This window comes from Oncorhynchus nerka, linkage group LG4 (assembly GCF_034236695.1).
Source record: "Oncorhynchus nerka isolate Pitt River linkage group LG4, Oner_Uvic_2.0, whole genome shotgun sequence".
NCBI classification, from domain to species: domain Eukaryota; kingdom Metazoa; phylum Chordata; class Actinopteri; order Salmoniformes; family Salmonidae; genus Oncorhynchus; species Oncorhynchus nerka.
Window position 1 is genome coordinate 65,398,819 of NC_088399.1, and position 281,047 is coordinate 65,679,865.

At 43.1% G+C, this 281,047-nt stretch overlaps 8 protein-coding genes across 18 annotated transcripts; 3 read left to right on the plus strand and 5 right to left on the minus strand.

Moving 5' to 3' along the window:
• Window positions 1-98: 98 nt before the first annotated feature.
• On the minus strand, window positions 99-4,732 carry LOC115128456 (tyrosinase-like). Its single transcript, XM_065017762.1, has 5 exons — window positions 3,770-4,732; window positions 2,220-2,436; window positions 1,760-1,907; window positions 1,238-1,419; window positions 99-1,050 (listed from the first exon to the last, which is right to left on the minus strand). Exons 1-5 carry the CDS (start codon window positions 4,595-4,597, stop codon window positions 797-799), a joined length of 1,629 nt encoding a protein of 542 aa, XP_064873834.1. The 5' UTR covers window positions 4,598-4,732; the 3' UTR covers window positions 99-796.
• An 11,525-nt stretch (window positions 4,733-16,257) lies between these two features.
• LOC115128450 (integrator complex subunit 3) lies at window positions 16,258-39,764 on the minus strand. 5 transcript variants are annotated; one of them, XM_029658306.2, is made up of 29 exons: window positions 39,425-39,764; window positions 38,648-38,731; window positions 37,670-37,753; window positions 35,592-35,705; window positions 35,350-35,434; window positions 35,086-35,152; window positions 34,497-34,638; window positions 34,015-34,144; window positions 33,808-33,905; window positions 33,507-33,698; window positions 33,212-33,299; window positions 32,874-32,953; window positions 32,363-32,454; window positions 32,006-32,124; window positions 31,206-31,328; window positions 30,569-30,701; window positions 29,822-29,876; window positions 29,063-29,166; window positions 28,798-28,962; window positions 28,291-28,444; window positions 25,245-25,313; window positions 25,063-25,138; window positions 24,777-24,890; window positions 20,180-20,228; window positions 19,915-20,082; window positions 18,046-18,146; window positions 17,807-17,879; window positions 17,508-17,664; window positions 16,258-17,268 (listed from the first exon to the last, which is right to left on the minus strand). In XM_029658306.2, exons 1-29 carry the CDS (start codon window positions 39,506-39,508, stop codon window positions 17,191-17,193), a joined length of 3,078 nt encoding a protein of 1,025 aa, XP_029514166.1. In that variant the 5' UTR covers window positions 39,509-39,764; the 3' UTR covers window positions 16,258-17,190. The 5 variants fall into 5 exon arrangements, with proteins under 5 accessions (XP_029514166.1, XP_029514163.1, XP_029514165.1 ...); XM_029658303.2 differs by having other exon boundaries at window positions 31,200-31,328; window positions 31,994-32,124; XM_029658305.2 differs by having other exon boundaries at window positions 31,200-31,328; window positions 34,009-34,144.
• Window positions 39,765-43,615: 3,851 nt separating this feature from the next.
• LOC115128449 (atrial natriuretic peptide receptor 1-like) lies at window positions 43,616-163,151 on the minus strand. Of its 2 annotated transcripts, XM_029658300.2 has the most exons (23): window positions 162,703-163,151; window positions 162,326-162,440; window positions 160,371-161,153; window positions 127,967-128,154; window positions 113,032-113,145; window positions 103,425-103,560; window positions 67,085-67,179; window positions 66,746-66,881; window positions 65,109-65,193; window positions 62,653-62,773; window positions 62,073-62,147; window positions 60,744-60,824; window positions 60,472-60,576; window positions 60,013-60,084; window positions 59,104-59,263; window positions 57,627-57,782; window positions 51,481-51,649; window positions 51,043-51,189; window positions 50,677-50,800; window positions 50,302-50,370; window positions 49,888-50,062; window positions 49,640-49,738; window positions 43,616-49,527 (listed from the first exon to the last, which is right to left on the minus strand). In XM_029658300.2, exons 3-23 carry the CDS (start codon window positions 161,137-161,139, stop codon window positions 49,373-49,375), a joined length of 3,231 nt encoding a protein of 1,076 aa, XP_029514160.1. In that variant the 5' UTR covers window positions 161,140-161,153; window positions 162,326-162,440; window positions 162,703-163,151; the 3' UTR covers window positions 43,616-49,372. The 2 variants fall into 2 exon arrangements, with proteins under 2 accessions (XP_029514160.1, XP_064873831.1); XM_065017759.1 differs by having other exon boundaries at window positions 162,326-163,151.
• A 12,075-nt stretch (window positions 163,152-175,226) lies between these two features.
• Window positions 175,227-183,633, minus strand: LOC115128453 (interleukin enhancer-binding factor 2 homolog). The gene is made up of 15 exons (XM_029658310.2): window positions 183,519-183,633; window positions 182,984-183,043; window positions 181,793-181,835; window positions 181,376-181,480; window positions 181,084-181,161; window positions 180,870-180,972; window positions 180,394-180,459; window positions 180,020-180,136; window positions 179,651-179,729; window positions 179,247-179,334; window positions 178,791-178,852; window positions 178,536-178,650; window positions 178,271-178,361; window positions 177,999-178,191; window positions 175,227-176,410 (listed from the first exon to the last, which is right to left on the minus strand). The coding sequence occupies exons 1-14, from the start codon at window positions 183,521-183,523 to the stop codon at window positions 178,040-178,042; spliced, it is 1,164 nt and encodes a 387-aa protein (XP_029514170.1). The 5' UTR covers window positions 183,524-183,633; the 3' UTR covers window positions 175,227-176,410; window positions 177,999-178,039.
• Window positions 183,634-188,247: 4,614 nt separating this feature from the next.
• Window positions 188,248-194,181, minus strand: LOC115128454 (chromatin target of PRMT1 protein-like). Of its 3 annotated transcripts, XM_029658312.2 has the most exons (6): window positions 193,910-194,181; window positions 193,140-193,223; window positions 191,829-191,979; window positions 191,184-191,364; window positions 189,798-189,944; window positions 188,248-189,630 (listed from the first exon to the last, which is right to left on the minus strand). In XM_029658312.2, the coding sequence occupies exons 2-6, from the start codon at window positions 193,202-193,204 to the stop codon at window positions 189,413-189,415; spliced, it is 762 nt and encodes a 253-aa protein (XP_029514172.1). In that variant the 5' UTR covers window positions 193,205-193,223; window positions 193,910-194,181; the 3' UTR covers window positions 188,248-189,412. The 3 variants fall into 3 exon arrangements, with proteins under 3 accessions (XP_029514172.1, XP_029514173.1, XP_029514171.1); XM_029658313.2 differs by lacking the exon at window positions 193,140-193,223; XM_029658311.2 differs by lacking the exons at window positions 193,140-193,223; window positions 193,910-194,181 and having other exon boundaries at window positions 191,829-192,881.
• Window positions 194,182-194,228: 47 nt separating this feature from the next.
• LOC115128455 (SNARE-associated protein Snapin-like) lies at window positions 194,229-199,154 on the plus strand. The gene is made up of 4 exons (XM_029658314.2): window positions 194,229-194,413; window positions 197,187-197,233; window positions 197,625-197,743; window positions 198,046-199,154. The coding sequence occupies exons 1-4, from the start codon at window positions 194,298-194,300 to the stop codon at window positions 198,151-198,153; spliced, it is 390 nt and encodes a 129-aa protein (XP_029514174.1). The 5' UTR covers window positions 194,229-194,297; the 3' UTR covers window positions 198,154-199,154.
• A 6,144-nt stretch (window positions 199,155-205,298) lies between these two features.
• smad10a (SMAD family member 10a) lies at window positions 205,299-243,103 on the plus strand. Of its 3 annotated transcripts, XM_065017761.1 has the most exons (13): window positions 205,299-205,471; window positions 207,343-207,468; window positions 212,102-212,342; window positions 229,662-229,836; window positions 231,978-232,001; window positions 232,718-232,942; window positions 233,287-233,514; window positions 233,755-233,859; window positions 233,993-234,046; window positions 234,138-234,321; window positions 234,620-234,788; window positions 234,926-235,064; window positions 235,940-243,103. In XM_065017761.1, the coding sequence occupies exons 3-13, from the start codon at window positions 212,106-212,108 to the stop codon at window positions 236,149-236,151; spliced, it is 1,752 nt and encodes a 583-aa protein (XP_064873833.1). In that variant the 5' UTR covers window positions 205,299-205,471; window positions 207,343-207,468; window positions 212,102-212,105; the 3' UTR covers window positions 236,152-243,103. The 3 variants fall into 3 exon arrangements, with proteins under 3 accessions (XP_064873833.1, XP_029514167.1, XP_029514168.1); XM_029658307.2 differs by lacking the exon at window positions 207,343-207,468; XM_029658308.2 differs by lacking the exons at window positions 205,299-205,471; window positions 207,343-207,468 and adding an exon at window positions 228,042-228,087 and having other exon boundaries at window positions 212,311-212,342.
• Window positions 243,104-255,648: 12,545 nt separating this feature from the next.
• LOC115128778 (alpha-2,8-sialyltransferase 8F-like) lies at window positions 255,649-275,586 on the plus strand. 2 transcript variants are annotated; one of them, XM_065017763.1, is made up of 9 exons: window positions 255,649-256,020; window positions 267,856-267,939; window positions 268,871-268,957; window positions 269,217-269,361; window positions 269,624-269,736; window positions 270,797-270,883; window positions 272,719-272,836; window positions 273,051-273,215; window positions 274,141-275,586. In XM_065017763.1, exons 2-9 carry the CDS (start codon window positions 267,923-267,925, stop codon window positions 274,321-274,323), a joined length of 915 nt encoding a protein of 304 aa, XP_064873835.1. In that variant the 5' UTR covers window positions 255,649-256,020; window positions 267,856-267,922; the 3' UTR covers window positions 274,324-275,586. The 2 variants fall into 2 exon arrangements, with proteins under 2 accessions (XP_064873835.1, XP_029514772.2); XM_029658912.2 differs by lacking the exon at window positions 255,649-256,020 and adding an exon at window positions 267,109-267,727.
• The last annotated feature ends 5,461 nt before the right edge of the window (window positions 275,587-281,047 follow it).

The window sequence follows — 281,047 nt, forward strand, 5'->3', positions numbered from 1 at the left end:
TGGTAGTTGTGGTAGTTGGGGCTAAACAGTGTGGTAGTTGGGGTTAAACAGTGTGGTAGTTGTTGGGACTAAACAGTGTGGTAGACTAAACAGTGTGGTAGTTGGGGCTAAACAGTGTGGTAGTTGGGGCTAAACAGTGTGGTAGTTGTGGTAGTTGGGGCTAAACAGTGTGGTAGTTGGGGCTAAACAGTGTGGTAGTAGGGGTAGTTGGGACTAAACCGTGTGGTAGTTGGGGTAGTTGGGACTAAACAGTGTGGTAGTTGGGGTAGTTGGGACTAAACAGTGTGGTAGTTTGGGTAGTTGGGGCTAAACAGTGTGGTAGTTGGGGTAGTTGGGACTAAACAGTGTGGTAGTAGGGGTAGTTGGGGTTAAACAGTGTGGTAGTTGGGGTAGTTGGGACTAAACAGTGTGGTAGTTGGGACTAAACAGTGTGGTAGTTGGGGTAGTTGGGACTAAACAGTGTGGTAGTAGGGGTAGTTGGGACTAAACAGTGTGGTAGTAGGGGTAGTTGGGGCTAAACAGTGTGGTAGTTGGGACTAAACAGTGTGGTAGTAGGGGTAGTTGGGACTAAACAGTGTGGTAGCTGGGACTAAACAGTGTGGTAGTAGGGGTAGTTGGGACTAAACAGTGTGGTAGTTGGGACTAAACAGTGTGGTAGTTGGGACTAAACAGTGTGGTAGTTGGGACTAAACAGTGTGGTAGTTGGGACTAAACAGTGGGGTAGTTGAGACTAAACAGTGTGGTAGTTGGGACTAAACAGTGGGGTAGTTGGGACTAAACAGTGTGGTAGTTGGGACTAAACAGTGTGGTAGTTGGGGGTATCACTATCACTGCTGATGATGAGAGGTTCCCTCTCTGGTAGGTGGAACGCTGAACTCTTCTCCCCGAGTTGCCATGGCCACGCACCCCAACACATCCGGGTCATAGTAGCAGCTACTGCAGCCACAGTAATGGTAACCAGTGCCCCCAGGGCCAACGCCCCTAGCAACCAGGGCCACGCCTCCATCATTAGCTCCAGGTAAGGACTGAGAACCTCCGATATCCTCTGATCTGGAGGGGAGGAGCAAGGGATGAGAGGAGAGGAGAAGGGGAGGGGAAGAGAGGAGAGAAGGGTAGAGGAGGGGAGAGGGAGGAGTCCTTTAAAATCATTCAGCCGTTCACGATTAAAACATGCATATTACTAAATTAGTCAGTCAAACAACACACACCCACGCTGACACTCACACACTGTACTTACCTGAGTTGAGCATGTAGGAGTATTGGTACCCCAGTTCTTTGCTGGAGGTAAAGTATTCTATGTTTCTGTGTAGAGGTATGAAGGGCACCATGTGGTATTGCCTATTGTGGCCAATGGGAGCATTGAACTCTGGGTAGTGGGTCTGCTCTGGAGCATGTCTCCTCAACCACTGCTCATAGATACTGAAAACAGAGAGAGAGAGACCGAGAGAGAGAGAGAGAGAGACCGAGAGAGAGAGAGAGAGAGAGAGAGAGAGAGAGAGAGAGAGAGAGAGAGAGAGAGAGAGAGGGGCAGGGAGGGTGTGTGTTGAGAGAGAGAGAGAGAGAGAGAGAGAGAGAGAGAGGGGCAGGGAGGGTGTGTGTTGGGAGAGAGAGAGAGAGAGAGAGAGAGAGAGAGAGAGAGAGAGAGAGAGAGAGTGATCCAGAGAGAAATAGAAAGAGAGAAATAGAGAAAGAGAAACAGGGTGTGGGAGAGGTGTGTGTATGCGTGCGTGTGCGTACGTGTGTGTGCGTGCGTGCTAACCTGTCTACGTAGGCGTGGTGCAGTAGGAAAATAGGGTCGTTAGCTGACCCCTGGACTGAAGACATTGAGCCGTTCATGAAGATATGAAGAGAGGCGTGCATCCCCATCACCCTACTGTTACCCAGGCCTGTCTGAGGGTTCCCAAAACCTATAGGTCAGGGGTTAGAGGTTAGATGTCATCCCGACCACCCTACTGTTACCCAGGCCTGTCTGAGGGTTCCCAAAACCTATAGGTCAGGGGTTAGAGGTTAGATGTCATCACCACACTGTTAACCATGCCTGTCACAGGGCTGCCGAAACCTAGAGGTCAGGGGTTAGAAGTCAAGGGTTAGAGGTCAGAATACAACACCAGAGTTAGGGTTAGAACAATGCTCTCTAGAGTGTTCTAGAACTACTGACTTTCTAGAGGTCTAGAACTAATAACACAAACACAAACACACACACATACACCCCTATTTACCTTCTAGTGTGTTTCTGAAGCTGAAGTTAGCGGAGCGGTCCATGGCTCCCGTGTCGTAGTCACGGAGACTGACCGTGAACTCCACCTCTGCTGCCGTCGGCAACCGCGCAACCAAGTTATGGTCGTGGTTGCCAGGGTTACGCAGCAACGGCCCCTCGTCGTTACCGTCACACAGAACCCCCCTCACACTGTAGTCTTCCGCCCGTGAACACATCACCTACACAAACACACACACACAAAAGTATTGAATCAGGACAACTGCATGCCACATGATTGTGTTAGCCTGCTAAGCTAAAGCCTAGGACAAAGCATTGAAGTAGCTGTTCAGTGAAAATCTCACTTTTAAAATTCCGTTAACTCATACCCAAATTATGTTGTTGACTCATTGTATACTTAGAAAGTCTCTTCTCTTCCTCACAACTTTCTTTCCCTGCTGAATTATTGGGTTATCTAACCAACCACCCATATATACTGGTGCTCCTCTCCTCTCTCCCACATGCGCACAGCCTCCCACCACGCAAAGAGAGAGAGAGAGGGAGAGTGTGTGTGTGAGAGTGTGTGTGTTAATCACAGAACATGGCCTCTGGCAGAAACATAAGGTTATCAGACATTCTCCTGATCACCACCCTCCTCTACCCGTCTTCTCTCCTCTTTTCTCCTCTCCTTCCCTCTCCTCACTTCCTCTCCTCACCCCACTCTCTTCTCTTCCCCTCTCATCTCATCTCCCCAGTTCTCTCCTGTCCTCCATATCTCTCATCTCCTCTCCCCAGTCCTCTCCTCTTTCCTCCTCTCATCTCCTCTCTCCTGTCCTCTCTTCTCTCATCTCCTCTCCCCAGTCCTCTCCTCTTTCCTCCTCTCACCTCCTCTCCCCAGTCCTCTCCTATCCTCCACCCCTTCTCCCTCCTATCTAGGTTACAGCGGAGCTCAACAATGATAGTATATCATCACAGTATTCATTCAAGTCATCACATGAAAAGTAATGAAGAAAAGTTCAATTATGAAAATGTCTCTTCACATTTTGTGAGTTGAGAAGCATACACTGTGTGGTTGATTACATCTCGATAGTCGCTTCTCCTTGACCAAGTCAAGGGCCTGTACATAGATATAGTTAGACAGAGATTTGCATAAGACACCAAGCAAAGATACCATGAAACAACACTCTAACTTGTTTTCTGGGAGTTTGAGCCTCTGTGTCATTAGTTTAAGTTCAAGTTTAAATTTGAGTTCAATTTGAACTGGCACACATGTTGATGTGATACATACAGATGTAGGCTCTTAATTTGATCACTCTTTTGTTGCTGTTCATGGAGCAGTTTGGACTACTGTGACTATTAATACCGTATATGATAAAACCTGTATAGCGGACTCCTCCTCTCCAGACCTCCCGTAACCATGAATTAAAATGCAACACTTTGGAGACTATTGTGAACTTCTAAGAACAATGTCAAGGTGAGAGTGAGATGAAGGGAGGAGAAAAGAGGAGGAGGAGTGAAGAGAAATGAGAGAGGAAGATGATGGAAGAGACAGGAAGAGGATGAAAGGTGTCTCACCCTCCAAGAAGAGAACACTGAAGCAGGGCTGATGAGGTTGGGATCTCGCGGGCTCTGGGCGCCCATCAGGTCTTCGGTGCAGATGTCACAGCCCTGCGCGTCTCGCCAGTCCCAGTACGGGATGGAGAACTCAAAGTCCCCGGTCAGTTTTCGGATCTCGCGCTCCCAGTGCAGCAGGTACACACGGTGCCACGGCAGAAAGGCGGGAGCCCAGTGGGCGAAGTCCACATCGGTCCAGACATTCCCCGGTCCACCGAGAAGAGCATTCCTGGAGACATAGTAGTGCATCCACACAAACACGTCATAGGTCGAGACGTCAGAGAACAGCGGGGTGCTCCCGTTATTCATCTCCCGGTAGGTCCCGGTGGCTATGACATAATCCTGGCTAACGGTGTGCTTGGCCAGGTTGAGGTAAGAGATGAGTTTCCGCCGTTCCGCTGCCGACAGGTGAAACACGTTCCGCCGCACGGACTCTCTCCTCTCCTCGCAGTTAGCCCCAAACAGTCCGAACTGGCACTCTCCGCAGTTGAACCCCATGTAGTTGGAGGCGCACTGGCAGGTCCGGTTATAAAATACCAGAGGCCACCTCTCTCTGTCGTCCAAGCCGGAGAAGGGGTAATTCAGCCCGTTGGGGAGATCCGATACCTCCACGTCCCGGCAGAACCCCCTGCCAGAGCTGGCCCCGCAGGCCGAACCATCCCCTTCCCAGACCGGGCAGCACTCTTTAGAGAGCAGGGCCTCCGTTGTGGCGCAGAGCCTTGGAAACTGCTGCTGGGAGAACCGCAAACACTGGAGGAAAAACACACCGTGGATGAGAAGGAGCCACATCGCAATACATCACACCCGTCCCGTCCCGTCCTGTCCTGTCCTGTCACACACACCAACCGGTGATGTGTCTTGATAGTAATGGAGAGAGGAGTTGGTAAGTAGAAGTGAGAGAAGGGGAAACACATGTGCCTAGTAGTCCAGCCATGTCAGAGTCCCCGCAGCTCTTACTTGACTTCTCCTCCCACACCCGCCCTCCCCCATCTCTGGCACGGCGGTCACATGCCTCATGACCCCGGTGGTGAGTTTGTTTCATTGGTGGCTGGTTCCCTGAACACACACACACACACACACCGATGGTCTTTCTCACACTAACCAACGGATCTAATTTATTTAATTACACTTCAGGTTTCAAGGGGTGAATAAATGTAGAGAATAAGCATACACATAGTTTTTTTTTAAATCACAAAAGCACTTGCCTACAGGTTTCAGTGAAGGCAACTGAAATGTGACTATACAAATAATGGCATTTTGGTTTCTTCAAGTTTCTTTAAATCATAAAATATGATTTTTTTCTGACACTGTGCTTCACTGCAAGTTTCACAACCACAGAGTTATGTTGTCGTTATGAAAATGTTTTCACGTTTTTCCTTTTCTAATCCGTTCTGGTGTATCCTGCATAAAGGTTGAGCAGCCAGGCGAAGCCAGGATCTCGCATAGCATAGATTAGACAGCATTACAGCCAGGTTGTAATGATTTGCCTACATTTTCGTTTTTTTTAGGTTTTTGATTGCTTAGGTTTCCGTTCTACATGTTTGAGTTTACAAAAAAATCGTCTAGTCTATAACCCAGATTTCCCAATTTTCCCCTCAGACAAAAGAGTCAGTTCAGAAGGCAAGCTGTTATCATAGAGAGAAATAGAAGGACAATCATCTGGACAAGCATAATCATTCATGATTCATGATGGTGAATAAATCAGAAATTAATGTCTCCGCACAACATCATCACACTTGAGTTACTTATTTGTTTTTTTCAGACACCTGGTGTGAAAAAAATCTATCTTAATACAATATCGTTGAAGAATGATTCATATATTTTTTGGCCTAATAATAAATGTCGCTCTCTTACAAAAAGGCTTTCATTTTTAATGCGCTGTCTAGGACAACAAAATACACCGAAAACTCCAATCAAAACGTAATTTCTTCTAATTCCACCCACTGTGACCCACAGGCAAAGCAATCATCTCATTTGAGTCATTTTTCTAAACCTGTAAATTCCTAGTTAAAGCCAAGTACAGGTTTTTACCGCTGATCTATGTACATAGCCTATATGTGTCGATACCAGGATTATATTGACCCACCCGCCACAGCACGAGGCGTCGCCACATATACAGAGTATTCGGGAAAGTATTCAGACCCCTTGACTTTTTCCACATGTTACTAAATTCAATTGATTGGACATGATTTGGAAAGGCACACACGTGTCTAGATAAGGTCCCACAGTTGACAGTGCATGTCAGAGCAAAAACCAAGGCATGAGGACAAGTTGTCCATAGAGCTCCGAGACAGGATTGTACCAAAACATTTCTGCAGCATTGAAGGTCCCCAAGAACACTGTGGCCTCCATTATTCTTAAATGGAAGATGTTTGGAACCAGCAAGACTCTTTCTAGAGCTGGCCGTGCTGCCAAACTGGGAGGTGACCAAGAAATCGATGGTCACTCTGACAGAGCTCCAGAGTTCCTCTGTGGAGATGGGAGTACCTTCCAGAAGGACAACCATCTCTGCAACACACAACCAATCAGGCCTTTATGGTAGAGTGCCAGACAAAAGTCACTCCTCAGGAAGGGCAAATAACAGCCCGCTTAGAGTTTGCCAAAATGCACCTTAAGGACTTTCAGATCATGAGAAACAAGATTCTCTGGTCTGATGAAACCAAGATTGAACTCTTTGGCCTGAATGCCCTACGGTGAAGCATGGTGGTGGCAGCATCATGCTGTGGGGATGTTTTTCAGCGGCAGGGACTGGGAGACTTGTCAGGATCAAGAGAAAGATGAACGGAGCGAAGTACAGAGAGATCCTTGATGAAAACCTTCTCCAGAGAGCTCAGTACCTCAGATTGGGGCAAAGGTTCACCTTCCAACAGGACAAGGACCCTAAGCACACAGGGTCTGAATAATTATGTAAATGTCATATTTTTAATACATTTGCAAAAAAAAAAAAAGAGGTATTGTGTGTTGCTTGATGAGGGGCAAACATTTTTTTTAGAATAAGGCTGTAATGTAACAAAATTTGGAAAAAGTCAAGGGGTCTGAATACTTTCCGAATGTACTGTACCTCTCTCTGCCATCACAGGACCATCACACGACCGCAGCGCAGAGTGAAAGCGAGTCATCCGCTCGAGATAACACTAAATGCCTTTATTGTCCAAACCCAGTCTATGCACAGTGGTACAGGCTATATATATAAACTCCTGCACTTGGTAACATTTAAAGATGAACTGAGTCATAACAGTTGATTTCAGGGGCGTCATGCACCCCAAAAATCTGAGGGGGGACTAAGTGTGAGGCTGGAGGGTCATCCGCTGTCTGGAATTTGGAGAATTACACTGGAAATAGCTGATTCCTGCACTCTAGAGCCATAATCATTATGCTTAATTCTATGCAAAAAAAAATGTTTTTGATTTTTCTGCCTATCGAAGCATGCCTCTTTGAGTTTACTGGTGTCTCTTTTTTTAAAGAAACAAAAAATGTCTGCTATCTGCTCAAATCTGGGTAAAAGATTGAGAGGATTGTGAGTCTTATTCAGTACATTTAGTTATTGCTTGCTTTTCTAAAGTCTACCAACCTTGCCAGCAGGCATGCCAGGTAAAAGATAGTTGAATAGCTACTCGTGTTTGATAACCTGAAATGGCTTCTTGGTAGCTAGTTATGAGGTTGTGAGATAGGTTCCCAATCTGTTCTAGCTAAAGCCAACTTTGCTAAAATTGCTACGTGGCTAGTAGTAGGCCTATTACAGAGAAACATTTGTTTGAGGTGGCACATGCCCTTGTGCCTCCTGTGGGCATGATGCTTCTGTTGTGTTGACCAGATTTTGGTTTAAGGCCTCAATCTAAGGCAAAAGCCTTTTTATAGAAAGCAATGGATGAAATAGACACCTTCTGGGACACATACGTTCTATTTGACTACCAGAGAAATTAATATATTTTTAACAGTAAAAAAAAACACTCATGTATTTATTTAAGTCTATTTGAAATTTTGCACAATGGAATCTCTTGAGATGCACAATCTCGTTTTCAAGAGTCAGAATGAAAGAGAAAAAAACTATACTTAGTAGACACCGTATGTCAACTATTGTCTAATGATTATAACAATGAAATAATAATAATTATGCTTGCTTAACGAGTACCACTTCCCCCTGATTCAGTTCATACCGAGACTTGACCTCTGACTCGCAAACACACGTGACCTCCCCCCTGAAGTGTTCCAACCCACCGTGCGATTGAAAAAGGCCTTCTTCAATTGCTCAACAGAAAGTGTTGTTGTTGTGCAGTAGGCCTGATTTCGAACCCAGTCCGTTATATTGGTGCAGTGATCTCTGAGTATGAGGTCAAAGGGAGGTTAAATGTAACTGAGGGGGTTTGATGAACTGTGCTTTTGGAGATGAGTAACCTTGCTGGAGATTGAAGACTTCTGTTAGCTTCCTGCACTCATCCCTTTGGGCTTTAGCTAAATGGACTAACACAGTCTTGTGACATGAAGGAGACTTGTTTGGAACCCAGTCAGTCACAAGTGCAAGATTAAATAGGTGGTGGAATGACTATCCTTAGAAGAGCTATGACAGGGCTATTCAACTACTGAACAAAAATATAAACGCAACATGTAAAGTGTTGGTCTCATGTTTCATGAGCTGAAATAAAAGATCCCAGAAATCTTCCATACGCACAAAAAACGTATTTCTCTCAATATTTTGGCACAAATGTGTCTACATCCCTGTTAGTGAGCGTTTCTCCTTTGCCAAGATAATCCATCCACCTGACAGGTGTGGCATATCAAGAAGCTGATTAAACAGCATGATCATTACACAGGTGCACCTTGTGCTGGGGACAATAAAAGGCCACTCTAAATGCCACAGATGTCTCAAGTTTTGAGGGAGTGTGAATTGGCATGCTGACTGCAGGAATGTCCACCCGAGCTGTTGCCAGAGAATTGAATGTTAATTTTCTCTACCATATACCACCTCCATTGTCGTTTTAGAGAATTTGGCTGAATGTCCAACCTGTCTTACAACTGCAGACCACGTGTAACCATGCCAGACCTCCACATCCGGCTTCTTCACCTGAGGGATCATCCGAGACCAGCCACCAGAACAGCTGATGAAACTGTGGGTTTGCACAACCGTTGGATTTCTGCACAAACTGTCAGAAACCGTCCCAGGGAAGCTCAGAGAACGCTGGAGAAGTGTGCTCTTCACGGATGAATCCTGGTTTCAACTGTACCAGGCAGATGGCAGTCAGCGTGTATGGTGTCGTGTGGGCGAGCGGTTTGCTGATGTCAACATTGTGAATAGAGTGCCCCATAGTGGTGGTGGGGTTATGGTATGGGCAGGCATAAGCTACAGGCAACGAAAACAATTGCATTTTATCGATGACAATTTGGATGCACAGAGATACTGTGGCGAGATACTAAGGCCCATTGTCGTGCCATTCATCCGCCGCGATCACCTCATGTTTCCGCATGATAATGCACGGCCCCATTTCGCAAGGATCTGTACACAATTCCTGGAAGCTGAAAATGTCTCAGTTTTTCCATGTCCTGCATACTCACCAGACATGTCACCCATTGAGAATGTTTTGGATGCTCTGGATTGACTTGTTCGACAGCGTGTTCCCTACAATATACATTAACTTCGCACAGCCATTGTGCACAGCCATTGAAGAGGAGTCGGACAACATTCCACAGGCCACAATCAACAGTCTGATCAAGTCCTCTGGCAGAAACATAAGCTAGTCACACAGTCTTCTGATCACCACCCTCCTCTCACCCTCATCTCCTCCACTTCCTCTCCTCTCCTCACCCCCCTTTCTTCTTCTCTCCCCAGTCCTCCCCTTTCTATTCCTCTCTTCTCCTGATGCCTCTCGTCTCCTCTCGTCTCCTCCTCTCACTCTATGTGAAGGAGATGTGTTTAGCTGCATGAGGCAAATCAAATCAATGTTTATTTGTCACGTGCGCCGAATATAACAGGTGTAGACCTTACAGTGAAATGCTTACTTACATGCTCTAACCAATAGTGCAAAAAAAGGTATTAGGTGAACAATAGTTAGGTAAAGAAATAAAACAACAGTAAAAAGACAGGCTATATGCAGTAGCAAGGCTATAAAAGTAGTGAGGCTACATACAGACACCGGTTAGTCAGGCTGATTGAGGTAGTATATAGATATGGTTAAAGTGACTATGCATATATGATGAACAGAGAGTAGCAGTAGCGTAAAAGAGGGGTTGGCAGGTTGTGGGTTGTACACAATGCAGATAGCCCGGTTAGCCAATGTGCGGGAGCACTGGTTGGGCGGTCCAGTTGAGGTAGTATGTACATATGTACATGAATGTATAGTTAAAGTGACTATGCATACATGATAAACAGAGAGTAGCAATGCAAATAGTCCAGGTAGCCATTTGATTACCTGTTCAGGAGTCTAATGGCTTGGGGGTAAAAACTGTTGGGAAGCCTTTTTGTCCTAGACTTGGCACTTCGGTACTGCTTGCCATGCGTTAGTAGAGAGAACAGCCTATGACTGGGGTCTTTGACAATTTTTAGGGCCTTCCTCTGACACAGCCTGTTGTAGAGATCCTGGATGGCAGGCAGCTTAGCCCCAGTGATGTTCTGGGCCGTACACACTACCCTCTGTAGTGCCTTGTGGTCAGAGGCCAAGCAATTGCCGTACCAGGCAGTGATGCCTTCGATGTTGCAGCTGTAGAACTTAAAAAATAAATAAATCGTAATATCCAATTGTTAGTAATTACTATCTTAGCCTTCGCTGTTGCAGCTGTAGAACAGCTGTAGAACTTTTTTTTTTTAAATCGTAATATCCAATTGTTAGTAATTACTATCTTGTCTCATCGCTACAACTCCCATACGGGCTCGGGAGAGACGAAGGTCGAAACCCATGCGTCCTCCGAAACACAACCTAAACAAGCCGCACTGAGCTGTAGTCAATGAATAGCACTCTTACATAAGTGTTCATTTTGTCCAGGTGGGAAAGGGCAGTGTGGAGTACAATAAAGATTGCATCATCTGTGGATCTGTTTGGGTGGTATGCAAATTGGAGTGGGTTTAGGGTTTCTGGGATAATGGTGTTGATGTGAGCCATTACCAACCATTCAAAGCACTTCATGGCTACGGACGTGAGTGCTACGGGTCTGTAGTCATTTAGGCAGGTTGCCTTTGTGTTCTTGGGCACAGGGACTATGGTGGTCTGCTTGAAACATGTTGGTATTACAGACTCAATCAGGGACATGTTGAAAATGTCGGTGAAGACGCCTGCCAGTTGGTCAGCACATGCCTGGAGCACATGCCTGGAGCAAATGTCCTGGTAATCCATCTGGCCCTGCAGCCTTGTGTATGTTGACCTGTTTAAAGGACTTACTCACGTCGGCTACGGAGATCGTGATCACACAGTCGTCCGGAACAGCTGATGCTCTCATGCATGCCTCAGTGTTGCTTGCCTCGAAGCGTGCATTTAGCTCGTCTGGTAGGCTTGTGTCACTGGGCAGCTCGCGGCTGTGCTTCCCTTTATAGTCTGTAATAGTTTGCAAGTCCTGCCACATAAGATGAGCGTCGGAGCCGGTGTAGTATTATTCAATCTTAGCCCTGTATTGACGCTTTGCTTGTTTAATGGTTCGTGGCAGGGCATAGCAGGATTTCTTTTAAGCTTCCGGGTTAGAGTCCCACATCTTGAAAGCGGCAGCTCTACCCTTTAGCTCAGTGCGAATGTTGCCTGTATAATCCATGGCTTCTGGTTGGGGTATGTACTTACAGTCACTGTGGGGACACCAGATACTGACTGGTTTTCTGATCCACGACCATACTTTTTTTAAAGGTACTGTATCTGTGACCATCAGATGCATATCTGTATTCCCAGTCATGTGAAATCCATAGATTAGGGCCTAATTTATTTATTTAAATTAACTGATAACCTTATATGAATTGTAACTCAGTAAAATATTTGAAATGGTTGCATGTTGCATTTATACTTTTGTTCAGTATATACACTATATATATATAAAAGTATGTGGACACTCCTTCATATTAGTAGATTCGGCTATTTCAACCACACCCATTGCTGACAGGAGTATAAAATCGAGCACACAGCCATGCAATCTCCATAGACAAACACTGGCAGGAGAATGGCCTTACTGAAGAACTCAGTGACTTTCAACGTGGCACTGTCATAGAATGCCACCTTTCCAACAAGTCAGTTCGTCAAATTTCTGCCCTGCTAGAGCTGCCCCAGTCAACTGTAAGTGCTGTTATTGTGAAATGGAAACATCTAGAAGCAACAACGCTCAGCTGTGAAGTGGTAGGCCACGCAAGCTTTGCTGTCCTCGATTGTGAACACCCACTACTAAATTCAAAACTGCACCTGGAAGCAACGTCAGGGGTTTCCATGGCCAAGTAGCCGCACACAAGCCTAAGATCACCATGCGCAATGCAAAAAACATCTGCTGGAGTGGTGTAAAGCTCGCCGCCATTCGACTCTGGAGCAGTGGGAACGTGTTCACTGGAGTGATGAATCACGCTTCACCATCTGACAGTCCGACGGACGAATCTGGTTTTGGCGGATGCCCGGAGAAAGCTACCTGCACCAATGCGTAGTGCCAACTGTAAAGTTTGGTGGATGACTAATAATGGTCTGGGGCTGTTTTCATGGTTTGGGCAGGCCCCTTAGTTCCAGTGAAGGGAAATCCAGTGAAGGCCCTTTCCTGTTTCAGCATGACAGTGCCTCCATGCACAAAGCAAGGTCCATATAGAAATGGTTTGTTTAGATCGGTGTGGAAGAACTTGACTGGCTTGTCCTCAACCTCATCGAACACCTTTGCAATGAATTGAAACGCCGACTGCGAGCTAGGACTAATCACCCAATGTCAGTGCCCAACCTCACTAATGCTCGTGACTGAATAGAAGCAAGTGCCTGCAGCAAAGGGGGAACCAACTCCATATTAATACCCATGATTTTGGAATGAGATGTTCGGCGAGCAGGTGTCCACATACTTTTGGTTATGTAGTCTATTCTTGTGGGCCAAATTGTGATTTTTGTGACACTCCCTTCTAAAGCGCTTGAGATCATCATAGAGGGGAACAGAAAGCACATCCACATTTCAGTCTTAGTTGATAACGTGCCAAATACTAGAGCCAAACTCATAGGAGAAAATAAATTAAACATGCCACATTCACTTCAGAAACCACCAGAACCTTTCTTTTTTTACCATAGTGAGCGTTTAATTATATCTGTTGTTCTCTAATTTTCCTGTCTGGCAAAGTACCAGCTCAGAGTTTCTAAACCCAGAGGCGCAACATTGCAAACGCTTGCGAAGCAGACCCAACAGACTAAGCCGTTGTTTGGGTTTTGAGAAGTCAATGAGAGAAGTAAACAATTATTCCTTAGTTGTTAATTTTCTCGAAATCTAAAGGCACAACCTAGGTTCGAGCCAATGTCTGAAGTAGTTTAACATGTTAATTACTCAAACCTCGGGAAAGTGACAAACTGACACGTTTTCATTTTCGTCAAAAATAACTTTATTTCGAAGCAGTGCATTGACGATGACTTGCACATGCGCAATTCGGCACGAGACGACCCTTAGACCCAATGAGGTATTTCTACGTGTGACTCACAGATACATTGAGAGTGTTCGTTTAAAAAAGTCTTTGCGTGAGCTTTGCTAGCCAATGTCGCAATGACATCGCTTGCAAGTGTGATCTGGGATTTCTATTGCAGAAGCAATTTTAGCCTATCTTCATACTGTACGGTCTTTGGTAGCAGGATGTCGTCTCTGTTTTTGAATCTGAATTTAGAGAACTAAATTGGAAAACTGAATCTGGCTGCATCTGAGAAGTTGAATATATGAAACTTTGATAAACTTGAAAAAATAGTCTGTAAACTTGATACACGGTAAATTAATGCAATATATAAATATGCATTTGAATATTAAATTAAATGTAAATATTCACTCAATTCAGTTTAAAATAATGAAATACAAGTTAAATTTGTACAAATGGAAAAATATTACATTCAAATTCAATATCCTAGTACAAATATCCTAATACAAACAGAGCCATTCAGCAGTTTTTACCTGATTAAGTACAATACCATTAGAAACAAACATAATTTAACCGTGCACTCTAGACTAGTGTCTGTGCAGCAGCCTGAATGTTTGACGTCCCTACATACAGACAGACTAAACATTGTACTAATTAAAAACAAAAATGTACGTTTTAAGTGAGAAGTAGGCATTGGTCTGAAGCCGAAAAATAAAGGAAATCCCCATGAGCACCACAATGCTTACTTCACCCACAATCTCCCTAAATCATACTCTTAGATGAGGTGCTCCCACAATAATGTGATTTGTACTGCATACAAGGTCAAGTATTGGATTCTTCACATACCACACTAAGACATTATCCCATTCCACTACATTTTATAACTGAAAAATGTATATATATTTAAAGCTTTGCTTTTATTCTTATAATACCATCAGGCTTGATTGAGTGAGCCGTTTTGTCTTGTAGTATGTGGTGCCTGACGTTATTTCCTTAAACCTTTATTTTAGCAATACTATGTTATATTTTCTGGTCAGTAGGTGTCCAACATAACAACAGGTGTGTTGGGCACAGTCACTCATGTTTGTATTTTTATTTATTTTTGCAATAAAGATGGTAACACTACAATAATACACATTTACAATAGGCCTGTATCTAAAAATACATACAGACTAATGATATATATATATATATATATACAGTGGGGTTGAAATGATGGACACCCTTGATAAAGATAAGCAATAATGACTGTATAAAATTAAGAATTCAAATATTGAGCTATATTGTATGCAAAAAAATTGGAACATGTTATTATATACGAATACAATTGCTTAGCGCAATAGATTTGGTTTAACAAGTCATATTTTTTCTCAAAAAGGTAGGGGTCAAAATTATTGACACCCCTAAAGATTCTTATGAATGAAGTAGAAGTTGAGTATTTGGTCCCATATTCCTAGCACACAATGACTACCTCAAGCTTGTGACTCTACAAACTTGTTGGATGCATTTGCAGTTCATTTTGGTTGTGTTTCAGATGATTTTGTGCCAGATAGTAATGAATGGTAAATAATGTATTGTGTAATTTTGATGTCACTTGCGTTTTTAAATAAGAATATAATATGTTTCTACACACTTTACATTTAGGGCTCCTGAGTGGCGCAGCAGTCTAAGGCACTACATCTCAGTGCAAGAGGTATCACTACAGTCCCTGGTTCAAATCCAGGCGGCATCATATCTGGCCATGATTGGGCGTCCCATAGGGCGGTGCACAATTGGCCCAGCGTTGGCTGGGGTAGGCTGTCATTGTAAATAAGAATTTGTTCTTAACTGACTTGCCTAGTTAAATAAAGGTAAAATAAAAAAATGTGGATGCTACCATGACTACAGATAATCCTGAATGAATTGTGTATAATGACAAGTTAGAGGGTTAACTATCACACCCCTAAGACATGCTAACTTTCTGCTCTTCACCCAGGTTTTCATATTCCACAACATATGAAAGGTGGACGCTGTTACTGGGAGGTAGAGAAGAGTGGTCTGGATGTATATAGCACCCTCATATAAAGATATTAAGAGAACAGGTGGTTAGGAGTTATCATGGTGGTTATCGTTTCAGACACAATAATGTTGAGATTAAAGTATCAGGCCCTCAGCCCTCCAGAGTAGGAGTGTACCTGGATCACAAAGCAGGTTCTCGGTCCTTCTACAGCGTTTCGGACTCAATGCCTCTCCTCCAGAGTCCAGACCACATTCACTCAGCCCCTCTATCCTGGGTTTTGGACATAAAAAGATAGAGCTGTGTAAACTGTGATCGAGGAAGCCTTACTAGAGAGATGCTTTATGTTCTGTAACCCTGTGCAATTATTGCATTTTGTGATCTTAAGTTTAGTCAATGTTTCAATCTTGTACATTCACCTCAATGTATGATTCGATGTACATACTGAATAACAACTTGATAGAAACTTGTAAATAAGAATATGTTCTTACTTGACTTGCCTGATATTGAATTGCTTGCCTGATACAAATGACAATACTTTAACATTGATATCTTGAAACAAATGTCAATAAATGAAGACTTCTAATCTCAACCTCAGTTCTCACTGGATACATATGTAGTATTTCTTATTTTAATTTTTTTGGAGAAACTCATCTACGGTCTGGATTGGTTTAAATAGCTACTGCTAAACTTAGCCAGATAATTAAATAGCCTACATTATGAGAAATCTCTAAGCAGAAGGGTACTCCAGTAATGTCCTGGGTAATGTTACAGCATTGACTGGTGTGAGCTGTGCTGCAGTGTGAAAACTCAACCATAAGCCTGAATCATACTTAACATGCAACATTCAATTTCTTATTTTCTTAAAAGATAATAGTCAAACACATGACATAAGACTATATCTCCACACCACAGTTATTTTTTAGCCCTTTTTTTTTATTAATATCATAATCATTTAACATAGTTATGACCTTTTTTATGAAAATAGTTCAGTAGAAAGACATTTCCATTAAAAAGTTCAGCGACTACTTCTGGCTCCTCCATTCATACAGTCTTTATTTCTGACCTCGCATACAGTCCAACCATCTGTGGTTAAAATGATCCAATGAGAGAGTGTGTGTGTGTCCATGTTCTCGCTTCTGGCCAATCAGAAATGAAGAGTGAACAGGAACAGGCGACAGGTATGTTTATCAACCAATAGTTAAAGTTTTTTTCAGACGCATGAAGGATTTTCTTTTTTGTCTTTCTGGGGGGGTGGGATTGTGACAGAGGTGACTTTTCTTTCTAGGAACGGGATGAATCGCCTAAACCTAACCTTCCACATGTGCCTCTGTTAAAATTGACTGGACTGGATGGTCTTGCTGGTTGGTCGGTCATCATGGCCATGGCTTATAAAATGCTTTGTCGGTCTGATGTCTCCAAGTGCATTGTGATAGGCGGACCACTAAGTGACAATAGGGCAACACGTTCTCTCCCCCTAAACATCATAAGTCTAGTCAAGTAATCCTTTCCTCAAGGACACAGATGGTCTGGTAACAGTATTTCTGTCAGTCTGTGCCACGGCGACTGGCATTTCCCCTCGCTTCTCGAGCACTTTGGAATGCCCCCCCTGACCAATCCAGCCAGACCAACTGACACAAACCAGCCAATGACCAGTGAGAGGAGAGGAAGAGCGTCTCCATGGCTCCGGCCAGTAGCATTAGAGTCCACGTGAAGGAGTCCCGCCCCCTCTTGTTGAGTGTCTCTGGGGGCGGGGTTTCCTCTGTGGTTTGGAGAAGCTGGTTGGCTGATGGTCCTGTCTTCGGGGATGTCACTATGGCAGGTGGGAGCGGGTTGGTTGTGGGGCTCTCAGTCGCTGTCCGAGGCCACCGCAGATGAGCCTTTCCTCTTCCTCTTGGGAGCTTTGGGTTTAGAGTCCTCTTCCTCCTGGAGTAGGGGTGGAAATAAAAAGGAGGTTTGAGGAACAAGTGGAGACCGAAATATCTATAATTACACAGCTGAGAGAGACACAAAATAGTTCCTGATTAACAGTTTAGGTTCCGTTAATCAGCAATTAATAGAACCTAAATCTAATCCTGGTGCTGGAGTGTAAAAGGTTATGGGACTATGGGAGGCTCATCTTAACACAGAGTCTCTAAACAGGAAGTGGTTATAGGAGGACCTACCGAGGCACTGCTGGATGCGCTTTCTTCCTCATTGCTAACAGGGGTGGCCACTCCCTTACGCGACCGCGGAGAGGAAGCGGGGGCCTTGCGTCGTGACTTGGGAGGCTTGGAGGAGGGCTCTTCATACTCCTCTGCCAATGAAAACAGGTCGCTGAATCTGAGTGGCAGAGACAGAAAGAGGGGACACATTTACAATCCTGTCATACTCTTAAACCCCTATAGGACACTCCTAGTAACTGTGTTATTCATAGGCTCTTTAAATGATCCTCTGAGGACAGGAAGAGAGTCTGGGGTCTCACCTCATCTTGTGGGCCTCGTCACAGCTGGCCTGGACGTGCTGCAGTGCCTGCAGGATGGGTGTCTGTGTGAAGACTGGGGACACACAGACAGAAGGGTCAGAGTCCACGGTACGGTACTTATCACTGGGTTAGACATGTGTTTGGGGGATACTAAGGTAAGTGTATAAGGTGGTGTTAGTTTGTTGCTATTGCAGGAGAGATGTGTTTTAGAATAGTAAAACAGTGTGTGTGTGTCTCACAGCTGTTCTTGGTGTTGCTGAGGTTCAGCCTCAGGTTGTCCATGTGCTCCAGGATCTGTTCCAGGGTCAGCTGGGCCAGTTTACTGCTGGAGCTACGCAGACTGGGGGAAACAAACAGGCAATAAAACACTCCTTCCTTATACTCCAGTGAACAGGAACACTACTGTGACCAGGCTTTAACCTAACGGTCATCAACACAGTGTGCAGGCTTTTGTTCCAGCCCAGCATTTAAACAACCAATTCAACTTATAATCAAGACCATGGGTGATCACTCAGGCTATTTGCAGTGTAGTTAAAATCACCAAAAGCTCACGTCAATGAACAGAAACACTAGAACACCATTCTGAAGCATTTAAACCCATGTGTGTCTTCAGTTAAAGAGATTAAGACTTTTACACCAATGATAATTGTTTTCCTTACCTCGAGAAAATAAACGGTGAAGTAAACAATGCATGGAACACGAGTATGAAAAGGTCTCCTTTAAATCTTTGGAAACAGTTCTGTCGAAAAATATTAAATTCTAAGTCGAACCCAGATCTTCTGGAGTGAAAGTGTTGCGCTATAGGTTGAATCAAAGTACACTATATGACCAAGAGTATGTGGACATCTGCTCGTTGAACATCTCATTCCAAAATCATGTGCATTAATATGGAGTTGGTCCCCCTTTGCTACTTTAACAGCCTCCACTCTACTGGGAAGGCTTTCCACTTGATGTTGGAACATTGTTACCGGGACTTGCTTCCATTCAGCCATAAGAACACTAGGGAGGTCGGGCACTGATGTTGGGCGATGAGGCCTGGCTAGCAGTCAGCGTTCCAATTCACCCCAAAGGTGTTTGATGGGGTTCAGGTCAGGGCTCTGTGCAGGCCAGTCAAGTTCTTCCACAGACATCTCGACAAACCATTGCTGTATGGTCCCCGCTTTGCGCACGGGGGCATTGTCATGCTGAAACAGGAAAGGGCCTTCCACAAAGTAGGAAGCCTAGAATGTCATTGTATGCTGTAGCATTAAGATTTCCCTTCCTGGAACTAAGGGGCCTAGCCCGAACCATGAGAAACAGATCATTATTCCTCCTCCACCAAACCTTACAGTTGGCACTATGCATTGGGGAAGGTAGCGTTCTCCTGCCATCCACCAATCCCAGATTCGTCCGTCGGGCTGCCAGACTGAAGCGTGATTCATCACTTCAGAAAATGCGTTTCCACTGCTCCAGAGTCCAATTGCGACGAGCTTTACACCACTCCAGCCGACGCTTGGCATTGTGCATGGTGATCTTAGGCTTGTGTGCAGCTGCTCGACTATTGAAACCCATTTCATGAAGCTCTTGACAAACAGTTGTTGTGCTGACGTTGCTTCCAGTGGCAGTTTGGAACTCGGTAGTGAGTGTTGCAACTGAGGATAGACAATTTTTATGCGCTTCAGCACTCGGCAGTCCCGTTCTGTGAGTTTGTGTGGCCTACCACTTCGCAATAACTGCACTTACAGTTGACAGGGCAGCTCTAGCAGGGAAGAAATTTGACAAACTGACTTTGGCATCCATATGACGCCGCCACGTTGAAAGTCAATGTTTGTCTATGGAAATTGCATGGCTGTGTGCTTGATTTTATACACCTGTCAACAGTGGGTGTGGCTGAAATAGCCAAATCCACTAATTTGAAGGGGTGTCCACATACTTTGTATATATGGTGTATGTGTCAGCTATTTTAGAAAGTGTAGCGAACCAATACACAATTGGATGCCAACATTAGCAATATCCAAACAGTGGATTGACGTAACATCAAAGATCTTCTCTGAAGGTGAAGAAAACCATTAAGATTGGGGTAAAAACTCCATCTCTTTAAAAATGGAAAGCAGTGGACTCGTAGTCACCTCTGGCGTTTGCGTGGCAGGTTGTTGTTCTTGATGAGCAGGGCCTTGATGTGTTCCCCCAGGACGTCGTCGTGCTTGGCCGCCCAGTGGCGCAGGATACTAGTAGTGAACTGGTCCTCCGGGTGGCAGGGCCGACTGAGCACCATCTTCACCATCTCCCCACTGGGCCTAAAGTGGGAAGGAGCACCACAGGGATCAGTACTGGTTCCACTGTCGTCTTGTTTTTATTCATTTGCAGAGATATGTACCCGTAACTATAGCTTACTTTTCCCTGCGTAGTTGCAACAGCAAACAGGAGAGTGCTTCTGGGTGTTCTGGAAAGGAAGAGATACAACATGAGCATATTATGCCAGTGGTAATATCAGGAAAGAATAGTGTAGAACCATTAACACATTTTAGTGAAGGTCAATAGCATACCCAGCTCAAATATTCTAAAGATAAGCCGGTAGTAGCTTAACTGTCAGCTATTAACATAATATTAACACGCTATACATGATGTCAGAACTCAGGTTCTCCGCTTCACAGCACTGTGGGTTTTGACTGACAGCCAGTACAAACTTGAGCACCGCGCGCAACAAGAAGATGCCCACCCCAATAATTGGGCTACTTTTACACGTGTTGTCTGAGTGAGGGAAATGCCCCTGTAAGTCCAAATGTGCACTTCACATATCCATATTTGAAAACTCATGTAATTTACAGTGTCAACATTTATGATCGCTATGTTTGAACCACAGGATGACATGCGTTATACCCTGGGTTGTCCTGAACAGAAAGAGCCGGTTTGTCATATTGTAGAGAACATTTGCCGCAGAACACACACACTTCAATTCATTCATGACATTCTATGCGCACTAAAATGACCATCTGATTGTCTGAAGTGACTTTTGAAAGCCTAACACTAAGACGTCATTTTTTAATAATGGTGCTGAAGGGGATGGCTGCCGTTTTACGGGCTCCTAACCAACTGTGCTGTTTTTTAACTTATTTGGTACATAATGTTGCTGGTACCGTCTACTATGACCGAAAAGAGGTTCTGGATATCAGAACAGCAATTACTCACCTCGATTTGGACAAATATTATTTATTTAATCAGACTGACACGAAGGATATACTGCTTCTACGAGACCAGGCCCAAATCACCGTCATTCGTGTGAAGAAAAGACGGAAATACAGGGGGCGGAGATCGGAGTGCCTTTTGAGAATTTGTTGGCGAGCGGGTAACCTGCTTCTACCATCTGTTCAATTGGCCAACGTGTAATCACTGGAGAATTAACTGGATGATTTCTGCTCAAGACTATCCTACCAACGGGACATTAAAAACTGTAATATCTTATGTTTCCCCAAGTCATTGCTCGCCTGAGATAGCGTAACTCATGATAAACTGTAGACCACACTATCTATATTTTTCGTAGCCGTCTATTTACCACCACAAACCGATGCTGGCACTAAGACCACACTCAACGAGCTGTATAAGGCCATAAGCAAATAAGAAAATGCTCATCCAGAAGCGGTGCTCCTTGTGGTCGGGGACTTTACTGCAGGCAAACTTAAATCCTTTTTACCAAATTTCTACCAGCATGTCACATGTGCAACCAGAGGGGGGAAAAAACAACCTCTAGACTAGAGGTCGGCCGATTAATCGGAATGGCCGATTAATTAGGGCCGATATCAAGTTTTCATAACATTTTTGAACACCGATTATGGCCGATTACATTGCACTCCACGAGGAGACTGCATGACAGCCTGACTACCTCTTATGCGAGTGCAGCAAGGAGCCACGGTAAGGTGCTAGCTAGCATTAAACTTATCCTATAAAAAACAATCAATCTTAACATAATCCTGGGTTTGCCAGCAGCTCTTCGCAACGCTTCAAGCATTGCGCTGTTTATGACGTCAAGCCGATCAACTCCCGAGATTAGTCTGGCAATGCTAAAGTACCTATTAGAACATCCAATAGTCAAAGGTATATGAAATACAAATGGTATAGAGAGAAATAGTCCAATAATAACTACAACCTAAAACTTCTTACCTGGGAATATTGAAGACTCATGTTAAAAGGAACAACCAGCTTTCATATGTTCTCATGTTCTGAGCAAGGAACTTAAATGTTAGCTTTTTTATATGGCACATTTGCACTTTTACTTTCTTCTTCAAGACTTTTTGCATTATTTAAACCAAATTGAACATGTTTCATTATTTATTTGAGACCAAATTGATTTTATTGATGTATCATATTAAGTTAAAATAAAAAAAAGTGTTAATTGTTCACTCAGTATTGTTGTAATTGTCATTACACACACACACACATATATATATATATATATATATATATATAAATCAGCCAATTAATCGGTATCGGCTTTTTTTGGTACTCCAATAATCAGTATCGGCATTGAAAAATCATAATCGGTCGACCTCTACGCTAGACCACATTTACTCCACACACAGAGATGCATACAAAGCACTCACTCGCCCTCCGTTTGGCAAATATGACTGTTTTGCTAGCACAAACTGGAATATGTTCTGGGATTCATCCAATGGCACTGTGGAGTATACCACCTCAGTCACCGGCTTCATCAATAAGTCCATTGATGATGTCGTCCCCACAGTAACTGTAAGTACATATCCCAACCAGAAGCCATGGATTACAGGCAATATCCGCACTGAGTTTATAAGAAATCCCGCTATGCCTTCAGACGGACCATCAAACAGGCAAAGCTTCAATACAGGACTAAGATTGAATCCCACTACACCGGCTCTGATGCTCGTCGGATGTGGCAGGGCTCGCAAACTATTACAGACTACAAAGGGAAATCCAGCCGCGAGCTCCCCAGAGCCTAGTGATGCAAGCCTAGCAGATGAGCTAAATGCGTTTTATGCTCACTTTGAGGCAAGCAACACTGGAGCATGCATGAGAGCACCAGCTGTTCTGGACGACTATGATCACGCTCTCCGTAGCAGGTGTGAGCAAGACCTTTAAACAGGTCAACATTCAGAAGGCTGCCGGGCCAGACAGATTACCTGGACAGTCACTCAGCATGTGCGGATCAAGTGTCCTCCCTGACCAAGTCTGTAATACCTACATGTTTCAAGCAAACCACCATAGTCCCTGTGCCCAAGAAAGTGAAGGTAACCCGCCTAAATGACTAACGCCCTGTAGCACTCACTTCGGTTAGCCATGAAGTGCTTTGAAAGGCTGGTCATGGCTCACATCAACACCATCATCGCGGAAACCATAGACCCACTACAATTCCAACAGATCCACAGATAAGGCAATCTCAATCACACTTCAAACAACACTTTCACACCTGGACAAAAGGAACACCTATGTGAGAATGCTATTCATGGGTACAGCTCCGTGTTCAACACCATAGTGCCCACGAAACTCATCACGAAGCTAACACCTTCCTCTGCAACTGGATCCTGGACTTCCTGATGGGCCACCCCCAGGTGGTAAGGGTAGGCAACAACACATCTGCCACCCTCATCCTCAACAGTGGGTCGCCTCAGGGGTGCATGCTTAGTCCCCTCCTGTACTCTCTGTTCACCCACGACTGGGTGGCAAAGAACGACTCCAACAACATCATTAAGTTTGCTGACGACACAACAGCAGAGGAGGTCAAAGACCAGGTGGTGCCAGGACAACAACCTCTCCCTCAACATGGGCAAGACAAAGGAGATGATTGTGGACTACAGGAAAAGGAGGGCCGAACACGCCCCCATTCACATCGACAGGTCTGTAGTGGAGCGGGCAGAGAGTTTCAAGTTCCTTGGCGTCCACATCAATAATAAACTATCATGGTACAAACACACCAAGACAGTCATGAAGAGGGCACGACAATACCTTTCCCCCCCTCAGGAGAAAATATTTGGCATGGGTCCCCAGATCCTCAAAAAGTTCTACAGCTTCACCATCGAGAGCAAACTGACCGGTTTAAAATGAACCTTTATTTACTAGGCAAGTCAGTTAAGATCAAACCCGGACGACGCTGGGCCAATTGTGCACCGCCCTATGGGACTCCCAATCACGGCCGGTTGTTATACAGCCTGGATTCGTACCAGGGTGTCTGTAGTGACGCCTCAAGTTCTGAGATGCAGTGCCTTAGACCACTGCGCCACTCAGGAGCCCCGGTTGCATCACCGCCTGGTATGGCAACTGCTCGGCATCCGGCCGTAAGGCGCTACAGAAGGTAGTACATACAGCCGAGTACGTCGCTGGGGCCAAGCTTCCTGCCATGCAGGACTTATATACTAGGTGGTGTCAGAGGAAGGCCCCAAAAATTGTTGAAGACTCCAGTCACCCAAGTCATAGACTGTTCTCTCTGCTACTGCACGGCAAGCGGTACCGGAGCACCAAGTCTAGGACTAAAAGGCTCCTTAACAGGTTCTACCCCCAATCCATAAGACTGCTGAACAATCAAATGGCCACCCAGACTACGTACATTCCCCCCCCTTTGTTTTTACACTGCTGCTACTCGCTGTTTATTAACTATGCATAGTCACTTTACCCCTACCTACATGTACGAATTACCCCGACTAACCTGTACCCCCACACATTGACTCGGCACCGGCACATAAAATCAACATTGTAATATTTGGATTCAGTCTTGTGTAAGGTTAACTGTTGTGTCCTCACCATCATCATCATCTGATAATTACCCCACCTCCAAAAAGTTATTTCAATTGCTGCCATGGTCATGCATATGACTTGTGAGGTTCTTCTGTTGGAAACATTTAAACTTGGCCCCATCTATACAGGTCAATTTCCACAAGTGTAAGGGGGTCAACAGTCTTAGTGATTTAGCTAAGAATAGTTGAGAGCAGTGTCTAGGCCTTTGTGTGTGTGTGTGTGTATATCTCACCTTTGTACTTTAGGTGCTGCAGGATAGGGATAATGGTCTCCAGTGGGATGCTGTGGGCCAGGAAGAGCTGCCAGGTGCTGTACTGCTCAAACGTCTCCCAATCCAGAGACTGGACTGTAAACAATATTTCATACAGTGAGACACAAGCACACAGTTCATACAATACGGAGACTGACAACATTCAGCAGACACAAGCACTACGAGTCTGTGTTTTTAAGTATGGGTGTGTGTGCCAGTATATGAGTGTGTGTGTGTGTGTGTGTGTCTGACGTTATACGTGACTCACTGAGGATATTGAGGACAGAGTCCTTGCGGAACATCACCAGATTGCCAATCATTACATGACACATCAGCTCCTGCAGCTGAAAAAAAGAAAACAAAGAGAGATGGAGGGAGTGAGATGGGAGGGTTGAAGGAGAAAAATACTATGCAGTACTGGATATTTTTGTGTAAGTGTGGTTGAATTACCTGTGTTGAATCGATGACAGCTACAATCATGTTGAGTAGCTCTGCGCTGCGCAATGTCTCATCTGGGAACTACAGAGAGGAGGGAGATATCAGCAGTCAAACGGTGGTATGCTAGAGTGTGTTGGGTGAATGAGTGTGTTTTTTTATGTAAATGAGATGGTCTTGAACTCAACATATACAGTACATTTGGAAAGTATTCAGACCCCTTGACCTTTTCCACATTTTGTTAAGTTACAGCCTTATTCAAAAATTTATTTTTTTGTAAAAAATGGTTTAAATCTACACACAATACCCCATAATGAAAAAGCAAAAAAAGCAAATTTATATATTTTTTCTATATCTATAGATCACATTTACATAAGTATTCAGACCACTTTACTCAGTACTTTGTTGAAGCACCTTTAGCAGCGATTACAGCCTCGAGTCATCTATGTTGCTACAAGCTTGGCACACCTGTATTTGGGGAGGTTCTCCCATTCTTCTTTGCAGATCCTCTGAAGCGCTGTCGGGTTGGATGGGGAGTGTTGCTGCACAGCTATTTTCAGGTCTCTCCAGATATGTTATATCGGGTTCAAGTCCGGGCTCTGGCTGGGCCACTCAAGGACATTGAGAGACTGATCCCAATAGCCACTCCTACGTTGTCTTGGCTGTGTGCTTAGGGTTGTTGTTCTGTTGGAGGGTGAACCTTCGCCCCAGTCGGAGTTCCTGAGCGGTCTGGAGCAGGTTTCCATCAAGGATCTCTCTGTACTTTGCTCCGTTGATCTTTCCCTTGATCCTGACTAGTCTCCCAGTCCCTGCAGCTGAAAAACATCCCCAAAGCATGATGCTGCCACCACCAAAGGGGGGATGGTGGCAGGTTTCCTCGTAGGGATGGTGGCAGGTTTCACCATAGGGATGGTGGCAGGTTTCCTCCAGACATGACGCTTGGCATTCAGGCCAAAGAGTTCAATCTTTGTTAGTACCCTTTCCCAGATCTGTGCCTCGATACAATCCTGTCTCTGAGCACTACGGACAATTCCTTCGACCTCATGGAAACTTTGGGACCTTATATAGACAGGTGTGTGTGCTTTTCCAATCAATTGAATTGACCCCAGGTGGACACCAATCAAGTTGTAGAAACATCTCAAGGATCATCAATGGGAACAGGATGCACCTGAGCTCAATTTCGAGTCTCATTGCAGAGGGTCTGAATACTTATGTAAATAAGAAGTTTATCTTTAATACATTTCCAAAAATGTCAGGTATAATCCTAGAGAAGAAAAAAACTATTTAACAAATGTTATAATAAGGCTGTAACATAATAAAATGTGGAAAAGGGAAGGGGTCTGAATACTTTCCGAGGAATATTCACACCCCTTGACTTTTTCCACATTTTGTTGTGTTAAAGTGGGATTAAAATGGATTTAAATAGTCATTTTTTGTCAAAGAAGAATTCTAACGGAACATAATTTAAGGAAAATAAAACACTGATATATCTTGATTAGATAAGTATTCAACCCCCTGAGTCAAGACATGTTTGGCAGTGATTAGAACTGTGAGTCTTTATGGGTAAGTGTCTAAGAGATTTGCACACCTGGATTGTACAATATTTACCCACCCAATCTACCTACCTCATCCTGTTTTTATTTTATTTACTTTTCTGCTCTTTTGCACACCAGTATCTCTACTTGCACATCATCATCTGCTCATTTATCACTCCAGTGTTAATCTGCTAAATTGTAATTATTCGCTCCTATGGCCTATTAATTGCCTACCTCCTCATGCCTTTTGTGCACACTGTATATACATTCTTTTTTCTACTGTGTCATTGACTTCTTTATTGTGCTATTGGCTTGTTTATTGTTTACTCCATGTGTAACTCTGTGTTGTTGTCTGTGTCACACTGCTTTGCTTTATCTTGGCCACATCGCAGTTGTAAAAGAGAACTTGTTCTCAACTAGCCTACCTGGTTAAATAAAGGTGAAAAATAATAATAATAATTACAAAAAATTAAGCTCTGTCAAGTTGGTTCTTGATCATTGCTAGACAGCCATTTTCAAGTATCTTGCTAGACAGCCATTTTCAAGACTGTAACTAGTCCACTCAGGAACATGCAATGGCGTCTTGGTAAGCAACTACAGTGTATATTTGGTCTTTTAGGTAATTATCCTGCTGAAAGGTGAATTTGTCTCCCAGTGTCTACTTAAAAGCAGACTGAACCAAATTCTCTAGGATTATTCCTGTTTATTTTTACCCTAAAAAAAAAAACTCTAGTCCTTGCCGATGACAAGCATACCCATAACATGATGCAGCCACCACCATGCTTGAAAATATGAAGAGTGGTACTCAGTGATGTGTCGTGCTGGATTTGCCTCAAACATACCGTTTTGTATTCAGGACAAAAAGTTAATATCTTTGCTACATTTTTAAAAATGTCTTCTTTTCACTCTTATTTATGTTAGTATTGTGGAGTAGCTACAATGTTGTTGAACAATCCTCAGTTATCTCCAATCACCATTGGCCTCATGGTGAAATCCTCTCCGGCAACTGAGTTAGGAAGGACGCCTGTATCTTTGTAGTGACTGGGTGTATCGATACACCATCCAAAGAGATATTCAATGTCTGCTTTGTTTTACCCATCTACAAATAGGTGCCCTTCTTTGCGAACCATTGGAAAACATCCCTGGTCTTTGTGGTTGAATCTGTGTTTGAAATTCCCTGCTCAAATGAGGGACCTTACAGATAATTCTGTGTGTGGGGTACAGAGATGAGGTAATCATTTAAAATTCATGATAAACACAATTACTGCACAGAGTGAGTCCGTGTGACATTTTTACTCCTGAACTTATTTAGGCTTACCATAACAAAAGGGTTGAATACTTACTGATTCAAGCCATTTCAGCTTTTCATTTGTAAACATTTTCTAAAACATAATTCCACTTTGACATTATGGGGTATTGTGAGTAGACCAGTGACTCAAAATCTCAATTGAACCCATTTTAAATTCAGCCTGTAACACAACAACATTTGGGAAAAGTCCATCTTTGAAGATGGTGTTTGCGTGTACCTCAGTGTAGATGGATGGTGTGAGATAGCAGAGGAGCCTGATGTCGTCCTCCTGGCAGGCCTTCATATCCATCATCAGACAGGTGTGCAGGTCTCCTAGCGCTGTGGCCTGGGCAAAAGACTCATACAGACTCATCTTCCCCATCGCCGCTTTACTGTGGTGGGAGACGATGTTACAACAATGTTAGAACTAGGTTTCAGCTACGACCAAACAATGGTGCAACAACACTAGATCAAATGATGTTAAACCTACGGAGCCGTTAGATGGCAAAACTGTGTACAGACTCATGTCTCCAATGACAGCTTTATCGCGGTAGAAGGAGCATTACCAGCAGCATTAGAGAAACTAAAAAAGTGCACGGTTATAGGAAAGGAGCTAGATAATCAGTAACTTCAGGCAGACAACAAAATCTCTTACGCACGACTCCCTCAGCCTCCCTGAAGCCAAGGGGTCCTCATTCATTTTTAAAGCTAATGCCAAGCAGTGTGTTGGGCCCAGTGCCCTCACCTGGCCTTGAGGTAGTAAAGCAGGTGGTAGCCGATCTTGGGCTGTTTCTGGTAGAGCTCCGCCAGCATTTCCAGCAGCACTGAGAAGCCACTGTTGTCCTCCTGCATCTGACACAGGTTCCTGAACACCAGGCACACAGGCTTACACACAGACTCCTCCAGCGACCTAGGAACAAACGAACACACAGTTAATATTTTAAAATTTAAAAAAATTAAATCCTCTCATGTATACACAAATGTACGGCAGAGGCCGCACACACACTTACTCTTCTGTGATCTCGTCGGGAAGCACGTCTCCTCTGAAGTGGCCCTTGAAGAGCTCGGCCAGACAGGAGGCCAGAGTTGACATCTGCTCTGAGTCAAAGTCCTCCTGAGAGAGAGCGAGGGCGAGAAGGCGAGCGAGAGAGAGGGCGAGCAAGAGAGAGAGAGAGCGGGAACATCAATAAAACACAGAATTCTCATTTCCCCCCACAAGAGATACACTGAGTGTACAAAACATTAAGAACACCTGCGCTTTCCATGACAGACTGACCAGGTGAAAGCTATGATCCCTTATTCATGTCACTTGTTAAATCCACTTCAATCCGTGTAGATTAAGGGGAGGAGACAGGTTAAAGAAAGATTTTTAAACCTTGAGACGAGACAATTGATTGTGTATGTGTGCCCTTCAGAGGGTGAATGGGCAAGACAAAATGGTAGTAGGTGCAACGCTTCTGCGTTTTTCACACTCAACAGTTTCCTGTGTGTATCAAGAATGGTCCAACACCCAAAGGACATCCAGCCAACTTGACAACTGTTGGAAGCATTGGAGTCAACATGGGCCAACATCCCTGTGGAACGCTTTCAACACCTTGCGGAGTCCATGCCCCGACGAATTGAGGCTGTTCTGAAGGCAAAAGGGCAGGGGTGCAACTCAATATTTAAGAGGTGTCCTTTTTTGTACACTCAGTGTATGATGACCCCCAATAAATATCTGGATTTAAGCCCATGTTATTCAGACGGCCTTATTCTTTTAGTTCACTCACCTCCAAGATCAGATCCACGATCTCCTGCATGACTTCACAATGTGTCTCAGTGTCACTGTTGGGGGGACAGATGGGAAAGGAAATCATTATTAACGAGCCCATTTCGAATAAAAGACTTCCAGGGCTGCAATCACCAATGTTGTTGCAATCAGCAACAACAGCAATGGGAGTGATTGGGGGGAGGCTGAGAGATGAAGTATGAAAGCGGCTCTCCAAATCAACTCAAATCAATGGACGGAAAATGGCAGAAACAACCCAACTTACTAGTGAGCTAGGCAGAGGCGTGAAGCGAACGGCATTATTGTCAACGCCTCCTCTTTCTATACGTAAGCTAACAGTGTGAACAGGAAGAGGAGGGATCTCCAACACTGGTCGTGAACAGCTACTGGGCGTGCAAGCCTTTGTTCTAACCCCACGGTAACCCACCCGATTGAAATAATCAAGGTCGAAACTGAAGAGGACCATGAATAGCTGGAAACAAGACTTCGCACCCAGTAGCTCTCCGAGGTCTTGATTTGGGATCGGGCACGTGTGACTGAGGATCTGACTGAGAATGTCAGTGAATGTGAAAGATTGAGTGTTAAAAGCGGCAATGAATTTAAAAATATATATATTCCTATATGTTTGCTTTGGTAATGTCTTACGCCAATCACGCTAATTGAATTGAATTAAATGGAGCGCGCTTGTTTGTTAGACAAATAATGTTATGATGCGAGGGCATTGTCAAGTCACATCCACTCAACTGACCTTCCTTTCTGTAACTGCAACACCTTCTCCTTCATCATGTCGTCCAATTGGTCCACGTAGGGAGTGATGTCAGCGGGCTCCTCAATAATGGCCTCTTTGATTGGGTGGAATCGGAACTCCCGCTTTTTATTTCCTGTAATAACCAAAATGAGAGGTCAGCCAATGACTTGAAGCGGATGAGTAAGAAGCAGAGTGAGATTGAGGCCCTAATATGTTTCCAGTCTTTTGAATTGGTTTTTGGGTTTCTAAATTGCTTTCACATTCAAGTTTCTGATTTGGTTTCATCGAAGCTAAAAGCAGTGTTAATGTATTAAGCTGCTGATCTATGTTGAAAGGGGGGGTGAAAGCAAAACTAATCTAATGTGGTGATAATCAGAGTTCAGATTATGCTAGTGATAGCCCAAACAGATCTGGGACCAGGCCTGTCTATCCAACTCCTATGGTCATTGTCATCCATAGGAGTTGGCATGACAGCACAAACAGATCTGGGACCAGGCTAGATCACGTTAGAGGTTATTTGGTGTAAAATGCAGTGGAATAGATTGTACCAATTTAAGTGTTGAGAGTCTGGTGGTTATAACAGTATCTATTATATGGGTTGAGTGCAGTAATAAAATGAATCCTTCCTTACCCTCACCCTTGTTGTTAATCTCCTCCTCATCGTCGCTGAAGGCAGCCTCCGTGTTGTCATAGCAACCACCCTCCTTGTCCAGCAACACATGATTGTCCATCTCCAAGGAAACAGACTCCTCCATTTTCACTGATGAGCGAAGGGTGATTAGACGGCATTGTAGAGTAGAGGCAAGGAAACAGAAGTTTCTCAGATAAAGGTAACACGAATAACAGCTTAGCTAGATATATCCCTCCAAAAACACACGCACAATTTTCCTGGTTAACCTTATTCAAAGTAGTTCAACATTAACACTAGGATCAATTATTTAATCATGCGATATTTAATGGGGGCAATTCACGTTTTAAACTGTCATTTGCACCCCAATACAATTCAATAAAGTCATATTGAATTGAAAATGCTCTACCTTACAGTTCCTGTTCAAGATGGAACATGCTCTAATTCAGCAGACACTTTTACCCAAAGCCACTTTCAGTTGGCACAACAGCCTGAGCTCTAGGGACTAGAGTCTATTCAAAAACAAGGTCTAGTTTCCCAGCTGTTGCTAGAAAGAGGCCATTTCAACTCTACCAATATCATAAAGCATGATTCAAAGGTTGCTTCTTTATGATTCCCAACCTGACAATATTGATTAGTGTTATTGTACATGCCCGGGGGAGGATGGTTGCAGATGAGGGATGTTTATTTTGCATGTCTGTAACTGTAATGAGCTGTGTAAAGAAATTCCTCTTTAAGGACCACCAACAGTGTTGATTTATTCATTCATTCATGTTAATAAATAAAAGTTTCATTACTTTCATTTGTACCTTCATCCCTTCCCTCTGTGGGGGGTGAGGGGGAACTGCAGAACTCTGGGAAGCGTTCCCTCAGCATGGAGCGCAGCTCCCGGTCCAGTTTGGGGTTGTCAAAGAGTGGGGCTAGGTGACTGAGGGAGGAAAAGACAGACATACATGTGGTTACAATAAGGCTGATGAAGATCCACGGACACATAATGGAATAAAATAACTAAATCACTGACAATACCAAAATCATTGGATCAAAAATATAGGTTCAATTGAAATATAATATTACATTTGTTTATGCATAACTGTGACAAGGTCTATGGTCAAATATATCCTATGATGGCGGTGGTGTGTGCATGTATGCGTGAGAGAGAGACTCACGCCAGCACTCTTTTCTCCATGATGAAGGTGAGAGAGTTGAAGACTCCCTGACGCACCTGGCCTTCCAGAGGGGGGAAAAAGTGAGGGATGATCTGCGAGGGAGAGAGAGGAGGAGCGGGTGAAGAAAAGAGAGCAAAACAGAGTAGGATCAACTGAAGTCAAGAAGGGGTCAAAAGAGGAGATGGGTCAAACATCTGAGAGAAGGCTAAAATACCACACAACTAACGTCTCTAAAGCATGGTATGACGAACACTAAATAAAGTTTCCATTAAACTTCCCCACTGCTGTAAATTTACCACTCGTTTCCCAAGTCTGAATGAACCAAACGGGTGAACACTGCAGGAAATGTAAAAACACCTCTTCACTCTCTAATGCTTTGCTAACACACGGAGCATGAAGCACGTGTCAACAAAGTCTATTCCACTTACAATAGCTAAAAAAAAAAACAGCAAATTCACCATAGCTAAGTGATATGAATGAGCTCCATTGTGTAATGTGTGCATCCACTCACCCGACACATGAAGTCCAGGAGAGTGGCAGTGATGGCTGGATGAGGCTTCATGGAGTGGTGCATCACCAAGATGGCCGGCTCTGAGAGAGGGAGGGGGAAGAGAGAATGGATGGGTAAACCATGAAAACAGAAAGGGAAGAGAAAACAGTGCATACTGTGGCAGAGAGAAGGTGATAGCAGAAAGGCGTCCATCTTGTAAACTCTGTTTCCGTTATTCTAATATACCACTAACCCAGCACCCAAAAACATGTTGTCCTACTTCTATACATTTGGTTGAGCACATTGGCCCCTTACATGAAGAGATACAGGTGGAGTTTTCTGCCCTCCCCCCGTCTTACCTATGTTCATGATGCTGTCCTTCTCTGGGCTGAAGAAGAGCCAGTCGTAGAACAGGGCCAGTTTGGCGTTGGAGGCCGCCACGTTAGACTGAAGATGTAAGTAAGAAAAATGTATTAATTACAATGTGATGACTATTTAACAATGTTATTTATGGGTAACGTCCAGTTAAATAGCTGTAAATACTAGGTAAATTAAAATTAAAATAGCTTTATTGTCTACTTAATTAACAGACAGAAAATCATAATTGGCATAAGTGCAAAATAAAGCGCTAGCCATCTTTGCCCCGCCCCTTACCGTGCAGGTGGTGAGCAGCCAGCCAATGATAGCCCAGCGGGGCAGGATGTCGGAGCTCAACACCTCATTGGATGGGTGCACAACGCCGCAGATGTAGCGAATCAGGTCGCAGCGCAGCGACTGGCTCTCTGCCGTGGACAGGTATTGTCTCTGGAACCAGTCCTGGTATCGCTTCTGCTGGCCAAAACGCACCTACAGGGAGAGAGGGACAGGATAGGCATAAAGGAATGTGCATATGCATGTACTATACATGTGTTTGTACTGTTCTGAGAAGTGTTGTAGTGTGTGTGTGTGTGTTTACCCTGGAGGTCATGAAGAGCAGTTTGGTCTCCATGTCTGGTGTGAGGCGACAAGCCAGGAACTTCCGCGATGTGCGAGCGGTCAGGAGCTGCAGCAAGCCTGTAGAACCAGACGGAGAAGGAGCGAGAAAGAGAGATTTAGAACTAAGCCACGAGTCTCTCAGACACATGCCCCCCCCCCGTGCTGAGCGACACTCTCTTACCCTTACCAGTGAACTGAGGGCTCAGGGCCTGGGGGTTGTGGAGCAGGTCTTTCCACAGCAGCTCCATCTCCGGGATCCGGGCCACAATCTGCAGCAGACGCACCAGGTCTCTCCCAATGATAAAACACTCCATAAACTAGACAGGGACGAGGGTAGAGGAGAGAGAGGAAAATGTCATTACTCATTCAATTACTTCATTGCTGTGTGGAAATTCCTCCATGTCAAACCTAGCTACAGTATAATAACAGTCTGTGTTCTTGGGCATATATAATTTGACATGAATCCTCGTTCTTATCAGTCCTCCTTCCATCAAGAATCCATATGCATCTTCACTCCAATTCTGCCCCCCCTCGGGGATTTAGCTTAACTATACTCCACCCGCTTTCCTCTCCCTACTTCCAACCTTGAAATGTACTCCTCCCACAATCCCTTACTCACTATATTGCTCTTCTCCTTACCTCCCTGATCACATTACATCCCTCCCTCACCTTCTCTCGAAGCAGGCCGATACAGAAGTCCACCTCCTTCTGTCTGAGGACCAGCAGTGCCGGGGTGCCGTGGTCCACGATGAGGCGCAGGTAGGTGTACACTGACATGGCTATCAGCATGCCACTCTTCAGCACCCACTCTCTGAGAAAAGAAAAAAAAGAGATGGAGATGATTGTAGTTCTCGTGGGTTTGTTGTATGGTAAACCAGATGAGTCCAAATTTCCACAAAGTGTGAGTGTGTTGAGCAAAAAAAGGTACAGAGGGGTGCTCAATAGCAACAATCACGAAAAGGGCTGACCAAGGAAAACTTCCAAAAGGACTAACTTGAGGCAGAAAAGAGTTGGAGCACTCAACAACAAAAAGCAGAGACTGATTTCTGTTGAATTTCTGCCTCAAATGTAGTCCTTTTGGAAGTTTTTCTTGGTAAGCCCTTTCTCATATGTTATGAGCCTACTTCAAAGCATGAGATTATTTTAAAAAAATAATTGTGTGAGATATGTTTTTGCCCTATGATCCAGTTGGACTTTTATTACATGACAATACTGTAGTGAAATAGTGTTTTCTGTTGAACTCCACTTGCCAACACACCTTTGCTCTACCACTATGTCCAGCACATTCTCCGCCAGCCACAGGTTCTTATTGGTGATGTCTCCTCCTGGACACAGAAGAAAAGCCACATAGCTGCTCAATCAAGCAAACCAACACACAGATAAAAAAAATAAACAAGAAGGCGAGGAAGCCATTTTGAGCAACGGTGAAACAAGACAAGACACTACTTTGTGCATTGGCAGAAAGAATTGCTCTGCATCTCAAAGCAGTGAAACCAACAGCCCACATGGTGAATGGACAAACCTGCAATCTGCTTCATAAGGGTCATGAGGATGCCGTCCGCTCCGATTACGCCACTTTTCACCAGCTCCCTCACCAACCACACCAACTGAAAGGAGAGAGAGGAGGGGGGGGTCATTAGCCAATCACTTACTCATTACAAAACATCAAAATCTACATGTGTATTTTGTGTCAATAAAGCTAATTAAAATTGAGAGCACAGAAAAACCGTTTCTGCCTTTTCTACACGGAGACAAACTGTTGACCTGTGTGCGGCACACGTCTTGCAGCTTGAGGAACTTCTCCATGAGGATCTGGTTGATCTTGATCAGGATCACGTTCATGCCGTCCCTATTCACCAGGGTCAGGTCTCTGTAGCACTGCGGAGGGTAGAGTGGAGAATACAAATGTGTTATATGACGAAAGGCTCATTTGCTTTGCAGCATATGGACATACTGTACAGTGTACATACAACACAGTGTGATAACGAACAGCTTTGTGCATCAATAGGGGTATGTATAAATACTGTAATGTGGATTCAATTGGGCACCCAGTCAAACATGTTCAGGTGACAAGGATTTAGAGGCCCCACAGGAATATTATAGAAGTTCATCATTCTTTAAAAAATATATATATATTTTTTAAGAATGGTGAACTTCTATAAACAATAATAATAAAAATTATATATATATATGGACAGTGAAAGTCAGAATGTATAGGGGAGACGGATAGAGGAAGACAGACAGGAAGGAGATGGGATTAGTAGCCATGTTGTCAGGGAGATATGTGATTCGGAGTCTGGAGGGCTAACCATTACAGCAGACTCTGGATCAGAACTTCACCATTCTATAAATCATTCCTATAGATTTACCCAACAGCCCCATTCTACAGAACCTTACGGTGGAAATGTTCATGTCTCATCATAAGGTGTAATGATAATCTACAGTCTGAAAATATATATATATATATATAAAAATATTTAAAAAATCATACTGTAGATTATCATTACACCTTATGATGAGATATATATATATACACACACACATATATATAATAGTGGTGTTAGAGGAAGTGAGATGTGCATAAAATGTGTGTGATACTTGTAATCACACACAGTGGTTTAGGAGGCTGCAGTGTGTGTATTTATAGTGTTGTGTGAGGGTGTAATAAATATGAGTGTCTGTACTGTGTGTGTGATGTTTGTTGCGTGAAAGCCATAAATACTGACAAAGACAGTGAGGCTTCAGAGTTTAGCATTAACATTTGTGAAGTGTTTGAGGTGTATGTGATGTATAGATTGGTATGTAGCAGTGGTGGGAAAAGTACTCAATCGTCATACTTGAGTAAAAGTAAAGATACCTTAATAGAAAATTACTCAAGGGGATAAAGGGGGGAAAGAAGTGTGTGTGTGGGGGGGGGGCGACATCTACCCTCTTTCTTTCTACATGTCCTTGTTCTGTATGTCTTGTTTTGTATTATTTGTTTTGTACCTAGAACTCTGGGTCTTGTTGTTCCTGTCTGCTCTTTTATGTTTAGATAAGAATTTTATACCTGTCTTGTATACCTATACACCATTCTTGTGTGTGTTCAATAAAAAATATTTGAAACAAGAAAATTACTCAAGTAAAAAGTGAAAGTCACCCAGTAAAATACTACTTGAGTAAAGTCTAAAAGTATTTGGTTTTAAATGTACTTATGTATCAAAAGTAAATGGAATTGCTAAGATTGCTAAGAAGTTTGTGAATTGTAACGAGTACTTTTGGGTGTCAGGGAAAATGTATAGAGTAAAAGTAAAAGTTGCCAAAAATATAAATAGTCATAGTAAAGATACGCCAAAAAACAACTTAAGTAGTACTTTAAAGTATTTTTACTGAAGTACTTTACAACACTGGGTGGTAGAGTATTTGGAGTCTATAATTCCATTCACATATCCTGTAGCCTAAAGTATTCAAGGTATTAGGGTGTTGATAACAGCACACTATTTTTAGTGCACTCACAAGAGTCACTATGTAAGCTAATTCAAACCATGTGAGGTGTGTATAAATATTGGTGTGTGTATATTGAATGCAATCAATGGAGACATGATCATGAGAGCTTTCCGACACTCCTGGTTTGACCCGGAGTCTCCCAGAATTGGCTTTCGACTTCCGGTGAACAGGAAAACTATTCCAGAGTATTTTGAAAAGGCAATAACGAAATTAGACTAAGATGTAAACATGTTGAATCTACCCGAAATGAGCTCCGTCTGACTTGGCAACCATAATGATCATATGAAATGGTAACGTGTTTGATAATGATATGAAGTATGATAATGATCATGTATATGGTAGTAATGAGGCCTTACCCTCTGTGCCTGTGAGGGTTCTGTGAGCAGCAGAGCGAAGAGTCCCAGACACACCTCCTCATGCTGCTGTGGACCTTTACACACCTAGAGAAGGGAGGAGATGAGGACAATATATCATACCATGTAACCTATCCCTGACCAAGGTATGTGTAATTTATTATTATTTCTCTCGCTCTCTGCATTGTGGGGAAGGGCCCGTAAAGTAAGCATGTCACTGTTGTTTATGAAGCATGTGACAAATAAAATGTCATTTGATGAGGCTGTAGCCTCCATTATCATGGTGTTGACGAAGGAGGCTTCAGCCGTATTAGGGCTTCATGTAACTTGAACCTATTCAATTCAACATCTTACATTCCTTGTCATTTCAGCAGGCCATGACAACCACCATCTCAGATTGTCTTGAAATTGTTTTTGTAGTTAGAGACAGGTAAGATTGGCATTCCTGAAATGATTTTGATGAAATGTAATTTTAATTGAGAAATTAAGCTAATGAAGTTTAATAGTACATGTCACAAATCACAATACATTTAGAGCTGTTTCCTAATAACTTTATTGAAAAACATAAGAGTGCCATGCAAATCATTATTTTATTGGAGTTGTCACTACATTTTAGTCCCTGGCCTATTTCGCCATCAAAGTTTGGGCTTGTAGGAGAAGTTCTCACATAGCCTACATGTAGCATACTGTATAATCTTACACATCTCAATATGCTTATGTGGCTTATGCGTCACATCCTTTGAGTTCTAACATTTACAAAGGGCATTGCAGAAATGTGTAGGAGAACAGATCAATTGCTGATGACTCTGGCCATAGTCACATTCTATTAGATTCAATTCAATCATGTGCTATACAACTAATCTAATGTAGAGCCTAAGGCTCAACTAAAATATGTAAGTAGCTACATCTCATCTGCATATTCGAGTATGCAGAGTCCCATCCCATGGTGGTGGACTATTAGTGAGAGGGCGAGGGACTCACGTTAGCTGTGATAGCATCGTTGGCTTCACGCTCCGACAGGCCATTTGTCAATGAAGTGACGATCGCCACACACCTCTCCAACCGCTAATGAACACAACAAAAAAAGGAATGTTAACCACAAAGACAGAAAGACACCCAGAAGCATAGATAGGCCTAATTGTTCACAATTCACAATGTGGGCATACACACACACAGACAGAAACACACACAAGATGCCACACAAAGAACAACACAGCACACTAAAACACATGGGCACAACAAGTCAGAGAAATCATACACACAAATCACACAGAAAGGCTGCACACAAACAACAACAGAACGATGATCACTGTCAATTGAGCTAGCTACTGTATGAAAATGCCTTAACCGTGTGGGGGTTAGGCTCTTGATTTTTTTTTAGGGGAAGGATCACTACAAGGGTTGTCAGAAAAGGTACTTTATGTGTATGATGAGTTTTGCGCATGTGCACGGGCTCATCTATGTTTACCAAAATAGCATGCTAAATGCTACCCTAAATTCTGCAGGATTCCCCATCATTTAAACTCACGTCAACAGAGCGAAAATACGTACTGCAAACATACACATGCCAGGCTATAAAATGCCATTTCGAATTAGTAACCAAACTTGCTGAATGATAGCCTGTATGTTGCTAGCTAGCTATGTTGTAAAAAATGGTTCCGTGTCTTTGTAGTGAATGTTTTATAACGTGCTGTATGGTTGAACAGATGTTCGTATGATGTAGCAAAGCTTCTTGAGAATGTTTTATAGTAGCCCTACCTCCTCCAGCTCATCTTTTGCGTCCAGGGTCGTGGACACCAATAGGCGACCCTGTGGTTTCCCCTTTGCCGGTGAAGGCTCCATCACCTCCCGCCTCGCTTCGTCTGGCCCCAGAGGACTTGAGGGGTTAGACACTAGTGTTCGGGGAAAATTCTAAATGGCTTTCTCGTAGCAATGGATCGGCTCTAACAATAGACAGTTGTTTAGACTCTTTTTACACGGTCTTCGTCGGACACCGTGTTTTTTTGACTTGGTTAGTCCACCTTTCAGTCTCACTCCGGTGCTTTCGACAGTGTCCGAATAAAACAAACTAACTTCCGGAGGGCATGGTGGCCTAGCGGAAGTATTCGTTCACAGAGCTAGCAGAAGGGAGGGCCCATAAGGCTCTTTTAAGCCAATGATTGATCTACTTATTCTGATTGACATAATGGTTTACCAATGAACGCAGAGAAAACTGGCCAATGAGTGGCAACGTAACTTGAGCATTGAAATGAAGACGTTGTGTCATTTTTTAAGTATATAATAAAAGAGGCGCATCACCTTTTTTGTTGTTGAAATGTGTGTATTGAAAATAAATCAGGATAATTGTTCTTCATTATCATGCTAAGTTAAAGCAATAGCATTCAGACCAATTACCTTCTAAATAATACATTTTACAGTTCATTAAGCAAAACGTTGGAAACATGCTTGAAACATTAGCCTGAAAATGTGCTTAGTGACAAGAAGAATGTTGTGGCAAACTACTAGTTATATATTTGTACCACTGAGGGCGCAACAACCCATGACAACGAACAACAACATTCATCCAAGCAAGCCAGACCAAATGTATTAAACACATTTTTTTGCAAATATACTTTCATGTTTTACATACACGGACCATTTAGCCATAACAGTTATCCCGTTTTTCAAATATTCAAAGTTTTTTAAAAACCAATGCACAGTAATTAATTCAGTTGAATCTAAACACAAACTAAGGACACAGGAACACAGAAAGCGACCAAGAAGTGAATGAAGATTAGTTGAGTTCTATTAAATTAGTTGAATTCCATTAGTTTAGTTAGTTTAGTTTTAGTTCACGAGTTATGTTAGTTTAGCTTAGTTTAGTTGTTTATCTACAGGGAAACCAAACCAGCTGTGGATAGTCCAGTTTGGGAGGTGGATTCAAGGTAGCATTGATTGGGTGAACCAGGTAGATTAGTGCACCAAGTGGGGTGTGTGAATGAATGTGTCTGGGTGCAGGGAGATAAGACAAATACCTCTTTCAAGAAAGTTAGAGGCTATATAATGAGGTATTTTCGCATTGGGACCCTGATTGTCAACATTGAGGTTTTCCGGGATAGCAGGTTAGAGAATGTTGGAGAGATTGGTTTCTTTTGTGTCATAGAATATAGCATTCATATAGCATTCATATCAAGGGTTAGTAAGCTTCTTAGTCCTGTGAACACAGCGCCTGTTATATGATCTTCATTAAGTTTATTTGATGACAGATGAAGATACAGTATGTAAGGCTGGCCAGTCTCTCAAAGTCCACAGGTTCCAAATGGACAATTTGATTGTCAGATGAAATCAACTCCCTACGTGATTGTATGCTTTAAAGTCTTCTTTTCTGATTGATTTAATATTATTTCCTGTCAAATCCAACATCTTGAGTTTCTGCAAACCCTCCTTGAAAGTATCACCCAAAGTCAGGCTCTCTATACAAAAAACTGCCCTCAAGGTTTGTTGTTATTAAGATTGAGTTCTGTGAGTCTGGTGAGATTGGCTAAATCTGAACAGCCTTGATTATTGATGTTATTGCTGCTTAAATCCAGAATTTGCAGTGTGGTGATTGCTTGTGACGTTTGGCACAGATGAAAGCCTATTGTCATTCTCAGCTGCTTCATTGATTAGGAAGATAACTCAAGACAGTTCACTAATAATGTTAAATGACATGTTCAGCTCAGTCAGCAGGGTGCATGACCGCAGCAGTTCTTCAGAGACAATAATGATGTTGTTTTCTGTCAATCTGTGTATGTACACTACCGGTCAAAAGTTTTAGAACACCTACTCATTCAAGGGTTTTTCTCTATTTGTACTATTTTCTACATTGTAGAATAATAGTGAAGACATCAAAACTATGAAATAACACATATGGAATCATGTAGTAACCAAAAAAGTGTTAAACAAATCCAAATATATTTTATATATTGCACACTCTTGGCATTCTCTCAACCAGCTTCACCTGTAATGCTTTTCCAACAGTCTTGAAGGAGTTCCCACATGCTGAGCACGTGTTGGCTGCTTTTCCTTCACTCTGCAGTCCGCCTCATCCCAAACCATCTCAATTTGGTGAGGTCGGGAGATTGTCGAGGCCAGGTCATCTGATGTAGCACTCCTCCACTCTCCTTCTTGGTAAAATAGCTCTTACACAGCCTGGAGGTGTGTTGGGTCATTGTCCTGTTGAAAAACAAATGATAGTCCCACTAAGCCCAAACCAGATGGGATGGCGTATCGCTGCAAAATGCTATGGTAGCCATACTGGTTGTGTGCCTTGAATTCTAAATAAATCACTGACAGTGTCACCAGCAAAGCACCCCCACACCATAACACCTCCTTCTACATGTTTTATGGTGGAGATCATCCGTTCACGAACACCGTGTCTCACAAAGACACTGCGGTTGGAACCAAAAATCTAAAATTTGGACCAAAGGACAAATTTCCACCAGTCTAATGTCCATTGCTTGTGTTTCTTGGCCCAAGCAAGTCTCTTCTTATTATTGGTGTCCTTTAGTAGTGGTTTCTTTGCAGCAATTCAACCATGAAAGCCTGATTCACACAGTTTCCTCTGAACAGTTTATGTGGAGATGTGTCTGTTACTTGAACTCTATGAAGCATTTATTTGGGATGACATTTCTGAGGCTGGTAATTCTAATGAACTTATTCTCTGCAGCAGAGGAACACTTTCCTGTGGCGGTCCTTATGAGAGTCAGTTTCATCATAGCTCTTGATAGCTTTTGCGACTGCAACTTGAAGAAATTTTCAAAGTTCTTGAAATTTTCCGTATTGACTGACCTTCATGTCTTAAAGTAATGATGAACTGTCACTTCTCTTTGCTTATTTGAGCTGTTCTTGCCATAATATGGACTTGGTCTTTTACCAAAATAGGGCTATCTTCTGTATACCACCCCTACCTTGTTACAACACAACGCATTAAGGGAAGAAATTCCACAAATGAACTTTTAACAAGTCACACCTGTTTATTGAAATGCATTCCAGGTGACTCCCTCATGAAGCTGGTTGAGAGAATGTCAAGAGTTTGCAAAGCTGTCATCAAGGCAAAGGGTGGCTATTTGAAGTAAATATAAAATATATTTTGATTTGTTTAACACTTTTTTGGTTACTACATGATTCCATATGAGTTATTTCATAGTTTTGAGGTCTTTGCCATTATTCTACAATGTAGAAAATAGTAAAAATATAAATGGAATGAGTAGGTGTGTCCAAACCTTTGACTGGTACTGTATATACACATATATACTGTGTGTATGTATAAATATAAATATGGGTATAATGTTTATGTTGTATATACAGGGTGCATTTGTAAAAGAGACCTAGCTCTCAATATGTCTTCCCTGTTAAAATAAAGGGTTAAATAAATTACTGGATTGACCCAGCAATACAGCAGAAAGCAGAGAAAGACAATCAGATGAGTGTGAAGACCCACTTCATATTCCTGCTATGGTTTTCTTTAGTTTCAAAATGAGGAGCTTGGTTGGGCAAGATCTTTTTTAGAGCAATTAATGGCTAGCTACCCAACGCATGTTTGCTCCCAAAGGATTCCTTTCAAGACTCTTCTGTTCAACTGATAAATGTGTTCAACTTAATATGTTCAACAATATCGCATAACTATAGAAGATAACAGACAGATATTTTAAGAGGCCATTTTAAACAACTGTTACACCATGTTGCTGGGGAAAGTAATATTATTGGAGAATGGAAACAAAGTAACATAGCTATCCAAAGTGGGTATACATATTTTCCTAGTTAAGGCAGAATATTTCCTGAACAAAGAAAGACGTGGTGTAACAGAGGAAACACATTTGCAATCTCCACCCTTTACCCGGTTTCATTGTCAACCAAATAATTGAGCAACACAATCCATTTAACAGATTATTTGGGAATTAAAAATAATAACACAGGAGACATGAAAAGTCAATAAAAAAAAGTTGCATTTATTTTTAACGATTTCTCAATATACTGAGGAGAAACTTCATCGAAAACGTTTTTTTTCTGATTGAAATTTAATTTACGTCAACTCCGGTCAGTAATGTAGCTAAACTGTATAATCCACACTTATTTTATTTACAATCATAAGTAGTCAGTAGTGATGACTGCTTCCCCCTCCATCAGTAGTCATGGAGAATGTGTAGTGGACATGAGTCGGTCATGGTCTCACAATAAAGTAAGCCCTGACTGCGACTTCAAAATCTGTAAGGTCCCTCAGTCGAGGAGTGAATTTCAAGCACAGATACAATCACAAAGAAAAGGAAAAATTGTGGTTTTCCAATGGTTCACAAAGAAGGGCACCTATTGGTAGATAGGTAAAACAAAATAGAAATTAAATATCCCTTTGAGCATGGTGCAGTTATTAATTACACGTTGGATGGTGTACAAAGATACAGGTGCACTTCCTAACTCAGAGGAAGGGAACCGCTCATTGATTTCACCATGAGACCAATGGTGATTTTAAAATCAGTTATAGAGTTTAATGGCTGTAATAGGAGATAACTGAGGATGGATCAACAACATTGTAGTAACTCCACAAAACTAACATAAATGACAGAGTGAAAAGAAGGAAGCCTGTACAGAATAACAATATTCCAAAACATGCAACCTGTTTGCAATAAGGCACTAAAGTATTACTGCAAAAAAAATGTAGTAACGAAATGTACTTTTTGTCCTGAATAAAAAGCGTAATGTTTGGGGCAAATCCAACACAACACATCACTGAGTACTGAGTTCATATTTTCAAGCGTGGTGATGGCTTGTCATCAGCAAAGACTAGGGAGTTTTTTAAGGATAAAAATAAATGGAATGGAGCTAAGCATGGGCAAAATCTTGAAGGGAAAGTTGGTTCAGTCTGCATTACACCAGACACTGGGAGACAAATTCACCTTTCAGCAGGACAATTACCTAAAACACAAGCCAAATATACACTGGAGTTGCTTACCAAGACGACATTGAATGTTCATGATTGGCAGTTTACAGTTTTGATTTGGCAAGACTTGAAAATGTCTGTCTTGCAATGATCAACAACCAACTCCACAGAGCTGGCAGAATTTTGAAAAGAATAATGGGCAACTATTGTACAATCCAGGTGTGCAAAGCCCTTAGAGATGTACCCATAAAGACTCACAGCTCTAATCACTGCCAGAGGTGATTCTAACATGCAATGATTCAGGAGGTTTAATACTGATCTCTTGACATTAACAAATTACTAACCTTCAGGATCATATAAAATCTGAACTTTCAGCTGACTTGCCAGAGAAAGATAGACCCCTCATTTGGTTCTTCTTCCTTTCCAGTGGTGTAAAGTACTATAGTAAAAATACTTTAAAGTACTACTTAAGTCGTTTTTTGGGGTATCTGTACTTTACTATTTATATTTTTGACAACTTTTACTTTTTCCTAAAGAAAATAATTCAGTTTTTACCCCATCCGTTTTCCTAGACACCCAAAAGTACTTACATTTTGAATGCTAAGCAGCACAGGAAAATGGTCCAATTCACGCACTTATCAAGAGAACCTCCCTACTGCCTCTCATCTGACAGACTCACGAAACACAAATACTTTGTTTGTAAATTATGTCTGAGTGCTGGCTCTCCATAAAAAATAAAATAGTGTCGTCAAGTTTGCTTAACACAAGCAATTTTAAATGATTTATACTTTTACTTTGATACTTAAGTATATTTAAAACCAAATACTTCTACTCAAGTAGTATTTTAGTGGGTGACTCACTTTTACTTGAGTCCTTTTCTATTAAGGTATCTTTACTTTTAGTCAAGTATGACAATTGGGTACTTTTTCCAACACTGCAGATTTCTTCCTTAACACTGTGTGAAGAATCTGCCTCTTCAGCATCTTTTTTAAGCACTCTGTGACAAATAACTTTTTTCAAAGTGCTACACAGTACAAATAAAAGTAGTCAAAGTGTTAAGTCTTTGAAGCTGTTTTTTTACTGTGTTATTTGACCTTGTACTGTGTTATTTGACCTTGTACTTATATCCCTATTATTTCAAGTTTATATATAGATAGATAGAAATATGTAACCTGTAGATTAGACTACGAGTATGTGGGTTGTTGTGCCATACTGTGATACAAAATGCAATTGTGTGCATGGACAGTCCCACTTAGATTGTAAGGTCTAATAAATAACTAAACATGGAAAGTACATCACGTTTCGGCCAAAATGACATCAAGCACAATAACACATTGCTATTGACTCAGAAGAAAATGTGGGTTATCAACTGATTTTATAAAGACATTCAACTGACCCGAAACAAGACAGGCAATGTAACTGAACATTTCTTTCTCCCCCCAAAACAACGCCAATGTCATATTTTAAAACACAACAGTACATTGTAACATACAGTAATTCAAAGACCAACCCACTCTTCGAAAATACAGACAAGGCAACCAAAACAACACAATACAATACATTTTACTGCATCAGAAACTTTAAAGAAGCCATGTGACCACATTCATAGTGGACACATACCGTATGCAGATGGACCTGCCTTGGAATCATCTTAATGATGTCATTTTCTGGTTGTAAACTGGTTTTCTGGTTGACAAGAAATCATACAACCACATTACAAGCAACTGGTCTCAACCAGTTGCTTGTAACAACTGGTCTCAACCAGTTGCTGGTCTCAACCAATTGCTTGTTACAACCAGGTAAAGACATATTTTTCACAACAAGAAGACATAATGGGAAAGACGTCATATTTTGGTTGTTATCTGGTCAGATTACAACTAGACAAAGACTGGATTTTCTGTTTGCTAAAAATAATTAACTTCTGCATAAACTTTCACACCACCAGTATACAACCTGACTACGACGCCATAAAATAGATTATACTGAAACCAGTTTTGCCCGCTGGGTTACCTGTCAGATCAAGCCTGACATTGGGTGAGTTACTACTGATCAATGACGTGTCTCCCTGACATCACACAGAGCTGTTATCATTTACAACTCCACATTACCAATCCTGATTATTTCACGAGTATTGGCTTTGACTTAGGTGATACATTCAATCATGGAAAATGAAATGATCAAATCATTTAGACTTAAGTTGGAAAGGGGATATTCTCACTGATGATACGTTTAAGGTTTAGGGCCATTCAAGTGAGAGCACATTCACATGGTCCATAGCGCTGGTTGGTATATGGGTGCATGCTGCCTATCAGTGATGCTCCACTTCTGAGCCAAGTAGCGAGGTGGTGCAGCTGTTCCTTTCAGATAGACAACGAGCAGAGCCACCCAAAAACACCAACGAACAAAAGGCAAAAGAGTCGTTTGTTGTAACATGTTTGCAAATCACAAGCCAAACCAGTATCCTCCGAGAGTCAACTTTGAGAGTTTATGGGCATATATCCAATATATCATTTTTCACTATGCTATGTATGCCATTTAGAAGGACTCCTAATCTGAAATAAATCGGACCTTTCTTATCAGTAACAGAAGTGAAGAGCTAGACTCACTCATTCTTTTGTACCCTTGAGTATAACATCATCTTGTAAAAAAAAAAAGAAGGAAAAAGGACAATTAGAAAATCTGAACTTCAAAATGAGTCTGTAATATAAGAACTTCGTGTGAGAGGACTATCTGGTTATAACCATGCAGACAGCATTACCTGTGACTAGATAATAATACGTAATTCACCCAAAAGTTGACATTCGTGGCCAACTCTAATTCTCAATTCTTCATTGTCACCGCAGTTTATCTTGAGAAGATTAAAGCAACTTGTTTTTTTATGACCAAAAATATTCGTTTTAGCTGTACATTCTCTTTTTGAACAGTCCTGTTGAATGCACACGGACTTATTTACAAGCCTAATGTCCATAAGTGTCAATTTGAGACATTTCACCAATGTCAATGAGATCGCCTATACTTGCATGGTGGTGATTGCCTCCACGACTTCCCCCTAAAGCACATTGCCTACTAGGTTGTGGGACACACTTTGTTGACTCGTATTATTATGGATTACTGAGCCCTATTCTACGAATCTGGTTTGAGGAGTTAGCGAGGAAACTTTGGTCAACTCTGAGTTCAAACGGTGACACAAATGTAGCTCACCTTTTAGCCAGGTACATTTCTGTAGCAACGAATCCTTCAGAACTAATCTGCTCCCGGGATGGCTAACTCAGTGTTTACTCAATTTATCCCGAATGAAGTGGTTGAGTCAATCCTGTGTGTTATAAATAGTAACATTCAAATACATTACACACAACACATTTAGTAACGACGGGATGCATTTGAAACTTCACGGGCAGTAAAACTGTCGTAGGAATTCATACAATGTTTCTATCGATATGAGTGGGGAGTCATCGTGCATTGCTAAGCACACCAAATAAACGATATGCGCAAGACAGAGGCACTTGTAAATAGCCCATTTCACACCATAGCCTGCTGAATTTGCAGGTTCGTTTTTCCCTTCATTTAGATTTTGTCAAAAAATGAAAATGTGTCACTGACACGCCCATGGACTAATGTTTCAGTATCGTCTCAGTTTGGCTTTCGACTAGCAATGTGTGACATGTACGTGCAGTTACAAGCCCGGCTCGAGCAGGCTCAAGTAAGCGGCGGGTGAACGATCAACATCTGCCTGATCTGCCTTCATAACATGCGCGAAGCCTGAGCTGGAACGTGAAGCTGACTGAAGCTAGCTAATATCAGAAAAGACTGAATACATCTAGCTACATTCGTAGTGTACCCCTCTGGACTTCAGTTGATTCATGTTCGACTGATATAGAACAAACTGATATAGTAATATAGAACACAAACCACTTGTGAAATAAATAGAAAAACACCAGGGAATGCTTCACATAACACTAAGGCCTCTACACAAATGTTAGAAAGTCAGTCACAAAGTCAAATAACCACAAAATAACACATTGGACAACTCTCGTCACCACAAACAACAGGTCCAAACAAGAATGTCCAAAATGCTTGTTCACAAATATCGACAGTTACAACTCTGGAACACAGGGTGGCGTCGTTCGCAAATGCCCATCGTCTGTGTCAATCAGAGGTGGTGCCTCGCCAATCGGCACATGGCGGTGTAGCAGTGATATCGTTCCTTTGGTTGGAAAGTCTACAAGTCTACAGCTGTCCATGGATGATCCACCATGGTAAGTCAATCTAGACACGGCTTGTCCACCTATAGGAACCAAGGTATCCCCATGAAGAGCAGTGAGACTCTGTCGATGAGACTATCATTAAGGAGGGAGTTGTCAGTGGTACAGTTTTTTGTTGTTGCTTATTTCCATTTCACTCCATTCCCATGTGCATCTGTATGCATGTCTGTTCCTTTTACCTCAGCCCTGCCTTCCCTTACATCTCTTTTCTACCACGTCTCTCTAATACGGTCTAAACAGTATGCATCTCTCTCTCTCTCCTGTGTGTCTCTCTCTCTCTCTCTCTCTCTCTCTCTTTCTTCCCGTCTCTCTCTTTCTCTCGCTCTCGCTCTCCCCCTTCTCTCTCTCTCTAGTAAGCCATGTTGCTGGTGCTCTCCCCCAGTAGCCAGTAGGTCTTCATCCTCCCTTTGCCCTTCATCTCCCCGTCTCTCTTTCTCTCGCTCTCCCCGTCTCTCTTTCTCTCACTCTCCCCCTGCTCTCTCTCTCTCTCTCTCTAGTAAGCCATGTTGCTGGTGCTCTCCCCATCTCTCTCTCTCTCTCTCTCTCTCTCTAGTAAGCCATGTTGCTGGTGCTCTCCCCCAGTAGCCAGTAGGTCTTCATCCTCCCTTTGCCCTTCATCTCCACGTCTCCTCTCAGCTCCAGCTGGAAACAGTTGAAGTCGTCCAGCACCGTGCGCGTGGCCTCCGACACGTGGATCTTCAGGGCTGAGGGATGAGAACATGACAGACATGTGGTCATTGAAGCCAGAGAAGGACTAGTGTATGTGTACCCTGATAGGTCATGAGATTGTAGATAAAAGAGATGGGTCACTCTCACCCTCCCCATTGGACTCCATGCGAGAGGCTGTGTTGACTGTGTCTCCAAACAGACAGAACCGAGGCATCTTCAGTCCTACAACACCAGCACACACTGGGCCTGGAGAGAACACACACACACACACACACACACAACCTATTCCAATATTCCACAGACCCTAATGATTCCACAGTGTCAGACAAGCTCAGGGAAGTGCATTTGTCAGAAAACAAATACAATTTGAACCATACAACCCCCCCGCCGCTCACCACTGTGGATGCCACTGCGCAGAAAGAGCTGCTGGGCAGGTCGGTGGCGGATCCTGAAGGAGTGTACGGCCTCCAGCAGGGCTAGTGACATGCGGGCGATCTCTCGGCCGTGCAGATTGCCGTTCCTCACGGGCAGCCCAGACACCACCATGTATGCATCGCCTATCGTCTCCACCTGAGGGCGCCACAGAGTGAGAGACGGTCACACTGTCACCAGGCTTCTTAATAAATATGTCCTTGACTCAGTGGCGAGTAACCGTGGTAGAGGAGGCTCACAGCATGTCCAGGTCTTTGTGTCCTTCTAGCTCCAACACACCTGATTCAACTAGTCTTCAAGCACTTGAGTAGCTGGATCAGTTGCATTAAATGTGTGCACACCCTGTGTGAATAACAAGGTTCAGACTCTGACTTCACCTTATAAACATCGAAGTTGTCGATGATGGCATCGAAACACGTGTAGAGGTCATTCAATAGGGTCACCACCTACAGGGAAACGTGAGGATTATCAGCCACTGCATACAATATGTGTCCTTTTAGTAGAATAACAGTCAATTAATTTGCCTTCAGATATGAGGCAATTGTAATACAGTTAACGTCTGAAAAGTACACATTGAACACAAGTATGCTTAAATTAAGTACAGTTCATCGATCCCAACTCAAATGTATTATTTTAATTTGCTCAGAAAAACGGCATACTCCACTTCTCATTCATGACAGCCTAAAGCCATTGCATATCAGGACTAGACTGTATTGTCAAGAGTCTGTTGACTACGTTCATTCTGGACTGACCTGCATGGGCGTGCTCTCTGCTGAGATGGCGGTGAAGCCCACAATGTCACTGAAGTAGATGGTGACCGAGTCAAAGGCCTCAGCCTGCACCGTCTCCCCTCTCTTCAGCTGCTCCGCTACAGAGCTACATCACACACAGACCGTGTTAAGCAGAGGGAGTTGGGGGTGTGTGTGTGTGCGCGCGTGTGTGATTCAGTCAAATCACCAAATTATGTTTGTATGTACTAGGGTGTGTTTGTGTGTGTCATTTTTGGACCTAATTATTTTTTTTAAATGACACAACCTAGTACACTGTCTTAAAAATCATTTAGGATAACAAAAAAGCGAAACAACTTATTTCCACTGTGGTCCTCTTAATACACTCACTGTGGAAGTATCTGGTAGAGCAGTGCCTCGGCCTTGCGTTTCTCTTCATGGTAAGCCTGTGTCCTTTCCTCCACCAGTTCTTCCAGGTTATTGGCGTACTGCTCCATCCGAGACAGCAGGTTGTCCAGGATATTAGACCCATAACCTCTGGGGAGGGAAGGATGGCGAGAGGGATGGAGGAGAGGAGAAATGAACGGGTAAAAGATGCGGCGGGAGGTTTTTGAAGGTAGTTGTCAGAGCAGTGCAAACCTGTTGTGAGTACATCAAGTCGTTGGGTAAAATGAATCACACACATGTTTGTGCGTGGAGAGTTATTGTGAACGCATGCAGATCTCTAACTCGAGGGGATGGGTATCAGTGCATGTCTGTAGATCAGGCACCATATAAAGTGCATGGTGTTAATGGAGGTTTTAAGCAGTGCGTACACACATGGTGTACCTGTTGTGTTTGCGCAGCAGCAGCTTGATGTGGTGGAACTCGGGCCTCTCGTTCACGTCTTCGCTCCAGCAGCGCTGCATGAGCTGGCCCACCTCTTCACTGTGACTCTGGGGGCAGAGGGAGGGCCGCAGGTAGGGCCACTGGCCCAGCGCCACGCGCTCTACGATTTCTGGTGGAGAGAAAGAGGGTGGGAGGAAGAGACAGGGGTGAGAGAATATGTGAGAATCCATAAAACCATATTGTACTATTGTACAGTCGTGGCCAAAAGTTTTGAGAATGACACAAATATTAATTTCCACAAAGTTTGCTGCTTCAGTGTCTTTAGATGTTTTTGTCAGATGTTACTATGGAATACTGAAGTATAATTACAAGCATTTCATAAGTGTCAATGGCTTTTATTGACAATTACGTGAAGTTAATGCAAAGAGTCAATATTTGCAGTGTTGACCCTTCTTTTTCAAGACCTCTGCAATCCACCCTGGCATGCTGTCAGTTAACTTCTGGACCACATCCTGACTGATGGCAGCCCATTCTTGCATAATCAATGCTTGGAGTTTGTCAGAATTTGTGGGTTTTTGTTTGTCCACCCGCCTCTTGAGGATTGACCACAAGTTCTCAATGGGATTACAGTCTGGGGAGTTTCCTGGCCATGGGCCCAACATATCGATGTTTTGTTCCCCGAGCCACTTAGTTATCACTTTTGCCTTATGGCAAGGTGCTCCATCATGCTGGAAAAGGCATTGTTCATCACCAAACTGTTCCTGGATGGTTGGGAGAAGTTGCTCTCGGAGGATGTGTTTTTACCATTCTTTATTCATGGCTGTGTTCTTAGGCACAATTGTGAGTTTGACCACTCCCTTGGCCGAGAAGCAACCCCACACATGAATGGGCTCAGAATGCTTTACTGTTGGCATGACACAGGACTGATGGTAGCGCTCACCTTGTCTTCTCCGGACAAGCTTTTTTCCGGATGCCCCAAACAATCAGAAAGGTGATTCATCAGAAAAAATGACTTTACCCCAGTCCTTAGCAGTCCAATCCCTGTACCTTTTGCAGAATATCAGTCTGTCCCTGATGTTTTTCCTGGAGAGAAGTGGCTTCTTTGCTGCCCTTCTTGACGCAAGGCCATCCTCCAAAAGTCTTCACCTCACCTCACACCTGCCTGCTGCCATTCCTGAGCAAGCTCTGTACTGGTGGTGCCCCGATCCTGCTGCTGAATCAATTTTAGGAGACGGTCCTGGCACTTGCTGGACTTCCTTTGGCGCCCTGAAGCCTTCTTCACAACAATTGAACCGCTCTCCTTGAAGTTCTTGATGATCCGATAAATGGTTGATTTAGGTGCAATCTTACTGGCAGCAATATCCTTGCCTGTGAAGCCCTTTTTTGTGCAAAGCAATGAAGACGGCACGTGTTTCCTTGCAGGTAACCATTGTTGACAGAGAAAGAACAATGATTCCAAGCACCACCCTCCTTTTGAAGCTTCCAGTCTGTTATTCGAACTCAATCAGCATGACATAGTGTTCGCCTGGTCCTCGTCAACACTCACACTTAACGAGAGACTCACTGACATGATGTCAGCTGGTCCTTTTGTGGCAAGTCTGAAATGCAGTGGAAATGTTTTTGGGGGATTCAGTTAATTTGCATGGAAAAGAGGGACTAAATAATTGCAATTCATCTGATCACTCTTCATAACATTCTGGAGTATATGCAAATATGCATACAAACTGAGGCAGCAGACTTTGTGAAAATTAATATTTGTGTCATTCTCAAAACTTTTGGCCACAACTGTACTAAGGGACATTTCAATTTCAGAGAGAGAGAGAGAGGTAGAGCTCGTGAACTTCATTTAGAAAAGCTACCTTGGACAGACAAGCCTCTTCTCCTTCCCAGTAACAAGAACGAGACACGTTAGAATAGTCCCAAGGCTGCAGTAAAACCAGCCTCTTTCTCAAGGTCAACAGTTTCAGAGACAACTGTATCAACAACAAAAACACTCCTTTTAAGTCTCTTCTCTGTCGTCAAGTCTCCTATCCGCCATGAACCTATTACAACTCTCAATCTCCTTCTCTCTCTCCTTCTTTTCTGTTCCGAACGAGGCGTCACTTCAAACGCAGAGGCATCCTAATAGACTTGATTATGAAAGGCCAAGGCAGAATGAGGTTGAGGGAAACAATGTTCTGTCAAATGCGTCAATACTTTAATGACTGTATCTGGGTCACCTCTCATGTTTGCCCTCCATATCAGCTCTTTTCCATTCAGTAAATAAACAATATTTCCATCCGGGGACCGACTCTTCCAGTGCCAATGTCCTGAACTCATTGTCCACCACCCCTCTCTCTCCTCATTTCATTGATTTTCCTCTTTTCTTATTTTTAGTTCCCAACTTCTGTCTCTTGTCTCTCACACATAAATGATATGACCCCCCCCCATTCAATTCAATGTGTGTACTGTATAACCACAGTCAGTGAGCTAGCTTAGCATATAGCGCTGCCTCCCTGAACCAGGGTCCTCTACCTCAAGGGTTCCCAACCTAGGGGGCCCGCACGCCCCATACAGATCGGCAACGTTTCATGGGGGGTGAGAGGGGGGAACTTCTTTATCGGTTTATACCGATCTAAATCTGCAAGGATAGAAAGGATTTGGTAAGATGCCAGAGGAAGACGCGCCTGATGCACACGGGAATATCTTTGGTTTGTCTCTATGACATTCATATGAAGCTGAGCTACGACCTGCTAAAGTCGAGGAGTCACAGTAACTGGACTTTGCTTGGAAAGTAATCTTATACAATGTGTGATCAATTGGTCGAATCACTTTCTGTAAAAGAGAATGTGTAATTAAATTGAGTGTTCATATAAATTATCATAATAAAACATATTCGGTAGCGGAATAACATTTGGGGAAATCGGGTCTAGACTTGATTTCCTTATACATTATTATTATTATCATTATTATTATCATTATTACTATTATTATTATTATGATCATTATTATTATCATCATTATTATTATAATTAATATAATCATTATTATTCTAATATTATTAATACTAATAATCATTATTGTCATTATTATCATTATTATTATTATTATTATTATCATGAAATAGCCTCCCTAAAAGATGGGTCTTATTAAACTATGTAGGAATTGCAAGAAAATAGCTTAAAAACACACATTTTCCTAGGTTCCTCAAATTAAACAAAATCAAACTGGTGGTGTATTTAATATAGGCAATCTCAATAAACAATGAAAATGAGAAAAAAGGGGGCCATGTGGAAAAAAGGCTGGGGACCACTGCTTTACCCCACCAACACACATGACCACCGATTGGCCACATTTCAAGCTAGCTGTGGCGTGAGCTTACAGCACATTCTTAACTCTGTGACATGTACAGAATTTCAATGTGCTTCCATAAGAGCCCGCCTAGGTATTTCTACTGACAGCAACTAGGGAGCTAGCTCTTTATGACCACTGGGATCTACTTTTGATCCTACATAATTAGGGGAATGTCAAAGAGTCCTGAGCAGATTTTCCTATGCAGGAGATGTATGTTTCCCTGGGGAATAAGGTGGATGGCAGAAATGTACAATGTGTAAGTATGTCAAAATCAAATCAAATCAAATCAAATTTGTTTATATAGCCCTTCGTACATCAGCTGATATCTCAAAGTGCTGTACAGAAACCCAGCCTAAAACCCCAAACAGCAAACAATGCAGGTGTAAAAGCACGTATGTGTACTTATACATTGTGTCTGTGTCTGTGTCTGTGTGTGGTGAAAGATATATGCTGACAGAGAGTCGGCACCTTAGAGATATGACAGGACTGGAATGTAAAAGGGAAGATGGAAGGTGAAGATTGATTTTAAAAAACACCTGAGGGAGAGAAAGAGAGAGAGAGAGAGAGAGAGGGGGGAATGAGAGAGAGAGAGAGAGAGAGAGAGAGAAGGGGGAAGGAGAGAGAGAGAGAGAGGGGGAGGGATAGAGAGAGAGAGAGAAGGGGAAGGAGAGAGAGAGAGGGGAGGGATAGAGAGAGAGAGAGAAGGGGGAAGGAGAGAGAGAGAGAGGGGAGGGATAGAGAGAGAGAGAGAGGGGGAAGGAGAGAGAGAGAGGGGGGGAGGGATAGAGAGAGAGAGAGAGAGAGAGAGAGAGAGAGAGAGGGGGAAGGAGAGAGAGAGAGGGGGAGGGAGAGAGAGAGAGAGAGGGGAAGGGATAGAGAGAGAGAGAGAGATGGGGGAGGAGAGAGAGAGAGAGAGGGGGAGGGATAGAGAGAGAGGGGGGGAGAGGGGGGAGAGAGAAAAAGAAAGAAAGATAGAAGAAAGAGAGTACTACATGATTTACTACATTTAGCATTTTAAAGAGTAATGTATTACAACTACGGGTTATCACTGCTGCGGTGGGCACATTATTAGTATACTAGTAATTATAGGTATTACTAGACCTGCCTGAACAAACACATACACACATGTTCATAGTACTTTCCGAGAGAGAGAGAGATATAGAGAGAGCGACAGGAGGAAGGAGGGTTGAGAAACCCACACACTTCTCAGAATCTAATTGGATTCAGTGCCATGCTTCTTGGAGAACACAAATAACAAATGACAAATGTGTAAAAAAAAAAGGAAAGTGTTGTACATTTTCCCTCTCCAAGATGCCTTTCAAAATGATTTGTGTTCTACACAGAAGCTAATATAGTCCAGGTCTCTCTTGAATTATGATTTTTTTTTTTATCTCAATGAGACTAACCTGGTTAAATGAAGTTAATAAAATCAATATATATGTTGTGCAATTAAATGCTTTGTCTTTCCCCAAAATAATCCAAATAAAAGATGCTAACCTCATCCGTTTTTCTCTCTTCATTGTTTCAAGTACCATTCCATATGTCTGTGCTTCAATCTTTAAGTCTAACCCTATTTACCTTGATATGCATTCTATATAATTACTGTGCCTTAGAAAGTATTCATACCCCTTGACTTATTTCACATTTTGTTGTGTTACAGCTTGACCCCCCCCCCCCTCAGCCATCTACAGGCAATACCCAAAGTGAAAACATGTTTCTAGAAGTTTTTGCAAATGTATTGAAAAATAAATAACTCATTCACATAAGTGTTCACACCCCTGCTTTCTGGGTAAGTCTCTAAGAGCTTTCCACACCTGGATTGTGCAACATTTGCCCATTATTCATTTCAAAATTCTTCCAGCTCTGTCAAATTGGTTGTTGATCATTGCTAGACAACCATTTTCAGGTCTTGCTATAGATTTTCAAGTAGATTTAAGTCAAAACTGCAACTTGGCCACACAGGAGCATTCATTGTCTTCTTGGTAAGCAACTCTAGTATAGATTTGGCCTTGTGTAGGTTAGCATTGTGGAGTAAGTGCAATGTTGTTGGTCCATCCTCAGGTTTCTCCTATCACAGCCCTTCAACTCAAACTATTTTAATATCACTATTGGCCTCATGGGGAAATCCCTGAGCGGTTTCCTTCCTATCTGGCAACTGAGTTCGGAAAGACGTCTGTATCTTTGTAGTGACTGGGTGAATTGATACACCATTCAAAGTGTAATTAAACACTTCACCATATTCAATGTCTGCTTTTTAAAAAATGTACCCATCTACCAATAGGTGACCTTCTTTTCGAGGCATTGGAAAACCTCCTTGGTCTTTGTGGTTTAATCTGTGTTTCAAATTCACTGCTCGACTGAGGGACCTTAATTATATGTGTAGGGTACAGAGATGATTAAAAAATGATGTTAAATACTATTATTGCACACAGAGTGAGTCCACGCAACTTATTATGTGACTTGTTATGAAAATGTTTACTCCTGAATTGATTTAGGCTGCCCATAACAAATTGACTCAAGACATTTCAGCTTTTCATTTTGAATTCAATGGCAAACATTTCGAAAAACATAATTCCACTTTGACATAATGTGGTATTGTGTGTAGGCGAGTGACAAAATCTCGATCTCAATTTAATTCATTTTAAATGCAGGCTGTAACACAACAAAATGTGGAAAAAGTCAAGGGGTGTGAATACTTTCTGAATGCACTGTACTTGACTGAAGAACACGCACAGACACAGATGCAGACACAGGCACAGACACAGGCACAGACACAGGCACAGACACAGACGCAGACATAGACACACACACACCTTTGGGGCTGAGGGTGTCCCCCTCGACGTGGAAGACCCCTCGGAGCAGGGCCAGCTCTTGCAGAATGATGCCGAAGCTGTAGATGTCACCTTTCTGTGTGCCACATGGCGGGGGACTATCTGCCCTCAGCAGCTCTGGAGCTGCCCACAATTTCCCTATAGAGGGAGAGGGAGTGAAGGGGGGATGGGAGAGAAGGAAAGAGGGAGGTAAACCTTTATTTTAACAGGGAAGACATTGTAATGGAAATTGTAATGTTTGTGCTTTTCTCATAACTAATTTCTGTCTTCTACTCATGTGCTGTTCTAATAACCAATGGCTGTGTTCATGCAAGTGGCTGACTGTACACATCCTCATTGTCAGTAGCTGCAATGTGGCAGTACGTACAGACCGTGTTTTGAAAACAAATGACTGTGTTTTGAGAACAAACTAGATACCTCGGTTTCAAGGTCTCAGCTTAGAGACAAGAGGCCTCGCGAGGTATTGGTCTGTCACGTGTTATAAACCAGTATTTGTCGGTCACAAATGGTCACAAATGGTAATGATTAATTAATTATGCTAAATCATGCAAATATAACTTGTCTGTGTATAGTCGTCTATAAGACAACTGCTGGGTCTGCCCAGGCAGAGCTCCTGATTGACATGTGTACTGTGGTGCATTAAGCTTGTCTCATCGCGCACCAGCGACCAGCGATCTTCTGTATACCACCCCTACCTTATCACAACACAACTGATTGACTCAAATGCATTAAGAAGGAAAGAAATTCCACAAATGTACTTTTAACAAGGCATACCTGTTAATTGAAATGCATTCCAGGTGACTACCTCATGAAGCTGGTTTATAATGCCAAGAGTGTGCAAAGCTGTCATCAAGACAAAGGGTGACTACTTTGAAGAATCTCAAATATAAAATATATTTTGATTTGTTTAACACTTTTTTGGTTACTACATGATTCCATATGTGTTATTTCATAGTTTTCATAGTTTCTACAATGTAGAAAAGAGTAAAAAGAAAGAAAAACCCTGGAATGATTAGATGTGTCCGAAATGATTATTATTATTTTTTTACACACCATAAGAATAAAAGGCCATTTCAAAGATGTACTTAGAGAGAAAGATAGAGTTTTAATACCATCCCTCTCAATCAGTAACTAATAAATACTTTTATCAGCCTGGTGATTTGACTGTTGAGCCACATCAATGACAAGTAATTAAATGGAGCCAGCAAGGGGACATTGTTACAGAACATATAGACAGAAATATATTGTGTAAAACAGACCATAGTATCAGAAAAATGGCATGTTTAGTTTAAAAAAAATAAAAACAACAATAGCAGGGATCGTGCCGCTCAATCACTTGGTTTGAGTTCATGTAGAGTGTGTGTGTGTGTGTGTGTGTGTGTGTGTGTGTGTTTGTTTGCTCATGCGTTCGAGTCTTTGTCTACGCCGTGAGTGTGTCTCTGCAGCTCTGGTAACTCACGGGCATAGTAGGCGTGTGTGTCCTCCATATTGGACTTTTCGCGGAAGCTAGCCAGCCCGTAGTCAGTGATCTTCAGGACAAAGCGACTGTCCACCACGCAGTTAGAGGACTTCAGGTTACCATGGGAGACGATGACGCTGTTGTGAAGGAAGGCCATTCCCTAGAATCAAAGAGGATGTGATTCACAATATTTCTCCAACCAGTGGGCGACCCTGTGTAAAATGTTTCCTGCACAGGTCCATGCAGAGGGGCAGGAGCTGTCACATGCTTTAAGCCAATGAAATTGCATTCGCTGAACAACCTACACATTACAAGTCAATAACCCCAAAAATGTGTACCCTCCCATTAACTTCCATTGAAAATAGGCATAACTTCCGGAGCTAGCCTTCTCACAACAGCTATCTCTGCTAGAAAGGACATTGAGGGGCATTACATTGAGACTAACTCAGGTAAAATGCATGACTTCTTCATTCATCATTCTAACCAGGACACCAGGAGGAGTCAGACACCATCTGTCTACCCTTCATTATAAGCGTCACGACACATGCCCGGCCGCACGCACGCACGCACACACACACACACACACACACACATCTCATGCAAGAAAGTGGGAGTGACAGGTAACAGGCTTGGCATAACTTTCTTAATTGACAATACAAAGAACCTATCAAGGTATGATAGAATAAATATGAGTTGAATATTTTCAACCTCTCCCCCAGCCCCAATACTGTGAAACAACATTAAGTACCAATTTAGTGGTCTGGGGCCTTCAGCACATAGACATATTATGCTCGTGACCCGGTTGGTTCGAATCCAGGACCCAAACCCCTCCTGTCTTTCCTCCTTCTACACTGTCCTCTATCTGAACAGAAAATATCTCAGGATGGAGGATGAAGGATGGAGATGCACCTTAACAATGTCGTTGATCAGAGAGTATCTGAACATCCAGTCCAAGGTGATGGTCTCGCTCTCCATAAGATCCTGCACAACACATGAACAGAACCGTGACTATTTAAACACGCACGCGCGCGCGCACACACGCGCGCTAATATTCAGACCATGTTCCATGTTTCAAATCAGCAATACATGAAGGTCACCAACAGGTTAATCCCAGGCCACAATGACATGACATGACATGCCATATCCATCCACACAGGCTGTTGGTACTCAACAACATGTAGCGTAGATGGCAAACCAGCCATCTCAAGACCCAAGGGTAGCCACTGTAAGCTAGATGGCTCATTACTTACTCACTGTGTGAATTGTGTGGTGTGGGAGATAAGAGAACAAAAGGGGTTTCAGTTAACAACGCTAAGGTCATAAGGTTAAGGAATAGAACAACGAGACCCGATAGGCTGTGTGAAGTACCTGCAGGCTGCCCCGGGGACAGTACTCTGTGATGATACAGATGTTAGGAGGATCGATACAGGCTCCGATAAAGCGAGTCAAGTGCTCGTTTTGAACATCGCGCATCTGGAGGCAAGAAGATGAACATACACAATCACCAACATACTTAGTTACAATTGAATTAACACCTGAGCGAAGTATACACCCTAGGAACGTGATAAGTAGAAGAAATGGTAGAAAGGGCATTGTTGCTCTGGTAACATGTTTACAGGCCTACTGAATAAAACACTCACATGTTTGAGCTCAAAGAGCACCCTCCTGGTGAGCTCGATGCGCTTCTTGTTAGTGACGTACTTAATGGCCGAAATGTTTCCCTGGAAAGGAGGCCACATTAACACAATATTTCACCATAATTTGACTTTAAGTGTCCTTCAACAGTATTATATACTATCTATTTATTTGAAAGTACTGTTAAAAGGAGTGGAATGCACTTGTAATTCCTACTCCAAGGATGTAAACAACGCAACGGCCCACGAGAACCCTAGCAGAATCCTAGTACGAACACTTCTCCCTGGCAAATATTGGGTCTCACTTTAAACGAGGTAAAACTCATAAAGGCTTCATAAGCACTACATAAGCGCTTCACAAATCATCTGCAAGCATATGTCATACACTATAAATGGTTTATGAAGGGTGACATAACCATTCCCACTGTAGGGCGAATTGCCAAATGTGACATAACACACAATGTATGTTTATACACCATTTATAGCAGGGGTTCTCAAAGTGGGGTCCAGGTACTGCAGGGGCCCAATGTTTTTTTTTTTTAATGAATATTACTAACAACAACAAATTCAAGTAATTATGGCAAAAGGATCCGTGGAATATGTTTCGAGGGTGTACTACAATACAAGACAATGACATATTATTCATCTACAGCCTCTGTTCATAACCCTGGGCAACATCGACCTGGGAGGGTCACATGGATATTAGTGATCACAAAACTCCACCAATTATACATTTTTCAACTCAATTCTTCTTGTATTCCCCAGAAAGGTTTTTTAAAAAACATAAATGTCCTATAATTAAATCATTAAAATTGTCGTTTTCTCTCTGCCTGGTGGCAAAATGTGCTGAATTGCACGATATTAGATTTAAAGCTACAACAACAAAACATCTCTCTGCCCCATGACAAAATGTGTAGAATTGCAGGTGATTAGCTTGAAAACTGCAAAATGTTCTCTCCGATGGCAAGAAGGGGCCTTTAAAATGTTCCTTCCCAGGGCCCGAGACTTGGCTCATCTGGCAATGCACTGCCAACGTTTGTAAAACTACTATGCTATTTTAATCTCACCCGTGTTGTGTTCTGATGGGGCCCCTAATGAATTTGCTATCACTAAAGGGGTCCCTGGCCCCAAAAGTTTGAGAACCCCTGATTTATAGAGTAAAACCTACGCTTATAGACGACTTGTGAAGCATTTATGTAGTGCTCATGAAGCCTTTATGCATTTTGCACTTTATGCAAAAGTGGGAACAACTATTGCACGACACAAATCCTTAATAAAGCAAATGGCATAAGCATTGTCGGTGTACCACAACAAGCCCAGTGTAAAAGAACAGACCTTGTAGTAGCCAGTTTTGGCGTAGATCTGGAAGTTTCCTTCCATGGTCAGGAAAGAGCCATAGTTGGAGCCTCTCTGTGGACCATATCGAGAGAGAATGAGGACTTTTCAGCGTGCATATCTGTGCTTCTATGTATCAGTGTGCGTGTAGGTGTGCTTAGGTGTGTGTGTAGGTGTGTGTGTGTAGCTGTACTGTATTTTATGTCTCTGTTTATCTTTATGCAATGCATGTATCACTAGCCACTTTAAACTATGCCACTTTATGTTTATATACCCTACATTACTCATCTCATATGTATATACTTCACACTATACCATCTACTGCATCTTGCCTATGCCGTTCTGTACCATCATTCATTCATTCATATATCTTTATGTACATATTCTTTATCCCTTTACACTTGTGTGTATAAGGTAGTAGTTGTGGAATTATTAGGTTAGATTACTCGTTTGTTATTACTGCATTGTCGGAACTAGAAGCACAAGCATTTCGCTACACTCGTATTAACATCTGCTAACCATGTGTATGTGACAAATCAAATTGGATTTGATTTGATGTGTGTGTTTCTCCATGCAGTACCAGAGACAGGGTGAGTCTGCTGCAGGCCCTGCGCAGCACTTTCTCCAGGTCACTCATCTGCACGTCATCCCATTGCACTCGCCAGAGCTGAGCAGCCAACTCATTCTCCAATTTCAGCTTCCTGAGGGAGAGAGTGTGGGGGGAGTGAGAGAGGGTCAAACAGAGAGAGAGAAGGGGGGAGGGTGAGAGAAGGGGAGACCAAAGGGTGATGGATAGAGGAGGCTTGAGAGAGGTTCAGCGATAGGATGAAGCGAGAGCGAGCGAGAGAGAGAGACAAGGAAGGAAGGAAAAATAGAAGGAGAGAGTAGAGAAAGGAGAGCAGCCTCTGTCGTGTGAGGGCGACGGAGAAAGAGAAATCAATGAAGAGAACGAGAGAGAGAGCGTGTAGGGAGAGAGAGGGAGAATCAGAATCCGGAATAAAGGACAGAGAGATTAAGGAGAGGGATGGATGTGTTTCAGTGTGAGTGTACACTGTGTAAGACTGTACCTCTACCCAAACAGCCCATCAATACCTCTGTCACCCCACCCATTACAAGCTACAAAAGGTATTCACACACACATTTGTCAGAAACACGTGAAACCCAACTATAGTATTGATAGAGATGAATATCTACCATTGAGTGTCGGCCCTCAATTTGTGATTACAATTTAAATTGAGTCATCATTCACCAACAGTGCTGTATGTGTGAAATTGTTTCGACATGTACCTTGATATCACAGGCGGCTGGTGGCGCCTTAATTGGGGAGGACAGGCTCATAGTAATGGCTGGAACGGAATGAATGGAATGGTATCAAACACATCACACACATGGTTTCCATGTGTTCAATACAATTCCATTCAGTCCATTCCAGCCATTGCTTTGAGTCATCCTCCCCTCAGCAGCTTCCTGTGCTTGATATAACATTCTTTACTGTAATGGAACATTATGTAAAAGAAAAAGCCAAAACGGTCACTATTCATGTGTAATAATAACACATTTATGTTGTTGTTGTTGTTGTTGTTGTTTTTAAATCTATGAACATACAAACACATCATACAGTAGCTTCCATTTACAATAAACAACACATTTACAGATACACTTCACACAGACTAAGTCATCCATAGATTAAGTCATTAATATAGTAAGCGCTTATCCTACAAGAATATGAAAATGAACATTCATAAATGTATCCGCCTATGGCTATGTGCTATTCAAATTATCTGCACCTTGCTGTATGTGTAACGCGGGTGTCAAAAGGGTCTGTGTAATTTTACAGAACATCACTGTTTTTACAGCACATCACACCTGTTAAAGGGATACTTTGGGATTTTGGTAAATGAGGCCCTTTATCCACTTCCCCAGAGTCAGATGAACTCATGGATAATTTTTTTTTATGTCTCTGTGTCCAGTAAGAAGGAAGTTAGAGGTAGTTTTTGCGAGCCAATGCTAACTAGCGTTAGCACGAGGATTGGAGGTCTATGGGTATCTGCTAGCATGCTCATCTGTTCATCTGACTCTGGGGAGGTAGATAAGGGCCTCAGAAAATGTGAAATATCGGAAATACCTGACAAAAGTGAAGATACAGGATAGCTTATATCAAACACAAAGGGAGCATAATTATTTGCAAGAAAATGGAACCGAACTTGAACTGTTTCACTTTTCACTTAACTTTTGACTTTCAAACTTAACTCTAGAAAATGTAAAAACATATTTATTTTTAAATTTTTTAATATTTGATATAAGACATAATATACTTTGAACTTAGGCATGATGTTCCTCCCGGGACACATTGTTTTTTAGAAAGTAAGGTAAACTTTCACCTGGACTTGCAGTTTTATCAGAAAACATAATAAGCTATAAAGCAAGTGACATTTTCAGCTGTGAGTCTGGTGGAGCTGGATACTGGTCCGGGTCCATTAGCACACACAACGCTAAATATATTCAAACGCTTTGAAACGGAAAACGAAAATACATTTTTTTCTTATTAAACAACTCCAGGTAGTCACTCCCTGTTTCAATGTTTATTTCTGTTTGGTGCCTGATGAACATGACCCTAATGGTGAGTCATCATTGAAGAGGAGACAGAATCACATTATTTTGCTCCTTCTTGGCCGAATCTAATGTGTGAAGAAAGAGTAAGGGAAAAGAGGGCAGAGGAAGAATGATAGTGAAAAGTGAAGAGGACAAGGGAGAGATAGACAGAGTAACAATGTGGGTAAGAAAGTTTAACACGGAGAAAAAGAACGGTAGAAAACGGAAGAAAAGCAAACAGAAGAGAAAGAGTTGGGGGGGGAAATAAAATGGAGAAAATGAAAGAAGAACAGAGTATGAGAAGAGAGTGAACAGAATTGAGAGAGCGATAGAGGAAGGGTGGAGGAGGGGTCGGGAGTGGAAAGGTGTCATCAGAACCCATACCATCGACCTGTGTCTTCCTCAGCGAAGAGGGACGGTAAAAAAAAAGGGGGCACCACTGACCTGTAGATGAAGATGGTGACAGTGACGATGATGACGAAGATGAAGCAAGCCACGATGGCCACCATCTGGTGCATAGTGACCGTCCCTGGGAGGAAAGGAAAATTATTGAAGTTATATGACATTTTACCCAGGGCCAAATTCAATAGCACATGTCAGAGCACGTGAAGCCTATGCCATGAAATTATATGTGTATTACATTTAGTTACTTAGCAGGCACTGCTATCCAGAACCACTTCTAGTCAGTGCCTTCAACTAAGGTAGGGAAAAATAGCCAAACAATAGAAGTTGCTGAAACAACAACAGGTTTGTTCGACTAGGAAATATGTATTTTGTCTGCAACATTTTGTTTTGTGTGTTTTGGCAGTGTACTGAAGTGTTGGTTTCCCGCAGTGTATGTTTGATTGGATTCCATAAATATTAATTGAACTTTCACGTCTCGAAAAACACCTAAATCATGACACAGCGGGAAACCTAATCTCTTGATGTTCCTGATCTTACTAGCGAAGCAGCTGCCAAATACAAATGAGAAACAAACGCCACCATGCATGATAACGAGGCTGTTATGATAATGAGATTGTCATGATAATGAGACCGTTATGAGACTGCTATGAAAATGAGACTGTCAGATATTTCTGTGGATATTCACAAATAACATTTACTGAATGAGAACAATCCTATTAAATTGTTCGTGCAGATAATGTTACCATGCAATAATCAAAACATAAGGGTCAAATCCTAACTTGAGATGTCTATGTGTACAGTGACATCATGCAAATAATGTAATTTGGTCAATGGGGGATTTGTGTGCAACTAATTGAGTTACACTATATATACAAAAGCATGTGGACACCCCTTCAAATTAGCGGATTCGGCTATTTCAGCCACACCCATTGCTGGCAAGTGTATAAAATCGAGCACACAGCCATGCAATCTCCATAGACAAACACTGGCAGTAGAATGGCCTTACTAAAGAGCTCAGTGACTTTCAACATGGCACCGTCATAGGAAGCCACTAGTAAGTTTGTCAAATTTCTACCCTGCCACAGCTGTCCCGGTCAACTGTAAGTGCTGTTATTGTGAAGTGGAAACATCTAGGAGCAACAGCGGCTCAGCCGCAAAGTGGTAGGCCACACAGAACGGGACCGGCGAGTGCTGAAGAGCGTGGAAGCAACGTCAGCACAAGCCACGTCAGCACAATAACTGTTCGTCGGGAGCTTCATGAAATAGGTTTCGATGGCCGAGCAGCTGCACACAAGCCTATGATCACCATACGCAATGCCAAGCCTTGGCTGGAGTGGGGTAAAGCTTGCTGCCATTGGACTCTGGAGCAGTGGACGAATTTGGGTTTGGCGGATGCCAGGAAAACGCTACCGGCCCCAATGCATAGTGCCAACTGTAAAATTTGGTGGAGGAGGAATAATGGTCTGGGGCTGTTTCTCATGGTTCGGGCTGGGCCCCTTAGTTCCAGTGAAGGAAAATCTTAATGCTGCAGCATATGATGACATTCTAGACGATTCTGTGCTTCTAACTTTGTGGCAAGAGTTTGGGGAAGGCCCTTTCTTGTTTCAGCGTAACAATTTTTATGTGGACAATTTTTATGTTGATAAATGAGGCCCAATGGGTTCTTTGGTGCATACGTGCTAAGCAAGCGGGCTTGTCGTTCTTGAAGCCACAGTCGGGGATGTCTTGGGGGGGGGCGCCCCCCGGCCACTGGACCTTCATGCCCGGCACTGGAACCAACTCCTTCAGGGTGCTGTTGTAGACGGACACGATCTAGAGACACACAGTATAAAACTACTGTAACTTTGGGTGTTGCCTGTGTAACGAAAGTGCCTTGTCATTGTAGGTTTTGTATAGCTGCTACACTTGAAGAGTGTCTAGGACAAAGAACACAGCTACAGAGTGAGTGTGTATTTATGCACCAGTGTGTGTTTGTGCTTGACCACCACTTTGTGCGAGGAGCAGTCAGTGCCTACCTGAAAGACCCCAGAGTCAAGATCAGTCATGTCCCACAAGGCAAAGTCAATCTCCCGATCGCCTGCCCCATCAATCTGAACCAAGCCAGTAACACCTGCCACAGAAGAGAGAGAGAGAGAGAGAGAGAGAGAGAGAGAGAGAGAGAGAGAGAGAGAGAGAGAGAGAGAGAGAGATTAACACAAAGGATTGAGGTGCACAATCTGGGCATGAGCTCTGCTATTTCCTCATTGCTTTCAAGATTGAGAGATGGGCATTTTGTATGATCCTGTTGGTTGATTTTGTTGTCCTTTACAAGATAAATGAACAAACCATAGCCAGTTGGGTCCATAACATTACATTACATTACATTTAAGTCATTTAGCAGACGCTCTTATCCAGAGCGACTTAGTAGCACCACCTGTTGCCAGTCCCTATGTGTTGCTACATCCTTTCCCCCCACAGTATGACAATCCAACAGGATCAAAGTAGAAATTCCAAACTTCAGAAGCCTTTTTAAACCTCAAATACACAACACGTTTCAAATTTCCTGCATTGCAGGTGCAGGAAAATTCTTCTGCAACAGGGTGAACAAAACCAAGAGAGGTATTTTAAACAGATATCCTTCATTTTAGCTACCGTAGCTTTACACATCATACTAAATACATTTCCTTTCATCTTAGTTTCTCCACTCACTGTGTAAGCTGGGAGCTAAGGCATGCAGGGCTTGAGTCAAACCTATATTCCAAGGCAAGGCGATCGTGCCCACTTGGGGGCAATGTCATGAACTAAAAATGTCTGGAACGACTTCACCCACATATACAGTATCATGCTGGCATAAGAGGGTAATGTGGATTGGGAATTATAGATACTGTAAAAATGTATTGTTAACCTCAAGTCCAAATTTGAAGTAAATTAGCAACTTGACTTCTGTACACCGTCTTTAATGTTTGGGAGGGGGTAGATGAAAATAGGAGCATAATGTGATGCAAATCCCCTCTCTTGGATCAAGTCCTGGGTTAAGTCACCCACATGGCTCATTCATCTACACTGTGCACACTTGAGACGGACATGGTTTTGAATATCAATCGGGGAAACCAAGGAAAACATATGAGTTGATTCAAACTGACGCCATCCCTTAGTTTGGCTATTGGCCCTACAGTTGTGGGAGCTACAAACTTAGATTGTCACAACAACAAAAAACGAAAAACAAAACCCAGTACAGTGTTTTAAAAACACTGTTGCTAGAAGATGTTAGGGTGCTGTGTTGTACACGCATTGCAGAAATTGTTCTGCTAATAACATCAAGTGAGCTGACTTATAGTCCCCATCATCTGTTAACTTCACAGGCACCTAGGCCTTTCCCATAATTCACCTCTTTGGCTTATTTGATCAATGGCAGAGACACACAGTGGCTGGGAACTGAACCTGCAACCTCGATGTCAAAAGCCCGGCCTCCAAACCCAAACACCCACTTGTTCACCTCTTCAGACCACCGTGGCGGAAGAGTCTAGTAACAAAGTTTTGGGGGAAAAAGCTCTCTCTCTCTCTTTTAGGACTCTCAAATTCCTCTATCTTCTGGAGTCAGAGTTGAACAGATTTTTAAATGAGCCTATAGAAATATGTAGTTTATCATGTATTATTTAGTATTTCTACCTTGCTCAACGTCATAAAAAGAAATGAATCATTGCATAATCTCTTAATTTATTTTCTCTGTGTCCAACATTCTGCCGCCTACATGTTCGACTGCTCTGACCTCAGATCAGATATGTGCAGTAATCACAGCAGCTGTCCCTGACCTGAGTCTATAAAGGCTGATAGTTGACTGAGGGTAGTACAGCTCACTCGGAGACAAAATGTATCAAACTACTGCTTATTTACTAAGATCTCTAAGCTTTACAGGGTGAATCCCGGATGGAATGCATTTATATGACACTCAAGGCTTAGGTTTCAAAGCGCTTTACATTGTATGGGGGTTAATTATCACATCATTCGTCTACGGTCTTACTTCAAAGGGCATTCGGCCCAGATGGCCATGGTTCTTTCAAAACCGTCATCATTTCAACAGACGTGCACAGACTGATCTGTTCTGACATCAACATATGACGCACGCCAAAGGACATAACGTCCATCACAGGGAACTCGGTCCCTAAAAAGGAAGTCATTTGTCGCTACCCCTACATGAAGTCTGTCTATAAGGAATCCTGACGATACTGCCGATTTATGACCTCTCAGTGTCAAACTAGATAGAGCAGCTACTCAACGTTGAATCTACAGGACTGATATCCATCAGTTGTAAATCTGACAACAACAAAAAACACGTTTTGAATAGTTGTCAAATGTGTTCCTCTTCTCCCTGCCTTGAAGCAATCATCACTAATCGAACACGACTGGAAAGGTGAAAGCAAGGGTTCCACTACATAATTTAACCTTGTCCAAAAATGTCAGATCTAGGATTACTTCAAGGAAGGAAGAAAGGAAGGAAGCAGGGAAGTACTAAAGGAAGAAAGGACTGAAGGAAGGAAGGACTAAAGGAAGAAAGGACTGAATGAAGGAAGGACTAATGGAAGAAAGGACTGAAGGAAGGAAGGACTAATGGAAGAAAGGATTGAAGGAAGGAAGGACTAAAGGAAGAAAGGACTGAAGGAAGGAAGGACTAATGGAAGAAAGGACTGAATGAAGGAAGGACTAAAGGAAGAAAGGACTGAAGGAAGGAAGGACTAAAGGAAGAAAGGACTGAAGGAAGGAAGGACTAATGGAAGAAAGGACTGAAGGAAGGAAGAAAGGATATATTTGAAAAGTCTTCTAACAGAGCCATTTGTTTAAACGTAAAATATCTTCACTCTTTCTGTCCTTCTGTTCTAAAATCTCTATCCCTTGTGTTGTAAAATACATGGCTAATTAGCGTGGGAGTAAAAAGCACAGTGGCAGCAGCGCTCATCTCTGACAGTACTAATCGTGGTAGCAGGGGCATGTGGTTTGGCCCTGTGCTGACAGCTAGGCGGGGGAGCGGTCGAGGGGTGCATTGAAAACAGAACTGTAATTAAAGCAAGTAAAGTGTGTGTGTGTGTGTGTGTGTGTGTGTGTGTGTGTGTGTGTAGGGAAAGAAAGGAGAAAGAGAGGAAGAGGAGCAGATCTCGTCTGACATGTTTTCCCAGCTGTCTGTCAGACAGGCAGAGCCCGAGGGTTGGGTCGTGCACCACCACAGTGAAATAAAGAGAATTTGCATTTAACTGAATTATAACAGGGATGCTGCTTTTAATCTCACACTGAGTAATGTGACAAAATTGATCAAGCTTTCTGGCTTTCAGTCTAAAATGTAGAAACAGATACACACAAATATCCAGATCACCTTACATGTTTCAAATCAGCCATACACGAAGGTCACCCACAGGTTAAAACACACATACATAAACCCCTGGTCCATTAGTCATTGTAATAGGAGCCCCTCTGTGTATAAGCGGAAACTCAATGCCCTGCCCCTGACTCCTGGTGCCTGTGCTACTCCATCAGTCCTGCCTGAACACTGTCATCCACTTCACAGGACCACTCTGCCTCATTCCCTCTCAGTTTGGCCCAAAATTATGTTTCCCTTATATTTGTTTGTTATGAACAGTCAGATCTCCTTCCTTTTTTCATTTGTATTATATTATTTCATTAGATATATCAATATATCTCAGTATGTATTTTTCATACAGTCTTTAAAAAACATTTTTAATCAAGGGTGCCAATCATTTTGGACCGGACTATTTCTCTCTCTTTTCTGTCTCTTTTAATTCCCTTCACTAATCTTCCTATTTCTGTGTCCTTCAATGTTTTTCCCCCCCATCTCTCTCACCTCACGTTTCACAATTTCTGTGATTTCTCATCTCTCCATGCTGCTCCACTCCCCATCTTATTTACCCACTTTTTCTAAAAACACACTCTCTCAACCTTTTATCTCTTCTCTTTCCCCCTCTCCTTCTTTCCACATCTCTCCTTTCACTCTCGGTAACCACCTCAGTCCATCTCTGCTCTCCACCTCTCCTCTTCACCTCTCTCCCCACACTTTCATAATCTCCTCCCTCAATCTCTCCATCTATCTGTTGCCAATCTGCCTCAGTCGCCAGGCTCAGTGGGCTTCAGTACAGATCTCTATAAGAGAGCTGGCTAACCCGCTGTAGTGATTTCATAGACCAGTCCACTTATATCTCCCTGCTCCTCCGCCAATCTGTCTCTTTATGATGAGAGCAGAGCCCTCTTCCCATCTCGACCACATCTGTCACTCACTACTCAGATCAATGAAGAGGTACCTTGTTTACCCGTTCTATGAAACCTCCATTAATGGAGTCTCTTGCAGCGTAGGTCCCACTTGTTACCAAAGCTTAATTCATGCCTTATTCATGTATTACAAATTATTAATAAATTACAATGGAAGGTCACTCGGTAACGAGCTAAGTTGACATTTCCTTTGTCATTTTCACTGTAAAATGAACAAATTGAATACGATGCTTGTGTTTGCTTTAGAAATGTCAACACAACCCACTGATAATTATAAAGGCCCTCTCTCACATATTATAAATAGGCAATTTTAATTCAATTCAAATTCCTTTCTTTTAAGTCCTCTGTGGCGCAGTTGGTAGAGTATGGCGCTTGCAAAACCAGGGTTGTGGGTACGATTCCCACGGGGGACAGGTACGAAAAAGTACGACAAATGTATGCACTCACTACTACTGTAAGTCGCCCTGGATAAGAGCATCTGCTAAATGACAAAACAAATGAAATAAATCCCCCGTATGTTTAAAAGCTATACATTCTACTGTAGTGGCCTCTTCCATGTCACATTGAAACAATCAGCCAGGAAACACACAGGAACCCATGGCTGTTAGACAACCCAAAACATGCATGCCCCAACGTATCCGGGGCCTCTTAAAACTGTCAACACGGAAGCAACCAGCCAAGAAGTCACAAAGGAACCAACCACACACATGAGCTAATGTAACATAGGGGCCTATTTATCATGGAGCAATACAGGCTTTTCCTTATGAAATGCAACAGTGCCGCACCGTATCGTCACCGAGGGGGTTGTGGGTAACTGAAGAGCCATGAGAAGAGGCTTGTGGAGTTCACAGAGAGTGGGCTGTGGGAATAGGAGAAACCGAGCGATCCCACTCCCAGGTTGGGATTAGGAGAAGACAAAGATGGGAGTCGCAGGAGAACAACATCAACCTCCAGCCTCGATGTTCCCATGGACCCCCGCCTGATAGCCGCCTTCTTATCTCTGTGGCGATTGGTTGATGAGGCTTAACTGATGGAGTAAAGAGGGGAATTTATTGGTTGAGCATTCTTTGCTACACGAGTCTGTTGATATAGTTAGACGAGTGGGTCCAGGAAATGCAAACTTGTAGTGTATTCAAGGTTTAAAAAGGCTTCTAACGTTAATATTTTCAAGTTTAAAAATGTCAGACTTGATTTGCCCGAAACGAAAAATGTATCCTCCCCTACAAAAAAACTCCATTAATTATAATACGCATAATAATTAACATTTCCTGTTGCTGCAGGATTATTTTCCAGCTGTAGAAAACTGGCTCAAATTAAGATCCTACATCTGTATGTACTCAATCGATACAACTCCTCTGAAAATGTACTCTCATAATGATGCAGATAGTTGGTATTGTACAGTGATGCGAAATTGGCCACAAGGTCGCTGTTGAATGTTATGCTGAGAATAGATGTAAGACAGACTGGTTGTTTTTCAACAGATATTTTTAACATGTTGTAGCTCTGGATGGCTCTTGGCACCCAGTTAGCTGGGTTATGTCATATCTTGAAAAAAATATAATGTCCTTGTTTTTCCTCAAGGCCCTGTGCTTTCAGAGTGCTCACTAAAGTACAGAGGGCATGTAGCTACAATGTGCATCAGGTAAGGGTGTATTGTGAGCTTTGATGTGGTACATGGTGTAACAGCGTTCTTCGTTTGTTGGACCGAAATGCAGCGTGTAGGTTACTCATGACTTTAATGAAAGAATGCGTACATGAAATAACTCAATCACATACAAAGCAAAACAACAAACGGAACGTGAAACTAATTACAGCCTATCTGGTGACTACAACACAGAGACAGGACAAACACCCACAAAATACAACACGAACTCAGGCTACCTAAATACGGTTCCCAATCAGAGACAACGATAAGCAGCTGACTCCAATTGAGAATCGCCTCAGGCAGCCAAGCCTAACTAGACATACCCCTAATCAACACAATCCCAATTACTACAAACCCCAATTACGAAACACAACATATAAACCCATGTCACACCCTGGCTTACCCAAACATATACCAAAAACACAAAATATAATGACCAAGGCGTGACACATGGTTATTTGGTTGGAATGACACTATTATGAAAAAAACATTTTTAACAAAGTACATTTTTTATTTTATCTTTATTTAACTAGGCAAGACTAGGCAACAAATTCTTATTTACAATGACGGCCTACACCGGCCAAAACCAGACGACACTGGGCCAATTGTGCGCCGCCCTATGGGACTCCCAATCACGGCCGGTTGTGATACAGCCTGGAGTCGAGCCAGGGTGTCTGTAGTGACCCCTCTAGCACTGAGATGTAGTGCCTTAGACCGCTGCGCCACTCGGGAGCCCAATTTAGGGTAATCATCCAAATAATTATCATCAGATAACTGGGATTGTGACTGATTTCCAGTCTCGCCTAATATTGCCATTTTGGTTCAGTGATTGAGATTTCTCCAGATAGGTGATAGAAATGTAAGATTTGTTTATCACCCAAGCTAGTCAGTGTGTGTGTGTGTGTGTGTGTGTGTGTGTGTGTGTGTGTGTGTGTGTGTGTGTGTGTGTCTGTTTCAGGCCCTCTTGATCTATCTATATTAGAAGTGCATTGTCCATAATGCGCACAGCGCTGAATAGACTATATTTACGGCTGATTACTGCTGATTAGAGCCCTAATGAAAATCTGTACTGGTTGATGTCACACATCAGGAATAGGAGGGAAGGCAGACTGGCAATGATTGGTAGCAAGAAAGATGATCACACTGTTGGCGTGCTAGTGCTTCTCCAGTTTCAATCATTCCAATGCTTCTTCGGTGCCTGGAATAAGAACAGGCAATCTGATAATCAAAACATTTACGTTCGTGTCCTTTACAAATATGAAGACCACAGGCTTGTGACATAAGCCAGTTGTCCTAATGAAAATATAAGGCCAACTCAAAATCAACAGTGCGATCGAAACATCAGACGCAGTGGAAAAGTACAGTGCCACCAGCCACTATGACAAGGGCATTTCTCCCATTTAAAATACAACTCATACCAGCTGTCCTATACCATAATAAAACTATTAAGTATATACCATATGTAAAACATTTGTACAATCAATACCATGAGAAATCAAAAAAACTAAAAGTACCACCAGTGCTTAGGCAACCAACCACAGGAGACACGGACTCTCCATATTCTCCTATTCAAAACATACGTGTGCGTTCCAAATGTCCCATAGGGCTCTGGTCCAAATGAGTGCACTGTATGGGGAATAGGGTGCCACGTGGACGCGCACATGGACACAGGGTGTGTGTCCATCAAGGGAATTGACACACACGCTGGGTACAGCTGCGGGTGGCACCTAATCTAATCAGTGAGAGGAGAAATGGGGAGGTGGAGATGCACAGTGCGGTCCGAGGGACAACAATGTATGGATTTGGGAGGATGGTCCTCTTTGGAAAGGGCAAAGTCAATAATGTGAGTGTGTGTGTCTGTGTGTGTGTGTGTGTGGGGGGGGGGGGGGGTGCACAGCACACTTTAGGGCCATAATTCAAGGAGGTACATGAGAGGTGGTTGTTAAATTGAACATTTGGGAGCTGGAAATATCTTCTTATTTCCATACCAGAAAGAGGGGATTTTTTTGTGTGTTAATTTTGCAACACCGCATTGTAATTGGTCATGCCAATCAAACAACTTTTATAAGAGCGAAATAAAAAGATAGGAAGAGACACTGAAAAACAAAGAGAGAGGGAGAAGGGGGATTGAAAGAGAGAGAGAGAGAGAGAAATCAACAGTCATCAATGAGCTACCTATAACACATGGCAGCACAGTGGGGATAGATGCACACAGTTGAGCAGGCTGAACTCAGTGTAATAGGAGCCCACAATGATTCAGTAGTCAGCAGCACACCACTGAGCTCACATTACCCACAGGCAGCCTCTGGCAACATCATGGCTGTTTAGGGTTTAGCCCACTTCCCACAGGGTTGAATTGATTCAATAACCACATCTAACCAGCTTCGAAGACTTAATCAAAAATAATAAACAGGCGCCAAGGGTGTTTTTGAAATATCTTTTTATCAATGCAAGAGCTGAACTGTTGTCAGATTCTTGGGTCATGAGGATCGAGTACAGTTTGTTTTGCTTTGTTAAGTTTGCAACATTTTGACACTTGTTCTCAATAGAAAAGAACCAGACTGGATCCAAAACAAACCCTGAAGTCAGCTGAATGATCACACTCTAAAACCGTGCTGCCATGAACTGCAAAAGAATGTTTCCTTTTCTGAAGGACAGCTCTACCAATGTGCCCCTGTAAACTGTTTCACCTACACACATAAGTCCTCATTACAAAACACCATTTAGAGCCTTTTAACACTTAGTAAAAAAAAAAGAGTTTTGGAGGTACTGCAAAAGGGACATTAGTCTTAGTAAATAGGTTAAGAAGTAAAAGATGCAGAAACTGATCCAGAGTCCCTAGAGGCTGTCACTCCATTGCGAATGGAAGCTCACAGCCATGATTCACAGACAGACCAGTTTGGCCGTTGCTGAAGAGAATAGATAGAGTGGTGACGTCAGTCTCAGACCACTTAGAGTAATGTGACCCATGGTTGTTTATTGCTGTTCTGAAGTTGACTTCTGACCTCCACTATCAAATACCTTTGTAGTGAGATAATAATTATCATATATATATATATATATATACTTATTTTCCACCATCATTTGCAAATAAATTCATTAAAAATCCTACAATGTGATTTTCTGGATTTTTCTTTCTCATTTTGTCTGTCATAGTTGAAGTGTACCTATGATGAAAATTACAGGCCTCTCTCATCTTTTTAAGTGGGAGAACTTGCACAATTGGTGGCTGACTAAATACTTTTTTGCCCCACTGTATATATGTGTGTGTATCTACCTCACATGTATCTACCTCACATGTGACTCGAAATAAGACTAAGCAATTAGCCCATTAAATTAATTATCTGACTCCATAAGATAAATAGCAATAAAGAACACTATAGTTGAGTTACAGTAATAGAACACTATAGTTGAGTTACAGTAATGTAACTCTATAGTTGAGTTACAGTAATATAACTCTATAGTTGAGTTACAGTAATAGAACACTATCGTTGAGTTACAGTAATAGAACTTCATAGTTGAGTTACAGTAATAGAACATTATAGTTGAGTTACAGTAATAGAACACTATAGTTGAGTTACAGTAATAGAACACTATTGTTGAGTTACAGTAATAGAACACTATAGTTGAGTTACAGTAATAGAACACTATAGTTGAGTTAGAGTAATAGAACACTATTGTTGAGTTACAGTAATATAACACTATAGTTACAGTAATAGAACACTATAGTTGAGTTACAGTAATAGAACACTATTGTTGAGTTACAGTAATATAACTCTATAGTTGAGTTACAGTAATAGAACACTATAGTTGAGTTACAGTAATAGAACATTATAGTTGAGTTACAGTAATAGAACTCTATAGTTGAGTTACAGTAATATAACACTATAGTTGAGTTACAGTAATATAACTCCATAGTTGAGTTACAGTAATAGAACTCTATAGTTGAGTTACAGTAATAGAACTCTATAGTTGAGTTAGAGTAATAGAATACTATAGTTGAGTTACAGTAATAGAACATTATAGTTGAGTTACAGTAATAGAACTCTATAGTTGAGTTACAGTAATAGAACACTATAGTTGAGTTACAGTAATAGAACACTATAGTTGAGTTACAGTAATAGAACTCTATAGTTTAGTTACGTAATATAACTCTATAGTTGAGTTACAGTAATAGAACTCTATAGTTGAGTTACAGTAATAGAACTCTATAGTTGAGTTACAGTAATAGAACATTATAGTTGAGTTACAGTAATAGAACACTATAGTTGAGTTACTGTAATATATCTCTATAGTTGAGTTATAGTAATAGAACACTATAGTTGAGTTACAGTAATAGAACTCTATAGTTGAGTTACAGTAATATAACTCTATAGTTGAGTTACAGTAATAGAACTCTATAGTTGAGTTACAGTAATAGAACTCTATAGTTGAGTTACAGTAATAGAACATTATAGTTGAGTTACAGTAATAGAACACTATAGTTGAGTTACTGTAATATATCTCTATAGTTGAGTTATAGTAATAGAACACTATAGTCGAGTTACAGTAATAGAACGCTATAGTCGAGTTACAGTAATAGAACGCTATAGTTGAGTTACAGTAATAGAACACTATAGTTGAGTTACAGTAATATAACTCTATAGTTGAGTTACAGCAATAGAACTCTATAGTTGAGTTACAGTAATAGAACTCTATAGTTGAGTTACAGTAATAGAATGCTATAGTTGAGTTACAGTAATAGAACACTATAGTTGAGTTACAGTAATAGAATGCTATAGTTGAGTTACAGTAATAGGCAATGAAGAAATGTCTGAGAATGGAATTCTAAAAGTGTATTTAATTACTTTGTAAAATGAACAGATTCACATACCAGGCCTAAAGTTCAAGTTACAAGGCAATATTGACATTAACAAAGCATTATTCTAAGCATGATCAGCGAGAGAAAGGGAGAGACAAAGAAACCATAGCTCATGAGAGAGGTAAACAGAAAGAAAGATTGTAAGTATCTCACCAGTACAGGTCTGGATCATACGAGAAAGAGACAATGAATCTAAGACCTTTTGTAATATCTGAGTGGTTTTAAAATCTGAGTTGTTGACCATTATACAACAGGTGGGTCTAATACTGGACGCTGATTGGTTAAAACCACATTCCAGCTGGTGTCTATTCCACAAGTTACCACCGGCTAAAGCTAAGGCGTTGAAATGCATACTTCCTCTGTTCCATCTCACTGAGCGATCCACTGTGTCATCAGCCCAGTCAGGCAATTTATAAACTTGATCTCCACTGTAAAAAGCATCTAGACATGATCTCACATTTCTTGTAGACTAGCAACTGGATTTCAATAGCGGAGATTTTATAAACCATGCTGTCTGTCTCTGAAATGTTCAACATTGTTTCAATACTGAAATTCTATCTCCAACTGTCACATAGTAATGAACGTATAGGGGTTGAGAGTCGGGGCGAGACAGATAGGCAGGAAGCTTTTTTCAGCCAGTCAAAATCATGAATCAGCATCATTTTTATGGATATATACAAAGAAATGTCAATAGAAAACAGGCCAAACTAAACAAAATGCGGCTAGTTTGCAGTCTTTACAGCTTCAGTTTGAAGTGATTGTGTTAGCTGTGTTGTTGGCTAGCTCCTCTAAACAATAGTGTCCTGATGAGAGAGCACATGTTCTATGCCAGGTGAAATCATGCATCATTAGCTCATTGTTATGGATGTGTCCAAATAAATGTCACTAGAAAACAGCTTAAACTAATGCAAATGCAGCTACTTTGCTGTTATTCTGACCATAAGTTAGCCATAGTTGGCCAACTAGCAAGCAAGGGATAAGAACATTGCCAGCCAGTATGGCAATAGAACATTTAGTATGAACAATGAACATCCATAGATGCACAACAAAAAGACTGGGTCAACCGAACCAATAGAACAAATGACCAGCCAGCTTGGGTAGCAACCTTAGATTTGTGTCGGGACTATATCTCATGGAAGGATAAAATAATATTAATATTTTACCCTCTTTTTCTCCCAAATTTCGATCTTGTCTCATAGCTTCAACTCCCTAACAGGCTCAAGAGAGGCGGTGGTGGAGTCATGCGTCCTCTGAAACATGACCCGCAAAACCGCGCTCCATAACACCCGCCAGCTTAACCGGGAAGCCAGCCTCAACAATGTGTCGGAGGAAACACCGTTCAACTGGTGACTGGTATCAGCCTGCAGGCACCCGGCCCCCCATAAGGAGGCGCTAGAGCACGAAGAGCAATGTAAAGCCCCCCCCCCGGCCAAACCCTCACCTAACCCGGACAACGCTGGGCCAATTGTGCGCCATGCTATGGGATTCCCGGCCACGGCCAGTTTTGGCACAGCCCGGGAATGAACCCGGATCTATAGTAAAAACCTCTGCCTTAGACCACTGCACCACTTGGGAGGCCCAAAATCATGTTTTTTTCATAAAAATATGTCAATCATTATTTGAATATGTTGGTAACCCGTTGTATAAAAGTGATAATGCCTTCGAAACCAAACCTTGGCTTCGTCTCGGGCCTAACAACACCCAGGCCAATATATCCTCTAAACACCAGCTTCTCGGGCAATACCACTATAGTTCTACCATAATATTACTGTAAAGTTACCCTCCAAACAGATATCAGACTTGTAAAGACAACAGAGCCTCTGCTTCTCAGAGGTGTGACAGAAGGAAATGTGTTCTTTTGCATATCCCAACTCCCGCAGAGACAAACGCAGGGAGTGGGGTCATGGCCAGGGTCGCCATTGTAACGTGTCCCTGGAGCAATTAGAACTATGTGCTTTGCTCAAGGGCACAGCAACCGTTTTCATTTAGTTCTACCTTGTTGGCTCCAGTATTTGAATGAGCAATCTTTCGGTTACAGGTCCAACAGCTCTAACCCCGCCTCGAGCCTTCCGTCATCATGAAGTGCTTTGAGAGACTAGTCAAGGACCATATCACCTCCACCCTACCTGACACCCTAGACCCACTCCAATTTGCTTACCGCCCAAATAGGTCCACAGACGATGCAATCTCAACCACACTGCACACTGCCCTAACCCATCTGGACAAGAGGAATACCTATGTGAGAATGCTGTTCATCGACTACAGCTCGGCATTTAACACCATAGTGCCCTCCAAACTCGTCATCAAGCTCGAGACCCTGGGTCTCGATCCCGCCCTGTGCAACTGGGTACTGGACTTCCTGACGGGCCGCCCCCAGGTGGTGAGGGTAGGCAACAACATTTCCACCCCGCTGATCCTCAACACTGGGGCCCCACAAGGGTGCGTTCTGAGCCCTCTCCTGTACTCCCTGTTCACCCACGACTGCGTGGCCACACACGCCTCCAACTCAATCATCAAGTTTGCGGATGACACAACAGTGGTAGGCTTGATTACCAACAACGACGAGACGGCCTACAGGGAGGAGGTGAGGGCCCTCGGAGTGTGGTGTCAGGAAAATAACCTCACACTCAACGTCAACAAAACTAAGGAGATGATTGTGGACTTCAGGAAACAGCAGAGGGAACACCCCCCTATCCACATTGATGGGACAGTAGTGGAGAGGGTAGTAAGTTTTAAGTTCCTCGGCGTACACATCACAGACAAACTGAATTGGTCCACCCACACAGACAGCATCGTGAAGAAGGCGCAGCAGCGCCTCTTCAACCTCAGGAGGCTGAAGAAATTTGGCTTGTCACCAAAAGCACTCACAAACTTCTACAGATGCACAATCGAGAGCATCCTGTCGGGCTGTATCACCGCCTGGTACAGCAACTGCTCCGCCCACAACCGTAAGCCTCTCCAGAGGGTAGTGAGGTCTGCACAACGCATCACCGGGGGCAAACTACCTGCCCTCCAGGACACCTACACCACCCGATGTCACAGGAAGGCCATAAAGATCATCAAGGACAACAACCACCCGAGCCACTGCCTGTTCACCCCGCTATCATCCAGAAGGCGAGGTCAGTACAGGTGCATCAAAGCTGGGACCGAGAGATTGAAAAACAGCTTCTATCTCAAGGCCATCAGACTGTTAAACAGCCACCACTAACATTGAGTGGCTGCTGCCAACACACTGACTCAACTCCAGCCACTTTAATAATTGGAATTGATGGGAAATGATGTAAAATATATCACTAGCTACTTTAAACAATGCTACCTAATATAATGTTTACATACCCTACATTATTCATCTCATATGTATATGTATATACTGTACTCTATATCATCTACTGCATCTTTATGTAATACATGTATCACTAGCCACTTTAACTATGCCACTTTGTTTACATACTCATCTCATATGTATATACTGCACTCAATACCATCTACTGTATCTTGCCTATGCCGCTCTGTACCATCACTCACTCATATATCTTTATGTACATATTCTATCCCCTTACACTTGTGTCTATAAGGTAGTAGTTTTGGAATTGTTAGCTAGATTACTTGTTGGTTATTACTGCATTGTCGGAACTAGAAGCACAAGCATTTCGCTACACTCGCATTAACATCTGCTAACCATGTGTATGTGACACATAAAATTTGATTTGATTTGATTTGGTTAGAGCGTTGGGCCAGTAACCAAAAGTTTGCTGGATCGAATCCCCGAGCTGACAAAGTAACAATATGTAATTCTGCCCCTGAACAAGGCAGTTAACCCACTGTTCCCCAGTAGGCTGTCATTGTAAACAAGATTTTTTCTTAACTGACTTGCCTAGTTAAATAAAGGTTAAATAAAAAAATACCTGATACCTATAAGGTCAACCAATCAATTACCAAATGATCTACTCATTCAGTGTATGAATAAGGAAGTGTATGAGTACCTGCTGCACTGTAAATAAAGCACATTTGACTTGATTTGTAGTGACAATTGCTAAAGCGTACCAGTAAGTGTATGTTTTGATGCAAATTATGGTAATGAATACGTTATTTTAAGAACACACAAAAAAATTAAATAATGATACTGCATAGAAGGCCAGCATCCCGGAGTCGCCTCATCACTGTTGACCTTGACACTGGTGTTTTGCAGGTACTGTTTAATGAAGCTGCCCGTTGAGGTCTTGACACTAATGTACTTGTCCTCTCGCTCAGTTGTTCTGGCCATTTTGAGCCTGTAATCGAACCCACAAATGCTGATGCTCCAGATACTCAACTAGTCTAAAGGCCAGTTTTATTGCTTCTTTAATCGGAACAACAGTTTTTAGCTGTGCTAACATAATTGCAAAAGGTTTTCTAATGATCAATTAGCCTTTAAAAATGATCAACTTGGATTAGCTAACACAATGTGCCGTTGGAACACAGGACTGATGGTTGCTGATAATGGGCCTCTGTATGCCTATGTAGATAAATAAACAAATCTGCCATTTCCAGCTACAATAGTCATTTACAACATTAACAATATCTAGACTATATTTCTGATCAATTTAATGTTATTTTAATGGACAAGAAAATGTGCTTTTCTTTCAAAAACAAAGACATTTCTAAGTGACCCCAAACTTTTGAACGGTAGTATACACCACACTGGGATAAGAAGGACACTATATCTATGACTGACAGACTGACATCACAGGCTGCCTTTGTTTTCCTTCCCACTGATGAGGGTGACTAGGCGACCTGCGTCCATTTTGTGCCAATCAGGGGCAGCTGACATGGCTCTGGCTCTGGTGGCCTGACTGTGTGTGTCTGCTCTTTGCTCTGTGAGTCCAAGCTGCCTTTGATATCAAACACTCTGCCAGCTAGAGAAAGCCAATAATGAGGGGAGAAAAAAGAGAGGGGGGTGGGGGGAATAAAAAGAGACTGTGGTGTTTGATGCAATGAAAGCCTAAAATACATTTTAAGGATGTGATAGTAAAGTTGGAGAAAGTTGAGGTTACATTGAGGCCGAGTTGCTGGCAGTTTTCGGTTGGGGGTAGGCGGCGGGTGGCGGGTCAGAGAGAGTGAGCCCACTGTGTAATATTAGAAAGGAAAAGGAGAAGAGACAGGGAGAAATAGAGTGGGAATGGATAGCAAAAAAAAGTGACAGAGACTTCAGAAGGCGGGGAGCGTCGATAAAGAGAAAGATGGAAAGTGAGCTTAGAGGAACAGACCAATGGGGAGAAGGAAGGAGAAACAGATGGCGTAATGAAAAGACAAGATAGACAAGACAAAGTAGCCAGACAGACCGTAAAAGTAAAGGAGCAAGATAGTAACAAGAGTACAAGATGAACAAGATAAAGAAGATAGACAGGTACAGAAAAGGGGTAATAAAATAAAAGAGAGCAAAATAAACAATAAGACTGTGAGCCTGGACAGAGAGGAACAGAAAGAAACCAATTTAAATGGATACAGCAGTTTTGAGGAGGGACAAAATACAAGAGTAGAGATGTAGGCCTAACTAGCTGACAAAATGTAGCCTAATGACGCTGTTATCTGGTAAATCAGTTTTCTGGTTGTAGAGATGCGATCTCGAGACTTATTTTTTCATGGCGTCATCCAGACGATCTGGTCAGATTACCAGATTACAACCAGTTAAAGATGTATTTTTCTGATCGCTTTAAAGATGTCTCAAAAATGTCCTTTTATAACTAGTAAACAACCTGAACGTGACGTCACGAAACACCTCATAATAACGTAATTGCAACCAGCACACTGGGTAGGATTAGACACAACAAGACAGAGACCAAGTGTGAGGGTAGAACTGATTGACGAGGGGAGGGTGCTGCTCTGCTGTGCTGTTCTCTGTATGACAGAGGCAGAGGGGGCCCAGATGGGAGAGATAAACAGGATGCACTGTTTCCCCTTTATTAGATTTCCTTGCTTTTATTCTGGTCCTGCAGCGTCGTGTGTTCTGACCGAACCCTCATGTGTTGTAGCCCTTTCCTGCTGTCAAATGACCTAGTGGCCTCATGGGTGGAATGTTATTCATATATTTTTATAAACATTTTATTTTTATTTTTTTAAAGCTGACGAAAATCTGGTGTTTCTATGTCAAACGGTTTTGTTATATTTCAGTTTTCTGTGTATAAAGTGCAATATTGGGACGCAAACTCAAAATGTAATACATTTTAACTCTATATCTGACATGGCACAGGTGTCTTCTTTTTCAAACCCATAACCATGTTTGTGAGGTGTATACTTTTGTTTCAAAGTAGATTTGTTTAAGACAACCAAGAAACACTCTATGTGACCCTGATTTAGCCCACTGCAGTAGTTAATCGGCACACATGCAGGACTGGACGTGGAGGATGGATAGAGCCATGATTATTTGGGGAAAACGAAGAAGAGACTACACACACTATGCACTTGCATGCATTTCTCTCTTCACACACACACACACACACACACACACACACACACACACACACACACACACACACACACACACACACACACACACACACACACACACACAGTCAGCATTAGCACACACACACACACACACACACACACACACACACACACACACACACACACACACACTAATTCCAGTGTCTGTGTACTGTCCCTGAGGAGTTCACCTCTACCCTACTGCATATTAACTCATGTCACTGTGTGTTTACTCCTATCAGACGAGACATGAAGACAACCCAGCAGAAGACTACCGAACTAGGCCAAATTCTGACACTGCCAAATTCATCCCGTAGGCCATTACACATAAAGTAATTCATAAGACAGTATATTACTCCTGGAAAAAGGTAACAAAAAACAAACAAAACAAAATCGTCTTGGTGCTCATTGCGTGCCTATTATGGTAACTTAAGGTCTTCAGGTGACCAGCACTTGGTAGGATGATCTTGTGGAGGGGTTTCAGCATAAGTGCATAAATGCCTGATTAAAAGGAATGAAAATGATAATGGTCATTGTTTACTTTATCTACAGGGGTGGTGAATATGACTGTATTAATGAAATCAGAGAAAATGGTGTTGAAAACTTAGTAACCATTCACAACACAGAAAAACGTCACACATTCTATATCATCAAGTTCAAATTCACTCAGGCCCCATCAACTAATGTGATAAGTGGGGCTCCAATTCTACACCACATCCGTCTCTATCTCTTCTCTGGCTATTTTACATATGCTAGTCACAGAGGAGCGATTAGCTGACCGGACGATCTCTCATGACGCAAATCCAATGCAAACTTTCCCAAATCCCCACTTAACACTGTAAAAATTCAGAGGAATGGTTTGGTCAGGACTGAGAGACAAGTTTATTGGGTGGAAGGTTGCCTAGTGGTTAGAGCGTGGCGCCAGTTTGAATACCTGAGCCGTCAAGGTGAACGAAATCTGTCGATGTGCCCTTGAGCAAGGCACTTTAGGGGCTCCCAAGTGGCGTAGCGGTCTAAGGCACTGCATCTCAGTGCTAGAGGCATCACTGCAGACTCTGGTTCGATTCCAGGCTGAATCACAACCGGCTGTGATTGGGCGGCGCACAATTGGCCCAGTGTCGTCTGGGTTTGGCCGGAGTAGGCCATCATTGTAAATAAGAATTTGTTCTTAACTGACCTGCCTAGTTAAAAAAAATAAAAACGACAACTTATTTGCTCCAATGGTGCTGTACTTCTATGGCTGACCCTGTAAAACAACACATCGCTGCACCTATCCAGTGTATGTGACAATAAAAGGGTGCAACTCAACAATAGAAGGGTTTTCCCCTCTCTCCCGCTTTTTCCCCTCTCAGGCCTAAAGGCGTTATGACTGCTTTCTGATGGCTGGTCCGTCTTCAGAACAGCATCAACACAAATAGAGCCGGATTCAATTCTAGCTAGACGTGGTGGCTAAACATTTGAATTAAGGCGCCTGTCAAAGGGAGACTGTTCTCTAGGTGTGATAACAAGCATCAAGCGGTGGCGGTGAGGAGAGGATGGAGATGAAGGGGTGAAAGCAAGGAGGGATGATTATAATTGGAGGAGAGAGAGTAGAGCAGACAGGTCATTTAGGCAGCAGGCTGAGCGTCTGTTTTTTTTTATTTTTAAATTGCCGACAGATTGTGTCTGTCTGTGGAGAGGAAAAGGGATTAAGCCACAATGAGGTTTACTGTTGAGTGGCATTTTGTGGGATTGGATAGCTTGTGAAGAAGTCAGTCATTGTCCTGCACACAAAGACTACATGTCCCAAGAGCACACATAACCTATCCTCTTAGAAAAATAAGAACCTAAGAGGGTTCTTCAGATGTCCCCATAGGACAGGGGTACTCAAGTCTTAGCCTACGAGGTCCGGAGCCTGCTGCTTTTCTGTTCCACCTGATAATTAATTGTACACACCTGGTTTCCCAGGTCTTTAAATCAGTCCTTGATTAGAGGGGAACAATCAAAAAATGCAGTGGAACTGGCTTCGAGGTCCAGAGTTGAGTTTGAGGGCCATAGGAGAACCCTTTGAAGAATCCTTTTGGTTCCAGGTAGAACTCTTTTGGTTCCAGGTAGAACCATTTCCCCTTTACAAAATGGCAGATTTGGTCTCTGACAAGCGCATAAATAGGAACACAGTGTCTGTGTACAGGAACATGCTATACATCAGGGCTAGGCAACCCTGATCCTGGAGTGCTGCAGGCAATTCATTGTTTTTGGTTTAACTGACCTGGAAGATCAGGAGTGTTGAATTTAGGCAATCACTGATCAATTAGCTAAGTTGGTCAGGTGAAAATCCTGCTGCTCTCCATGAACAGCGTTGCCTACCCCTGCTATACCTGATGTCAGAGCTCAAAGTCTCTGCTTTAAAGCGCTGAATGGTATTCAACTGTAAGTGGGAGCAACACCTGCAGCAAGAAGATGCCCCCATCCTTCCAGCCAAAGGAATTACTTTTGGTGTTGTCTGAGTTAAGTGAGGGGAATGCAGTAAATCGAGAGGATGTGTTCTGAAAGATGAAACGCGGAGGATTATAATAAATAAGGCTTTGAATTCATACAAGCAAACCACACACCCATGAGTTCAAATGTGCTCTTCACATTTCCATACAACAAAACAAATTTAATTTACAGTATCGACATTTATAATTGCAGTGTTTGATGTACAGTTAAAAAGAAGACATGGCGTCATACCCTGGGTTGTTCTGAACAGAATATGCCTATGTTTGCCCTTTTGTAAAAAAAATTGCCATGGAACAAACACCTAAATCCTGCAACCCGCCTCACCAATAAATTTAAGAAAAAAAGCTAACCAGAAGCTAACCAGAAGCTAGCCAGAAGCTAGCCAGTTTACTGGCTAACGTTAGTATTCAGCTAACCACGGTTGATGGTCATCCGCTATCCTTTAGCTCGAAAAGCTATCGGCAGTTATATACAACGTGACTCAGACCAGATCCCCGGAGTTCAAACCAAAGCTCTGGACATTTACACCTGGATCTCGCAGCTAGCTAGCTGCTATCCGTGTGACTAGTGGCTTACGTCGATCCCGGAACAAACATCAATTATTCCGCAGCTAGCCAGCTGAAGAGTTCCATCAGCCACTCCTGGGCTACAATCACCTATCCGGACCCGTTTTACTGCCGACGCGGAGCCCCACCGGGCCTTCACGACTGGACTATCGACGTTATCTTCCCGAGGGAGTTGTACAACTGGCCCATCCATCACGACGTTACCTGAACATCCATCTGAGGCCCACTAATCGTTAGCTGTCTTATCAGCTGCTATCTGAATAGATCTATCGGACAATTCTTCTTGAGTCACTATAACTATATCTATTTTTACCAATTGGATTGATCCCCTCTACCACACGGAACCCCACTAATCTACCGGCACAAGGTGGCTAAAAACAGACCTCCATCCTATGCTAGCTTGCTACCGATGGCCCGGCTAGCTGTCTGAATCGCCGTTACCCCAACCAACCTCACTACTAACTGGACCCTTATGATCACTCGACTAAGCATGCCTCTCCTTAATGTAAATATGCCCTGTCCATTGCTGTTCTGGTTAGTGTTTATTGGCTTATTTCACTGTAGAGCCTCTAGCCCTGCTCATTATACCTTATATCCAACCTTTCAATTCCACCACCCACACATGCGATGCCATCACCTGGTTTCAATTATGTTTCTAGAGACAATATCTTTCTCATCATCACTCAATACCTAGGTTTACCTCCACTGTATTCACATCCTACCATACCTTTGTCTGTACATTATTCCTTGAAGCAATTTTATCGCTCCCAGAATCCTCCTTTTACTCTCTGTTCCGGACGTACTAGACGACCAATTCTAATAGCTTTTAGCCGTACCCTTATCCTATTCCTCCTCTGTTCCTCTGGTGATGTAGAGGTGAATCCAGGCCCTGCAGTGCCAAGCTCCACTCCTATTCCCCAGGCGCTCTCTCTTGATGACTTCTGTAACCGTAATAGCCTTGGTTTCATGCATGTTAACATTAGAAGCCTCCTCCCTAAGTTTGTTTTATTCACTGCTTTAGCACACTGCCAACCCGGATGTTCTAGCCGTGTCTGAATCCTGGCTTAGGAAGACAACCAAAAATTCTGAAATCTTCATCCCTAACTACAACATTTTCAGACAAGATAGAACGGCCAAAGTGGGCGGTGTTGCAATCTACTGCAGAGATAGCCAGCAGAGTTCTGTCCTACTATCCAGGTCTGTACCCAAACAATTTGAACTTCTACTTTTAAAAATCCACCTCTCTAAAAACAAGTCTCTCACCGTTGCTGCTTGCTATAGACCACCCTCTGCCCCCAGCTGTGCTCTGAACACCATATGTGAACTGATTGCCCCCCATCTATCTTCAGAGCTCGTGCTGCTAGGCGACCTAGACTGGAACATGCTTTACACCCCAGCCATCCTACAATCTAAGCTTGATGCCCTCAATCTCACACAAATGATCAATTAACCTACCAGGTACCACCCCAAAGACGTAAACACGGGCACCCTCATAGATATCATCCTAACGAACTTGCCCTCTAAATACACCTCTTCTGTTTTCAACCAAGATCTCAGCGATCACTGCCTGATTGCCTGCATCCGTAATGGTCAGCGGTCAAATGACCTCCACTCATCACTATCAAACGCTCCCTGAAACACTTCAGCGAGCAGGCCTTTCTAATCGACCTGGTCGGGGTATCCTGGAAGGATATTGACCTCATCCCGTCAGTAGAGGATGCCTGGTTATTTTTTTAAATGCCTTCCTCACCATCATAAATAAGCATGCCCCATTCAAGAAATTTTGAACCAGGAACAGATATAGCCCTTGGTTCTCTCCAAACCTGACTGCCCTTAACCAACACAAAAACATCCTATGGCGTTCTGCATTAGCATCGAACAGCCCCCGTGATATGCAACTTTTCAGGGAAGTTAGAAACCAATATACATAGGCAGTATGAAAAGCCAAGGCTAGCGTTTTCAAGCAGAAATTTGCTTCCTGCAACACAAACTCAAAAAGTTCTGGGACACTGTAAAGTCCATGGAGAATAAGAACACCTCCTCCCAGCTGCTCACTGCACTGAGGATAAGAAACACTGTCACCACTGATAAATCCACTAGAATTGAGAATTTCAAAAAGCATTTTTCTACGGCTGGCCATGCTTTCCACCTGGCTACCCCTACCCCGGTCAACAGCACTGCACCCTACACAGCAACCTGGCCAAGCCTTCCCCATTTATCCTTCTCCCAAATCCAGTCAGCTGATGTTCTGAAAGAGCTGCAAAATCTGGACCCCTACAAATCAGCCGGGCAAGACAATCTGGACCCTTTCTTTCTAGAATTATCTGCCGAAATTGTTGCAACCTCTATTACTAGCCTGTTCAACCTCTCTTTCGTGTCGTCTGAGATACCCAAAGATTGGAAAGCAGCTGATGTCATCCCCCTCTTCAAAGGGGGGGACACTCTTGACCCAAACTGCTACAGACCTATATCTATCCTACCCTGCCTTTCTAAGGTCTTTGAAAGCCAAGTCAACAAACAGATTACCGACCATTTCAAATCCAGACGAGCTTCAATTCCATACAACTCTCCTTCCGTGGCCTCCAGGTCATTTACAAAATAGCCTCCAATACCCTACTCAATAAATTGGATACAGTCTATCACAGTGCCATCCGTTTTGTCACCAAAGCCACATATACTACCCACCACTGCGACCTGTACGCTCTCGTTGGCTGGCCCTCGCTTTATACTCATCGCCAAACCCACTGGCTCCAGGTCATCTACAAGACCCTGCTAGGTAAAGTCCCCCCTTATCTCAGCTCGCTGTTCACCATAGCAGCACCCACCTGTAGCACGTGCTCCAGCAGGTATATTTCTCTGGTAACCCCCAAAACCAATTCTTCCTTTGGCCGCCTCTCCTTCCAGTTCTCTGCTGCTAATAACTGGAACGAACTACAAAAATCTCTGAAACTGGAAACACTTATCTCCCTCCCTAGCTTTATGCACCAGCTGTCAGAGCAGCTCACAGATTACTGCACCTGTACATAGCCCATCTATAATTTAGCCCAAACAACTACCTCTCCCCCTACTGTATTTATTTATTTAGCTCCTTTGCACCCCATTATTTCTATCTCTACTTTGCACATTCTTCCACTGCAAATCTACCATTCCAGTGTTTTACTTGCTATATTGTATTTACTTTGCCACCAAAGGCTTTTTGCCTTTACCTCCCTTATCTCACCTAATTTGCTCACATTGTATATAGACTTATTTTTCTACTGTATTATTGACTGTATGTTTGTTTTACTCCATGTGTAACTCTGTGTTGTTGTATGTGTCGAACTGCTTTGCTTTATCTTGGCCAGGTCGCAATTGTAAATGAGAACTTGTTCTCAACTTGCCTACCTGGTTAAATAAAGGTGAAATAAAATCAAATAAATAAATGCACTCATGACTATTCTCTACGCACAAGAAAGCATAACACTGAAAGATTGTATTTGATAACTTAGCAAGTAATGTTGGCAATAGATACTGTAAGCTTTCAAATTATGCCCACCTGACCCAGTTTGCGATTTGTAAGGGACTGCTTTTGGCTTGCGAAAAAAACAACAGTAACTGTGTGATGGTGGGGATGCAGGGCTGTGTTCCAAACAAAAAAGAACAAGCTTGCGTGCAGCAGATCTGAAGCCAAATATGGTGATGAGAGGAAGCTCAGTAGCTGGCAGTGGGAGAAGATGGAGGGAGACTAATTTTGGCCGACATTTTGCAAATTTTCTCAGCGATTAAACATTTTATCTCAATTCATTTTTCTGTTCCCAAAACTAGAATCTATTATGACCAGAGAGTGGACTAAACTCTGTAGACTTTACCCTTCGCCAAAGTTTTAAAATATTGCGTTGTTTAGAAAGAGAGCACGGGTGAATTGAGTTATTGCACATGCGCACTTCTCATAGTAGGCATTCCCCAATGGAAATATGCAAATACATACTAGAACGCACCAATAGGATCTCGCTAGCTCATGCTTGGCTCCGCCCACCTCCTTGTTTGTTCTGTGATTAATTTGCTCCCATTGGAAACGACTGTGGTCCCATTGGAAACAGCTGTGGTCTATCTTGGGTTAGTTAAAAAAAAAAAACTGGATTAACCATGCCTCCACAGCCTAGCATTACTGGAGGGCATGCACCAATAATGCTAGCTTGGTGTGCAACGACTGGTGGTGGTGAGCATAACCAGAGATACTGGTATATAATGACCTCTGGTATAACTTAGCTAACGACGTTAGATAACGTTATTGCTGGTCATGTACAGTAGCTAGGTACCTATCATTTGATAAAGCAAGGCAGGCTAACTACCGTTAGCTAGCGAGGGAGGCTAGCTAATGTTTAGCTAACATTAGCATAGCTAGCTAGCTCGATAACTAGCTAGCTACTTCATTACAACTTAGTTAGGTCGTAACTTATTGTGTTTAATATAAGTTTACAGTTGAAGTCGGAAGTTTGCATACACTTAGGTTGGCGTCATTAAAACTTGTTTTTCAACCACTCCACACATTTCTTGTTAACAAACTATAGTTTTGGCAAGTTGGTTAGGACATCTACTTTGTGCATCATACAAGTCATTTTTCCAACAATTCTTAACAGACAGATTATTTCACTTAAAATTCACTGTATCACAATTCCAGTGCGTCAGAAGTTTACATACACTAAGTTGACTGTGCCTTTAAACAGCTTGGAAAATTCCAGAAAATGTTGCCATGGCTTTAGAAGCTTCTGATAGGCTAATTGACATAATTTGAGTCAATTGGAGGTGTACCTGTGGATGTATTTCAAGGCCAACCTTCAAACTCAGTGCCTCTTTGCTTGACATCATGGGAAAATCAAAAGAAATCAGCCAAGACCTCAGAAAACAAATTGTAGACCTCCACAAGTCTGGTTCATCCTTGGGAGCAATTTCCAAACACACGAAGGCACCACGTTCATCTGTACAAACAACAGTACGCAAGTATAAACACCATGGGACCACGCAGCTGTCATACCGCTCAGGAAGGAGACACGTTCTGTCTCCTAGAGATGAACGTACTTTGGTGCGAAAAGTGCAAATCAATCCCAGAACAACAGCAAAGGACCTTGTGAAGATGCTGGAGGAAACAAGTGAAAAAGTATCTATATCCACAGTAAAATGAGTCCTATATCGACATAACCTGAAAGGCCACTCAGCAAGGAAGAAGCCACTGCTCCAAAACCGCCATAAAGAAACAGACTACGGTTTACAACTGCACATGGAGACAAAGATGGTACTTTTTGGATAAATGTCCACTGGTCTGATGAAACAAAAATAGAACTGTTTGGCCATAATGACCATCGTTATGTTTGGAGGAAAAAGGGGGAGGCTTGCAAGCCGAAGAACACCATTCCAACCGTGAAGCACGGGTGTGGCAGCATCATGTTGTGGGGGTGCTTTGTTGCAGGAGGGACTGGTGCACTTCACAAAATAGATGGCTTCATGAGGGAGGAAAATGATGTGGATATACTGAAACAACATCTCAAGACATCAGTCAGGAAGTTAACGCTTGGTCACAAATGGGTCTTCCAAATGGACAATGACCCCCATGCATACTTCCAAAGTTGTGGCAAGAGACTTGCAAGATGATGTGATGATGTCCAGACTGACAGACGGGCTTGATACTGAGGTCTCTAAACAGAGAGAGACATGGCACTCAGCATTAACATTTTACCAGACACAACTTTTACTTGTGTTGTCTTTTTTTAAATTTTTGAATTGAATGGTATCAGTTAATATAGGGAGGGAGGAACCCTGTGTATTCTGCAACAGGATCAGAGAACTCCTGTTGTATACGAGACACCACACAGGAAGATATGACCACTGTTTGCCAAGGCAGCCCCATTACCACCAAACAAAATGCCGATAGACACAGTATCTGTACCGGCTGGGAATGACAATGGAACGACAATGGAACGACAATACTCCTATCAGCCGACACATGAAGGCAACCCAGCAGAGATGGCTTAAAATAACCTGTAGAACAGGAAGAGAGAGAGCGGCTTTCCTCCCACTACGTAGTCTCATACACACACACTCAGGACCCCAGGAAGAGTAGCAGCTAATGGGGATCCTAATAAAATACTAAATACTAAACATACAAACACACACTCTCTCTCTTTCTCTGTTACACACGTGCGTGGGGGGTGACTGCGCTAGGTCACTGGCTCTTGTGTGCCTTGGCCGGAGCAGACACGAAATACCTGAGGGACTGTGCTGTTCTCCTCAGTGAGTCAGTCAGGGGCAGACAGACTGCTGGTCAATACAATGGAAGAAAAATAGAATAGAGCTGAAGTTGGTGCTCTCCCCTCAGGCTGGAGCAGCCAATAGCTCCGACAGTTAGACACCTGTTAGACCCTTAGTCAAGATTTGCTGTACTACTCAGTGTCCGTCTCCATCTCTCTCTCTGTCGCTCTCACTCATCCATTTTCTATCCTTCTGTCTCCTTTCTTCCCTCTATTTATCTCTTCCTCTCTCTCTCTCTCCCTACATGATGCTATTCCCTGTCAGCCACCAAACACAATGTACCCAATATAAGTCCTTCAAGGTGAACCATCAATTTGACAATGCACCATACGACATCTTACAATCCAATCCTATCAAACACAGATATGAATCATGGGTGCTGTAACAGGCTGTCGCTGAATGTCGCCATCAGCCGCTGTGAGCTTATCTTCATGATGAAGAGAAGGCCCGCTGGTGAAGCGACGCAAACGGTGCCCAGTGAGCTAACTCGTTAGGGAAGTTTGCATATGATGACATCAAGAATAAAAGCAGAGGTGAGAGCTCGGATAGGCCTCAAGTGAGAAAGATGGACTTTGGCATGACGAGTGACTCATTCCGTTGGGGTCAAGAGACCCTTGAGGGTAATTTGTAATCTTATTATTGTATTTTCTCGTTCTACGCAATCAAGTTATGGTTTACCTGTGAGGTGATTTGCAGGGCCGGCCCTGGGCATAAGCGACATAAGTGGTCACACAGGAACCCCGGCCGCTAGGGTCCCCCAGACCCCCCAAAAAACATAATGTTATGTATAGAGTGCATTCAGGAACGTTTTCAACCCCCTTGACTTTTTCCACATTTTGTTACGTTGCAGCCTTACTTTTCCCCTCATCAATCTACACATAATAGCCCATGATGACAAAGCAAAAACAGGTTTTAGAAATTTTTGCAAATGCATAACAAAATAAACAACTGAAATATCACATTTACATAAGTATTCAGACGCTTTACTCAGTACGTTGCACCTTTGGCAGCGATTACAGCCTCAAGTCTTCTTGGGTATGACGCTGCAAGCTGGGCACACCTGTATTTGGGGAGTTTCTCCCATTCTGCTCTGCAGATACTCGCAAGCTCTGTCAGGTTGGATGAGGAGTGTCGCTGGACAGCTATTTTCAGGTCTCTCCAGAGATGTCCTACCGGGTTCAAGTCCGGGCTCTGGCTGGGCCACTCAAGGACATTCAGAGACTTGTCCCAAAGCCACTCCTGCATTGTCTTGATTGTGTGCTTAGGGTCGCTGTCATGTTGGAAGGTGAACCTTAGCCCCAGTCTGAGGTACTCCGCTGAAACATCCCAACAGCATGATGCCGCCACCACCATGCTTCACCGTAGGGATGATGCCAGGTTTCCTCCAGACGTGATAGCTTGACATTCAGGCCAAAGAGATCAATCTTGGTTTCATCAGACCAGAGAATCTTGTTTCTCATGGTCTGAGAGTCTTTAGGTACCTTTTGGCAAACTCCAAGGGGGCTGTCATGTGCCTTTTCCTGAGGAGTGGCTTCTGTCTGGCCACTCTACCATAAAGGCCTGATTGGTGGAATGCTCTCCATCTCCACAGAGGACGTCTGAAGCGTTATCAGAGTGACCTTCAGGTTCTTTGTCACCTCCCTGACCAAGGCCCTTCTCCCCTGATTGCTCCGATTGGCTGGCCAGCCAGCTCTAGGAAGAGTCTTGGTGGTTAAGAATGATGGAGGCCACTGTGTTCTTGGTGACCTTCAATGCTTCAAACATTTTTTGGTACCATTCCCCAGATCTGTGCCTCGACACAATCCTGCCTCGGAGCACAATCCTGCCTCGCAAACTTGCTTTCAATCCCAGAACAACAGCAAAGGACCGTGTGAAGATGCTGGAGGAAAGGTAGAAAAGTATCTATATCCACAGTAAAACGAGCCCTATATCGACATAACCTGAAAGGCTGCTCAGCAAGGAAGAAGCCACCGCTCCAAAACCGCCATAAAAAAGCCAGACTACGATTTACAACTGCACATGGGGACAAAGATCATACTTTTTGGAGAAATGTCCTCGGGTCTGATGAAACAAAAATAGAACTGTTTGGCCATAATGACCACCATTATGTTTGGAGGGAAAAGGGGGAGGCTTGCAAGCCGAAGAACACCATCCCAACCCGTGAAGCACGGGGGTGGCAGCATCATGTTGTGGTGGTGCTTTGCTGCTGGGGGGGCTGGTGCACTTCACAAAATAGATGGCATCATGAGGATGGAAAATTATGTGGATATATTGAAGCAACATCTCAAGACATCAGTCAGGAAGTTAAAGCTTGGTCGCAAAGGGGTCTTCCAAATGGACAATGACCTCAAGCATACTTCCAAAGTTGTGGCAAAATGGCTTAAGGACAACAAAGTCAAGGTATTGGTGTGGCCATCCCAAAACCCTGACCCCAATCCAATAGAAAATGTGTGGGCAGAACTGAAAAAGCATGTGCGAGCAAGGAGGCGTACAAACCTGACTCAGTTACACCATTTCTGTCAGGAGGAATGGGCCAAAATTCACCCAACTTATTGTGGGAAGCTTGTGGGAGGCTACCCGAAATGTTCGACCCAAGTTAAACAATTTAACTACCAAATACAAATTGAGTGTATGTAAACTTCTGACCCACTGGGAATGTGCTGAAATAAATATAAGCTGAAATAAATAATTCTCTCTACTATTATTCTGACATTTCACATTCTTAAAATAAAGTGGTGATCCTAACTGACCTAGGACAGGGAATTTATACTAGCATTAATTGTCAGGAATTGTGAAAAACTGAGTTTAAATGTATTTGGCTAAGGTGTATGTAAACTTCCGACTTCAACTGTGTGTAAGGTGGGTAATTGGTTGAAATTGAGAGCCCTTTTTTTGTACTGTGGTGATGGGTCCGTTTTATGCGATAATATTGCGATGCTTTGACTGTTTTACGTGGAAATAGTGCATTGATTGGTCCCATTTGCAATGCCTCGCATAATATGCAGAAAATGGTTGATTTTGAAAATCATTATTGCATTCAAAGAATTGCAGAATCCTGGAGGGACTGTGTTTTGCCCCTATGTAGGGGGACCCCCCCCCAGAAAAAAAACATTTTGTTAGTGCTTCCAAAAGGCTGATAACTTTTTCTATAAGTGGACGTTTAGTGGCCAGCACACACATTAGTTAAATATTTTTGTTTCACTGATTTAAAATCTTCACAAATACATGTGATTATACATCATGTGTGTGCTTGCGCTGCCATCTTTGATATTGAACGTTCATTAACTGCTTAAGTTTCTTCGCTGTATCATGTCAATGCCTTTTGACCCTTTGATTAGCTGGTGAGTGCTTATTGGAGACAGCAAGAGGTGCTTGTGAGTTCTCTACAGTGGTCAGTGTAATCAGTTTTAGAAGGAAGGGACGGGTGGGTAGTCGGTTTGTGGGTTAGTTTGTTGTTATGGAGACATGGAATGGCAATGGGTGGTCTTTTGTGCAGAGCAGGTAGCGCATTGTGAGTAGTAGACTAACATTTCAACGTTTAAAAGCACTGACAGTGTGTGGTGACTGCAGGTCTCCAATTACTGCACTTTAATTTATTTTTGCATATTTTATGCATATTTAAGCACTTTGAAATGCGTCATTACATTGTATTCACACGGAGAATGCCTAGGTAACAGGATTACTCTATTTAGAATTTACTCAATTACAGCTCATTCTGAAAGTTTTCAGACCCCTTCACTTTTTCCACATTTTGTTACATTACAGCCTTATTCTAAAATGTATTAAATATTTTTTTCTTTCATCAATCTACACACAATACCCCATAATGACAAAACGAAAACAGGTTTTTGAAAAAAAACAACAGAAATACCTTATTTACATAAGTATTCAGACCCTTTGATATGAGACTCGCAATTTTGCGAAACGTCCTTGAGACATTTCTACAACTTCATTGGAGTCAACCTGTGGTAATTTCAATTGATTGGGTATGATTTGGAAAGGTACACCTGTCTATATAAGATCCAACAGTTGACAGTGCATGTCAGAGCGAAAACCATGCCAGACACTCTGAAGTGTACCAAAAACATTTCTCCAGCATTGAAGGTCCCCAAGAACACAATGACCTCCATCATTCTCCATCATTCTTTTTTTTGGTTGCTATTTAAACAAATGTTTTACCCCTTTAACTCCCCAATTGGTAGTTGCAGTCATCTCATCGCTGCAACTCCTGTACGGACTCAGGAGAGGCAAAGGTCGAGAGCCATGCGTCCTCCGAAACACGAACCAACCAAGCCGCACTGCTTCTTGACACAATGCCCAATTAACCTGGAAGCCGGCCACACCAATGTGTTGGAGGAAACACCGTACACCTGGCGACTGTGTGAGCGCGCATGTGCCCGGCCCACCAGGAGTCGCTAGAGCGCCATGGGACAAGGACATCCCTGCCGGCCAAACCCTCCCCTAACCTGGACAACAGTACGCTGCCCCATGGGTCTCCCGGTCGCGGCCTGCGACAGAGCCTGGACTTGAACTAGGATCTCTAGTGGCACAGCTAGCAACTGCGATGCAGTGCCTTAGACCACTGTGCCACTCGGGAGGCAAGATGTAACTATTTGGCCTGAATGCCAAGGGTCACGTCTGGAGGAAACCAGGCACCGCTCATCAATACCTTTCCTACGGTGAAGCATCATGCTTTGGGGATGTTCTTCAGCAGCAGGAACTGGGAGACTAGTCAGGGTTGATGGAAATCTATTGGTTCACCTTCCAATAGAACAATAACCCTAAGCACACAGCCAAGACAACGCAGGAGTGGCTTCAGGACAAGTCTCTGAATGTCCTTGAGTGGCCCAGCCAGAGCACGGACTTGAACCTGATGGAACATCTCTGGAAAGACCTGAAAATAGCTGTGCAGCGACGCTCCCCATCTAACCTGACATAGCTTGAGAGAATCTGCAGAGAAGAATGGTAGAAACTCCCCAAATACAGGTGTGCCAAGCTTGTAGCGTCTAACCCAAGAAGACTCAAGGCTGTAATTGCTGCAAAAGGTACTTCAACAAAATACTGAGTAAATGGTCAGAATACTTATGTCAATGTGATTTCATTTGAGTTTTTTGCAAATATTTCTAAAAACCGTTTTTTGCTTCATTATTATGGGGTAGTGTGTGTAGATTGATGAGGGAAAAAAACAATTTAATCCATATTAGAATAAGGCTGTAACATAACTGTCATGCCTGCTCCCGCTCTCCCTCTCTTGTGCTTGAGGGCGCCAAGTGGCCCATCATTACATACACCTGTCACCATCATTACGTGCATCAGCGCTTCAATGAATTCACTTGGACTCCTTCACTTTGTTGATTGCCCCCTCTATATCTGTCTGTTCCTCAGTTTGATCCCTGTGTTTGTATTAAAGTTGTTTTGTTCCCCCTGTCCCTGTGTCTGCATTAATCTTGTTTTGGTATACAGTGGGGCAAAAAAGTATTTAGTCAGCCACCAATTGTGCAAGTTCTCCCACTTAAAAAGATGAGAGAGGCCTGTAATTTTCATCAAAGGTATAAACAAGCAAGATTTCTGGCTCTCACAGACCTGTAACTTCTTCTTTAAGAGGCTCCTCTGTCCTCCACTCGTTACCTGTATTAATGGCACCTGTTTGAACTTGTTATCGGTATAAAAGACACCTGTCCACAACCTCAAACAGTCACACTCCAAACTCCACTATGGCCAAGACCAAAGAGCTGTCAAAGGACACCAGAAACAAAATTGTAGACCTGCACCAGGCTGGGAAGACTGAATCTGCAATAGGTAAGCAGCTTGGTTTGAAGAAATCAACTGTTGGAGCAATTATTAGGAAATGGAAGACATACAAGACCACTGATAATCTCCCTTGATCTGGGGCTCCACGCAAGATCTCACCCCGTGGGGTCAAAATGATCACAAGAACGGTGAGCAAAAATCCCAGAACCACACAGGGGGAACTAGTGAATGACCTGCAGAGAGCTGGGACCAAAGTAACAAAGCCTACCATCAGTAACACACTATGCTGCCAGGGACTCAAATCCTGCAGTGCCAGACGTGTCTTCCTGCTTAAGCCAGTACATGTCCAGGCCGTCTGAAGTATGCTAGAGAGCATTTGGATGATCCAGAAGAAGATTGGGAGAATGTCATATGGTCAGATGAAACCAAATTAGAACTTTTTGGTAAAAACCCAACTCGTCGTGTTTGGAGGACAAAGAATGCTGAGTTGCATCCAAAGAACACCATACCTACTGTGAAGCATGGGGGTGGAAACATCATGCATTGAAGATGAAACGTGGCTGGGTCTTTCAGCATGACAATGATCCCAAACACACCGCCCGGGCAACGAAGGAGTGGCTTCGTAAGAAGCATTTCAAGGTCCTGGAGTGGCCTAGCCAGTCTCCAGATCTCAATCCCATAGAAAATCTTTGGAGGGAGTTGAAAGTCCGTGTTGCCCAACAACAGCCCCAAAACATCACTGCTCTAGAGGAGATCTGCATGGAGGAATGGGCCAAAATACCAGCAACAGTGTGTGAAAACCTTGTGAAGACTTACAGAAAACGTTTGACCTCTGTCATTGCCAACAAAGGGTATATAACAAAGTATTGAGATAAACTTTTGTTATTGACCAAATACTTATTTTCCACCATAATTTGCAAATAAATTCATGAAAAATCCTACAATATGGTTTTCTGGATTTTTTTTCTAATTTTGTCTGTCATAGTTGAAGTGTACCTATGATGAAAATTACAGTCCTCTCTCATCTTTTTTAGAGGGAGAACTTGCACAATTGGTGGCTGACTAAATACTTTTTTTGCCCCACTGTATGTCCGATTATCCATTAAATCTTCACTCCCTGTACTTGCTTCTCGTCTCCCAGCGTCTGTCCTCACAGAATGCAGATACCTATAATGGAAGCACCAGGGAGTGTTTTGTTTTTCATTGGGGTTGGTGACGTCGGGTCCACGTGCCGCTGCTGAAGTAACCGAGGAGGCCTCAACTGGCTCGTCAGGTTTCCATGCCTTAGCTGGCTCGAGAGGTTTTCTTGCCTCGGTTGGCTCATCAGGCTCCCATCACATGTTATGCCTCAGCCGGCTTGTCGGGCTCCCACGCCTCAGCCAGCTCATCAGGCTCCTATCCTACGTCATGCCTCAGCCGGCTTGTCGGGCTCCCACGCCTCAGCCGGCCTGTCAGGCTTCCACGCCTGAGCCGGACTGTCAGGCTTCCACGCCTCAGCCGGCCTGTCAGGCTTCCATGCCTCAGCCGGCTCATTAGGCTCCCACGCCTCAGCCGGCTCGTCGGGCTTCCACTCCTCTGCTGGCTTGTTGGAGTTCCATGCCTCAGCCGTCTCTTCCAGCTCCCATGCCTCGGACGGCCCGTCAAGCTCGCCCAGGTGGGATGCCGGGAGGCGCCCTAGAGAGGGGGGTATTGTCACGCCTGCTGCCGCTCCTGTCTGGCGCTCGAGGGCGCCAGGCGGCCCATCATTACGCACACCTGTCACCTTCGTTACGCGCATCAGCGCTTAATTGGACTCACCTGGACTCCTTCACTTTGTTGATTGCCTCCTCTATATCTGTCTTTTCCTCATTTTGATCACTGTGTGGGCATTCATGTAGTTTTGTTCCCCCCGTCCAGACGCTGTTCTTGTTTTGTTATATGTCCGTTTTTCCATTTAATCATCACTCCCTGTACTTGCTTCTCGTCTCCCAGCGTCTGTCCTCACAGTAACAAAGAGTGGACAAAGTTAAGGGGTCTGAATACTTTCCCAAATGCACTGTATCTCAATTCTTATTATCCAATGCCCGTCACGTTTGTCTCACAGGCCACAAGTGAAGATAGACACATTGGGGATGCAACTGCCGAGGTGCATATTGAAGATGTTGGAAGAACTGTCCACATTTACATTTCGTCACCAACAAGATGAGTAGGTCTAACAAATAGCAAAAGCACTAGCCTATGTCAATCTACTATCCCCATAGTACAAAGGTTGACCTATTCTGTGCGAGAAATAAATATTCCAAACATTGTCTGGGACAGTTGTGGGATGCCATAGATCCCAAATTAATACAACCACTAGCTTAAACTTTCAAAATCTATGAGGCTGATGCAACAGATCAGAACATTAAGCTTAAAATGTTTAGAAACTATTTCACATTATAAGCTCAGCAATGTGCACACGGCAGTAGGCTATAAGAGCGCATGTTCCAAAATGCAATCAATTACCGGGAAAATACTATTCTCAAAAGTGACAGCAAATTCGATTATGCATGTAATACTTTAATTATAAAGGTGCATTTTTACACTTTAGTTGTGAAACAAACCTTATCAAATATATATGCCTATGGGCTAGGATACATGAGGTGTGCAACTATGATTTGAAAAAGTAAAAAAAAAAGGCATGCTCTGTTTCTTGCCTTACTGCACACAAGCTGTGCATCATTCACAACTGATAATATATTATTAGGCTAATATTGTCACCCATCAGACTATTCTTGATTTAATCTTTTCTTTACATACACTAAATAATATATGTGTGAAATTTGTTTTGATTTAGAATGGACCCTTATCATGCACCTGTCTCAAAACAGAAGCAGGGGAAAAAAATACCTGTCTGTCACGCCTTGGTCATAGTATTTTGTGTTTTCGTTATATATTTGGTCAGGCCAGGGTGTGACATGGGTTTATTTTTTGTGTTTCGTATTGGGGTTTTATAGGAATTGGGATTGCGGCTGAGTAGGGGTGTAGCTTAGGTTTGGCTGCCTGAGGCGGTTCTCAATCAGAGTCAGGTGATTCTCGTTGTCTCTGATTGGGAACCATATTTAGGTAGCCGGGGTTTCACTGTGTATTTTGTGGGTGATTGTTCCTGTCTCTGTGTAGTGTTCACCAGATAGGCTGTATTAGGTTTCACGTTCCGTTTGTTGTTTTGTATTTATAATAGTTATTTCATGTATCGCTATTTTTTCCATTAAAGAACATGAGTAACCACCACGCTGCATTTCGGTCCTCTCCTTCGACAGACGAACGCCGTTACACTGTCATCTATGCACTTAAATAGCGAATGGAGGACGCTTTTCACGTGGTTAATTTTCATGCCAGCCAGGTAGGCAATACTCCTGTTGTAAAGGGAAGCAATGTGCTTAATATTAGGAAAGTTGAGAAATAAATATAGTAGGCCTAGTCTATAGAAAGCTGATGGGATCCTCCTCTTTTTAGTAGAGGTCATCAAAACTCTGTTTTCTCACGCAATTGCCTATCGAAATGTTTCATGAGCTTATGGGCTCTCACAAAGTGTTTGATTCAATTTTGAATACATTTGCATTGATGTCAGAGTGAATAGAATGCGGAGTACCAGGCAGTTAGCAATTTTCGTAGGCTACTAATGACCATCAGCAACATCTGAACTTGAAGAAGCCTAATTACCGTGATTAAATGGTCATGTGGAATTTGACTGCAGTCATGACTCGTGACTGCCGGTATGGTAGTAATACGGTCACCATAAAATCCATAGGTAGAGCTCTTTTAGGTTCTAGATAGCACCTTTTTTTCTAACAGTGTACTGATGATAGGTGACCTTTTCTGTCCAATGAACAGGCCTTAAATTCAGCAAAAGTCACTTCAAATGGACGATATGGCATTACTCAAAACAAGGTTGGAATATTGTATTGGTACGGGCATTGTGCATGTGTATATCTGCATTGACTCACCATGTTACGTTTGGTTCCACATCCTCTGTGTGTGTGTGTGTTTGTGCGCACACGTGTGTGTGTGTGTGTGTATCTGCAATGACTCACCATGGTACGTGCGATTCCACATCCTCTTGGTGACGGTGTCCCCTCGCGGCCGGCCCCCTGCCTCTGTCATGGTCTCATTCAGGGCCTGAGAGTAAAGCATCACGCCGTCATAGAAGCCTCCTGCTATCAGGTTCATCTAGTTGAGAGAATGCCAAGAGTGCGCAAAGTTGTCATCAAGGCAAAGGGTGGCTATTTGAAGAATCTCAAATATAAGATGTATTTTGACACTTTTTTTGGTGACTACACGATTCCATGTGTGTTATTTCATAGTTTCGATGTCTTCACTATTATTCTACAATGTAGAAAATATTAAAACTAATGTAAAAACCCTTGAATGATTAGTGTTCTAAAACTTTTGACTGGTAGTGTATACAGATAAATAAATACATACAAATGAAATGGAAGACATTTGAACGAACTCTGGCACAAAGAGAAGATTCAAGTGTGAGACAGGCCTACACAATATATAAGTGCCATTTGCCATATAGGAGCTAAAGATTTCTTATAATTGAATTATAAGTCACCATTTTTCTTTTATTCCAGGCTTTATCAAAAAATTCCACAAATGGAAATACACAATGGACAAAAAAACATTGCCGTTTCTCCTCATCGCTCAGCCACATAATACCAGGGTAAATCTGGTGGATTTTTTAGAATAAGGACAAGCATATATCGTGGTAGAAAAGGGAATAAAACTCATTTCAGTCTCTATTTATTTGAGGTCACAATGTTGTTGTTTTTTTAACCTTTATTTAACTAGGCAAGTCAGTTAAGAACAAATTCTTATTTTCAATGACAGCCTAGGAACAGTGGGTTGACTGCCTTGTTCAGGGGAAGAACGACAGATTTTTACCTTGTCAGCTCGGGGATTCAATATTGTAACCGTTCGGTTACAAGTTCAACGCTCTAACCACTAGGCTACCTGCCGCCCCACAATAGTTACATAATCTTTCCTCTTCTATTTCACCATTATACCAACCTGTTTCAACGCCCATCAGTAATTTCCCTGATTTTACCTGTGCACATAGCGATATCTTCCTTTTAGGTAGGTTATACATAATATATCTCCCACATATACACTATATGACCAGAAGTATGTGGACACCTCGTCAAATATCTCATTCTAAAATCATGGGCATTAATATGGAGTTGGTCCCCCATTCGCTGCTATAACAGCCTCCACTCTTCTGGGAAGGCAAGATGTTGCAGGGACTTGCTTCCATTCAGCCACAAGAGCAATTAGTGAGGTCGGGCATGGATGTTGGGTGATTAGGCCTGGCTCGCAGTCTGCAATTCATCCCAAAGGTGTACGATGGGGTTGAAGTCAGGGCTCTGTGCAGGCCAGTCAAGTTCTTCCACACCGATCTCGACAAACCATTTCTCGCTTTGTGCATGGGGGTATTGTCATTCTGAAACAAGAAAGGCCTTCCCCAAACTGTTGCCACAAAGTTGGAAGCACATAATTGTCTAGAATGTCATTGTATGCTGTAGCAATAAGATTTCCCTTCACTGGAACTAAAGGGCCCTGATAAACAGCCCCAGACCATTATTCCTCATCCACCAAACTTTACAGTTGGCACTATGCATTGGGGCAGGTAGCGTTCTCCTGGCATTCACCAAACCCAGAATTGTCCGTCGGACTGCCAATTTGAAGGGGTGTCCACATACTTTTGTATATACAGTGTATCTACATGTTTGTGTGTGTGAGTGTGTGTGAGTCAAACACACGCCTGCATGTGAGTCTGTGTTCGTAGAGGTCAAGCTGACATAGGGATTTCCTGAACCTGAATGTAACTGTGTTACAGTGTGTTTGGGTTATAACTGTTATAGAATGCTTAGCACAGGCTCATAAGTCCTTTATTTGTTTGTGTTTAGAGACCAGACTAGGAGTTGAGATTTACACGTGTGGCCAAACTGGCCATGTATCCACATCACTCAGACATGAAGAAACAGATTATATTCCCCTGTGGTTAGAACTGTCTAACCTCCCACTGTGGACATGGGACATCTGGAGAAGCCCTGCAAATTAACCTTGAAGATGCTTCAAATGGTCCACTGGAATATCCTCTGAGTACCTTCCAATCTTTCAGTGAATCATCATTCATGCAAAAAAAAAAAAAAGGGAAAACAATATCATTTTTCATTTCTCAGAGAAAGAGATTTTGTTCAACAAGCAATATTTTTTTTCCTAAAAAGATAGGGGTCAAATTTATACCTTTATACCTTTCAATACCTCACAAAACGGCACTGAACGTTTTCCTAAAAGGTTTTATGAGAATGGAGAACCATTCCTCCATACAGAATCTTTCCAGATTCTTGATATCCTTCATCTGCACTTATGGACTACCTTCTTCAGTTCAAACCACAGGTTTCCAATGGGGATCAAGTCCGGAGACTGAGATGGCCCTTGCAATATGTTGATTTTGTGGTCATTTAACAATTTCTTTGTGGATTTTGATGTGTGCGTGGGGTTAATATCTGGAAGATCCACTTGTCTACAAGTTTCAGCCTCATGGGAGAGGCAAATAGGTTTTTGGCTAAAATGTCCTGGTACTGGGTAAAGTTCATGATGCTGTTGACCTTAACAAGAGCCCCAGGACCAGTAGAAGCAAAATAGCCCCATAACATCAAAGATCCACCACCATATTTTACAGTTAGTCCTTTTCTGCTTATGCATCATTATTTTGACGTCAAACCCCCAACTGGTGTGAATGCTTTTTGTATTACATGTTAAACTAAATCTATTTCTTTTGGCAAGTGTATTTGTAGTGGCCAGGTGGATTCATTCAAGTCTTATTACAAATTTTGTTGCGTTACAGCCTGAATTCAAAATGCATTAAATGTATATTTTTTCTCACCCATCTACACACAATATCCCATAATGACAAAGTGAAAACATATTTTAGAAATGTTTGCAAATTAAAATAAAATTAAATACAGAAATCTCATTTGGCAGCGATTACAGCTGTGAGTTGTTTTGAGTAAGTCTCTAAGAGCTTTGCACACCCGGATTGCACAATATTTGCCCATTATTCTTTAAGCTCTGTCAAATCATTCATTGACCAGGCTTTCCGAGTGGCGCAGTGGTCTAAGGCACTGCATCGCAGTGCTTGAGGTGTCACTACAGCTCTGGGTTCGATCCTGGCTGTGACTGGGAGTCCCATAGGGCGGTGCACAATTGGCCCAACGTCGTCTGGGTTAGGGGAGGGTTTGGCTGGGGCAATTTACTTGGCTCATTGTTCTTCTATCGACTCCTTATGGTGGGCCAGGTGCCTGCAGGCTGACTTCGGTTGTCAGTTGAACAGTGTTTCCTCCGACAGGTGGGTGTTAAGGAGTGTGGTAGGTCATGTTTCAGAGGATGCATGACTCGACCTTTGCCTCTCCTAAGCCCATTGGGGAGTTGCAGTGATGAAACAAGATCGTAATTGGGGGTAAAAAAAAATTATTGATCATTGCTAGAAAGCCATTTTCAAGTCTTACCATAGATTTTCAAGCCGATTTAAGTCAAAACTGTAACGAGGCCTCTCAGGAACATTCAATGTTGTCTTGGTAAGCAACTCCAGTGTTTATTTGGGTTATTGTCCTGATGAAAGGTGCATTTGTCTCCCAGTGTCTGTTGAAAAGCAGACTGAGCCATGTTGTCCTATATATGTGCTTAGCAGGCAAAATAAGTAAATTTTTATTGTAAAAAACTCCCTAGTCCCTGCCAATGACAAGCATACCCATAACATGATGCAGCCACCATCATGCTTGAAAATATGAAGAGTGGTACTCAGTTATGTGTTGAGTTGGATTTGCCCTAAACATACCGCTTTGTATCCATGACAAAGTTCATTTCTTTGCCACATGTTTTGCAGTTGTACTTTAGTGCCTCAGTGTTCTCCTATCACAGCCATTAAACTCTAACTGTTTTAAAGGCACTATTGGCCTCATGGTGAAATCCCTGAGCGGTTTCCTTCCTCTCAGGCAACAATGTTAACTAAAACATTGTCCACAAACTATATACCCACCCACCCACCCATCCAACCAATGATTCATTCACACATTAATCAAACATAAGCAAACATGATGCTTATTTAGTCCGTTCTCTTCTCTGTCTGTTTATGTTTAAATTGGCCTTTTATTTTGAACACGTGGTGTGTTTTTAATAAGTACAGTAGTGATGGGATTTTTGTGACTCATGTTGCGGTAGGTATTTTGACAGATGCTCTCATTGTTGCCCACAGGTACCAAGGGATGAAGATGTGAAGGAGTTTAATGATAAAACTATCTCCAAAGCATGCAGCGGTAGTTGTAGGGGTGAGAAAAATTACTTCCGATATGTGCATTTAAAGGTTTAAAGGCTTAGGTTGTCAAAAACAGTGGCCGGGTGCTCATTCAAGCCCAGTACAGACACACGGAAGAGAGAAAAATAAAGCTTGGGATATGGAAAGAGCTGAACAGAGAGATATCAGAGTAGCAGACATTGTTCATTGGCAAAAGAGAGACTGACAGACGGACAGACAGACAGACAGACAGACAGACAGACAGACAGACAGACAGACAAAAGCCCAATTTATGTTAGAAAAGGCAAGTGTTGTCCTGGTGGGTCGCAGACCAAAGTGACGGCAAAGCAGACAAAATTAAGGGCAAGTTGGTCACAGTGGAGTGGCACAGAAGAGTATCTGCGATCCACCAGGACGAAACTTGTCTTTTCTACCCTAAATTTGGCTTAAAGCTGCAATATGAAACTTTTTGGACGACTCAACCAAATTCACATAGAAATGTGAGTTTTATATTTGTCATTCTGGTTGAAAGCAAGTGTAAGACACGATAGATCTGGTCCATGTGCACTATTTTTATGCTTCCCGTTATTACGTTTCGTTTTTGCGTATTTTACTTTCGATTTTGTACACCAGCGTCAAACAGCTGAAAATACAATATTTTTGGTTATTTCACAGCGGTTTAGATGGTACAATGATTGTCTACACATTGCTTGTTTTGTCACATACACTGAAATTAGGCAAACTATTCTAATTTTAGCAATCAGGAAATGGCGGAGCGATTTCAGGCCCATTGTGATTTCCCTGTGTTTTATATATACTTCCACACTATGAGGTTGGAATTATACTGTGAAATTGTGAAAATTATGATAATGCCCTTTTATTGTAAGAGCTGTTTGAAAAGACTGAATGTTTTGGTGGAATGGAGTTTTGGCCTGTCTGGTGACATCACGGTAAATTGGTTAATAGACCAATAAGACAGAGAGTTCCAAACCTCTATGCCAATAACAGCTAGTTTTCACCTCCCCACTCAGACCACTCCCAGACAATTCTAGCAACATTCTTGCTTGAGAAATTGCTCTTTGCAAAGAAGCTATTTTTGCTTCTTTTTGTCCATTTGAATTGAAAACAATCACAGCAAGGTACTTCATTGTTACACAGAAAGGATTTGACATTGAGATAAAAACGGCTCCATTGGACCTTTAACAGGCAGACAGACAGACAGACGGACAAGTACATGAGCTTGTCCCTGAGCGAACAACCGTCCCCACAGACCATCTCTCACTGGCTCTAACAAAGGTAGAGCCACCCACACCTCTCGTTCAGCACTTTAGCTGGCGCCACCCAGGGACGTTCAGTACCAATTCAAGCTCTCTTACAGAGGACACCCCTGAATATTAGCCAGGTAGCTCCATACACCCACACTCCCCGTTAGCCACACAGTCACTCTACCACATACAATTCAAACAAAATAACATTGAAATACCTTTTTTTCCATAACATTTTTATAACCCCCTTTTTCTCCCCAATTTTGTGATATCCAATTACAATCTTGTCTCATCACTGCAACTCCCCAACAGGCTCGGGAGAGGCAAAGGTCAAGTCATGCATCCTCCGAAACAAGACCCTCCAAACCACACTCCTCAAAACCTCTTAAGGATCCCGCCCCTTTTTTCCCCCAATTTTCACCTAAAATGACATACCCAAATCTAACTGCCTGTAGCTCTGGACCTAGGGCAAGGATATGCATGTTATTATTATTTTTTATTTCACCTTTATTTAACCAGGTAGGCTAGTTGAGAACAAGTTCTCATTTGCAACTGCGACCTGGCCAAGATAAAGCAAAGCAGTTCGACACATACAACAAACATACAATCAATAATACAGTAGAAAAATCTATATACAGCATGTGAAAATGAGGTAGGATAAGAGAGGTAAGACTGGATTTTTAAAAGTAGAAGTTTGAATTGTTTGGGTACAGACCTGGAAATTAAGACAGAACTCTGTAGGCTATCTCTGCAGTAGATTGCAATACCGCCTGCTTCGGCAGGTCTATCTTGTCGGAAAATGTTATAGCTAGGGATGGAAACTTCAGGGTTTTTGGTGGACTTCTTAAGCCAGGATTCAGACACGGCTAGGACATCCGGGTTGGCAGAGTGTGCTAAAGCAGTGAATAAAACAAACTTAGGGAGGAGGCTTCTAATGTTAACATGCATGAAACCAAGGCTATTACGGTTACAGAAGTCATCAAGAGAGAGCGCCTGGGGAATAGGAGTGGAGCTTGGCACTGCAGGGCCTGGATTCACCTCTACATCACCAGAGGAACAGAGGAGGATTCTTGATACCATTTGAAAATAAACACGTTGAAGGTTGTGGAAATGTGAAATGAATGTAGGAGAATATAACACATTAGATCTGGTAAAAGAAAATACAAAGCAAAAACCATTCGTTTTTTTGTATTTGTTTTGTACCATCATCTTTGAAATGCAAGAGAAAGGACATAATGTATTATTCCAGCCCAGGTGCAATTTTGATTTTGGCCACTAGATGGCAGCAGTGTACGTGCAAAGTTTTGGACTGATCCAATGAACCATTGGATGTAAGACAGCCCAAATGTGCCTAATTGGTTTATTAATAACTTTTCAAGTTCATAACTATGCACTCTCCTCAAACAATATCATGGTATACTTTCACTGTAATAGCTACTGTACATTGGACAGTGCAGTTAGATGAACAAGAATTTAAACATTCTGCCAATATCAGATACATCTATGTCCTGGGAAATTATGTTACTTACAACCTCATGCTAATCGCATTAGCCTACGTTAGCTCAACTGTCCCGGCAGGGGACCCACTGATCCTGTAGAGGTTTTAACACCTGCCTGCTTAACCCGGAAGACAGCCGCACCACTTGGGCGGCCAAGCATTTATATACCTTGACATGGTTTCACACTATGAATGTCTCACAATTTGTGTAATCGACCAAATTTTCATTGAGGCATTTTAATTTGTGTATTTAGGTGAAACTTGTCTACCTCATAAATGCAATGTGATCTAAAGATGCATGGAACTGTTTTCACGAGCTGACAAATCCACATAGATGTTTTGCCTGAACTATAGCCCCTGTCTCATAGTGTAATAAGTGGGGCTTCCCAAGTACACTGTGCAATAATGGCTGCCATTTCTACATTAGGGTCCGTGTTGCTATGACAATCAGTATATCAGCAAGTTTTCCCAAGTGCCAAATGGGAGGAGAAGCATTACTTTCTACCTTCCCTGGACTGCTGCTGCACTAATTAGTGACTGGCTTTCTAGCTTCCTAACTGAGGTGCCATTGATTGGGCTGAGACTAGAGACACTGGAGTGTGACACACAGCCCTGTCACTCGAATTAGCTTAGCCCAGCTGTGGCTATAAAGCAATGGTTTGTTGTTTTCCATAAACAATATGATGCCGCAGACCTAAAAGACCCGTAATCTTCCCAAGAGGAGATATGTAACTTTACAGGCTCTATTTGATGGATAGATCCCTGTTTGCAGTATAAAAACCTCTGTGGCATAACTTCAACCATCGAAAGCAAGGTTTGTGTGGAAAATATACACTCCAGCAAGCCCAATAATCCACTTAGAAAACAGGGTAACGGCACAGTTGAAAAGATATCGTGACACCTTGCAATCATGACGCAATACGCGCCTGCACATGCAGACCGTACTTGATACAAAGTTACAGAAAGCTAAACCAACAACCACACAAACTGAAATTGGATACATTGTAAACACAGGTCCAACAAGGAAAACACATAGCTTGCTAGCATCGATTTGTTTTTCCAGAGACATACTTTTTGGAGCATCTGATGACCTAACGTGGTGTGATGAACATACAGTTCCCCGGTCCCCTCCGCCGCTATGCTGTCAAATCCTTCCACATGTTTCTAGTTTAATCCAGCTGTTTACAGCTACTGATATGTTTTAATTCAGTTGTCATATTGGCAGGTTTGCTAGCTACAAACTATTTAGCTAGCTTCTACCCTAGTGTTTGTTATGCAATGTGATCCCCTCGCAATTAACAGTCAGTGTCAACGAGTGTCCTGATAGGAAGGCAAACTTTTCTAGCTATGCCAGAGAAAATCAGCATTATCAGCTCATTGTTATGGATGTATTGAAAGGAATGTCAATAGAAAACAGCGTAAACAAATACAAATGCAGCTACTTTGCTGTTATTCTGGCTGCAGAGGCCTTGGCTGCCTTGACTGTAGCCGTAGCTAGTCAGCTAGCTAGCAAGCAAGGGACAACAGTCTAATAAAATTGTCATTTTACTTGACAATCATACTTAGGGATTATATAAAAAGTGCAAGGAAATTACAATTTCTAGATGTCCCACAGCGATTGCTGACTGACTTGAAAATGTTGGAATTGAAGTGTAACACGTACACTTAAAATTTGATAATTGCATACCGGTAAACAGGTTTCCTAAATCTGAACATTGAGAACCTGCAAATGTCATGTGGTTAAGGTAATTCTATACTAGCAAATCCAAACGGAGCCAGAAGGAAAAACGCCAGAATGTTCAATCTCTACATTCTTACAAAAACGGGTTCCAAATGGGTTATTCGTCTGTCCCCATAGCAGAATCCTTTTTTGTTCTAGGTAGAATAACTATTTTTGGTAGAACCCTTTCCACAGAGGGTTCTATATGGAACTCAAAAGGGTTCTACCTAGTTCTAGAGAGCACCTTTTCTCTAAGAGTTCAGATTCAAAGCATAGAAGGGTAAAAACTATTTCAATCTTCACCTTTAATCAGCTCAGGAGGAGTGTCTGCCATCACTCTGTTGACTCCAATACAGTGTAAACAACCTGACACACATCACATCACCTTTGTTAGGACTGAGGAGAAATTATGAAAATTCTACAAGCTCTTGTCCCAGCAGCCTTTGAAAGGTCATGCATTGTGAAGGCAGATAGAGGTGGTACCGTTTGGGCCCACATCGGTAACTGTGAGCCAGCAGATAAGCAGCAAGAGGCGATTCCATTTCTTTCGGTCTACGAGTCTACCTGTGAATTTAGCGGTGTGTTTGTACATCTAATAAAACAACTTTTTTTGTCTATTTAATTCTGCCTGTGGGTCTGAAGGAGGTACAATCCTTTCCAACGTTGGATGTTCTTGAGTGTCCATCCTATGAATAAGAAAGACACCCTCTTTGTCTCTACCAATCTCCTGCCAACATCATATGCAGCTTTACTTTTACTGTCTTATTTCTACCTTATTTCTATTCTGGTATCACCCTGCCTGTCAATCAATTTATCAATCAACCAACAAGCAAGCAACCAATTGGCCATCCTCACTTACCAGCGAGTCTTCTACGGTGAAGTTGAACATGTTCATGGCGTCCGTCTTCAGGTTGGAAACAAACTCCTTGTACTCTGGGTTCTGTGGCTCTTTGTAGGTCAGGATCTTCACACTCTGTCAGGATAGATGAATGACAACCAGTCAGAAAAACGCAAAAGCATAACACACAACATACAGATTATACCGTACACATTGCCATAGTCTCATGTTACAGACGGCACAAACACTCATCAACTCCTGCGTCTCATTTTAATTAGAGGTTCACAGCGAAGATGTGAAACATATTGTTATTATTAGATTTAAAAAAAAAAAAAATCCTGGACATGTTCAAAAAACTCTAACTTTTTTTCTAAATTGGCACACATACACTAGAGCCCATGATTTGGTCAAAAAGAATGTCACTCACAGATGCACAATCGAGAGCATCCTGTCGGGCTGTATCACCACCTGGTACGGCAACTGCTCCGCCCACAACTGTAAGGCTCTCCAGAGGGTAGTGAGGTCTGCACAATGCATCACCGGGGCAAACTACCTGCCCTCCAGGACACCTACACCACCCGATGCCACAGGAAGGCCATAAAGATCATCAAGGACATCAACCACCCGAGCCACTGCCTGTTCACCCCGCTATCATCCAGAAGGCGAGATCAGTACAGGTGCATCAAAGCAGGGACCGAGAGACTGAAAAACAGCTTCTATCTCAAGGCCTTCAGACTGTTAAACAGCCACCACTAACATTGAGTGGCTGCTGCTAACATACTGACTCAACTCCAGCCACTTTAATAATGGAAAAATGTATGTAAAAAATGTATCACTAGCCACTTTAAACAATGCCACTTAATATAATGTTTACATACCCTACATTACACATCTCATATGTATATACTGTACTCGATACCATCTACTGCATCTTGCCTATGCCGTTCTGTACCATCACTCATTCATATATCTTTATGTACATATTCTTCATCCCTTTACACTTGTGTGTATAAGGTAGTTGTTGTGAAATTGTTAGGTTAGATTACTCATTGGTTATTACTGCATTGTTGGAACTAGAAGCACAAGCATTTCGCTACACTCGCATTAACATCTGCCAACCATGTGTATGTGACAAATAAAATTTGATTTGATGTGGCGCTGTAATAAGCAGGCTCACTTATTTTATTTTGATTTATTTAACCTTAAATAGGCAAGTCTGTTCAGAACAAATTCTTATTTACAATGACGGCCTGCCCCGGCCAAACCCGGACGACGCAGGGCCAATTGTGTGCCGCCCTATAGGACTCCCAATCATGGCCGGATGGGATACAACCAGGGAATGTAGTGACGGCTCTTGAAATGAGATGCAGTGCCTTAGACCGCTGCGCCACTCGGGAGGCCAAAGCCCATATTGACCTAGAAACTTGAAATGTTGTATGTAGGTGTCTTTCCTCATGCTGAAGAAATGTGTCTCAAGGACACATAAGGTCCGTCAGGATACATTTTCCTCCATCTTGGAAATTTTGGAAAACTTTTGAAAAATGTATTCTCATTAACCATACATCTCTTAACTTAGTTTGAGCTAAGGGATTGGTTAAGAGATGCTTGAGTTATTGATGAATCAGGAAATCAGACTTTGCGTCCCCATTTAAATCGTTTGTAAATCCACTCCTTTGTAAATACACTTCACACTTGAAACTTTTTAGGGGCATCCTTTGCTCATTGTGCTCTAGCAACTCCTTGTGACAGGGCCGCGCACCTGCAAGCTGACTTCAGTCGTCAGTCGAACTGTGTGTCCTTCCGACACATTGTTGCGGCTGACTTCTGGGTTAAGCAAGCATTGCAATAAGAAGTAGGCGCCCAGGTGGGTCATGTTTTGGAGGATGCATGACTTGACCCTTGCAGAGATGAGCCAAGGGATCTAATTCAGGGAGAAAACTGGGTATGCTTCTGGCAATACCATCCCAGTGTGATAAGTACTGGGTCGGGAGACCTCCTGGGAATACCAGGTGCCGTAAGCAAAAAATTAAATAATTGACATTATCGATCATAGTCTGCTGTCTGCTGCCGGAAAAACGTATGTGTTATGGCTTTACACCCCCTGCTATATTGTGGATAAAGAGTTACCTGCTAAATAGAACACAGAGGGTGTTCTTTAATGGAAACCTCTCCAACATAATCCAGGGAGAATCAGGATTTCCGCAGGGCAGCTGTCTAGGCCCCTTACTTTTTTCAATCCTTAGTAAAGACACGCCACTGGCTTTGAGTAAAGCTCAACACTATATATGTCAGCTACTACAGAGACTGAAATGACTGTAACATTTAACAAAGAGCTGCAGTTAGTTTCAGAGTGGGCGGCAAGGAATAAGTTAGTCCCAAATATTTCTACAACTAAAAGCATTGAATTTGGGACAAATCATTCAAAAAACCCTAAACCTAAACAAAATATTGTAATAAATCATGTGGAAATTGAGCAAGTTGAGGTTTGACTGTCGTGGTCAAAACATATTGATACAACAGTAGCTAAGATGGGGAGAAGTCTGTCCATAATAAAGCGCTGCTCTACCTTCTTAAAAGCACTTATCAACAAGGCAGGTCCTACAGGCCCTAGTTTAGTCACACCTGGACTACTGTTCAGTCGTGTGGTCAGATGCCACAAAAAGGGACTTAGGAAAATTTCAATTGGTTCAGAACAGGTCAGCACGTTTGGCCCTCGGATGTAAACAGAGAGCTAACATTAATAATATGGATGTCAATCTCTCCTGGCTCAAAGTGGAGGAGAGATTGACTTCATCACTACTTGTATTTGTGAGAGGTGTTGACATGTTGAATGCACCGAGCTGAAATACTGACACACAGCTCGGACACTCATGCATACCCCACAAGACATGCCACCAGAGGTCTCTTCACAGTCCCCAATTCCAGAACAGACTATGGGAGGCGCACAGTACCACATAGAGCCATTACTACATGGAACTCTATTCCACATCAAGTAACTGATGCAACCAGTAAAATGTGATTAAAAAAACATATAAAATACACCTTATGGAACAGCGGGGACTGTGAAGCAAAACTAACATTGGCACACACTCATGCATACACACACACACACACAATGACATATGCACTATACACACATGTACACATTGATTTTGTATTGTAGATATGTAGTAGTGGTGGAGTAGGGGCCTGAGGGCACACAGTGTGTTTGTGAAATCTGTAAATGTTTTGTAAAATTATATAACTGCCTTAATTTTGCTGGACCCCAGGAAGAGCAGAAAATGGGGATCCATAATAAATACAAAATACAAACATGGCCACACTATACCAGTAGATGCATATCAGCACATAAGCTAATATTGTCACGTTCTGACCTTTATTTCCTTTGTTTTGTCATTATTTAGTATGGTCAGGGCGTGAGTTGGGTGAGGCAGTCTATGTTTGTTTTTCTATGATTTGGGTATTTCTATGTTTCGGCCTAGTATGGTTCTCAATCAGAGGCAGGTGTCATTAGTTGTCTCTGATTGAGAATCATACTTAGGTAGCCTGGGTGTCACTGTGTGTTTGTGGGTGATTGTTCCTGTCTCTGTGTTTTGCACCAGATAGGGCTGTTTTGGGTTTTCACGTTTCTTGTTTTTGTTAGTTTGTTAGTTTGTTCATGTGAAGTTATTTATTAAAACATTAATCAAAATAACCATGCTGCGCTTTGGTCCGCCTCTCCGTCAGTGGAAGAAATCCCTTACAAATATGCTTAAATATTCTCAAAATACTTCAAAATTCTTCTACTCGTGAACCATAAGACCAAATAACACCAAATGTGGAATGTAGGTCCATGGTACATGTTTTAGTTTAGTTTAAAAAAAGGGATTGGTCAAAAGGTGGCTGAGTTATTGACAAATCAAAAATCTGATTTGAAACCACTGTAAATCCACTCCACAGTGGCTTATGAGCTTGCCATTGCTATCATAGACATCTCTAAGATGAACCATACTGAATTTGGTATTGATATCTCGAAAAACAAGGAAACTATAAACAACTAATTCCTTGCATATGTAACGCCAATGCTCTAAATAATCTTCTCCTCATGAACGATGGCCAGTTTCACTCCATATTTTGTATTTAGACTTATGATTGCACTTTTTTTTATTTAGATTTTTTATTTCAACTTTATTTAACCAGGAAGGTCAGTTGAGAACAAGTTCTCATCAACAACTGTGACCTGGCCAAGATAAAGCAAAGCAGTGTAACACAAACAACAACACAGAGTTACACATGGAATAAACAAACGTACAGTCAATAACACAATAGAGAAAGTCTATATACAGTGTGTGCAAATGGTGTGAGGGGGTAAGAAAATAAATAGGCCATAGTAGGTGAAGTAATTACAATTTAGCAAATTAACACTGGAGTGATAGATGTGCAGATGATGATGTTCAAGTAGAAATACTGGTGTGCAATAGAGCAAAAAAGTAAATAAAAACAATATGGGGATGAGGTAGGTAGATTTTTAGGCTATTTACAGATGGGCTATGTACAGCTGCAGCGATTGGTTAGCTGCTCAGATAGCTGATGCTTAAAGATAGTGAGGGAGATATAAGTCTCCAACTTCTGCGATTTTTGCCATTCGTTCCAGTCATTGGCAGCAGAGAACCGGAAGGAAAGGCGGCCAAAGGAGGTGTTGGCTTTGGGGATGACCAGTGAGATATACCTGCTGGAGCGTGTGCTACGGGTGGGTGTTGTTATGGTGACCAGTGAGCTGAGATAAAGCGGAGCTTTACCAAGCAAAGACTTATAGATGACCTGGAGCCAGTGGATCCGTCAACGAATATGTAGCGAGGGCCAGCCGACGAGAGCATACAGGTCGCAGTGGTGGGTGGTATATGGGACTTTGGTGACAAAACGGATGGAACTGTGATAGCCTGCAATCCAGTTTGCTGAGTAGAGTGTTGGAGGCTATTTTGTAAATGACATCGCCGAAGTCGAGGATCGGTAGGATAGTCAATTTTACGAGGGTATGTTTGGCAGCGTGAGTGAAGGAAGCTTTGTTGCGAAATAGGAAGCTTATTCTAGATTTAATTTTGGATTGTAGATGTTTAATATGAGTCTGGAAGGAGAGTTAAGATTGATTCTACATGATAGAGTGCTTGCTTTGTTATCAAACTGACCTTGTGTCCTTTCTGGCATCCTGTGAACCCCGTTCATTGCTGCTGCTCGCAGCTATATTTGTAATTGTTATGTATGCATCACCCTTAGTTACAACACAGGACTTCATAACCACATGCTAGAGTTGAGGGAATACATGGTTGCTCTGAGATCAGTAAGTATAAGAGCTTAGCCTACAGCAAAACAACAACAGAAGACACATCAAGCCTTTTCGTTTATGTGTTAATGGACCATGTGCAACAATCAAATCTGTCCCCTTGTCTTTTATCCTCCTTTGTTCTTTCATCCAAGAGTTCCGGGATGATGGTGTTAATGTGAGCCAGGCACTTCATGGCTACCAACGTGAGTGCTACAGGGCGGTAGTCATTTAGGCAGGTTACCATCGCTTTCTTGAGCGCAGGGACATGTAGGTATTACAGACTCTCTCATGGAGAGTTTGAAAATGTCAGTGAAGACAAATGCTCTGAGTATATGTCCTGGTAATCTTTCTAGTTACGTTACAGCCTCATTCTAAATAAAAAATGTTCCTCATCAATCTACACACAATGACAAAGCGAAAACAGTTATTTTTTTGTGCAAATTTATTGAAAATAAAAAAATAAAATACCTTATTTACATAAGAATTCAGACCCTTTGATATGAGACTCAAATTTGAGCTCATCCTTGAGATGTTTCTACAAGATGATTGGGAGTCCAACTGTGGTAAATTAAATTGATTGGACATGATTTGGAAAGGCACACACTGGTCTGTATAAGGTCCCACACTTGAAAATACATGTCAGAGCAAAAACCAAGCCGTGAGGTCGAAGGATTTGTCCGTAGAGCTCAGAGACAGGATCTGGAGAAGGGTACCAAAACATTTCTGCAGCATTGCAGGTCCCCAAGACAACAGTGGACTCCATCAATCTTAAATGGAAGAAGTTTGGAACCACCAAGACTTTCTTAGAGCTGGCCGCCCAGCCAAACTGAGCAATCGGGAGAGAAGGGCCTTGGTCAGGGAGGTGACCAAGAACCCGATGGTCACTCTGACAGAGCTCCAGAGTGCCTCTGTGGAGATGGGAGAACTTTCCAGAAGGACAACCATTTCTGCAGCACTCCACCAATCTCCACCAATCAGCCACTGAGGAGTGGCTTCCAGATCCTCAGTAAAAGGCACATGCCAGTCTGCTTGGAGTTTGCCAAATGCACTTAAAGTACTCTCAGACCATGAAAAACAAGATTCTCTGGTCTGATGAAACCAATATTGAAGTCTTTGGCCTGAATGCCAAGCGTCACCTCTGAAGGAAGCCCGTCACCTTCCCTACTATGAAGCATGGTGGTGGCAGCATCATGCTGTGTACAGGTGTGCCAAGCTTGCAGTGTCATACCCAAGAAGACTCGAAGCTGTAATTGCTGCCAAAGATGCTTCAACAAACTATTGAATAAAACGTCTGAATACTTATGTAAATGTAATATTTCAGATTTAAAAAAAAATACTTTTGCAAACATTACTAAAAACATGCTTTTGCGGTATTGTGTGTAGATTATTGAGGGGGAAAAAACAATTTAATCCATTTTAGAATAAGGTTGTTACGTAACAAAATGTGGAAAAAATCAAGGGATCCGAATACTGTTTTCAATTTCCAACAATCAGTGTCTGAAATAAGACCATGACCAACCAGGAATACCTGGTGCACTGAAAAATTGGAATAACAGGAGACTGGTGTTTGGGGACAGAAAACCAATTTCAACACATCATTGGCACATTGGCCCAATGCTGTACTCAAGATAGCGTCTGTGACATCAGCAGATGGGACTTGTAAAATTTGAATTAAATCGAAATAGCACAATAATTGTGTTCATCAAAGTCTGTGTGTTTAAGAGAGACTTCTGGGCCGCGTCTCAATCAACTGCTTCCGCCGGTGTCTGTAAAAATGACTGGAGATGAATAGGTTCTTTCCACATCATAAGAGTACGTGTCAACCCACATGTTTTTTTATATATATAAATCTGAGCTTTCTATATCTGTCAGATAAAGGATACATACTTCAAAACACTTCCTTTTTATTTATTTTTTGACTATCTGTTTTGCCACGTATGAATGTGTCATTCAATGCGTTTCTAAATATATTTTTCTGACACAGTTGAAGTCGGAAGTTTACATACACCTTAGCCAAACACATTTAAACTCAGTTTTTCACAATTCCTGACATTTAACCCGAGTAAAAATTCCCTGTCTTAGGTCAGTTAGGATCACCACTTTATTTTAAGAATATGAAATGTCAGAATAATAGTAGAGAGAATGATTTATTTCAGCTTTAATTTCTTTCATCACATTCCTCAGTCAGAAGTTAACATACAATCAATTAGTATTTGGTAGCATTGCCTTTAAATTGTTTAACTTGGGTCAAACGTTTCAGGTAGCTTTCCACAAACTTCCCACAATAAGTTTAATGTATTTTGGCCCATTCCTCCTGACAGAGCTGGTGTAACTGAGTCAAGTTTGTAGGCCTCCTTGGTCGCACATGCTTTTTCAGGTCTGCACACACATTTTCTATAGGATTGAGGTCAGGGCTTTGTGATGGTTACTCCAATACCTTGACTTTGTTGTCCTTAAGCCATTTTGCCACAACTTTGGAAGTATGCTTGGGGTCATTGTCCATTTGGAAGACCCATTTGTGACCAAGCTTTAACTTCCTCACTGATGTCTTGAGATGTTGCTTCAATATATCCACATAATTTTCCATCCTCATGATGCCATCTATTTTGTGAAGTGCATCAGTCCCTCCTACAGCAAAGCACCCCCACAACATGATTCTGCCACCCCCGTGCTTCACGGTTGGGATGGTGTTCTTCGGCTTGCAAGCCTCCCTCTTTTCCCTCCAAACAAAACGATGGTCATTATGGCCAAACAGTTCTATTTCTGTTTCATCAGACCAGAGGACATTTCCAGTACGATCTTTGACCCCATGTGCAGTTGCAAACCGTAGTCTGGATTTTTTATGGTGGTTTTGGAGCAGTGGCTTCTTCCTTGCTAAGCGGCCTTTCAGGTTATGTCGATATAGGACTTGTTTTATTGTGGATATAGATACTTTTGTACCCCTTTTCCTCCAGCATCTTCACAAGGTCCTTTGCTGTTGTTCTGGGATTGATTTGCACTTTTCGCACCAAAGTACGTTCATCTCTAGGAGACAGAACGTGTCTCCTTCCTGAGCGGTATGACGGCTGCGTGGTCCCATGGTGTTTATACTTGCGTACTATTGTTTTGTGCAGATGAACGTGGTACCTTCAGGCGTTTGGAAATTACTCCCAAAGATGACCCAGACTTATGGAGGTCTGGTTCATCCTTTTTTCTGAGGTCCTCGCTGATTTATTTTGATTTTCCCATGATGTAAGGCAAAGAGGCACTGAGTTTGAGGGTAGGCCTTGAAATACATCCACAGGTACACCTCCAATTTACTTAAATCATGTCAATTTGCATATCAGAAGCTTCTAAAGCCATGACATCATTTTCTGGAATTTTCCAAGCTGTTTAAAGCCACAGTCAACTTAGTGTACGTAAACTTCTGACCTACTGGAATTGTGATACAGTGAATATTAAGTGAAATAATCTGTCTGTAAACAATTGTTGGAAAAATGACTTGTGTCATGCACAAAATAGATTTCCTAACCGACTTGCCAAAACTATAGTTTGTTAACAAGAAATTTGTGGAGTGGTTGAAAAACAAGTTTTAATGACTCCAACCTAATACCCTGACTACACCGCTCGAGTCGCGTGTGCGAGCATTGCAAAATAAATTTAGGAATCTATGTTATTCAATTATTCCACCCACACTGCTCACGCACGTCAATGAGCGTCTGCGTTGCCAAGGGCTAAAATAGAAGTCATTCCTATTGCTGACGCAGATCGTGCTGCAAGTCCTGCCTCTCCCATCTCCTCATTGGTTTATAGAAGCAGGTACCCACGTGCCATCTCCTCATTGGTTATACGCATGTGGGTGATTGAAAGATGAACTGTTGCCGGTTGTCGTGGTAATATTATGAAAGTTGAGATGCCAATCACCATATAAGTTAAATGATGAAAATGCCTGGAAGGAGGAGAGATGACTAGAAACGATTCGGTTGACCATTTTTATGTGTGGATTAATTGTGGAGAAGAGGACCTTGTGCATTTCAGGTACAATAACAACCTAATGTTTATATCCCAGGACAAATTAGCTAGCAACAGCTAGCTAGCTAAAGAGGGCAAATTAGCAAGCAAGTGCAAGCTAACTAGCTAAACTGCCATAAATGTTTAATGCTTTTCGACCTGTCCCCAAATTAATGTAATTGGTTCAGAGTTTGTTTTGATATTTTAACCGGCGTGTTGTGATCGCGTTTGGTGTAGGGGGACAAAATACATTTATGCACGATGGCGCACGATGGTGCACGCGCGCAGCCGGTTTGGGTTCCGTGTAGGTGTATGTAAACTTCCGACTTCAACTGTGCCTACAGGGGTCCTAAAATTCGAAATCAAATATCTAAATGGCCTATATGTTTGGTATTGTATGACCATCTTGCCTGACGAGTCAAACTGAATTCTTCCGCAGCTCTATGTTTGCTACATACTTCAGACTGCCATCATTGAAATCTTTTGTGATGAAGTCAAAATGGAGGGATGCTGTACAAAAACAAAGTCATCAGTGATTGGATCATCTCTAACCAATCAGAGTATCAAAGCCAATGACGAATTCTCAAATGCCGTATACCCACCTGTGTTTTAAAAAAGACTAGGCAAGTCAGTTAAGACCAAATTACAATGACGGCCTACACCGGCCAAACCTGGACGACGCTGGGCCAATTGTGAGCCGCCCTATGGGACTCCCAATCACGGCTGGTTGTGATGCAGCCTGGATTCGAGTGTCTTAGACCGCTGCGCCACTTGGGAGCTCCAAGAAAGGGAAAGGGAAAGGGAAGGAGGATACCTAGTCAGTTGAACAACAATGTATTCAACTGAAATGTGTCTTCCGCATTTAACCCAACCCCTCTGAATCAGAGAGGTGCGGGAGGCTGCCTTAATCAACATCCACGTCTTCAGCGCCTGGGGAACAGTGGGTTAACTGCCTTGCTCAGACCAAACCAGTGTTGTTTTTTCTCATATCATTCTCTCAGGCAGTCTGTATCATTTGGTTGATGACAAGTCAGACTGCAAGTGAACATGCATCAAACTGTTGCGTGATGATGAAATGAGTGTTCAGTCATGATGAAATGAGTGGATGTTAAAATCCAAACGGAAAATATTTACACAAGAAGCAATCTAATATCACACAGTCAAACTCTCAGTCGTTTAGTAAGTTCGCCATTCTGCGATTCTCACTCATCCAGCCACTCGGGTCATGTGACAGTGTTGATGCCCATTCTGTGTTCTTTTTTTCTCTCACATTCTGTGTTCTTTTTTTTCTCCCACATTCCATCATCTGAAATAGCTAATAGTGAGGCAGAATCCCATACGATTAGCATAACTCCTTCCCTCTGTTTCCCTACCGCAGACTCATCATGCTTTTCTTTTTTTCCCTGTCTTTCTGTATGTTCAATGCATTCACTCTTTCTTCGTGACATGCTGCCTTCTTTCACTTTTCCAATCTACTTGATTTTTCCATTTCCTTGCTCGCTCTTCTTATTGTATTGTAGACGTTACAACAATAGTGAATGACGCAAGAGGAGACGGCAATCAATATAAAAAAAACTGAACTGAACATACTGACCAAGTAATTAAACATGGCTTTACACATTTAGGCAAGAGATAATCTATAATACTCATGGCGTGAGTCATGTTCTACCTATGTAATACATAGGAATGTATGACAAATGGGCTCTGTGCTACATGTGACACTTTTAAGAGGAGGAGCCCGATCTTCCACGAGCTTGTGAGCAAAAACATGGCTGTAATTTAAGAATGTGGCGAAATTGGTCAGAGCCTGCATTCTGTAAAAACTCAAGGATCTAAAAATCATACCAAACTTTATGCTGCACACTCTTAGAAAAAAGGGTTCCCATAGGGTTCTTCGGCTGTTCCCATAGGAGAACCCTTTTTGGTTCCAGGTAGAACCCTTTTGGGTTCCAGGTAGAACCCTCTATGGAAAGGAACCTGGAACCAACAAGGGTTCTCCGATGGGGACAGCTGAATAGCCCTTTTAGGTTCCAGATAGCACCTTTTTTTCTAAGAGTGTATGTAGAAGGTGTAGCACACATCAAGCTCTAGACTTTATTTGCGAAGGAGTGAAATACATTTGATTTACAGTACAGACTAATGTACATGGCTAATTAGGGTGAGAAAACATGCGGACAGCGCTGTACACAGCTAGAGTTGCACGTTTTTTCCCCAAGATTGTGTTCCAGCTTGCATCTATTTAAAATGTCCGCCAGAGGGACAAACTTGACATAACTTCCATTCACTGTGCAAGTTTGTTTTGTCAAATGGTTTAGTATGCTGGGAAAATGGATTAGCTTGGTTTAACTGACCATAATACCAAGTGGTAACTGGCCGTAACATTGTAGGTGTGGTTGTAGTTTTGCTGTCTGGGTACTGTCATCAAGACAAGTCATCTGCATGCTAAACACACTATATTTCTCATACAGTGTTACTGTGTTTTGGGAGATATAATCAGACATATTCAGCTGTAGCATGTTGTTGGCATAGTCATATTTTCCTCATTCCTTTGTCTCATCAATTCCTCTCTTGAAAAAAGAAGGTACATAGAGTACATGGCCTTCAGAAAGTATTCATACCCCTTGATTTATTCCACATTATGTTGTGTTACAGCCTGAATTCAAAATGGACTAAACTGATTTGTCTTCTCACCAATCTACACACAATACCCAATAATGACAAAGTGAAAACATGTTTACAGACATTTTTGCAAATTTATCCCAAATGAAATACAGAATTATCTAATTTTCCTAAGTATTCTCACCCCTTAGTCAATACTTTGTAGAAGTGCATTTGGCAGCAATTACAGCTGTGAGTCTTTCTGGGTAAATCTCTAAGAGTTTTGCACACCTGGATTGTGTAACATTTGTACATGATTATTTTCTGTTAAATTGTTTGGTTATCATTTCTAGACAACCATTTTCAAGTCTTGCAATAGATTTTCAACAATATTTAGGACAAAACTGTAACTGGGCCACTCAAGAACATTCACTGTCTTCTTGGTAAGCAACTCCAGTGTAGATTTGGCCTTGTGTTTTAGGTTATTGTCCTGCTGAAAGGTGGATTAATCACCCAGTGTCTGGTGGAAAACAGACTGAACCATTCCGTTTCTTTTTACCCTGAAAAACTCCGCAGTCCTTAATGATTACAAGCATACCCATAGTGTCATGTTGTGTGTGTAGGTGGGAAGTCAGGCGCAGGAGAATCAAACTTGGTATAATGGAGTAGTTTAATAACGTAAACAAACTCCAAAACCAAAGTATATAATAAAATAAACGTGGGTACAAGAACCCGTCGCACACCAGTCCATAAATCACGAGCACAACAATAAACAATCTCTGACAAGGACATGAGGGTAAACAGAGGGTTAAATACACAACAATAAATGAATGGGATTGGAACCAGGTATGTAGGAAGACAAGACAAAACCAATGGAAAATGAAACATGGATCAATGATGGCCAGAAGACCGGTGACGTCGACTGCAGAGCATCGCCCGAACAAGGAGAGGCATCGACTTCGGCAGACATAGCATGATGCAGCCACCACTATGTTTGAAAATATGGAGAAAGGTACTCGGTAATGTGTTGTATTGGATTTGCCCCAAACATAACACTTTACATTCAGGACAAAAAGTGAATTGCTTTACCACATTGTTTGCAGTATTACTTTAGTGATTTGTTGCTAACAGGATACATGTTTTGGAAATGTTTTATTCTGTACAGGCTTCCTTCTTTTCACTCTGTCAATTAGGTTAGTATTGTGGAGAACCTAACTCTTTAAGTGTTTTAAAGTAACCATTGGCATAATGGTGAACAACTGAGTTAGGAAGGACACCCCATATCTTTGTAGTGACTGGGTGTATTGATACAACATCTAAAGTGAAATTAATAACTTCACCATGCTCAAAGGGATATTCAAGGTCTGCTTTATTATTTTACACAGAACAAAAAGAAAAACTGTGTGTTGGTCCCATGTTTCATTAGCTGAAATAAAATATCCCAGAAATGTTCCATACGCACAAAAAGCTTATTTCTCTCAAATGTTGTGCACAAATTTGTTTACATCCATGTTAGTGACTATTTCTCCTTTGCCAAGATAATCCATCCACCTTACAAGTGTGGCATATCATTCCTATTGATTAAACAGCATGATCATTACTCAAGTGCACCTTGTGCTGGGGACAATAAAAGGCCATGCTAAAATGTGCTGTTTTGTCACACAACATAATGCCACAGAGGTCTCAAGTTTTGAGGGAGTGTGCAATTGGCATGCTGACTGCCGGAGTGTCCACCTGAGCTGTTGCCAGAGAATGGAATGTTAATTTCTCTATCATAAACCACCGCCAATGTCCTTTTATAGAATTTGGCAGTACGTCTAACCGGCCTCACAACCGTATGGCGTCGTGTGGGTGAACGGTTTGCTGATGAGTGCCCCATGGTGGTGGTGGGGTTATGGTATGGGCAGGCACAAGCTATGGACAATGAATACAATTGCATTTTATCGATGGCAAGTTCAATGCACAGAGATACCGTGTCGAGATCCTGAGGCCCACTGTCGTGCCATTCATCTGACGCCATTACCTTATGTTGTCCCAGTTATTCCATGGCCTGCATACTCACCAGACATGTCACCCATTGAGCATATTTGGGATGCTCTGGATTGACATATACAACAGCGTGTTCCAGTTCCCACCAATATCCAGCAACCTCGCACAGCCTTTTAACAAGGCACACCTGTTAATTGGAATGCATTCCAGGTGAATGCATTCCATTCTACCTCATGAAGCTGGTTAAGATAATGCCAAGAGCGTGCAAAGCTGTCATCAAGGCAAAGGGGGGCTACTTTGAAGAATCTCAAACACAAAATATATTTTAATTTGTTTAACACTTTTTTGGTTACTACATGATTCCATATGTGTCATTTCATAATTTTGATGTCGTCACTATTACTCTACAATGCAGAAAATAGTAAAATAAAGAAAAACCCTTGAATGAGTAGGTGTGTCTAAACTTTTGACTGGTACTGTATATTTAATCCATTTAAAATTCAGGCTGTAACAAAACAAAATGTGGAAAAAGTCAAGGGGTATGAATACTTTCGTATTGCACCATATATCACAGAAAAACCTTGCCATTTTTTGGCAAACACTCCAATTTTTCACCGGGTTAATGCGATTTCCTTGAAATTCCGATGAAACTTCTTGTTTCACAAACTTATCAAAATAATCTCATAACCTCTTATTACCTACAGATACAGCTGCATGATTTAACACTTTTTTTCTTATCTCTTGCTCAGTCATCACTCATTTACCCTCCCTCCCATCATAATATCACTCATAACTACAGTACCCCACTAAATCCCTCTCCTATATCCTCTACTCATTCTATCCCCCTTCCATTCCTCTTTTTTAGGCTACCTGGTAAAAAAAAACTCTCATCCGCCTTCATACCAGTCGTATATTACTCATAACTACAGCATAATAATAAATCAGATTTTTATTGCGCTTTTCCCAGACCCAAAGACGCAGTCCCCACTAAATCCCTCTCCCATACCCCTTACTCATTCTCTCCCTCCCTTCGTTCCTACAGACCTCCCTCATTCCTCTCTGTCATCCCCCTCTCACCCTGAAGGCCTTCTTGGCGGCGTGGTCGTCTGAGTCTCCTCTGTACCAGGGCCTAGCGGGCTGCTTCCTCAGGCTGTGTCCAAACAGGTCAATGAAGAAGAAGGCATAGTCCTCCGGGGGCAGGCCTTCCCTCCAGAACTGTACCATCAGCCTCCGGAAAGTGTCCCATGAGCAGCACATGTACACCACTGAAGAAAAAGTAGAAGAAGAAGAATGTATCAATGACATGTACAGTATATCAGTGGAATGTACCACTGTATGCTACTGTTTGTGTGCCACAGTGTAATTTACCAATGTGCTACTGTTTGTGTACCACAGTGGAATGTACCAATGTGCTACTGTTTGAGTGCCCCTACAGAGGGTGGACAGAAAACAATAAGAGGAATTGGCTAGTACTGTTAATGGGCAATGCAGGTGCAACACTAAGGAAAAAGGACATAGGTGAAAGACTAACAACCACTGCACTGCAACCTGTTCTCAGAGCATTTCCTATTCTGTACGTAAATCTAAAACACTACATGTAGTATACGTTATGTTTCGTATCGTAGGCATTCATTTGTGGGTGTCCATCGCTCATTTCCTGTATGTTACGAATTACAATTTCTATTATATGTTAGGAACTTGCGAAACATACTATACAGTGAGTTCAGAAAGTATTCAGATACCTTTAATTCTTCCACATTTTGTTACTTTTCAGCCTTATTCTATAATGGATTTTTTTTAAACATCTCATCAATCTACACACAATACACCTTAATGACAAAACAGGTTCATGGAAATGTTAGCAAATTGACAACAAATAATTAACAGAAATACCATATTCAGACCCTTTGCTATGAGACTTGAAATTGAGCTCAAGTTCATCCTTTTATCAAAATTCTACAAAGTTCCAGAAAAAAGGACTGTCATGACGTTGCCCTGCTATATTGTGGATAAAGAGTTAGCGGTCTAACAGAACACAGAGGGTGTTCTTTAATGGAAGGATCTCCAACATAATCCAGGTAGAATCAGGGAGTCTGACCGTCCGAGTGGCACGGTGGTCTCAGGCACTGCATCGCAGTTGCTAGCTGTGCCACTTTGCAGTTGTAGACTACTACCCATGAAACCTATTAGGGCTATGCCCTCGTAATGGCCGGTGCGTATTTCTCATGCACCGCTCCATATCTCAAAGCCATATCAAATATCTTGGTTGTAAAATAGGTAGTTGTCACGACTTCTCCCGAAGTCGATGCCTCTCCTTGTTCAGGCGGTGTTCGGCAGTCGACGTCGCCGGTCTTCTAGCCATCGCCGATCCATTTTTCATTTGTTTTGTTTCGTTTTCCCACACACCTGGTTCTCATTTCCCTCATTATGTGTTGTGTATTTAACCCTCTGCCCCCCCCCCCCATGTCTTTGTGTGGTATTGTTTATTGTAAGTGCTTGTGCACATTTTGTTTGACTGGTGCACGTCGGGATATTGTGCTCATACTTTGTATTTTTAATGTTGTTGGTTTTACTATTAAACTGCTCCGGCTATTATTAAGTTCTGCTCTCCTGCGTCTGACTTCCCTGCCACCAGATACGCACCCCTTACAGTAGTTAATAGAATGTTCTCTTTCTCTGTTTATGGGCATCCTTTCCATTTTTTAGATCCATGATCTTGACTGTCTATCTGATGCCATAGTCAGAGTATGTCTCTTTGCTGATGTCACATTGGACTTTGAATGTGAGTTTGCATGACCTTGTGGTAGCATGGCAACCACTGGAGAAGGAGAACAGCGAGTATGGCAGAAGAAAGAAAATTGCCAGAGGAGATCCTCCCACAGCTGAGATGCTTATGGTATTCAAATATAAATACATTCATGATAGACAGGAGAAGACACTACTTCAAGTCTCAGGGGGGATGACATCACATCATAGTGGCTACTAGAACTCACCTGCAGCTCACCTCTGCTACAGTCACACTGCTTTCCCCACCTCCTACCCCACCAACAGTATAACTCAGCCGCCGACAATGTGATCTGAGTCAATTTAGCAGAATTAAATACTCACAAAATGTATTCTGTGGGTGCTAGATTGACTCAGTTCACACAGTCTGCTCTGCTGGCTGCTGAAGATGACGCAGAAAAGGAGGTCAGTGAGTGTAGCAGAAGGGTTTCTGTAGCACGTGAGCTAGTTGACAGGTGAGTGCTAGGCTATTTCTTCATTCATCCTTCCTCGATTCGCCTCCTGGAGAAGGTCAGAGGGTAGTGACCTTGTACGTTCTCCTCCAATACAGTTGCGATATAATACAGGTGAGGAGATAGGACGAAAGTAATCAAGAAAGACAAAGTGAGACAAAGCCATTGTGTTGTGATGTCACCCGCCCTGAGAACTAAAGTACTGTTATCTTAGCCCAACCAAGATCATAGTTTTGGTAGAATAATCAATATCAATATTTTATTTAATTTCATACAAAAAATGCCTATGCAAATGGTTAGTGGGTTTAGACATCCATCTTACTCCAAAACAAAAAATCATTGAATAGTTAAATCAATAGTGTCTAATACAAATAATAAGCAGAACGGCAGGGCTGGGCTAGACTAGAAACCTGCACAGCCGGTAGATAGATCTCCATGCATGTTCTAGGTCAATGCATTGGTACTTTTAACAACATTTTTGTTGTCGTACAACCAATTCTAACAGTCAACCAATAGCATATATAGCCCATTGGAGATACAGTGCCTTCAGAAAGTATTCACACCCCTTGAAATGGCGCCGACAGAGATGATTGCCTCGCTTCGCGTTCTTAGGAAACTATGCATTATTTAGTTTTTTTATGTATTATTTCTTACATTGTTAACCCAGGAAATCTTAAGTCTTATTATGTACAGCCGCGAAGAACTATTGGATATAAGAGCAACATCAACTTACCAACATTACGACCAGGAATACGACTTTCCCAAAGCAGATCCTCTCTTCGGACCACCACCCAGGACAATGGATCTAATCCCAGCAGCTGACCGAAAACACCGGCGACACAGAAGGGGCAGACGGACCGGTCTTCTGGTCAGGCTTCGTAAATGGGCATATCGCTCACCGCTCCCGAGTATACTACCTGCCAATGTCCAGTCTCTTGACAACAAGGTAGACTAAATTTGAGCAGGGGTTGCCTTCCAGAGAGACATCAGAGATTGTAACATTCTCTGTTTCACAGAAACATGGCTCTCTCGGGATATGTTGTCGGAATCGGACCAGCCACCGATTGCGCCGACAGAGATAAACACCTCTCTGGGAAGAGGAAGGGCAGAGGTGTATGCTTTATGATTAACAACTCATGGTGTGATAATAATTACAGACAGGAACTCAAGTCCTTCTGCTCACCAAACCTAGAATTCCCTACAATCAAATGCCGGCAATTATACCTACCAAGAGAATTCTCGTCAGTTATAGTCCCAGCTGTGTACATCCCCCATCAAACGAACACAAAGACGGCTTATAGGCAAAAGCTCAAACAAGATGTACCTGTGACGAGAACCATTCAACACTGGTCTGACCAATCGGAAGCCATGCTCCAAGATGGTTCTGATCACACGGACTGGAATATGTTCCAGTCAGCCTCAGAGAACGACAATGCTGACTCGGTGAGTGCGTCTATAAATAAGTGCATTGGAGATGTCGTACCCACTGTGACTATTAAAACCTACCCTAACCAGAAACCATGGATGGATGGCGTCATTCGCGAAAAACTGAAAGCGTGATCCATTGCATTTAACCATGGAAAGAGGTCTGGTGTTATGGCTGAATGAATATAAACAGTGTAGTTATTCCCTCCGCAAGGCAATCAAACAAGCAAAATGCCGGTACAGGGACAATGTGGAGTTGCAGTTCAATGGCAGGGGCTACAGGAAATCACAGTACAAAAATACAAAAACAGCCACGTCACGTATACTGACGTCACACCTCCAGACAAACTAAACACCTTCTTTGCCCGCTTTGAGGATAATACAGTACCACCGTCGCGGCTCGCTAACAAAGACTGCACCCCCTCCCCTCTTCTCCTTCTCAGTGGCTGATGTGAGTAAAACATTTAAACATGTTAACCCTCGCAAGGCTGCTGGCCCAGACGGCATCCCTAGCTGCATCCTCAGAGCATGGGCAGACCAGCAGGCTGGTGTGTTTACGGACATATTTGATCGCTCCCTATCCCAGTCTGTTGTCGCCATATGCTTCAAGATGGCTACCATTGTTCCTATACCCAAGAAGGCAAAGAAAACGGATCTAAATGACTACTATCCTGTAGCACTCACTTCTGTCATCATGAAGTGCTTTGAGAGGCTAGTCATATCACCGCCACCTTACCGGCCACCCTAGACCCACTTCAGTTTGCATATCACCCCAACAAGTCCACAGATGACGTAATCGCCATCGCACTGCACACTGCCCTATCCCATCTGGACAAAAATTAATACCTATGTAAGAATGCTGTTGATTGACTACAGCTCAGCATTCAACGCCATAGTACCCTCCAAGCTCATCATCAAGCTTGAGACCCTGGGTCTCAAACCCTCCCTGTGTAACTGGGTCCTGGAGTTTCTGACGGACCGCCCCCGTGTGGTGAAGGTAGGAAACAACATCTCCACTTCACTGACCCTCAACACTGGGGCCCCACAAGGGTGTGTGCTCAGCCCTCTCCTGTACTCCCTGTTCACCCACAACTGCGTGGCCATGCACACCTCCAACTCAATCACCAGGTTTGCAGATGACACAACAGTAGTGGGCTTGACCACCAACAATGTAAATGTAACTACGAGACAGCCTACAGGGAGGAGGTGAGGGCACTCGGAGTGTGGTGTCAGGAAAACAACCTCTCATTCAACGTCAACAAAACAAAGGAGATGAACGTGGACTTCAGGAAACAGCAGAGGGAGCACCCCGCTATCCACATTGAAGGGTCAGCAGTGGAGAAGGTGGACAATTTTAAGTTCCTGTGCGTACACATCACAGACAAACTGAAATGGTCCACCCACACAGGAGGCTGAAGAAATTTGGCTTGTCATCCAAAACCCTGACAAACTGAGAGCATCCTGTCGGGCTGTAATCACAGCCTGGAATGGCAACTGCACCGCCCTCAACCGCAAGGCTCTCTAGAGGGTGGTGCAGTCTGCACAACGCATCACTGGGGACAAACTACCTGCCCTCCATGACACCTACAGCACCCAATGTCTCAGGAAGGCCAAAAACACGATCAAGGACAACAACCACTCGAGCCACTGCCTGTTCACACAGCTATCATCCAGAAGGTGAGGTCAGTACAGGTGCATGAAAGCTGGGACCGAGAGATTGAGAAACATCTTCTATCTCAAGGCCATCAGACTGCTAAACAGTAATCACTAGCACAGAGCGGCGGCTGCCCACATTGAGACCCAATCACTGTACACTTTAATAAATGGTTCACTAGTCACTTTAAACAATGCCACTTTAATCATTTTTACATATCTTACATTACTCATATCACATGTATATACTGTATTTTATACCATCTACTGCACCTTGCCTATGCACCTTGCCTCGCTCATCCATATATTGAAATATGTACATATTCTCATTTACCCCTTTAGATTTGTGTTTATTAGGTAGTTGTTGGGGAATTGTTAGATTACTGTTTAGATTTGTGTGTATTAGGTAGTTGTTGGGAATTGTTAGATGATTTGTTAGATATTAATGCACTGCTAGAACTAGAAGCACAAGCATTTCGCTACACTCGCATTAACATCTGCTAACCATGTGTATGTGACCAATAAAATTAGATTTGACTTTTTCACATTTTGTTGTGTTACAAAGCTGAGCAGGGGGCCATGGAGCTGGACGGTTCCGGTGGAAAGCCAGGATCATGGCTGGGTCGAGGATGACCTGAGGAGGACTCAGGACCGTTCATCGGGTCCGTACCCCTCCCAATCCACCAGGTAGTAGATGCGACCACCCAGGCGCTTGGTGTCAAGGAGGGCTTGGATGGAATAAGCCGGTGCACCGCCGATGTCAAATGGCAGGTTGGAGAGGGCTGTACCTCACAGGCTTGAGGAGGTAGGCGATGGTAGGTGACAGGATTGATGAGGTGTGTTATTTTGAAGGGACCAATGAACCGGGCACTGAACTTTTTTCAGGGGTCACGACGCCAGATGTCTCGGGTAGAGAACCACACACATTGCCCAGGGTGGAAGAGTGCAGTAGGTTGGCGACGCCGGTCAGCGAACCGTTTCTGGGAGAGTGACCCTTGATGGAGGTGCCGATGTGTGGTCTCCCAAACCTGCTCACTCCATCAAAAACACTCGACGGCAGGCACAGTTCCGGGCTTGGTCTCCCATGGGAACACGCGGGGTTGGTATCCGAGGACACACTGAAAAGGAGTGAGATGGAGTGAGGAGGAATGCACCAGGGAGTTCTGTGCGTATTCGGTCCAGGCTAGATAGTGACTCCACTCGTGTGGTTGGTGGGTGCAGTGTTGACAAAGTTATTTCCCTATTTCCAGATTCAGATGTTCCGTCTGCCCGTTGGTTTGGGGATGGTATCCGAAGGATAGGCTGATGGAGAGGGGGGGGGGTCATGCACTCGGCCATTTCACTTGGAACATGCACTCGGCCATTTCCATGGCATTAGTTAGATGCGGAAGGGGGATGAGTCGGCACATCTTGGAGAACCGGTCCACTACAACTAAAATAGTCGTGAAGCCTGAAGAGTCCACCAGATCCGTGAAGAAATCCATGGCGATGTGAGACCATGGTCTGTGTGGTGTAGGTAAAGGCTCGAGCTTACCGGTAGGTAGTTGGCGAGGGCTCTTGCCCATGCACAGACCGGACAGGAGAGAATGTAATCTCGGACGTCTGCTGTTAGGGATGACCACCAGAACTTGTGTGTCAGTATCTCCGTGTTCCGGGTGATTCCGGGATGGCCAGAACTCAGCGAGGAATGGCACCACTGCCTTAGTTGGGGTGTGACGGGCACTGGAATGTAGGTCTTGCCTGCAGGTGCTGGGTCGTGGATTAGAGCCTCTTGGATTGGACTTCCCACTGTATGGGTCCCACGAAGCAAGACGGAGGCAGGATGGGCTTGGGAGCTGGGTTAGAGGAAGGGGAGTCAAATAGACGGGATAAGGAATCAGCCTTCACATTTTTCTTGATGTGCAGATAGGTGATGGTGAAGTTGAAGCGGGTGAAGAAGAGTGCCCAGCAAGCCTGTCTGGGGTTGAGCCTCTTAGCACTTCTTAAGTACTCCAAATTGCGGTGCTCGGTAAGGACAAAGAATGTGTGATGAGCTCCCTCTAACCGGTGGCACCACTCTAACCGGTGGGACCCATACTCTAACTGATGGCGTCTCAGCGGGTGACAGTTTCTTGGAAAATAAGTCACATGGGTGTAATTTGGGAGGTGTCCCGACCCATTGAGAGAGAACCGCTCCTACGCCAAACTCGGAAGCATCCACCTCCAGAACAAAAGGAAGGGTAGGATCTGGCTGCCTAAGGATGGGTGCAGAGGTGAAGAGGCGTTTCAAGGTCTCAAATGCATTAAGGGCGTGTTGGTCCATTGGAGGGTACAGGTTTTTTGGCTGATGAGAACAGAGAGGAGCGGTTGTGCTGCATCAGATTCAGATGAACCGGCAGCAGTAAACTCAGCAAAAAAAGAAACGTCCTCTCACTGTTAACTGCGTTTATTTTCAGCAAACTTAACATGTGTAAATATTTGTATGAACATAACAAGATTCAACAACTGAGTCATAAACTGAACAAGTTCCACAGACATGTGACTAACAGAAATTGAATAACGTGTCCCTGAAAAAAGGGGGGTCAAAAACAAAAGTAACAGTCAGTATCTGGTGTGGCCACCAGCTGTATTAAGTACAGTAGTGCATCTCCTCCTCATGGACTGCACCAGATTTGCCAGTTCTTGCTGTGAGATGTTACCCCACTCTTCCACCAAGACACCTGCAAGTTCCCGGACATTTATGGGGGGAATGGCCGTAGCCCTCACCCTCCAATCCAACAGGTCCCAGACATGCTCAATGGGATTGAGACCCGGGCTCTTCGCTGGCCATAACAGAACACTGACATTCCTGTCTTGCAGGAAATCACTCACATAACGAGCAGTATGGCTGGGCATTGTCATGCTGGAGGGTCAAGTCAGGATGAGAATGCAGGGAGGGTACCACATGAGGGAGGAGGATGTCTTCCCTTTAACGCACAGCGTTGAGATTGCCTGCAATGACAACAAGCTCAGTCCGATGATGCTGTGACACACCCCCCCAGACCATGACGGACCCTCCACCTCCAAATCGATCCTGCTCCAGAGTACAGGCCTTGGTGTAACGCTCATTCCGAATCCGACCATCACCCCTGGTGAGACAAAACCACGACTAGTCAGTGAAGAGCACTTTTGCCAGTCTTGTATGGTTCATTGAACAAGCATGGGATACAGTGTTTAAACCCTTCACAATGAAGATCTGTGAAGCCATTTAGATTTTTACGAATTATCTTTGAAAGACAGGGTCCTGAAAATGGGACATTTATTTTTTTCCTGAGTTTAGTTGGAGAACCCTAGGAACCGTTGTAGAGCCTTTACGGTGGTAGGTTTGGGCCAGTTAAGCACGGCCGTGACTTTGCCTTTGTCCATGTTGACCCCTCCTGGTGTCAGTACGAACCCTAGGAAGGTAACCATAGTAACGTGAAAGGCGCTCTTCTCAGCCTTGACATAAAGATGGTGGTCCTGTAATCGTTGGAGGTCCTGTTGCACATGCTGTACGTGTTCTGCAAGGGAGTGAGAGTAGATCAAGATATTGTCAATGTACACGATGAGGAACTGGTTGATCATGTCCTGGAAAACTTCATTCATGAAGGACTGGAAGACTGCGGGAGCATTGGTGAGACCGTAGGGCACAACTAGGTATTCAAAGTGACCCCTAGCGGTGATGAACGCCATCTTCCACTCATCCCCACTTCGGATACGGACCAGGTTGTAAGCACTACGTAGGTCCAGTTTGGAGTAGATGGTAGCCTGTCCAACTTGTTCTTGTGCTGCCGGAATCAGAGGAAGAGGGGAGCGATTGTTGATGGTAAGGTCATTGAGGGGTCGGTAATCTATGCATGGACGGAGACCACCATCCTTTTTCTTCACAAAAAAGAAACTGGATGCAGCCGGAGACGTGGATGGACTGATGAATCCCATGTCGAGGGCCTCTTCTATATAGATGTCCATAGCCTCACTGCGATGTACAAGAGGTAGATCTGACCCTTAGGGGGTGATGCCCCAGGAAGGAGTTCGATCGCGCAGTCCTCCGGGTGATGAGGGGGCAGAATGGACGCTTTTTTCTTGCTGAAGACACTCAGAAACTGGGCATATACAGGTGGGATGTGGGTTGGAATGGCAGACTACAATCCTTCTATGGAGGTGGCTCGACAGGGTAGACTGAAGCAGTTCTTAAAACAGGCGGGAGACCATGACAGCAGTTCCCCTTGCCGCCGGGAGATGCAGGGTCGTGAAGGCTTATCCAGAGGTGACCGAGAATGAGGGGTTGTTTAGGTGAAGACAACACCAATAACTGAATGTCCTAAGATTGAAGGAGGCCAATCTGAAGGGTGAAACTTTTTGTCATGCGAGTCACAAGACCAGTTCCGAGAGGTTGTCCATCCAGCGCATTAATCCTAAAGGGAGGATTAACAAGAATTAGTTTGACTCTTAACTGTTGTGCCAATTGTTTGTCAATGAAATTTCCTGTGGCCCCAGAGTCCACTAGTCCCTCCACAAACTGAGTGACCCCATTAGCAGAAAGAGGAGCCGGGATACCAAACTGCCTTTTGGTAATATTCAAAAACGTACAGGTGCTTATCCGGGCGGAAGTGGAGGGACTGTGGTCACCCCTTCGTCGGGGACGAATCGGACATCTAGTGAGTAGGTGGTTACTCTCTCCACAATAGAGGCACAGGTTTTCACGTACCCTCCGTTGTCTCTCGGCAGGCGTGAGAGGGGCACGGCAGAGTTGCATGGGTTTGGGTCTATTGGACCGTGGTGGACAAGAGAAGGGTGAGGAAGACTCGCAGGCAATGGGCGACTGTATAGGTCTGCGGTCCACCAGTAGGTTGCCAATGGATATGGACATCTGTGTATTGATGTATTGGTTTAGGTCCCTTAAATCTCCTCTGCAGGCCAGTTCGGCCTGTAACTCCCGATTAAGACCACTCCGGTAGACTGTAAGGAGAACTGGTTCACTCCATTCACTGCCGGAAGTCATGGTGCGGAACTCAAGGGTATACTCAGTGGTGGAGCGATGGCCCAGTCGCAGCTCACATAACAGGTCCCCAGTGTGATGACCTGAAACCTAATAGTCGAACACCTCCTTGAAGAGGGGGTGGAAACGTGATTCAGAACTTTGAGCAGCCCTTAGGGCTGCTACCCAATCCAGAGCTTTGCCTGTGAGTAGGGTGATGACGAAGTCCACCCTGTCTTTGTCAGAGGTGAAGTCAGCAGGGTGATGGTCTATGTACAGGTTACACTGCATGAGAAATCATTGACATTTCCCTGGGGAGCCGTCATATTTATTAGGCATGGATATAGGGGAGGATGAACAAGAGGAGGCTGTGGCACCTAATAACGGTGAAGCAGGAATGGACTGGCGAAAGAGGTCACAGAGTTCATCGATCCGTTCCTCCTGTCGGGTTAGACGTAGCTGTCGTTTTTGGTGAGATTCTGTAATGAACACGATAGGAGACAGAGAGCTGGTTTCAAGCACAGAGCGCAGCAGGTGTTTATTGGAAGGGACCATAGGAGGCAGGTAGCTGGGTCCAGGGGCAGGCAGAAGGTCATACACGGGAGGAGTGAAGAACGGGAAAAAACAGAGCTCCGAAAGAAGTGTGTCTCAAAACAAACAATACCTCACAGTGATTGGGTGCAAGGAACTGAACTAAATAGTGTGGGATGATGATATGCAGGTGTGTGAGCAGGTGATTAGAATTCCAGTGATTGGGATCTGGAGTGTGAGCTGGAAAGTGGGCTGCGTTCCAGGGATCTAAGTGTTTGGGAGTGTGAGTTGGACGCAGACGTTACAAAATTCAAATGGATTTCATTGTAATTTCTTTGTTAACAATTTACAAAAACTCTAATGTCAAAATGGAAGAAAAATAAAGAATTATTGAAAAATACTAATATATCTTCATTTGATAAGTATTCAACCTCCCGAGTCAATAAATGTTTGCAAATTCTACTTCCTTTTTTTATTCTTCAAGCTCTGTCAAGTTCATTATTCATCTTGGTAAGCAACTACAGTGTATATTTGGCCTTGTGTTTTAGGTTATTGACCTGCTGAAAGGCAAATGTCTCCCAGTGTCTGTTGGAAACCAGACTAAACCAGGTTTTGCTCTCGGATTTTACCTGTGCTTAGCTCTATTCCATTTCTTTTTATAATAAAGAACTCCTTAGTCCTTGCCAATGACAAGCATACCCATAACATGATGCGGCCACCACCAAAATATGGAGAGTGGTACTCAGTGATGTTTTGTATTGGATTTGCCCCCAACATAACACTTTGTATTCAGTACATAAAGTTAATTTCTTTAGCATATTTTTTAGCAGTTTTAGTTTAGTGCATTATTACAAACAATATGTATGTTTTGGAATTTGTTAATTCTGTACAGGCTTCCTTCTTTTCACTCTGTCAATTAGGTTAGTATTGTGGAGTAACTAAAATGTTGTTGATCCATCCTCAGTTTTCTCCTATCACAGCCATTAAACTCTGTAACTGTTTTGAAGTCACCATTGAAATCCCTGAGCGCTTTCAGTCCTCTCTGGCACTGAGTTAAGAAGTTAAGAAGTTTCCTTGTATCTTTGTAGTGACTGGGTGTATTGATACACCATCCAAAGTGTAATTAATAACTTTACCATGCTCAAAGGGATATTTAATGTGCTTTTGTTTTACCCATCTACCAATAGGGGCCCTTCTTTGCGAGGCATTGGAAAACCTCAAGCCATTTCAGCTTTTCATTTCTAATTTATTTGTAAAAATGTCTAAAAACATAATTCCACTTTGACATTATGGGGTATTGTGTGTAGACGAGTGACATAAAATCTAAATTTAAAACATTTTAAATTCATGCTGCAACACAACCAAATCTGTAAGAAGTCCAGGGGTGTGAATACTTTCTGAAGGCACTGTATGCGAGAATGCTGTTCATTGACTACAGTTCAGCATTCAACACTATTGTTCCCTCCAAGCTCGACATCAAGCTCAAAGTCCTGGGTCTGGACACCACCCTCTGCAACTGGATCCTGGACTTCCTGACGGACAAACCACATGCTGTGAGGATTGGCAACAACACCTCCTCCACACTGCATCTTAACACAGGGGCCGCCCGGGGGTGTGTCCTCAGTCCTCTGCTGTGCTCCCTGTTCACCCACAACTGCATGGCTTTGCACGACTCCAACTCCATCATAAAATTTGCTGACGACACCAAGGTTGTAGGACTGATAACAAACAACGACGAGTCGGACTATAGGGAGGAGGTACAGTGAGGGAAAAAGTATTTGATCCCCTGCTGATTTTGTACGTTTGCCCACTGACAAAGAAATGATCAGTCTATCATTTTAATGGTAGGTTTATTTGAACAGTGAGAGACAGAATAACAACAAAAATCCAGAAAAAAAAACACGTCAAAAATGTTATTAAGTGATTTGCATTTTAATGAGGGAAATAAGTATTTGACTCCCTCTCAATCAGAAAGATATCTGGCTCCCAGGTGTCTTTTATACAGGTAACGAGCTAAGATTAGGAGCACACTCTTAAAGGGAGTGCTCCTAATCTCAGTTTGTTACCTGTATAAAAAAGACACCTGTTCACAGAAGCAATCAATCAATCAGATTCCAAACTGTCCACCATGGCCAAGACCAAAGAGCTCTCCAAGGATGTCAGGGACAACATTGTAGACCTACACAAGGCTGGAATGGGCTACAATACCATCGCCAAGCAGCTTGGTGAGAAGGTGACAACAGTTGGTGCGATTATTAAACACAGAAGAACTGTCAATCTCCCTCGGCCTGGGGCTCCATGCAAGATCTCACCTCAATGATCGGCAATGATCATGAGAAGGGTGAGGAATCAGCCCAGAACTACACGGGAGGATCTTGTCAATGATTTCAAGGCAGTTGGGACCATAGTCACCAAGAAAACAATTGGTACCACACTACGCCGTGAAGGACTGAAATCCTGCAGCGCCCGCAAGATCCCCGTGTTCAAGAAAGCACATATACATGCCCGATTGATCAAATACTTTTTTCCCTCACTGTAAGTGAACTGGCATTGTGATGTCATTGGCAACAACATTTACGTTACATTTACATTTAAGTCATTTAGCAGACGCTCTTATCCAGAGCGACTTACAAATTGGTGCGTTCACCTTAAGACATCCAGTGGAACAGCCACTTTACAATAGTGCATCTAAATATTTTAAGGGGGGTGAGAAGGATTACTTTATCCTATCCTAGGTATTCCTGAAAGAGGTGGGGTTTCAGGTGTCTCCGGAAGGTGGTGATTGACTCCGCTGTCCTGGCGTCGTGAGGGAGTTTGTTCCACCATTGGGGGGCCAGAGCAGCGAACAGTTTTAACTGGGCTGCGCGGGAACTGTACTTCCTCAGTGGTAGGGAGGCGAGCAGGCCAGAGGTGGATGAACGCAGTGCCCTTGTTTGGGTGTAGGGCCTGATCAGAGCCTGGAGGTACTGAGGTGCCGTTCCCCTCACAGCTCCGTAGGCAAGCACCATGGTCTTGTAGCGGATGCGAGCTTCAACTGGAAGCCAGTGGAGAGAGCAGAGGAGCGGGGTGACGTGAGAGAACTTGGGAAGGTTGAACACCAGACGGGCTGCGGCGTTCTGGATGAGTTGTAGGGTTTAATGGCACAGGCAGGGAGCCCAGCCAACAGCGAGTTGCAGTAATCCAGACGGGAGATGACAAGTGCCTGGATTAGGACCTGCGCTGCTTCCTGTGTGAGGCAGGGTCGTACTCTGCGGATGTTGTAGAGCATGAACCTACAAGAACGGGCCACCGCCTTGATGTTAGTTGAGAACGACAGGGTGTTGTCCAGGATCACGCCAAGGTTCTTAGCGCTCTGGGAGGAGGACACAATGGAGTTGTCAACCGTGATGGCGAGATCATGGAATGGGCAGTCCTTCCCCGGGAGGAAGAGCAGCTCCGTCTTGCCGAGGTTCAGCTTGAGGTGGTGATCCGTCATCCACACTGATATGTCTGCCAGACATGCAGAGATGCGATTCGCCACCTGGTCATCAGAAGGGGAAAGGAGAAGATTAATTGTGTGTCGTCTGCATAGCAATGATAGGAGAGACCATGTGAGGTTATGACAGAGCCAAGTGACTTGGTGTATAGCGAGAATAGGAGAGGGCCTAGAACAGAGCCCTGGGGACGCCAGTGGTGAGAGCGCGTGGTGAGGAGACAGATTCTCGCCACGCCACCTGGTAGGAGCGACCTGTCAGGTAGGGGACGCAATCCAGCGTGGGCCACGCCGGAGATGCCCAACTCGGAGAGGGTGGAGAGGAGGATCTGATGGTTCACAGTATCGAAGGCAGCCGATAGGTCTAGAAGGATGAGAGAGCAGAGGAGAGAGAGTTAGCTTTAGCAGTGCGGAGCGCCTCCGTGATACAGAGAAGAGCAGTCTCAGTTGAATGACTAGTCTTGAAACCTGACTGATTTGGATCAAGAAGGTCATTCTGAGAGAGATAGCGGGAGAGCTGGCCAAGGACGGCACGTTCAAGAGTTTTGGAGAGAAAAGAAAGAAGGGATACTGGTCTGTAGTTGTTGACATCGGAGGGATCGAGTGTAGGTTTTTTCAGAAGGGGTGCAACTCTCGCTCTCTTGAAGACAGAAGGGACGTAGCCAGCGGTCAGGGATGAGTTGATGAGCGAGGTGAGGTAAGGGAGAAGGTCTCCGGAAATGGTCTGGAGAAGAGAGGAGGGAATAGGGTCAAGCGGGCAGGTTGTTGGGCGGCCGGCCGTCACAAGACGCGAGATTTCATCTGGAGAGAGAGGGGAGAAAGAGGTCAGAGCACAGGGTAGGGCAGTGTGAGCAGAACCAGCGGTGTCGTTTGACTTAGCAAACGAGGATCGGATGTCGTCGACCTTCTTTTCAAAATGGTTGACGAAGTCATCTGCAGAGAGGGAGGAGGGGGAGGGGGAGGAGGATTCAGGAGGGAGGAGAAGGTGGCAAAGAGCTTCCTAGGGTTAGAGGCAGATGCTTGGAATTTAGAGTGGTAGAAAGTGGCTTTAGCAGCAGAGACAGAAGAGGAAAATGTAGAGAGGAGGGAGTGAAAGGATGCCAGGTCCGCAGGAGGCGAAGATTTTCCTCCATTTCCGCTCGGCTGCCCGGAGCCCTGTTCTGTGAGCTCGCAATGAGTCGTCGAGCCACGGAGCAGGAGGGGAGGACCGAGCCGGCCTGGAGGATAGGGGACATAGAGAATCAAGGGATGCAGAAAGGGAGGAGAGGAGGGTTGAGGAGGCAGAATCAGGAGATAGGTTGGAGAAGGTTTGAGCAGAGGGAAGAGATGATAGGATGGAAGAGGAGAGAGTAGCGGGGGAGAACAACCTCTCCCTCAACATCAGCAAGATAAAGGAGTAGAGAGAGTTCTTTGGCGTCCACTTCACCGACGAGTTGTCATGACAAGTCTTGTTAAGAGGGCGCAACAGCATCTCCACCTCCTCAGGCGGCTGAAGAAATTCGGCATGCCGCCCCGGGTCCTCTCCAAATTCAACCGTTGCACCATCGATAGCATCCTGACCAGTCACGTCTTGGTACGGAAATTTCTCCATCAATGACCGTACATGTCATAACGCACTCTGTTACAGAAAATCTCAATATGGGAAACACCAGATGATTTGAAAGCCGGCCAGCCACATCAAAAATTGCTGGGGAAAGACATTACGCCTATTAATTAAATACAAATACTAAGGCAAAACACATCCTAAACAAAATACTTTTTGGTAACTCTAGATGGAATATATTTTTAAAGAAAGTTAGACTAGGACAAACTTGCAGATAGCATTTATTTCCTGTATTAAAAATGATCTGAATGGTCACCCATTGATATGTTGCCCCATTTTTGACAATTATCTGTGAAGGCAGATACAAAAATGGGCTCCTAACACATTGAAAAGCGGAATCATTCATTAATTTCACGCTGTTGAGACACATTTGTCACACTCTGTTAGCTAAAGGCATTACGCTCTGCCCTCCATTTACATTGGCTCACAGTTGATCAGCCGGCACCTGCCGAGAAGAAGAAGCTATGAGTCTAAAGACGACTCGAACCATTGAAAATAGCTCTCTTCACCACACAAGTTGCAAGTTTTCAGAAACTTCGTTCTATATACAACCAGGCCTGGCTTCAGATGGTATAGTATTTGTTATCTTTCAAATACTTCGGCTGCACTTGAGTGCACTTGTCTGGCTAAATGGAATAGTCCCAAAAGTACAAACACCATCAATTTGGCATTCCTGGCATGATCAATCAAATGCCCAAATATTTTAAAGAAAACTAGTAAACTGTTTGATTCTAGATCTGCACACAACACTTCTGTTAGAATAAACAGACTAAGAATAACTGGGCCCAAAATCTTTCTTCTCGAGCAGGTGGCGTCTTTTCTTTTTTTCCTCTCTTCAAGCGAGGAGTGTTTGTATGGAGGTCAATGAGACTGTTGAATTTGGTTAACAAAAAATGTAATTGCTTATTTGCTTAATGTGGCTTATTTGATTGAATAGAAGTTTCATAATGATTAGGTTGTGACCAGTGTACTGATTATACAGTGCATTCGGGAAAGTATTCAGACCCCTTGACTTTTTCCACAAATTGATTAAATTGTTTTTTCCCCCCTCATCAATCTACACACAATACGCCATAATAACAAAGCAAAAACATGTTTGTTAGACACTTTTGTTGTTAAAAAACGAATATCACATTTACATAAACATTCAGACCCTTTACTCAGTATCAATCAATCAATCAGTACTTTGTTGAAGCACCCTTGCAAGCGATTGCAGCCTACAGTCTTCTTGGGTATGACACCAAAAGCTTGGCACACCTGTATTTGGGGAGTTTGTCCCATTCTTCTCTGCAAATTCTCTCAAGCTCTGTGAGGTTGGATGGGGAGCGTCGCTGCACATCCTTTTTCAGGTCTCTTCGGAGATGTTCAACCGGGTTCAAGTCCGGGCTCTGGTTAGGCTACTCAAGGACATTCAGAGACTTGTCCCGAAGCCACTCCTGCGTTGTCTTGGCTGTGTGCTTAGGGTCATTGTCCTGTTGGAAGGTGAACCTTCACCAGAGTCTGAGGTCTTGAGCATTCTGGAACAGGTTTTCATCAAGGATCTCTCTCTCTTTCGGCAAACTCCAAGCGGGCTGCCATGTGCCTTTTTCTGAGGAGTGGCTTCCATCTGGTAACTCTACCATAAAGGCCTGATTGGTGGAGTGCTGCAGAGATGGTTGTCCTACTGGATGGTTCTACCATCTCCACAGAGGTTCTCCCATCTCCACAGAGGAACTCTGGAGCTCTGTCAGAGTGACCATCGGGTTCTTGGTCACCTCCCTGACCAAGGCCCTTCTCCCCTGATTGCTCAGTTTGGCCAGGTGGGCAGCTCTAGGAGGAGTCTTGGTGGTTCCAAACTTCTCAATTTAAGAATGATGGAGGCCACTGTGTTCTTGGGGACCTTCAATGCTGCAGAAATGTTTTTGGTACACTTCCCCACATCTGTGTCTCAACACAATCCTGTCTCGGAGCTCTACAGACAATTCCTTCGACCTCATGGCTTGGTTTTTGCTCTGATATGCACTGTCAACTGCGGGGCCTTATATAGACAGGTGTGTGCCTTTCCAAATCATGTCCAATCAATAGAATATTTCACAGGTGGATTCTAATCAAGTTGTAGAAACATCTCAAGGATGATCAATGGAAACAGGAAGCACCTGAGCTCAATTTAGCATCTAATAGCAAAGGGTCTGAATACTTATGTAAATACGGTATTTCTGTTTTTTTTTTTTATAAATCTGCAAAAAGTTTTAACTTGTTTTTGGTTTGTCATTATTGGGTATTGTGGGTAGATAGATGCAGAAAACAATTAATTTAATCAATTTTAGAATAAGACTGTAATATAACAAAATATGGAAAAGGGTAAGGGATCTGAATGCTTTCCGAATGCACTGTAAGTATGACATGTGACATCCCGGCAACTTTGAGAAAAAACACTTTTTATCAGTGTTTTGCCTGGTCATCACGAGTTACCAAAAAGCAAACCCTACCTAATTCTACAGTTTCTCTTATTAAAATGAGATTTTAAACCTAACCCCAACCACACTGCTAACCGTATGCCTAACCCTATTTAACATTTTTATTTTCATGAATTATTACAATACAGACAATTTTGATGTTGTGCCTGTTGTTCACACGCATTTCTGCCCTCTCATTGGCTAGAAGGGTCCAAACTGATCTTGCCTCCTCCCTACTGCCTTCCATTTTTTAATACACCTATTCAGTGTTAGAGCGGCCATTTGAGTATCTGGTCAATATAATGGATAATCTGTAGCATAAATCAACCTTTCTTGACCCTGAAAGAATCCATACTATACCTGGCAAAACAACCAGACGTACAGTCGTGGCCAAAAGTTTTGAGAATGACACAAATATTAATTTCACAAAGTCTGCTGCCTCAGTTTGTATGCATATTTGCATATACTCCAGAATGTTATGAAGAGTGATCAGATGAATTGCAATTAATTGCAAAGTCCCTCTTTGCCATGTAAATGAACTGAATCCCATAAAGCATTTCCACTGCATTTCAGCCTTGCCACAAAAGGACCAGCTGACATCATGTCAGTGATTTTCTCGTTAATTAACACAGTGAGTGTTGACGAGGACAAGGCTGGAGATCACTCTGTCATGCTGATTGAGTTCTAATAACAGACTGGAAGCTTCAAAGGGAGGGTGTTGCTTGAAATCATTGTTCTTCCTCTGTCAACAATGGTTACCTGCAAGGAAACACGTGCCGTCTTCATTGCTTTGCACAAAAAGGATATTGCTGCCAGTAAGATTGCACCTAAATCAACCATTTATCGGATCATCAAGAACTTCAAGGAGAGCGGTTCAATTGTTGTGAAGAAGGCTTCAGGGCACCCAAGGAAGACCAGCAAGTGCCAGGACCGTCTCCTAAAGTTGATTCAGCTGCGGGATCGGGGCACCACCAGTACAGAGTTTGCTCAGGAATGGCAGCAGGCAGGTGTGAGTGCATCTGCACGCACAGTGAGGTGAAGACTTTTGGAGGATGGCCTGGTGTCAAGAAAGGCAGCAAAGAAGCCACTTCTCTCCAGGAAAAATTCTGCAAAAGGTACAGGGATTGGACTACTGAGGACGGGGGTAAAGTCATTTTCCCTTTCCAATTGTTTGGGGCATCCGTAAAAAAGCTTGTCCGGAGAAGACAAGGTGAGCGCTACCATCAGTCCTGTGTCAACACAACAGTAAAGCATCCTGAGGCCATTCATGTGTGGGGTTGCTTCTCAGCCAAGGGAGTGGGCTCACTCACAATTTTGCCTAAGAACACAGCCATGAATAAAGAATGGTACCAACACATCCTCCGAGAGCAACTTCTCCCAACCATCCAGGAACAGTTTGGTGACGAACAATGCCTTTTCCATCATGATGGAGCACCTTGCCATAAGGCAAAAGTGATAACTAAGTGGCTCGGGGAACAAAACATTTATATTTTGGGTCCATGGCCAGGAAACTCCTCAGACCTTAATCCCATTGAGATCTTGTGGTCAATCCTCAAGAGGCGGGTGGACAAACAAAAACCCACAAACTCCAAGCATTGATTATGCAAGAATGGGCTGACATCAGTCAGGCTGTGGCCCAGAAGTTAATTGACAACATGCCAGGGAGGATTGTAGAGGTTTTGAAAAAGAAGGGTTAACACTGCAAATATTTACTCTTTGCATTAACTTCATGTAATTGTCAATGAAAGGCTTTGACACTTATGAAAGTGTCACGACTTCTACCGAAGGTAACTCCTCTCCCTGTTCGGGCGGCGCTCGGCGGTGCCGGTTTACTAGCCGCCACCATCCCTTTTTCCTTTTCTGGTTGTTTTGTCTGTGTTCCTTTTCACACCTGGTTTCATTTGCGTTTACTTCTGTGTGTATATAGGGCACCTGTTGCCTGCCTTAGTTCGTGCAGGATTAAGCTTGTATGTATTTGCACTCGATTATCTTTGATGATTATTGTTTTCACTATTACGCACGTGTATGTAAGTGTCTGAACTGTGGTTGTTCCTCCGTGCACGAGTTTCTGATCTTCGAGAGCGTAGTTTTTGGATTTTCGTCTGTGCCATTTTTGTTTTGGTGGACTATATGATTAAACACGCTTCTCAAAATTCCCTGCTCTCCTGCGCCTGGCTCCTACACCTCTCACCGATACGCACCTTATCACAGAAAGGCTTGTCTTTATACTTCAGTATTCCATAGTAACATCTGACAAAAAGATCTAAAGACACTGAAGCAGCAAACTTTGTGGAAATTAATATTTGTGTCATTCTCAAAATCAAAAGAAATCAGCCAAGACCTCAAGCCTGGTTCATTCTTGGGAGCAATTTCCAAATGCCTGAAGGTACCACGTTCATCTGTACAAACAATAGTACGCAAGCATAACACCATGGGATCACGCTGCTGTCATACCGCTCAGGAAGGAGATGAGTTCTGTCTCCTAGAGATGAACGTACTTTGGTGCAAAAAGTGCAAATCAATCCCAGAAGAAGAGCAAAGGACCTTGTGAAAATGCCTGAGAAAACTGGTACAAAGTATCTATATCCACAGTCAAACGAGTCCTATGTCGACATAAACTGAAAGGCCACTCAGCAAGGAAGAAGCCACTGCTCCAAAACCACCATAAAAAAGCCAAACTACAGTTTACAACTGCACATGGGGACAAAGATCATACTTTTTGGAAAAATGTCCTCTGGTCTGATGAAACAAAAATAGAACTGTTTGGCCATAATGACCATCATTATGTTTGGAGGAAAAAGGGGGGTGCTTGCAAGCCGAAGAACACAATCCCAACCGTGAAGCACAGGTGTGGCAGAATCATGTTGTGGGTGTGCTTTGCTGCAGGAGGGACTGGTGCACTTCACAAAATAGATGGCATCATGAGAGAGGAAAAATATGATATATTGAAGCAACATCTCAAGACATCAATCAGGAAGTTAAAGCTTGGTCGCAAATGGGTCTTCCAAATGGACAATGACCCCAAGCATACTTCCAAAGTTGTGGCAAAATGGCTTAAGGACAACAAAGTCAATCTATTGGAGTGGCCATTACAAAGCCCTGACCTCAATCCTATAGAAAATGTGTGGGCAGAACTGAAAAAGCGTGTGCGAGCAAGGAGGCCTACAAACCTGGCTCAGTTACACCAGCTCTGTCAGGAGGAATGGGCCAAAAAAGCTTGTGGAAGGCTATCCGAAACGTTTGACCCAAGTTTAATAATTTAAAGGCAATGCTACCGAATACTAATTGAGTGTATGTAAACTTCTGACCCCCTGGGAATGTGATGAAAGAAATAAAAGCTGAAATAAGTCATTCTCTCTACTATAATTCTGACATTTCACATTCTTAAAATAGTGGTGATCCTAACTGACCTAAGACAGGGAATTTTTACTAGGATTAAATGTCAGGAATTGTGAAAAACTGAGTTGAAATGTGTTTGGCTAAGGTGTATGTAAACTTCCGACTTCAACTGTATGTGGACAAAAACAATACCTCAACTGCCACAAGCAATTCCCTACCCTGAAACAACCTAGGCGTTAACGCCAAATGTAAAGCATCCAAGAAAGAGTCATTATTCTTAACAAATCCTGCCTGATTAAATTATTCTGCTGGATGTGGTCGTGAGGCGGGCTTGCGTAAATTAGACGGGGTGAGGGACTTAAGACTGAGGATCTGGGAGACCACTTCATTACTGGAGGACGAGCTGCTCCATTTCTCACACACATTCGGTCTCTATTTATCTCTCCTTCCTTGTCCTCTCTTTCTTTATAATCACTCTCATTACTTATACGCGGTCGTCTATCTCCTCTTTCTCTTGCATGTCTCTCTTCCATCCCCCTCTCTCTCTTTGCCTGTCTCTCTCTCTCTCTTTCTTTTTCCTTTCCCCCTCGTGCCCTTTTTCTCCGTCTCTCATATGGTCTCGCTTTCCATCTCGCCCCTCTCCTGTCCTCTCTGGGTAGATGTGGATGATGGGGTGGGGATGTCCTCTGAGTGTCATCTGTCAGTGTTGATTTGTGGCTGCCCCGTGGAGAGGATTAATGAGGGTTGGGATGGGTGAGGGTTGCCAGATCTGTAGGGTCATTTCTGGTTAATGAAAGCCACATGTCAAACAGACTATTAACAATACATTGAAAAGGGTCTGAAAAACTGGATTTTATATAGCAGTATTAAACCTGCCAATCTTAATCACTATCTATATATACATGGATTTGTGTTGGTAAGATGCTTTTGTTTCACATAAGTGAAATGCAAAGTGCCCTAAGTATTCTGTAACCAATCAATACATCGACTAGGATATAAAACCTCACAATCTAAATGTCCACTTATCTTATCTTGAATAATCTCACATTCGCTCTTCGAAGGGGGAGGCTGGGTCAAAGCTACTATCAATCTTATATACAGGGATTTGTATGATTTAATATGCATTATCTTTACATACTGCAAAGTGCCCTGCCTAAATCATTTACAACCACAAACTGTACCCGGCTCGATGTACATAATACATCTCTTCTAGGGGTGAAGGTGAACAAGGACTGACTTTGTGTTAGTAAGTCATTTTATATTTGCTTCTTGCCAGGGAATATTAGCAGGTTGACTAAGCTCTCCGACATCGTTAAAATGTTTAGCTCAGTGGAACATTTCCATTCCGTCAAATCCATTTCTCTTGTGTCGAGGAAGCATCTCAGGCAGAGTTAGATTCTAGGTGGTGAAAGAAATACAGCAGCAGGTCCATGTTGTTTACACACTACGTCCAGCACGTTGATGACGAGCGATGGCCTTGCATACGGCACACAGAAGCAATAACTGCCTCCCGTGTTTTGGCACATGCCACGTAGGCCTCACATCTCCAGCGGCAACAGATGGTCCCCTTTATTAGAGCCCACAAAAATGTCAGGAGTGTTTGCCAGGCTAATCGGACAAGCATCTATCCATGTCATCCTCTACTGTATCAGCCGTTATAAATCAGGTAGGGTTAGACCCATCGCTCCTCTGTGTGTGTGTGTGTGTGTGTGTGTGTGTGTGTGTGTGTGTGTGTGTGTGTGTGTGTGCTGTGCCATTTAGCGAGGCATCCCCCGGAGCCGCGCTTCAGTGGTCCTTCAGCCAAACAACATGCTCCGTCTGTTGCATAGCTGCGCCGGTGTCCAGGCACATCGTCCTGTCTGAGTGTTAGGCCTAAACACTGACCCCCTCAGGTAGATTCCTCTTCAGCTATGTCTGGTCAAACTGCCCATCTAAGTTGGCTTTCACACCTGGTTCCATTGGAGGTCATGTTAGATTCAGGGTGTGTTTAGGGCTGTGGTGGTCACAAAATTTCATCAGCCAGTGACTGTCGAGCAAATAACTTCCGGTCTCACGGTAATTGACCGTTAGTTAACATAAACACATTTATCATCTTCTGGCTTCCACACATATCCTACAAGCCACTGATGCAGACCTTTGGAACATCTGCATTTTAAAAAGTCTAATTAATGAATGTAATATAGCCTACACTATCACAATGAATCCATTATTTATTTTAGACAGGTCTAAAGAAACATGATGTGAAGAAAATGTAGTCTATTTCAGAAGAACAGAATAACATACTCTGAGGTGTGCTTATGTTAGGTACTGATCTGGCTATGCCATATGGCTGTGGGCTACACTAGTTCCATTTAGCAGATAAGATTTGCTTAGAATTTCATGGCATTATTTTGTAGTATGAAGAATACAATTGAATAAAATAGAAAGGATATTTTCTCCCAAAGATTTGAGGGAGTGCGCACATGCGCACGAAAGTTGCACGAAAGGCATGAGCTCTTATTTTTTGGACAGGCTGTACCCACTTCATCAGTCTCTCATTCACAATTTGACAAGCACTTGGTAATGCCTCGAATTTCCCGACAGCATCCCCTTTGTGTGGCCGTAATGCCCCCTAAAAAATCCATGCCTTTGTGGCCAGTGGCTGTTGTGCCTTTGGGCTTAATATAATAATAATAATAATAATTACCTTCTACCTGCGTGGTGTTTGCACCTCTCACTCACGTGGCTCTCCATCACGTGATCGGGTCTTTCTCACATGCTACAAGTTAAAACGGACACATCCTAGAAGTAACTGCACACGTCCGTATCCAATTCCGAGGCAAATATTGAAGATATTGGAAGAACTGTCCACATGTACTTTTAGTCAGTCAACAAGACTAAAAGTAAATGTGTACTTCATTCCCATACTGACTTCCATGGACCATCTAAGGTGGGTATCTGTCAAACCTTGATCATTTGAAAGGGGTTGTTTGTTTTGTTTGAACAGGTGTGATAGCATTTTCATGCCAAAATGAGAAGAAAGAAAAGGCAACCTAGTTTGCCAATACAAAAAGGTGTTAGATTCCCAGCTGGTGTGAAAGTAATTCACACCAATTCAGAGAAGTTGGCCAATATCACATCATTTTGCCCCAGTGCACAAGGCATTGGGTTACCTTTTGACCAATGATAAACTTCTGTTCAAGCAATTTGCAATGATGACAGGGAGCGTATTCACTCCAAAACTTGTATCCCTTCTATTGACATCAAACAGTTGTGAGATAGTGGCGAATAAACAATTCCATAGAATCAGATGCGTCGATAAAATCAAATCCAGGCAAGTTTATAAAAAAGTAAATACAGTGCATTCAGAAAGTATTCAGACCCCTTCATTTTACACTTTGTTACGTTACCGTCTTATTCTAAAATTGATTAAATATGTTTTTTCCTCATCAAACAATACCCCATAAGTATAAAGCAAAAATAAGTTTAGAAATTTCTGCAAATGTATATATGTAAAAAAATGAAATATCACATTTACATAAGTATTCAGACCCTTTACTCAGTACTTTGTTGAAGCACCTTTGGCAGTGATTACAGCCTCGAGTCTTCTTGGGTATGACGCTACAAGCTGGGCACACCTGTATTTGGGGAGTTTCTTTCATTCTTCTCTGCAGATTCTATCAAGCTCTGTCAGGTTGGATGGGGAGGCGTCACAGCACAGCTATTTTCTGGTCTCTCCAAAAATGTTAGATCATGTTCAAGTCTGAACTCTGGCTGGGCCACTCAAGGACATTCAGAGACTTGTCCCGAAGCCACTCCTACGTTGTCTTGGATGTGTGCTCAGTGTCGTTGTCCTGTTGGAAGGTGAACCTTCGCCCCAGTCTGAGCTCCTGAGTGCTCTGAAGTAGATTTTCATCAAAGATCTCTGTACTTCGCTCCGTTCATCTTTCCCTCGATTCTGACTAGTCTCCCAGTTCCCACAGCATGATGCTGCCACCACCATGCTTCACCGTAGAGATGGTGCCATGTTTCCTCCAGACGCTTGGTATTCAGGTCAAAGAGTTCAAACTTGGTTTCATCAGACCAGAGAATCTTGTTTCTCATGGTCTGAGAGTCCTTTAGGTGTCATGTGCCTTTTCCTGAAGAGTGGCTTCCGTCTGGCCACTCTACCATAAAGGCCTGATTGGTGGAGTGCTGCAGAGATGGTTGTCCTTCTGGAAGGTTCTCCCATCTCCACAGAGGAACTCTAGAGCTCTGTCAGAGTGACCATCTAGTTCTTGGTCACCTCCCTGACCAAGGCCCTTCCCCCCGATTGCTCAGTTTGGCCGGGCGTCCAGCTCTAGGAAGACTCTTGGTGGTTCCAGACTTCTTCCATTTAAGAATGATGAAGGCCACTGTTTTCTTGGGGACCTTCAATGCCGCAGACATTTTTTGGTACCCTTCCCCAGGTCTGTGCCTGAACACAATCCTGTCTCGGAGCTCTACGGACAATTACTTCGACCTCATGGCTTGGTTTTTGCTCTGACATGCACTGTTAACTGTGGGACCTTATGTAGATAGGTGGGTGCATTTCTAAATCATGTACAATCAATTGAATTTACCACAGGTGCAATTCAATCAAGTTGTAGAAACATCTCAAGGATGATCAATGGAAACATGATGCACCTGAGCAAAATGTAAAGTCTCAAAGCAAATGGTCTGAATACTTATGTAAATAAGGTATTTCAGTTTTTATGTTTAATAAACTTGTTAAAGTGTCTAAAAACCTGTTTGTGCTTTGTCATTATGGGGTATTGTGTGTAAATTTATAATTTAATCTATTTTACAATAAGGCTGTAACGTAACAAAATATGGAAAGAGTGAAGGGGTCTGAATACTTTTCCCAAATGCACTGTATATGTCCGTTCTCGAAGTCCTGTCTTGTAAATCATCTAGAGCAATTGCACGCCTTTTTTCTCATACGAGTCCAGTGATGTCAGTTAGCTGCTTAGGTAAAAAGCTTAGCCTGCGAATTTGATCAACATTCAGATGTGTGGCTGCTGTGTATCTAGGAGTATTAGACATCTACACATCATTAGTCCACATGCATTAAATGTACCCTGTCAGATGCACATACATACACAGTAAGTAAGTATTCGGTGCACGTGACAAATAAACTTTGATTTAATATGACATGAATTCGAACATATGGTTATTGTGTGATTTACAAAAGATTGAATCATACTCTGCCACTTGTATGTATTTGAATGTGGTGTGTGAGAGAGACAGACTGAGTGTTTCTGTGTGTTTGAGAGCAGGTGAAAGAGAGCGAGAGGGAATAGGAGAGAGCAACAATCTGGTGGTCACACTGACAGTTCCAATGTGCGCCAGAGGAAAATATACGACGCAGGAGGGCAGGTGATTGCTCCTGTCACGCCCACCTGTTCCTGCGCTCTGGCGCAGATGCTGCCCGTATCCATGGAAACTATCTCCTCAGCTCAGCCATGCTTGCGGATTCTCCTCTCCGTCAAACTTTCATCCTGGCACATCAGGAGGAGAATTTTAAAAATGGACCGTCTATCCAAATACCTTGAAGGGTAAACTCTCAAATCCAGCTAAGCTGAGGTTTAGACATAGTGAGCATTACAAAGCAGCTCTGTGCTTTCATTCACACTCCATTTGCGTTTCTCCAGTTCTCTGTCTTGGCTATCTTGGTCTTTTTCTTTCTTTCTCCGAGACAGCCCTCATTGGCCCGGCCTCCGCCATCTCTTTATGTCTTTATTTCTCACACTCATTTCTATGTTTTGAACGGATAGTTTTTGCAACTTTGTTTGCATAGCCCCAGGGCAGGTAATATTTCAAGTAAATTATTACCATTGGTCAAACATTTTACTTGGATGGGAAGATAAACAGACAGAACTAAATCATTTGGAATGTGATTAAAGAAATACATTGCATATTTCCCTGGGAGCAAGATAGGACAAACTGTTTTCTCATTTCCCCTCGGGCTGTGTTTGACAAGCTGCCACATTCTGGCTCACTCTGTCTCCCCTTCTGGTGAGATTTATGACTCTACGGCAAATTAACGTTCTGATCCAAATACTCTTTACCGGCATAACTGTGACCGGTGAACGCTGCCAGGGCAATTACAAGTAATAATGGAACAAAGAGGAGGCTGGTGGGAGGAAATATAGGAGGACGGCTCATTGTAATGGCTGAAACGGAATCAATGGAACGGTACCAAACACATCAAACAACGTGTTTGACACCATTCCATTGATTCCATTTCAGCCACTACAATGAGCCCGTCCCTCCCATAGTTCCTCCCACCAGCCTCATCTGATGGAACAGCATTACAAAAGCTCTCCCAGCTAGCACATTTCGTTCCTTGCAAATTGTGGGAACGTATGTTTTTGGTTTAACATTGGTTGTGGGAACAAAGCCACATGTTTCCTGACTGGTAAAACTTTTCTTTTTTTTATGTTCTGAGAACAGAAGTGAACATTTAGCCTGTTCTGGGGATATTTATTTTTACGTTACAGGTAGGTTCTGAGAACTTTTTCTCTGGCTCCTTGAAAGTTTTTTTAATGCTCTGAGAAATGGGAGTTTTTTTTTGTAACTTTTTTGTTTTGTTTTACACCAAGCACAGATAGGACACATGGAAATTAATTTCCTTAGGCAGTAAATCATGCAAACACATTTATTTTTTGCTGTGACATGGCATCAGTGAGATTTCAACCGATAATCTTCTTAAAATCAGGTGTGGCCAATTAGTGGGTGCAGCCAACACACCTGGACACACTTAACAAGATAGAAATAGTTGTGTTGATGCTGAGAAGGGAATGTATATGCTTTTAAATAACATTCTTAGAATGTTCTCTGAATTTTACTAAACTTTTCTGTTTTTTATGGAAAGTTCTTAATGTTCTCGGAACAATTTGAGAACATTACTTGAAATAGAATCATGATGAAACCTGTTGGAAACGTTATGCAGAAGTACTGAAATTCTCACAGAAGAACATTGTTTCTTAACGTTCTCTGAACTATTTGAAAACATTTTCAATGTCAAACCAGTTGAAGATTATTCCTAGAACATTAACAAAATTGAAATTAAAATAGAACTATGTTTGAACTTTTAGGAAACATTATGTTAAAGTAATGAAATACCAAGAAAATAATGTATTTTTGTCAGGTTCTTTAAAATGTGTTGAGAATGTTCCGAAGTCAAGTAACTATCCTCCACCATTCCCAGAAAGTTGGGTTGTATACAGATTTTTCTTTTTAAACATAGGACAACCAGGCTTTTACCATGCTCTAAGAAACATATGGTTCTCAGAACATTATATGCTAGCTGGGCTCTCTTTCTATGTTTAAATGTCTTTCTAACAGTATCGCTCTTAAACTCTCTCTCTCAGTCCCCTTCTCTTGCCTTCCAGTCTAACAAACCGACACAATCCCCAGCTGTGATTTGCTAAATGCTGCTGGGGGGGTAAACACGACGGAAGAGACAGCCACAGCACCACCAAGTAATCCCACACTGGAAGTCTCCACGCTGTTTGAATTAGGGGAGCTCCCGCCTCCACTGCAACTCAAAGCGCCAGAGAAACCAGGCTTATTTTTCTTCCTTTTAAATGGCACTTAATGGGACTGCTGGCTCTGATATAGAGCTCTGCTTGCAAATCACTTCATCAAATGACGTTGTTTCCTTTTACCATCAGGCTTATATCATTCCAGAGGCCCTGGGGCTTGGACAGGCTACAACCGGGAAAAACACAACAGGAAAACAACAATGGGATATTGTCCGCAGGGCTAGCATATTGATATAATTATTCATTTTAAACTGTTGATTCTGACCAATTAAGAGTGGTTCCCATTGGTTTCCTAACCTCTTAAAGCGGTGATTGGTGGAGGGATTCTGAGGGGACACTGATGGTACAGTCTTAATTTGACCAACCACGAAAAGTTTAGGCTCCTGGTGAGGGAGGGTGAGTGCAGCGAAGATCATGTGAGAACTGAGCATCCTTCAACAACGGACTGGGATAAAGCAGAGGAGCCAGCCATCCCTCTTCTCTCTCCTTCTCTCTCCCACCCACCATCACTCCGCCCCCAGCCTGGTCAGCTTAGCCTGCGAATTGATTCCCGGTTGCTTGGGAGACAAACGACTGTTTGACACAGTCAATAAACTCAGATGGTGGTCATACGGGGACGATCCCCGAAATAGCCTTATAAAACAGTGGCCAAGAAGAACAAAAAAGTCAAGACAAATTATGTTTCGCAGGAAATACCTTTGTGTCAGAAATGTCCTGAGCAGTTTCCCTTTTAAATGTCAAAGAGGGGCCACTGGCCACACCTCTTGCTTAAGTTTGGGACTTTTAATTAAGAATGTTGTCGTACCCATGTGGGAACTGGGGGAGTGGAATACAGGAAACTGGCTGGGGCTGGGCACGGTGTGAGGAGGGAGGTGGTTCCCAACAGGGCAGTTATACCACCTACATTCTAACATTCAAGTTCACGTAATGTCCTCTGTCTCAGAAACTACGAGCCACATTTACATCTGTGCAGCCAGTCAAATAAAATGAGAGAGGCCATGTTAGTATATGACCAAATAGAGGAAGTCAAAACTAAAAATCTATGGATAACGATGAGTTCTGATCATTCAGTGCGCTTTCAAGTACCTTCTTCAGCATGTCCCGAGGCTAAGAAGAAAAAGTAATGGAGCCACAAAGTACTGGCAACAGAAATGCATGTGTCTGCATGTGTCAAAGAAAACAGACAACACATTCTCCATTACAATTAAACTAGCACCGATCAAGCAGTCCCATTGACACATTCCTTTCAATCAATACATGGACGCCTCGCCCAACTAAAGACAGTTACTTTCTGGGTTAATTTCAAAATCAATAATGATATGGTGTGAGAAAATGCAAATGACAGCGCATGTCAACACCTGAACTAGCCAATTATCGAATTAAAGCGACATCCATTAACTGCACTCTCAAACTTCATATTGGAGATATTGATTGCTTGGTGGTGGTTCAGTTAAGGGTGCTAGCCAGGGAGCACTTAATTAGTTACAGATTTGAAATAACAATGAAGCGCTCGAGTACCTAATAAGGTTATCTGTATGCCAAGTGGAGTTGCCTCTGTTGAAGTTTCCCGCAACTTAGAGTGTGTGTGTGTGTGTGTGTGTGTGTGTGTGTGTATGTGAGAGAGTTTTCAGGAACATGTTCTGTCAGCATTTCCTAGACGCCTCTACTTATCTCCTAGACTTTAGCGCCTGTGGAGGCACCTGTAATGGTCTCGGCAGCAGCAAGGCGATGCCAGCTGAACTTTCTGCACATCTGAGCAGAAACAGCGAGGCTCCTCACACCTGCAGATACAGTCCCAGAGGCATCATCTCTTTATGGGAAGAAATGTGGTAGGTTGTGGTGTCAGAATGTGCACAGGGTGTTCCCCTGCTGCCATGTGGATAGGACCACTGACACACACGGAGTTAAAGCGGAGGGGGTGGACTCGTTATGATTCATCCATAGCCCAACAAAGCAGAGAGCACTATTCTATTCCCACACTATATGATTCAATATTTTAACCCTTTCAACACCATTATATTTTAACACTTGCCATCTCTCGGTCAGTAGGCCTACGCCCTCTTACTATTTGCAATCTCTCTCTCACTATCCTGTTTCCTCCATTGTACTGTATCTTTCACAGACCTATCGCTTTGCTTGTGCACGCCCTCTCTTTTTCACTCTCTCTAACTCCCTGCCATGATTTATTGTTCCCCACGCTGAAATCGGGGAGGGGACTGAGGACTTGTCTCCGCCCGTTAGTATGTTAGTGCCTTAGTGCATTACTCACATGTGACATCTCAGACAGCACTGGCCCCGATTTTGACAAATTTTGGGTGAGTGATGCGTAGAGATCCGGCATTTACAAAATGACGCCGATTGGCCAGATGGTGGAGCTATGACAAGAGATTGAAAATGCAAACTTTGAAAGGTCACGCCCCTCACCCTGTTTGACCTAAAGTCATGAAATTCGGTACGAAGGTCCCTCTCCTCACAAGGAAACAATGTGCCACAGGGACCCGTAAGGTCCGCCATGATGGAGTTTTAGCCATTTCTATTTCCTCTTCCTACATTGTCATGCTGTCTGTTAAATGTGCGTTAACAGAAGTCTGTTTTCTCTCCCTCAATGTGTTGTGTGTTCATTGACATTGTGGCAACAACTTTTCTCGCTCTGCCAATACCATGCATTAATACGCTTTTGGTCAAATTCTAGGTCTATCTGTTTATTGACTCACTCGGTCAATAAAACTTCAGCTCAAATATTATCATTCAATCTACTGGATTTAACCTGCGCATGTGAACTTAGTCCTACATCTGGTAATTGAGACAATTAGTAAGTTGACAGGTCAATTTACAATAATGAAAAGAGTGGTTGCAAATGAAAACAGCATACACATGTGGTCTTGAAATAAGGACCAACTGGGAATGACTGCTCTCTCCAGATTACTGAAATAATGGAATCAAAATACCATTACTGCCAAACAGCAATTAGTCAGGCCACTTATTTTCACATTCTACACATATGGCTTTAATGTGCGGACATTAACGTTCAGGCAAATCTTCTGCAAGCTGGGTTTGTGACCGATTGGGAGCTATGTTCTCAGGCTTTTGATATAACCATGTCAACATGTATGTATCTGTAAGCAATTGTAAGAAGAAAAAAAAACTTGATCAAGATGAGAACAAGGCTTAAACAGTCACCCAGATCAAGACAGAGGGTGCCCAGAATACTTTAGGGAGAAATAGGACAGAGGTCAGATGGACAGAGATTGGACTGGGAGCTCACCTCGGGCACTCTGGCTTATGTCACTGATGAGGTCACCATACTGGACGGGTCCAGTCTGCTCATTGAAGACCTTGTCTGCTGTGGTGATGTTGTCCAGCTGCAGCTGTGTGTACAGCCCCTCTGCCGTAAAGTAGTATGGCCGGTCGTCATCTTTGTTGTCGCTGAACATGAGCATGGCGTGCCTGTGCCAGCCAAAATGGCGATGCAGGCGCACCCCAAACTCGCCCAGCTTCTTGTGTGTGGGGCCCGTGTTGGTGATGGAGGTGTACATGTTGAAGCCGATGGCCGCTGCCCCAGCCGTCACCATGGGAACGTCCCAGTGGGTGGTGAAGCGGCCCACGGGAGACGAAGCGTAGTCGCAGCCAGGCCCGATGAAGGCCCACGGGTCGTAGGAGAACTTGAGGTCCACGGCCACCAACGGCGCCACTGAGTCGGAGCAGACTCCATCTTTGCTTTCGCTGCTGTCGTAGACGATGCGGAGGCGGTGGCCCGGCAGCAGGGTGGGTTCGTCATTGACTCGCTCCAGAGCTCTGATCAGAGCGGGTCCCACGCGAGGCCAGGCCCACGGGTATTCAGTGTTGTGCAAAGGCAGGATAGCAGCCAGTGTCACATTCTGGGGCTCCGAAAGTCCATTGAACGACAGCTCGAGTTGGAGCGGTTCGGTCCTGAGGAGCGGGAAAACCAGAAACAGCAGAGGAACTCCCAGTCGTCCCTGCCACCACCGAGTTCTCGTCTTCTGCATTGCTGGGTTGGGCTCAGGCATCACCATCAACCACAGGGGGGCTGGCAGGAACAAACACACAGAGTGCGTGAGGTGGCCTGTTAGTAATGATTTATAACATTATGACACCAGTCCCAACCCCCAGAGGTATTTGTGGCCTTCTAGTTTGAATGATTATTCGATTCCGGTCAATTCTGTAGCAGTAATTTGAATAACCACTAGATGAGGCTATCAAAGTAGTGTTGAATTTATTCTACGTCAAATATCATGGAATTTGGATGGATGGAAGACTGAAAGAATAAGGGGAAAATAGAATGAGGGGATAAGATAAGTATCATGATATTAACAGGTTCTAATCTACTTATTTGGTGTGTGTGGATAAGACACATGCTATGATAAAGTTTGGCATTTGACTGGTTTGTGAGTGAGGCTGGCTACTAGATCTGTCACTGTATACTTAACTTTGAATATCTTATCTAGTAATTGCATAAGTTACTTTCTTACTTGAGACACCAACAAATTAAGTATATCCCGTAGTCAACCTGTGATGTATTTGTGAGTGTGAAGCCAAGAAATAGGCTACTCCAAGTGTTTTTTAAATGTATTTATCAGATTACCTATGCAGGGATCATCAACTAGTTTCAGCCGCGGGCCAATCATTTTTTAGATGGTCAGGTCGGAACTTAATTAGAAATTATTTGTAGACTAAATAAATTGACAGCAAGAAGCCCAAACAGATATAACATTTGACAAAAATATAATCATTTCAAACCTTGCTTAAATGTGTATACGATCACATATATTTTTTATTGAACCTTTATTTTATCAGGGAGTCATACTGAGACCAAGGTATATTTGACAGATGAGCCCTGAATTAGAGAAAATACACACAGAAAAATATAAATACAAAATGCATGCAGAGAGAAAAATATGGTCATTAAAAAAAAACACATTCACCAGTAAAAAGATCCTCAATCAGCTTTCTGATTTCTGAATATCTCTATTATGCGTGGGTATACTTTGGAGCGGATTACCTCAATTAAAATAACTTGGAGCTGATTTGCTGTTATTTTAATAGTCGTTTATGTCCAACAAATAAAAAACCTTTTTATGTATTATTTTTTTGCGCAGAAAACGTGGGGGTGGGGATAAATAAAATAACCCCGCGGTCTGCCAAGTATTGCTTTAAACTTTACAGAATTAGCCAACATTTAATTAAAAGTACATTTTTTACCTCAATATCGATGGTTATGTCTCGCCATTTTGTGTATCTCTTCCACAGATTGTCTCTGGACAGCCTATCGAGTTTCTTGGTAGAAGGTCTCCCGGTGACTCTCCCAGCAACTGTCCTGTCAATGGAAGATGCGAAGCTGTAAAGACATTGCGTCTCATGAGAGGGACATTTCGTTGCGCACCACTCGCACTAGAGTGCAAATAATTGATCTCCTAACTCCTTCAATTCAGGTTGAACTGTTGTCTTTTGAATTGCCTACTTTAAAAAAAACGCAGAAACCGTTTTATATAAGAGCTATCTTATGTGTGCCAGGAGCGTCTGCCAAGTAGGCTAGGCTATAAGCTAAATGGGCAACATTAGGCTGTAGGAAAACGTACTCTTAGCTCTGGCTGATATTTGGGATCATTAATAACACAATAGTTAGGTGAATATCTGCAGCAGGCGACTGACTTATATCTTAATGTCTATCACGTTCGTTATTTAGAATCTGAAGCCGCTGCTTCTTAGACTAAATTCCAACACATTGTTTTGCTGTTCCTGTGAAGGCTGCGATTTTACTAGTCTCTTGTTGATTCCATTGAAGAAAAGGGTAAAAAGTCGACATCAGCTAAACATCCAAAGTTAATCGAAGACGTCCGATGAACCGAGCTTGTCATTCTTTGAGGTGCGTGCGGTGGTTTCCTCTCTCCGCACATCGCCAACATTGAACTCAACTCAATCACACAGCAACACACAAGGATCGATCTCTCACTCGCGCTGATGAATACGCAAGCGCTGGGGAGCTCCGGTCACAAGGGTAACGGGTGTGTGTGTGCGGCAGTGTGATATATTTGCTTTTGTGCACAGGGTTGGGAAGGGGGAGGCATATACCATTACATTACCATGTGCCATCAATAACAAGACATGTGTGCTGAATGGTTGGATGGGGAGCTGTGTCATTGCAGGCTAATTTATGCCAAAACTAACCTAAACATGATGTTTGAGTGTGTGTGTGCATAAGGAAGTGTGTGTGTGTGTACGTGTGTGTGTACGTGTGTACGTGTGTGTGTGCATAAGGAAGTGTGTGTGCGTGTGTGTGTGTGTGTGTGTGTGTGTGTGTGTGTGTACGTGTGTTTATGTGTCTGTGTGTATTCCCAAATGCATGTACGGTAATAGTTTGGATATCAGGGCTGGTGATCTGATTTCCAGATAAATGCTTGATTGGTTGATGTGCACATCTGGAACCATTGTTCCTCAGTCTGAGTATGCCAGCTGTGTTAGACCTTTGCAAAATATGCATTGTAAGGTTAACTGTGATTGCATATGGTAATCCAGTCACTCCTATTATGACCGGATACGATTGTAGGCTACTGTTCGTGACTTCTGCAAATGGACTCATATCAACAAAAATGTATCGAACAATTGCCTACTACCGACTGTCACTAAGCTAGGCTAAAAGATCTTAAGAGTGAACCAAGGTAGAGCGGAATGTCTGCCCAACCCCCACTGACCTCCTGCATTTTAATCACATGCTCCTCTTCCTTTTCATTGTTCCACGTTTTTTTCCCCCTCTTCCTCTCAATTAAAGTGTGCTATTTTTGTACGTCCATTAAGCTTTTATTGCCACTTAGTCCCTCTCCCCCTCGCTCGTCTTCACTGCACTTTGTTTAATTTCACCTTGCCCCATCTTGGATCTTACATCACGTGCAAGCGTGCTCTGCTCGCTGACAAACAACTTCCAGATCAATAAAGGGAAAACACAAGGAGCTCGTTGGCTTCCCGGACGCACGGCGGAGGAAGAACGTGTGTATGCAGGGTGCCAAGTGCCATGGCGGCTCATAAATCACCCGCAGTATGTGTGCTGCCTGTACCTCCCACAGAGGAGGAGTGAGGTCACCACGCTCCTCTTACCCCCACACGCGTTTCCCTTGGCTAACATACAACCCTCCCCCACTGCTGTCCACCCATCTAGCCCCTTATCCTCTGGCCCAACCATCCCAAGCTGCACTCCAAAAAGGTTACAGGATATGGTTTACAAAACAGGATGGGGCACAGTGGCGAACTCCCTCTCTTCCCTGTGCCTCTTCCTGGATATTATCTCCGACCCCCCGAACAGACCCTCCTCCCCCACATACATACTCATCCATCCACCCCCTCCCTCTTCCACTAGGCCTGTGTTCTCAGGTTATTAGTCATCACACTGTTCTGACAATTATACACATGCTTCTCTCTCCCCTACATATACACACATGCACACACACACACACACGATTAACTGGTGGAAGACCACATAATACCTCCGGATAAATAAAAGGTTAAATAAACAAATAAAACATTATGATCCCAGTATCGTACACACTAACGTAAAGACATAGGACCAAAAAAACTCCCCAATTCCTTCATGTTTTGCTTTACTCCCTCTCTTGATGACTCTTTCCCTGCACTCCCACTAGCATTTCTTGCCCAGAGCGTATCATGTGATGATGCCTCACCTCTCTGGGTCCTCTTCCTTTCTCTTTGGTCTCTGTCCCTTTGAACCTGCCGACTCACACTGTTCCAAAGCTGCTAATGGTCTCAATGAGTGAAATGACAGGCCAAACATCGCTGTGGTGGCAGAAATGGATGTTGTTAGTGTGTGGTCGCGCACACACACATTTGTGGGTGTGTGTGGGTGTGAGAGAGTGCCTTGATCTTACTATAGAAGAAAATTAATTTCTGGCTACTTGCTTCAATGATTCTGACATGATGGAGCTTCACTAATGAGGCTTTTCTTCACTATGTTTGTGTGTGTGTGTGTGTGTTTGCCTGTGTGTGGGAGTAAGCTACAGTCTAGTAAAAATCATCAGCTGACACCACCCAAAAAAAATATTTTTGTAGAGGTGCTGACTAACAGAGAGTAATCTGTATGAAAATAAAGAAAGTCAGAGACTTTCCTAATCCTAACCAACATAACTTAAATTTAAATGACATTTCTTAAATTATAGGGAGTATATACAGTACCAGTACAGACAATGAGAACACCTACTCATTCAAGGGTTTTTCTTTATTTGGATTATTTTCTATATTGCAGAATAATAGTGAACACATCAAAACTATGAAATAACACATGGAATCATGTAGTAAGCAAAAAAGTGTTGAAACAAATCTAAATATATTTTGTTTTAGTTTCTTCAACGTAGCCACCCTTTGCCTTGATGACAGCTTTGCACTCTTGGCATTCTCTGAACCAGCTTCATTGGGTAGTCACCTGGAATGCATTTCAATTAACAGGTGTGCCTTGTTGAAAGTCAATTTGTGGAATTTCTTTCCTTCTTAATGCGTTTGAGCCAATCAGTTGTGTTGTGACAAGGTAGGTGTGGTATATAGAAGATAGCCCTATTTGGTAGAAGACAAAGTCCATATTATGGCAAGAACAGCTCAAATAAGCAAAGAGAAATGACAGTCCATCATTACTTTAAGAGATCAAGGTCAGTCGATATAGAACATTTCAAGAACGTTGAAAGTTTCTTCAAGTGAAGTCGCAAAAACCATCAAGCGCTATGATGAAACTGGCTCTTATGAGGACCGCCACAGGAAAGGAAGACCCAGAGTTACCTCTGCTGCAGAGAACAAGTTTGTTAGTTACCAGCGTCAGAAATTGCAGCCCAAATAAATGCTTCACAGAGTTCAAGTAACAGACACATCTCAACATCAACTGTCAGAGGAGACTGTGTGAATCAGGACTTCATGGTCGAATTGCTGCAAAGAAACCACTACTAAAGGACACCAATAAGAAGAAGAGACTTGGGCCAAGAACCACACCAACCACCCGTATCTGCAGATACCGGTGCCACCGCACATTGACTCTGTACCTGTACCCCCTGTATATAGCCTCACTATTGTTATTGTACTGTTGCTCTTTAATTATTTGTAACTTTTTATTTCTTTATTTCTTTTATAGGTATTTTTCAAATGTAATTGTTGGTTAGGGCTTTTAAGTAAGCATTTCATTGTAAGGTCTACTACACCTGTTGTATTCGGAGCATGTCTTACAAATACAATTCGATTTGATTTTAAACACGAGCAATCGACATTAGACCAGTAGAAATCAGCAGCAAGGATCAAATGCTCAAATACATTTACAGAACTTCTGATAATTTTCTTGCCTTCGTATCAGTGAATACAAGTCACTGTTATGTATTCTTTTCTCAGAATATACACATTGTTTCCATCAGAAGAAACATTTGTGCAATTGAGTTCACTGTTTCCGGTAATCATTAAATACTAATGCACAAAATTCTAAATCACTCCAGGTATACTACCTATGTTGTTGCTTTGGCGTCTCAAGAGAGACAAACCGCAATATTGCGGCCCACCCACTTGGGAGCCAGGCCAACCCACTGGGGAACCAGCCCCGACAAATCAGAATGAGTTTTTCCCCACAAAAGCGCATTATTACAGACAGAAATACTCCTCAGTTTCATCAGCTGTCCAGTTGGCTGGTCTCAGATGATCCCGCAGTTGAAGAACCCGGATGTGGAGGTCCTGGGCTGGTGTGGTTGCATGTGGTCTGCGGTTGTGAGGCTGGTTGGACGTACTGCCAAATTCTATAAAACAACATTGGAGGCAGCTTATGGTAGAGAAATGCACATTAAATTCTCTGGCAATAGCTCTGGTGGACATTCCTGCAGTAAGCATGCAAATTGCATGCTCCCTCAAAACTCTGTGGCATTGTGTTGTGTGACAAAACTGCACATTTTAGTGGCCTTTTGTCCCCATCACAATGTGCACCTGTGTAATGATCACCGTGTTTAATCAGCTTCTTGATATGCCACACCTGTCAGGTGGATTATCTTGGCAAAGGAGAAATGCTCACTAACAGGGATGTAAACAAATCAAATTTGAGATAAATAATATTTTTGTGCATATGGAACATTTCTGGGATCATTTAAGCTCATGAAACATGGGACCAAGACTTTACATGTTGCGTTTATATTCTTGTTCAGTATATTTGCAATTTTTACTGTATAATATAATTTCGATGAATGTATTGGTTTTGTGAAGGCAACTACATTTTGAAAACACATTTACTGTTTTTGCAAAAGGGCCACAGAGTTCTGTGTTTCGTGAACTCTGTTTTGAAAATCGACAACATTGTTCCAAATGCTTGTATGCGATTGAGGAAAAACTGTTATAGATCTGTCATATAAATGGAAAAAAAGAGCAGTCCACACAGAACCTATACAGAGAAGTGTGGGGAGTGGGGACTAACCTACGGCCTTAATTAATGCTAGGGAATGTACCACACGTTCAGGTATCCCATGGAAACCATCTTGGCTTAGCTGAAAACGGACAATGACATATTAACCACATTCACCTCTCCTTTGGTAAATACCGTATGTAGCAAGACCTTTCACTTTCCCATCCATTAATTTCCCCACCTCATTGAGTCCGTGCAAGATAATTGCAACTAATTAGCAACAAAACACTGTTATCCATCGCAAATCGTCACTGGGCAGAAGCTGATGTAAATGTAAACCAAAAAAGCTACAAATAACAGATGTCCAATATGAATATGAACCCACTGCAGGCCTATGCAATATGTATATGTCGTAGGATGCAACAAGTCAGTTACAGCAGTTCATTTGCTGACTTTTTCAGACTCTTTGCCCTCAATCAAAGGAGGCCATAGCCTGTAGGAGGCATCACAGCTGACAAGCTCAACTAAACTATGCATTTCTGATTACAGTTAGCCCCCAAGAGGGAGCGCTGGAAACTGCCGCGTCCCGTAAGGGTGACTTGTTGTGCTATGGGTTTGTGCAGCTGAAAACCATGGGTAATCTGTGGCACAGCAGTACAAGTTCCTGGTAGCAGCTGGAATCGTTGAATTTGAGAGAAGGCAGCCAATTGCACAAGGCTTTGATCACTTTCCAGAGGGCATGGAGACAAGAAGTGTCTTGAAACAGCGAAACGAGGAGTGATATTGAGATAGCGAGGCTGCCACATTCGAGCTGTTATGTAGCAAGCAGTGAATTCGGAAAGTATTCAGACCCAATGACTTTTTCCACATTTTGTAACTTTACATTCTTATTCTAAAACAGATTAAATTATTTTTTACCCTCATCAATCTACACACAATACCCCATAATGACAAAGCAAATGTATTATTAATAAAAATGAGATACCTTATTTACATAAGTATTCAGACCCTTTGCTATGAGACTCGAAATTGAGCTCAGGTTCATCCTGTTTCCATTGATCACCCTTGAGATGTGTCTACAACTTGATTGGACATGATTTGGAAAGGCACACACCTGTCTATATAAAGTCCCACAGTTGACAGTGCATGTCAGAGAAAAAAACAAGCCATGAGGTTGAAGGAATTGTCTGTAGAGCTCCGAGACAGGATTTTGTCGAGGCACAGATTAGGGGAAGGGTATAAAAAAAGATTCTGCAGCATTGAAGGCCCCCAAGAACACAGTGGCCTCCACCATTCTTAAATGGAAGAAGTTTGGAACCACCAAGACTATTCCTAGAGCTGGCCGCCCAGCCAAACTGAGCAATCGGAAGAGAAGGGCCTTGGTCTGGGAGGTGACCAAGAACCTGATGGTCACTCTGAAAGAGCTCCAGAGTTCCTCTGTGGAGATGGGAGAACCTTCCTGAAGTACAGTGAAGCTGTGAAACCTACTTATTCTCTGTTTTTTTTAAAACAACTTTTTTAATGTACATGGCCAAATAACTCAAGCATAGATTTGTTCACTTTTTTTCTAATTTGGCACACAGAAATTTGAGGCCATTAGGGTGGCAGGTAGACCAACGGTTAAGAGCGTTGGGGCCAGTAACAAAATGTCAGTGGTTTGAATCCCAGAGCTGACTAGGTGAAAACTCGGTTGATGTGCCTTGGAGCAAGGCACTTAAACCTCATTGCTCATTTAAGTCACTCTAGATAAGAGTGTCTGCTAAATGACTAAAATGTAAATGAACAACTTAGTCAAAAATAATGGTACCGATTGGCCTGTAGATGGTGTGGTGCTGTTATAACCAGTCTCACTTATACCCTCATACCCATTGACCTTGAAACTTTGTATGTAGGTTTCTTTCCTCATGCTGAACAAATTTGCCTCAAGGACCCATAAGGTCCGCCTAGATAGATTTTGGAAAACCAAATAACACATCTCTGGTACATCTCTAAACTTAGTTTGAGAAAAGCTATGTAAATCCACTCCACAATGGCCTATCAACATGAAACTCTTTAGGGTCACCAAAGCCATCACCACGATGAACCATGTTAAGTTTGGCATTGATGTTTAAAAATAAATAAATAAGGAAACTATTAACGCTGATGCTCAAAATCCTCTGCAATCATCTTCTCATTGATCCATGCGTCAGATTCTCAGATTTTGTATGTAGAATCACTACATCAGTCCTTAATGGTTTTGGGAGAAAAAATTGTTGCTGCATTCAAATATGATTGCACTGTACCTATAGATGCACCTTCACCTATAGACACACTTTCACCTATAGATGCACCTTCTTCCATAAGCCATAAGTTAGATTGACTCCAGATTTGGTATATAGACTCAATTAATTAGCCTCTAATGAATGATTCGTTTCTGCATTCAAAGTTGGCAAACACTACACCCCTAGATGGCACCATATCACGCCAGGGCTATAAGAACAGAACCGATGGACATGGGGCCATGAAATTTGGTATTTAAAATGTATGTATATTTCCTTAGAAGCTGTGTGAATATAAAGTCACTGCAACCATAGATGGCTGAACCAGACCAGTTGGTGGCAATATAGATGTCATTGGCACCATAGGATACTAGAGCAATAACTATTGATCAAGTGGACTTTGTCTCATGCAAATGAATGTTACATTTTAATTATGCAGACGAACAATATGAAATATTGTGAAAATAATACTGAAAATATTTCACAAATCTTAACATAAACCATTAGTCAAATTGACCCCAGAATTGCTATACAAACTCAATACATTAAGTAAAGACTTTAAGAATGATTATTGCTGCATTCAAAGAACCAACCTACAGCACTAGACTAAACTTCACTTGCATCCTCCTTGTGGAATTGATAAACATGGTCATGCTTTTACAGATTGCACATGAAGGAGGATAGTTCCTACATGATAGGGTGCTTGCTTTGTTATCCAACTAATCTTGTGTCCTATCCGTCATCATGTGAACCCCATTCATTGCTGCTCGCAGTTATATTTATGAATGTATTTGCAATTTTGACAGTATAATAGTTTTGGTTCATGCATTTGTTTCAAGATGGTAACTACATTTTGAAAATAAATGTACTGTTTTGCAAAAGGACACAGAGTTCTGTATCTTGTGAACTCTTGTTTTGAAAATCAACAACATTATTCCAAAAAATGCTTGTACGCGATTAGGAAAAACTGTAACTTTATTCTCAGTCTTTAGTTGAATGACAGATTTCTCATCTCTTCTCCTCTGGACCACCGTGTACAGTACGAAAGTTTTCATCTTGACCAATTAGGAATTTAATGATGAAAATGTTACTATTCAAAAGTAGGGTAAAATCAAAACCATGTCTGGTGTCAGTCTGAAATTTCCTAAACTGGCTAAAGGGAAACCAATTAACTGTGTCTTTTGATTGGTTGGTTGCACCCTTTCACTGCAACCCGGGGCATGCATACAGTTTGATGCAGTTTGAATGCCTGCTGTATGCCTGCAAAAAGATTCATGAAACCATACTTATCTATTGAGTCCAAGTTACTAAATCATGATGATCAAAATTAGAAGTCAACTATCCAAAGGTACAGAATTCTGAGCAATTACTCTCATTTTATGTATATTTAACCAAACAATTCCATACACATCAAAACAAATACTGAAAATAGTTGTATTTAATGTTTTGCAAAAAGCGGTCTAAGAGACGCATAGAACGTCTGATCATTTTCTTGCTTTCGTACCTGAGATGCTGAGAAGAACTGTAATACTAGAGAGGAGTCAAACATACATGTGTGTCTTGAGACAACAGGGATATTCTTGGAGTTAGGTTCCCGGGTATTGATGAGGAAATGTTGGCGCTATTGATGGGAAGAAAGAGCAACTGTCTAGAGATGTTCTCTGTGGGAGGAGACAGGAGGTACTATTGATTACAAATAGCAGACGAGCTACTGCCTAACAGGGCTTAGAATAGAGAGCCACACCACCCTCCTCCCAACCACTGGTCCAAGTCTGATGTGCTCCTCATGGGTATAAGGTCAGTATTTGGTGTTGGGGAAATTAGGATCAGGGGCAACTTCTACATCAAGTTCCTGACCCTGAAGATGATTTCTACTCATGTGGATGGCAAATATATTGGTTCTCGTTTAGCGCTAAGCTAATGGCCAGTCGACACACTATTTTCGTCTGGACAAAGTACAAATTAGCATCAGCGTGGTGTGGAGCATGGGAATTATGGATGTGACATACGTAGATGATAAGCATCAACTGTGTGGCCAACATCAAATGGAGGACATGCGTCAATGTCAAACCCTCATGTCTCAGACAAGGTTACTGTCATGTGATGGTAGTACAAAAACAATGTTGTTGCACATTTAACCATTACTACATTGGCCTAAGTATATAGGGTATATAGGTATTGGGTAAAAGTACTGTAATTAACCAAGCAGATTGTAAAGATCAACTAGGCACTCTGTTTAAATGGCACCCTTACTAGTCCCTCATTTATGGCCATTTGCTATGACTGCAAGCTAATGATGTAGATTTCACATTATGAGACTCCGACAGCAGCTGCATGTCCTTTCCGTTTCATTTCAATTACTATCATTGACACAGCGCCATTGAGAAACTGTTCCCTCTGAGTGAGAGACGAGATGAGTCACCAGGACAGTGATTATAGAGAGGAGGGTGTCGAAGTTGACTCCTGTAGGTTTTCATCCTCTGAATTAAGAGTCTGATCTGGATCTGAGATATTGAAAGGTTACATTACGTACAGTATGTAACCAAGGTTCTCTGAAGGAACAGGTGAGACAACGCTCACTCTATGGGAAATAATGCTGGGAAAACGTACTGTATATAAGGCTACATGGGACTAAATGTCCAGTTTTGCAGACTAATGTCCAGGGTTTCAGCCAATGACAAGACTGATTGTACCATCATGCTGCCTCCAAATGCTCTCTAGTAGTCTGAGAACACTTGTTCCTATTTTCTGCACTATTTTAACAAGTGTCTGATGCATCTAGGCTACTTTCAGCTCACAATTGTGTCTATCTTCACAATCCCAGCCATAGAGTACACTGAGATTTTATCCCGCTGACAACTCATTTCATGCCATGTGAATTTTTCCCCCGCTCGCGTTTCCTGACGATCAGTTCATTTTCAGTCCTTTATAAGGTTCCATTAACCGAGCGAGATATGAATTGGTATGAGTTTCAAGGGAAATTATTTTCTCAGCAGGGAAATATCGGTTCAAACAAGAATTTTTCTGATATCGTCATTGTGATTGAGGTGCTTAATCCATGTCTTTCCTCTGTTCCTGGTGTCATTGGAACAGCTGGGCGCCCGTGTGACTCAATAGGATCCCAGATTCCGAGTGCCGACTGAGTAAATTGCGTCTCACTCCTATTCAAACATCCCTGCTTATCTCCTGCTGGGGAGGGGGGGGGAAATAGGCTGTTCCAGGCATTTGCTTCAGAAAGGAGGGAAATGGAAAGTGAACAAGATGTGGCATTTACAGATATGGCTCAGTTGTTAGAAAATTGGAAGGAAGATGTCATGTTTGTTTGAAAAGGAGCTGTTGAGAGATCTATGTAATACAATAAACTATGATATAGCTAACTGTGACAAACTAAGTTTGAAAGAGCTGGTTGTTGAAGGCTGAAAGATTGTTCTATAAGACCTGGGCTTGGAGAGTTAAGGCCTAACCTGTTTATAAGATAGGATGACTAAACTGTAGTGCTTTACCACCACACTGTCTCTGTTTAATGCTAAAAGATAAATGTCTTATAATCAGCATTGGGAAATGTAGGTTTTTGTACATTTTACATAGCAAAGTCAGGGGTTAGTCCCGACTGGGGCCTGAACCCATGCTACTGTCAACCCAACACCTTAGCTGTAATGGCAAGAGGTCCGAATGTCTTGCCGATCTCACTGTTAGGTTAATAAGGTCTACTGCATCAAAAACAAGACCACTTGGAGGCCATCTCGAACAGACACTAATTCACTGCAACGAAGTGTCTAAATTCATTCAGTCAACACACCATTGGATGGACTTGAGCCATTATATGTAAGAATACAATCCAATATCATGAATATCCTGTTTCGGATTAAATTATTGAGAATAGCATTAGATTTGGTAAATGACAAGATCATGGTACAGTGTGATGAGCTACCTTTAGAATTGTAGGGTTGATAGATAGACCATAAGTGGGATTTCAGCAACAGTCACTTGAGCTTGGCTGCTGTCTGCAATACGCTGATGCCATCTACAGGCATGCAATGCTACTTGTGGCTGGTCATCAATCCCACCCGCATTAGAACTAATGTTATGCAGTCTTCAGAGTTACCTCATTAGGCCCTATTGTATTACTGTAAGTTATATTTCTATTGTGATGGCTACAACTTTCTTTTTAAAGAACAGAAAAGATGACGGTGGCCCGTTCCTGTAGGTTCATGCTCTACAACATCCGCAGAGTACGACCCTGCCTCACACAGGAAGCGGCGCAGGTCCTAATCCAGGCACTTGTCATCTCCCGTCTGGATTACTGCAACTCGCTGTTGGCTGGGCTCCCTGCCTGTGCCATTAAACCCCTACAACTCATCCAGAACGCCGCAGCCCGTCTGGTGTTCAACCTTCCCAAGTTCTCTCACGTCACCCCGCTCCTCCGCTCTCTCCACTGGCTTCCAGTTGAAGCTCGCATCCGCTACAAGACCATGGTGCTTGCCTACGGAGCTGTGAGGGGAACGGCACCTCAGTACCTCCAGGCTCTGATCAGGCCCTACACCCAAACAAGGGCACTGCGTTCATCCACCTCTGGCCTGCTCGCCTCCCTACCACTGAGGAAGTACAGTTCCCGCTCAGCCCAGTCAAAACTGTCCGCTGCTCTGGCCCCCCAATGGTGGAACAAACTCCCTCACGACGCCAGGACAGCGGAGTCAATCACCACCTTCCGGAGACACCTGAAACCCCACCTCTTTAAGGAATACCTAGGATAGGATAAAGTAATCCTTCTCACCCCCCCCCCCCCCTTAAAAGACCTAGATGCACTATGTTGGGGCGGCAGGGTAGCCCAGTGGTTAGAGCGTTGGACTAGTAACCGAAAGGTTGCAAGTTCGAATCCCCGAGCTGACAAGGTACACATCTGTCGTTCTGCCCCTGAACAGGCAGTTAACCCACTGTTCCTAGGCCGTCATTGAAAATAAGAATTTGTTCTTAACTGACTTGCCTAGTAAAATAAAGGTAAAAAAAAAAAAAAAAAAAAAAAAAATTGTAAAGTGGCTGTTCCACTGGATGTCATAAGGTGAAAGCACCAATTTGTAAGTCGCTCTGGATAAGAGCGTCTGCTAAATGACTTAAATGTAAATGACACAGAATTAGAATGAATAGAATGGACATTAACCTTGTCAGGGAGTTTGTCAACTATGGTTTACCAGTCCTGTGATAAATTATTCACATTCATTGTTTTACACATATCTTATCTGCACTGCATGCGAGTTAGCTTGCTAGCCAGACAGTTTTAGGAGGAATTATTCAAATGATTCCTTAAATGTGTCAAATTAACTGCCAATATGCCAACATTCCATTCAAACAATGCAGTCAACCCACAGCCATACATCGGCTGAAATCAGTTGATGACAGGACAGGACAAGCTGTAAATGCAACAAGTACTGATATAGTATCATATAATAGCACTCACAGCTTTCCAAGAAAACACAAATCAGACATGTATGGTCTGTTTACATATATTTTAAAGACTATTTATACAGAAAGTGTGTATAAAACCCATATAAAACTGTATTGATAAATGACATTTTCAGTTGACTCCATTACACAATTTCTGATAAATCACATGCATTGCTTTGATTTCCTGCATAAGTAAAAGCAGGAAACACACTACCTATGCCTCTACTGCTTTTCAATTCCAATTAGACTGGTTTTGGATTTCTCCCTGACCAAGATGGCTGCTATTTTCACCCCATTATGGAACGTTGAGGGAGGGTTTAGTGACAGAGCCACTCAAGCAATTTAATAGGATATGTTGAGTCCAATCAAAAGATCCAGGTATTTTCCAGTGCCAACTTAAGAGCATTATTTGGAGACGTTTGGTTATTAGCAAGGTAACCAAAAACAATAAGCCTACCTATAACTGATACCAAGCTGTCTAACACTTGCATCAATTAAATCATGATCCTTATTCAGTGACGTGTTTATGAGTTTTGATATAAAAAGTATGAACGTTAAAGTTTTTCACAAGTTACATGGCATCTTATGATCAGATTGTTTTGTTGGCAATTATGTTTTGAATTAAATACTCCTCTTACCAGTAACCTCTCAAATCTGAACTGCAAAACAGCATTTAAGTTTAACTGTGGTCCAATAAATTAAATACTAAAAAAGGTTTGTCAAATTTAGGGTACCTAGACTGGAAATGATCTGTGGAAGTAAATACATGAACAGATCTAACCTCTGAAAATGAAGTATGTCTTTTCACAAGCATGGGGCCTACATTTTCTATCCAGCCAGGCACACATTTGAAAAAAATAATTTAAAAAGGATGCATTACTGTATTTATGTAAAGAGGCATTACATTTTTTAATAAAAAAAAAAAAAGCTGTTTAATTTAGTCATCGCTGCTGCTACAAAGTAAAAACCAGACAAAGACACGGAATACAAATAGATAGCAACACCCGTCCCTTTCTGGAAAGGCCGTGAATTTCATTTTTGTTGATGGCGTTGAGGGACCAGTAACAGTCTATGCGAGTCTCTCCGTCCAGTGGGAGAACTTTGGTCCAGGTCGTTGCAGTCAATTCATTAGTGGACATGAACTTCATTGAAGGACAAAGGGGCGAGTGAAGGGTCTCAAAGGGTCAGGGGTAAACGTTCATTTAAAAAGATGTGGCACAGGATCCTCTAGATGGCGACAAGAGGGGGGAGGAAATAAAAAGTTGTTAAGCCTCAGATCACATTGTACGGGTAAAAGAGTGAATTGGATCCCACCACTAACAACATTTGTTACTCCCCGTCACTTGAGACGCTAATGGTGCTGCCCGTCTTCCATTAACCAATTGATCATTGACCATTTTTTTTTCTTCCCCAAGAAAATATCTGGCCCCACCATCACTGCGCACAGGGTTAGAATCAAGTCGAACTTCGGGTGGTTCTCAAAGACAAAATAATGTCCTTCGTAAACCCTCTCGTATTATACTCGTATTGATTTCGCAGAATTCTCGCCTGTAACAGTGATACAGTAGATGGCTCCGTGCACTATTATCGCCGGCTAGTCTCTGGCTGGTGAGTTGTTAATGTGTGGCAGCTACATAGCTTACTTTGTTATGACTTGGCATTACAGTGATTTATCTCAATAAACAAAAAAAATTATGTTGATTTTTTAAACTCTTAAATACATTACCGTAATTGCTGGACTATTAAGCGCACCTGAATATAAACCGCACCCACTGAATTATTTAAAAAATATGTATTTTGTACGTAAATACGCCGCACATGTCTATAAGCCGCAGGTGCCTACCGGTACATTGAAACAAATGAACTTGGTCACTATCTTCCTCCTCCTGTGCACTGAAACCACTGAAGTCATCTCCTTCGGTGTCGGAGATGAATAGCCTCAGAATTGTTTCATCCGATGTTGGATCGTTTTCATTGTCGCTCTCGTCACTTTCATCCGGAGGCAAATACCCCGCTGAGCTCATGCTGCCCCTTCAACACGCAGCAGTCCAGCCTTTCGAAACCCGTTGATGATAGTGGATTTTTTGACAATGCTCCACGCTGTCAGGACCCACTGGCAGACTTGACCATAAGTTGCTCTTCGCATGCAGCCCGTTTTAGTGAAGGATTTCTCCCCACTTATCATCCAAGACTCCCACTGAACAAGGAGCGCCACCTTAAATGTACGATTTACACTGATGTCGAGTGGCTGCAAATACTTTGGGCCATCTGCTTTTCTTCCCTCTGAAAGCCTTTGTTGTCTTTTTGCACTGAGTCAGTTCCTCACGCTGCTGTTTCCAACGTCTTATCATCGACTCATTAAGGCCAAGCTCCCGTGCAGCAGCTCTCTTTCCTTTTCCAACAGCCAGATCGATCGCCTTCAACTTGAAAGCTGCATCATATGCATTTCTCCGTGTCTTTGCCATGATGAGGGTGACAAAATTACTACCGTAATCAGAATGATGGGAAGTTTGAGCGCGCTCGATTTTACGTCACATTATGTGACGGTGCTCAGTTTTTTGGCGGCATGAATCTTGTGAAAGCGGGAAAAATCCATAAATTAGCCGCGTCATTGTATAAACCGCGAGGTTCAAAGCGTGGGAATAAAGTAGCGGCTTATAGTCCAGCAATTACGGTAATGGGATTTGCTACTAGCAACTAGGCTAATTTATAGAACGTTACATTAATGTGCTAACTAAGCTACTGTTGGAAATGTAACAATAAGCTAGGCAGCTAGCCTGGTAATGAGCCTGGTTTTCTGACTGGCTACTGGTACCTGGCAGCTCACTGGTGGCGCATCACTTTCCAGGTTCTTCCTCACTCCTGTGTCTCCATGCTTTCATCCTCGACATCTCCTCCTTCCTCCAGCGCCTCATCCTCCTCTTCCTTCCTCTCTGGCGGCTTCTCGTAGGCCTTCTCAGAGGGTGTGACGATCACGCCGTCCCATGTGGACATTTCCGAAGCCAGGTCTGGGGGGGTGAGGTATATTTGTTTAATGTTTACTTTGAGAAAAATGGTGTGAGTGAGAGCGAGAGATGAGGTACTCACAGCTGGCATCACCCTCCAGGCCCAGGATCTTCCTGTACCCTCCATGAGAGAGGACCCTGACCAACGTCTGAGCAGTGAAACAAACCATGTCCTACAAAAAACAGACACACTTTCAACTGATATACCTATGTGAATCATCTGACAGTAATCCTAACCAAACACATATGATCATGGGTGATTTAGTGCTGGGCTGGAGCAAACCCTGTCACCAGGACCAAGGTTCCCCACACCTGTACCATGAAGGCAGCTAAAGCGAAGATATTACCTGCTGCTCGAGGGTCATAACGGTGTGCACCCGGAAGTTTCCACTCTCACAGGGGTCAGTGATGCCCACTGAGCCTGGCAGGAAAAGCCCGGCGGCCAACATCTGTAGGCAGCGTCTGAAAAGAGCAACATTAACAACAAAAAATAATGAAGGCACCGCCAGAAAGTATCACAAAGTCATGTTTTGGAAATGAGACAGTCAACAAAAGACACCTACAGTTGAAAAACAACTGACTGAGGGAATGAGAAGACTCACCTGTAAGCCACATTGAGTGACAAGGGCTGTCTGGAGGGGTTGTTCATGACCGCAGAATGACCCTGAGCAGAAACACTTAATTCCTTATTCATTCCTCCTTTAGTTATGCAGTGATACGATACAAGCTTTCAGTTAGGGACAATAGAATAGCAAAGACAGAGAATCACAAAAAACATAACATATTAGCCAGGTGACTTGCTCGGTGTGTGGTAATTCGCAACAAATTGCTAAATCATCCATTATTGTGCATCACCAGTATTACATTCTAATGGTTTACCAGTAGTTGTGCTAATGGTAGGTCTGGTGTCCCCACCAGTAGAACTTAACATTAGCATAACTATGATGAATGCAGTGGGCTAACTACAATCACATGTTAAGTGTTGAGTCGTGAGAATGGGGGATGTAGTGGCCGAACCTGTACATCCAGTAGAACTATGGTCAGTGCAATGGACTCACCAGTAGATCCAGGATCCAGGGGGTGAGAGGTTCGAACCCGGGGAAACGCACCCTCAGATCCTTCAGCAGGCGAATCAGCACTTTCACCCTAAATAACAACAATAACCAGGACACGAGTTGAACACTTTAAAGAAGATAAGTTCGTCAGCGTTTTGCTGTATTGGCATTTACAATGCACACAGGATAATAAAAGGGACAAAAGGTCATTATGGCTGAAACATTTAGGATAAAAAGTCTCCCTTTATTCCTCCTTTACTTGTGAGAAATATTGAGGATGTGAAAGGTTCAAGAAAAAAAGGAGACCGAGGACCTATTACATCATTTGAGACACATACTGAGGAGACATCGGTTTGAGAGGCTTAATGGGCTGAGAGGTAAAAGACCTTTTAAAAATGGTGCCTTACGTAGATTGGGAGGCGTTCTCCTCAAACCAGCGGGCATGGCGGATGGCGGCCAGAGCACTCTGCAGCACCTTGATGTCCACTGGGGAGAAAGAGACCATGTCACCGACACCATGATGACCACTTACAGCACCATTGTCTAGCTGAAAACAGATAATACATCTACGTTAAAAAACGCAAACACAAGCTGCCTCCAGTCTACAATGAATGCTTATGGCATGCACGACAGAGAGCTTTGTACCAATCACAGTGTATCTACCGGAGTGTTTTGACTTCTTTTTATGTAGCTCTGAGTGTAGTTATGAGGGCAGCTCATGTTTACATTCTATCACATTGTACTGCGTGTGTGTGTGTGCGTCTGAATGTACGTACAGTGCAGTTCGGGGTCCAGCTTGCGCAGGTTGGGGGGAACAGTGGTGATGAGGATTTTCACTGTTGCATCGGCAGAGCTTATCTCAAAACCTGTCTCATTCGTCAGCATGGAGAGAACTAGGACAAAGAGGGAGTCAGTTGGCAACATTACATCATAACCACTGAAGCTGTAGAATACCCTGTATCCTATTACCCAGCATGCCTACATTATCCTTGTATTTACACTTTTGAATGAATTCGTCGCTAAAACATCATGGCACGACCTATCAACAAAGGTAAATAGGAGCAGAATTTATGCTATTGAAAGCTAAATCGAACTTCAGTGATGCAATGTGGCTACATGAAAACAAACGCAGCTGTGTAATATCGGTCACCTTCAGCAGGGTCTTGTGTGCGAAGGGTCTCCACCACTTTGTTGCCGAGAGCCGCGACAGCCTCCACTGCAAGAGAGACAACTTTCATTATGGGGGTTCAGTACAACCAATGGAGACAATTTCAAAATGGCTGCTATGGGAAATACAGCCCATGATGAGGAATGACTTATATTTGGGCGGCAGGTAGCCTAGCGGTGTTAGGCTAGTAACCGAAAAGTTGCTTGTTCGAATACCCAAGCTGACAAGGTAAAAAAAGAAAAAACCTGTCCATGTCCCCTTGAGCAAGGCACTTAACCCTAATTGCTCCTGTAAGTTGCTCTGGATAAGAGCTTCTGCTAAATGACTCAAATGTAGATGTATTATAACCCAGCAATATTGCAAAATGCTGTGCAGCAATCAAGATCGTTGACATTTGAAGACCAATCAAATAATGTATCAAATGGGCTTTGCTTTGTTGGCACACACACAGAACTCACGCGTGGGCAAGATCTTGAGGATGACCACCAGGTCAGCGACATTGTGTCCCGTTGTCATGGTGCCTTTCTTGTATGAGCCCACCTGACGTACCTCTTCAATTTGCTGGAATGAGAGGAGAAAGAAATTCCCATTGTTATTGTACATGGTTAAATATGTTATCCAAGATACAGATACATTTCGGCACGTCATTCTCCACTAAGGTCTGGAACTCACCACTTCAAAGTTGCCGGGGGCGACGATGAGGTTGTCGATGACGTTGTTGATCTTGGTGACCAGGGACAAGATAGAGGACTGAAAGGGGGAGCAGAGAGTTTGCATTTAGTCAATGGAAATAAGCATAGCGTAGGAGTGTGTTGTTTAACACATAACCTAAAGGAATATGCTGATGTGTGCATACAACAGCTTGAGTTAAATTATCCAGCAAGTGTGGTTTGAGTGAGGACGACCGAGTGAGAGTAGTGCGTTGAATGTTTGAGAGAGAGAGGTCTGTGTACGTGTTCTCCACCTGCTCTGCGGGTGTGGGGCTGAGGTCCTGGTTCCTCTTCAGCAGACACTCGCTGAAGGCAGTCTCATCCGCTGCTGCCTTCACTCTGGGGAAGGCCATCTCACACTGGGGGAACCAGAGAGACAGCTTAGCACTGTCCACTCGACATCCTTATCTGCGCTACTGTATTACTTTGACAAGATCCGTGTCGTTTTGACTAGAGCATTAGACCATTCTGTATGAGTAGGTGAGCTGATCTCCATCGATTACAGTCTGCCTGTACAGTCTGACTCAGGAGAATGAGACAATGAGAAATTGTTGATTTCAATGAAAGTGAGCTACATGCTGCACCACTGATATGCTCTCTTCAAAATAACCATTGGTGCAAGAGCTCATGTATACGGGAAGGATGCTTGATATAAAGTGGCAAATACTCACCACATAGAAGTCAAAGGGAATGTGGGGGACAAATGGCCGATACCTGAAACAAGGTGCCAATAAACATTGACGCATCTTATATTGCACCAGACATTCAGATACAGATACAGACGTGGTGAGGGCTCTAGGAGTGTGGTGCCTGGAAAACAACCTCTCACTCAACGTCAACAAAACAAAAGGAGAGGATTGTGGAAACAGGAGAGAGTGCACCCTCAAATCTACATCAACGGGGCCGCCGCGGAGAAGGTGGAAAGCTTCAAGTTTCTTGGCGTACACATTACTGACAAACTGAAATGGACCACCCACACAGACAGCATGGTGAGGAAGGCGTAACAGAGCCTCTTCAACCTCAGGATGCTAAAGAAATTTGGCTTGTCACCTAAAACCCTCAAACTTTTACAGATGCACAATTGAAAGCATCCGGTCGGGCTATATCACCGCCTGGTACGGCAACTGCACCGCCCGCAACCGCAAGGCTCTCCAGAGGGTGGTACGGTCTGCCCAACGCATTACCGGGGGCAAACTACCCACCCTCCAGGACACCTACAGCACCCGATGTCACAGGAAGGCCAAAAGGATCATCAAGGACATCAACCACCTGAGCCACTGCCTGTTCACCCCGCTTATCATCCAGAAGGGGAGGTCAGTACAGGTGCATCAAAGCTGGAGCCGAGAGACTGAAAAACAGCTTCTATCACAAGGCCATCAGACTGTTAAACAGCCATCACTAGCACATTAGAGGCTGCTGCCTATATGATTAGACTAGAAATCACTGCCCACTTTAAGGAATGGCACACTAGTCACTTAAATAAGGTTTACATATCTTGCATTACTCATCTCATATGTATATACTGTATTCTATACTATTCTACGGCATTCTTAGTCACTTAATATTAATTCCTACTTAGATGTGTGTATATGTTGTGTAATTTGTTGGATATTACTGTACTGTTGGCAGTATGCGACCAATAACATTTGATTTGACATTCTTCTATGAATTTTAGATAGCAAAGTTACCACATGAACCTTACATCTCATTGGCCTAAATCATAAATTGGACTGATTAACGTTACAGTTGTGGGCATAGTAAATCAACTATTATGGCATCACACAAAACTAAAAGCAGGCATGCTCAATTTGAAGTGGTAAACCAATATTATTATTCTAGCAACTGGCTGACTAGCTACTCACCCTTGCACCAGTCCACCGCGTGACCCGAACCGGCCACCCCGGCCCCTGCCCCTATCGCCTCTGGAATTGGTTACATTATCAATACAGTAGTTAGTTGGGTGATAGCAATTACCACATTAACTCATTTGCTGAAGAGGCAGCAGCAGCTAACTAGCTAGCTACTTCCATAGCATGGCTAACGGGGCTAGCTACTGACTGTTCATTCATTCATTTTACCAAGACATAACAATGCACATCTAGCTAGCTACATAATCATACATTAACAATGATATTTGATGGATAGCTTTGTAGATAGGTAACTAACTAGTTAGCTACCTATCAGTAAAACTATGCTACAGGCCACCTGGTTAACAAAGACGGCTAGATGTGAAGAAAGAAAGGCTAGCTGGGCTAACGTTAGCACGCTACACGTTGCTAGCTAATACAACCTCCCCTAAACCACCCCTTTAAATTCCACCTGTCTACACATCTTTTACGGTTGGATACTGTATAAATATAATCTAACATTGTGGTTTTATCAGATGTATTAAACTACCTCATCGCGTAAGACGTTTTGATGTTTTAATGTAGATGTTCACAGAAAAATCACCAGCATCCAATGCCGGTCAGGCAGACTACTAATGGAGTCAGGGTTGCCAGGTCTAGATAAAAAATTATACCCCAATTACCCGATACCAGTACATAAGGCCTGAAAACTAGCCACCACAAAAAAGTTCGCAGAAAGAAAGGACACATGTATCCTCCTCATAACGTTATCGAACGAATTAAGATGGAATATCGACGTAACTTGTTTTGATACAGGCTAAGAAGCTATATTCGGTTTTCCATCAAAATACAAATTCTTGCGAGTTTAAAAATATGTCACAAGAGAAAATATCATTTGCCTTTCTTAACACCCCTGATAATTTTCCATCAATGGATGTCGATTTAACTTGTTTTGGCTGCTATAATTAAGCAATAACTCAAAGGAGGTGTGGTATACAGCCAATCTCAACAGTGAAGAGGCGGGATGCTGGCCTTCTAGACAAAGTTCCTCTATCCAGTGTCTGTGTTCTTTTGACTATATTTTATTTGTATTGGCCAGTCTGAGATATGGCTTTTTCTTTGCAACCCTGCCTAGAAGGCCAGCACCCCGGAGTTGCCTCATCACTGTTGACATTGAGACTGGTGTTTTGTGGGTACTATTTAATGAAGCTGCCAGTTGAGGACTTCTGAGGCGTCTGTTTCTCAAACTAGACACTAATGTACTTGTCTTCTTGCTCAGTTGTGCACTGGGGCCTCCCACTCCTCTTTCTATTCTGGTTAGGGCCAGTTTGCGCTGTTCTGTGAAGGCAGTAGTACACAGTGTTGGACGAGATCTTCAGTTTCTTGGCAATTCCTCGCATGGAATAGCCTTCATTTCTCAGAACAAGAATAGACGGATGAGTTTCAGAATAAAGTTCTTTGTTTCTGGCCATTTTTAACCTGTAATCGAACCCACAAATGCTGATGCTCTGATACTCATCTAGTCTAAAGAAGGCTAGTTTTGTTGCAGGAAAAGCAGCCAACAAGCATGTGTGGGAACTCCTTCAAGATTGTTGGAAAAGCATTCCAGGTGAAGCTGGTTGAGAGTATGCCAGTGTGCAAAGCTGTCATCAAGGCAAAGGGTGGCAACTTAGAAGAATCTCAAATATATATACACTGCTCAAAAAAATAAAGGGGAACACTTAAACAACACAATCTAACTTGCTAATTGTCAATCACACTTCTGTGAAATCAAACTGTCCACTTAGGAAGCAACACTGATTGACAATAAATTTCACATGCTGTTGTGCAAATGGAATCGACAACAGGTGGAAATTATAGGCAATTAGCAAGACACCCCCAATAAAGGAGTGGTTCTGCAGGTGGTGACCACAGACCACTTCTCAGTTCCTATGCTTCCTGGCTGATGTTTTGGTCACTTTTGAATGCTGGCGGTGCTTTCACTCTAGTGGTAGCATGAGACGGAGTCTACAACCTACACAAGTGGCTCAGGTAGTGCAGCTCATCCAGGATGGCACATCAATGCGAGCTGTGGCAAAAAGGTTTGCTGTGTCTGTCAGCGTAGTGTCCAGAGCATGGAGGCGCTACCAGGAGACAGGCCAGTACATCAGGAGACGTGGAGGAGGCCGTAGGAGGGCAACAACCCAGCAGCAGGACCGCTACCTCCGCCTTTGTGCAAGGAGGAGGAGGAGGAGCACTGCCAGAGCCCTGCAAAATGACCTCCAGCAGGCCACAAATGTGCATGTGTCTGCTCAAATGGTCAGAAACAGACTCCATGAGGGTGGTATGAGGGCCCGACGTCCACAGGTGGGGGTTGTGCTTACAGCCCAACACCGTGCTGGACGTTTGGCATTTGCCAGAGAACACCAAGATTGGCAAATTCGCCACTGGTGCCCTGTGCTCTTCACAGATGAAAGCAGGTTCACACTGAGCACGTGTCAGACGTGACAGAGTCTGGAGACGCCGTGGAGAACGTTCTGCTGCCTGCAACATCCTCCAGCATGACCGGTTTGGCGGTGGGTCAGTCAGACTGTCCAGGAGTTGGCGGATGCTTTAGTCCAGGTCTGGGAGGAGATCCCTCAGGAGACCATCCGCCACCTCATCAGGAGCATGCCCAGTGCTCTCGTTGTAGGGAGGTCATACAGGCACGTGGAGGCCACACACACTACTGAGCCTCAGTTTGACTTGTTTTAAGGACATTACATCAAAGTTGGATCAGCCTGTAGTGTGGTTTTCCACTTTAATTTTGAGTGTGACTCCAAATCCAGACCTCCATGGGTTGATACATTTGATTTCCATTGATAATTTTTGTATGATTTTGTTGTCAGCACATTCAACTATGTACATAAAAAATGATTTAATAAGAATATTTCATTCATTCAGATCTAGGATGTGTTATTTTAGTGTTCCCTTTATTTTTTTGAGCAGTGTATATTTTTAATTTGTTTAACACTTTTTTTGGTTACTATTCCATGTGTTTTTTCATAGTTTTGATATCTTCACTATTATTATATGATGAAGAAACTAGTAAAAATAAAGAAAAACCCTTGAATAAGTAGGTGATCTAAAACTTTTGACCTGTAGTGTAGGTGTCTTCATGATGACAATCTAAATAGCCTACCTACAACTGGTAAAAAAAAAGTTGTCACGAAGTTGCAATGCTATCTCAATACACACACACCTTCCGCCCCTCTCCCCACCATTCACCCACTCAGTAACAGCCAGCTCACTGCTTAATAGTCAGCAGCTGCAGGTCACAACGAAATATATAAAAACATGCTACCCGCGACCAAGTCTACATTTTCACCCGCGACTTCGTTTTCAAAGTGGCCCAAATTTAAGAAAACTGCGGACATGGCAACCCTGGATGGAGTACTGCTACGGACGGAAGTCAGGACCCAAAATGGAACTCATTGTTGCTGGCTACAAAGGCACAATGTCAACGTGTAGACTGCCATCAGAAAGACTGAATAAATATCCAGGATATTCTTAACGCCGACTGGGGCAGAGTGGCGCAACGGAACTGGTGGGCCCATAACCTAGAGGTCGATGGATAGCAACCATCCTCACCTGGGCTTTTGACCATATGTTTTGCTTATTCTCTTTATTTAGATTGATGTTCAAATACATAGACACTAAAACCATTTTACAAAAAGTATGACAGGTTAATTGACAAGTCACAATCAAAATGGCAATAATGAGTTTTCATTTGCATTCTTTCACATTGAAGTGAAATTTATCAACTAGGTTACTCAAATACGAAGCAATTTGCCTACTAATTACAGCTACGCAATAATCCAACTTCATTGCAAATGTATGAAATTGTCCTCTTTTGATGAAGTCAACCCTTGGCTGGAAGACCAGATGCTGCTGGAAGTGGTGTTGGAGGGCCAGTAAGTACATACTTCTACCCTCATTGTTCTAAAAAAGAAAAAGGCGACCCCAATGCCCCCTATGTCAAACTCATACACTCCCCTGCCTATTTATTTGGACAGAAAACCTGGATTTGTGATCAAAGATTGAAAGGTTTTGTTTTAGAGTATTTTCATACATATGTTGTAGTTTTAGAAATGAAAGCACTTTATGTATCTAGTCCCCCTATTTGAAAGTGTCATAATTATTTGGACAAATTCACTTATTGTGTTACATTTAGTAAATAGGCATATGGGACCAAATGCTAAACTTTTTACTAAATTTACTACACTATAATTTGTACAAATACTTATGACACATTCAAATGGGGGGACTATGCTGGAGTATAAACAAATTAAAGGTTTTAGATTCACTGTCCAAATAAATACATAGGGGAGAATATATTGAAATGCGTGGATATTTTTGACTATTCAAAAATCACGGACATGCACTTTTATCGACAAGATCTACCAATAAGTAGACCATTAGGCTTTCAACAAACATAATTTATAGTGTTGTTTGGGTAGTAACCCTGTAATTATTCAAATTATGTATTAACCGTTACATATTAATTGCGGTGTGATAAAGCTATGAGTTGAGACATTTTAATAACAAGGACTGTGTTCAAGAAAAAAAATCACTAATCTCAACTACAATGCAATGTTGTACTATAGAATAATTACAATTGCTACAGCGGAACTTATGGTATTGTTAAAATATAAGATCAGAAGTAGAATTATCTTGTACTTAGGCTTTCCACTAGATGTTGGAACATTGCTGCGGGACTTGCTTCATTCAGCCACAAGAGCATTAGTGAGGTCGGGCACTGATGTTGGGCGATTAGGCCTGGCTCGCAGTCGGAATTCCAATTCATCCCAAAGGTTTTCGAAGGGGTTGAGGTCAGGGTTCACACTGTTGTACCGCTCCGTTATTTGTCTGTTTGTGGCCCCCATTAGCTTGCCATACTCTGACCTCATCTACAAGCTTTTTTTCACCCCCACATGACTGCCGCTGACTGGATGTTTTGTTTGTTGCACCATTCTCTGCAATCCCTCGACACTGCCGTGCGTGAGAAGCCCAGGAGGCCGGCTGTTAAGGAAATATTGGATCTGGCACTGACAATCATACCACGTTCAAAGTTGCTTAGGTCACTAATTTTTCCCCATTCTAACATTCAGACGAACAGTAACTCGATCCCCGTCTGCTTTATATAGCAATCCATTTTCGGGTAAGGGATGGTGTACCTAAAAAGCTGGCCAGTGAGTGTATGGTGATTTAACCAAGTGTCTTGAGAGAACGTGTGATGGAACCAACACCCAAACAACTACTATGTTAAAAGAAGATGAACGTTTATTCTCTATTCTATGACAATAACCAGTTGGAAGGAGAGGGAATTACATAGCATTTGGAGTTTAGTTTCATCCAGATGGACACAATCTGAAAACATTTTCATTCACTTTATGAGTGGTGTACAACAACCCGTTTTTTTTATAGACCATCTCAAAATTCTTACAATTGACACCGGAGGGGGGGGGGGGGGGGGAAGAGAGACCACTCGCACACCTTTGCAACTTGGATTGAAATATTTAGCATCTCGTGTAGTTGCTTATTTGGTATGACAAGCATCCATAAAATGCTGTTAGGGGAGTTTCAACCAAAGACAGCAACATATTTAAATTCTCCAGAAGCAAAGCTTAAGTTGGTGGCATTAAATAGAATAAAAATACAAGATTTTTTTTGAGAATTCCCCTTGTAATTTTCATTAGATTTTTCTACTCGAGAGTCATGTCCTTGTACACTTCTGCTAACACAGTAAAAGGAGCATCCAATACTAAATACAAATCCTAACATAAAAACATGGCAGTAAAAAATAGGTTTACGAAATATAAGAAGTGGATGCTAGTTAGACATGATGGAGCTAAAGCACTTTTAACCATATGGACATAGACGCAAAGTCCGGTAATAGTCCCAATTCAGCTTCAAAACAGATTCTGCCAAGAGATTCTGGTCCAAAAAGCAGGCATTTCAGGAGCGTTGATGATGTTGGTTCTTTAAGTCTACTCCGGTCAGTGTCGTCCATTCAAGTTTAAAAGATCTTTGCATTCTTCATGCACACACAGGAAAAAGGTTTCAAACTGTGCCGGTGCGAGTCTACTTTGTACTGATACTGATAGAATGGTCAAGTCCACATTCAGGAAAAAGTTCAATTTCAAACAGTTCTCTTCATAGGCCCACAATTTTAGAACAAGTGTGTTTGTATGCATGTGCGTCAGTGAATGTGAGTTGTATATTCAAGCAGAGGTTGTGATCACATCACAAATTTTTGCCATGTAATGTGAAACAGTGCACAGAGTTTACGTAAGTGCGTTTATCATTACATTCGTTTGGTGTAATAGTACTATACAAGCTTCTCTCTGCGTCTTTCATGTTATCAGCACTGTCTCAGTGTGGGCCTGTTGAAGGAGTCCCTACTCTCGCGGTGGAGGTCCTGGTTCACTCCATGCCCTCTGGGTCAGCCTGGGCCATGTACGCGTCCAGCTCAGCGTCCAGGTTGCCCTTGGTCTTGGACATATAGGCATCAAGCTGGTTGTCCAGCTGCTCGCGGGTCATTCCTGGGCCACCTCCCCTGCCGCGGCCTCCTCTTCCACCCCCGCGACCGCGGCCACCACCCCTGCCAGCGAAGCCACCACGCCCACGCAGACCACCTCGTCCTGGAGGGAAAGATGGTGGTCAACACACCCCCAAAACATTTTTTAAGATGGAATCACAATGCGTTAACAAAATGTTTGCTGTATAAGTGTTCATGTAAACAAGAATCTTGAGGTAGACTGTGATGTGTCAATTTACAGATGAAATGAATCCGAACCCAGTTCCTTACCCCTGGCTCCCACTCCTCTTCCAGCTCCTCTGCCAAAGGCACCTCCACGACCAGCAGCCCCTCTTTGACGCATCCCCCTACGGAGGGCCACACGGCCTGGACCCCCTCTGCCACGCATCTGGCCTATGCCTGGGGAAAGGCGATTCCCTATCAGGACACAACAAAGGAAGAGTTAACTAGTGACTTAGTTTACCACGTTTCAGTTTAAGAACAAAGTTGTCAAGTGAACACAAACTTTTTATATGCCCATCATTGACCCACATCTCAGCCACCAACTTAACTAAAGCAGCTTAAGTATTCAAATTCTATGGACGGGTAAAACATGTTACGCATGTCATTTATACTCCAACTTGTTTTACGCCATGACAGACAGGTTAGAGGTGTTTGTTGGGTGCCTTGCCCATGTATTCTCAAGTCACTTCTGTTCTAACTAGGCATGGGGTATTCTGACTGAATAACAATTTGTTCTACAGTGAAAGTGCACTAATATCACTTCAAATGCTATGACCAACATTTTTTTTCTTTTTTAAAACCTGGAATGCCACAGTTATGCATTATATGCAACATATATGTGACCACGGTGCACATCTTGTATCTGCACCATTACATTCTAAACCGGGACGTAATTTAAATGAATTTCACTTGAAGTATTACTGTCATTTTGTTGTTGTCTAAATGGAGTCCAAAATCCCCACTCCCCTCCACCGGGAGTGTGTAGAAGTGGGTGTGGGGTGACTGTGGATAAGCAGGGGCAGTGCAGCTGTTAGATTTGTCACCACATGCTCAGTAGTACAACAGATGCCGGACCAACCAGGACAGCAGGGGGTTTATGGATGGTGGAGTCACGATGATTGACAACCACATTCCCTCAGGTTGAGGGGATGGATAGTAAACCAGGGGGCGAAGCAGGGTAGCCTAGTGGTTAGAGCATTGGACTAGTAACTGGAAGGTTTCAAGTTCAAACCCCCGAGCTGACAAGGTACAAATCTGTCATTCTACCCCTGAACAGGCAGTTAACCCAATAAAAATAAGAATTTGTTCTTAACTGACTTGCCTAGTTAAATAAAGAAGAAACAAATAAATACTATGACAGATCCACCTGGACTATTCCATTCAATTCAGCAGGGTATATTTGCTCAAGCTAGTTTAGATGAGATCATGTCACCCCTTAAAATAATAAAGTTTGCCTTTCCCCCGTGCAAAAAAGTACGAGTCATACTGAAAAGCCTGGACATCACTGTGGAAAGTATATTCCAGTCCCAGAGTAGAACATTTCAGAGAAATCATGAAATGTCTCGTCAAATGTCTTTCAACAATTTATGAAGCCAACGTTTTCAGTTCTAACATTGTAGCAGTAGGTTTTGCTGTGTGGTACCAAATGCTCACCTCTCAGAGCCATAGCGCCCCTCAGAGCTCCTCTGCCGCGGCCTCGCAGGCCTCCTCTCGTCATCCCCCGCATCCCTCCAACAGCGAATCCCCGGCCGCCAGCACCCCCCCGCATCAAGGCCCCGATGGGCCGGCCCAGCCTGGCCTGGATGTTGCTCTTCCCCAGGCGCTGCTTCAGGCTCTGGGAGGGTTAGGTGGAAGGTTGATACCAAGTGGCAGGGATAGGGAGGTGTTGAACTCTTGTGCTGCATTTGTCAAGTTGTCACTTCAGTGCTTGACCCAAACACTCAGCCATTTATGTGATCTGTATATTAACCTTTGCTCTATGGTGCACTCTAGGTCTGCGTCAAGCATTTCCTAATATCTATTGATTAAGTGTAGCCTTTTTCCTGTACCCCATCTCCTTCTTACACATTTGTAGAACATGGCCTGTTTCCGGTGTGCCATTCCCCTCGCAATCTCACCTGTTTACCGTGCTTCAGATATCTCCCCATTTGGCGCTCTCAATTCATCTTTCCCCGATTCCTCCTCAAAATGCACTGGAGAAGAAGGCCCGAGAGAAGGGACTTGGACCGTCTCCTCCAATACTGTTGAGAAGGTGAGGAATTGCAGAAAGACTAATTGAGCTGGATCACCTGGTCTCACCTGCTTGTGGTGCAGAGCAGCCTGCACAGAGGGCCTGTTCTCCATTTGCTGGGCGAGGCGGCGGTTGCGGGCACTGGCCATGTGTTGCTGCTGCATGGTGGCTCGCACACTCACCGCTGTCGGCGCCTTGTTCTTCAGCATGGTAGTGAAGCTTTGGAGGGGAGGGGGAGCGGGACAGAGAAGGGGTAAAGGAGGGAGAGAGAGAGAGGATACGGAGGGGGAGGGATGGTTCCAAATCAAGTCATTTCTCATACCATGGACACGGCCACAGGAGCTGTGGCGTGTGTTATGAATGCCCCGCTTGTTGGCACCTCACTCTCTTTGTTTCGCTCTCTCTCATTGTTAAGTATTTGACAACCCAAAATGCTTTCTGGAAGCAATTCAGCACATTTTAGGGTAAAATAAAACAAAAGTGGAAAGATAGAAAAAGCAGAAGAAACACTGGAACAGATGGGACAGATTGAAAGACAAGAATGAGAAAGGCAGAAGAGAAAACAGAGAAAAAGGAAAGTAGATGACAAGAGAGGAGAGTGATTGCCACTTACAGGCCTCCACGCCACCCTGTTTTGATGGCATCAGCCCGCGAAAAAGGCCTGGCAGAGGTTGGAGGCCCAGGACTGGAGGGGTATGTGGCAACCCAGCCACTTACAGCCCGGACCGTGCCTTGTGCTCACACCACACATATGAGAATAGGAGGAAAGGGGGGAGAGAAGAGCAAGGAAAGGGGGGGTGGTCACGTCCGGGCTAGGACTGGGCACCTAGTCTCACAGAAAGACTTCAGAGCACAGAGAACTGAAAATGAAAGTGGTAGCAAAGAAGAGGAAAAGGACACAAAATGGCTAAACAGTAATTTAGTTGAGAGAGAGTTGTGTGTGTGTAGAGAGAGGGTGGGAGAGGAGCGGGAGGGTGAACCCTTCCCTTTTCGTTGGTTTGGTGTCTCCTCTCCCATATGTACAGTATATTTTGGGACTGCACCAATGTGTGACACACAGAGAGGAGTGCCGGGGCATATCAGGAGTGCGGCCTGTGCCCATTCTCGGCCATCGCCTTACCAAGCATCACTGTTACCCTCTCTCGTTGGGTCTAAGTGTGCGCTGCTCACACAAAAGGCACTCCAAACTTCTAATGTCAGCAAACTGTGAATATGGCATGCATTTTGAGTGAGCAGCGCACACGTCTGCCCCGGGCAGCCTAGCGTCCATGTCTGGTCCCCAACAGTGGCCTTCCGTAGTAGAGCCCACTAGGGCCGTCTGTACCACTTTTTCGACCTTCGCCTCGCTTAGTGCTGTCAGGGTGCGTAGCGCGTCTCACCGCTCATTCAGGGACTGCTTGGTGGTGCTTTTCAGCACAACTTTTTGGGAGGAGGGAGCACTCATTTTGACTTCACTGGAACTCCTTGGAACCAGCAACATATGAGAGGGAAAGAAAGGGGTAGGGAGGGTGGGGTAGTGGTTGGTTTGAAAAACCAAATTGGTTAGAAAAACAATTTCAAGAGCCAGGAGAAGGAAATATACCAGTGTTGGTCATTCCATTTGTGCATAACCATTCAAGGTCGTGGGTAAACGTTACTAACTAGTTTCAAAATAATCCATTATATTTAGCTGGCAAAATGGTCAGCTTAGTTAGTAGACAGCTAGCTTGCGTTTGACTAGTTATGGTATGCAATTAGCTAGTATCCTTTCATTTACCAACTAACGTTAATGTTGGATAAATAATTTGAAGAAAATACGCGAAAGGGCCACGCCACGGGCTCGAAATAAACATATCACGGATTTTCCCGAAAGGCACAATATACACGTCCAGTTCATAAAACAAATGTAGCAAATGAGTCGACTTCACTGCTTCGGAATGCCAACGAGAGACGGGACAACTACGAAAGCTAGCTAACTACGTTTACTAGCTAATTAACTAAGTAGGCTGTGACTGTGCGAAAAGCAATAGGAGCCTGTAAACTGAAGTTAAGGCTGGCGTCCTATCGAGCCTGAAAATTATTCGCCAACGTAGCTAGTTATGAAATATCTAACTAAAAACAGTCAACATTGTCTCAAACAAGTCCAATAGGCGATTATTGGTAAACTCACTTTGATCGTTGCTTGTTTTGCCGATACTCGTATCACTTTGCTAGCAAGCTCCTTAGCTTGAGCGATAGACCAGTTAACGTTAGCAGCGAACGTTAAGCTAGTTACAACCGACAGATCTGGATCCACTACTCACTAGATGTTTTATTTCACCTTGCTCTTACGGATACTACTAAAATACGAACTACACTAGCTAGCTACAGTGATTAAAACAGTATATGCTTAAAAATATATATAAACTGAGGCCAGCCTATCCTCCCTCTCTCCTTTCCTTACAAAATGGTGCTAACTACCTGACGACGGAAAATGGAGAGGCTTTACAGCTACGTCACAAAGCTACTTCCTGGCGTGCTTTACGTTTCTTGTTATCACTTCTGGTTCTGGAAGAGGAATGGCTGCCCTAGCTGTTGTGGAGACTCCCTCAGGGAAAGATGCAATTGCAGAGGGACTGCTTGGCCTCTTGAAACCAGCTGTCCAGCAGCTTGATCTTCATGTGCACTCAGTGAGGTGGGTAGCTGGCAAGATTTTTGCTTCAACTGTGCTTGCTAGATACTGTTCCCTTCAATCACAGCTAGTTAGCGTGCTAGACACATATGGTGCGTTCAAGACAACTCGGAACAAACGAGGTCAGATTTCCAGGTGGAAAGTCGGAGCTCTGAAAAGAGTCCCGAGTTCCCGACTTGGAATTCCGTGTTGCATGACCGTTCAAAAGAAATAATCTCAGTTGGAGCTCGGTTTTCTTCCGATACTCTCAGTCGTCTTGAACGAACTGAAATCTAAGTCGGAGAGTTCCCAGTTGTTTAGAATGCGGCAATAAACTAATTCCATCATCATGACAGTCCCGTGATCCAGCCCCTCCTTCCCTTGTAAATCAAATGAAATTGTATTTGTGACATGCGCCGAATACAAAAGTTGTTAGACCTTACAGTGAAATGCTTACCTACAAGCCCTTAACCAACAAAGCAGTTTTAAGAACGTGTTAAAGTATTTACTCAAATCAACTGAAGTTAAAATAAATAAATAATAAAATTATATATATATATATATATATAAAAAGGAGCAACAATAAAGTGATGTACTGGGCTGTATGCAGTATGCACTACCCTCTGTAGTGCCTTGCAGACAGAGGCTGAGCAGTTGCCATACCAGGTGGTGATGCAACAAGTCAGGATGCTCTATGGGGAAGCTGTAGAACTTTTTGATGATCTGAGGACCTATGCCAAATCTTTTCAGTGTCCTGAGGGGGAAAAGGAGTTGTTGTGCCCTCTTCACGAGGGGCTTGGTGTGTTTGGACCATGATACTTTGTTGGTGATGTGGACACTAAGGAACTTGAAGCTCTCAACCTGCTCCACTACAGCCCCGTCGATGAGAATGGGAGCGTGCTCGGTCCTCCTTTTCCTGTAGTCCACAATCATCATCTTTGTCTTGATCACGTTGATGGAGAAATTGTTATCCTGGAACCACACTGCCAGGTCTCTGACCATCTTCTTATAGGCTGTCTCATCGTTGTCGATGATCAGGCCTACCACTGTTGTCGTCGGCAAGCTTAATGATGGTGTTGGAGTTGTGCTTGGCCATGCAGTCATGTGTGAACAGGGAGTACAGGAGGGGATTGAGCACGCACCCCCTGAGGGGCAGATGTGTTGTTACCTACCCTTACCACCTGGGGGCGGCCCCTCAGGAAGTCCAGGATCCAGTTGCAGAGGGAGGGGTTTAGTCCCAGGGAGGGAGATTCCCTAAAAACACGCCACTTCGATATAGAATAGAGAAACATTTTATTTATGTAAATTTGAATGCACAGAGATACCGTGACGAGATCCTGAGGCCCATTGTCGAACCGTTCATCAAGGATCTGTACAGAATTCCTGGAAGCTGAAAACGTCCCAGTTCTTCCATGGCCTGTATAGTCACCAGACATGTCACCCACTGAGCATGTTTGGGATGCTCTGGGTCGACCTGTACGACAGCATTTTCCAGTTCCCGCCAATATCCAACAACTTTGCACAGCCATTGAAGAGGACTGGGACAACATTCCACAGGCCACAATCAACAGCCTGATCAACTCTATGCAAAGCAGATGTGTCACGAGGCAAATGCATGAGGCAAATGGTGGTCACACCAGATACTGACTGGTTTTCTGATCCATGCCCCTACTTTTTATTTATTTTTTAATTTTTTAAAGATATCTGAAGCATGAATGTGTGTGTGAGTGCATGTGTGCTAAGGTGTGGGGAATCAGAGCAGGTGGTCAGTCCAGTTCAAGTGTTCAGCAGTCTGACCAGCCTCTTCAAGCACTTCATAATGACTGGGTGACTGGGTCATTTGGCCATGTCACCTTGTTTTTCTTGGGCACTTGGATGACTGTGGGCTCCTTGAAGCAGGTGGGGACCACAGCCTGGACAGGGACAGGTTGAAGATGTCTGAGAATACGCCTGGCCGTCCTTCCTGGATGGAATAGAATGTGTTAAGCTCGTCTGAGATGGACACTCCAGTTGGCATCACACAGCTAGATTTGCCTTTGTAGTCCGTGATAGTCTGTAGTCCTTGTCCCGAGTCTGTGCTCTCTAACATAAATTCAAGTTTGAGTCTGTATTGTCTTTTTTGCATCCCTAATAGATTTGTGGAGCTTGTACCTGCTTGCCCTGTACATGTTGCTGGCCACTGAGTCATCGTGGTTCATTCTGCTGACATTGAATGCTGCAGTACGAGCTCTCAGAATGGTACGGATATCTCCGTCCACCAAGGTTTTTTTGGGGGGGTATGTTCGGATTGTTATTGTGGGTACATCATCAACACATTTCCTATTGAAGCCTGTGACTGACAATGTATATTCCTCAATGTTGATGGATGAGTCCTGGGTGGATGAACATATTCCAATTAGTATCCTCAGAACCGTCCTGCATCTTTGAGTCTGCTTCTTCTGTCCAGTGCCTCACTATTCTCTGTGTTGGTAGCTCGGTTACATACTTTTTCATAGCAGGCTAGGAGAACGTACACAGCAGGTTAAGATAATTAACGTAGCAGGTTAGAGAGTTAAGGTTAGGAAAAGGGTTAGGGTGAGAGAAAATGCTCTCCTAACCTGCTACGAAATATCAATTGTCTCGAAGTGTCCTGTTTTTATGGAGGGACATTCTGAATGTGTTCTTTCCTCATTTATTTGTTACTTGCTGTAGGCCTATGTCTTCTGCGGTAACCACTCGGTCTGTTGTAGCAGTCATGATTTGTTACTTTACTATATTTCTGTATTTATAATGCTATTGTGTTGTTTTTTTGTTATAGGGAAAGCCAGGTGGAACTACGAGAACACATAGACAATCTAGCCACAGGTAAAACTATTCACTTTTACATGCTTAATATGCACTCCCGGGGGAACAGGGAAGTGGACGGGTGCCAGGTTAAGGCACTTGACCTTGTGAAAGAAAGCCAAGCCCATGAAAACCCCTGTGTGAGATTGGCAGAGGCTGCTGTGATGTGACTAGTATAACCACAGGTTTCGAAGCTTGTGTGTAAGGCTTGTACAAGCTCCTGTGCTGCCTGGTTCTCATGAGGTCATAAAAAATACATTGCTTTTAATTATATACAGAATCAATCCGACAAATTTGAAGGCATGAACAACAGCTGAATACCTTACCAAAATGACTGCTGCCTTATCCATTTTCTTTATGAGATTAGCCAATCATCCTGTCGGTCATCCTCATTCCATCCCTTCATTTTCAGAGCTGTGCAGGATAAATGAGCACCAGAAGGTGGTGCTAGACCTGGACCCCTATGTGAAAAAGCTGCTGAATGCAAGACGTAGGGTGGTGCTGGTCAACAACATACTACAGAATGCTCAGGTCAGTGGCTCAAAGCAAGAGCTTGGATGCTTTCTTTCTTTGCCTGTGCAGTGTCTTATACTATTTTGTAGGCCTTCTTTTACTCCTGTCCTTGTATCTAACACTCTATTTGTATGTGTGTCACTGTCAAATTCAGTGACGTAGTGTTCATCCCATGTATCTATCTATACCTTAATTTCAATGGGCATGGCAATTCTGCTTTGTTTGTTGCCTTTTGAATTCATGCCGCTCAGGTGGTATTTTATGTCAAGCTACTGACTTTCAATGCTCACTTGAGTTTCACTCTTTCTCCATCTCTCTAGGAACGGTTGCGACGGCTCAATCACAACGTCGCCAAAGAGACAGTGCGTCGGAAGACCATGCTGGAGACCTCCGGAGCGTTCACGCCTCAGTCGCCCAGTAAACCATGACCAGTAAACCATGACCAGTAAACCATGCCCCACTCCTCAGCTTGGAAAAAAACTGCTTAATAACAACACTGAGCTTGTCTGCCTGTGTCCTGGACTGAATAAAGTTTTCACGAACTCTCCACTAGGGTTGGGCAGTATCCAGATATTCATACCGTTCTTGTACCAAACCAGGAAATACGGTATTAGTCAGTGCACACAAGGGGCACTATTATTTTCAAACATATTCAAATGTTTACGGGGGGGTTGGGGTCCCAACAAGTTACTAGTGACAAGTTCTCTTTCAATTCTCACAGATTAAAGCAATACTCAGTTTACCTGCTTAAACGCCAACCTCACATCTCTTCCTTGTGCTATTGTAGCAATGTGTACGTGTCTTGTGTAGTCACAAACTACTAGTTTACAATAAGCCAAAGGCAATTGGAATCAGGGGTGCTTTGCTTCAAAAACGTACACAACTTGATCAAATGTTAAGATTGCGCAAGCTGAAATTGGAATCGGAAATAATAATCTTATGCAAAGAAATGTGTTTACACTGCTGGAGTGCTTTGGGCCTACTGGTTTTTACAACCCTCTCTCTTTCCAGAATATGTGTATGGATGCCTCTGCATTCCATTCAAAGCTATGGCCACAGGGTGAAGGGTGAAGTATTTTTGTCATTGTGGACTAAGTAACTAGACCCGGCAGGAAAAAACAAATGTAGTGCAGGAAAATAAAGATGCAAGGAATGTACGGAAACAGAGCCGTCACTGTTTCACGCTTCTAGCAGCAACTGATATGCAACCCTGCCTAATATGGTTTGTCAAAACTTTTTTTCTCAATGTCGAATCAAATTTTATTGGTCGCGTACACATATTTTGCAGATGGTATCGCAGGTGCAGCAAAATGCTTATGTTTCTAGCTCCAACAGTGCAGTGTTACCTAACCATACAAAATATGTTAATGACTTTAATATGTTAATGGCTCTGTACTTAGTTGCTATTGAATAAAACAGAGAAGACTCACCCTTTTTTTTGGTCTGTATTATGAATTGCACATATACTACAGTTTATACACTTTAACAGAGTATAAGGAAACTGTCTTAGTACTACTGTCATTACATGGTTTTATGATGTGTGTGTAGACAATTAGAGCAAATCCGTACAATTATTTGGGTTCTATGGGAGTGGTCTGACTCCACAATGAAATGTGTTATTGTAGTCAAATATTTACTTTTAAGTTTTGCACAAACAGTTTTAATTGGTTCAAGACGGCAGATCAGTATCAAAGTGGAAGATGAATGGTGGCGAGCCAGTATCCTTCTTCTCAACTGTTTTCAAGCATTTTGACAGTAAAACTTCAAGGACACCTTAGAAAATGCGATTTAATTCAAATTCTGCTCTGTAATTCTAATCACAAATCTCAACCAACTCCGTCTTTCTCACAAACAAACCTTGTGTGGTGTATAAAACTCATGTTTATGTGGGTATACTGATCTTAAATAATTGTGTTGTCATGCCGTGAGAGACCGTGTTGTAGGATACTCCGATCAATTTATTAGGTACACCACCTTGTTCCCGAAAATGGATTGCTCCTACAGACAGTGAGTCACATGGCCGTGGCTTGCTGTATAAAGCAGCCATGAAGCATTCAGTTACTGTTCGAATGAAAGTTAGAATGGGTAAAACGAGTGACCTACTGTAAACGACTTTGAGTATGGCATGATCATCGGTGCCAGGTGCACCGGATCCAGTCTCTCAGAAACAGCCGCCCTCTTGGGCTTTTCACGCATTACTGTGTTGATGTTTTACTTAAAAAGGTGGAACAAAGTCCAGTCCTGTGGGCGAAAACAGGTTGTTTATGAGAGAGGTCGAATAAGAATGGCAAGAATTGTGCAAGCTAACAGGCGGGCCACAAACAGACAAATAACGTCGCTGTACAACAGTGTTGTGCAGAACGGCATCTCGGAATGCACAACTCATTGATCCTTGTCATAGATGGGCTATTACAGCAGACGGCCACACCAGGTTCCACTCCTATCATCGAAAAACAAGAAGAAGCCGCTCCAGTGGGCACGCGATCACCAACACTAGACAATTGAGGAGTGGAAAAACATTGCCTGGAACTTGACAGTGAGTTCAGTTTACTTAAGTGGCCTGGCCAGTCCCCAGACCTTAACCCAATAGAGCTTCTTTAGGATGAGCTGGAACGGGCAGTTCGCAGCATGAATGTACTGCCATCCAATCGGCAACAACTGCTTGATGCCATTGTGTCAGCATAGACCATTATCCCTGTGAAACGTTTCCAACACATTGTAGAATTCCCCCAAAGAATTCAGGCTGTTCTGGACGCAAAGGGTGGGATCCGGCTCAGTATTAGATGGGTGTACCTAATAAACCATCCGGTGAGTGTATATTGACCATCAGTGACATCACTGATTGTGATAATTTAGGACCAAAAAAACAATAAACTGTTCAAACCTGTTGTTAGAACAATGGGCTATGTTTTTTATTATTTATTATTGCTCTAGCCTGCTCCCATATCTTTTTGTGCTTTCTTGTCAGTTCCTATGGTCATTGTTAGCCAACAAATATGAGATCGAGCTAGAATTGCTCCACCTCTCTTTTTAAAAAGTCCTTCGCCTGAATACCTTTATCAGCATTGCCCTCTTGCATAATTGGATCAGTGATAAAAATGCAAGGTATGTCTGCCTCCAATGTCAATACTGAATGTTTTGTAATGAGAGAAGGGGGGTTGAAGGTGACCCCGTAGGTTTGAGCTAGAGTCGGAGGGAATGTGAGAGAGGGATATGAGAGAGGGGCGGAGGTCAAGAGGGGAAGGCTTGTGGAAGAGGAATTGATCAAAATGGTTTGGGTGAGGCCCAAGTTTTAGTTTTATGGTGGGGTAGTTAGAGAGAAAGGGAAAGGCTGAGACAAAGTGAAGATGTACACTGACTGTACAGCCCGTGGTGTGTGTTGTGTTGCAGATCAGGCCTGACTTTCTTGAATATCCCTGGATTTCCCTGAACATGGATTTGGAGAGAATTTGTGCAGACAGGTATGTATGGCATTTTCAATGGAGAGTTAGAGTTTCACGACAGTTCTTTGTGCCTATAACTCTTGTATCTTAGAGAAAAGCTGAAGGGGGCTCGATCCTCAATCTGCGGTGCAGAAGCAATCGTTTAATGACCTATACCACAAAGCCTGAGGCTCAGGTAGAGGTAGTAGCACTCACATATGCCAAGCGAGTGGCACTGCTTATCACAGAATGTCATACAACACTCAAGTGTTTTAGTACTATATCTCTTGACACAATGATGAAAATAATTATGGCCTCTAAACCTTCAAGCTGAATACTGGACCCTATTCCAACTAAACTACTGAAAGAGCTGCTTCCTGTGCTTGGCCCTTCTATGTTGAACATAATAATCGGCTCTCTATCCACCGGATGTGTACCAAACTCATTAAAAGTGGCAGTAGTAAAGCCTCTTTTGAAAAGGCCAAACCTTGACCCAGAGAATATAAAAAACTATCTGCCTACATCGAATCTTCCATTCCTCTCAAAATTGTTAAAAAAGGCTGTTGCGCAGCAACTCACTCCCTTCCTGAAGACAAACAATGTACACGAAATGCTTCCGTCTGGTTTTAGACCCCATCATAGCACTGAGACTGCACTTGTGAAGGTGGTAAATAACCTTTTAATGGCATCAGACCAAGGCTCTGCATCTTTCCTCGTGCTCCTAGACCTTAGTGCTGCTTTTGATACCATCGATCACCACATTCTTTTGGAGAGATTGGAAACCAAAATTGGTCTACACGGACAAGTTCTGGCCTGGTTTAGATCTTATCTGTCGGAAAGATATCAGTTTCTCTCTATGAATGGCTTGTCCACTGACAAATCAACTGTACATTTCGGTGTTCCTCAAGGTTCTGTTTTAGGACCACTATTGTTTTCACTATATATTTTACCTCTTGGGGATGTCATTTGAAAACACAATGTTAACTTTCACTGCTATGCGGATGACACACAGCTGTACATTTCAATGAAACATGGTGAAGCCCCAAAATTGCCGGCGCTAGAAGCCTGTGTTTCAGACATAAGGAAGTGGATGGCTGCAAACTTTCTACTTTTAAACTCGGACAAAACTGAGATGCTTGTTCTAGGTCCCAAGAAACAAAGAGATCTTCTGTTGAATCTGACAATTAATCTTAATGGTTGTACAGTCGTCTCGAATAAAACTGTGAAGGACCTCAGCGTTACTCTGTACCCTGATCTCTCTTTTGACGAACATGTCAAGACTGTTTCAAGGACAGCTTTTTTCCATCTACGTAACATTGCAAAAATCAGAAACTTTCTGTCCGAAAATGCAGAAAAATTCATCCATGCTTTTGTTACTTGTAGGCTAGACTACTGCAATGCTCTACTTTCCGGCTACCCGGATAAAGCACTAAATAAACTTCAGTTCGTGCTAAATACGGCTGCTAGAATCCTGACAAGAACCAAAAAAATTGATCATATTACTCCATTGCTAGCCTCCCTACACTGGCTTCCTGTCAAGGCAAGGGCTGATTTCAAGGTTTTACTGCTAACCTACAAAGCATTACATGGGCTTGCTCCTACCTATCTCTCTGATTCTACACGTACGCTACGGTCACAGGACGCAGGCCTCCTAATTGTCCCTAGAATTTCTAAGCAAACAGCTGGAGGCAGTGCTTTCTCCTATAGAGATCCATTTTTATGGAATGGTCTGCCTACCCATGTGAGAGATGCAAACTCGGTCTCAACCTTTAAGTCTTTACTGAAGACTCATCTCTTCAGTGGGTCATATGATTGAGTGTAGTCTGGCCCAGGAGTGTGAAGGTGAACGGAAAGGCTCTGGAGCAACGAACCGCCCTTGCTGTCTCTGCCTGGCCGGTTCCCCTCTTTCCACTGGGATTCTCTGCCTCTAACCCTATTACAGGGGCTGAGTCACTGGCTTACTGGTGCTCTTTCATGCCGTCCCTAGTAGGGGTGCGTCACTTGAGTGGGTTGAGTCACTGATGTGATCTTCCTGTCTGGGTTGGCGCCCCCCCTTGGGTTGTGCCGTGGCGGAGATCTTTGTGGGCTATACTCGGCCTTGTCTCAGGATGGTAAATTGGTGGTTGAAGATATCCCTCTAGTGGTGTGGGGGCTGTGCTTTGGCAAAGTGGGTGAGGTTATATCCTTCCTGTTTGGCCCTATCTGGGGGTATCATCGGATGGGGCCACAGTGTCTCCTGACCCCTCCTGTCTCAGCCTCCAGTATTTATGCTGCAGTAGTTTATGTGTCGGGGGGCTAGGGTCAGTTTGTTATATCTGGAGTACTTCTCCTGTCTTATCCGGTGTCCTGTGTGAATTTAAGTATGCTCTCTCTAATTTTCTCTTTCTCTCTTTTCTTCTCTCTCTCGGAGGACCTGAGCCCTAGGACCATGCTTCAGGACTACCTGGCATGATGACGTGCTACCTGTTCCAGACCTATTATTTGACCATGCTGGTCATTTATGAACATTTGAACATCTTGGCCGTGTTTCTGTTATAATCTCCACCCGGCACAGCCAGAAGAGGACTGGCCACCCCTTACAGCCTGGTTCCTCTCTAGGTTTCTTCCAGGTTTTGGCCTGTCTAGGGTGTTTTTCCTAGCCAACGTGCTTCAACACCTGAATTGCTTGCTGTTTGGGGTTTTAGGCTGGGTTTCTGTACAGCACTTTGAGATATCAGCTGATGTACGAAGGGCTTTATAAATAAATTTGATGATACAAATGGTACATTAAAACAGAATTGTACTGACTCTTCGAGAGCATCCTGACTGGTTGCATCACTGCCTGGTACGGCAACTGCTCGGCCTCCGACCGCAAGGCACTACGGAGGTTAGAACATACGGCACAGTACATCACCTGACCCAGGGTTCCATCCATCAAATTGAATTGTCAAAGACTCGAGCCACCCTAGTCATAGACTGTTCTCTCTGCTAGCGCACGGCAAACGATACCGGAGCGCCAAGTCTACGTCCAAGAGGCTTCTAAACAGCTTTTACCCTCAAGCCATAAGACTCCTGAACAGCTAATCAAATGGCTACCCAGACTATTTGCATTGCACCCCCCTCCCCTTCTACGCTGCTGCTACTCTCTGTTTTTTATCTATGTATAGTCACTTTAATAACTCTACCTACATGTACATATTACCTCAATTACCTTGGCACCAGTGCCCCCCGCACATTAACTCTGTACATAGCCTAGCTATTGTTACTTACTGCTGCTCTTTAATTATTTGTTATTCTTATCTCTTACATTTTCTTTGGGTATTTTCTTAAAACTGCATTGTTGGTTAAGGGCTTGTAAGTAAGCATTTCACTGTAAGGTCTACGACGGTTGTATTCGGCGCATGTGACAAATAACATTTGATTTGATGGTTTGTTTAGAAGAAAAGTTATCACACCCTTTCTAGAGTTCAGTAGATCAAATGTATTACCCAAGACAAGTGGAGTACTAATTGCCCCATTTGTCACCATGGTACCTTGTTGTCTGTCATTGTTAGCCATGCCCCTTCAGTTTCACTCTAAAATGACCTTAGAGTTAACAAATGAGGGTCAAATCAAATCAAAGTTTATTTGTCATGTGTACCGTGCTGGGCGCAGAATACAACAGGGAAATGCTTAGTGGTGCAAAAATAATAGGGACATAATAAACAATACAATAGTCATCAAACTTGGGGTGGTGTGTAGGCCTACTTGGGCGACAGGTGGCCTAGTTGTTAGAGCATTGGGCCAGTAACTGAAAGGTTGCAAGATCGAATCCTGAGCTGACAGTGTACAAATGTGTCGTTCTGTTCCTGAACAAGGCAGTTAACTCACTGAAATAAGAATTTGTTCTTAACTGACTTGCCTAGTTAAATAAATGTACAAAATAATGATAATAGCCTACAACACACATCACTAGTCATTAGCAGTGTGGAAGGGCAGAGGGGCGTGGTAATCTCCGCGGCGCCACTTTAAAAAAAGTCGCGTTGATATGTCAATCTTTCACCGTGAAAGCCTCGCCACTATTGGCTGAGAGCCGCCGTCCCTTTGAGACCGGAGCCCCCATTGGCTGGTGCTCAGCGAGACACTCACGCGCACAATATCTTCCTTCTTTTGTTATTGTACGGAGCGCGAGGTTTCTGCGCGCTAGCAGGATGCACGAGCGGAGACAGCGAGGCTGATAGTCATATCGACAGGGATAGAAGCAGATAGCCCCTTAGGGGAGGAAGGAAAGTCGGATTACTAGCTACCTCAGTGCACCACATTCACCACTATTTCACTTCTTATCCTTCAATACTCCGGCTGATGTGTAAGTATAGTTAATTTATCAAAGTATGCAGCTTTTTTCTCGCTTTTTCTCGCCTCGTCACGGAGGCTCTTCATTCTCCAATCATACTAAATAAGATATGGATGTTGAGGAGATTTCTGTACCCGGTCCTGACAAGCAAAATAGCTTGATTACTCGCTAACGTTAGTTGTATCAACCAGGCATGCGTCTGGGGAGTGTGTCTGTGTATCTTGGTTTTTATGATATGCTTAAAATAAGCTGCTTTTATTTCGAATGATTTGGTCCTGCAGTGATTTCACTGGCTGCATGACTGTCTAACGTTAGTCTGCATTGGCGATTCTTTTTTCGGAAAGGTAGTTGATATGACATTTTGCCCTCTATTTTATCAACTTCTGATGATCTATTCAAATATGCTACTGTAATGAGTTGCATTGTAGCGCCGGCTTTCGTATGATTAGATTGATACAATGCCGAAAGCGTTTTATCATCCCTACCAGGATTTCTTAAAATGTTTAGACGTTAGACGGTAGCCTAGATTTGGTGACGCGTAATGACCAAATATGGTGTGGCAGTGTTTACGTCTCCGCGGAAGATCCTAGTAAAGTGAATGTATGGCTTGAAAATGGGTCAGATTGAGTTAGAATAATGCATTGTAAGGGTCGGCCAAGAAGGTTACAACAGCAATGCTGTGTTTTGGTTGTAGTCTATTTTTTCCATGTAAGGATCCTTTCCATTCCATGAGATGAGTTTATAGTCAAGTGCAAGTGTACCAGACACTGCCATAAAACAGTACATCTTCAATTGGCAAAGCATATTTGGGCGCTGTTATAACTGTTATGTTATAATAGTTTCACTACTGTGGTCTAAATATACAGTATATCATGTTAACATGAAATGTAACAGCAACACATTATACATGTAGGCTTATAAGTGGATGACAACCTTGTGCTCATTGTTATTACATTTTCATAATATTTTACCTACAAAATGGGGCAGCCCTAAGAGGGTACTTTTGGCCTAGAGGAATAGTGTCAGAACAGAATTGTAGTCCTTCCTTCATTAATTGCTCACTTGATAATTTTCTAGTTATATACCTATTCATTGTGGGGTAGGCCCTAGTTTAGTACAAATCTATCATATACCTACAGAATGACATCTGTATGCCAGGCTATCATTATTTTCTCAGACTGCCCTTATTGTTGGTCACCTGTTGCATGGATTCACTTCTGAATACTTTAATTTTGCTTTGTGATTTAGAGCCTTTCTTAAGCTTGGTTTGTAGTCGGTCTTACGACAGGTTGATCAACAGTCCTTAGACCAGTGGTTACTAACCAAACTGGTCGATCTCCAAGGCATTCGTAGTCGATCGCCAAACATATTTCACCCCCGAAAAATTATTAACGCTTGCGTTCCTTTTTTATTTTTTATTCCTCTCATGCTGTTGGCGGTAGGTGCACTAGGTAGGCAAAATGTTTGCTTTTTTAACCAGTCTGAAGGTACAAACTCTACTTTCCCTGTTGGCCCGGAGAGCAAATCAAGTGCACTCCGATTACAGTGTCTGCCGTAACGTAGCAGACCCAAAAGAAAGCTACAGCAAAATGTATACTGTGAGATTTCAACACTTTTAAAACCATGAAAAAAGAGACGCCAACAAATACAGCAAAGAGCTGCTGTTTTTATGAGTGAGTTCGCTTTAAGTTCTTAGTCAGCACTGTCAACACTTTTTATTCAACACTTTTATAAGCCATAAAATGCCTGTTCTTCCCACTTCCACTCGCACTACAACCAGCACTGCAGATGAAATGATTGAGTAGGAAAGTGTATCGATATGCTTGCATTATTATTATTATCTTTTTTAATATTGAGAAACATTTCACTTTCTCTGCTCATAGGAATAACAAACTGAATTTGTGCATGAGGCAGAAATAATGTGGTGCGACTCGAGTTTCGCCATCAGTGTAACGGATTTCCTCCTCTTCGTCTGAGGAGGAGTAAGGATCGGACCAAAGCGCAGCGTGGTAAGTGTTCATGATGATTTTAATAAAAGAAAGCACTGAACACTGAATCAAAACAATAAACGATGAGGTGAATTTATAAAACCGAAACAGTACCGTGTGGCCCAAACACTCACACGGAAACAAACACCCACAAACCAAAAGTGAAACCCAGGCTACCTAAGTATGATTCTCAATCAGAGACAACTAATGACACCTGCCTCTGATTGAGAACCATACTAGGCCGAACACAGAAACCAAACATTGACTGCCCACCTCAACTCACGCCCTGACCATTTAAACAAAGACAAAACAAAGGAACTAAGGTCAGAACGTTTTGGTCAGTGTCAGGGGAGGAAAGGGAGAGCGGAGGGATGTTGATAGGCAGACCCTCAGTCTGCTGCTCTCTCCCTCCACTGAGACTGACCATCAGATGAAGAAACACACTTAAATGTATGCTCACTCAGAATACAACAACTGACCTATTACCGGTGTGATCATATAACCTACATCAAATTTTGAAATATATTTAAAAACAATGGTCAGAACAACAATGCATTGGCAAGGCAATTCAAGCAAAGCCAATATGCAGTGGTAATGTATTGGGCCTATAGCCTACTGCACAAACCTCATTGCTACAGTACTGTTTTCAATGGGTTACTGTTGTATAGGTTTACGTTTTTTAAGTCATGTTAAAAAAAATCTGAGCGGGAGTTCTCGGCTGGCATTTTTTTGTTGTTGTGAATTTTACCCCTTTTTCTCCCCAATTTCGTAGTGTCCAATTGTTGTAGTAGCTACTATCTTGTCTCATCGCTACAACTCCCGTACGGGCTTGGGAGAGACGAAGGTTGAAAGTCATGCGTCCTCCGATACACAACCCAACCCAGCCGCACTGCTTCTTAACACCGCGCGCATCCAACCCGGAAGCCAGCCGCAACCTCGGTTGGCGCGCCACAGGAGTCACTGGTGTGCGATGAGACAAGGACATCCCTACCGACCAAGCCCTCCCTAACCCGGACGACGCAATGCCAATTGTGCATCGCCCAATGGACCTCCCGGTCACGGCCGGTTACGACAGAGCCTGGGCGCGAACCCAGGGTCTCTGATGGCACAGCTGCAGTACAGCGCCCTTAACCACTGCGCCACCCGGGAGGCTTCGGCTGGCATTTTGACTCAGAAAGAGATCTTGACAGGGCCTTCCGAGTGACGCAGTGGTCTAAGGCACTGCATCACAGTACTAGCTGTGCCACTAGAGATTCTGGGTTCGAGTGCAGGCTCTGTCGCAGCCGGCCGCACCCGGGAGACCCATGGGGCGGCGCACAATTGGCCCAGCGTTGTTTGGGTTAGCGGAGGGGTTGGCCGGCAGGGATGTCCTTGTCCCATCGCGCACTAGCGACTCCTGTGGCGGGCCGGGCGCAGTGCACGCTGACACGGTCGCCAGATGTACAGTGTTTCCTCTGACACATTGGTGCAGCTGGCTTCCGGGTTAAATGGGCATTGTGTCAAGAAGCAGTGCGGCTTGGTTGGGTTGTGTTTCGGAGGACACATGTCTCTCGACTTTCGCCTCTCCCGAGTCCATACGGGAGTTGCAGTGATGAGAGAAGACTGTAACTACCAATTGGGTACCACGATATTGGGGAGAAAAAGGGGTAACTAGGAAAGGGATCTTGACTCAGAAAAGGTTAGTGACCACTGCCTTAGACCTACTGTAAACCATCGTAGCTTTCTCTTCAACTGAGACTTTCCCCTTTCCACAGAGCCCTCAAATCCACTCATAATATCACCCTCAATCTCTATTGGAGCAATGACCTCAGAGTAACACTAACCTAGTCCAGTGTAACCCCCTTAACCCCTGCCCCTAGACACTTCTCAGTTTTGTTCAGTGTAAGAGGACAGACACACCAAGTTTTTTGATGGTGACATACACCATTCTCTATGACTGCTTTCAAAAAAACGACTATCAAAGCAGTGCTATCCTGCTCTCGATAAGCTTTTAACTACAACACCAACTCAGTAGGCCTGGCCTATACAGTATTTCCTGAATAACGAAGACATGCATCACTTGATATGAATAGGACAGGCATTTTTGTAATGTGAGGCACGTTATAGTGACTGAGTTTGTCTTTTTATGGATGTTCTATGTTGAAGAAGCTGTGTCAATGAATTTTCTTCATGAGAGGACACACACACACACACACACACACACTGGTAGCCTGAGACTTTCTCCCACAGCTTGAAGCCATGTTGTTGTGCGAGCATGTTTCCAAACGGACAGATATTAAGATAATGAGAGGAGAGGGAGAACAGAGTCACTTCCAGTCAAATTAGCCACGTAGATGCAACAGGTTATGATAGCTCTCATGGCAGAATTAGATTACCTCTGGCGCGTATTAACAGACAAACAGAGCAAGGCTGCAGTTTTGCTACGGAGTTCCTGATAGTGACATGTTGGCTTTATTGGCCTAACAATTCAGAAATGAGCTTACATAAGATCAAGCATTTCTTTTTAGACATTACCTTTTTAGATAGTACCTTCCCGTTTTCTCCTTTCTTTTTTTGTGCCTCCTGAACTCAGGCATGGTAGGGAAGGTATGTTGATTAGTGAGTATGGGGGGCTTCATTTAATCAAATTCACATTGCACTAGTAGCACATAAACATGTTTTCCCCCTTTTCAAATGAAACTGTAGAATGGTTAAGGGCAGGCTACTTTAAAGTACCAGGTACATTCCCCTCACAGGTAGATGCCTCCCGGCTAGACCAGGGTTGCCAAGTTGCATCAAGCTCATTCTGGGAGATTATAATTGTTAGCATGTACAGTACCAGTCCAAAGTTTAGACACATTTACTTATTCAAGGGTGTTACTTTATTTTTTACTATTTTCTACATTGTAGAATAATAGTGAAGACATCAAAACTATGAAATGACATTAAAGGGGTCCCACAAGGTTCTATACTTGGTCCATTACTGTTCACTCTCTACATAAACAATATCGGTGACGAGATAAAGTGTAAAATTAATCTATATGCTGATGACACTATCATGTACTCTATTGCTCCAGCGGCTGACCAAGCATTATCACAATTGGTGACTGTTTTTAAGATATTACAAGGGTCTTTTATTCAGCTGAAAATTATTTTAAATGCAAAGAAAACACATTTTATGATTTTTAATAGGTTCAAAAAGTTGGTTGGAAATACACTTGCACTTACGAGTTTAGATGGCTTTCGAATTAATCAGGCCTCTGCATATAAATGCTTAATGATATGGTTGGATGATAAACTGTCTTTTAAAATGCATATTGATTAACTTTGTAATAGGCTAAATATCAAGCTAGGCTTCCTTTATAGAAACAGGACATGTTTGTCCTCTACAAATAGAAGACAAATTGTGCAAGCTACTTTAATTTCTGTCATAGAGTATGGGGATATTATCTACATGCATGCTATGGCCACTGTGTTTTATATAAAAATGTAGGTTGGACTTCGCTGTCCATGAGACGAGAACAACGTGCTCTCGTGTTTGTCTATAAAGCACTTCTGAATAAACTACCTACTTATTTATCATCACTCATCAACATTAAAATTATAATTCCTAAAACCAGGTCTCAAGCATGGATTACACTTGAGGCCCATACGATTTCCACAGAGTTGCGCATGGCTGCCTTTTCCTGTTACGCTCCTTGCTTATGGAATAGCCTGCAGACTAAACTTAAACTTGATACTCTTGTCCCCCTTGCCCATTTTAAACATTTATTGGAGGATTTTTGTATTGCTTGTAACTGCTTCGGGTAATGCAAGTTCTTGTGCTGTTGGGGGAATAACCTGTGTGGAAATGTAACAATCTGCTGCTTTTGTGTTATTTGTGATCGTTTTGTTTGTCTTGTGTAGTTTCTTAATCATTGTACCTAAACTGTATGTGTAAACATGTGTACGCAGGGTCCAGCTGTAAAAGAGACCGTGGTCTCAGTCTGTGTTCCTTGTTGAAATAAAGGTATAATAATATGGAATCATGTAGTAACCAAAAAAGTGTTAAACAAATCAAAATATATTTTATATTTGAGATTTTTCAAAGAAACCACCCTTTGCCTTGATGACAGTATTGCACATTCTTGGCATTCTCTCAACCAGCTTCACCTGGAATGCTTTTCCAAGAGTCTTGAAGGAGTTCCCACATATGCTGAGCACTTGTTGGCTGCTTTTCCTTCACTCTGCGGTCACACTCTTGGCATTCTCTCAACCAGCTTCACCTGGAATGCTTTTCCAAGAGTCTTGAAGGAGTTCCCACATATGCTGAGCACTTGTTGGCTGCTTTTCCTTCACTCTGCGGTCCAACTCATCCCAAACCATCTCAATTGGGTTGAGGTCGGGTGATTGTGTGTGTGTCTGTATGCGCTAATGGTGTGCACTCATGTCTGTTCTCATGAATACAGTATGGGTTATGAAGGAGTTATGAAGTCCTATTGTAGGACAGTATTTTGAATTGTATGCCATAACAGTATCACAATGTTGTCATTAACATGGCATAACAACTGAATGTTAAGTGACAAGACAGTGTCATTTTACATGCACCTGAACCTTTATGACAAGTGTAATTAACATATGTAAAGGGTTATCATTATGCCAATCACTGACCTCTCCATCCTCCCTCCCTCGGCAGCATCATGTCGGTAAACGCCCCCAGCAGCAATGACGCCTGCCTGAGCATCGTGCACAGCCTCATGTGCCACCGGCAGGGTGGCGAGAATGAGGGTTTCGCCAAGCGTGCCATCGAGAGCCTGGTGAAGAAGCTCAAGGAGAAGAAGGACGAGCTGGACTCGCTCATCACCGCCATCACCACCAACGGTGTGCACCCCAGCAAGTGTGTCACCATCCAGAGGACCCTGGACGGACGCCTGCAGGTGGGTCATACAGTAGTAAAAAGAGAGGGACTTCCTCATTTTGAGTTGCACCCCTTTTTGCCCTCAGAACAGCCTCAATTCAACAGGCCGTGGACTCTACAAGATGTCGAAAGCGTTCCATAGGGATGCTGGCCCATGTTGACTCCAATGCTTCCCACAGTTGTGTCAAGTTTGCTGGATGTCCTTTGGACCATTCTTGATACACACGGGAAACTGTTGAGCGTGAAAAGCCCAGTAGCGTTGCAGTTCTTGACACACTGGTGCGCCTGGCACCTACTACCTACCATATCCCGTTCAAAGGCACTTAAATCTTTTCTCTTGCCAATTCACCCTCTGAATGGCACACATACACAATCCATGTCTCAATTGTCTCCTTCATCTACACTGATTGAAGTGGATTTAACAGGTGAGATCAATAAGGGATCATAGCTTTTACCTGGTCAGTCTATGTCACGGAAAGAGCATGTTTTGTACACTCAGTGTACATGAATGAATACACAATATACAATTGATACTATATAGACATATTCATAGTGCAAAAGCATTGTGCAAAGTCTATAGGATAAATTATATATTTTCCACATTTTGTTTTGTTACAGTCGGAATTTAAAATGTATTAAATTGAGATGTTTTGTCACTGGCCTACACACGATACCCCATAATGTCAAAATAGAATGATGTTTTATTGATTTATTTGTACAAATATTTGGGCACTAGGGACCTATGTATGGTGAGCATTGCTGGATAGGAGATGTAATTAGCAACATCGGCTGTTTTATGAGGAAATGTCAGAATGCTCGCTGTTTGCTACATAACAGCAGACTCTGTAGTGTATAATGTTATAATAGGTTCACTACTAGGGTCTAAAGATACAGTATATCATGTTAACATGAAATTAACAGCAACATATTATACATGTACTATATACCGGTATTGTTGCACAGACCGGTTTGAGTTTTTACTTTGAATTTCAGTGTTTAGTTTGTTAAATGTGATGCGCAACTCCGACACGTGTAATGTCCAATTTGATAGTTTACGCCATTTTCTAGTTCAGTCATCTCTCTCCTAACCACACCAAGCCCTGCCTCCTGTCACTCAAGGAGAGAGCAGTTGCTCGACCACGGAGTCACAAGCACTTTCTTGCCGTTTATTCTTCATGGTCAGATGGATGCAAAAATGTTGGTGACATGATGCTTTCCATAAGCGTTCTATAATTACTGTACACTATTAGTTTGTGTACCTTGTTGTCTACAAACTCCTGTTTGTTATTTTGTCTTTTTTTAGTAAGGTTGCTAAAATAATTTGTGTTATCCGCTAATGCTAATCCCTAGTTAGCTGGCTAGCTAGCTTGCTAAATGTGAGTCAGAGCAAACATAGTCTGTTAGGTAATACTGCTGGGTACCAGTGCTGATCTAGGCCTAGATAAGCATGTTTGTGCAATGGCATCTTAACAGAGAGGAATAGGCAAAGCATGAATATGTTGGCTAGCTTCATGAAGTAGGAAAACATGTAATGTAACATATATTTAGGATCACCTGGAAACACTGACCAACACTTTGGTCCCTACCCTGACAGTAATTTTTTCACTCACTTATTAATTCGTTAACATGACAGACAACAATGCATTAAAGGTGCAGCCCACTATATTCCAACTATAGAATTAGAATTATCATTATATTTCCATGATTTCAACAGTACCAATTAACTCGCCCTAGATTTTCTTGCCCACATCATGCTGTGTGGCACAGTATGGAAATTATAATAAAAGTGCAGAAAATGCAGAAAATTATATTTGTTTGGATTCAACAGTATAAATGGAGATATACCCATTTTGTATTTATTAAGGATGCTCATTAGCTGCTGCCAAGGCAAGTTACTTACATTGTGTCTTCCAACGCCTCTGGTATAATGTCCACTACCGTTCAAAAGTTTGGGGTCACTTAGAAATGTCCTTGTTTTTGAAAGAAAAGCACATTTTTGTCCATTAAAATAACATCAAATTGATCAGAAATAAAGTGTAGACATTGTTAATGTTGTAAATTACTATTGTATCTGGAAATGGCAGATTTTTTATGGCCCATTATCAGCAACCATCACTCCTATGTTCCAATGGCACGTTGTGCTAGCTAATCCAAGTTTCTCATTTTAAAAGTCTAATTGATCATTAGAAAACCCTTTTGCAATTATATTAACACAGCTGAAAACTGTTGTTCTGATTAAAGAAGCAATAAAACTGGCCTTCTTTAGACTAGTTGAGTATCTGGAGCATCAGTATTTGTGTGTCGATTACAGGCTCAAAATTACCAGAAACATCAGTCTATTCTAGTTCTGAGAAATGAAGGCTATTCCATGCGAGAAATTGCTAAGAAACTGAAGATCTCGTACAACACTGTGTACTACTCCCTTCACAGAACAGAGAAAACTGGCTCTAACGAGAATAGAAAGAGGAGTGGGAGGCCCCGGTGCACAACTGAGCAAGAGGACAAGTACATTAGAGTGTCTAGTTTGAGAAACAGACACCTCACAAGACCTCAACTGGCAGCTTCATTAAATAGTACCCGCAAAACACCAGTCTCAACGTCAACAAATCAAAAATCAAATCAAATTTTATTTGTCACATACACATGGTTAGCAGATGTTAATGCGAGTGTAGCGAAATGCTTGTGCTTCTAGTTCCGACAATGCAGTGATAACCAACAAGTAATCTAACTAACAATTCTAAAACTACTGTCTTATACACAGTGTAAGGGGATAAAGAATATGTACATAAGGATATATGAGTGAGTGATGGTACAGAGCAGCATACAGTAGATGGTATCGAGTACAGTATATACATATGAGATGAGTATGTAGACAAAGTAAACAAAGTGGCATAGTTAAAGTGGCTAGTGATACATGTATTACATAAGGATGCAGTCGATGATGTAGAGTACAGTATATACGTATGCATATTAGATGAATAATGTAGGGTAAGTAACATTATATAAGGTAGCATTGTTTAAAGTGGCTAGTGATATATTTACATAATTTCCCATCAATTCCCATTATTAAAGTGGCTGGAGTTGGGTCAGTGTCAATGACAGTGTGTTGGCAGCAGCCACTCAATGGTGGCTGTTTAACAGTCTGATAGCCTTGAGATAGAAGCTGTTTTTCAGTCTCTCAGTCCCAGCTTTGATGCACCTGTACTGACCTCGCCTTCTGGATGATAGCGGGCTGAACAGGCAGTGGTTCGGGTGGTTGATGTCCTTGATGATCTTTATGGCCTTCCTGTAACATCGGGTGGTGTAGGTGTCCTGGAGGGCAGGTAGTTTGCCCCGGTGATGCGTTGTGCAGACCTCACTACCCTCTGGAGAGCCTTACGGTTGAGGGCGGAGCAGTTGCCGTACCAGGCGGTGATACAGCCCGCCAGGATGCTCTCGATTGTGCATCTGTAGAAGTTTGTGAGTGCTTTTGGTGACAAGCCGAATTTCTTCAGCCTCCTGAGGTTGAAGAGGCGCTGCTGCGCCTTCTTCACGACGCTGTCAGTGTGAGTGGACCAATTCAGTTTGTCTGTGATGTGTATGCCGAGGAACTTAAAACTTGCTACCCTCTCCACTACTGTTCCATCGATGTGGATAGGGGGTGTTCCCTCTGCTGTTTCCTGAAGTCCACAATCATCTCCTTAGTTTTGTTGACGTTGAGTGTGAGGTTATTTTCCTGACACCACACTCCGAGGGCCCTCACCTCCTCCCTGTAGGCCGTCTCGTCGTTGTTGGTAATCAAGCCTACCACTGTTGTGTCGTCCGCAAACTTGATGATTGAGTTGGAGGCGTGCGTGGCCACGCAGTCGTGGGTGAACAGGGAGTACAGGAGAGGGCTCAGAACGCACCCTTGTGGGGCCCCGTGTTGAGGATCAGCGGGGAGGAGATGTTGTTGCCTACCCTCACCACCTGGGGGCGGCCCGTCAGGAAGTCCAGTACCCAGTTGCACAGGGCGGGGTCGAGACCCAGGGTCTCGAGCTTGATGACGAGCTTGGAGGGTACTATGGTGTTGAATGCCGAGCTGTAGTCGATGAACAGCATTCTCACATAGGTATTCCTCTTGTCCAGGTGGGTTAGGGCAGTGTGCAGTGTGGTTGAGATTGCATCGTCTGTGGACCTATTTGGGCGGTAAGCAAATTGGAGTGGGTCTAGGGTGTCAGGTAGGGTGGAGGTGATATGGTCCTTGACTAGTCTCTCAAAGCACTTCATGATGACGGAAGTGAGTGCTACGGGGCGGTAGTCGTTTAGCTCAGTTACCTTAGCTTTCTTGGGAACAGGAACAATGGTGGCCCTCTTGAAGCATGTGGGAACAGCAGACTGGTATAGGGATTGATTGAATATGTCCGTAAACACACCGGCCAGCTGGTCTGCGCATGCTCTGAGGGCGCGGCTGGGGATGCCGTCTGGGCCTGCAGCCTTGCGAGGGTTAACACGTTTAAATGTCTTACTCACCTCGGCTGCAGTGAAGGAGAGACCGCATGTTTTCGTTGCAGGCCGTGTCAGTGGCACTGTATTGTCCTCAAAGCGGGCAAAAAAGTTATTTAGTCTGCCTGGGAGCAAGACATCCTGGTCCGTGACTGGGCTGGGATCAACAGTGAAGAGGCAATTCCGGGTTGCTGGCCTTCTAGGCAGGGTTGCAAAGAAAAAGCCATATCTCAGACTGGCCAATAAAAATAAAATATAGTCAAAAGAACACAGACACTGGATAGAGGAACTTTGTCTAGAAGGCCAGCATCCCGCCTCTTCACTGTTGCTGGCCTTCCAGGCAGAGTTGCAAAGAAAAATACATCTCAGACTGGCCAATAAAAATAAAAGATTAAGATGGGCAATGGAACACAGACACTGGACAGAGGAAGATTGTAAAAAAAGTGTTATGGACAGATTAATTTAAGTTTGAAGTGTTCGGATCACAAAGAAGAACATTTGTGAGACGCAGAAAAAAATAAAAGATGCTGGAGGAGTGCTTGACGCCATCTGTCAAGCATGGTAGAGGCAATGTGAGGGTCTGGGTGTGCTTTGGTGGTGGCAAAGTGGGAGATTTGTACAGGGTTAAAGGGATCTTGAAGAAGGAAGGCTATCACTCCCATTTTGCAACGCCATGACATACCCTGTGGACCGCGCTTATTTGGAGCCAAGTTCCTCCTTCAACAGGACAACGACGCAGAGCACAGCTCCAAATTATGCAATAACTATTTAGGGACTATTTAACTATTTAGGGAGTGGACAGCACAGTCACCAGATCTCAACCCTGTTGCTCTGTTGTGGGAGCAGCTTGACCGTATGGTTTGTAAGAAGTATCCACAAAGCCAATTCAAATTGTGGGAGGTGCTTCAGGAAGCATGGGGTGAAATCTCTTCAGATTACCTCAACAAATTGACAACTAGAATGCCAAAGGCTGTAATTGCTGCAAATGGAGGATTCTTTGATGAAAGCAAAGTTTGAAGGACACAATATTTATAACCTTTTCAATGTCTTGACTATATTTCCTATTCATTTCCTATTCATTTTGCAACTCATTTCATGTATGTTTTCATGGAAAACAAGGACATTTCTAAGTGACCCCAAACTTTTGAACGGTAGTGTACATTTTCTTAAACTTTATGACAACTCAGCGACACAATGGTAGGGATTAACTGAGCTGGGCTTGGGTCATTGATAATCATTGTCTCAACGCAGCCTTATAATGCTGTGAAACGATCCAGGAACCCAAATGATTTGGGTGGAAAACAAGCTTTGTTTCTATAAGGTATCGAAATTGTCAATAAATGTTACACCCTCAGAGTTGCAATAGTCACGTAGCCAGTTATGGAAGGCTAAATGTCTGCTTGAATGTTCAAAGCCATGATTTAGGGAGGGCACAGGGCCAGATATTATGGTGCGTTTGTTGGTGTAAAGCATAGAACCATTCATAATGTCATTGAATCCCACATGAACTATGATCGACAGAATTTCCTGCTGCAGGTTTAAAACGTTTTGGCGCATCTTATTGATGACCTGTCCTCCGTTTTTATTCCAGTTACTGAGATGTTTCTCGCCATTGAACTGCCCAATACAACGGCCGGAGAAGGGGATGGGGAAATCTGCCCATTCCTACCCCTCACATTAGTGGAACCTTTCACGAGCCCACGAGAATCAGGATAGTATACGCCCGCAGCTCTGGCGATAGATCCAGACCTCCCACAGCAGGCAGTGCCCCGTCAGATCCAGAGAGATGGAAAGGAGCAGAACTCGACGACAAAGCCGCTGCTGGAGTCAGCGTAGTTGGAGTCAGCTCAGCCGTCGCAGACACAGGCAGTCCCAGCGATAAAAACGCAGGTAGATCAGGCACGAGGGCTGCGAATATCAGTCCTCAGGGTAAGACCCAGATGCAGACAGTTCAAAGTAACAGAAGTTTATTACAAAAACAGGGGGCAGGCAAACGACAGGTCAAGGGCAGGCAGAGGTCAGTAATCCAGAGCAGAGTCCGAAATGTACAGAATGGCAGGCTCAGGGTCAGGGCTGGCAGAATGGTTAAAACTAGAAAACGGACTAGAGAGAAAACAACAGGAGTACGGGAAAACGTTGGTAGGCTTGACGAGACAAGACGAACTGGAAACAGACAAACAGATAACACAGGTATAAATACACAGGGGATAATGGTGCAGATGGGCAACACCTGGAGGCGGGTGGAGACAAGCACAAAGATAGGTGAAACAGATCAGGGTGTGACAGCTAAGCTATTCCTCATGATAATCTTCTCCGGACCTCTTGCAGACACTCCAGTTCACTTAGCAGCATGCCGCTGCCTTTGGTTTCCACGTTACTTGTGACATGGGACCAGCGCTGATTGGAACAATCCTCTTGCTGTTCTTCGTCTACTCCGCTACAAGATGGAGGATGAGAAGCAGTTGGAGGTGACTTCCTTGACAGGCAGGCTCCAGGTAGCACAGGCCATTCGGATAGGGACAGCTGACAAGGCGGGGATACATCCATGAAGCCCGAGTGGCATCCAGCCACAGGTGTTGAGAACGAGAAAGTTTGCGCAGAATAGAAATTTGCTTGCTAAGGATAGCCACCTTATTCCTGTAATCCTCCGCAAGCAAACAATTGCTGCACTGTACTCCTGATTGTCAATATTGTCCTGGACAAGAGCATAATAAACACAGCTTCTACCGTGCTGGAAACGTTTGTTAGCTATTCCAGGCGAAGCAGGCTCCATTGCAACCCAGCTAGCTAGCTGGCTAGTTGATAGCAGGTTTTGACACAAACACTTATGAACAAATAAAATAAAATCGAACTTCGAAAACAACTGCACGAAATAACAGGTCGAAGCGCAGGAGGTATCTGAATTTGTGATGAGTTCGTGGCAGGAAATCGCTTATAATTTATTTGTTGCCAACCTAGGGGTCAGAAAGCATATTTAGAACTTTTATTATTCAAAAACATAAAATACTGTCAAATACTGGCATTATTTCATCTTCAATAAATGTGCAAACATTTCTAAAAACATGTTTCACTTTGTCATTATGGAGTATTGTGTGTAGATAAAAAATAAATTTAAAAAAAAAGTGTAAAAGCAAAGTGTAAAAAATACAGTAAACCTCAATCTTGCATTATGATTTAATTTGAAACACGCTGGAAAGACTTGACAAGACAAACGGCAATAGACCAACAGAAAACGCAGGTATAAGTACACAGGGCATAATGGGGGGAAATGGGAGACACCCGGTGGGGGGTGGAGACAAGCACAAGGCAGGTGAAACAGATCAGGGTGTGACGGAGCCGATTATTTAACTTGAGTTTAATAAACGGAGCAATACATAAATAGACCATGTATGTATGTCATGCCACATGGTCATATGTAGCCTAATGTGAAATCTCTCAAGGTTTCTTCCTGCCTACTGTAGGGAATTTTTCCTTGCCGCTGTTGCCCTGGTTTTCTCTTTTGAGAGTTAGGCCCAGGTTTCTGTCAAGCACTTGCTGCCAAACACATGTTGGAGATATTCTGCTGAAAGACATGGACATTTCTGAATGATTTTTATGATGACGGAAACCTCTTTCATAGACTATGCCTGTAACGAAAGTTGGCTAATGTTACATGGCAACAGTCAAATGAGGAGGTGCTAATTTATGCAGATGCTGTGAGGTTTCAGTTACTTAAGCCTTGCTAATGGTGGCTAATGCTGCAAAGTTACTAGGCAGCTGACTACTCAATGAGTCTGTGTGTGTGTGTGTGTGTGTGTGTGTGTGTGTGTGTGTGTGTGTGTGTGTGTGTGTGTGTGTGTGTGTGTGTGTGCACCCACGGTGGAACTAGAGAGAGGTAGTTAATTCAATACGCCCTGGAAGAATAAATCCTAACTGCTGAGTGAAGACATCATGCCTCACCTTCTGTGACCTTCTCCCCAACAAAAGAGGGAGGGGAGAGAAATAGGGAGAGAGAGGGGGAGCTGTGGAGACATAGCTGTGGACTAGATCAGGCTTCAAATGTCTAATGACTTTGCTCACAGTCACATGTAGATCCATATCCTCTCTTTCTGTCACCCACTCTCCCCTTCTCTGTCTCTCTTTCTGTCACCCACTCTCCCCTTCTCTGTCTCTCTTTCTGTCACCCACTCTCTCTCCCATTCTCTGTCTCTATTTCTGTCACCCACTCTCCCCTTTTCTGTCTCTCTCTGTTTCTGTCATCCACTCTCCCATTCTCTGTCTCTCTCTCTGTCTCTCTTTCTGTCACCCACTCTCCCATTCTCTGTCTCTCTTTTTGTCACCCAGTCTCCCATTCTCTGTCTCTCTTTCTGTCACCCACTCTCCCCTTTTCTGTCTCTCTTTCTGTCACCCACTCTCTCTCCCCTTCTCTGTCTCTCTTTCTGTCACCCACTCTCCCTTTCTCTGTCTCTCTCTCTGTCTCTCTTTCTGTCACCCACTCTCCCTTTTTCTGTCTCTCTCTGTCTCTCTTTCTGTCACCCACTCTCCCATTCTCTCTCTCTTTCTGTCACCCACTCTCCCCTTTTCTGTCTCTCTCTGTCTCTTTCTGTCACCCACTCTCCATTTCTCTGTCTCTCTCTCTCTCTCTCTTTCTGTCACCCACTCTCCCTTTCTCTGTCTCTCTTTCTGTCACCCACCCTCCCCTTCTCTGTCTCTCTTTCTGTCACCCACTCTCCCATTCTCTGTCTCTCTTTCTGTCACCCACTCTCCCCTTCTCTCTCTTTCTGTCACCCACTCTCTCTCCCCTTCCCTGTCTCTCTTTCTGTCACTCACTCTCCCTTTCTCTGTCTCTCTTTCTGTCACCCACTCTCCCCTTCTCTGTCTCTCTTTCTGTCACCCACTCTCCCATTCTCTGTCTCTCTTTCTGTCACCCACTCTCCCATTCTCTGTCTCTCTTTCTGTCACCCACTCTCCCCTTCTCTGTCTCTCTTTCTGTCACCCACTCTCCCATTCTCTGTCTCTCTTTCTGTCACCCACTCTCCCCTTTTCTGTCTCTCTCTGTCTCTTTCTGTCACCCACTCTCCCTTTCTCTGTCTCTCTTTCTGTCACCCACTCTCCCCTTCTCTGTCTCTCTTTCTTGTCACCCACTCTCCCATTCTCTGTCTCTCTTTCTGTCACCCACTCTCCCATTCTCTGTCTCTCTTTCTGTCACCCACTCTCCCCTTCTCTGTCTCTCTTTCTGTCACCCACTCTCCCATTCTCTGTCTCTCTTTCTGTCACCCACTCTCCCCTTTTCTGTCTCTCTCTGTCTCTTTCTGTCACCCACTCTCCCTTTCTCTCTCTCTCTCTCTCTCTTTCTGTCACCCATTCTCCCTTTCTCTGTCTCTCTTTCTGTCACCCACTCTCCCCTTCTCTGTCTCTCTTTCTGTCACTCACTCTCCCATTCTCTGTCTCTCTTTCTGTCACCCACTCTCCCCTTTTCTGTCTCTCTCTGTCTCTCTTTCTGTCACCCACTCTCCCCTTCTCTCTCTTTCTGTCACCCACTCTCTCTCCCCTTCCCTGTCTCTCTTTCTGTCACTCACTCTCCCTTTCTCTGTCTCTCTTTCTGTCACCCACTCTCCCATTCTCTGTCTCTCTTTCTGTCACCCACTCTCCCATTCTCTGTCTCTCTTTCTGTCACCCACTCTCCCTTTCTCTGTCTCTCTCTCTGTCTCTCTTTCTGTCACTCCCTCTCCCCTTCTCTGTCTCTGTCCCTTTTCTCTATCACACACACACACATGCATGACCGCACGCACACATACATTAAATACTGTACGAACTCACCCCCCCATTTTCACACATAATTAATCTCCCTGCCACACACACACCGTTTCCCCTGCTGATTCCAGGTACAGTCAGAACACTATTGACACCAGCAGCTGTAGTAGCAGAGCAAAAGTGACATCATCACACAATACATTAGACTTAGTGCGAATTATACATTGACCCTTGGAGGAACCCTGAAAAGTTCTCTACACAAACAATTTGACAATTATTTATGTGTTCATATTTTCAAGGTAATGGGAGAAGCCAGTGTCACAGGCAGGATCTGAACCCAGGGAGAAACCAACGTCTTGACTGTGTATACCAAGTGTGACACTGATTTGGAAGTCGCAGGCAGGGCTACCGCATTACGAGACTATGTGTCCGACTCATGTCCGCTATATTCACCTCCCTTAAACCACCTCCTCCACAAGAGACTGTCCCACAATTTGGTGCTATTGTCACAGTCAGGATCCAAACCCAGGTCTCCCACAGGAGAAACCAATGTCTCGACCATTAGACCAAGGGTGAGGGTGACACTTTTGAAGTCCGCTACGTTAGCATCCCCGGTAACCCCTATCATTTAGCCCAGGCCTGTATAAACAGATTAAAGTCTCTTGTGTCTCTAATGTCTCTTTTCCTCTTCCATAGAAACCTCATGGAAGTTTATCATGAGGTTCAATATTTGCTTCAATAAGTATTACAGACAGTATATTTTCACGTCCGTTTTAATATTTAATCATATTTATTTTCACAGTGTTAAACAATATGAAATATAACCACATCGCCTATTGATTAAAACATGCTGTTATATTGTACAGGAATATTCATTTATTTTCGACAGTTGTGTCATTCCACCCGTAGAGTGCCTTTTAGGTAGTGTACTTTTGTAAAAAATATATAATATATATACAAAAATTCACCTAATTTTAACATTCTGTCTTAAAGGGCACATGTTCAACTTTTTGTTGTTGTATTTATGACATTTTATTACATTTTTAAAACAAAATAAACAACAGACAAACACACATCAACATCCCACCTGCCCAGACCCACATGTTCCCACCGCATTCATCTCCAGATCGCCTGCAAGACTCTATGCCACATGTCCTCAAACTGCACCACTCTGCCTTTCTCTGTCGCCCACACACTTTCAATATTCTAACAATAATGCATTTGATTCTTCCCCCGTCCCAACGATGGAGGATCACTTGATTTCTAGTTTTTAAGTAAACGCTTTTTCAACATGATTAATGAGAAAAGTATGGTCCAACTCACTGGTTATCTCACCGTGCCCTCATATGGCATACCTTGAAATATGCAGATAGACGGATTAAAAGTACATTTACATTGTAAAACTTCCGACAGCCAACTTTCTAACTCCACCCATAACTGTTGTACTTTATAGCACTCCCAGAAAGCATGAATCATTGAGTCACTGTTAGTTTTACACTTAAGACATGACTTTGCCGTTGTGCTGTAGAATTGATGCATTTTGTCTCATGTATAATACGTTCTATACATTCGTTTATACTGGATTAAACATACATTTTAGTTAACTGTAATTTCGTTAGTTATGTCCCAACACTCCCTCCATCTTGTGCCAATATCAGTTCTTTTTAAGTCTTGGTTCCAATAGTTTGTATTTTTTTCTAAGAGATTGTTAGATGGATAGGCTCCCTGCAAGGTTTTGTATATCTTACCTAACAAATTAATATCATTTTCTGAATCAAATTGGATTCCCTCAACGTTGCTTGATCAATATTTTATTGTGTGATATAAAACTTTTAAGTTGCATGTATTTGAAAATGTCTACATTGGTCAGTCCAAAAGGGATTTTTAATTCTGTCATGGAAATGCATTTATTTGACTTGACTTGACTTTTCCATGTGGGCCAATTTATTGCTGAATTCTGAAAAGCTATCCAATACTTGTTCCATAGGGGTGTGTTTTTAAGGAGTGTTATTAGTTCTTGTACAATCTGTTTCATTTTCTTCCATATTGTTATAGTGTTCTTAACTATGAAATTGTTAATGTTCTTAGCTTTATCTTTTGAAAATAGACATGTGTAAAGATTCTGGGGATGTGCATCTTCAATACGTACCCATTGTTCCTCTTTAGTGCATTTAACAATATGTCGCAAGTAAAAGCCTTGGGTGGCGAGTTGATACAATTCCAAGTCTGGAAAGTTAAAACCACCATCAGACTTAAGGAGATGTAAAACTTTCCTTTTTATTCTATGAGTTTTATATCCCCATATAAAGTGACCGAGTTTACATTTTATAATATAGAAACTTTGGGAGCCATGCCATTCTAAAGATATTTATTCTACCAGTAACATTTATGGGAAGATTGTTCCATTTAAATAGATCTGCTTTCATATTGTTGAGTAATGGGATAAAGTTCACTTCTTGACGCACCCATCCCTTTACTAAAAATATTTAATTTTCATGAAATCACAAATACAATATAGCAAAACACAGTTTAGCATGTAATAGATTAAATCGCTTACCTTTGATGATCTTCGGATGTTTGCACTCACGAGACTCCCAGTTACACAATAAATGTTCCTTTTGTTCCATAAAGATAATTTTTATATCCAAAATACCTCCATTTGTTTGGCGCATTATGTTCAGAAATCCACAGGCTCGAGCGGTCACGACATCGCAGACGAAAATTCCAAATAGTATCCGTAATGTCCACAGAAACATGTCAAATGTTTTTTTATAATCAATCCTCAGGTTGTTTTTAAAATATATAATCGATAATATATCAACCTTGACTGTCACTTTTTCAATAGGAGAGGGAGAGACAATGGCTGCCCCTCTCTGTTGCGCAAGCAAAACTCTGCGAACACCCAGCTGTCCACTGACGCGATGTTATCTTTCTCAATCATTTTTCAAACTATGTCTAAAGACTGTTGATACCTCGAGGAAGCCATAGGAAAAGGAATCTGGTTGATATCCCTTTAAATGGAGGCAAGGCATCCAAAGGAACAGAGAGCTTTTAGGAAAAACAGCACTTCCTGGTTTGATTTTCCTCAGATTTTCCTCCTCTGTTATACTCTCAGACAATATTTTGACAGTTTTGGAAACTTTAGAGTGTTTTCTATCCTAATCTGACAATTATATGCATATTCTAGTTTCTGGGGCTGAGAAATAGGCAGTTTCAAATGGGTATGTCTTTTAGCCAAAAACAAAAATACTGCCCCCTACACGCAAAAGGTTAAAAGCATCCCAAATTATGTCAGGGGTCGGCTTTTCTCTGTCCTCTATGTCTCCATTTGTAATGGTAAAGGTTTTAAATGTTTCGTTTACGTATTTAATACATTTTGGATCTTGAAGATGTGCTCTGTTCAGTCTCTGTCATGCCCTGATCTGTTTCATCTGTCCTTGTGCTTGTCTCCATCCACCTCCAGGGGTCGCCCATCTTCCCCATTATCCCCTGGGTACTTATACCTGTGTTTTCTGTCTGTCTGTGCCAGTTTGTTTTGTTCATTCAAACCTACCAGCGTTTCCCTTGCTCCTCTCTTTGCTATAGTTTCCCGGTTTTGACCTTTCCTGCCTGCCCTGATCCTGAGCCTTCCTGCCTGCCATCCTGTACCTTTGCTTCTACTCTGGATTACCGACCTCTGCCTGACCTGACCCTGAGCCCGCCTGCTGTTCCAGTGCCTTACGCCATCTCTGGATCATTGACCCCTGCCTGCCTTGACCTGTCGTTTGCCTGCCCCTGTTTAAAGAATAAACATCTGTTTCTTCAACACTGTCTGCTTTTGGGATGCCATCTCCTCCCAAGGAGCCTCCATTGGTAGGCACGAAGGGTTTCTTCGCGGTCTGATGGAAGGGTTCTAGAACGTGGCCGAACGTCACGACCTAGCATTGGACACATTGCGGGAGCAATTCCGTGGGCTGTCTACTAGACAGCCTACCACAACGGTACCCTCCCAGCCCCTCAGTAGCCCGGCTGGTAGCAGCTCCGTCACTCCGGTTTCCCGGGAACTCCACTTACCTCCCACGGAGCGCTTTGATGGAGAGTCGGGCACCTGTCAGTGTTTTCTCGTCATGGAGCTGCAGCCTTCCTCCTTCCCCTCGGACCGCTCTAATATAGCGTACTTCATCACGCTTTTGTCCGGGAGGGCCCTCCCCTGGGCTATGGCCGTTTGGGAACAACAGTCTGGAGGGTTTCGCGGCGGAGGTGAAAAATGTCTTAGAGGCTCCGGTGTCTGGGAGAGAGGCTACCTGGAAGTTACTCCAGCTTCGGCAGGACTCTCTCAGTGTGGCAGACTATGCGGTGGATTTCCACACGCTAGCAGCGGAGTGTGCCTGGAACCCGGAAGCGCTGTTCGACACATTCCTGCACGGATTATCGGAGGAAGTAAAGGACGAGCTTGCAGCCCGGGAACTCCCGACGGATCTCGACTCACTCATTGCCTTAACCATCCGGATCGATGGGCGACTACGGGAACGTAGGAGGGAGAAGAGGTCTGATTGCGGTCCCAATCGCTCACTCAAGGATCCCACCTTGCAGCTGATGAACTCCAGAAGTCCCCGAGAGGATCAAAGCTTACCTGAGTTCCTCCAAGAGCCTTCGAAGACTGCCAATTTACCTCTTCCCGAGCAGATGTAGCTCGGCAGGGCTAGGCTGTCTCCGGCTGAACGGGTACGCAGACTGTGTATTGCGGTACTGCCGGTCATTATGTGTTTACCTGTCCCTTCAAGAGACCTAGCTCATTTGTAGGAATGAGTACTCTGGTGGGTCTTAAGGACAATTTTGCTTCTCCCCTTTCTCGCACCCCTCTCCATGCCACCCTGCTGTGGGGGTACCTGTTCAAGTCTCCCCAGATACTCATCAACTCGGGGGCTGATTTGAGACTTATGGACGTTACCCTGGCGTCCGAGGGGAGTATCCCCACTCGACCTCCATTCCCATGGATGTTAGAGCACTGGACGGGCGCTCTATAGGCCGGGTCACCCACCATACCAACCCCGTCAACCTACGAGTGTCGGGAACCACAATGAGATGATCCAATTCCTGCTAATTGAGTCTCCGCAGGTTCCCGTGGTATTGGAATTCTCTTGGCTCTAGCGACACAATCCCTCGATTGACTGGTCTATTGGTGCCATCATGGTCTGGAGCCTGTTCTGCCACACTCATTTCCTGAAGTCAGTTCTGCCTGCCCAGGGACGCCTTCCGCTAGCCATGCGGAGTACCAGGACCTCCGGGAGGGGTTCAGTAAGGCCCGGGCCACTTCGCTTCCACAACACTGACCGGTATCCAAGAAGGTCAAGCCAGATGCGCTGGTACGCCGCTATAGCCCCGCAGCTACACCCCCTGAAGCCGAGGCCTTCCCCCCCCTGATCTAAGATCATTAGCCCCTCTGCTGTTCGTCCTCTGTTGCCCCGTACCCTTCTTATACTTCCTACCTTTCCTGTGTCTAGAATTAAATGTCTCACAACCCTTTGTCTCCTGTTTCCAGGTCCACCCCTCTCCCTCGTCTCATCGACGGCCGACCAGCGTACATGGTGAGACGCCTCCTGAATGTTCGACCTCGGGGCAGGGGATTCCAGTACCTGGTTGACTGGGACGGTTATGGCCCAGAGGAGAGGTGCTGGGTCTCCTCTAGGGACATCCTGGACCCAGGCCTCATCTCTGAGTTCCAATGCCGGCACCCCGCTCAACCAGGTACGTGTCCAGGTAGGACGCCAGGTGGCGTCCCTAGAGGGGGGCTACTGTCACACCTGATCTGTTTCACCTGTTCTTGTGCTTGTCTCCACCCCCCTTCAGGTGTCGCCCATCTTCCCCATTATTCCCTGGGTACTTATTCCTGTGTTTTCTGTCTGTCTGTGCCAGTTCGTTCAAACCTACAAGCGTATTCCCTTGCCCCTGTCTTTGCTATAGTCCATCTTTTCTAGTTTCCCGGTTTTGACCTTTACTGCCTGCCGTCCTGTACCTTTGCCTCTACTCTGGATTTACCTGACCTGACCCTGAGCCCGCCTGCTGTTCTGGTGCCTTACACCCTCGCTGGATCATTGTCCCCTGCCTACATTGACCTGTTGTTTGCCTGCGCTGTTAAAATAATAAACTTTAGTTTCTTCAACACTGTCTGCACCTCTCCATATTCTGTCGCTAAGTGTATTTTATTGCTGTCTGTCTAACTTGCCGAATGTGTGATTTAGATCACCTGCTAAAATACTAGTTCCTGTCTGGATTTGATCGAATATAGCTTGAATTCTATCGAAAACACCAGATTTGCCCCAGGGGGGATATACAATGAAGTCAATGTGCATTTTTCACCATGAAAGGTACAATTCAACATTAGAAAGCGGCTTTTTTGGTCCGTGTTCTGAGGTATAATGGAAAAGGGTTCTTATTTATCAGGATGCCTACACTTTTCAAGAGGTTAAATGAAAATGATTATAGTAAGTGCTTATTAAGTGCCAAATAAAGTAACAGGGTTGACCCGTAACAGGGTCGAAGTTTTCATCTTAAATCAGTCAAATCAGCTTATGTGCAAAAACATTTTTTTTTATGCCCCCATGCAGTCTATTTTCATTTAAATAATAAATAATCTATGTATGTATAATAAATCACTATGTGTTTATTTCATGAAAATAACTCCAAATATATTAGCCATTTATTTCCCGGAGCCTCCTTTTGCCATTGAAATGTTCAGTCTCATCATGTGTTGATACAATTTTTATATATTTACATATACAGCCCTGATTGGCGGATAAGATTGTCTAGACTCTAAAAGCCTACCCCACTTACCCCTTCAATGTAGGAGGATACATATTCAAATAAAAGATGACTGGTCATTGGTCAGAATAATCAGATCAGATTGCAATGTCATGATGTGGGCCAAAAACTTCATCCTACCTGAACAGGCTGAAATTCCGAGCCTAAAAAAGAGTGTTATTTCAAACTCATGGTGTGGAAATATCATTAAAAAAATAAGTAAAATCTAGTTTTTGACTGCAATGCCTCTTTTAAAAAATGTCTAGCCCAGTTAAGAGATTTAACATAAACCCATATACTAGTTTTGATTGAATAGGGCCTTGTATCTCTAACTCTCTTTCCACCCTCCCCCCCACTCCAGGTTGCAGGGAGGAAAGGCTTCCCCCATGTGATCTACGCTCGATTATGGCGCTGGCCAGACCTACACAAGAATGAGCTAAAGCATGTAAAGTTCTGCCAATACGCCTTCGACCTCAAATATGACAATGTGTGTGTCAACCCTTACCACTATGAGAGAGTGGTTTCGCCCGGCATTGGTAGGTCTGCTCAACAGCTTAATGGGATAGTTCACCCTATATTGCTTAATGCCTAATGGTGCAGATGTTTCTGATATGTACTGTAAATACTATGTTTTCTGTCATAACATTACAAATATTACAGTAGCTAGGTTTCAATCCAACTGGCGACAGATTTTCATGCAAATTTTCTCAAATCCGCTTAACAGGAGATTTCTTTCCATCAAATGGAATTTTTGTGGATAAAAATCTCTGCGTGATGAAATTCCCATGTACCTAATAAAAAATACAAGTTAAATGGGTTTGCAATGGATTTTCAATTCTACTGATGGTTTAGTCAAACCAAAAAAAGGTGTGCCCACTCTGGTCTTGGCACTTGTGCTCTAGCCAACAACTTTCAGATACAGTGCGGGTAGGCTACCTACATGATGAGATTATTATGGATAAGGGCGAGATTATTTTTATTTGACAGATGGCAGCCAAGCATCGATCATCATGTCACCAGAATTAGACCCTCTATTTATTGGAAAGTAGAATCAAGCTCATCACCGTGCACTTTCACCACCCTGTGAAGTTCATCATAACTTATTTCATCTGTAGCCTAATAATCTGCAAGCTTTCCCGAGTCGTAGTGGGAGGACCACACAACATATCACAGCGTGACTTCAAGTTTACTTCGATGTGATGGTTATTATACACTACATTACCAAAAGTACATGGACACCTGCTCGTCTAACACCTCATTCCAAAATGATGGGCATTAATATGGAGTTGGTCCCCACTTTGCTGCTATAACAGCCTCCACTCTTCTGGGAAGGCTTTCCATTAGATGTTGGAACATTGCTGCAGGGACTTGCTTCAGGTCGGGCACTGTTGTTGGGCGATTAGGCCTGGTCGGTGTTCCAATTCATCCCAAAGGTGTTCGATGGGGTTGGACCTCGCCTTGTGCACGGCGGCATTGTCATGCTGAAACAGGAAAGGGCCTTCCCCAAACTGTTGCCACAAAGTTGAAAGCACAGAATCTTCTAGAATGTCATTGTATGCTGTAGCATTAAGATTTCCCTTCACTGGAAGTAAGGGGCCTAGCCCAAACCAGAAAAAAACAGCCCCAGACCATTATTCCTCCTCCAACCAACTTTACAGTTGGCACAATGCAATGGGGCAGGTAGCGTTCTCCTGACATCCGCCAAACTCAGATTAGTCGGTCGGACTGCCAGATAGTGAAGCGTGATTCATCACTTCATCACTGCTCCAGAGTCCAATGGCGGTGAGCTTTACACCACTCCAGTCAACGCTTGGCATTGCGCATGGTGGTCATATGCTTGTGTGCGGCTGCTCGGCCATGAAAACCCTTTTCATGCAGCTCACGACGAACAGTTCTTGTGCTGACGTTGCTTCCAGAAGAACAGATGCTTTTTATGCACTACGTGCTTCAACACTCGGCGGCCCTGTTCTGTGAGCTTGTGTGTCCTACCACTTCGCGGCTGAGCCGGTGTTGCTCCTAGACGTTTCCACTTCACAATAATATCACTTACAGTTGACCGCTCTAGCAGGGCAGAAATTTGACAAACTGACTTGGAAAGGTGGCATCCTATGACGGTGCACCTTTGAATGTCACTGAGCTCTTCAGTAAGGCCATTCTACTGCCAATGTTTGTCTATGGAGATTGCATGGCGGTGTGCTACATTTTTATAAACCTGTCCGCAACAGGTGAAATCCACTAATTTGAAGAAATGTCCACATACTTTTGGCCATATCAATATTTTGTATAAAAGCGTTTCCACTGCCATTTCTCACATAATTAATTTTACCGACACAAAAAGATCCCACCTCGTATAGTGTATTTAAAAAAATGTTTACATATGGAAAGTTTACCGACATTTGCTGTTTCCATCAGGCCGGTCGTGGCATTTTTTATGTAACGTACTTTACTTTACTCGCATAAAGATATTTATTTATGTGAATGATATTTGGACTTCATCAGAATTTGAATTAATTACAAATGATAAGCATATCATTGCAGTGAAATTGCAGACATTTACCCCCTATTTTCTCTTTCGTATTCTCTCTTTTTTTCTTTCTTTCTTTCTTTCTTTCTTTCTTTCTTTCTTTCTTTCTTTCTTTCTTTGCCCCCTCCTTCTTTCTTTTGTTCTCTTTCAAAGTTGGTCTCAGTCTCCAAAATACAGGTGAGTGCACTATCACAGTACTAAGGAATTTACTGCAGGCTTGTTAAGTATAACAGTATTATTTTCTCTTCATCTACAAACATTCCTCTTTCCCTTCAGCCCTATACCCTTTTCATACTATAGAGCCTAGCCACAACAAGCCAAGCTGCACTGTGCTGGTCTGGTTAAGAATCCACCATAGTTGCTGTAACTGCTGGAAAGGACAATGTGAAAAGAAAATATCCAAGCCAGCAACTTATGGTTCGGCTTGGCACAATAGTGTGAAAAGAGTACTATTGTGGTATGCCCATGTCTCACTGGCTTGGATGCCAGACTGTTTCTGCATTCATCAATTATTTATAGTTACCTAGCCAAAAATGACTTGTATTCATTACAAAGCATTGCACTTTTTAATGTTTATTATTGCATAAATGCATTTACAATGCATTACACACAGGTGGTTGATACAGGTGTTCTTCCTGTTAATACAGGTGGTTAATGCATTACACACTGGTGGCTAATATACTTTATGCTATTCTCTGCTAAAATCTTTATTTTATTCTACTGAGCTATTTACTTTATATTTGTCTTCTAATATTGTATTATTTCTTATTGTTGTTGCATTGTCGAGAAGGAACCTGCAAGTAAGCATTTTGTTGGACGGTGTATACCATGTGTATCCCGTACGCCTAATAAAACTTGAAACTAATAACAATGTTATACCATGTTGTTGGTAGCCCTCTCTCCTCTAGGCCCCCCTGGGAGGCTGATCAAGGAGGAGTATATTCATGACTGTATCCAGATGGATATGCCACTAGGCATATCCCCCCACCCAGGGGCGCTCAAGCTACAGCCTCCGGACCACTACGGCCAGCCACTCCCGCCTCTGCAGCTCCCGCCCGAACCGCAGCGGGCACCTCTGCCCATCACCCTCTACCCCAACATGCCCCTCTCACCCACAGGTAAGACCAATAGGTGTTTATTGAATGGAGGGAGTTTTACGCCCATCCAACATAATAACGGGAGCTGGACAAAAATAAGTTACAATACGTAGAAAAAAATGGAATGTCTGCTCCTGTTTTGCTGCTCCCTAAGGTGATCTTTTAATAAAGCTTAGGGGATTGTTTGACAGATAGGTGTTACCAAAGATGTCCACAAGTGTTCTGTTTCTATGGGTGTCACTGCGTCATCCTGTTTTGTGACATTTGTTTATCGATTGCTGCCTACCTATTGATATTGACAACACCTGGTAGCTCTTCATGTGTGTGTGTGTTTGTGTGTGTGTGTGTCTCTCTCTCCTCTCTAGTGTCCGGCTCTATGCTGCCTCTCCAGGGAGGTCACAGTGAGGGGCTCCTACAGATAGCCTCTCCTCAGGGTCAGGTCATGACCCCTATGACCCCCACGCCGCCCCCCTCCACCCCAACACACGGGCTGCCACACGGGTCACCGCAGAACCCCCAGCCACCCCAGCCCCCGCCTGGTCAGAATGGATACAACAGCTCCAAACACACACAGTCACAGGCTGCGTTCCACAGTTAGTACTGCCATATGGTTCACACACACACACACACACACACACACACACACACACACACACACACTCAGGGAGCCAAACACAATTCATTTCAACGGCATTATAAATCATCATACTATATTTGAAAACTGTAAAAAAAGAAAAAAAATTTTTTTGTAAAAATGCGAAATGGTAGTTTGCCAGATTTATGGCTTGAGCTTGTGCCTGTTGTTAATTTGTATTTATTGTTTTGTAATTCAGCAACTTGGACAGGTAGTAGCACAGCCTCCTACACTCCTGTGGGACCCCAACAACAGAATGGGCGTGGCCACCAACAGCCTCCTCTCCACCATCCAACCAGCTTCTGTAAGTTTGCCAGTTACAGTAAGTCACAATATGCCCAAAGTGTGTCTGTATGTCTTCTGAGGTGCTTTTTTGGGGGACACTTAGGAATAGTGTATGTTTGGTAACCTGTGTCGTTTCCTTGTTCACCTTCTAGGGTCTCAGCATCATGGCTCAGCCTCATTTCCTCCCCCTGTGTCCAATCATCCAGGTAAGACAACACATATGTACAGTATATATAGATGTATAGATGCAAACGCATGCACGCCCACTCTGCTAACCACATTATTGTCTGTGTGCAGGGCCAGAGTTCTGGTGCTCCATCTCCTACTTTGAAATGGATGTGCAGGTGGGGGAGATGTTCAAGGTGCCGGCTAGCTGCCCGGTGGTGACAGTGGACGGCTACGTGGACCCCTCAGGGGGTGACCGCTTCTGTCTGGGCCAGCTAAGCAACGTCCACCGCACCGACGCCAGCGAAAGAGCCAGGTCTGTGCTCCTCTAGTGCCATCTCTATATCAATAAGCATGTTAGTTCCTACCTTGCCACAAATGTCTATTTTGAATGCCTTTATATGTGTCTGTTGAAATGTTGATTGGTATATCTATGCCTTTGTGTAAACTGTGTATATGCGTATATCTCTCATTCATAATCATGCCATGCCTTGTCTCTATCTGTTTGTACCTGTGGCAGAAGACCCGACTTCTGTTATTGACTGAAATATAACACTTTAATACAACTATATTCACTTGTACTCATCATCTTGATCTCTCCCTCTCTCTCACAGGTTGCACATAGGTAAAGGAGTGCAGCTGGAGTGTCGTGGCGAGGGAGATGTGTGGATGCGTTGTATGAGCGACCACGCCGTGTTCGTGCAGAGCTACTACTTGGATCGAGAGGCAGGTAGAGCGCCAGGCGACGCAGTACACAAGATCTACCCCGGCGCCTACATCAAGGTGAGAAACACAATGACCTCTGTTTGTTCTCTTTGCAGTTGTTTGTCCTCTTGATGACCTTCTCCCAATAGGAGTTTGACTGGACGCTGATGTCTCTCTGTAGGTGTTCTGACATCAGACTGTTCTGTCCTCTGTAGGTGTTTGACCTGAGACAGTGTCACAGGCAAATGCAGCAGCAGGCAGCTACAGCGCAGGCAGCGGTAGCAGCTCAGGCTGCCGCCGTGGCAGGCAACATCCCTGGGCCAGGCAGCGTTGGAGGCATAGCCCCTGCAGTCAGTAAGTACAATATATGAGATATGCACAGGCTTAGTGTGTTTTATTTTCATATTTTTCCAATTAGGCTATTGTGAATTTATAGCCTCTGTTGAAGTGGTATTCTTTTGATGTCACGCCCTGGCCTTAGTTATCTTTGTTTTCTTTATTATTTTGGTTAGGTCAGGGTGTGACATGGGGGTTTTATGTGATTTGTCTTGTCTAAGGGTTTGTATGTTTCCTGTGTCAGTGTTTGTGCCACACGGGACTGTTTCATTGCCAGTTCACTTTATTATTTTGTATATGTGTTCGTGTTCAGTTTTTCTTATTAAAAACCATGGACACCTACCACGCTGCATATTGGTCCGATCCTTGTTTCACCTCTTCAGAGGAAGAGGAGGAAATCTGCCGTGACATTTGAATGAGAATGGGTCCAAGTATTGACCCATGTGGGACACCACATTTGTCTTTTCATTTATACCTCATAGGAATGGGCACAGTTATTCAAATATTTTAATATCCAAACGGACGTTAGAATTCGATTACTTGAAGGAGTATTCATTTTTTTGGTTAAAAAAAAAGCCCTATTTTGTCTAACTAGCGTGAGTCGGTTTGGCTACTTTTATCTCTCCCTCCATGCCACACGCATAGACTGTCACACACACACAGGACCCTGCTCCTCTTCTGCCGATTGACCAAAAACAAGCAGTGCACAGCGCACTGGCTCTCTCCCGAGTCACACAAGCAATTCCACATGAAGTTTCCAAATCATTTATGTTTTCTTTAAAAAACCTATATTTTGACTATCTGGATATCCGAGAGAAAAATCGTGATATTATTTGAATAGTGAAATCATTTAAAATGCCCATCCCTAATACCTCACTTCCTCTTTCTTCCAGGTCTTTCTGCAGCAGCAGGGATAGGTGTAGACGACCTCCGGAGGCTGTGCATCCTGCGTCTGAGCTTTGTGAAGGGCTGGGGCCCTGACTACCCCCGGCAGAGCATCAAACATACCCCCTGTTGGGTGGAGGTACACCTGCACCGGGCTCTGCAGCTGCTGGACGAGGTACTACACACCATGCCCTTGGCCGACCCAGGACCTGCTAACTGAGTAAAAGGAAAGAGGATCCGTTAAAAATCCATACTGGGTTAAGAACGTACAATCACACACACACACACACACACACACACACACACACACACACAGCAGTAAAAATGTATGTTTTTGTCATACCCGTGATATGCTGTCAGCCAATCAGCATTCAGGGCTCGAACCACCCAGTTTATAAAGGCTGATACAGATTGATACATGCACATACAACCACATGCATGTTTCTGTTCTATATAACGCACACAATGTAGAGCTACTCAAAGCCCCACAAAGGCTATCCTCAATCTCTCCGTCACACACTCAAGCAGCCAACAATCACTGCACTCTCCTTAACCACTTGTACTGTCTCCCACACGCCCATGCAACCACTAACCAAACCTGTGGGCATGCAGATATAAAACTACTGATGTCCTGATCATACTTTCCATGTTTTGTGAACATTAATTATTGTTTCACAGCACAAACACCACAAAGCAGCCTTGACCCCTGAATTACCTTTCATAGAGGTTCTATATTATAGTATAAACAGGTAACATTAGTGAAAATGTATACTGAGTAATTTATGTTTATTCTTCTATTCTCTACAGAAATAGAAATGCACTGTAGAAATCTATGGATGCTTTTCAGAGATCCAGTGTTCTGACATGATACAAGCACTTTAGTACTCCTCAAATGCACACACAATCCACACTTGCTCATTTCCTTCTTACATGTACACACAAACACACACACACACACACACACACACACACACACACATCAGAAATACAGAGATGACCCAAACCCAGGAGGACTAAAGATCTTGACCTAAATAACTCATGAACAATTTGTCAAACACAAATCTCACACTACAAAATCAGATTTGGATTCCGATGTTAACCTAGAAGATGTACAGAGTTTTTGGTAAATCCAGACCAATAGAACAGATGCTTTATATCGGTGATTAGAACCTGGGTCACAGAACCAAAATGTCTCGGGACTGTGAAGAACACCAGAGTGATGGAACCAGCGTCCTAATTAATCTAGCCAGCCATCCTTTTGTCATCTCTGTGTGTGTGTTGTGTTCTCCTGTGTGTGGATCTCAACTCAAATAGTTAGTCATTCTTATCTTGTTAGCCCTATAATAACACAGGGCACTTTTCTCAAGCTAATTTATTTTCTTACCAAAAGGTGAAAAAAGCCAAAAAAATGTAAGCTTTAAAATAGTGGTGTGGGTATTTGTGATGAAGCAGTACAGTGTATGTAACCAAACAGTTTGCCACACGGCGGAACTCACCAAAGCCAGAATACCTCATGATAACAGTGTAAACCCACAGTTTGTCTTTTAGCCAAAACCTCAGACGCTCAGTATTTTCTCTTGTAAGTTCCTCCTTAAGGCGTCCGCATGCTTCCCAGCCGAAACAGTTTGTGCATATATTATGACAACATTTTGTGAGGTTTTTGTTTGTTTTGGACTTCGGTAAAGAGTTTTTTCAGCTGTTTGGGTACGCAAATGTTTTTCTCGAGGCCAGCCGACGTTCAGGAGCCGAAGTCTACGCCCCTTCGTCCGTAATTAGTCAACTGTGGGGATTCTTCAATAAAGTCTTTGGGTGTGTTTGTAAATTTCCTTCAGTATGACAGAGTGCGCTCTGGGTCGTTCGTAAATTCAGAGTGTTGTCAGATTGTCGGTTCTAAATTCCGACCATTTCGCTCTCGGCGTGTTCAGAGCGCACACTGGATTCTCTGGCTGACGAGTAGGGTTGATCCGAGTGTTCTGACCTCAACGGCAGTCAAGCACCCAAGCTAACTAGCTAAAGTTGGTTAGTTTGCTAGCTACTTGCAGGCACAAATGAGAGAACACGTCACTCTGACCATTTTACTCGCCCTAGCAGAGCTGGTTAGGCTGTTTTCATGTTATCTAGAGCATTAGTGACTTTAACTGTGCTGCTGGCGACAATTAAATTCAGTTTTTTTGCAGACACTGGTCATATTCATTGGGTGTTGCACATTTGTAAATTCATCAGTTATTCTGTGCTCTGGCACACTCAGACAAGAGTGCTCTGAAATCGGAGTAAATAGTCCGAGTAAATTTACGAACGCATGGTTGTCACTCAATGAGAAACAACATGTTTTCATGCTAATTGTTTCCTTGAGAAATACTGCACCTTAGTTAGATGTAAAATTACACGACTAAGATCTCCCATGTAAAAACGTCAAAATGAATGACAGATTTCTTGAGTTATCTTAGATTCATTCTGACTTTTGAGGAAGTGTATACTGGACAAACAGTACGATTGACACTTTTTTCTCATTTTTCGAGGGAGTATGCGAGCACACTCTTTCGGTTCGCCTAGCCAACTTTGGCTAGCCGTCAGCCGAACTGAAGCATGCTGACGCCTTTAAAGCCTCATATCACACTATGCCTTTCACCAAATTAATATAAGATGGAATATGGAATAGACCCACAATGAAGCCTTGGGGAACACCAAGACATGATCCCGGCAGTTATACAGTAGTTATTAGGCTTTAAAAGTTGAAATCCAGTGACTCGTGGGAATAATGTTTTGAGAAGAAACCCAACACAACTTGTAAAAATATCATTGTAATAGGATGCCCCAACTTTGGATACAATGATTAATTCTCAATCAGTTTAAATTAGGCCATAATAATATCACTTATACTGTGACAAAATATTAAGAACAACTTCCTAATATTGAGTTGCACCCCCTTTTGCCCTCAGAACAGCCTTAACTCGCACGGACATTAGCTCTACAAGGTGTCAAAAGTGTTCCACAGGGATGCTGGCCCATATTGATTCCAATGCTTCCCTCAGTTGTGTCAAGTTGACTTGATGTCTTTTGGGTGGTGGACCATTATTGATACGCACAGTAAACTGCAGGTGTCCTTAATGTTTTGTACACTCAGTTTAGGTCACTTTGGAAAACATCAAATGTATCTTTGGAATGAAAGATGACATTCCTTTGCATTCATTTCAATCAGGTACCCTAGTTTTGGTAACGATCAACCTCAAGCCTACTGAAGTGAAGTTATGACCGATGTTCTAACATTGATGCATAATACGACATGCAAGCTCATCATTTAAGACAGCAGCCGGAAGAAGTAGGCTAGGCTTCATGATGTTGCGTTGAAAAAACCTGGACTGAATGCAAACCGTCACTCTATCCAGGGGCAGGAACATGAGTGCTTTTATTGGCTCCTTCCTGTGCTCTTGTGCATTTGATACATGTGCCTTTCCGTTCTCCAAGTCAGGCTGTTTAGGGATGTACTTCACAGATGCTAGGGTTTATGTCATCCATAAGTTGGACATCTCCAAAGCATGACAATTTCATCCAGTTGGAGTGTAATTTCTACTAAGCCTACATGTTGGCAACATACCCTATGGTCAAGGTCAAAAAGGTCAATTCTTTCCCCCACAGTTATCAAATCAGAGGTGTCCATTTATAATCACTGTTTGTGATTTGTGCTTTTAGTTTTGGTCAAAGTAGATGACACCCCTCACAGTGGATTGTAACACAGACAATACTTTGTCTTCCTTTGTCTGTAGATATACAGTACCATGATATATGGGTTGTCATCTCGATAGGTTTATCCCTTCTGTTGAGTGTGTTGGTTGGGTGGGAAATAGAAAATAACACAGCTCAAGTGCTTTGTACACGTCACTGAGTTTTGCTGATCAATTTGGGCAATGCAGCAATAAGAAGTGAAACGTGTTGAGCTCAACAGCCCCTGAGTTAGATTGAGCACAACATATAGTGGTTCCCTCAGGTACTGTGTTACAGCCCCATTGTAGGTGTTATTACATAACACTTTATTATTGCATCAGGCTGGTATTGGATTAATACTGTTTGACAGTTATAACTCAACTATCCATATAGCCCTTGTAGTGTTATTTAGCCTTGCTGAAATATTATGCTACTAAGGTGTCTAATGGAATTGGAAAACTTGTTGCCCTTTGAAACTGCCCATGCACTCCACACACCTATGTCACAATTTATTTCATTATTTGTCACTTAGGCTCCACGTGTCTGGGAGTGTTACGTATTCAGGGATGAAGAGAGGTTTAAAACTATTGTTGCTCCATCTATGGCTCTGCTTATCATAGTGCTATATCTACCCAACTACATTTCCACTCAACCAATGCTTTAACCATTGAAAATAGGGTTGCAAAGCTACCTGTAGTTTACCAAAGTTACCAGAATCCTTATTAATTTTGGTAATTAACAGAAAATATATGGCAATCTATTGTAACTTTGGTCATTTATACTTGAATAACTTAAAAAAAAAAAAAAGTATTCATATATAGTATTCCTGTTTTTTTTATATCTGTATCCATATTGTCCATGAGTTTCTAGTATATAGACCATACGGTTCAAGAGAAAATAGTCTTATTAATGAAAAATCAACAATGGCATTATTTAGATTTAACTCTGCAACTCTTCCAGCTATTGACTTTTGTTTTACAACTGCCACCAGTTTGATGCAAAAACATTGACAACAAATACATATTGACATAGTAAAATAAATATATATATATACACTACCAGTAAAAAGTTTTAGAACACCTCCTCATTCAAGGGGTTTTCTTTATTTTTTACTATTTTGTAGAATAATTGTGAAGACATCAAAACTATTAAATAACAAATATGGAATCATGTAGTAACCAAAAAAGTGTTAAACGCATGAAAATATATTTTATATTTGAGATTCTCAAATAGCCACCCTTTGCCTTGATGACAGCTTTGCACACTCTTGGCATTCTCTCAAACAGCTTCACATGGAATGCCTTTCCAACTGTCTTGAAGGAGTTCCCACATATGCTGAGCACTTGTTGGCTGCTTTTCCTTCACTCTGCGGTCTGACTCATCCCAAACCATCTCAATTGGTTGAGGTCGGGGAATTGTGGAGGCCAGGTCATCTGATGCAGCACTCCATCACTCTCCTTCTTGGTAAAATAGCTCTTACACAGCCTGGTGGTGTGCTGGGTCATTGTCCTGTTGAAAAACAAATGATAATCCCACTAAGCCCAAAGCAGATGGGATGGGGTATCACTGCAGAATGCTGTGGTAGCCATGCTGGTTATGTGTGCCTTGAATTCTAAATAAATCACAGACAGTGTCACCAGCAAAGCACCCCCCCACCATAACACCTCCTCCTCCATGCTTTACGATGGGAAATACACATGCAGAGATCATCCGTTCACCCACACCGCATCTTACAAAGACATGGCGGTTGGAACCAAAAATCTCCAGTTTGGACTCCAGACCAAAGAACACATTTCCACCGGTCTAATATCCATTGATCGTGTTTCTTGGCCTAAGCAAGTCTCTTCTTCTTATTGGTGTTCTTTAGTAGTGGTTTCTTTGCAGCAATTCAACCATGAAGGCCTGATTCACACAGTCTCCTCTGAGCAGTTGATGTTGAGATGTGTCTGTTACTTGAACTCTGTGAAGCATTTATTTGGGCTGCAATTTCTGAGGCTGGTAACTCTAAGGAACTTATCATATGCAGCAGAAGTAACTCTGGGTCTTCCATTCCCATGGCGGTCGTCATGAGAGCCAGTTTCATCATAGAAATTAATGGTTTTTGCGACTGCACTTGAAGAAACGTTCAAAGTTATTGACATTTTCTGTATTGACTGACCTTCCCAGAGTCGCCTCTTCATTTTTGACATTGAGACTGGGGTTTTGCGGGTACTATTTAATGAAACTGCCAGTTGATGACTTGTGAGGCGTCTGTTTCTCAAACTAGACACTCTAATGTACTTGTCCTCTTGTTCAGTTGTGCACTGGGGCCTCCCACTCCTCTTTCTATTCTCGTTAGAGCCAGTTTGTGCTGTTCTGTGAAGGGAGTAGTACACAGCATTGTACGAGATCTTCAGTTTCTTGGCAATTTCTCGCATGGAATAGCCTTCATTTTCAGAACAAGAATAGACTGACAGGTTTCAGAAGAAAGGTCTTTGTTTCTGGCCATTTTGAGCCTGTAATCGAACCCACAAATGCTGATGCTAAAGAAGGACAGTTTTATTGCTTCTTCAATCACAACAACAGCTTTCAGCTGTGCTAACATAATTGCAAAAGGGTTTTTTAATGATCAATTATCCTTTTAAAATGATAAACATGGATTAGCTAACACAATGTGCCATTGGAACACAGGAGTGATGGTTGCTGATTATGGGCCTCTGTACGCCTATGTATATATTCCATTTTAATCAGTTGTTTCCAGCTACAATAGTCATTTACAACATTAACAATGTCTACACCGTATTTCTGATCAATTAGATATTTTAATGGACAGAAAAAGTTGCTTTTCTTTCAAAATCAAGGACATTTCTAAGTGACCTCAAACTTTTGAACGGTAGTGTATATTTATACATGTAAATATATTTCACACTAAAACCCTCATATTAAACATCAACGGTATTCACTAAATTGATTGTTTATATTTAGGACAATGTTTTACAGCTTATATTTGACATGTGATACGGCTACACAGAGGGCCAGAGATAAATACAGACACCTGTGATAATCTGAGTGACTCAAAAGGGCCACCTGATGTCTTGTGATAATTGTAGTATCTTTAGGTAGTTTAACTGAAGTTCTCCAGTAATATACCCTCCCTTTGTAACCCTAATTGAGACCCATGCCATGTTCCTCTGCATTTGACCACATTCAAACTGATACCTGTCACCAAAGAGAACGTGAGTGAGATGACGGTCACTCAACAGGAATCATACATCATTCCATAAATAAATGAACTATTTCCTTTTTAAAACAGAAAATATATAGACAATATGTTGTCAAGTGTGAAATGACTCAATTTGGCTATTTTATGGATATTGTTATTTCTATTATTGTTGCAATTGTAATTATTTTATTGTAAAAAAAAACGTGCTGCTCTTGTAATGTTGACTGTACACCCAAGTGAAATAAAAAATACAGCATTGTAATTTTAATACAAACTTTGTTTTGTCGTGTATTGACACTGTTTAAATGACTTTTCATGTTAATTTAGTTACAATATTCAGGTTCTTCATGTCCTGTGGAATGGAATTAGTAGTTTCTTCTCACAGCCACTGTGTCTCCAGCTTTGAGGAGAGACTATTATTCTAGTGGCCATAGGCTTGCTACTGTTCAGGTTGAACACTGGAGGGCATTCTTTCTCTATCCAGCCATACCCTTTCCCTTTTAGTAGTAGCAGGAACTGTTGACAGACCGGGGAAAACACACCACTTGTAGCATAATCCTTCAGTTCCTTAGGGTATCCATCATTAACTGAGTTTATGCATTGGGAATAGATTTTACATTCTATTCATCCTATTTACGTTTTAGTATAGCCTTTTATATATTCTGTTCCAAACAACTATACATAACCTAGGCTATCCTATAGTAGTCAATGCCACTCATATTAGCATTTTTTTACATTTACATTTACATTTAAGTCATTTAGCAGACGCTCTTATCCAGAGCGACTTACAAATTGGTGCGTTCACCTTAAGACATCCAGTGGAACAGCCACTTTACAATAGTGCATCTAAATATTTTAAGGGGGGTGAGAAGGATTACTTTATCCTATCCTAGGTATTCCTGAAAGAGGTGGGGTTTCAGGTGTCTCCGGAAGGTGGTGATTGACTCCGCTGTCCTGGCGTCGTGACGGAGTTTGTTCCACCATTGGGGGGCCAGAGCAGCGAACAGTTTTGACTGGGCTGCGCGGGAACTGTACTTCCTCAGTGGTAGGGAGGCGAGCAGGCCAGAGGTGGATGAACGCAGTGCCCTTGTTTGGGTGTAGGGCCTGATCAGAGCCTGGAGGTACTGAGGTGCCGTTCCCCTCACAGCTCCGTAGGCAAGCACCATGGTCTTGTAGCGGATGCGAGCTTCAACTGGAAGCCAGTGGAGAGAGCGGAGGAGCGGGGTGACGTGAGAGAACTTGGGAAGGTTGAACACCAGACGGGCTGCGGCGTTCTGGATGAGTTGTAGGGGTTTAATGGCACAGGCAGGGAGCCCAGCCAACAGCGAGTTGCAGTAATCCAGACGGGAGATGACAAGTGCCTGGATTAGGACCTGCGCTGCTTCCTGTGTGAGGCAGGGTCGTACTCTGCGGATGTTGTAGAGCATGAACCTACAAGAACGGGCCACCGCCTTGATGTTAGTTGAGAACGACAGGGTGTTGTCCAGGATCACGCCAAGGTTCTTAGCGCTCTGGGAGGAGGACACAATGGAGTTGTCAACCGTGATGGCGAGATCATGGAATGGGCAGTCCTTCCCGGGAGGAAGAGCAGCTCCGTCTTGCCGAGGTTCAGCTTGAGGTGGTGATCCGTCATCCACACTGATATGTCTGCCAGACATGCAGAGATGCGATTCGCCACCTGGTCATCAGAAGGGGGAAAGGAGAAGATTAATTGTGTGTCGTCTGCATAGCAATGATAGGAGAGACCATGTGAGGTTATGACAGAGCCAAGTGACTTGGTGTATAGCGAGAATAGGAGAGGGCCTAGAACAGAGCCCTGGGGGACGCCAGTGGTGAGAGCGCGTGGTGAGGAGACAGATTCTCGCCACGCCACCTGGTAGGAGCGACCTGTCAGGTAGGACGCAATCCAAGCGTGGGCCGCGCCGGAGATGCCCAACTCGGAGAGGGTGGAGAGGAGGATCTGATGGTTCACAGTATCGAAGGCAGCCGATAGGTCTAGAAGGATGAGAGCAGAGGAGAGAGAGTTAGCTTTAGCAGTGCGGAGGGCCTCCGTGATACAGAGAAGAGCAGTCTCAGTTGAATGACTAGTCTTGAAACCTGACTGATTTGGATCAAGAAGGTCATTCTGAGAGAGATAGCGGGAGAGCTGGCCAAGGACGGCACGTTCAAGAGTTTTGGAGAGAAAAGAAAGAAGGGATACTGGTCTGTAGTTGTTGACATCGGAGGGATCGAGTGTAGGTTTTTTCAGAAGGGGTGCAACTCTCGCTCTCTTGAAGACAGAAGGGACGTAGCCAGCGGTCAGGGATGAGTTGATGAGCGAGGTGAGGTAAGGGAGAAGGTCTCCGGAAATGGTCTGGAGAAGAGAGGAGGGAATAGGGTCAAGCGGGCAGGTTGTTGGGCGGCCGGCCGTCACAAGACGCGAGATTTCATCTGGAGAGAGAGGGGAGAAAGAGGTCAGAGCACAGGGTAGGGCAGTGTGAGCAGAACCAGCGGTGTCGTTTGACTTAGCAAACGAGGATCGGATGTCGTCGACCTTCTTTTCAAAATGGTTGACGAAGTCATCTGCAGAGAGGGGAGGAGGGGGAGGAGGATTCAGGAGGGAGGAGAAGGTGGCAAAGAGCTTCCTAGGGTTAGAGGCAGATGCTTGGAATTTAGAGTGGTAGAAAGTGGCTTTAGCAGCAGAGACAGAAGAGGAAAATGTAGAGAGGAGGGAGTGAAAGGATGCCAGGTCCGCAGGGAGGCGAGTTTTCCTCCATTTCCGCTCGGCTGCCCGGAGCCCTGTTCTGTGAGCTCGCAATGAGTCGTCGAGCCACGGAGCTTTCCACTAGTTGTTGGAACATTTCATTAAGCAACAAGAGCATTAGTGAGGTATGGACCTCAGTGCACGGGGCATTGTCAGGCTGAAACAGGAAAGAGCCTTCCCCAAACTGTTGCCACAAAGTTTGAAGCACAAAATCGTCTAGCATGTCATTGTATGCTGTAGCATTAGGATTTCCCTTCACTGGAACTAAGGGGAATAGACCGAACTATGAAAACAGCCCCAGACCATTATTCCTCCTCCAAACTTTACAGTTTGCACTACACAGTTAGGCAGGTAGCGTTCTCCTGGCATCCCCCAAATCCAGATTCAGCAAGCTTTACACTACTCTAGCAGACTCTTGGCATTGTGCATGGTGATATTAGGCTTGTGTGCAGCTGCTCAGCTATGAAAAACCATTTCATTAAGCTCCTGACGAACAGTTATTGTGCTGACGTTGCTTCCAGAGGCAGTTTGGAACTCAGTCGTGAGTGTTGCAACCGAGGATGGACCACTTTTACAGGCTACGTGCTTCAGCACTCGGCAGTCCCGTTCTGTGAGCTTGTGTGGCCTACCACTTTACGGCTAAGCTGTTGTCACTCCTTGACATTTCCACTTCACAGTAACAGCACTTACAGTTGGCCGGGGCAGCACTAGCAGGGAATACATTTTACAAACTGACTTGTTGGTAAGGTGGCATCCTAGAACAGTGCCACATTGGAAGTCACTGAGCTCTTCAGTAAGGCCAATCTACTGCTAATGTTTGTCCATATTGATGGCATGGCTGTGTGCTCGATTTTATACACCTGTCAGCAACAGGTCAAACAGCCAAAAGGACTCATTTGTAAGGGTGTCAGCAACAGGTGTGACTGAAACAGCCAAAAGGACTCATTTGTAAGGGTGTCCACATACTTTTGGCCATGTAGCAGGTTTGCACAGATTTTCACTTCAATGTTTCATATTGTGTAACTAAATTGTGATACTGTTATGGCATACAATTCAAAATAATGTCCTACCATAAGGACTTCATAACTATTGGGTTCTAACTTGAAATATACTTATTCCTATCACTATATAAGAACGTACTGGTTACGTTACGTATGATAACGGTTTATGTTCTGTGTCAATGAAGGGTGAATAAGGAATGTGTATGGAAAGTTACTGAGGGAGGCAAAGGGCAACCGTCTCTGATAAGCTAGGCCAGCTGCGGAACTAGGGGGGAGCGAGGAATTTGGCCCGAGGTCAAGTCAACAGATGAAGTGAGAAGAAACCTCTGGGTGGGGGGCCAGAGAGGCCCACCCCAACAACTCTCCTACTACAGTCCTATCTCACACACATACACTTCCAAGCCCGTGAAGGTTCTAGTATCAGGCATGGCCATGACTACACTAGTGAGAGGAACCAATTAAGTTCCTGCATAGCAACAGAGATGTATTGGCTGTCTAGATGTGTAAAGAGTTGACCCCGCCTAGTAGGAGGTTATAAATATATGTGTATAATCATACCTTGTCTTTGCAGCTGTATGACTCAATGGGATGAATAAACTTGGCTTGAACTTTTGCAAGTCGTCCATTTGAGGTATTACTATTTGTTCTGAACCTAACAACCCATTCATAACCCAAACATACTGCATTCATGAGTACAGACATGAGTGCACACCATTGGCGCGTACAGACACACACAAAAGGGAGGGAATTTGTGTGTATCAAGCAGAGGGAGATCCATTAAGTGAGCATGACGTCGCTGCATTGACTTCATTGGATAGGTCTGCTCTCCAAACCTAAAGAAAAGTTGCCTCTCCAAAAGGCTCACATGATGGCTCATGTAGTCACCAGCTGACCATATGAAGATCGACGCCATACACACAACACACCAAACAATTCATTGAACAGCAGCCATCATCTGGGGACCAGCAGTAAGCATCATCAACCAAAGGTGAATTATTATTACATTTACATTTACATTTAAGTCATTTAGCAGACGCTCTTATCCAGAGCGACTTACAAATTGATGTTTTGTCTTACTCTGTACTTTGATTTGTTCTATATTTTCCGACTTAGATGTTCTTGAACTTTTGTTGCTGTGCTGCCATATTGTTTGCCCATGGCATATTGTTAATTTAGGTTTTAGCCATTCAATATTGCTACTTAAGAGCACCCTTTTGAGTAGCGTTACATAGGAAATGTGTAACGATGAATTGGGCCAGGGTAATTGCAGCTTATTGTGGATTTGTTGATAACTGGCACTTGTTTCCTTTGTTCCAAGAACCATACTACATACTGACCTCGGCCAAAATAAAACGGATCACAGTGATCAAAGATAAGTCCTGAATCTGAGTCTCTCTGACAAGAGCCCTTTGGCGGCCACCACCATTCTCATTCATCCCAGCCATACAATCCTTTCAAATGTAGACAATTTCTTACACCCAGTATGCCAGGTTTGCATTGAAACACATGGACATGGTGTGTTTATCCCTATTATTCAATGAACATGAGCATAAAACATTTTTTGTTCAGATTTAAGTTGATTAAAACACAAACTACAGTCGTGCATATTATTGAGGGATATCAGGGATAGAAGATTGAGATGCGGTGGACAAAATGCAAACAAATGAGGGACAATAAGATGACTATTGGGTGACTACTCATGCACTTTAGGGTGGGGGCATTGTCATATTGTTGATTATATCTTTTGGTCCTCCACCTGTCCCTTTTAATACATTAGAGAGGGAGATTTGAAATAGTCTTCAGATAGTTTTTAGAAAGACAAGTTCAACTAATTAACAAGAATAACATGACAGCAAATGTGAATCAGTTCAGATAATTAATTGAAAGTTGTGTGGTGTTATGGTCTTATGCACAGCTTCTTATCCAGAGGGCCAGTGTGGGTGCAGGGTTGTGTTCTAGCCAAGGAATAATACACCTGATTCAACTTATGTCTTGGTTGAAGTCTATGATTAGTTGATGTGTTTAACAGGTGTGTACTGGTTGGTAAGAACAAAAGTCCACATTGATCTATGTGGATATGATTGGACACACCCTTGTTATGAATGTTACTTGTATAATGAATAGTAATGATACGTTTATTTTAATAACTTTAAGGGAGATAATATAATTTTACATAAGAAATATCAGTTTAAGGTTTGAACATTTGGAAGTTAATTTAAACTGATTATTCAAGAGGTGGACTTATTTGGAAAACCCATGGGCTTAAAGGGTACATTCAGTACCCATTAAGCCCAGTCTGGACTTTTCACATATTTTATCAAATATTTGTCTTAATATTTGTTCTTGTCATTCTGATTGTCTCCACCCCTTTCCAGGTGTCGCCCATCTTCCCCATCATCCCCTGTGTATTTATACCCGTGTTCTCTGTTTGTCTGTTGCCAGTTTGTCTTGTCTGTCAAGTCAACCAGCGGTTTTGTGTCTCAGCTCCTGCTTTTCCCAGTCTCTCTTTTTCTCGTCCTCCTGGTTTTGACCCTTGCCTGCCCTGAGTCTGAGCCCGCCTGCCTGACCAGTCTGCCTGCCCCTGAGCCTGCCTGCCGTCCAGTACCGTTGCCCCACCTCTGGTTTACTGACCCCTGCCTGCCTTGACCTGTCTATAACCTGCCCCTGTTGGATTATTAAACAATTGTTAATTCAACGTTGTCTCCATCTGGGTCTCAACTTCATTCCTGATAGTTAGAAATGTCAATTTTGTTGGGCTTAATAGGTACAATTACCCTAGCCTGTCAATTATGATGATTTAGTAACATGTTTATTTGCAGACAATTACCTTGACAAATTATGCCTACATCGAGGCTACTCTTCTGCTAAAATAAAGTTATTGAAGACCAACTGTTGATTACCACATTGTAAATGAAAGTGATATGGAATGCAGCAACGCGTGGAAGACCATTTTTTTAATATGTTATAAAACAAAGCACTTTACATACATTTCTTTGGTTAAGATAACGACCTCCAAATAATAAGAAATGACTCTCTCCTACCACATCAGACATTGTTTCTACAACGAAGTACAATATGCCACAGTAGACATACTGGCCTTGTAGTCCTGTAAGAAAATATGAAGGTTCACTATTGAGTGTTATCGCATTGTTCTACAAATAAATGGATCATCTCCGCTCTCAACACAACATAGAAAATGTTGCTTTTCAATACCAGCCTAACCACGAACACCATTTTCTTTTTAAACACGATAATTTGTGCAACTTTAAATAACTTAATTCGAATAAATTATAATTTAATTCAAAATTCAACATAATCGCAATTGAATGTCAAATGTAAATGTGTAGCCTACAGTTCAAGAATGTTTACTTTTCCCCTCTTGATAAGAAATGACCATGTTTTATTAGTACAAGTACAATTTTAGGCCCTTCACTCAAATGTGCTATTTGTCACTTGGGGCCAAATGGCCCAAAACACACGTCTATTTTAAGGGCTAGTCAGCCCTCCCCTTGTTTAGGACAAAATGTATGTTTTTGCAGACTTTACTGTCGTGTTTTTGCATACACGACTAGTTACAATAGTTTTTACTATAAAGTTTTGCCGGACATGACTGGTATACTGTAATATTCCCTGTAGTGTTTTTGCAGACATAACTATTATTTACTGTAGTATATTGTAGTAACACCTGCCATCTAGGGTTGAGTTGAGTTTATTTGTATTTTTACAGGGACACTGCACATTAATCAACGTTTCAGTAAAAGTCCAGGTTTTAGCCAGCCAGCTAATTTTCAACCTCAGTCTCTGGGCAGGTCATTAAAAACAATTACATTAACAATACAGACAAACAATGAGCAGTGAGCACATGCAGCATAGAACAAGCAACACGTAGCACGCAGACAGAGCAACAGAACAAAAAGCAACAGTTTTTCCACACCTCACAAGCTACAGACAACATGGAAAGCGGCAATACACAGCTAGGGATTATGTTCACAAGTTTGATTGGCCTTTAGCCATGTTTTCATGTTTTTTGTGAAGGTGCAATGTGTGTTCCAGACATGGGAAGCTCTCACAGAGAAAGAAGATTAGGAAAAGCAAAGGGAACTATGCAGTCACCTCTCATGGCAGACCTTGTGGATCTGCTGCCATGGGTTTGGGGTTTCTATTTAACAAAAGTACTAAGTGGAGGGGGAGCTAGGCCATTTAGGATCTTGAATACAAGACATGCATCGATGTATTGCATAAGATTTTCCCAACTCAGGAACTCATGCTTTCTGAGGATGTAACAGTGAGGATGGCTATTGGGCTTCCTATCAATCACTTTGAGAGCCTGTTTGTAGACAGACTGAATGGGGTTTAAAGTTGTACAGCAAGCTTGAGCCCAACTAATCAAGCAGTATGTTAATTGGGGGAGTATCATAGATTTGAAGTACAGTTTTGCTACAAATCAAATCAAATTTATTTATATAGCCCTTCGTACATCAGCTGATATCTCAAAGTGCTGTACAGAAACCCAGCCGAAAACCCCAAACAGCAAGCAATGCAGGTGTAGAAGCACGGTGGCTAGGAAAAACTCCCCAGAAAGGCCAAAACCTAGGAAGAAACCTAGAGAGGAACCAGGCTATGTGGGGTGGTCAGTCCTCTTCTGACTGTGCCGGGTGGAGATTATAACAGAGCATGGCCAAGATGTTCAAATGTTCATAAATGACCAGCATGGTCGAATAATAATAAGGCAGAACAGTTGAAAAGTTGAAACTGGAGCAGCAGCACGGCCAGGTGGACTGGGGACAGCAAGGAGTCATCATGTCAGGTAGTCCTGGGGCATGGTCCTAGGGCTCAGGTCCTCCGAGAGAGAGAAAGAAAGAGAGAATTAGAGAACGCACACTTAGATTCACACAGGACACCGAATAGGACAGGAGAAGTACTCCAGATATAACAAACTGACCCTAGCCCCCCGACACATAAACTACTGCAGCATAAATACTGAAGGCTGAGACAGGAGGGGACAGGAGACACTGTGGCCCCATCCGAGGACACCCCCGGACAGGGCCAAACAGGAAGGATATAACCCCACCCACTTTGCCAAAGCACAGCCCCCACACCACTAGAGGGATATCTTCAACCACCAACTTACCATCCTGAGACAAGGCTGAGTATAGCCCACAAAGATCTCCGCCATGGCACAACCCAAGGGGGGCGCCAACCCAGACAGGATGACCACATCAGTGAATCAACCCACTCAGGTGACGCACCCCTTCCAGGGACGGCATGAGAGAGCCCCAGTAAGCCAGTGACTCAGCCCCTGTAATAGGGTTAGAGGCAGAGAATCCCAGTGGAAAGAGGGGAACCGGCCAGGCAGAGACAGCAAGGGCGGTTCGTTGCTCCAGAGCCTTTCCGTTCACCTTCCCACCCCTGGCCAGACTACACTCAATCATATGACCCACTGAAGAGATGAGTCTTCAGTAAAGACTTAAAGGTTGAGACCGAGTTTGTGTCTCCATAAAAATTGAGCTCTATAGGAGAAAGCCCTGCCTCCAGCTGTTTGCTTAGAAATTCTAGGGACAATTAGGAGGCCTGCGTCTTGTGACTGTAGCGTACGTGTAGGTATGTACGGCAGGACCAAATCAGAGAGATAGGTAGGAGCAAGCCCATGTAATGCTTTGTAGGTTAGCAGTAAAACCTTGAAATCAGCCCTTGCTTTGACAGGAAGCCAGTGTAGAGAGGCTAGCACTGGAGTAATATGATCAATTTTTTTGGTTCTAGTCAGGATTCTAGCAGCCGTATTTAGCACTAACTGAAGTTTATTTAGTGCTTTATCCGGGTAGCCGGAAAGTAGAGCATTGCAGTAGTCTAACCTAGAAGTGACAAAAGCATGGATTAATTTTTCTGCATCATTTTTGGACAGAAAGTTTCTGATTTTTGCAATGTTACGTATATGGAAAAAATGGTCTTGAAATGGTCTTGATATGTTCTTCAAAAGAGAGATCAGGGTCCAGAGTAACGCAGAGGTCCTTCACAGTTTTATTTGAGACGACTGTACAACCATTAAGATTAATTGTCAGATTCAACAGAAGATCTCTTTGTTTCTTGGGACCTAGAACAAGCATCTCTGTTTTGTCCGAGTTTAAAAGTAGAAAGTTTGCAGCCATCCACTTCCTTATGTCTGAAACACATGCTTCTAGCAAGGGCAATTTTGGGGCTTCACCATGTTTCATTGAAATGTACAGCTGTGTGTCATCCGCATAGCAGTGAAAGTTAACATTATGTTTTCGAATAACATCCCCAAGAGGTAAAATATATAGTGAAAACAATAGTGGTCCTAAAACGGAACCTTGAGGAACACCGACATTTACAGTTGATTTGTCAGAGGACAAACCATTCAAAGAGACAAACTGATATCTTTGCGACAGACAAGATCTAAACCAGGCCAGAACTTGTCCGTGTAGACCAATTTGGGTTTCCAATCTCTCCAAAAGAATGTGGTGATCGATGGTATCAAAAGCAGTACTAAGGTCTAGGAGCACGAGGACAGATGCAGAGCCTCGGTCCGATGCCATTAAAATGTAATTTACCACCTTCACAAGTGCCGTCTCAGTGCTATGATGGGGTCTAAAACCAGACTGAAGCATTTCGTATACATTGTTTGTCTTCAGGAAGACACCTACCTCTGTAATCAAACAATTTAGTTTGAATCTGAAATTAGCTCAGTTGAATTTGGTTATTTGAGTTACCCTTTTCACCTGCTTGTTAAAAGAGAGGATGGAATCAAGTATGATGCCAAGGTACTGCAAATCGGATACCAGCTGGAGCTTCTCCCCTGACACATAGACATCTGGCTCAGTGGCATCAGTTGCCCTCTTTGTGAAGAACATGCAGACTGTTTTTTTCACATTGAGATGCCAACATGAGTCTCTGAGCCACTTTGTAACCTGGACCACTACAGTAGTGAGTTCTTGTGCAGCCTGTTGTTTGCTCTTTGCTTGCACATATATCACTGTATCATCTGCATACAATTGAACTTCAGACCCAGTACAGACAGAAGGCAGATCATTAATGTACAGGCTGAACAGGAGAGGCCCCAGTATTGACATTTGGGACACGCCCACATCATAGCTGAGAGTGATTCAATCACTCTGACACACTGGGTTCTACCTTCGAGGTATGATTTCATCCATCTCAAGGCATCAGAGGAAAAGTTGAACTTGGAAAGTTTGGTGATGAGAACCTCATGGAAATACAGCCCCCAGAAATACAGCCCCAACAACTCCACCTTTGTCCATCTTGGACTTCACATTTTCCAGAAGAATAAAGTTAGCCATTTCTGTGGAGTGTTTTGTTCTGAAGCCAAACTGCATGGAGTGTAATGTGAAGGGGCTGCTGTTGAGGTGGGCAATCAGGTGCTCTGCTACACACTTTTCAGTAACCTTCGACACCACAGGTAGTATACTAATGGGCCTGTAGTTACTCATGTCAGCAGGGTCACCTGATTTAAAGATGGCCGTTATTATGGCCGACTTCCAGACCCTTGGAAACACCCCCTGACCAATAGATGTGTTGGTGACCTTAGTAATTGGGCCAATGAGTGACTCTTTGTAGTTTTTAAGAAAGGTAGAGTCCAGCCCAAACACATATTTGGCTTTAGAGTTCTTTAGTGAGCTAATCACCTTGTTCACCTCTGACTCAGAAACCTCCCTTATGATGAAGACAGGTTGAGTGTCATTCACTAGCACTGAGCCCAACAAACCAGTGGAGGGGTTCTGTGTCAGTACCTTGACAGAGTCCGCAAAGTAGGAATCAACTGCATCCTGTGTTATACTGTCTCTTTTTGCAGTGTTACTATGATCTTTCCCTGTAACTTTTTTAGATTCTCCCTTTGCTTCACCAATTATATTGATAAAAACTTTTGCCTTGGCCTGTCTGATTTCTTTCATCACCTTATTTCTCAACATGGTAAACCTACAGTATGTCTGTCATGTTCTAATTTGGATTTTAGGGCTGTTTTTAGAGCATGATCTCATTCTTTCATCAGTATCCAGATTTCTCCATTTAGCCATGGAAGAGTGCTCTTTCGGCCAGGTTTGGATTTGATTTTCTTTAGGAAGGCATTTATTGTAGTCTGGATTGTGTATAGATAAACAAGAGATAATTCCAGTTAATTCCCTTAATTGTGTTTCCAAAATAATTTAATTCACTGTTAGGTATTCTGAGCTGATCAGGCTTTCTAACAGTAGAGGTTAAACCTGTTCTTGGAAAGCTTTCTGGCTGTATGTGTCAGATTATGATCAGACAGCCCAGTAACCATATTGAATGATTTATTCACACTGGTTTATTACGGAACACCAAATCAATCTGTGTTTTAGAACAACAAGTCAACCTGGTCGGCCCTTTAACTAGCTGTGTAAGTGTAACAGTACAACTTTAATCCGTCCCCTCGCCCCTACCCGGGCGCGAACTAGGGACCCTCTGCACACATCAACAACAGTCACCCACGAAGCATCGTTACCCATCGCTCCACAAAAGCCACGGCCCTTGCAGAGCAAGGGGAACCACTACTTCAAGGTCTCAAAGCGAGTGACATCACCGATGGAAATGCTATTAGCGCGCACCACCACTAACTAGCTAGCCATTTCACATCCGTTACATAAGGTCAAAGGTATTAGTGCTCCCCATTTGAGGGTTTTCTTACAAGACTTGTCTTCATAATTAGTGTTAAAATCTCCCATTAAGATGACCTCTTTCCCAAAATCACATTCCCTAAGCATGTTATTAAACTGATCAAAAAGCACACTTTTGTTGGAAGGTGGCCTGTACATTCCGATAAGGGTAAAAGACATTTGGGGAGACGGTGTAAAGTTCAGGCGAATACATTCTAGTTCATTATCACATGACCACCCAATTTGTTTACATCGGATATGTTCTTTAATGTAAATCATCACACCCCCTCCTCTTCCTTCAAACCTGTCTCTCCTGAAGACATTGTAGCCAGGCACAATCAAAGCAGCAGATGGAGAGGTTTTATGGAGCCATGTCTCTGAGAGGCAGAGGAAGTCAAGGTTGGAGTCTGTGAGAAGATGTTGAATTGTATCACTTTTTGGAATGGCACTGGGAATGTTCAAGTGCCCCCCTAGTAGTCTCTTGGGTTTAGCTCGCGGGTCCCAGATTACTCGAGAGTTATTGACATATTGAAAAAAGTTACATTTTCTGTGTTTAGGCCGTTTTGATTTAGGGGCAGTTCAGTAGTGCAATTAACTATCCCTTCCGCTTGCACTGGATGCGGGGAACTAAGTAAAAACATGCGTGGGTATCGCGTATAGCGACTTGGATATGTTTGGAGTGCTAAATGTAATCTTGGACCCGGATGACTCGAGAGAAATCATGGGACCATAGCGCTCACCCACTTCCGCGGTGATTAGAGGACGCGGCCATCCACTGCTTTCAACTCCGGTGAGTATCGCTTACTCAGTGGTGTTCGGCCCAGGGTTGAGTTGCACATCCCCGGAGAGTAGTGAGTTTCCAATATATGTTGGACTTGTGCTTGTTACTCATAAGCGATTCAGTCGAATAGGGAGCGAGGTAGACTTGGCCATTATGCAGAACATTATGGTATGGTGTGTACTGTCCGCTCTCGTGGAACGGTGAACTAATGTGTTTGTCTGGGGTGGTGGCATTCCCGGACAGTATATTGTCATCCCAGCAAGGACGCACTGAGATTATCGGTAGAGAAGCTACATCATTGACAATCGTGGCAATGTACTGAAGATAAAACGCATACTTGCGCTTTAAATCTTTGCATGAGTCACTTAGCTGGGGTCTGTGTACACCGGCTTTAGATAAAATAACAGCATCTTGAGGAGAAGCGGCACCTGCCACACCACCCTCCCGCCCGTCTGCTATTGATAGTTTCCAACAATCTCACTACTACCAGACTACGCCAGTTACTGTTTAATGAGGGGAACACCTCAACCAGATCAAGACGCTGTGAATTATTGTAATGTTTGTTTGTTTCAATTAATCCCGTAAGGGATGGGTTGGCGATTTGACGCGAAAATAAAATGTGATTGATACATACATACATTCATTCACAGGTTTGCGACGGGCCATCTATTGCTGTTCAACAGTTCTGATCAATGCAACAGATAACACCTTAGAAAAATAGACCATTTTATATTACAATTGTAACATCTAAACGTTACAGGTTCTAGGCCCAATATAGGGAAATAGTACAGAGATATAAATAACAAGCAAAGTGTATTATACCTTAAAGGATTAGGTTTGCTTGTGTGACACAAACATACATTAACAAGAGTACACCGAAATTAATTACTTTTGGTCCTGTAGTGTATGTGGACACTGCACATGAGGATCTTAGGCTTTTGTGCGGCTGCTAGGCCATGGAAACCCATTTCATGAAGCACTCAACGAACAATTGTTGTGCTGACATTGCTTCCAGAGGCAGTTTGGAACTCTGTAGTGTGCGTTACAAATAAATTTTTACGCGCTTCAGCACCTGGCAGTCCCGTTTCTGTGAGATTGTGTGGCCTACCACTTTGCGGCTTAGCTGTTGTTGCTCCGAGACGTTTCCAATCCACAATAACAGCACTTACGTTTGACCGGCTCTAGAAGGGCAAAACTGACTCGGTGGAAAGGTTGCGTCCTATAACGGTGTCACGGTGAAAGTCGCTGAGCTCTTCTGTGTCTTCCACTAGATGGCTTTCTGAAATGGTGCTTGAAGAGATTCTGCTTGCCAAGTTCACAAGACGATCAAAAACAGTGATAAACAATACTATACTTCTGATGGTAGAGAAAGAAAAAAAACATCAATATTTTAGACATACCAAATGACTACTTAAAGACAGTCAGCTCATTGAAGGGTGCTGCCAATAAACTGCCTGGACCTCAAACCAGCAAAGCCTCTCCAAACAAACCAACTGAAAACAAAAGGACATTGTTGCAGTGGCTTTACATAATGAGCACCTTGAATATTGTAAAAAAAAAAGAAGAAAAAAATGTTTTAAACTCGCTGATGGTCAAATGAGTTTGTGATCAATGCTGTCTTGAAGAAATGTAAAGGGTGGGGTCAATTATTCTGAATGGCATACCATTCTTGTCTGATGCTACCGTAGCCTGATGAGCCCGACATGAAATACATATGAGCCCTACATTAGACATTTAATGAGCCCAAGCCCAGAAAATCCCAAGTCATTGTGCCCCGTTATCCAATACACATATGATATAGGCTACTGCACATTACACACGACAGGAAACCATAAAAGCCCATAGGTCTAGCTAGCTATATGCTCTCTTGGGTAAATGAATGAAACTAGCTCCAGTAGGCTAATCTTTTTTATGTGAACTGTATTACTGTACTGTATTATATGGACTGGATTTTAGCACATTGTTCAAAACATGATAAAGCAGGGAGAGAACATGCAATTCTGGTGCAACCCATGCGGCCTACAATGTTATAGGCTAGCGAACTGGATTTTAATTTTGAAATATAATAGGGTCTATTTGTATAATTTAGTAGGCTGACGCATATATCTTTCATAATATTTCCTGTAATGTTATTAGCCTTCCTCTTTCGCTCTTGTTGCTTCATTCGTTACTCACTTTCAACAGTTAAGTTAAATAAGTTCCGTTGTCTTCATCCTTGTAATGACATCCTTTTAATAATATGAACTAGAGTTAGATGTAGAAGGCTTTCCCTTCTCTTCAAGAAGATTGAATGGTTATGGGTCTGAATAACTAACTGCTTATAGCCTACCGCCATCGCGAGTTCGCTCTTCTTTCAAACTACCCGTGAGTTTTATTGGCTGGTGTATTTAACATTCAGCAAACAAGAGCTTGCGTCCCTCTTCGAATTGTGGAGGGAAATTATGTCCAGCAAGTAATTCGAGTAAATCTTGTCCTGCATGGGACTCCAAGAGCGAAGGAGCGTTTTTGAAGGAGAGAGGCAAGCGGAGCGCAGGTGCACGCAACCTAACTTTTAGCTTATCCATAATAAGCTTCTATCATTAATTAGCTACATATAAGGGTAATACTACATTGAATTAATTACCTGAAAAAGACACCTTGTACTAGAGAGATTTACATGGTTATTAAAACATCACGCTGGTGTAAGCCTACACGGAACACAGCCTTTATTTTTAGTGTTACTAAAATCCCCTATGGGAGAAATTAATGGTGGAAAACCGATTGAAACCATTTCCTTGTTTGACCACTAGGTTTTATTGGTATTATCACTCCTACTGTGGTACTCATATACACACACACACCTCTCCTCCCTCCCGTCCAACTCCTCCCAACCTGGACTCAGGGGTAAATGTAAAATAGTACATCTAAATCCGGTACACTCCAATTAGTATAATATGTTACCTTTTGTATGGTGTGTATTAATTTGTGAATGTCCATCATCCATTTCGTAAGAGATGTTATGAATTACAGTTCATATGATGTTACGAATAGCATATTGCGAATAGCATGTTACGAATAGCATCTGTCTTATGTAACCAAACAAAACATATCATAGTAATTTAAGTGTCCCTGAATTATGTTTACTATGTTACGTATAGTCTAGGAGACCCAGGCTGCTCTTCCCTCCCTCTATCCCTCCCTGATGGGCCAACAGAGTAGTTGTCATGCTGTCATTCAGTCTGTGACCTGTTGTAACAATGCGTTACCTGATTCTATTCATTCTGGTCTGCTCTGGAACTCTCCTGTCTATTACGCTCATAGACTACTACCAACACCAAAGGTACGTTTGTATTTTTTATTTGTTTTTATCTTTATTTAACTAGGCAAGTCGGTTAACATTCTTATTTACAAAGACGGCCTACTACGGCCAAACCCTCCCCTAACCCTGAGGACGCTGGGCCAATTGTGCGCCGCCCAATGGGACCCCCGTTCTTGGCCAGTTGTGATACAGCCCGGGATCAAAACTGGGACTGTAGTGACTCCTCTAGCACTGCCTTAGACCGCTGCACCACTCAGGATCCCAAAATGCCTTGTGTGTAATGGAGAAATTTTAAGAGGGATTTATACTGAACAAAAATAAATGCACAACAATTTCCAAGATTTTACAGAGTTAAAGTTCATATAAGAAAATCAGTCAATGGAAACAAATTCATTAGGCCCTAATCAATGGATTTGACATGACTGGGAATACAGATATGCATCTGTTGGTCACGGATGCCCCATAAAAAGGTAGAGGCTTGGATCAGAAAGCCAGTCAGTATCTGGTGAAACCACCATTTCCCTCATGCAGCGCCACAAGTCTCTTTCGCATAGACTTGATCAGGCTGTTGATTGTGGCCTGTGGCCTGTGGAATGTTGTCCCACTCATTATAATGCTGCAACATGAGGTGATGTCGGTGGATGAATGGCATGACAATGAGCTTCAGGATCTCATCACGGTATCTCTGTGCATTCAAATTGCCATCGATAAAATGTATTTGTGTTCGTTGTCCGTAGCTTATGCCTGCCTATACCATAACCCCACTGCCACCATGATGCACTCTGTTCACAACATTGACATCAGCAAACCGCTTGCCCGCACGACGCCATACACGTGGTTTGTGGTTGTGAGGCCGGTTGGACGTCCTGCCAAATTCTCTAAAATTACGTTGGAGGCGGCTTATGGTAGAGAAATTAACATTTGATTATCCGGAAACAGCTCTGGTAGACATTCCTGCAGTCAGCGTGCCAAATGCTTTCTCCCTCAACTTAACATAAATGGCATTGTGTTGTGTGATTAAACTGCACATTTTAGAGTGTCTTTTTCTTGTCCCCAGCACAAGGTGCACCTGTGTAATAATCAGCTTCTTGATATGCCACACCTGTCGGTGGATGGATTATCTTGGCAAGGGAGAAATGCTCACAAACAGGAATGTAAACATTTGTGCACAAAATTGGAGAGAAATAAGCTTTTTGTGTGCATGGAACATTTCTGGGATCTTTTATTTCAGCTCTTGAAACACGTTGCATGTATAATTTTGTTCCATTTAGTGATCAACATAATGTTTAGAATATTTGGACTTTCTGTAATACACATCATTTCCAATGTTCTGTTTGTGACACTCAGGGTGCGTGTTCATGGTCACTAGATTTGAAGCTGAATGTTATGAATTATTCTCGTATCTGTTGATAATGCTTGACGCCAGACTGGATGTAAAAGGACCGAGGATGCAATGATTATTCACTATTATGTTGTATTGATAACAACGTTCTGTGAACACTGTGATTCTGTTGCAGCTGATAAAAGTCACTATCTTTTTATTTGGGTTTCACACAAGCCTCCCGGGGCTGGTGTTTACAGAGTATTTGGTACTGTCTAATTAGGATATGATGGGCCTGCCTCCAAGATGCCAGTTAGAATTTTTTTCTGCTTCTGGCTGCATCACACCTGGCCATGATTGGGAGACCCATAGGGCAGCGCACAATTGGCCCAGTGTCGTCCAGGTTTGGCTGGGGTAGGCCGTCATTGTAAATAAGAATTTGCTCTTAACTGACTTGCCTAGTTAAATAAAGGTTACATTTAAATGTTGTGCTGGTGGTCTCTCCCTGTTGCGACTTGTAATACACCAGATAGATCTTTGATTGACTTCACCAATGTCTGCTCTCCTCCCACTGGGCAGAGAAGTCAGTTCAACATCTAGTTTTGATTTACATTTGGATGAGTTGTCAACTAACGTGAATTCAATGTGAAATCAACAAAAACAAAATCACCATACCATTGGATTTAGGTTAAAAGTTGGGTGAAAAAAAGACACTTCCCTGATGTTGATGACTTTTTGCAAATCTGTTTTCCACATTGATTCAGTGTCATCACATTGCATTTTTGTTGAAATTACGTGCAAACATCATTGATTCAACCAGTTTTTGCCCAGTGAGCTTTATGTTGACCTGGAAATGAATGTGTGTGTACTTTATTTATTCCCGAGGGGAAGTTTGACAAACTAACAATTTGTTTGTGTGGTACCCTGCGAACCATGACCCATTTTGTATTTTACATGATTCAAAAGTAATGGTCTGTTGCCCATGTTGTGCATGGTTGCTGTTCATACAAGGACCTGTACACTGCTAGACATGATCGCCTTGTCGACCTGGTTCTATTGTCAACAAAGCAGCAAGACAGAATTATTAACCCAAGTTTTCAAATTATACATCTTCCCAAAGAAACAACCAGTAAAGGCATCTGTGCATTTGAACAACTGCATAAATACACCCATTTCACGTTTGCATGTAAAAAACAGAACCACAACTGCTGCACATGCTTTCACTGTTTTGGATTAGCCTACCAAAAGTGATATTTTTAGAATGAGCAGTGAGCAGCCAGGTCCCAAGTGCATGGCCACACAAACAGAGGGAAAATGCAAACAAGCGACAACTGAACACAAATGATCTAACTAAGGCACATATGTCAGAGTCAAGGCCCGCGGGCCACATCCGGCCCGCAAGAAGGTTTTTTACGGCCCCTGGGATGATCTTGATTTATTATTAGAACCGGCCCGCAGCAAGCCGGCAGCCCGCAGATCTTTTACACGCACCAATACTACATTTCCCACAATGCAAAGGTGACGCACCGAGCAGTAGGCTGCTTCATTTCAATATTTATTGGCACAGCAGTCGTCAGCATCACAGTAAAATTAACTTTCAGATACCCATCAAAAATGGCAAAACGGAAGGTGGATACTGAGAACCGGGGGTTTCAAACAAGGTGGGAGTCGGAGTATATGTTCACGAAGGTAGCTGGAAAACCTGTGTGTCTTCTGTGTGGAGAAAGTGTGGCGGTACTGAAAGAGTATAATCTGAGACGACATTATGAAACGAAACACGCGGACAAAAACAAGAATATGGACATGGAACAAAGGCTACAAAAGGCAGAGGAATTAAAACGAGGCCTCAAATCTCGACAGGCTCTGTTCAAAAAAGCCAAATCACAAGGCCAGGCTGCTGTCAAGGCCAGTTTTATTTTGGCAGAAGAGATCGCTAAATCAGCCCGGCCATTTACGGAGGGGATTTCATCAAAAACTGCATGATTAAAGTTTGTGACGAAGTTTGCCCAGAAAAAAGGCAACTCTTTTTAAATGTGAGTCTGAGCAGAAACACCATTGCCGAGAGAGTAGACCAGTTGTCCATCAATCTAAAAGAGCAGCTTGTGAAAAAGGGAAAAGATTTTATTGCATATTCCTTGGCTGTGGATGAGAGCACCGACATTTCTGACATTGCCCAGTTGTCAATTTTCATCCGCGGAGTGGACTCCAACCTAAAGCGTGACAGAGGAGTTTTTGGCTTTACGTCCTATGCATGGCACAACTACGGGGCATGATTTGTATGAAGAGGTGTCAAGATGTGTAAATGAGATGGAGCTGCCTTGGGAAAAACTCGTGGGTTTGACAACCGACGGAGCACCTGCGATGTGTGGACACAGGAGCGGACTGGTGGCGAAGATACGGGAAAAGATGCAAGAGGAAAACGCGACAGGTGAGCTGACAGCTTATCATTGTATCATACACCAGGAAGCGTTGTGCGGTAAAGCCTTGAAAATGGAGCATGTAATGAGCATCATCACGCGCACAGTTAACTTTATCAGAGCCAAAGGTTTGAATCACCGCCAGTTCAAGGCATTTCTGACGGAGTTAGAAACGGAGCATGGTGATTTGCCTTATCACACAGAGGTGCGATGGCTAAGCCAGGGAAAGGTGCTTCAAAGATGTTTCGAGCTTCGTGAGGAGATTTGTCTGTTCTTGGACAGCAAAGGGAAAGACACAACACAACTCCGAGACGAAATGTTTCTGTGTGAAATGGCTTTTCTGTGTGACATTACGAGTCATCTGAATGCAATAAACTTGCAGCTGCAGGGTCGGGATCGTGTCATCTCTGATATGTACAGTACAGTGAAGGCATTTAAAACCAAACTGACTCTGTGGGAGACGCAGATGCGGAAAGAAAATTTGAGCCACTTTCCCAGCTGCCAGACCATGAAAGAGAAGCTCTCTACCAGTGCGTTCCCGAGCACACAGTTGGCTGATAAAATAGGTATGCTTGCCGCTGACTTTCGACGCCGATTTGCTGACTTTGAAGCACAAAAAAGCAGGTTGGAACTGCTCGGTAACCCATTTGCTGTTGACGTGGAAAGCTCACCACCAAACCTCCAAATGGAGTTGATTGACCTCCAATGCAATGATGCACTGAGGGCAAAATATGCGGCAGTGGGTGCTGCGGAGTTCGCCCGTTTCCTCCCCGGCACAATGCCCCAGCTGCGCATCCAGGCTGCTCAAACGTTGTCTATGTTTGGCAGCACATACCTGTGTGAACAACTGTTTTCTTTGATGAACCTGAACAAAACATCACACAGAAGTCGACTTACTGCTGAACACCTCCACTCAATTCTGAGGATTTCTTCAGCTCAGAGCCTTACCCCGAACATTGATGAACTTGTGGAAAAGATGGGACACCACCAAGTATCACCCTCAACCTCAAACAAGTGAACATTACTGTGCAATCACATATTTAGAGTTTTTACTCAGTTCAAGTTTAAAAGTTAAAATTTAATATTTGTTTTCACTGCATGTTACTTCTCCTTAAACAAAGTGTTGTTTTTGATTAATAGATTTTTGCACTTTATTTTTTTGTATTTCAATCCAATTATATTTTAAAAATATTTCAGTTGAGTGGATGATAGAAAATTGCTATTATTGTTTTTTCTTTGAAGTAAATTTAGCCCACTTTTGCTAAAATAGAAAATATAGTCTACTGATGGTGCCTTGAATACCGGTTTCTTTCATTTAATGTTCATGTTATGGGGATATTTATATAAAGGAAATTTGTCTTTTGTGTCTGTTGAAAATTAAAGATTACTGACAGAGCCATAAGAAAATATTGCTTTATTTATCTGATCATATTGTAATATATTTGTTAGGTTTTCAGTAGGTTCAATTAGGTTCACTAGACTATATGCGTCATTTAAAAATTTTCAATGAACATTCGAACAGTCCGGCCCTCGTCTTGTAGCTGATTTTTTTATTTGGCCCTCCGTCCATTTGACTTTGACACCCCTGAACTAAGGGATAGCTACCTAGCATAATGTCACAAGCATGATGAGCTCGCCGTGATGTTTTTGTCCTACCAGATCTGTGAGAATGTCCTAACAATTGTATCCCTCTGTACTTTTGACTGTCAGTGGATGTTCAGGTCCCAGGGTACTAATGACTGTAATGATTATGTGTTTACAAGTTAATTGCAATTTCCTCTTTAGCGCCATCTGTTCAGTACCTGATAAAGCAGACCCAGAAGACCTGGGCCTTCATTTCAACACCCCCCAGGAAGGTTCATTTTATTTTGTGCTGTGAAAATATGGTGAAATGCTGCAATCTCATTGCTGCAGTCACCCCCTATAGCAAGCAATGTAATAGCTGGCTATGCAATCCAAGCACTGACGGACAGGCCAAACACCTGGAGTCGCTGATGGCAGAGCAGTAGGTAACTGAACAGCTTGTTTTGAACAATGGATTTTAGAAACCATAAACTGTATACAAATTAACCACACTTCTATGAACATTTTAAACATAATCCTTGAATTATATATTTTGTAGACCAAATGTTTTTTTAAATTGCTCGGGAGAATCCCTGCCAAAACCGGATGCAGTTTTATTGCCATCATTGTCCAATTCATAAATGTTGCCTGCTCGACCCTCGAATTAGCTCGAGGGAGCGAGTGAAGAACTTTGTTCACTTGTGGGATCGATATGATCCACAATTCAATGCAAACTGTAGTCACGTGTCAAACTCAACACCCGCTGCATTCTAAACACGTAAAAGACACACCCTCAGCCCCCAAATGAAGTGGACACTTGCAGGGCGAGGGAAGAATTAATTAATTTTAAATGTACCGCCCTTGTCCGGAAATTTGTCACTCATTCAACCCACGGTTGTGTTTTTATCATCAGTCTACGCACAACACAACATAATGACAGTGCAAAAACATGTTTTTAGAGCTTTTTGCAAATTGTCAAACTGAAATATGACATTTACACAAGTATTCAAACCCTTTACTCAGTACTTTGTTGAAGCACCTTTGGCAGCGATTACAGCCTCCAGTCTTCTTGGGTATGACACTAGAAGCTTGGTACACCTGTATTTTGGGGAGTTTCTCCCATTCCTCTCAAGCTCTGTCAGGTTGGATGGGGAGTGTTGCTGCACAGCTATTTAAGTCTCTCCAGAGATGTTAGATTGGGTACAAGTCCGGGCTCTGGCTGGGCCACTCAAGAACATTCAGAGACTTGTCCTGAAGCCACTCCTGCATTGTCTTGGCTGTGTGCTTAGGGTTGTTGTCCTGTTGGAAGGTGAACCTTCACCCCAGTCGGAGGTCCTGAGCATTCTGGAGCAGGTTTTCATCAAGAACCTCTCTGTACTTTGCTCTGTTCATGTTTGCCTCAATCATGACTAGTCTCCCAGTCCATGCCTCTGAAAAACATCCCCACAGCATGATGCTGCCACCACCATGCTTCACATTAGGAATGGCTCCAGGTTTCCTCCAGATGTGACACTTGACATTCAGGCCAAAGAGTTCAATTTTGGTTTCATCAGACCTGAGAATTTTGTTTCTCATGGTCTGAGAGTCCTTTAGTTGCCTTTTGGGAAACTCCAAGTGTCATGTGCCTTTTCATGCGGAGTGGCTTCTGTCTGGCCACTCTACCATAAAGGCCTGATTTGGTGGAGTGCTGCAGAGATGGTTGTCCTTCTGGAAGGTTCTCCCATCTCCACAGACAAACTCTGGAGCTGTTTGAGTGACCATCGGGTTCTTGGTCACCTCCCTGACCAAGGCCATTCTCCCCTGATTGCTCAGTTTGGCTGGGTGGCCAGCTCTAGGAAGGGTCTTGGTGGTTCCACTTCTTGCATTTAAGAATGATGGAGGCCACTGTGTTCTTGGGGACCTTCAATGCTGTAGACATTTTTTGGTACCCTTCCCAGATCTGTGCCTCGACACAATCCTGTCTCGGAAATCTACGGACAATTCCTTCCGCCTCATTTCTTGGTTTTCGCTCTGACATGCATTGTCAAATGTGGGACCTTTTATATAGACAGGTGTGTGCCTTTCCAAATCATGTCCAATCAATTAAATTTACCACCGGTGGAATCCAATCAAGTTGGAAGAAACATCTCAAGGATGATCAATGGAAACAGGATGCACCTGAGCTCAATTTCAAGTCTCATGTTTGTGCCATCGTGTGCATTAGTAGCACAATTTGTAACTTATTTAAATTGTTCTTACACTTGTATGTTGACCTCATAAGGATTTGAAGTTTTGGCAGACTTTTCTTAGCGGATGTACAATTATGGTCTGTTTTAGGCCCCGGAGTGAACAGAATTGTACACTCGATCACAAACGAGGGCTGAGGGGCTTAGGTTGCTAACTTCCCTTGCTTGGCTAATTGTTTGGACCTACGGCAAAGATGGCCACGGGGATTCCCCCAAGGGCATAATTCAAGCGTGTGTCTTTTACCTGTTTGAAACGCAGCCACTGCTGCATTTTCGGCGTGTCAGACAAAATTATGACGCTAGCTTGCTAACAAAAACATATATATGAGATTTGATTTTTGCTTTGGAAAATTGCCTTAGTCTTGTAGTGAGGGGCCTATAAAACATAGGCCCCTCATTAACGTTAACATTTTGAGGAGAATTCTGAAATTTATTGGAATAAATGACCAAACTATAAAACTAGCTTGCAAGCTATGGGTAGGTAGATACCTGACAGGCGTGCTAGTTAGCTTTCTAGGTACATTAATAGGTTTAAGCTCAACTTCAACATTTCCACCAAGGACGTTGCCTCACCGATCATCACTCTCCCTCACTTGGGCAAGGGACATTTTGAAGTATACTCTGATGTGACGATGTAAAACGTCATTCAAGGGCTGAGGGTTCAGGGCCGAGGGATGGCCACTTTGAGTTTGGACTGCAGCCATTATTTTGTTTGGCCACCATCAGAGGACTCTTCCAATAACTTCTTGATGAAAAAACATAGAATGTATGGGTATGTTCTCATCTGTGTTTTCCCCTCTGGGCTGGGATGTTTTTTGCTGTTCAAATAAGTGGTTGAATGTCCATTGGAGTCTTGTACACCCCACTCTCTAACCCGGAGCCGGATTTCTGAGTACGGCATAATTGTCCTTTCATATTAAACCGTTTATAGACTAGTTTACAACCTTATCTAGTCATAAAGCATTTCTGTGATTTGATCATTTAGCCTTATCAGAGAATTGATTTATGTGTGTGTTGCAGAGATGGGTTCTTGGACTCTGTCCAGAAGAGGTTGCAGTGCAGAAGACTGCGAGAGAAACTGGTGACCATGACTACTATGAAAAAGTAAGTGGGGCTTTGATTATTTGATCATTTTTATTTTTTAATCTCCATTATCTAACGCCACGATGTCAGCTAATCTTCCTGGGGTCCGAGTGAGAGATTCTACGTAAGATTTTCTTTACTGGAAAGTCTGATCAGATCAACCAGACAATCCATCCTGATCCAACAAGTTCACCATCTATATGTCAATTTATAGTGTGTGTGTGTGTGTGTGTGTGTGTGTGTGTGTGTGTAACAAGATCACATGGTTTGAATTCAGTATTCTACGTTTGTCTAAACGTCATAATTTGACAGTTAACCAATCGGAATTCATTCCTAAACTTAAGTAACCTTTTTACGAGGGTGGGCTAAATCAGTGTCACAGAGTGTTTTTTGGCAGTCTTAAACAAATCTACTTTGAAACAAAAGTATACACCTCACACATGGTATGGGCCCAGATATAGAGTGTATGTATGAAATGTATTCAGTTTTGAGTTTACATCCCAATATTATACTTTTATATGTGTCACAGAAGGATGAAATATAACCAAACAATTTCACATAGAAACACTTGATTTGCGGCTTAAATAAAATAAAAAAAATGTAATTTAACTATGAAATTATGAAAAGGTTGAGGGCGGTTTGGTCATTTGACCGCAGGAAAGGGTTTTAAGGGTTAAGGTTTGGGAGAGGGTTAAAACAGAAACAACTCGAAGGTTAAGTTTAGGTATTAATTCCAAATAGTTAAGGTTTGGGATAGGGTAAAAAAAAATACAAACGAATGCCTACCACTGGGATTAAACCCACGATTCTCAGAGCCAATGGCGCAAGACTACTTGATAGTACGTGCTCACCGCTGCCCCTAGTGGCCGGTATTGACGGCATCTCCCGACGTGGTGGGAACGTTGAATATTGCATTGGAATTGGAGTGACCTGGTGTGTTTGTGTGTGTCAGAGTGGACATTGGCCTGTTCTCTCAGGAGGTGAGAGGGCTAATGAACTGTCCCTGGAGACTCAACCTCACACACAGAGAACTACACAGGTGAGACACACACCAGTGGAGCCTGGTGGGAGGAGCTATAGGAGGACAGGCTCATTGTAATGGCTGGAATGGAATACATGGAACTGTATCAAACACATGATAACCACGTTTGACTTCGTTCCAATTATTCCATTCCAGCCATTACAATGAGCCAATCCCCTATAGCTAACTCCCACCAGCCGCCACTGACACAGTTTTCACACACACCTTGCTCAGTCTTGCGATCGTCTCCAACAAACTTCCTGTCCTTCCCTCCCAGGACAGAGTTGTGGTCATGCTGTAACGCTTCTGATAGGCTGATGGTGACCAGACAGAACACCAATCAGAACCAGAGTCTGACTTATGATGCAGAGAAGTGGAGGAAGAGAAAGGTGGACCAAGCACTATGGGACATGCTGCCTCAGGTGTTTGTATGGGTGTTAGCTCTTCTATCCTTGTGAGGACTTAAAGTCCCCACAAGGTTAGTAAAACCAGGACAATTGTCCCTCGTGGGGACATTTCCCACGTCCCCATGAGGACAAAGGCTATTTTAAGGTTTGGGTTTAGGGAAAGGGGTTAGGATTTAGGTTTGGGTTAGTGTTAGTGGTTATGGAAAATAGGATATTTAATGGAAATAAATGTTATGTCCCCCTTGAGGATATAATAACAAAACGTGTGTGTGTATAGACTGTACCCTGGAGTAAAGGTTCATTGAGTCGTTGTGCCGTGGTGGGAAGTGGAGGAATCCTGCAGAACAGCAGCTGTGGAGCGGAAATAGACAATGCTGACTATGTCATCAGGTATCAGCAACAACATTCTCTATCAATCAATCCATTATTGGTAGTAATCTATAGCAATGTAGTGCAGTTGTGTAATGTTCAAAGTAAAAAAATATATAAAACATTTTTTTACCCCTTTTTTCTCCCCAATTTCATGGTATCCAATTGTTAGTAGCTACTATCTTGTCTCATCGCTATAACTCCCGTACGGGCTCGGGAGAGACGGAGGACGCATGACTTTCAACCTTCGATACACAACCCAACCAAGCCGCACTGCTTCTTAACACAGCACGCATCCAACCCGGAAGCCAGCCGCACCAATGTGTCGGAGGAAACACAGTGCACCTGGCAACCTTGGTTAGCGTGCACTGCGCCCGGCCCGCCACAGGAGTCGCTCGTAACCGGCCAAACCCTTCCTAACCCGGACGACGCTAGGCCAATTGTGCGTCGCCCCACGGACCTCCCGGTCGCAGCCGGTTACGACAGAGCCTGGGCGCGAACCCAGGGTCTCTGGTGGCACAGCTGGCGCTGCAGTACAGCGCCCTTAACCACTGTGCCACCCGGGAGGCCTGTGTAATGTTCAAAGTTGATGTGATGTGTGACAGTTGTTTATAATCTTGTGTGAACGTTGTGTGGATATTCTGTGAAACTTTGTTTTATCCTATCGAAACCGGCACCTCTTTCTGAGTCCATCACTAGTTTGTATATGGCGCTCTTATTCAAATCAAATGAAATCAAATTGAATTTGTCACATGCGCAGAATGCAACAGGTGTAAGACCTTACCGTGAAAAGCTTACTTACAAGCCCTTAATCAACAATGTAGAGTTAAAAAAAATGTATTTAACAAAATATTAGCTAAAAAAGTATACAATAAATACTAGATATATTTTTTTATATATAAAGTAACATTAAAATAACAATAACCAGTCAATATACAGGGGGTACCAAGTCATTGTACATGGGCACAGGTTAGTTGAGGTAATATGTAGGTAGGGGGATACAGTTATTTGTTGTGTTGATGTAATCTTGTGTGAATGTTGTCGTAGTTGTTTCTAATGTTGTGATTGTTGTTGTTGACAGGTTTAACCTGGCTCCTATCAACAAGAGTTATGACGTGGGAGTGAAGACAGACCTCATAACGGCCAACCCTTCCCAGATCAATAAAAGGTATATACTCTATCAATACACATGATCAGATACAGACAAAGAGCTCTATTTTCATGTCATCTGACCGAAGCACCAGTTTCAATCCCAGAGCAAAAATAATAAAAACTCCAGGAAGAACCTCAGCCACACTATATATAGTGCATTCGGAAAGTATTCAGACCCCTTTACTTTTTACGCATTTTGTTACGTTATTGCCTTATTCTACAATGGATAGCTTTTTCCTTTGTTTTTAAAAATATTTTTATTATCAATGACAAAGCAAAAAAAAAAAATATTTAGATTTTTTTTCAAATGTGCAAAAAAAACACCGGATCACATTTGCATAAGTACAGACCCTTTACTCAGTACTTTGTTGAAGCACCTTAGGGAGCAATTACAGCCTTGAGTCTTACAGCCTTGAGTCTTCTTGTTTATGATGCGACAAGCTTGGCACACCTGTATTTGGGGAGTTTCTCCCATTCTTCTCTGCAGATCCTCTCAAGCTCTGTCAGGTTGGATGGGGAGTGTAACCGCACGGCTATTTTCAGGTCTCTCCAGAGATGTTTGATCGGGTTCAAGTCCGGGCTCTGGCTGGGCCACTCAAGGACATTCCGAGACTTGTCCCAAAGCCACTTCTGCGTTGTTCTGCCTGCGTGCTTAGGGTCGTTGTCCAGTTGGAAGGTGAACGTTCACCCTGAAGAAGGTACAGTGATGCCGGAACGTTGGTGATTTACCCATTAAATGACTGGGAGTTTATATATATGGAGTGTGCGACTCATTATTTTTATAGTTTGGAAGGTGAACCTTCGCCTGAGTCTGAGGTCTTGAGCAGATTTTCATCAAGGATTTCTCGGTACTTTGCTCCGTTCATCTTTCCCTCAATCCTGACTAGTCTCCCAGTCCCTGCAGCTGAAAAACATCCCCACAGCTGACGCTGCCACCACCATGCTTCACCTTGGGCATGGTGCCAGGTTTCTTCCAGACGTGACACTTGGCATTCAGGCCAAAGAGTTCAATTTTGCTTTCATCAGACCAGAGAATCCTGTTTCTCATGGTCTGAGAGTCTTTAGTTGCCTTTTGGCAAACTCCAAGCGGGCTGTCATGCCCCTTTTTACTGAGAAGTGGCTTCCGTCTGGCCACTCTACCACAAAAATCTGATTGGTGGAGTACTGCAGAGATGGGAGAACCTTCCAGAAGGACAACCATCTCCACAGAGGAACTCTAGAACTCTGTCAGTCACCTCCCTGACCAAGGCCCTTCTCCCCTGATTGCTAAGGACAATTCCTTCGACCTCATTGCTTGGTTTTTGCTCTGACATGCACTGTCAACTGTAGGACCTTTTTATATAGACAGGTGTGTGCTTTTCCAAATTATGTCCAATCAAGTTGTAGAAACATCTCAATGATGATCAATGGAAACAGGATGCACCTGAGCTCAATTCCGAGTCTCATAGCAAAGGGTCTGAATACTTATGTAAATAAGCTATTACAGTTTTTTTTTTCATCTTTAATAAATTAGCAAAAAATGTCAACCTGTTTTCGCTTTGTCATTGTGCAGTATTGTGTGTAGATTGCTGAGATTATTTATTTAATCAATTTTAGAATAAGGCTGTAACCTAACAAAATGTGGAAAGAATCATGGCCCCCCCAAATCTAGGAAGAATCTGCATTCTTGTTAAAGCTGTCCCTACAAAACATCTGTACACACATAGTTACCCAGTGCAGCTGTAATTGACCACAATTAATTAGCACCCTCTCTAAGGCTCAGTGTCGTTAATCCTCATTAATCCTCACAGGGGTGCTAATAATTTGACCCCTTTTGAGAATCTCCTAACGACTCCCCTTGCTTTTCCTCAGATACCCTGACCTCCAACGGAACCCTGGACCACTGATGGAAGTCATGTCAGCCTATGGCCACACCCATCTGCTTCTCCACGCCTTCTCTTTTGGTTTTGGGACCTCCCCCTGCTTCAAGGTGAGCTGCTACCATGAAATAAGACTAGGTAGATGCCTGCTACCCGGCTCCTGCCCGACAGGACCCAATGCTATATGCCTGTTAAGGGCTGGGCCTATTTTTTTCCCATCAATAACTAGCATTTTTAAGAACAAAATTGATAACTAACATTTGGATCCTGGGAGAGGAGGGTAGATGGTAATGATGTCATTACTCAGTCTTTATTCTTTTCCAGGTGTACCACGCCCTCCGTAAGGCCTGCACCCAACAGAAAGTGGTGTTCTTTCACCCAGACTACCTGCTTAAGCTGGACAAATTCTGGCGTCACCGCGGGCAACGAGCCCCACGGCTCTCTACTGGTATGATGCTGGCCAGCACTGCTCTGGAGATCTGTGAACAGGTATGTGTGTGTGTGTTGCCTCAGTAGAGGTTCCTGTCCAATCTGAAGTTTCCATGTCCTTGTGCAGGAGGAAAAGGAGGAAAACATTGAATAGGACCGGCACAAGCACACACCCTTGCCTCACACTAGTGCCTACCCCAAAGGGTTCAGACTCCTGCCCGCAAACTGTTATCCTGGCCATCATCCTCTCATGGAACTGACACAGGATGTTCACACATTTCCCAAGGCAGCCAACCTGCATGAGGGCCTTCCAAAGGAGTTCACGGTGTACTGTGTTGAAGGCTTTGGAGAGGTCCACAAAGCCCATGAGTAGGTGTTTCTGTTCACTGCACTTTTCCTGAAGTTGGCGTGCACGGAAGATAATGTCCACCGGGCTTCTGTTCTTTCTAAAGCCGCACTGGGTCTCCAGTAGGAGCTGCCACAAAGCTGGAATCTGAACGAGTACTTGAGCTTCAGTATGTGGATGATTGTGCTCATGTGACACACCCCAGAAGCTCTACAAGCCACCCTCACAGCAGCTGTACAGACAGCTACAACTGGGCCGTTCTGCAGGTGGTCAGAAAAAGCGTCTGAAGGACCACTTGAAGACTGTGTGGGATAAACCCTGGACTCCCTCTGGACTGTTGCAGCGGACCGTTCCACCTGGTGCTGCAGACCGTTCCACCTGGTGCTGCCTCTGCCATCAAGGAGTGCAGTTGGCTCAGGAAAAAAAGGACTGAGTGTCGCCTGGCGAAGTGACCGAGAAGACATATGACCATGGCTGCACCGGCCTCAACGACCGCATGCATCCCGCATCGGATTATACAGTCATTAGCGTAGACACAAGCAGTAGAGGATGCGATTTACTACCCTAAGAGATTAAGTGTGTGTGTGTGCGTACGTATGTGTTTGTATATGTTTCTAAGTCTCTATCTCTATCTGTCAGGTTCATCTGTATGGCTTCTGGCCCTTCCCTCTGGATCTATCCAAAAATACTTTGCCACATCATTACTATGACAACGTTGGTCCAAGTCACTTCATGCACGCCATGCCTGAAGAGTTCCTGCTGCTATTACAACTCCACAGCCAGGGGGCACTACAGCTACATGTTGGACCCTGTACCCCCTAACAAGCAGATGGTCAGGGGGCCAGAACATAATTCTAATAATTTGCACAGTGCAAATTGACCACAACTAAGCCCAAAAATAGGTTATATTTGAAAATAACAATCATTCCAACAATCATAACGTGTCTCTCTTTTTTAAGCTCCAAAAAATCTCACGGGCTGCCTGTTGCCGACCCCTGCCCTACACCCTAACCCCTTCAACTATAACCTAAATGTTTCTATTTATTTGTTTTATTTAGCCTTATTTTAATGGTGAGTTGACTGAGAATACATTCTCATTTACAGCAACGACCTGTAACCCCTACACCACTACAACTCCAAAGCCAGGGGGCACTACAGCTACATGTTGGACCCTGTACACAAGCATAAGCGACACAAGCGGCTGCCAGGGGGCCCCCGAAACAACAATAATAACTGTTGGGGTCTCAACTTACAGTTGAGAGTTAGAATAGTACATGTTTTTGTTAGGGCTCTATTCAATCCATATCCCAGAAATTCAGCATTACAGCGTGATTGAAATTTAAATGCAATGTTCCCACATTAGCGGAGATTGCATTTACGGTAAACACTGCAGATGTTGGCTCAATAGGAAATTAGCAATACAGATTCAATAGAGACCTTAGTGTTGCCAGTTATCTAAACTGGTAGTCATCATGGCCTAATACCGATCGGGCACGTGCCCTAGGGCCCTGACCTCCAAAGGGCCCCCATTGACCTTGTTTGTCACTCCAATATCATTAACATGAAAGTCATTGCAAAAAATAGTATTGCAGGAAATGTGCTTTAAAACTGCAAAAAAAAATCTCTACCCTATGGCAAAATTGGTAAAATTCCAGGACATTAGCTTTAAAACGGCAAGAATTTAGCTCTGCCCCATGGCAAATTTTGTAGAATTGCATGAAATGTGTTTTAAAATTCAAAAATGTTATCTCCGCCCCATGACAAAATGTGTAGAACTACAAAAAACTTGCAGGGGCCCCCCAACTAAATCTTGCTTAGGGCTGGCCCTGCCTGTACACCCTAACCCCTTCACCATAACTCCTACACCCTAACCCCTTCACCATAACTCCTACACCCTAACCCCTTCAACATAACTCCTACACTCTAACCCCTGTTAATACAACTCCACAGCCAGGGGGTGATACAGCTACATGTTGGACTGTCTCTAACATACATCCTATAGAGTTATTTATACATTGTTATTAGTATGCTGTGGTTTTATATTTTATTGAAAACATTAAAATGTTATTCTACTTTTTGGATTTCCTTCCTGTATGGTTTTAATTCATTTATCAAATTATTTATACACTCCCTTGTGTGTGTCACTACAGACCCTGGTTCGATTCCAGGCTATATTGTGATTGGGAGTCCCATAGGCCTGCGCACAATTGGCCCAGCATCGTTAGGATTTGGCCGGGGTAGGCCGTCATTGTAAATAATAATTTGTTCTTAACTGACTTGCCTAGTTAAACAAGGTTAAATAAAATAATGAGTGCATCCATTGGTATGTATGTGCATATATACAGACACACACATGTATATATACAGTTGAAGTCGGAAGTTTACATAACTTAGCCAAATACATTTCAAATCAGTTTCTCACAAATCCTGACATTTAATCCTAGTAAAACTTCCCTGTTTTAGGTCAGTTAGGATCACCACTTTATTTTAAGAATGTGAAATCACATTAGAATAATTGTTGAGTGATTTATTTCAGCTTTTATTTATTTATTCACATTCCCAGTGGATCAGAAGTTTACATACATTCAATTAGTATTTGGTAGCATTGCCTTTAAATTGTTTAACTTGGGTCAAACGTTTCGGGTAGCCTTCCACAAGCTTCCCACAATAAGTTGGGTGAATTTTGGCCCATTCATCCTGACAGAGCTGGTGTAACTGAGTCAGGTTTGTAGGCCTCCTTGTTCGCACACACTTTTTCAGTTCTGCCCACAAATGTTCTATGGGATTGAGGTCAGGGCTTTGATGGCCACTCCAATACCTTGACTTTGTTGTCCTTAAGCCATTTTGCCACAATTTTGGAAGTATGCTTGGGGTCATTGTTAATTTGGAAGACCCATTTGTGACCAAGCTTAAACTTCCTTATTGATGTTGCTTCAATATTATCCACATAATTTTCCTTCCTCGTGATGCCATCTATTTTGTGAAGTGCACCAGCACCTCTTGCAGTAAAGCACCCCCACTACATGATGCTGCCACCCCGTGCTTCACGGTTGGGATGAGGTTCTTCGGCTTGCAAGCCTCCCCCTTTTTCCTCCAAACAACATAACAATGGTCTTTATGGCCAAACAGTTCTATTTCTGTTTCATCAGACCAGAGAACATTTCTCCAAAAAGTATGATCTTTCTGAATGTCCCCATGTGCAGTTGCTAACCGTAGTCTGGATTTTTTTATGGCGGTTTTGGAGCAGTGGCTTCTTCCTTGCTGAGCGGCCTTTCAGGTTGTCGATATAGGACTTGTTTTACTGTGGATATAGATACTTTTGTACCTGTTTCCTCTAGCATCTTCACAAGGTCCTTTGCTGCTGTTCTGGGATTGATTTGCACTTTTCGCACCAACGTACGTTCATCTCTAGGAGACAGAACATGTCTCCTTCCTGAGTGGTATGGCGGCTGTGTGGGCCCATGGTGTTTATACTTGCATACTGTTGTTTGTACAGATGAACGTGGTACCTTCAGGCTTTTGGAAATCGCTCCCAAGGATCAACCATATTTGTTGAGGTCTACCATTTGTTTTCTGGCTGATTTCTTTTGATTTTCCCATGATGTCAAGCAGAGAGGCACTGAGTTTGAAGGTAGGCCTTGAAATACATCCACAGATACACCTCCAATTGACTCAAATAATGTCAATTAGCCTATCAGAAGCTTCTAAAGCTATTACTTAATTTTCTGGAATTTTCCAAGCCGTTTAAAGGCACAGTCAACTTAGTATAGGTAAACTTCTGACCCACTGGAATTGTGATTAAGTGAAATAATCTGTCTGTAAACAATTGTTGAAAAATGTACTTGTGTCATGCACAAAGTAGATGTCCTTACTTGGAAAAACTATAGTTTGTTAACTTCTTTGGACTAGGGGGCAGTATTTTGACGTCCGGATGAAAAGTGTGCCCAAAGTAAACTGCCTGCTACTCAGGCCCAGAATCTAGGATATCCATATAATTGGTAGATTTGGATAGAAAACACTAAAGTTTCTAAAACTGTTCAAATAATGTCTGGTGAAACCCAGAAGACAAACCATTAAAAAAAAATCAGCATACCACTGATTTCAATGGCTGGCACTTTTATAATAGGGCGAAATTGTCCACCATTGCATTTCATAGGGCTTCCACTAGATGTCAATGGTCTTTAGAAAGAGTTTCAAGCTGGTTTTTGGAAAAATGAGGGTGAAGTTGTAGTTTTTCTAAGTGGCACCCATTTTGGCTGTAGTGTTTCCAAGCGCATGGTCGAGAGAGCGCGTTCTTTTTGTTTATCTCCGGTAAAGACAATAACGATTCTCCGTCTTACATTTTATAGTTTATCTGCGTATTGGGGTACCTAAGGTTTGATTATAAACGTTGATTGACTTGTTTGGATAAGTTTATTGATAATGTTTGGGATTCATTTTGTATGCATTTTGAAGGAGGGAAACCGAGTGGATTATTGACTGAAGCGCGCCAGCTAAACAGAGTTTTTTAAAATGGATATAAAGAAGGACTTTATCGAACAAAAGGACCATTTGTAATGTAACTGTAACATTTTGGAGTGCCAGCAGACGAAGATCTTCAAAGGTAAGGCATATACAGTGGGGCAAAAAAGTATTTAGTCAGCCACCAATTGTGCAAGTTCTCCCACTTACAAATATGAGAGTGGCCTGTAATTTTCATCATAGGTACACTTCAACTATGACAGACAAAATGAGAAAAGAAAATCCAGAAAATCACATTGTAGGATTTTTAATGAATTTATTTGCAAATTATGGTGGAAAATAAGTATTTGGTCAATAACAAAAGTTTATCTCAATACTTTGTTATATACTTTGTTGGCAATGACAGAGGTCAAACGTTTTTTGTAAGTCTTCACAAGGTTTTCACACATATTGCTGGTATTTTGGCCCATTCCTCCATGCAGATCTCCTCTAGAGCAGTGATGTTTTGGGGCTTCAAAACCTCTAAAGATTTTCTATGGGGTTGAGATCTGGAGACTGGCTAGGCCACTCCAGGACCTTGAAATGCTTCTTACGAAGCCACTCCTTCATTGCCCGGGCGGTGTGTTTGGGATCATTGTCATGCTGAAAGACCCAGCCACGTTTCATCTTCAATGCCCTTGCTGATGGAAGGAGGTTTTCACTCAAAATCTCACGATACATGGCCCCATTCATTCTTTCCTTTACACGGATCAGTCGTCCTGGTCCCTTTGCAGAAAAACAGCCCCAAAGCATGATGTTTCCACCCCCATGCTTCACAGTAGGTATGGTGTTCTTTGGATGCAACTCAGCATTCTTTGTCCTCCAAACACGAAGAGTTGAGTTTTTACCAAAAAGTTATATTTTGGTTTCATCTGACCATATGACATTCTCCCAATCTTCTTCTGGATCATCCAAATGCTCTCTAACAAACTTCAGACGGGCCTGGATATGTCCTGGCTTAAGCAGGGAGACACGTCTGGCACTGCAGGATTTGAGTCCCTGGCGGCGTAGTGTGTTACTGATGGTAGGCTTTGTTACTTTGGTCCCAGCTCTCCGCAGGTCATTCACTAGGTCCCCCCGTATGGTTCTGGGATTTTTGCTCACCGTTCTTGTGATCATTTTGACCCCATGGGTGAGATCTTGCGTGGAGCCCCAGATCGAGGGAGATTATCAGTGGTCTTGTATGTCTTCCATTTCCTAATAATTGCTTCCACAGTTGATTTCTTCAAACCAAGCTGCTTACCTATTGCAGATTCAGTCTTCCCAGCCTGGTGCAGGTCTACAATTTTGTTTCTGGTGTCCTTTGACAGCTCTTTGGTCTTGGCCATAGTGGAGTTTGGAGTGTGACTGTTTGAGGTTGTGGACAGGTGTCTTTTATACTGATAACAAGCTCAAACAGGTGCCATTAATACAGGTAACGAGTGGAGGACAGAGGAGCCTCTTAAAGAAGAAGTTACAGGTCTGTGAGAGCCAGAAATCTTGCTTGTTTGTAGGTGACCAAATACTTATTTTCCACCATAATTTGCTAATAAATTCATTAAAAATCCTACAATGTGATATTCTGGATTTTTATTCTCATTTTCTCTGTCATAGTTGAAGTGTACCTAGGCCTGTAATTTTCATCATGTCTCATCTTTTTAAGTGGGAGAACTTGCACAATTGGTGGCTGACTAAATACTTTTTTGCCACACTGTATATACTGTACTCAATACCATCTACTGCATCTTGCCTATGCTGTTCTGTACCATCACTCATTCATATATCTTTATGTACATATTCTTTATCCCTGTACACTTGTGTGTGTATAAGGTAATAGTTTTGGAATTGTTAGGTTAGATTGCTCGTTGGTTATTACTGCATTGTCGGAAGCACAAGCATTTCGCTACACTCGCATTAACATCTGCTAACCATGTGTATGTGACAAATAAATTTGATTTTGATTTGATTTGGCCCCGACAGCTGGATGAGGTGTTTACGGACATGTTCAATCGCTCCCTAACAAGTGTGTGGTCACCACATGCTTCAAGATGGCTACCATTGTTCCTGTACCCAAGAAGGCAAAGCTAACTGAACTAAATGACCATCGCAACCACTTCTGTCATAATGAAGTGCTTTGAGAGACTAGTCAAGGATCATATCACCTTCACCTTACCAGCCACCCTAGACCCACTTCAGTTTGCATTCCGCCCCAACAGGTCCACAGACAACACAATCGCCATCACACTGCACACTGCCCTACCCCATCTGGACAAAAGGAATACCTATGTAAGAATGTTGTTTATTGACTACAGCTCAGCATTCAACACCATAGTACCCTCCAAGCTCATCCTCAAGCTGGAAGCCCTGGGTCTCAACCCCACCCTGTGCAATTGGGTCCTGGACTTTCTGACGTGCCTCCCCCAGTTATTGAAGGTAGGAAACATCTCCACTTCGCTGACCCTCCACATTGGTGCCCCACAGGGGTTTGTGATCAGCCCCGTCCTATACTCACTGTTCACCTTCGACTGTGTGGCCATGCACGCCTCCAACTCAATCATCAAGTTTGCAGACGACACAACAGTAATGGGCTTGATTACCAACAACGACGAGATAGCCTACAGGGAGGAGGTGAGGGCACTCGGAGTGTGGTGTCAGGAAAACAACCTCTCACTCAACGTCAACAAAACAGAGGAGATGATTGTGGACTTCAGGAAACAGCAGAGGGAGCACCCTCCTATCCACATCGAAGGGACAACAGCGGAGAAAGTGGAAAGTTTTAAGTTCCTCGGTGTACACATCACAGACAAACTGAATGGTCCACTCACACAGACAGTGTGGTGAAGAAGGTGCAACAGCACCTCTTCAACCTCAGGAGGCTGAAGAAATTTGGCTTGTCACCCAAAACCCTGACAAACTTCACAGCCTGGTACGGCAACTGCACTGCCCTCAACCGCAAGGCTCTCTAGAGGGTGGTGCGGTCTGCACAACGCATCACCGGAGACAAACTACCTGCCCTCCATGACACCTACAGCACCCGATTGTCACGGGAAGGCCAAAAACATCAAGG

Excerpts from the sequence above, each read along its gene's own strand:
- LOC115128456 (XM_065017762.1), bottom strand. The coding sequence starts at position 4,597 with ATGTGGCTCCTTCTCATCCACGGTGTGTTTTTCCTCCAGTGTTTGCGG. Across the intron at positions 1,420-1,759 it reads CACCACGCCTACGTAGACAG|TATCTATGAGCAGTGGTTGA; the intron begins GTTAGCACGCAC and ends CTCTGTTTTCAG. Across the intron at positions 1,051-1,237 it reads CTCCTACATGCTCAACTCAG|ATCAGAGGATATCGGAGGTT; the intron begins GTAAGTACAGTG and ends CCTCCCCTCCAG.
- LOC115128450 (XM_029658302.2), bottom strand. The coding sequence starts at position 39,508 with ATGGAGCCTTCACCGGCAAAGGGGAAACCACAGGGTCGCCTATTGGTG. Across the intron at positions 30,702-31,199 it reads GATTAACAACAAGGGTGAGG|GAAATAAAAAGCGGGAGTTC; the intron begins GTAAGGAAGGAT and ends TGGTTATTACAG. Across the intron at positions 28,445-28,797 it reads CTTTACTACCTCAAGGCCAG|TAAAGCGGCGATGGGGAAGA; the intron begins GTGAGGGCACTG and ends CTCCCACCACAG.
- LOC115128449 (XM_029658300.2), bottom strand. The coding sequence starts at position 161,139 with ATGGTGATGCCTGAGCCCAACCCAGCAATGCAGAAGACGAGAACTCGG. Across the intron at positions 59,264-60,012 it reads TGATCAACGACATTGTTAAG|GGAATGGCCTTCCTTCACAA; the intron begins GTGCATCTCCAT and ends CTTTGATTCTAG. Across the intron at positions 51,190-51,480 it reads CTGCTGCGCAAACACAACAG|AGGTTATGGGTCTAATATCC; the intron begins GTACACCATGTG and ends TTCCCTCCCCAG.
- LOC115128453 (XM_029658310.2), bottom strand. Across the intron at positions 178,853-179,246 it reads CCTGGATCCTGGATCTACTG|GGTCATTCTGCGGTCATGAA; the intron begins GTGAGTCCATTG and ends GTTTCTGCTCAG. Across the intron at positions 178,362-178,535 it reads TTATGACCCTCGAGCAGCAG|GACATGGTTTGTTTCACTGC; the intron begins GTAATATCTTCG and ends TGTTTTTTGTAG.
- LOC115128454 (XM_029658311.2), bottom strand. The coding sequence starts at position 192,080 with ATGAGAAATGACTTGATTTGGAACCATCCCTCCCCCTCCGTATCCTCT. Across the intron at positions 189,945-191,183 it reads GGGCGCTATGGCTCTGAGAG|GGAATCGCCTTTCCCCAGGC; the intron begins GTGAGCATTTGG and ends GTGTCCTGATAG. Across the intron at positions 189,631-189,797 it reads AAGAGGAGTGGGAGCCAGGG|GACGAGGTGGTCTGCGTGGG; the intron begins GTAAGGAACTGG and ends CTTTCCCTCCAG.
- LOC115128455 (XM_029658314.2), top strand. The coding sequence starts at position 194,298 with ATGGCTGCCCTAGCTGTTGTGGAGACTCCCTCAGGGAAAGATGCAATT. Across the intron at positions 194,414-197,186 it reads CTTCATGTGCACTCAGTGAG|GGAAAGCCAGGTGGAACTAC; the intron begins GTGGGTAGCTGG and ends TTTTTGTTATAG. Across the intron at positions 197,744-198,045 it reads ACATACTACAGAATGCTCAG|GAACGGTTGCGACGGCTCAA; the intron begins GTCAGTGGCTCA and ends CCATCTCTCTAG.
- smad10a (XM_065017761.1), top strand. The coding sequence starts at position 212,106 with ATGTCGGTAAACGCCCCCAGCAGCAATGACGCCTGCCTGAGCATCGTG. Across the intron at positions 233,860-233,992 it reads CCACCATCCAACCAGCTTCT|GGTCTCAGCATCATGGCTCA; the intron begins GTAAGTTTGCCA and ends TTCACCTTCTAG. Across the intron at positions 235,065-235,939 it reads AGGCATAGCCCCTGCAGTCA|GTCTTTCTGCAGCAGCAGGG; the intron begins GTAAGTACAATA and ends TCTTTCTTCCAG.
- LOC115128778 (XM_065017763.1), top strand. Across the intron at positions 269,737-270,796 it reads AATGCTGACTATGTCATCAG|GTTTAACCTGGCTCCTATCA; the intron begins GTATCAGCAACA and ends TGTTGTTGACAG. Across the intron at positions 273,216-274,140 it reads CTCTGGAGATCTGTGAACAG|GTTCATCTGTATGGCTTCTG; the intron begins GTATGTGTGTGT and ends TCTATCTGTCAG.